The following is a 243,241-nucleotide window of genomic DNA, read 5'->3' as shown; positions in this document are numbered from 1 at the left end:
AGATTCAATAAACATCAGTGGAACAAGCTCAAGAGTGTCTTCTAATGACTGCTTTATGAGGAGACTATTTTATCCTGTATACAAATTTATTAATTTGACTAAATTCCAGTTCACTGTATTAGTTTTCTAAAACACAGTATTTTTGAGTGCGGCCACCATAAACCCATCCAAGTTGTTGACTGTCCTTCCTGTGGCTGTTTTTGAGAACCAGGATCCATCTATGAGGCAGTAAGTCCATGGCTTTGAGACACAGCATTTTCTCCATTGATAACACACACACGTCAAAGAAATTTTGAAAGCTGCAGCCAACAAAGTAACAGTTCATGTTCCACCTGCACCCTTTAGTTAAGGAGCAAGTCCCCTTTCCAAGCATTATAGCAGTCAATATGAAAGAAAATCCCCCACCGCTCTCCCCTCTTCTCCTAATTTTGGGAGCAAAACCTTCCTGATGCTTCAGGTAGCAGGAGGTTTGCATAAGTGACCAAAATCAAAATCCAAACTTAATTTAAAGGACATTTGGATTTAAATATTGGCCACTTTCTTGCCGGGTGAAAGTACTCTTATGACTCTCAGAAGTCCTGCCAGCCTCTAAATCCAAATTAATATAATAATGTGCCATCAGCTAAGCTTGGTATTTGTACAGTAACTCCTCGCTTAATGTTGTAGTTATGTTCCTGAAAAATGCGACTTTAAGCAAAACAATGTTAAACGAATCCAATCTCCCCATAAGAATTAATGTAAATGGGGGTGGTTAGGGTCCAGGGAAATTTTTTTTAACAGACAAAAAACTATATTATATAGATATACACACTGTATACATTTTAAATAAACAATTTAATACTGTTCACAGCTATGATGATTGTGAAGCTTGGTTGAGGTGGTGAAGTCAGAGAGTGGAAGAGGGAGGGATATTTCCCAGGGAATGCCTTACTGCTAAATGATCAACTAGTACTCGGCTGAGCCCTCAAGGGTTAACACGTTGTTAATGTAGCCTCTCACACAAGGCAGCACGAACACGAGGGAGGGAGGGAGCATAGCAGACAGAAATAGACACACACCTTGTGTGTGGGAGAGAGCGAGAGATGCACACTGCCCCTTTAAGTAAGCTGACCCACTCTTAAGTGCATTGTCTTTTTAAGTGGATCAGGAAGTTGAGACAGCAACTGCTGCCACAAGCTCTCTATGTCTCTCTCAGTCCATGTCCCCTCCCTGCTCTATATGGAGAAGGGGTAAGCGGGGTGCAGGAGCAGGGGGACACCCTGACAGCCCCCCACCTTCACCCCCCAGCACAGCAAGCAGGATTCTCTGGGAGCAGCTCCAAGGCAGAGGGCAGGAGCAGCACATGGCAGTGGGGGGAGGGGCAGCTGAACTGCTGGCAATTGATAACCTGCAATTGGTAGCCTGCTGGGCGGCTGCAGCACAGGGAACTTAGGGGAACGGGGAGCTGACGCGGGGGCTGCCGGTCCACCCTGGTTCCAAGCCCCCACCAGCTAGCTGCAACAGGCTGCTCTTCCTGCAAGCAGTGGGCAAAGCAGGCTGCTGCCAAACAACCTTAGAAGGGAGCATTGCGCAACTTTAAACGAGCATGTTTCCTAATTGATCAGCAACGTAACAATGGAACAATGTTAGCTGGTACGACTTTAAGTGAGGAGTTACTTATTTGATGCAAAGATCCAGAAGGCTATATGAAAAATAAAGCTATTACAGTTCATAACTGAGGTACCTGCTAGCAGCCAGCTTCTGGGTAAAATATGGCATTATTTGACTCTGAATCCCTGGAATTCTGTGCCAGAGCTGACAAACCAGTTATATTAAATAACTAGAACACTATTCATTATGTAAACATTTGGTTTACATTTTATCTTTTGATGTTAAAGTAATATTAAAGCTGGAATATTATCTCAGACCCTGAGCTGAAGTAATATTGTCTGTTAAAGCTTTGTTATCCCAGAACTTACTATAATTTCTTGTCACTATCAAAACTCCTATGTGAGATGCATTTAGCTCCTGCTTTCTTAGCACATGCAAAAGATGCAAAGAAAAGGTTTTTGTCCTAAATTTTTCTACTTATTTGCAAAATAGGTCTCCAATTCTCAGGAGGCCAGGGGGGCTAGTTAAATTGCCCCACATTGCCCTGCTACGTACCGTGGGGAAAGACTGCATCTAGAGTTTTCAGATAACCTGCCAAATGGATTCTTGACCTTTACTGAACGGAGACAAAAGTGCCAATTCCAGGACTAGTTTCTCTGATGTCTCTTTCAACATTGATTCATTTCACATAGGCCAAACAGCCTTCAGATTGTAACAGCTTTCAGTTAGCAACCTGGGCTGGAGGAAGGTCTACTAACAGTACTTAGGTCATATCATATAATACTTTTGCAGCCAGATCTCAAAGCACTTTACAAAGGAGTACATCATTATCATGACTATCCAGATGAGGAAACTGAGGTACAGAAAGGTGAAATGACTTGCCACGTAGGCAGGAGAGCTGGAAATAGAACCCAGGACTCCTGTCTCCCAGGTCAGTGCCCTATTCGCTGACTCACTGTGTGTCCTTTAACTAACTGAACACCTAGCACTGGCTAAATGTTACCCCAACAGTATGGAGAGACTAGATCTCTGAATGTTTGGTCTGATTAAAAGTCAACGGAAAGACCCCCATTACATTTAGAGGGCACTGGATCAGACTCACAGTGATGCAGATTATTTATAATGTATCATAAAAGACAATTCCACAACAAACTAGTTCAGAAGCAAGAAGGATCCCTTCAGCTCCTATTTACACTGACGAATGCTGAGAAGTTTGACAGTATAATACACGGGTGGGCAAACTTTTTGGGCCGAGGGCCACAGCTGGGTATGGAAATTGTATGGCGGGCCATGAATGCTCATGAAATTGGGGGTTGGAGTGTGGGAGGGGGTGAGGGCTCCGGCTGGGGGTGCAGGCTCGGGGGGGGGAGCAGAAATGAGGAGTTCAGGGTGTGGGAAGGAGCTCGGGGAAGGGGCAAGGGTGCAGAGGGGGGTGCGGCTTGGGATGAGGATTTGGGGGTGCAGAAGAGTGCTCCGGGCTGGGACCGAGGAGTTCCGAGGGGGGAAGGAGGGGATCAAGGCTGGGGCAGGGGGTTAGGGTATGGGAGGGGGTCAGGCTCTGGTTAGCGCTTACCTCAAGCAGCTCCTGGAAGCAGCAGCATGTCTCCACTCCAGCTGCTACATGGAGGCACGACCGGGCAGCTCCCATTGGCCACAGTTCCCGGCCAATAGGAGCTCTGGAGGTGGTGCTGGGGCTGGGGCACGTGGAGCCCCCTGGCTGCCGCTATGTGTAGGAGCCCCCGACCCCGCTCCCCATCTGGAGCGGGGCAAGCTCTGGACTCTGCTCCCCAGCGGGAACTCTAGGGCCGGATTAAAAACGGCTGAAGGGCCGGATGCGGCCCCTGGGCTGTAGTTTGCCTACCCCTAGTATAGTGACTTTAAAGCAAATATCCAGGGAAGAGTAAAGCCTTTATTTTTCATATCAGCTTCCACTCAATTTTTATTAATTTTCATTTTTTTCTATTGTAGACTGAGAAATTACAGCTTGCTCTTACATTTCATATACAAAGTGTGAATGTTAATAACCCAAGTATCGTTTTTGCACAAAGAGGAGTTTGCTTCATTACACAGACTGTGTCAAGATCCAAAAGTTTATTAATTGCATTTTCTTTTTTCTTTTCATACAGTATAAGTTTCAAATTTGCTAGCGCAACAGGGATCAAAATACAAACCTAACCCAAATAGCCTGAAATCTGAGCTTCCTTTTTGTATACTGACAGTTTCTAGAACTAATTCAAGTTATATTAAAGGTATCAAACTGTTAGAAAATCACTTCCATTTAAAAAATTGTATGTTGGCATTCTTAAAAACCCAATTATTTGCAAATGGCAGTTTGATTACAGTCTGATAACGGGGTAGTGTTGCAGAGATGCGATCTGGTACTTCTGCTGTTTCATAATTGTTAAGCACTGTGCAATCACCTGATGAAAAAGAAAACAGGATAAGCAATTAATCCTCCAGTAACTGCGAATACTAGACGTTACATTATGTTTAGAAACTCAGATAATGCTTTTGTTTTTATCTCTTTTGTAGAACAATTGATGCTTAAAATGATGAACTGTAAAAACTAACATATGCACACATAGAAGAAAAGTAGACAGAGCAATATTTTGCTGGGGGAAGGAAGAGGGAGAAATGTCCTTGGGAGATCAATAGACAGTGTGGAGCAAACAGATGTCACTCTACTTTAGGCAACTGTGAAGAAAGAATATTAATTTGACGTAACTAATGACAAAAGTATACATTTTTGATTATTAAACTATCTTGCCCCACCCCTTTTGTTTGACCAATAAACAATATTCATTTCCCTGATCATCCAACCCAAATGTCATTACAACTCTGCACTACCGGTATTCCCAATTGCACAGAAGAACTGACTATCCTGCTCCTTTTCTCAAGGCTTAATCTTTTAGAAAATCGTTTTTCTTGGTCTCCCATGGATCAATATCTTGTCCAGTTTTTGTCTTGAAAAATAAGAGCCTTTCATTTGTTCAATTTTAAAGTAAGGAAATTACAATTTCTATATTAGAATGTGATTGATTTTTCTTGTTCTAAATATACTGATTTATAGGGACTCGGATCATGTTTGGCATAGTTTGATATAGAAAGACTCCTTTCCCAAAGTTCGCTACATATTTTTGTCCTGTTTATTGAAATATTGAAATTTTTCTCTTGTCTATTGGTCCTGCTTTAATAGTGAACACCCCACTACTAATAGAGCATATTACCACAGAAAGGCCTATTAGTCAGGCTTAGATGTGAGCACACATTTCTCTATTTAGGTTGATATCTGCAACTAAGAGTGAGAACTGGGGTAAGAGGCAACATGGTATAGTAAAAAGGACTGCTCAGAATTGCAAGGAAAATGAACTTTGGTGTCCCAGTGAAATTGCTTGGGAAGGTATGGATAGCTCCCTGATTACTGTGCATTTTTCTTTCCAAATTTAATTTCCAGACAGATATATTTATAGGTGTTTGTGAGCTCAAATATGTGAATGATACATCATTCTCCCATAAACAGAGTTTCCACAAAATGCCAAAGAAAATATTAAAAATCACTTATACGGTGCCATAAATATACATTAGTGGGACAAGATCCTTGCCCTAAAGAGCCTGCTGTGTCAAAGTATAGAGTACACTAGGCTCTTAAAGAAATATTTATTAATAAATAATAAGACAAGACAAAGGACAAGTGTCCAGGTAATATAGATAGTGAGGAGGCACAAAGGGAAGCAGTGAGTTTTAAGGAAGGATCTGAATAAGTGGATGCACAGCAGGTAAGAACAGGAAGACCATTCCAAGAATAAAGGGCAAATTAGAAGCCAAGAGTAGAAGAAAGAGAAATGCAGCACAAGGAGAAAGGATTGGGAAGAATTTAGGGATTGAGGAATTAAAAAAAAAAAAAGTGGAGATGTAGGTGAAGACTAGATTATATAGGGCCTTAAAGGAAACTTCAAGGAGACTGAAGCCAATTAAGGAATTCAAGGAGGTTCCATGATCAAAGCAACCAGAATGGAAGAGGACTGCAATGGGACCATTTTGGATAGATTGGCATGGAGAGAAAAGGTGAGAAGAACCTGAATGATGTATGTGGAATGTGCATTTAATGTAAGGAAAAAGCCTACCTTCCTAGAATTCTGTGGCAATATTATGCCATCATCCCAGAGTCGAGCAGAGGAGTGAAATGCACTGCTTTCTTCGTCTAGCCTAGATAAGAGAGTATTTCAGAAGCTTTAAAACTCCAGAATAGGAAATTCATTGGATAAGTCAAAGCAGAGAAACAGAAGCATAAGTGACTAAGGCACAAATCCTACTCTGGGATGCATGTGTGAAGCTACCATAGAAATCAGTGGGTGTCCAGTACATATGTAAGGACAGAATTTGACCCCTAAGCCATCTTGCAGAAAGACAGTAATTCCACATGCAAAGGAAATATGCCAGGTTTCTACTTAATATGAAACCATGTTTTATAACTAACACTGATATTTGTTTGTTAGATTTTCATCAATGTTCGAGGCAATGCACTGGCTTTTTTTTTTTTTCTTTTTCTTTTTTTTAAGTAGATCTGCTTTGGTTGGTGAGATATTTAGCAGGTGTGTTGGTCTGGAAGAGAACAAAACTAAAAAAGTGAAATTAATTTAATCATAACCATAATTAAGGGGGTTATTTTCAATACTTACTTTTCTTTTAGATGCTTTAACTCTGAGTCATCTCCTGTGCAGTCGTCATCCCTAGCCTGTGGGAATGTGGAAATATGTCTTGAATCCACAAGGGCAACTCTTGCATTAGGCCACAGGAACAGGAAGTTTGGATCAAATGACCTCCCACACTTAAAAATAAATAAATAAATAAGTGAGACACACTATTCACTCTCCAGGAGCTTAACAACTAAAATGAGCCATTCACATAGGATGATGCAGTCAGGTCCCTGAAGAACAAAATGTAATGACTTTTTAAGGTGTGTATATTCCCCTTTGGTACATGATCCTATCAGACTTAAACCAATTCTTTCAAGTCTTTATAGGGATTAAAGAAAACACTCAACATATTAAACAGAATTAATCACATTCCCTGCAATAACGTGTGCCTTTAAAGGTATGAACCAAAATGACAAGTTTTAGCATGTTCTGTGTTTGCTTAATTTTTCTGTTGCATTTTTTAAAATGTCTTTGTTTATATCTACATATAAAAAGGCATTAACTATATATATATATATATATATAAATTAATTTCTGGCCTAAATACCTAATGGTGAATATTAACTCAGTTTGCCAAGCCTAACATGGATACATGCATTTGTTTCAGTTATAAACGTTCAAGTCATGGAGTATATAACTACTAAAGGACCTGGCTCGAGGTGGTGTTGAACGCCTTAAACTCTCATTGGCTTCAATTAGAGTTCAGGTCATTCAGCAGCTTACAGGATGTGAGTTGGCCGATCAGTATGTAGCTGTGTTTATACACATCCTTAACTTTAAGTGTCTGAGTAGTCCCCATTGCCTATGCTATTTTTTTTCTTATACTTCTAATTTCCAATGCCAAGAAACATATGACCCTTGATCATTGAGACTAGTAAGCTTCAGCTGAGGAACAAGAGCAGCGTTTGATCCTTAGTGTGAGCAGTTTCAGAGAATTAATTTTCAGAACTGACACCCAGCTTTCACAGATAGGGACCAAACTTACTAGAGTTACTTTATGAAGCAGCTCTTATTTTAAAAATTATTACAATAATGAATGGAATTACGTGTGCCAATGGCAGACTGAACCAGAGGGAAACCTATGACAAGTCAAATATTATCCAACGTATTAACCATACCATGGCATAACTTTCATTCCCGTAACAGCCACCAATTACAAGGGTTATCTTGGGCACAGCAGCACAAGCAACTGCAGCCATCATGGAGGCCTGGGCCTTTAATCTATTGGTGTGATCCTCTGCCTGAAATTAAAATACAGATGAAGTCAGTGTAGTTCTTAAATATTTTTTCTAGATTCCCTTCACCCCAAGCAAACTTATAAAGCATCTGAGGATTTCTTTGTATAAAATTTGAAGTGATCAATGTTTTCAGAACAAGTAAATCAGGAAGAGCGTATGCATATAGCATATGCCATAAAACTATCAATCAGTGAAATAGTTATAGCCTGTGTTGGTAACGGAGCACTGCTCTGCTACATAAGCCCTGGAGTGACTTTGGCTCTCTCTAGGCTAGTAAAGCTCAGATCCACTGCGGCTGTACCAGGCTTGATCTCAAATGCTAGGGGCATATAGGAAGAGTAGGGCTAGGGAAGAAATGGGTGCACAGAGAGAGGAGTTCTCTGCTCACAGAACCTAGGGCTAAGCCTACCCTGATGTTCTCTGTGGCCTTGGACAAGTAACTCTCTGCCTCGGTTTCTCCATCTGTACAATAGAGATAATACTTAGTTACCTTCTTGATAAGGCTGTTGTGAGAACTGACTAGTTAATATTTTGAGATGAAAAGCATGGAGTGCTAGGTTTTACTACTAGCAGTGAAGGCTGGACACCCTGCCACCCCAGGTAAATGGATAGTGTTGCTAAAGCAAGAGAATGTGGATGAGTGTAATAATAAGGGGAAATGGTGACCCCAGAGCAGAGGTGGGCAAACTACGGCCCGCAGGCCACATCCAGCCCGTGGGACCGTTCTGCCTGGCCCCTGAGCTCCTGGCCTGGGAGGCTAGCCCCCGGCCCCTCCCCCGAAGCCTCAGCTTGCCCCACCACCGGCGCAATACTCTGGGCGGTGGGGCTGTGAGCTCCTGGGGCAGCACAGCTGCAGAGCCCGGCCTGTGCTGCGCAGTGCATGGCTGGCTTCAGCCGTGCGGTGCGGCTGCCTGTCCTGATGCAGCTGCGCCGCTAGCCACCAGTGCTCCAGGCAGTGGTAAGGGGGCAGGGCCGGGGGGGGGGGGGGGGTTGGATAGAGGGCAGGCGAGTTCGGGGTAGTGGTCAGGGGCCGGGGGTGGCTAGGGGTCGGGGCGGTCAGAGGGCGGGGAACAGGGGGGTTGAATGGGGGCAGGGCTTCTGGGGGAGGTCAGGGAGAAGGGGTGGTTGGATGGGGCAGGGGTCCCGGGGGGGGGGGGGCAGTCAGGAAGGAGAGGAGGGGTTGGATGGGGTGGCAGGAGGCAGTCAGGGGCGGGGGTTCCGGGGGCACTCAGGGAGCGGGGTGGAGGGGTGGATGGGGCAGGGGTCCCGGGGAGGCAGTCAGGAAGGGAGGGGGTGTTGGATGGGGAGGTGGGGGGCAGTTAGGGGCGGAGGGACGTTAGGGGCAGGGGTCCGGGGGCGGTCAGGGGACAGAGAGCAGGGGGACAGTCAGGGGCAAGAAGCAGGGGAGGTCGGGGTGGGGGTGGGGGCCGGACCACCCCTGGCTGTTTGGGGAGGCACAGCCTCCTCTAACCAGCCCTCCATAAAATTTCTGAAACCCGATGAGGCCCTCAGGCCAAAAAGTTTGCCCGCCCCTGCCCTAGAGTGTAGGTCTAAGAATAAAATGCCTAAGAACCTAGTTGGTTTTAATCAAAATGAATAAGTTTGAAACAAAGATTGCGATTCATAACAAATAGCGACTTTGTCAACGTGAAAAATGAGTCGGCACAAGAACTGGGAACTACCTTCTCATTCTTGAATTACGGCACCTTACCTGTGAGAGACTTGCTGGCTCTGGTGCATGTGGAGCAGTATTCTGGAGAAACAGGATGGGAATGCTTCGCTGACTACACAGCTGTACAAAGTGGCTGCCCTTTAGAGAAGCATCATGAGTCAGCTGACCATTGTTAGCCACTATCCCAACGAGGTGTCTAACAAAACACACATAGGAACACTTTCATTTTTGTAGATTGAGATTGGTAAAAGTGTTGTTTGTAGTAAACTAACAAAAATAATATCCATATGTACTAGCATCAGTCCTATAGGAGCATCTTCAAGAGAGACTCAAAATAATACATAAGTTGCACTTGCATGCTGCCTTCATTCGAGGATCTCAAAGTGCTTTACTAACATGGAGTGTGCAACATCCCTGTGGAGCAGGGTAGTGTCATACCCATTTAACCGATAAATACACTTAGATGAAGTACAGAAATGTTAAGTGACTTCCTCAAGGTCACAGTGAGATAGTGGACAGAGCTATGAATGCAACCCAGGAGTCCTGACTCTCTTCCTCATCACTTAGTGTGACATACAATGCGTCTCTAGTTAACATCCAATGTTCAATATTTACATTTGAAACCAAAAAAAAAATAAAAAAAAAAATTGAAAAGCTTTTTTATTTCTGAACAGTTTCTTTAAAAAAAAAAATTCAAGTAATGTTTATGTCAAACAAAACATGTCAAATATTCTTCCTCTATAAAATGTCTTTCAAAACCACAAATTTTAATCAGGATCAACATTTCTGATGCCTAAGGTTCAACTTTACAGAGGCCTGCCATGTATGTTTGTGCTTCCAAATAAACAAGATCACAAGATAAGTACTTACTGAATGTTTCCGATAACTTAACACGGTCCGTTTTAGCACATACTGATGATTTAAGCAACAGATCACAAAGAGTCTAACATAAACGAGAGGCGACTCTTGGTGCTCTAACTGAAAGCCCTGTTTTCATGCAGAGCTGGTCGCTTTGGAAACGCTTGAAAATAGATTAAAAATTCATTTACTACCACTTTCTCCTTCCCCACATCCAACTTATATTGTTTAGTTAACAATGACTTTCTTCATTAAATGTCCTAAATGCTAGCCCAAAAATGCTGCTTAATGGGGTTAGGACTTTGGGGCTCTACATGGTAAAAAACGAAGGACCAGTTTAAATGGCAAAGCTTCAATTCTTGTTGCCAGAAAAAAAGATCAGGCTGTGATTATTATTTCTTTGTAGTTTATTCATGAGCAAATCCTACTCAGATTCTGAAGGATAAACTGTGCAGCTAAAAGAAAAACAAACATGTTTTACAATGCATGCTGTACCTTCTGCAGTGATAATGGACATTCTGTACTATGCTGCACACTCAGCTGCAAGTCTATGCTTAAACTAGGTTTCTAGTTTATTATGAAGATTACGCTTGTCAAAGCTGTGATTTGTTTAGAGCAGGGAGTCTGAATAAGAAATTCACCAGGACACACAAGGCCAGTAAATACTAGGAACTCTAAAGATGGCTGCTTATGAATGGTCTCAGCTTGACAAACTCTCAAACTGCTAATGGCAGCAAGCAACGTATACTTGCCCAATATACTCAACTGTATAATTTGTCTTTTCAGCATAATGGAATGTGTACCTCAAATATTCATCTTGTCTCAGAGGAAAATCAATTAACCTGACCGTTAAGCAGAGTAGCATGCTATATCAATTCTAGCAAAATGATTTATCTTCTGGCACTGTTTAATGATTAACTTAACATTTATTAAGGAGAAAGGGACTATCATACTAGAGGTTACTCTGACTCACAAAATGGGCCTAAAATATTTATTTTGATCTTTTAAAGATTGCGAGTGGATTCAGTGCTGGTAAAATGTGCCAGAGTAACAGCCCTAGAGGATGAAGTAATTTCTTATCCACTGAAGTGGCACAGTACAGGAACTGGCAATGCAAGCTCACTCACACTGCCTCACCCATATACCTCAGCCCTGCTCTACAGGGGCCACTTTGAGAGGTTCAGTCTCCAAGCCTGTTCACTGCTTAATGAATCTGCTGAGACTGCCAGCAAAGTACCGACTGGGATGTGGATACCTGTCCACCTAGGCACTGGACTGAATCACCAACTCATTTCACATAGGCCACAAAACAGCCATCATCTTGTAATGGTTCTCAGCCACTACTGACCTGGCCAAGTCTGAATTCAGAATCTAGAGGTAAAATGTTAGGCTAACTAGAGCTATCTTATTATCAATCACTTGAACCATCCAGAACTCTAACTTAAGGTGTTTGTTTTTTAACTGGACATACTACATGACCTAATAATGATACAAAAGCTTCTTAACCAAAAGAATGAATTTTTTATAATATACTCTTGCCATCTTACCCTTCCATATGGGCAAATCCCGTTACTAATGTTGTTCCATATTCAGCTTTGAATTCCTGGAACCTGCTTCCATCTATCAGACGGCTCAAAATCTACAAGGAAATTACTGGTTTTCAACAGAAACTTAAATCAAGATTGGATGTCTTTCTAAACTTACGCTCCGTCCAACCAGAAATTACAGCCAGTGCTATTCAGAAGCTCAGAGTAGATCATAATAGTCCTTCAGGCTTTAAAAATCTTTTAAATCTAAAAATATGCAATGAGCATGAAAACAAACTTTTGTTAGTACTTGATTACCTGCTACTCGGAAACAAACTTTAAACTTGGCCTCTAAAAAGTTTGTGAACGGTCATTCACATGAACAAAACCCCACATTTGCACAAGCAAAAAAGGCTTTTTTGAGTGCAATTACCTGGTTTGTGTGCACAAGTAACTCTGCACTAAACCACATGTGCTCATAAATTTTTCAGGTGTATTCTAAGAGGACCATTTCAAAATGAAGCTGAAATCCCTGAATTGTTAGAATTTACTGCTGGCAAAAGATGCAGGACTAATATCCCTGGAGACCAAAATCCTCTGTATATCCACAGACCACCTATCACATGAGAAGTGATAGTCCAAGTTTCCCCACACTGCCCCACTAATGTGCCTGATCTGAAGGGACCACCAAAAGATGGGAGGGAGTCAGACTCCTTAATTCACTCGTTCCTTGGCCTCTCAACTGAGACTACCAGCAAGGGTGCAAGTTAGTGCCAATTGTAGGAGTGGTTTCTGTGATGTTTAGCTTTGTCTACTGGGAAATGGACAACGAGCACCAAAACCATTTTCCATAGATTTGCAGTTCCTTAAATTAGCCACAAAGATGCAAAGCACACCGATTCTGAAGCACTCCAAGCTTCTACACGCCTCGGCATGTGGGAGTAGTAGTACTTCCAGAATTATTTGGTGCAGTTACTCTACTCTCTACAAAGTGTTTAACTTTTTGTTTTTTTACACAGCCATGAAGAACCTTTGCCATTACACTTTGAAATATATTCAAGACAGAAAGAGGAGCTGACGTAGTAGTCAGGTCCTTGGCAACGATAATATGCAACACTGAGTATTTCATGTGATTTAGGATTCCCAAATGAATCCTCCAAAGAAAGGTAGCATGTTTTCTTTTAATATGCAGATACTGGATTAAGCAGACACCTAAAAATTGTGAACTACTGTAGCATTTGTCCTCCTTACCAGTTTTATATGTAGAGTATAGCTATAACCTCGTGGTGCAAGCCCCAGGAGCTCTTCAGCACTGTACAGAGGATCATCATACTCCAACGTTTCCTCTGGTGGAAGTTCATAATTTAGCGTCAAGATAATATTTCTAACACATTCATACGCTTCCTTTTCTGAAGATGCAAAATGGTCAACACAGCCACTGACTCTGAGGGACAAAGACATTTTAGAAATACATGATAAAAATGAAAGTTCAGGACATCAAATTACATTAATGAAAAATTAAGGACTGATGCTAACCCCAGATTAAAGGGGGGAAAATCATTTCTATCATCTGCACTGTGGATCTTCCAGACTCATTCGGGACTTTGTGCATTTTTGTTCTTGCTTCAGGTGCAGATCTCTATGTAAGTCAATGCAAGTTGTGTGCCTGGAACAACTGCAGTCTAAACAACAAAAGATCCACAGAGGAGAGGAGAGGAGAAAAATTCTCTCTTTATTTCTTTGGTGGTTAGCCATATTAAAGGAAAAAGCTTTTGTACTCATCTTCAATATATTTTGGATACAACATTTGAAATGATAAAGAGAAAAATAATTTTTGTAATCTCTTTACACCAGCAGCATTTCAGGACTGGAAATAAAGAAACCAACTTTTCATATACTGCACGGTCCCATTTATCTGAATGGCACTGGGATACCCACAACCTTCAGATTAACCTTTGTTCAATCACAGCATCCAGCCCAGCAGGCTCTGGAGTAGAGTTTCTGAGTCTGCCAAGCCAGGGAGCAGTGGAGATGTTTACAGTGCAGAGCACAGAAGACACAACCCACCTCTCCTCCTATCTGGAACTGCAAAACATTCTTTTGGCAACTACAGCAATTTCTTACATGGACAAATAATAAGGAAGTGTTTAGATACTTGGAACGGTCCTGCTTGAGTCTCTAGTCCCTTCAGCTCACATTTCCTCTTAGGCAGCAAGGATTACTAGTAGAGGCAGAAAAGCTGTCTCCTTGTTTCCAGCTGTTTTTACAAGCATCCAGCTTCTTTCTTGCAATGAAATACTTTAATGCCTCCAAATTAGGTACTTATCTGGCCCCCATTATCATAGTATCTCAGTGCCTCACAAATTTTAAATGCATTTATCCTCATAACTCCCCTGCAAGATGGGGAACTGAGGCACAGAGACTAACTGATTTGCACAAGATCACACAGGACGTCTGTGGCAGAGCAGGGAAGTGAACCCTGGTTTCCCTAGTCCCAGGTTAGCACTCTAATTACTGGACCATCCTTCCTCTCTGCTGATGTAAATAAATCAATAGCTTTCTTCCTCCTCAGATACTGTGTGATGGTAAGTTCCAATTATGGGCCTAATCCTGGAGTCTCTATTGAACTTCTAATGAAGTCAAGTGCGTAAGGTCTGAGGAGCAGGCCCTGAAATGGAGAGACTGTTTGAGCACAAATAGTAAAATAAGAAATTAAAAGAATTATAACAATACTTAGCTCTTATACACTTACGTTACATTATATGTTTGATGGGTTCTTTTTAAAATGAATGTATCTCTAGCACTATCGCATTCCCATGTATGTGCAAAAAGGCTCTTTAAAGTCACTCACATATAATTTCTAATGTGTTTTCAAGGCATACTTCCTATCTTTAGGATCAGACAGTGTCCTGTCACTGCAGATATCAGGCATATCTTTTGTTACTAAATATATTATTTGAGCCCCATTTTTTATAAACATTGTACCTACTTAGAATGCATACTGGCTCCTCCTAGGTCCTCAGGAGAGATATCTTCTCCTGTGGCAGCTTTAACCAAAGGGGGTCCAGCAAGAAACATACTACCGATTTTGTCTACAATCACAGTTTCCTCTGCCATGGTGGGAACGTAGGCACCCCCAGCTGTACAAGAACCACACACCACTGCCACCTAGGGGACAAAGCAAGACATTTGTGTAAGGAGAATGCTTGGGCAGGGACACTATTGTAATCTCAGTAGTAAGCCATTTTAGGCACTTGAGATTTATGATCTTTATGCAGCTAATTAAAAATCCCCCAAAACTTTTTAAACAAGTCTTTTATTTTAAAATTGTTTTGAATTAGCCGGCTGCTAAATTCTAATGTAATGAAAGAACATTAAAAGGGAGCATTTTGTTGCTCTTAGTTAGCTGATTAGCAATCACAAAACAAAAGCTTTTTCTCAAGTAACTTTGGGGAGCTGTATCCTGGCCCAAGACCTTGTATTACCAATAATTTTTATATATTTTATTTTAAACATGTTCATTCATTATTCCCCAGGGGTAGATTTGTTTTTAACTGTAGAAGGTGAGGTGTGTGCACTGGGAAATACATGAAAAATGTACATGGACAGGAGGTTGTGAGTGTGACACTGGCTCTCTCTGCAGTAGTAATGTTGCTGAATCTTACAGATTATGTGTGGGTTTGGCAGGATTTGATTTAACTGACAAATGTCACTTTCAGCTGCCAGAATTAAATCAAGGGGAAAAAAATACTCATCTTCAACAATGACGAAGAGCGCAGCCTCCCTCCGCCCTTGTGCCTGCAGGGATCAGGTGTCACCAGCCTGTGGCTGCACAGGAAGCACTCTGCAGCCCCACTGTAACAGCCCAGCTCCTTCACCCCAATGACAGCAAAGCTACAGGAGCTCCCTGTGCTGTCTCAGGGCCAGTGACACCCAATCCCTGCAGGCTCAAGGTGTGGGCCAGGTTACTGACCTGAAAAGGCAGAGCAGAAACCTTTGTCCAGGGCTGCAAGGAGGAGTCGTCGTCCCCAGCGGCAGGAGAGGCCACCCTGTGCAGGAGCCACTAAGCCGCAGGGTGGCCTCCCCGTGGCTGGGAACTTGTTCTCTTCACAGCCCTGACTGGGGGGAGGGGGGGGTGTGTCTCTGCTCTGCCCTACCAGGACAGCAGTCTTTCCCACACCTTGTGCCTGCAGGGTCAGGCATCACCAGCCCACAAGCACCCCCAACTCACTTATACACTCCCAGTGATTAGAATCCCAACCCTCAATCAGCTGTCAACACCCAGATTTGGGACCCCATATTTTGGTTGACCTAGGTCTCCTTTAGCCTTAGGCCATCCCCACTAATCCATACTTAAATCACCCCCGCTGCCCTCAAGAACTTCATAGTGTAACTCTCAGCTTTGAAACAACTAGATTCCTTAGAACCACAGTTACAAATCTAATCATTGTCAACCACAGTCAACACAACCTTCCAATACAGATAGAGTAAAGTGCATGGCAGTCAGTTTGTGTGTGTCAGGCCCTGTCCTTTCTGCATGGACATTAAGGAGCAAATGGTGTTTTTCCTAAGATCAGGGATTTGCTCTGGTGTCCTTGGCCAAAATTTCCCTTTGCCCATTCCAAAAGAGAACTGCATTTCAGTGTTGCTATACAGAGTTTGTTAAGCACTTTTGGGATCCTTCAGGCTGAAATATGATATTTATACTATATAAATTTCCCTTTTGATTTTCCCCCCCAACATACACAAACCTAGACATTATAAAGTATTTTTACATAGCTGAGTGTTAGTTCTAGAAGCTATATTACTGAAAGTAAAACATTTTCCATAAATCCATTAACCACATGTGCTATCTTTATAAAGATCCAATATGACATTGTACCTGAGGGATTTTCATGGCAGACATTATTGCCTCATTGTAGAATACTCGGCCACCATGAGACTGGTCAGGAAAGAGTTCTGCCTGATAATGCAGAGAAAAGACACTGTTTTTACCAGAGAGATTCAATATTATTTTTAAAAGCCAACACTTTGCCTTTAGTTTTGACAAACAGAAAAGCAAACAAGTTGTACAGCATATCTGATTCACAGGGGACCACTGTTAGGAATCATAATGTATAACTTTCAGGTACTGTTTTATTCTCTATTGTATGTACTGCCCACCTGAAACTCAATTCAACAAAAATAACCATGCCCTTCTGTGCTGTACAAGGCAGAGAGAAGTCACAGATCTTGGCTTTGTGAAAGGGCAATCTATTCAAATTCAAGGACAGCTGATTCAAATTCAAGGGCAGCTGGGGCACAGAAGCCATCTCTCATTAGATACATGGGCACAGGCTGAAAACCAGGGAATAGGAGAACTCATGTTCATTCTAGATTTCTGAAATGAATTCAAGAGAGTTTCTTTTTTGTCCTTTGTTTTCAATGCAATTTCTGGATTCAGAATTAAACTAGACGCTGCTTTAATCATACAGAGCTCCTGCTGACTCAGTAACAGGCTCAGTGATGGTTACTGTCTACAAAGCTTTGCTTTCTGTTTGAGATGGCACAGCTTTAGCTTTTCAGCAGAAGTCACGTGTACTAAGAGTACTCAGATTCTCTGCAGAAACTTGAATTCTATGCAGTGAAAATGACCTCTGCAAACCCTCTTCTTCATATTACAGCAAGGAGAAAAAGTCTCCATTTTATTTTTAAGGAGCCTATTTATCATCAATTTTCTCTGCATTATTAATACAAACTTTATATTAAAATACTTTGTCTTTGCAAAACTTTTTCATACTGAAAATACAAACTGAAAACACTGAAGACCAAGGGGATCTTCACTTGAGCTCCCAGTGTTTGCTGAGTCCACAATTTGTTCCCATGTAGAGACTCGAGTTTCTAAATGTTGATCATGTTGGCTTCACTTAGATGCAAGATCAGTCAGAATGACTTCCACTGTCCTGGATGTTAGAAACATCTCCTAGACTCTGATTTGATTGCAGAGTTCAAGTAGAGTATAACTTGGACAAAAGTTAAAGTCAGCCAGCCAAAAAAAGCATAATGAGATTCACTTCTAGAAATTGCAGGCAGTCCTCGGACTTACAACACAATAGGTTCCTGAAAATTGCGTCGTAAGTCGGAACGTCATAACTCGAAATCACAATCCACTCCACTGTGGGACAGAGCATTGTAAAGTCAAAAACGAATCAGGGTGTCAATTCAGAAATGTCATAAGTGCTGTTCATCGTAAGTCGAATGTCAAAGTGGAGGACTGCCTGTAATCTGATGCAGATAAAAAATGGCTATTTTCATACAATGTGCCCTTTCCAATATTACCTGTAGTGGTAGGAATGCTCCCCCGCTGTCAACTAGATATACCGATAAAAGTCTGTTTTGAATTGCTATTTGTTGAGCTCTTAGCTGTTTCTTCACTGAAATGGGATAAATGGTCCCGCCTTTAACTGTTGCGTCATTTGCCATAAAGACACACCAGACTCCACAGATCTTTCCAATTCCTGAAACAGAGCCCACAGACATTTATCAAGGGCTCTGTAATAACCCAAGTGTAGACCTTTTGCAACAGTTCCATACACTAAACAAGGAAGCCAAAGTGCATGTTATTCTTTTCAGTAGTAGCAGCATGTCAGTAAGGCTTTCTACAGCATTTACCCCTATGCCAATGAAGCCACACATACTGTATGGAGGAGACACCTCCTACTCTGTAGCCTTACAACGTGGTCTTATTTTGAAAAATGAGAGTGAAGGCTAATGGCGTTGTACAGATGAAAACAATGTGACCTGGAATATCTTTGCTACTGACATTACATGAGGAAAGAACCCAGCTCTCCAGATGAGTGTGCAAGACAGGCAATTAGGGGGAAAAAATCTGCGTAAAAACTGAGAAAATCTGATAAAGAACCAGTGAGACAATAAATATGGAATCTCATTATGCCATTCTTCCAGGTGCTTTTCATCACAGAACTGCACTTTCAAATGCAACAAGGCAAATTATTTTATCAGAAGGCATTCACTAAGCCCTGAACTGATGATCCCCAAGCATTCATCTCATTTCAGTCCCTTTTCATTTAAAAGAGTATGTGCTTGCTCACCACCCTTCCAAAAGTGGGTCATTTAAGTTTTTATAGAAAAAAATTCCCAATGGAGAGGGCCAACATAATACCCTAAGTACAGGATGACTGGATTCTTTAAGGGGGAGCAGGGTCCAATGCACCTGTGACTAGTCAGCTGCCACACAATTAGACTTAAGAGAAGGCACCTGCAGCCTAGGGAGAGACAGAAAGGGCAGGTAAGAATTGCCTGAGAACACATGGCAGGAACAACCTGAGGAAAAGCTGCTGAAGACCTGAAAGACAGCAGTAACTTTTTGCTGCTGGTGATGTGTACTGAGGAGAACTGACTAGAGCTGGGGAATCCTGCCAAGATATAGGAAAGCTTGTGCACAGGCCCCTAGAAATGAGGGTACGAACCAGCTTAGTCGGTGCGAAAAGTGAGTGAAGCAATTCTTGGCACACACAAGTGGGTGGCCTCGAGAGTGGAGATCCAGTACAGGGGCAAAAGGAACTGGGACAGAGAGGCTAATGATTCTTAGGGGCGTGAGCTGGGAACATTGACTTTTGAACAGTTGCTACCTTGTTTTACTTCAGGGTTTTCAGAGGAACTGTTTTCACTATGAAGGGGTCTGTGAGCTGTGGCACTTTACATAAATAAAAGGGTTTGAATTTGCCACTGAGAGATCTATGGGTGGATGGAGGGAAACCTGAGCGGGTTGTGCTTGTACTAATGAGGAAGGCTATAGGCAGGGTGCCCATGACAAGGTTTCCCTGTAACAGCACTGAACAAAGGGCTTGTGCACGCAGGGGCTTGTGTGGGCCCTCTGAATTGGGTGAATTTCACTTTAAGTGAATACTTATTTATAGAGCATGAAAGTAACCTCTGACACTTTTTGGGTGGTCATAGCAGCAGCAAAGAGATGCCTGAGTCCAATAGTGATACACAGGCATAATTGGTCATGCATTCTGAATACCTACTGGAAAGAACCCAAATATCAAGTTGGTAGTTTGAGAACAGCTCACTAATGAAAGCCACAGTTCCTGTGTTAATCACTCAGTGGCTCAAGCTCCCTTAATTTGATGGGGCAGCCTTTAGTTAAAGTGTTTGCGATGTCACATTTAACCTTTTGAGACAGAAATCAGTCACTGCTGTAACTAGGACAAAATATTAAACCAATAATATAGCACATTCAACACAAGCCCCAGTATAGGGGGAGTTCCAGCAGTGGGCAGGATGGGGTATCTCCATAGTACATGCCATTACAGAGATTCTAAGCAGTCCAGCAACCCATAATCAGCCCTTGGAGAACTGCTGTAAATCAGAGCACTCGCAGCACTATTCCAGTTTATGTCCGGGGTCATGCTGCCCCCCAACCAGTCCAGAATCTGGGTGGTTTAAAAACATCCATTCCCTTCTTCCCCTGGGCTGTGCCTCACACAGGTATGGCACAGAACTGGACTCTCAACCTCAATCTATCTTTATGATTGCTAAAAGGAACTAGAGAGCAATGAACATATTCAGTTTAAGAGCTCAAAATCTATTAATTATATTCAGATTTATTAACAATTAAACAAAAAACATAACCCCTTATTATACATGCAATGATTTTTCGCATTACACCAACTATAGAGGCCACAAGTCTTACCAGTGAGGCATCCAGCTGCAGGGACATCACCATATGGCAAATCAAACCCTGCAAAAGGGGACAGCTCAAGAAAAGTTTCATCATCGAGAAGCATTCTTAGGCGTTCACGAACAAGCAACTTCTTGTTCCTTTGGGTATGACGCAAGATTGCACTCTCTCCACCTCCTTTACTGACCTTGCAAAGCAACTCTGAATATCTGATTTCAAAAACAAAGCTTCATTTAATGAAAAATAGTTATTACTCTTTTAGTAAGTTAATACGGTACTTAAATAAACTACCCAGCTGTCACACCAATGTTTGACAATTAGGTTAAACTATCACTTTTGGATTATGTTTCTGGAAGTTATTTTCAGTTAATTACTATATTATAATTTAGTTCACCGCAACCAAATTAAGCAAGGGAGACAAAAAAAGCTCAGATATTTTATAGGAATGAGACATTTCAGTTTGATTCTTCACAAGTTAGATTTCCCAAGCCTAAAAAAAAGACAGTTTAGAAAACAGTCAAAATTAATTCTGTTTATGGCTTTTGTTCATAGTTACTGGAACTTATTAAAGCTATAATCTTTTCCTTGGTATTTCCATATACATCCAATGTTAAATATTTTAAACTACTTATGGGATCAAATTACCATCTGTATAGACAGCTCAATCTATGCAGTACTAAGAAGTGACTGAGCAGTTACTGATTGTCACAGCTGAAGCATCTGATCCTGAGAGATATTGAGCACTTGCTGATTAGAATTTTCACTGCAGAGCAAATATTGATTATCAGTTTACCAACCTTAATTCAGTTTTTGGCAAGCCTTACTTTTTAAGTTCTGCTACTCTAGAAAAAAAGAACCATTCATTGGCTTCTTCTCTGGCTCCCCTCAACAAGTGCTGAAAACAGCTTATCCATTGGCACAGACAGGAAAAAACTAATGTCCAACTCCAGTGCAGAAAGAATGTTTTACACCAAGTGAACACTGCAGCATTGTACTTTCACAAAACTAAATCTGACTAGTCTAATTTTGTCTGAGAAGCACAGTATAAATAAGAAACAGAATAAATGGTGAACAGTAAATTTGCTTTTTGAAATCATCTGTTTAAAAGTTAAGTAAAACGTTTTTTAAATATATATTTTCAACTCCAAGTTCCATTTTTAACCAAAAGCATTGTTTGACCAAACAATATATGAACGATTCTGTAGATTATTCACTATTTCTACTGTGGTTTCCTGCAAGGTAAGTACCGGTATTCAAGTTAAAATGCCTCATGAGAAAAAGCAAAGAATTGTAACTAACTATTTAAATACCACCACAGGGGGGCACCATATCTTTTACATAGTTTTGCTTTTGCCTACGGAGCATACTTCTGAGTAAAGACCTTTGAATTGTTGCCATATGATCCTTAAGGACAAATACATAAAAGAAATGAATCACTTTCCTCCTTTTATCAGTGAATCACGACTAATTGAGATAACTGTCATCTACTATTTCACTGGAGTTTTGAAAATGTATGAGTCACCACCATCTTTGCATTAAAAATTAAATACAAGGCAAATTTTATGAAGTTCTAGAAAATTACTTTTTAGTAATATATGCAAAATAATACACCATGGCTAAATGTTTTAAATTTGGGTGCCTAACACTGGACACCTCAATTGATATTTAGGCAACTACATAAGTGGGTTGACATTTGGAAGAGCTGAGCAAACACCTTGCAAATAGCCTGTATCCATAAGCCCCAGCAAAAGAACCATTTCAAACTTTCAGGTGGCAAAAAACCCTGCTAAAAATCTTAATTTCTATATTTTTTAAAATTAGCTATCTATAGGCTACTGCATGTATAGTCAAGTTTGTATACATACTAACGTTGCCAAATGATTACAAAAATGGCCAATTACCTTTGAATACAAGCCTCACTATTCCTTAAGTTTTCTTCAAACACATGTTCACATACAGAAGGGATACTTCCATCTAAAACAGGGAAGGTTTTTTTATACTGTCCGTATCTTGCTTTGTTACTTACAAAACAATGGGGAAACGTATTACATGTCAATGTGGGGACAGTCTTTTTCATAACCTGGCAGAGACTATTTCGTAGTGTCCATATTGTCTGTCTGTTTTTGCAGAAGTCCTTATAATTTCTTATGAATAAAGGAGTTAAGGTTTGGATTCTTGAAGACATGAAGCTAGGAGAAAGTCTCCAGAGTGAGCATGAAGTGATACTGTTCCACATGGCCCTAAGAATTAAAGGAGAAACAACTTTTTATTTCCAGAATTCAAATTCACAGATCTCTCAATTAAAAGGGTGAAAACTAACAAGCAGACCACATTACGTGACACAATCGTCAAATGCCGAGCCTGGAAAATCTAAATTCAAGTTATTTTTGATCTATTTAACATTTCTTACTAGTGAACTAAATGCTCAATGAATAGTAAACTATTTTTAGAGTTACAGAGCATCCCTAGCTCCTAAAAGACTACGGTTGAAACTATAGGTGTTGGGCATCTCTGAAAATCAGGCTCCAAGAACTGTGCTAATGATCAGTGGCAGAGTTGGCGGCACCCCGCAAGTGACTGCAAATGTTCACCCCCACTTACAGAGCAGCATTCAGTTATTAACAAGCGGGTAGGTGTGAGAGCTACATTGTTTATACACCAGTAACAACAGGGTGTGAGCTAGCCCTGCTCCACACTACGGGCCTGCTTTTTTTAACATGTCTTTTACATACTTTATTGCCTGTTCTGATCCTTCCCTGGGGAGCACCTGACACTAGCCCCTACCAGAGGGGCTAGATGGACCCTTGGTCCGACCCCCTATGGCCGTTCATATGTGGCTCCCACCCCATAAAGCTGACCCTACTAGGGCACTGACCCTGCCCATTGTACAGCTGGGAGCTACCCCACCACACAGGAAGTCTGAGCAATGCAGGGAACTGACCCAGCTTTGAGCAACCAGCCCGCCCCCACGGCTGCTCTGCCGGGTGCCCAGCGCCCCCGGAAATCGGCCGCAGAAGCCGGGCCTGAATTCTGGGCGCGGGAAGCGCTAGCGCAGCCGGGCTGGTGCAGGCGCGTATCCTGGAAGGGAGCCGGGCCGGGTGCCGTGAGGGGGCGGCCGGAGAACGCACCGGGGGAGCCCGCAGACCCTCTCACGGGCCCCTGGGCGCAGCGAGCTCGGAGCCAGGCTCTGAGAGGCAGCGGGACCCGGCCATGCCCAGTTTCGCCCTTCGACCTCTAACCCGCCCCGCCCCCCCGCAAAGCTTCGCTCCGAGCGAAAGTCACAGCGTCGCGTCCGGTCCGGGCGGGCCCTACCGCCCCTTGCGGCCGCTCAGCGGGGCTCAGCACTCCTCGAGCGAGGCCCCCGCTGCCCTGGGACACGGCCCCTCCCCCCGCCGCCTTCGGGAGCTCGCGCCTGGGCTTCCTACCTCAGCCGCCCCAAACTGCTGCCCCACAGCCCGCCCCGCGTGCCCCAGAGAGCGACTCCGGGGCCTGCACACCGGAGTCTCCGGGATCTCCCCGGGGCCTGCACACGCCAGTCACTGCCGGGATCCCGCCCCTGTGTCTGCTCGCGCTGTCCTCCGAGGGTGGGGCCATAGCTGGTCAGCTGTGGGGCATAGGCCCTGTACTGTACTCCTCCCAGCTGAGGGGATTCTCCTGGAGCCTGGCTGCAGGGGCCTGTGCCGGGAGCCGCAGGATCTGAGCTCTGTCTCTCTCTGATAGTGCAGCTGGGAGAGGCAGTACGATGCCATCCACAGAGTCCCAGAGAGCAGGTGCCATGCCCAGCTACCCTGCCCCCCAGCTTTTACCTCTAATCTCCCCCTGATCGGCCACAGACTGACCCCTCACCCCAGCAAAGCTCATGGCAGATGTGTGACAGTCTCTCCCAAATGTTCAGCATGGGTAACAGAGGAAGCCACCTAGCCTTCACTTTTGCTTATTGCCTGGCCTGATCTGCAGAGGTCTCTGCATGGGCTATTAAAATGCCTTCTCTTTTTTGTCTCTACATTCATCTCCATCTGCTTTTCCTCTTTATCTGTTCTCCTCTGTGTCCTTTTGTCTTCCTGTGTCTATTTTCTTTTGTCCTCTCTTCTCTTATCCCGCCTCAAATCCTTGTCACCTTATTTCTCACTGTGCCATCTCCAAAAGTTCCCTCGTCCCTTCTCTCCCTATTTAATTCTGACTCACTGCCCTTCTCTGTCTCCTTTTTCCATTTCACCCCTTGCCAATTCAAGTACAGATCAGCCAAGTTGCACTTTTTTTTTTTTTTTTTTTTTGCATTGTTTTGTATTCAGTCCAAGGCAGTTAAATCTTACATGAAGGATTTCACTATGTGTTTCAGTGACACACTTGAACTCTCATCCATGCTTCTGTGATATCCCTCACTATTCATAGTGTCACAACTTGACAGTTTGGTAAGTACCCTCTCTGTAAATCCCAGGTTCTTGTTTTCTCCTCTCCTGGTCTATGCCTCTCTTTTCTCTGTTCCCTGCTTTCCTTCTCATTCTCTCCCCAACCTCTCTCCCTTCATTAGCTCTCTTGCTGTTCTATTTTCTTCTTGCCCTTTTATGTTTGTATTTAGGCATGTTGCCTCCTTAGATTTAGTGGGGTTGTTCAGAAAGCACTGGGTAGGGTTATGTTAAGTGTTGATGATTTACCTTAGGAGAAGAAGCAGATATCTATCACAAAAAGCTACATAAAAGGTAAAGCACCCATATTGGGTACAGAAAATAGATGCTGTTGCATATGATGTATATAAGTGGTTTTCAACCTGTGGTCCGCGGATCTCTGGGGGTCCACAGACTATGTCTAAGATTTCCATAGGGTTTGCACCTCCATTCAACATTTTTGGGGGTTTGTAAATGAAAAAAGGTTGAAAACCACTGCTGTATACCGTGTCCTTGATTTTAAAGTGTAGACACTTTATATGGAACATTACAGCCTATGCACTGGAGCCTCTAGTTATTTTCTGCTGAGATTGTAGGCCTCGTGTTTTAATTACTTAAAAATTCTAAGTTTGATTGAGACTAATTAATGGGCCACAAAATGTTTAGTTTCCAACTGTTCCTTTCATATTTGGGTTTTACACAGGCTGCCAATAATGGGACTGGAAGCTGTAGACTACATTTTTAAATACTTTTACCAGCAGGGATATTTCTAAATCATTTGATTCTCTAACTATGCAGGCAAGATGTCTAAACATTTTCTAATTAAGATTGTAATTAAAATATTAAAATGGATTTGAATTTTTACTTCCACCCAGCACACTATTTCTGGGCTGCTTTAATGAGTTTGCTATTGTTTAGTCATGACATAACACTCTTCTTGAAATTATAGCTTGTTGCCTTTCAGCGACATCATTAAAATGCATTCCTGCCAGATAGATCTTCATACATACATATTAATAAGACTTCTTAACGATAATTAAGCAATGACTAATACATTGCTGAATATAACTTTCCCAGAATAGGTGGAAGAAACAGTTTGAGAGTAAAAGAATTTTTATATAATATTAAAAAATTATTAGCAATAACAATCATTTTGAAGACTTTTTATTTTAAATTATTATAGCTCTATAGACTCTGTTTTACATTGGAAATGCACGTAATAGTCTGTGCTATTGTTTATTAATTTATTAAGAGGAGAAATGCTTGTGGAAGTTTTTTGAAACCACCCGCTACAATCCTCATCTAAATATATGAGATTATATCTCCCTCTACTGGCTGGCCCACATAGAGTATAAAATCCTGCTTTTGCCACCAGCGAATACCTCAAGATGTAGAAATCTATGCTGAAGGTGTGAGGTTAACATAGTCATGCTAGGTTTCAGAGTAGCAGCCGTGTTAGTCTGTATCCGCAAAAAGAACAGGAATACTTGTGGCACCTTAGAGACTAACAAATTTATTTGAGCATAAGCTTTCGTGGGCTTCAGCCCACTTCATGGGATGCATAGAATGCTAGTTTAACCTAGTAAGCATAGCTAACAGTAGCAGTGACAACATAGGATCACGGATCCTGGTGAGGGTCAGCAACCTGAGTACATACCAGAGTCCACAGTGGGCTTGTATTGGACTGGATGACCTGTGCTGCCATGTCCTCATTACCACTGTTATCCACGCCAGCTAGATTAAAGCTTGCCCAGGTATGCCTACCTGTGCTGCAATCACACCTTCATTTGCAGTGCAGATGTATCCTGAGTGAAAGCACCAGAAGAGTTTAGCACTGTAGGGGTAGTGACTCCTCAGAGCTGGAGGGCCAGGAGAAGGGTGGGGCCTTTCTGCACCAGCAAGAAGACCTGGGCAGTGCAAACTGTATTCTGTAAAAGGGTAGCAGAGTTCCCACTCTGGCCTGGACTGTCCCAGAATCCCAAGAATTTGGCCATCCACACCAATGCAAGTGATGTGTATATATTACCACTGTGGGATGAAATTCTCCTACCCAATTTGGTGGCAGGGTACTGGACATCCATATAGCCACTGCAGGATCGCTAGTCCAGCCCATGGGGTTGCATCCTCCATCCAGGATTTGTCGTCAGTGGCTGTGGGCATTTTGGAGACCTACTATTCACTTCTCCCCTGGTCCAGCCACCACCCTTTCTCCTTCATATGTGTTACGATAAGTAGACTGCTATGGCACTCAACTCCATAGTCTACACAACATGCTCTGTAGCCCCCTGGTATGGCCTCTCCATTTCCTGGCTCACTGCACAGGGGAACTGCACAGATGATGGGGGGAGGGGAGGTAAGGAGCAGTGACAGAAATTCACTCTAAGCGAGCAGAATGTATTTGAGGAGGCTAAAAGCACAAAAATGCCTTGAAGTCAGTGGGAGTTCCTGGGTGCTCAGCACTTTTGAAAATCAGGCCACTGATTTAGGTGCCTAAATATGTATTTAGGAGCCAAACATTAGGTACCCTTTTTTGAAATTTTGTCCAACATCCCTTTCCTATAGACATAAGGTCTATAGTACTTTAGTTTGTCCTGATGTATTTGTGCATTTGTCTGTACTGAGTACTGTATCATAATTCACATGCAAAAATCACTTTTCATCCTCCATAATTAAGCCTTAGGCTTCCTTTTTGAAAGACACGCTATCTGTAAAATTCTAACATTGCATTTGAATTCACTGGTGGATTGTTCTCCTTACGTTTAGAGGCTGTTGAGATTTAGTTTCTGAGTATTCTTTTTAGTATTGTCGCGTGCGCTGGCCTGCCTTATTTTATATAAATATATTTTGACCACTAGATGGGGTTCATATTCATAATGAGAATATAGTCCATTAATATAGATTACTTTTCCACATTCTTAAGTTGATGTTAGACTGGTATTACCCTGCTGAAAACTGAACACGGGTTCAAACCGAACGATAAATAACTATCTTGTGAAAGATAAAGTGCAACAAAGGCAAAGAGCAAGTGTTTAAAGGAATGTTTGTATTCTCTTGATAAACATCGGTTATTAATTTACTGTTCCAAAAGGCAACCAGGTGTGGATGGCAAGTATCTTAATTAAGAGCAAGTAGATTCAAGTGGATTTATGTTACTCCTTCAGCTGAAGTCTAGACTTTCAGTATTTATTGTTGAATTAGCATAGAGCATCCTTGCCTTAATGAATACTGAAAGGAAGCTGACTGAAGCAAGAATAAACAGATTTTCTGGAAGGATGCAGAGTTTGCATTTGTTACTCTAAGCCATTTATTTTGAAAACTTTCTATCTTTACTTTGAGTATTTAGAACAGATGGACTAGTGATATGAAACTATGTGCAATGACTGTGCCAGCATTGAGGAAGAGTTTTATGCAATTGCTCACTTTAACATGGATTTCAAATTTGCTCACCGACTTTAACCTCCCAACATTGTCATTTAAAGAACAGTCAGACTGGTGAGTGGAATTTCTTCTCCACTTTATTTAGAAACCTGCTCATATGCACTGGATGCTGGGAGAAACCAGAACACTCTGTTGGAATGTCATATCAAAGGCAGGCAGAGCCCCACTCTTAATTCCGCTGAATTCTGCTGCTGCTTATTTAGATTTTGTTTTTTAATACCCCAAAGCCTTTCATCTGCATTCTGACAATAATGGCCTGGAAATTGTGTCTCTAAATTAAAGTGGGGTTTTGTTTGTTTACTTAAAAGAGCTAAAAGGCTGATCCAAAACCACAGCATTTTTGGGGGCTTCTGTAATTCCAAATCAGGCTCAACCAATTCCAGACAAATTTGGCAAAAATATTTGCTTTTGACCACCTAAATGCTGAGAGAAGAGCAAAGGAAGCTAAAGGTTTGAGACGTGCTAGGGGAGCTCAGGAAAATGACTGGAATTGTTAAGAGATGCTAGAAAGCTTATTGTAGATGCCAAAAGATATGAGAGAACATAGGGAGTTCACTGAATTCGCCTGAAGTTATGAGAGTAGTTGTGGGAGAAATTAAAAGCCAGATCCTTAGCTGATGTAATTTGACGTAGTGTGATATTGGAGACAATTGAGCTATAGTGGTTTATACCATGTGAGGATCTGGTACCATATCACATGTTCCTTAGCCCAGACTGGCTCTAGATTTTATGGAGCCCTTTATGAAATAAGATGTGGGGTGTCAGGCCACGTCCACAAACCATCTAAGGATTGGAGGATGTGATATCTGCATGGGCTGTGGATGATTTATTTATTTTTCATATTTTTTCACTGCATCTATTCTAGGCTCTAGGTACATCACAACGTTTATATAAAACAGTTCCAATAAAATATTAACACGGGGCACTCAACCCGGCCTGTAAATCATACAAGAGAAAAATCACAGAACTACAACAGTATCTTCCAAACCCTAGTTGACTTCTCCCAACCCGGTCTCCACTGCCCCTCAGTCAGCACCTAATCATCCCATCCCTCTCCAGAAAAAGCATGGGCAAACAGGTCGATCTAGAAGTTTGTCTGGGCTCGAGGCAGGAGAGGGAGCAAATTGGATAGCCAAGGACCTCTCACTGAGAGTGCCTGTCACTAGCCCTCGTCTCCTGCTTATATCAGGAGGGGACTATTAGCTCAGGTGCCTCACATGATCTCAGTTGTCACAGAAACACACGAGGAAGAGTCGGTCTCATGATGAGAAAGATGCTGTCTGTCATTGTTGTAATGTGGTTGTCATGTTGTCTGGAGTGGCTCATGACCGTGAGTGCCTACCTCAGGGCAGACTTTCAAAACCAGGGCAGATACCCCAACCTAGTGGTAAATTCTATAATTAGATTTCACCAAGCCAGTGACAAATGTGAACTCGTGGATCGCTATAACCTTACCATGGAGTCACAGACAGTCTCCTTAGACTCTCCAAGCTGGATTTAGTGATAAAAGGTCATTTACACCAAAAATCACAAAATATTCAGGTTGATTCTGGTGCCAGTCACTTACCCCAGATCAATTGGGACTGTAAATCTTACACGAAAGACAACGCCTGTAGCCAATACAGTAACAAAGTAGCTAAAGATTTATTAACTAGGAAACATAAATAAGAAAGTTATTTACAGCTTAAAGCAAGCAAATATATGCACACAATGAGTTGCAATCTAAGGGCATGGCTACACTTGCAAATGTAGAGCGCTTTGAGTTAAACCAACCTTGATAGAGCGCAGTAGGGAAAGCGCTGCAGTCTGTCCATACTGACAGCTGCAAGCACACTGGCGTGGCCACATTTGTGGCACTTGCAGCGGCATTGGAAGCGGTGCATTATGGGTAGCTATCCCACAGAGCACCTCTTCCCATTCTGGCGCTGTGGCTTGTGGGAAGGGGGCGAGGGGTGCAGGGTATTCTGGGTCCTGTCCCAATGCCCCATGATGCATTGCTTTGCATCCCAGCAATCCCTCTGCTTCCATCCACTTTTGGCGCCATCTTTCAATGTTTTTTGTGCTGCACGCTCTGTCTTCCCTTTTCGGTCTGTGGGAACGGCGCCTGAACTGCTGAGGAATATGCTGATGGGTCTCGCCAGCATGTCACATTTGGCAGTCGAGTTACTCCTTAATATCCAAACTGACAGTGAGGACTCCGACGATGATATCGACTCGAGTAACGCATATGACATGAGATTGCTTGTGATTGATTCACGGACATGCTCACCACCGTGGAACACCACTTTTGGGCTCGGGATGATGAGCAGTGGCTGCAGAACTTTCGTATGAGAAAATTCACTTTCATGGGACTGTGTGAGGAGTCCCTGCGGCGCAAGGACACGAGATTGAGAGCTGCCCTGCCGGTGGAGAAGCGGGTGGCTATTGCAATCTGGAAGCTGGCAATTCCAGACAGCTAACCAGTTTGGAGTAGGAAAGTCTACCGTTGGAATCGTGTTGATGCAAGTTTGCAGGGCCATTAATCGCATCCTGCTCAGAAGAACCATGACTCTGGGTAACGTGCATGACATTGTGGCTGTGTACTTATTGGGTTCCGGGAAGTGGGCGGGCGAGGCCCGCCCACTGCTAAAGGATTCCCCCCAGCCTAAGGGGAGGACCCACAGGGCGTAAAACCCAAATGATTACGGGGGACAACTAATGTAAAAACAGGGACAGGAGTGCGATTAAAGGGTCAAAAGAAGGGAACCTGACGGGGACACCGAGCAGAGAACCCCGGACAGCGCCCACTGCTCCTCAAAATTGTGGCTGTGTAGCGGGGTGGACACCTGCTCCTGCCCTGAAGGGCTTAAAACAGCCCTGGGGGAAGGTGGTGGCTGGGAGCTGCTAAACTGGGCTGATTGGGAAGTGGCTGCAGCTGGGCCATGCCCCAATCAGGCCCCAGCTGGCCTGTATAAAAAGGCTGTGAGCCAGAGGCCAAGCAGTCTCTCTCTAGCTGTAGAGGGAGATGGGCCTGGCTGCAGGGAGCTAGAGACAGGGTACCTGAGTGGAGCAGGGCTGGGGAAAGGCTGGGGAGCTCCAGCCTGGAAAGCCCCAGGCTGTGGCCTAGCAGAAGGCCAAGGGGTACTGGGGGTTGCAGAGGGCAGCCCAGGGGTAGGCCAAGGCAGCAGGTCCAAACCCAACCTTGCCTGTGATGAGTGGCCTATACTGTAGTCTGCCCCAGGGAGCGGGGGCTAGTTGGTGACTGGTAGTGGCCTGATTCTGAGGTGAGGTAGGGATAGTGGGTGGGGGTTCCCTGGGGAGGGGAGACCCTAGTACTGAGGGGTGTACTGCCAGGGGGCAGCACCCCAGATAAAAGGGCACCGGGGTCTGGGAGGGACACGGGGCCGGAGGACAGGCGGACCACCGGCCTGCAGAGGGCGCTCCAACGCTGAAATGAGCTAATTCCCGTAGACGACCAGCAGGAGGTGCCGCAGGGGTGAGTCCGTTCCTCTACAGGCTGGCTTTGCACAAGTGGGTTTCCCTAACTGCCGAGGGGTGATAGATGGGACGTATATTCCAACTCTGGCACCAGCCCATCTAGCCTCCGAGCATGTTAATCGCAAGGGGTATTTCTCTGTGGTTCTCCAGGCACTTGTGGATCACCGTGGGCGTTTCATTGACATGAAGGCAGGCTGGCCCTGAAAGGTGCATGACGTATGCATCTTTCGGAACACTGGACTGTTCAGGAAGCTGCAAGCTGGAACTTTTTTCCCGGACCAGAAGATCACCGTAGGGGATGTCAAAATGCCCATTGCGATCCTTGGAGACCCTGCTTTCCCTTTAATGCTGTGGCTCATGAAACCCTACACAGGGAGCCTTGACAGCAGCAAGGAGTGGTTCAACAACAGGCTGAGCTGGTGCAGAATGACTGTGGAGTGTGCTTTTGACCGTTTAAAGGCGCTCTCTGTATGGGAAGCTGGGCTTGGCCGATGACAGCATCCCCGTGGTTATATCCGCGTGCTGTACCCTCCATAACGTTTGTGAAGGGAAGGGTGAAAGATTCACTCAGGCATGGAACTCGGAGGTTCAACACCTGGAGGCTGAATTTGAACAGCCAGAGAGCAGGGCTGTTAGAGGGGCCCAGTGCGGGGCTGCAAGGATTAGGGATGCCTTGAGGGAGCAATTTGAGGCTGAAAGCCACCAGTAATGTTTGGTGCCCTGCACGGGAGTGAAGTTCAGTGGTTCCAATGTTAGTAGGAATCTGTTTGCGCTACGCTGACTTGCAGTGCCTGTTGCTTTCCTGGGCTAAGGTATCTTTTACTTTATGCAATAATAAAGAATGTTTTCAAAGCCAAAAAAATCCATTTATTGAAAAGAAACACAACTGCTTGGGAAACAGGGTAAGGGGGTGGGGTGGGGAACGGTACAATCACAGATTTGCGTATGTCCTGTTATCATACTCCGCCTTCCTGGCTGGAGTGCTGTGCAATGAGTGCTGTGCTTCAGGTTGGCTATACTGCATGGTGATAGGGGTTGAGTGCAGTGGGTAAGGGTCATAGTTTGCAGGGCTGGGTGGTGAAGCTACAGGTGTTGGAGACAGCTGGTGGCAGTAAGAACCCGGATGTTGGGGAATGTGGGTTGTAGGTGACATGGGGGCACAAGGGAAAGAGTTTTGGGACAAGGGCTGCAGGGGGGGCGGGCGCGGTAGTGCTCCGCCTGCATGCCTACGAGCGCCTGGAGAGAGTCCGCTTGGCGCTCCATGATGCTTATCAGCTGCTCTGTGCTTTGCTGCCAGAGCACCGTGCTTTTGTGCCAGCGCTCCTCATTCTACTGGTGTATTCTCCTTTCTCTCTCCCTTCACTCCTGCACTTTTAGAGTGCTGCATTACTTCATGCAGCATGTCTTCTTCGGGGAGGGATAGCTCAGTGGTTTGAGCATTGGCCTGCTAAACCCAGGGTTGTAAATTCAATCCTTGAGGGGGCCATTTAGGGATCTGGGGCAAAAATCTGTCTGGGGATTGGTCCTGCTTTGAGCGGGGGGTTGGACTAGATGACCTTCTGAGGACCCTTCCAACCCTGACATTCTATGATTCTTGGCTTCTATGTGGTCTTTTCCTGATTCTTTGCAGCCTCTCGGCCGGTGATAAGACGGACGGCTGCGATCTCAGGGTTGCATCTGTAAAGGCAAAATGCAACACTTAACAGAGGCAGCATTGTTCACACCAGACAGAGCAATGATTCCCCCGTATTTAAGGAGGGCAAACACAGTCTACACAATAACATAATTTGCCCATCCAAAAGCAAGCGCACATAACCCATGGGAGCCCCCAAATGGTGAGTAAGCACAGGGGTAAGGGGGACTGATTGTTTCAGGGTTGTACTGCCCTCTGGGTTTCTGTGCCTTGGGGAGAGCCAACAGCTGCAGGGGGCACCTATACTGAACACTGTCCCCACATTTTCAACAGGAGTTCGTCCTGGAAGATATCTCGCTGCTGAGGGTGACCTGGGAAGCAAGGGAGGGTCTTCTGCTACAATACGGCTTCCTCCCTGACCCATATGCAGCTTGCCTGTGTTCAGCAATGGTCCCTCCACCCCTCACAGCACAGTGGCGTGGACATGTTAGCCTGACTGGGACAAGGACCACAGTGGCTCTCCCAAGAAACCTGCGCAAGCACACTGCCCAAGTTCTGAATGAGACCTTTGAAGAGATCACTGAGGCCGATTACCGTGATGTGAGAGAGCACATCAACGTCCTATTCCGGATCTAGGCATGCATCCCTAACCCTCCTCACCCCAAGAGCCCGCACCGAATAACTTCCTTTCCAAAATAAAAGCTGCTTACCGAGAACCTCCTCTGGTGTTTATCCTTCCCCAAGCACCGGCCGCCGCGACTGGCTACCTTCCTGCTGGCTTGAAAACAGCTCCTGGCTGCATGCATCTAGGGATGCCGGGGTGTCTTCCTGCTCCTCAGCACTCTAGCTCCTGCTTTCCTCCTCCTCCTCCTCCTGCCTTGTTGAACTGGGCTCTGAAGTGTCCATGGCGGTACTTGGAGTGGCGGTGGGGTCACCCCCAAGTATCGCATCCAGCTTTTTGTAGAAACGGCAGGTCACAGGGGCAGCACCGTAGCAGCGGTTTGTCTCGTGGGCTTTGTGGTAGGCATTCTACAGCTCCTTCACTTTAACCCTGCACTGCAGTGCGTCCCGGTCATGGCCCCTTTCCATCATATCCCTTGATATCTGCCCAAAGGTATTGTAATTCTTATGGCTGGAGCGCAACTTGAACTGGACAGCTTCCTCCCCCCAAACACTGATGGGGTCCAGCACCTCGCCATTGCTCCATACTGGAATCACCTGGCACATGGAGGCATGGTCATCTTGAAAGATTTGCTGAGAGCACTCCACGCCTGGCTGAGCAAACAGGAAGGGGATTTTCAAAATTCCCAGAGAATTTAAAGGCCGGGTCTGGCAGTTGGTCACCTGAGGGCAGGGCAGTAGAGTTCAAAGTGATGACCAGAGTGGCTAGAACAGGCCTGGCATCCTGGGATACTTCTGGAGGCCGATCAGAGCGCATTAACAGACCAGGGCGTCCACATTCGCGCCGCGGTGCTCCAGCGGGGACGCATCACACGTTATTCCACTTGCTGAGGTGGAGTACCAGGAGCGCTCTAGCTGCGGAGTCAGAGCGCTCTACATGCCTTGCAAATGTGGACGTGTCATGAGTTAGAGCGCCCTGGGCTGCTTTAGTGTGCTCTAACTTGTAAGTGTAGCCAAGCCCTAAATCCTAAGAGTGACAGAGTTGTAGAGACCTGTTAATTCAAAGTGTATTTCAGGGCAAACCCAGGGAACGATCTCTGGCTTCAGTTTAGTGTCTCTGGACCTGTGTGAGTTCAACCAGCAAAGAAATGAAAAATCTTCATGTCCACTATATATTTCAGGGGTGGCCAAACTTACAGACCTTCCGAGCTGCATATGACAGTCCAGAAATTCGAGAGCCGGGGCACACCTGCTGGGGCTCGGGGCTTTAGCCCTGTGGAGAGGGGTGTCTCGGAGCTTCAGCCCCGTGAGAGGCCTCTGCCAGGGCTCCAGGCTTCAGTCCTGTGGGGAGGAGGGAGGGATCTCTGGGCTTCAGTCCTGCTTCTGCTGTAGCCCCGAACCCCAACAGGTGTGCCCCATGGGGCTGAAACTCTGAGACCCCCCTCTGCAGTGGGCAAAAGCCAGAGACGATGTGTGGGGAGGCACATGGGGTCATGTGGCCCCCCCCATAATTTTGCCAGGGTTTGCTGGCCCCGCTCAGTCACATGGTGCCATAGGGCCCCCTCCCTGCACAACAGCTGCTTGAACCAGCAAGCTGGGAACGGCTGTGGGGAGAGACTGCAGCAAACACCTGGGAGCTGCAGGGAAGGGCTACTGAGAGTAAGGGGGGGCATGCCTGTGTGGGGCATGACTCAAGCTGTTGGCGGGGAACCTTTAAATTGTGCCCCCCTCACACACACACACGTTCTCAGCAAGCACCAGTCGTCTCTGACAAAAGCCCCGAGCCCTACCATCCCCGCCACAGGGCAGAAGCACCAAACTCCCTCCCCCGGTCTGTTAGGTGGGGGATGGGGTCGGTGGCCATGGAGGGCTCCTTGAGTTGCACTTTAACCGTAAAAAAGCCTCATGCAGCTCCCGAGCCGCAGTTTGGCTACCCCTGATATATTTATTTCCCTCTTCCAGCATTCAGACCAATGGGAGACCTTCTGCAGATACTTCTCCTTGGGGTGGATGGGGCAATTAAAAAGGCTTAACTAGGGTTATCATATTAAAGGTTTTTAAAAAGGGGACACTCCACGGGGCCCTGGCCCCACCCCCGGCCCCGCCCCAACTCCGCCCCTTCCCCAAAGTCCCCGCCCCAACTCCGCTCCCTCCTCTAAGCGCCCCGCATTCCCCCTCCTCCTCCCTCCCAGCCACGCGAAAAGGGCTGCCCGAGCGCTACCGGCTTCACGGTTTGCCGGGCAGCCCCCAGACCTCCAGACCCTGCGCCCCGGGCCGGGCGCTTCCCCAGCGCAGCCGGAGCCCGGGAGGGGAAGCGCCCGGCCGGGGGCGCAGGGTCTGGAGGTCTGGGGGCTGCCCGGCAAACCATGAAGCCGGTAGCGCTGGGGCAGCTCCGCTCTTCAGCTTCACAGCTGAGGTGTCTGGGCGAGCTGTAGGCGGATTCCCCCGCGGCGGTGACTGCTGCTGCTCCCCCCCCAGACACCTCAGCTCTGTGTAGCTGAAGAGCGGAGCTGCCCCAGCACTACCGGGTTCACGGTTTGCCGGGCAGCCCCCAGACCTCCAGACCCTGCGCCCCCGGCCGGTCGCTTCCCCTCCCGGGCTCCGGCTGCGCTGGGGAAGCGCCCGGCCCGGGGCGCAGGGTCTGGAGGTCTGGGGGCTGCCCGGCAAACCGTGAAGCTGGTAGTGCTCGGGCAGCTCCGCTCTTCAGCTACACAGAGCTGAGGTGTCTGGGGGCAGCAGCCGCCGCCGCAGCGGGGAAATCCGCCTGCAGCTCGCAGCCTGCTGGAGCCGCTTGGGAAGCAGGGGACTGGGGCAGGGATGCCGGCATTTTCCTGGACATGTTCGGCTTTTTGGCAATTCCCCCCGGATGGGGATTTGAGCACCAAAAAGCCAGACATGTCCGGGAAAATCCGGACGTATGGTAACCCTAGCTTAACTATTGATAGTCCTCTTGGATGGGGAGGGGGAGGATGATTCCCATGCCTGGGTTCACAAGTTCAGAGCAAACATTTTCCAAGTTATAAAGAAAAACTTACATATTTCCTTATAGCATGGAATTCAGACATTACAGGTGAGATCAATGCATGCAGCAAGCATTTCATAGAGTCTAAACACTAAATACATTCTTATAAGACTAATACCTTTCTTGAACAAAACTAACATACAGGTGAACTGGTTTGGTTTCCAACTATGAGTTTGTAAGTTCTTAGCTAATGCCTAAAGCCTTGGCCAGAGCTGGCACTTGGTTTACCAGCATCACAGTGGTATGGAAAAATGAGTTGTGAGATGCGGGGAAGAATAAAATAATATTCCTTACATGTAAAGAGTTTGCCATAACTGAGGGAGGTGGATGGATGAGAGGCCAGAATGTTTATATCAGCTAGATCTAGATCAGGAACAGGTTTTCAGCAACTGAGAGGGGGTTTGGAATCTTGTAGTTCATCTTTCCTGATGTGTAGGTGAAACAATGTCTCAAACGGCCATTATATATGTGTGTGTGGTGAAAGAGAGTACTGAAAAGAAGGGGCTCCTTAAAAAGTCCTGTGTGGCTCAGCACGTGGCTAGAGTCTGTTCTGTCAGGAGCCCTACCTTCCCCCGGAATAGCTGTGAGCCACCAGAACCTTGAGCAGGGGATCAACTTCTTGTCTGCTGGATCTGGTATCTGCTCCCATCACAATGGGCTTACAAAAGCATGGATAATTAATGTGGCTGTGGGGAAAAAAGTAATCATGTAAAAATGGCTCCATCTGACTCCGAATATTAGCTGCCTCTGTGTACCCAGTGTCATATCTGCTCACTGACAAAAGCATGTTTTTATAACTTTTTACTCCTGTTAGCCCTGCAGAGCTATGGGAAAGAGAGCTGGATTCTATTCTGGTTCATGCATTGTCAACGGAATTGTTAATTAGTTTCCTCTGCAGGGCCAAATTCTGACCTCAGAACCCCACTGACCTATGCAACCCCACTGAAGACAATGAGAACAGAATTTGGCTCTCAGAATCTGAGTCTTTATTATTGGTGATGATGCACAAACCAGAAAGAACCGAGCATCAACTTCAGATCTGAGGTTGAATTTACATGGCTGGCAGTTAAACTCCTCCCATCTTTTTACTTGTAAACTGAACACATTTGATCTGGAATCACTGAGGGTTGGGTATACCTACACTTAAAATGCTGCAGCAGCTCCATGTAGTGCTTCAGTGCAGTCACTACCTATGCCAACAGGAGGGCTTCTCCCAAATTAATACTGGCCACTCCAGGCTTGTATTAAACTCCCAAGGTTACAGCTTTTCTCTGACCTGGGATGGATAGATGCTGCCACCACCCAAATGCAAAAACCCCTTTGAAGAGCTAAGAGGGCGCACTTGGGAATTCCTTCCTGTGGGGTACCCTCAAGCCCTTTCACCTCTCTCTCCGGGGGAAGAGCTGAGAATGAAAACAAAGGAAATCAGCTGTTGCTACCAGCTAATTAAACAAGGTCAGTGTAAGGCCTGGTCTACACTACGCCTTTAATTCGGATTTAGCGGCTTTAAATCGAATTAACGCTGGACCCGTCCACACAACGAAGCCATTTAATTCGAATTAAAGAGCCCTTTAATTCGATTTCTGTACTCCACCCCGATGAGCGGAGTAGCGCCAAAATCGATTTTGTCAATTCGAATTAGCGTTAGTGTGGCCGCAATTCGATGGTATTGGCCTCCGGGAGCTATCCCACAGTGCACCATTGTGACCGCTCTGGACAGCAATCTGAACTCGCATGCACTGGCCAGGTAGACAGGAAAAGCCCCAGGAGAATTTGAATTTCATTTCCTGTTTGCACAGCGTGGAGAGCACAGGTGACCACAGATACCTCAGCTCATCAGCACAGGTAACCATGCAGGCTGATAATCGAAAAAGAGCACCAGCATGGACCGCACGGGAGGTACTGGATCTGATCGCTATATGGGGAGAGGATTCAGTGCTAGCAGAACTTCGTTCGAAAAGACGAAATGCCAAAACTTTTGAAAAAATCTCCAAGGGCATGATGGAGAGAGGCCACAATAGGGACTCAGATCAGTGCCGCGTGAAAGTGAAGGAGCTCAGACAAGCCTATCAAAAAACAAAGGAGGCAAACGGTCGCTCCGGGTCAGAGCCGCGGACATGCCGCTTCTACGCCGAGCTGCATGCAATTCTAGGGGGGGCCGCCACCACTACCCCACCTGTGACCGTGGATTCCGGGTCGGGGATAGTCTCATCAGCTACACCTGAGGATTCTGCGGATGGGGAAGAGGAGGAGGAGGAGGAGGACGAGCTTGCAGAGAGCACCCAGCACTCCGTTCTCCCCAACAGCCAGGATCTTTTTCTCAGCCTGACTGAAGTACCCTCCCAAGCCAGTACCCAAGACCATGACCCCATGGAAGGGACCTCAGGTGAGTTTACCTTTTAAAATATAAAACATGGTTTAAAAGCAAGCGTTTTTTAATGATTAATTTGCCCTGAGGACTTGGGATGCATTTGCGGCCAGTATAGCTACTGGAAAAGTCTGTTAACGTATCTGGGGATGGAGCGGAAATCCTCCAGGGACATCTCCATGAAGCTCTCCTGGAGGTACTCCAAAAGCCTTGCCACAAGGTTTCTGGGCAGTGCAGCCTTATTCCGTCCTCCATGGTAGGACACTTGACCACGCCATGCTTGCAGCAAGTAATCTGGTATCATTGCCTGACAAAGCCTGGCAGCGTATGGTCCCGGTGTTTGCTGGCATTCAAGCAACATCCGTTCTTTATCTTGCTGTGTAATCCTCAGGAGAGTGATATCGCTCATGGTAACCTGGTTGAAATACGGGAACTTAATTAAGGGGACAGAGGTGGCCGTTCCTACTGGGCTGTTTGCCTGTGGCTGAAAAGAAATCCTTCCCTGCAGTTAGCCAAGCACGGGGGGGAATTGGCCCTGAGCTTTTCACGTTTGGCTAGCAGGGATCTTCCCTGTTACCAGCCACGCGGTCGGGGGAGGGGTACATTGATCATCCCAGGGAATTCATGGCGGGAGGGGGGGGGCGGGGGGGTGAGTTTGGTTTCTGCAGGGATCTTCCCTGATACCTGCCACGCGGTGGGGGGAGGGATAAAGCGATCATCCCAGAGAATTGGATGGTGGGGGGGTTAGTTTGTTTTCTGCTGCTGAAGGTTAACAGGAAAACCGCAGCAGTCAACAGGCTTTGCTTGGTATGTGGGAAAGGAGGGCGCAGAAGCCGAAAGACAATGGCTTACCATGGCTGCCTGCAAGCTGAATTCTGTTGCCCGGACCTGCGTCTGTGATCTCTAACACCAAAGCCACAGGCACTCAATATTAAGATGGAAAATGCGACCTTGTACTGAAATCACATGTGCTATGTAATGTGAATAGTGTTTTTCACCATGAAAGAGTATAAGCATTGTTCTGTAAAATGTATCAGTTTAAAAACTTCTCTCCTTTCTTTCAACCCTCCCTCCAGCAGCTGCAAATTTTTCAAGCCTCCCTCCTCCGTCCCGAAGGCTATCTCAGATAAGGAGGCGTAGAAAGAGGATGCGAGACGAGATGTTCACAGAAATAATGGAATCCACCCGCAATGAAAGAGCTCATTTGAATGAGTGGAAGGACACTGTATCTAAATTTAGGAAAGATGCCAGTGAACGTGAGGTCTTGAGGGATGCTCGAGATGAGAGGTGGCAGGCTGCAACGCTGGGGCTGCTGCGTGAGCAAACGGACATGCTCCGGCATCTGGTGGAGCTTCAGGATCGGCAGCAGGAGGATGACAGAGTGCCGCTGCAGCCGCTGTATAACCTCCCTCCCCCCTCACCATGTTCCATATCCATATCCCCCTCACCCAGACGTGTAAGAACGCGGGGGGGGGAGGCTCCGTACACCTTCCCATTCCACCCCAGTGGACAGCCCAACCAAAAGGCTGTCATTATATTGAATTTATTCAGTGGCCTTTTACTTCCCTCCTATCCTCCTCCCAAACCTCACCCAGATTACCTTCTTGGTTCTCTTCCTATGTCTATAATCACTTAATAAAGAATACATGATTTTTAAACGGGGAGGGTGGGTTCCTTACAGAGAATGAATGAGTCAATAAAGGGGGCTGGTTTTCATAACAGAGTGCCGCTACAGCCCCTGTATAACCCCCCTCCCCCCTCACCATGTTCCATAGCCTCCTCACCCAGACGTGTAAGAACGCGGGGGGGGAGGCTCCGTACACCTTCCCATTCCACCCCAGTGGACAGACCAAGCAAAAGGCTGTCATGTTTTTAACCATTTTTTAATGGCCTTTTCCTTCCCTCCTCCCAAACCCCACCCGGGTTCCCTCCCTCTTTTTATAATCTATGAATAAAGAATAAATGATTTTTAAACGATAGTGACTTTATTTTGGTTTGAAAGCAAGCTGGGGGAAGGGGGAGGGTGGGTTCCTTACAGAGAATGAGTCAATAAAGGGGGCGTGTTTTCATGAAGGAGAAACAAACTGAAATTTCACACTGTAGCTTGGCCAGTCATGAAATTGGTTTTCAAAGCTTCTCTGATGCACACTGCGTCCTGGTGTGCTCTTCTAATCGCCCTGGTGTCTGGCTGCGTGTAATCAGCAGCCAGGCGATTTGCCTCAGCCTCCCACCCTGCCATAAAGGTCTCCCCCTTACTTTCACAGAGATTGTGGAGCACACAGCAAGCTGAAATAACAATGGGGAGATTTCTTTGGCTGAGGTCAGAGCGAGTCAGTAGCGATCGCCAGCGACCTTTTAAACGGCCAAATGCACATTCTACCACCATTCTGCACTTGCTCAGCCTGTAGTTAAACAGCTCCTGACTCCTGTCCAGGCTGCCTGTGTATGGCTTCATGAGCCATGGCATTAAGGGGTAGGCTGGGTCTCCAAGAATAACTATTGGCATTTCAACATCCCCAACGGTCATTTTCTGGTCTGGGAAGTAAGTCCCTTGCTGCAGCCCTTTAAACAGAGTAGTGTTCCTGAAGACGCGAGCATCATGAACCCTTCCCGGCCAGCCCGCGTTGATGTTGGTGAAACGTCCCTTGTGATCCACAAGTGCTTGCAGCACCATTGAAAAGTACCCCTTGCGGTTTATGTACTGGCTACCCTGGTGCTCCGGTGCCAAGATAGGGATGTGGGTTCCATCTATCGCCCCACCACAGTTAGGGAATCCCATTGCAGCAAAGCCATCCACTATGACCTGCACATCTCCCAGAGTCACTAGCTTGTGTAGCAGCACCTCAGTGATTGCTTTGGCTACTTGCATCACAGCAGCCCCCACAGTAGATTTGCCCACTCCAAATTGATTCCCGAATGACCGGTAGCTGTCTGGCGTTGCAAGCTTCCACAGGGCTATTGCCACTCGCTTCTCAACTGTGAGGGCTGCTCTCATCCTGGTATTCTGGCGCTTCAGGGCAGGGGAAAGCAAGTCACAAAGTTCCATGAAAGTGCCCTTACGCATGCAAAAGTTCCGCAGCCACTGGGAATCGTCCCACACCTGCAACACTATGCGGTCCCACCAGTCTGTGCTTGTTTCCCGGGCCCAGAATCGGCGTTCCATGCCTATAACCTGCCCCATTAACAGCATGATCTCCAAAGCACCGGGTCCCGCGGTTCGATAGAATTCCATGTCCATATCCTCATCACTCTCGTCGCCGCGCTGCTGTAGCCTGCTCCTCACCGCCTGGTTTTCCAGGTTCTTGTTCAGCATAAACTGCACGATAAGGCGCGAGGTATTTACAATGGTCATGACTGCTGTCTTGAGCTGAGCGGGCTCCATGCTTGCCGTGGTATGGCGTCTGCACTATTCACCCAGGAAAAAGGCGCGAAACGGTTGTCTGCCGTTGCTTTCAGGGAGGGAGGGGGAGGCTGTACCCAGAACCTCCTGCGACAATGTTTTTTGCCCCATCATGCAGTGGGGTCTCAACCCAGAATTCCAAGGGGGGTGGAGACTGCGGGAACTATGGGATAGCTATGGGAAAGCTACCCACAATGCAACGCTCTGGAAATCGATGCTAGTACGGTAGCTTGGACGCACACCACCGAATTAATGTGCCTAGTGTGGCCGCATACATTCGAATTTATAAAATCGGTTTCCTAAATTCGAATTAAATAAATTCGGATTAATCCCGTAGTGTAGACATACCCTAAGTAATCCACTGCCCCAAGAGGCAGTAGCTATTATTCAATCAAGCTAGTGCTGGTCTACACTGGGTTAGGTCAGTATAGCGATGTCTCTCAGGGTGTGGAATTTTTATACCCCTGAGAGATGTAGCTATCCCGAAGTAAATTCCTAGTGCTAGACCTGGTCTGAGGGGGAATTAGCGTGGAGTCCCATGATGCCCTTTTTACATAGTCAGTTTTCAGAGTAGAATTGCATCTGAAAGGATATTTCACAATTTCATCACACAGAAGGTGCTCGAAGAGCTGTGGCATTTTTTGTTGTAAGGGCCTGAGCCTAATGCCTGTTGAAGTCACCAGGAGTCTGTTAACAGATGTCATTGGGTGCTGTATTGAACTCTAAATACATATTTCCCCAGTAGTATTTTATCCCAAGTGAAATGCTGATTTATTCTCTTCTGCAAATGTTCACTGATGAGTGGTAACTCTGTAGTCTAAGACCATGTGGGAATGATTAGAGTCGATTGAACATGACATTGTGAAGTCATTTCCAGCTTGTAATCAGCAACAATGGATGTGGTTAGGCTATTTAAATAAACATATGGAGGAGAGGATGAATCATTAAGTAAATAAATAGTTGATGCTTAGGAATTGCCATTATATGTAATACTGTTGGGCAGATCTGACAAATCTATTTCTTTTGCTAAGGGCTTCTCTACACTTAAAATGCTATAGAGGCACAGCTGAGCCGCTGCAGCTGTGCCATTGTAGCACTTCAGTATATGTATGCCAACGAGAGGGCTTCTCCCATTAGTGTAGGTAAACCACTTCCCTGAGAGATGGTAGCTAGGTCAACAGAATAATTCTTCCATTGACCTAGTGTTGTCAACACCAGGGGTCAGGTTGAAATAGCTGTGTCTCAGGGGGATAGATTTTTCACATCCCTGAGAGACATAGATACACCGATGTAAATTCCTTGTGTAGACCAGGCCTAGGAGAATATTTGCTGAAGTATAAGGGCCAAATTCAGAAGTGATTCTAAGAGAGATGTAGCCAAACCGACCTAACCCCCAATGTAGACCAGTGGTAGGTCGACAGAAGAATTCTTCTCTTGACCTAGCTACTGCCTCTCAGGTAGGTGGCATAGGTAGTGTCTACAGTGAAGCGCTACAGCAGTGCAGCTGCAGCATTTTAAATGTAGATAAACTCTGTAAGTAGGTTTAATTTAATCCTTCTTTCAGCTCATGGACCCTTCATTCCATACATATGTATGCTACATCAATTTAGACTTCTTTAGGATCACGACCCCTGACCAGTTTGTAATATACAGCCACTCCCTTTAATACAGCACTTTGGAATTTGGTCCATTGAGTCTGAGGTCTTGCCTATATTAGAGAATTTTCCCTTATGTAACTGTATCAGTCTAGTTCCATCAATGTAAACCCCTAATGTAGATGAGCTGCATTGGTGGGGCCTAGATTAGTATGACTTAATCCAATGAATAACCAGAGTAGCCTGGTTTATATTATGCAGCATGTCTACATGCATGTACCAGTGCAATGCAGAGAAGGCTAAGGGCTTGTCTACACTGGGAACTTGCGTCTCTCCGGGGTCTGAAAAATCCCCACCCCTGAGAGATGTAGCTATACCAGGGATCGGCAACCTTTGGCCCGCGGCCCGCCGGTTTGTTTACCTGCCACGTCTGCAGGTTCGGCTGATCGCGGCTCCCACTGGCCGTGGTTTGCTGCTCCAGGCCAATGGGGATGGCAGGAAGTGGCGGCCAGCACATCCCTCGTCCCACACCGTTTCCCGCAGCCCCCATTGGCCTAGAGTGGGGAACCGCGGCGAGTGGGAGCCACAATCGGCCGAACCTGCGGACGCGTCAGGTAAACAAACCGGCCCGGCCCACCAGGGGGCTTACCCTGGCAGGCCACTTGCCAAAGGTTGCCGATCCCTGAGCTATACTGATGCAAATTCCTAGTATAGCCCAGGCGGAGTGTAAATTAAACCAATATAAACTCCCTTTCATATCCTTACGTGGGTGTAATTAAGCATGTAACGGAGTTGGACTGGGCCAATATGTAGGGGCTGAGTGGGGGCCAGAATCTTGCCCATTATGGCTAGAGTGTAATTGGAACTAAATGAGATGTGATTTCGTGTTGCTACAGCTAATAATTACCTTATTGACATTGATACGGGGCAATATTCTCCAGTGTAATGCAGTGTGTAATCTGACCTTAAAGATGGTTTAACTGGTCCAGGGAAGATCACAACTTAAGAAGAAACCTCCAAATGCATGTAGCCTGCGTAGGAGTTTTTAGTCTCGTCTTCACCCAGCTGCCAGTATATCTGAGGGGGAAAAAGTGTAACTGGAAAAAAGGGTGCCTGGCCAGGACACCAATCCTGAATCGCATTTCAGCAAAATGTAAAATAGGACAGCCCTCATGCAGCTCTAGCCTAAAATGATGCAGGAGGATCAATCCTGCACAGAGCTGCAGGAAATTTAAGACACCTGTATACACGCACCCCTGACTGATGCTCTGTGCAGCTCCTCAGAACCCCAGGATCTGGCTCTAATTGTCCAGCTTGCAATTGAAAATAAATTTAGGGAGTAGCAAAGCTTGTCTGATGAAAGCCATTTGCTGCAACCTTGGATCTCTGTATGCAGAAGTTTTTTATTTGAGCCCTGGCATGCTTAGTTTTGACTTACAGTGCAACATGGTTATTATGTGTCTATATTTAACCACAGTGTTTTTTGCAGTAGTGTTGCTGTGGTTTTTCTTTCATATTGCACACACGCAACAATGGAATACATAAAACATTCTCATTACCAAAAGAAATTTAATTTTGCAGCAATAATTAAATAGGAAGCTGCCACTAGAACTGCCTGGCAGTTTTACAAAGTGGGATGCAGCTCTGCCTTTCAATGCAAGGGAAGGCAGAGGACTATCAAAGTAGCTATACTTCAAGTTGTCCAGAAAAGGTGTATACTGTGTTCCTCAGAGTTTTTCCCTCTTCCGCTCTCTCAGCTTCTGATCGCTCCCTTTTTGCCTTCCCCCAACACAATGGAACTCCTTGGTCTTCTGACAAAAGCCATCCAGCTGGCTACCAGCCTCATGCTGCCAACCACTCCTCTGTGCTATTGATCCTCAGTCTTATTGGAGATCGGTCAGCTTCTGGGAATGATAAAGGGGACCTTAACTTGGAGCACGCTTGTGTTAATAGATGGTGTTTATGAACAGATATATCAGTGCCCTACCCCTTCAGTGGTTGAGAATAATCAGTCACAGACTCTCCACTACTAGAAGTAGGGAGTCATATTCCACAATACTCCTTTGGTTGGGGTGGGGGCAAGAGGATCCCAGCCTGAAAATCCCTTATGTGGCATTCAAATAGCATGGAAGACAATTTGGACCCCATTCAGGGGTGTTTCCTGGTAGACCCCTGGATTTCCTGTACTTATGTTTTTCCCCTCACTCCTTGATCAGTTTGACACTAATTTTTCAGTGCTCTATGAACAGGAAAGTGTTGGCCTCTGACTCCCAAGGCTCCAAACCAGAATAAATTGTGAAGAAATAAAAACATGACACTAATGGAGTTTTCTTGTTCTCATTTCAGGACAAGTGCATCCCTGACCTAGAGGCATCTAACTTCAAATCCATTAGTCTCTTTGAGCTTTGGTCAGGGAATTATGTAACTCCTCTCATTCCTTCTTCATTAAAACATACCTCCCCCGAACATGCTGAAGGACTTGGCTAAGGTACTTGTGCCTGTAGCATGTTTTGCTGTGTTAATATCTTCCTCTCAAAAACAAATGACAAATACGTGTGAGAATGTAATCTAGGCATACGTTTTCTATATATCACTTTGCAAGTGCTTGTAATCTTAATGGTTCATATACCACATAATAAATGATTCCATATGTAGAATTCAAATGTTCATAAGGTTTCTTTTAACTAATGTTGGCTCTGGAATGTCAAAATACCCAGTTGCCACATTTCAAGCAAAGACTTGAGGACCATATGGCTATAATGAAGGAATGGAACAGAGAAGTTCCAGTAAGACTTCAAGTAAGCGCTAGGATGAATCTTCCAAAAATGGCAAAGAGGAGGGCTGGCTGCCAAGACCCTTGTTTGAAATGAAGCAATTGGGTATTTTGACAGTGCAGTGACAAATTTGTTGTCATCTGATCAGTGGGATATCAGTCCAGCTCCCAGGGGTCAGGTGCCCATGTTACTAAAACAATCACCACTACCATAGTTGGCACTAAATGTCACCTTTGCTGAGCTGACCAAGTCTCAGTAGAAAGGTCAAAGGGAGACCAAGAAACCAATGGAGAATCTAACCTCTAGAGATAGTCCCTTCAGGTCAGAGTCAAGCCACATAGTTGGAACCATCTAAATAAATTAGTGCTGCCAGTGACCTTGTTTCACCTATTAGTTTAATAAATGACAAGTGCAGGTCAGGATAAACAGTAAACTCAGTTCAGCTTAGGAGGGCGGGGGGCGTTATGTCACCTTTATGCCCTCCCTCCATTTTAAGGCCAGCCCGGGACCAACTTGGTTCCAGCAAAAGTTAGGGCAGTCTAAGGTTATGTCTACACTACGCACCTTTTCGTGACACAGCTGTGCTGCTACAGCTGTGCCGCTAAAAGATTCACAGTGTAGCCGCTCTTTGTTGGTGGGAGAGAGCTCTCACGCCCACAAAAAAAATTCCACCCCCAACAAGAGGCGGTAGCTTTGTTGGCAGGAAAGCTCTCCAGCTGACAAAGCGCTGTTCACACCGGCGCTTTTCGTCGGTAAAACTTTTGTCTTTCGGAGGTGTGGTTTTTTTCACACCCCTGAATGACAAAAGTTTTACCAACAAAAGTCCAGTGTAGACAAAGCCTAAGAGCTATTGTAACGTACATCCAGCTCCTTATAGCCCAAAGGGTCTTTTCCAGTGACTGAGTATCACTATGGCATTGTGGCCCTGCCTTCTTTCCCTAGGAAATATCTCCTGCACAGATGGTCAGGTGGGAGTGGGGAAGGAGTTGTGTCTCAGTCTCTACAGCTGCTCTACAATATTTGGGAATTCCCCAAAAGCTGGGGGAATCCTCCACCAGATGGTTAAAACATCATTTTTATGGAGTCAGAACGCTGCAATGCAGTTGTAGCAGGACTGAGGATCTGGTGTTTGGTTTTAATTTGAAAATCATGTTAAAAACATAGCGCCTGTACATGTGTAATTTGTTTTTATCTTGGAGTTTTCTCCATAGACATGAATTAATCTCTCCCTAGGCTCATAATCTGGGGAAAATCTTTTAAAATAACATAATAGCTATACCCTAGGTAGAATTACTCTTAGCCTAGCATTTCTTAGCATACTCAAAAAAAATCTGCTTTCCAAAGCTAGTATCTATTATAAGGACCACAGCGTAATTTTCTGCCCCTTTGTCAATGATCTGTCAGTTAATGACAATTTGCAGTGACAGTGGTTTTAACTATTCATGGAGGCATGGACAAAATTGCAGACTAAGGGCATCCATGCCGATTTTTAATATTCTTTCCTATTTTAAAAAAATAGACAATTTTTCCATGAGTCTGAAACCAGCCAAACAGCACTAGAAGATGTGTAATTTGTTGCATTTACCACAACAGGGCGAGTATTTTTGCAGCATAATTCTCAGAGACAGGGTCACTTCACATCCATGAAAATGGAGGTGAAATAGTTTAATTTGATTTGCTGAACAGAACTTGATTTTTGTGCCAGTTTGAAATCCCTTCGAATTTTTGTCTGGGGGAACAAAATTAGGAAACTTGATCAGAAACCCAACTCACTACTATTGCCTTCCTAAAATCACAGATGTGATCACTAACCCTGAGTCTTTTGTTTGAACCCTGACCATGCCTGCTCTATCTTCTGTTCCTTCCCAGACTTGATAGGGTCCCTGACTCCCTTCACTTTCTGGACTGCTTCCCACTGATGGATCCTTTTCTGTTTTGATGAAATAATTTAAGTAAAAATGTATATGATATGAATAAAGTCAAGGATTCAGGTCCTCAGCCCCATAAAGTTTGCTTTGCACCACCAGATGTGTAAAGCTAGCTCAAGTAGCCAACTGACAACCCCCTTGCTTGTAGGAATCCTCCAATGGTATACAGCTGATGTAGCTGAACTTCCACCTTGCAGTGCCCAGTGTAAGGGCTGTGACCAGCGATAAGGGTGGCTGGCCAGAGCACCCCTCCTCTCCAGTGATCTCATTTGCTGAAAAGACCCTTGGAAGCCATTGTAGCCAGAATGATATAGAGCAGTCCTGAGGCTGCTCTGAATTGTTCCTTTGGTCTAGGCCAATTCCAGAAGGCTTGACCAAGGAGGTGCAAAGGTGACAAGGTAGTCCTAAGCAGCTAGCCCAAGATTTTGATTCCTTCTTGTTTACAACAATGAGGGTTTCACCATTTTTATTTCATTTTTTTGAAAAGCCTGACTACTAAGGGGAAAATGTTGATGTTAATTATATCTGTTCAACTCATTAAAGTCAAAGGGGTTAAAAGGAAGAGCATATTTTTCTCGCTAGTCATTTTACACTCCCCCACATGTACACACCCTCCCACATATACACACAAACTATCTTAAAATAGTTTTAAATATAAAGACAAATATTTTATGAACAGGCAGGAGGATATCAAGCTGGAAAGGAGTGCTTGGTGTTAGTGTATAATCAATTGTGGTGAGGAGCATAACAACAGTTCTGCCTTTGCTATCGCAAAGTGGAGTCAATAACGTACTTCCCAGACAAAATACAACTCTGTTCAGTTTGTTATAAGTAACTGATAGATTCTATAAAATGTGCAATCCCTAGATAACTAATGCTCGCTGAGGAAAAACTAAGAGTGGATGTATGCTTTGATAGAGTATATTTTCTATACAGTGTTACAAAGGAGACGTGAGAGAAAAGCAAAGCTGTAGACCAGAGTAGTTCATGTCTTTCTAGTCAAATAATCTTAGACACAACAGTTTTGTGAATTGTAATAAGGGTACACACTTATTACATACCCTGACACATACTTACCTTGACAGCATGCTCCTTAAAAATGATCACAACTCAAAACACTCAAGGTGCTTAATCTGCAAATGTTTAGACAAATTTCATCCGTAAAGAAAATACTTTTTCCAGTTGAAAAATAACTAGAAAGTGCAGAAATGAACAAGATTATATTGTACAGTTTAGATCTTTTGAGGCTTTAGGCTTAAGTATTTTTAAGAACTTCAGTGTAGAAATAATTCCACTATTAGGTCAGTTTAGGGCTAAAATGTTGCAAAATGTTGTCCCAATCCTGCAAGGCAATAAGTACCATTAGCTCCTAGTAACTTAAATGGGAATTAAAGGTCTCCAGTATCTCTTCAGGAGGCATTCAGTTCCTTGCAGGGTCATGTCCCATAAGATCAGCATAAATATACCCATCAATATTTTTGTAAAATGCCAACTAAAACAGTTTCTTGGTTGGATAAAACATTCCCCACTCACTCTCCATTCAGTTACAGTAGGTGTAACTGAAATACTGCAGCATTGTGCTAGTGCATAGAAGCCAGCAATTGAAACTGGTTAGTCTAATTTCATTATCAAAGCTGAGTGAAATGCAAAACAGAGAAAAACGGCACGAATGATGAAAAGTGATCAGAGCTTTAAAATTCTTTTAGGTGTCATAATCCAAGATGTTAATAACACAGGTAAGAGAGTCTGTTTTTTTAATATGTTTTTTCAACTGATTGGGTCCCTTTAATGTTACTTCTACAGACTGTGTAGTGATGAAAATTTAATACTATAAATTGCAATTGCCATAAATAATAAGTATTAACAAGTTAATAACAAGTATTACTGAGACTACTTGGAATCAATGGGAAAATAAACTTGCAATAGTAACTGGTGGTGGTTTTAAATATTTTAATAATAATGGGTCAAATTCATTCCTGGAAACTATTAAAATCATGGAAGTTACTTCAGAGATTAATTTGGCTCTTTATTGTTACCTCTATCGACCGAGCAGCTAGCCAAAAATTTTGGGTCTTGAGGTTGTTCCACTTAGGAGGGAAAATTGGTAACAGGTATTTCTTTGATGCAGCTTTGTTTATTTGCAAAGAATGTATAAAATCCTGTTTCCCTGAACAAAGTAGGAAACAAACAGCAGGAGACAGTTCCTGTGTTCACTGTTCTAAGCTTGTCTTCTCAGCTGTACTCTGTACCCAAAAAGCTTTTGCTCTTAGTTTTCTCTTAGGACCACATTACCAGCCTTCTCTTACTATTTGCTTGGATTTCTCTTGCAGCTTTTGTCTGTCCTGTGGTGCTTCAGCTTATGCTCTCTCTGTGTGTGTATCGCTCACACATACAAACACAAACACCATCAACAATCCCACCAATCAAAGCCCTAGCACCTGCATTTGAAACCCCCTGAGCCATATGCTTAAACTTCTGCTCAGCTTGTTTGTGGTCCTGTGTTTGCGATGCTACTGTTATTGTTTCAGCCTACTGATTACAGTGGCTTCTTTACATTTATCCTGAATGTAAGATGGCAGCCATGCCTGGCCGATAACAACAAGGTTTAACTCAACCCATAACGTTATGTTTAAATCATATAAATGTTCAATACATCTTGGCATATTCACTCTGCTTATGTGCTCTAATGTGTTCTCTATTTCCTTACTTCATATATATTACATTGCTAAACAAAAAACTTTGTTCAAAAAGAGATAAGATTGAAAAAGTTTCTTAAGAGTGCAGATAACACATCCCCAAATGTACAATTTATTTTCAAACCCTCTTCCACTCAAAAAATGTTAAGGCTGGAAATGAATAGTTCAGGGATCCCGCTAGTTCTAATCCTGTATAGCCTCCATCACTTGCAATAACCCCACTTGACTGACACTGTCCACCCAACCTTAAAGTTGCCCTCTGTAGTTTGCAAATATCAAGGTTGGTCTTTATACACTAAAAAGTAACTCTTTACCTACTCATCCAAAATTCAAAAAGGCACTCTTCCTCAGCAAGGCCAACACAACAAAGATGGATTTTTTTCCAATAAGCAAAGGACAAGTTTATTTTCAAAATATTGTATCTTTAAAACTCTTTTTTCTGATTTTTGCCAAACTTCTCAGGAAATCTCTACCCTGTGATGAAATGTGGCATGTAAGGTTTCAGGCTGAAATTTGGGGGATATTGCAGGGGAGGGACAGGGCATTGAAAATTGGGCATATAAGGCTAGGGAAGCTATCGTCAATCTTCATGGTAGAGTGACCTATCCTAATACCTTCTTCCCTTTAGTGTGTTCACAATCCATTCAGTACCAACTGCCCCCATGACCTCTAGCATTAGATCCGGATTAGCTACAGGAGTTTCTTGTGGCTGTTACCTGCTTTGCCAAAGATCCTAGTAATTAATTGGCAACATTTTGCAATAGTAAACTTTTTACTGAGCAGGGCACAGGAAGGATAGGCTGAGTCTATGGTGCCTGCCTACAGTGTTCTGAAAAGTCACTGCAATGATTCTATACCTTTTTGTCCACACAATCCATTAGGACTAGAAAACCACAATCTTTAAACAGGGAAGTGCCTGCATACTAAAATAGTATCAGAGGGGTAGCCGTGTTAGTCTGGATCTGTAAAAAGCAACAGAGAGTCCTGTGGCACCTTTAAGACTAACAGATGTATTGGAGCATCACCCACGAAAGCTTATGCTCCAATACATCTGTTAGTCTTAAAGGTGCCACAGGACTCTCTGTTGATTCATACTAAAATAGTTTGCATTTCTCCTGACAAAACCTCCTGAGGTAAATGTTTACAACTAAATGATAGCATGATGAAAAATTAATAGACAGGTCACCAAGATCCTTTTAGCTAATGCTAATTTTTTTGAGTTCTTGTAACAAATTTTACTGTCTGTTTAGACTGGAAGAAACAGCTTCACACTTGAATTGAATGTGTACCTGTGTGTTTTTGTTTTCAGTGTTGTTGTGGCCATATTGGTCCCAGGATGTTAGGGACAAGATGGGTGAGGTTATCTTTTATTGGACCAACATCCGTTGGTGAAAGAGACAAGCTTTTGCAAAGAGCCCTTCTTCAGGTCTGGGCATTGGCATACAGCTGGTTAACTCTTAAAGCTTTATCTGTTTATAACATGTTTAACACAGTGTTGGTGCAATATAAATTACAAATAATAAGCTCCATGCAACTGGAGATACTGAGAAACGAATTTCTTATTATAAGGGATAAAAATAAAATGCACAAGGGCTATAAAAATCACAGGATGCATTTGAAAAGATTTCAGAGAGAGATTCTGAACAGATCCACCCCCTGTGGGTTACCTTTGATGTTAAGGTTTGTTGAATTACTTGGATCATCTTCCCCTGGTATCCCTGATATAATGGCGTTGTAGTGTGAGAAACTTTTATTCAAGGGTTGCAAGCACCAACTCTGCAGGGGACCTCTTCGGTTGAATTGGAATGTGAGAGAATGTAGAAATCACATGGCTTGTTCAATACAGCTGTTGAAACACAGTGAAGGATAAAGCTCTCTCCTGAAGACACTAGATAAGACATATGATAGATGTGTCAATTTGAAATCTCTTTTAACAGGAGTCACCTTTGGTTCCTTTGCAGCTCTCAGACATTTCTGTTGTATAAAGGAGTCCTCAAAATTTCACCCAATTTATCTGCTATGGATAAGCTGCTTTCTTCAGTGTCTGTCCTTCTGGATTGTGATTTAATCATTCAAGATGCTAAGAGCACCTAGCACAAGGGGGTCCGAAGCTTTTCTGGCTTTCAGGTGCCACCACAAGACAAATAATTAATCATAAGAATACAAACATTTACACTTGGAATTCAACAAGAGGGTATCCTGGACAACTGAACAAATGGTATTAAAGTGAATGAAGGAAATTATCTTCATCATGTAAGCTTTGTCCTTGTAATATCGAGAGTTTAATTCACCCTTTTTAGAAATACTAATAATTAAGGGGAGATAATTAATACTGTTAGGTAAAAAGCAAGTCCTTACTCACCTCTCCAGCACCCGAGTTCGTGCGGAGTTGGTATGGGGCTCACAATCTGTCAGAGACCAGACACCAATTCGTTGATCAACGGGCTCACACTATCCTTAGCTTAAAAGGCTTCGGAGTAAGTGTGGCAAGTTTATTAGGGGTGAGCATCAATATTTATACACAGAAGTAAACAAAGTGATTAACAGATCATAATGGTCATGCATAATCAATCAAGATTCTACAGGATAAAACAGGTTAAAATGTAGATTCAAAAAGACAAAAGGGGAGATAGCTACTTAAGGGAAGGGGGGGTGTCATGAGTAGTTCGCAGGTCAGAGCTTTGATTAAAAGTTCAGACAGAGACATCAAGTCTGGGTTAAGTTTAAGCTCATCAAAAGTTCAGACTCAACATTCCTCCATTTGTAGCTTTGGGATAACTATTTACCAAAAGCTACACCCCATTTTAAGGAGCCAAGGGCCGCTTGGCAATTTCAGCCTGGGCCAACTCGAAGAGAGTAAGGCCCTTGGCTGAAGTAGGAAAAGAATAAACTGACCCACATGAGTCTATGGGGGAGGGGACACACTGAATACAGCAACACAGTATTATAAGGATTACTATGGCCCCAACAATACCCACCAAGAGTTTTTTAACCCACCCAAATCCAGGCAGCCAATTCCATAAGGCTCCCCACCAATCATAAGGTGGCTGGCCAGAGGAGTAGTTCTTAGCCATTTCCCTTAGATGTTTGGTACGTTGAAAAGTGTCAGAGTAGGTGTCATTTACAAAAACACAGCATTCTTCATTTATGAGGGCGCAAGTTCCTCCCTGGGCTGCTAACATTATGTCTAAAGCCATTCGGTTTTGCAAAGCTAACTGGCGCAGCTGGGACATTTCCCCGGCCTGATTCTCAAATAGGGTCGCAGTTTCATTGGTTAAAGATTCTAGTAGTCCCTGTAGACGGATGACACCACCCCTCAAGCTAATGAGACCAGCCCACCGCTGCCACGACAAACCATCACGGATATTAATATCTCTGAAGGTTTCACGGATGTTACGAACGTGGGGAAAATGAGGGGGAGTGAGGGAGATGCGAGAAGGCGGTGTTAGCCACGCTAAATAACATGACCCTGCCCAATCAGGGGAGAGAAAGTAATAAGCTTTGGGCCCGCACACCCAGTATGTTCCATACAATGCGTTTCGGGTATTCCATTGCTCAAAGTAGGAGGTAACCCACCACCCGTTGGACCACTGTTCCCCTGGTAATGCAGAGGGGTCGTTGTGCGTACTGCAGAGGCACAATTTGGTAGTGGTGTTTTCAAAGTGCAGTGTAGTACTGCTTGAGCAGTTGTAGAAGGCAATTGTATATCCCTTAACAATTAGTTGGACACCCTCGTGATCTGAGCAGGGCTTCTTAAAAGCTGACTCTGAAGGCTTGCCCACCCATGAAAAAGTTGGATCGGGGTGAGGGATCCACATATGGGATAAGTGGGATGCGCAAGGCTTGAAGCCAAGATTTTTACTAAAGGCGGTGCCATTAAAATACATGTTGCATTTACTTGTTCCCACAAAAGTTGACCCCTTTTCTTTAACAAAACACAGTGATCCTGTCTGATTGGTTACCCTGAGATATCTGTTAATTGGCACTCCTGTTTTGTCCCATGTAAGATTGTGTTGGACTGGATTTTTTTCTCTAGCCGGTGGCATCCAAGTCATATTAGCAGTGGTCAGGGGAATGGGTGTGAAGGGGAGTCCCTGTTCTGCATTTACTGGAAATTGAGTACATACCCAGCAATTACTTCTATTTCCTAAAATACGAGTTTTAACCTCGTGGGAATATCTAATAAAAGCATTATCTTCATAAGCAGAAAATAAACTAAAAAGGCATAATAAAAAACATACAGTTGTCAGAATAAAAGGTCCTCTCATTTTTGCCGAGTCAATTTAAGTCTGATGTCTGAAAGAGGTAAGCTGGTCCACTGGTCGGAGGCAGTGTCCTCAGTGGTGGCAAGAGCTGCTGGTCCGTCACTGTGGTCCACTACGGCTGGCTTGACGTGGGAGTGGTGGATCCAGGATTTGCGTCCTTCCAGGAACACTGCAGTCTGGGTTGTTAAAAGAACCTGGTGGGGTCCAGTAAACCTCGGCTGGAGGGTGTCGCCACGAACGAACTTTTTGGCCCAGACGAAGTCCCCTGGTTGGAACGGGTGGATCTGTTCTTCCAGCGGCACGGTCTGGGAAAACTGCGAGGCTTTCCAAAGGGTACGGAGGCGAGCCTGTAGGGAGAGAAACTGGCACGCGGTCATATGATCCCCTCCCAATAGTGAAACATCAGCACGTGGTAGCCCCCCGCCTTTGAAAGGGGGGTGTCCATAGAGCAGTTCAAAGGGGGATAATCCCAATACACGGGTTGGGCGAGTACGAAGGTGAAACAGGACCAAGGGAAGTACCTGAGGCCACTTTAACCCTGTTTCCTGACAGTATTTAGCCAATGTAAGCTTAAGCTCCCTATTCATACGCTCAACTTTCCCGCTAGACTGGGGGTGGTAAGGTGTATGAAAGGAGTGTGAAATGCCCAGTCCTTGTTCTAAACGGCCAAGGACATGACCAGTAAAGTGGGGTCCGTGATCTGAGTCAAGCACGAGAGGGATGCCAAAACAGGGTACAATGTCTCTAAGGAGAATCTTCGCCACTGTGGCAGCAGTACAATTAGCAGTAGGAAAAGCTTCGACCCATGAAGTCAGAGGGCAAACCAAAACAAGGAGGTGCTTTTTCCCAAAAGCCTTTGGCATATCTGCAAAGTCAATTTGAAGATGTTGAAATGGAGCAGCAGGCGGAGGTCTTCCACCCTTAATTTTGTTAAGAGGCGGAGCAGGTCCATTACGCTGACATGTGCTGCATGCTTTCACTATTGACAGGCAGTAGGGTTGAATGCCTGGAGCATACCAAAAGCGAGCGATGGTGTCCACAAGGGCGTGCGTGCCGTAGTGACCCCCCTTATCATGGTGCCAGCAAACTGCCACGGGGTATGTGGAGCGAGGGAGGCAGGCTCGGCCATCCGGCATAAGCCAGGTCCCTTTGACCAGAGTGGCTCCGAGGCTCTCCCACGACTGTAGTTCAGCAGCGGGTACTGGTACGGGGTGCGGTGGAGTAAAGGAGGAGGTTACAATAGCCAACGTGGGCATGGCTAAGGGTAAGACGGCAGCCGTCTTGGCCGAGGCGTCAGCCAAGGCATTCCCACGGGTGACGGGGCTATCATCTTTAGTATGGGCCCGGCAGTGAACTACAGCCAGGACCGAGGGTTCTTGGAGGGCGTCCAAAAGCTTGTGGATGAGGGGGAGGTGCTGAATGGGTTTACCGGCAGCTGTCTGGAAACCTCAAAACTTCCAGAGGTGGATGTGACAATGCACAACTCCAAAAGCATACTTGCTATCAGTAAAAATGGTAACGGTCTTACCAGCGGCCAACTGGCAAGCTCGGGCCAGGGCATAGAGTTCGGCGGCTTGGGCTCCCCAGTTGCCTGGCAGTGAGGCGGCCTCTTGAATGTCCCATTCAGAGGTGACTGCATAACCGGTGAAACGCTTGCCATCAACATAGAAGGAGCTTTCGTCCGAGAAGAGGATGCAATCAGGGTTGTCCAGTGGCACGTCAAACAGGTTGTTCCTTATCTGTAAGATGCTATAAACTACTTCCACACAGTCGTGCTGATCCTGGAGGACTGGCAGGTCAGGAAGCAAGGTAGCTGGATTAAGGGGCCCACACCTTTCAAAAATTAGGTTAGTGTCTTCTAAGAGTTCGGCCTCTAGCTGTTGCTGACGATGGGCCGAAAAGACTTGGGTTGTGCCCCTACGCAGAAGGGCTGACAAGGCATGAGAGGTCCAAACCATGGTAAAATGACCCAGGGTCAGGCTCTTTGCCTTTGTGATCAGCAGGGCAGCTGCTGCCAGAGTCCGGGTGCAGGATGGGGTTCCCTGAGCGACAGGGTCGATCTGCTGAGAGTAGAAAGCAAGCGGGAAATGGTGGGGCCCGCTCAGCTGGGTAAGGACGCCACTAGCAATTCCGCCCCTCTCGTGGACAAAAAGGTGAAAGGGTTTGCTGTAATTGGGGGGGCGCAGAGACATGGAGGAGGCCACTGTCCTTGAGTAACTGAAAGGCTTGGATCGTGTCTGGGGACCACTGCAAAGGGTCAGGAGCAAGGTTAGCAGTGAGTCGGTGGAGCGGTTTGCTTAACTCCCTGCAGGACGGCAATCAGGGGCGACAGAAGCCAATTAATCCTAAGAAACCTCGAAGTTGTTTCTTGGTGTTTGGCAGAGGGCAGTTTTGGATAGTCTTTATGCGGACTGGGTCCATTTGTCTCCCCTCTGGGGTTAACAGGAAGCCCAGATATCGGACCTTCTGTGAGACCCACTGAATCTTGTTAGGGTCTACCCTGTGGCCTCTGGTGTGTAGGTATAATAAAAGTGCCTTACCATCGATGCGGAGGGCAGCTTCTTCGCGGTTACCCAATAGGATGTCATCTACGTATAGGACTAACGTGGATCCCTGCGGACTGGTGAAGCCTTCCAAGTCGTGGCGGAGGCATTGGCTGAAAATCGTGGGGCTGTCTCTGTAGCCTTGAGGAAGTCGTTGCCAGACATAACTTTGTCCCTCCCAGGTGAAACCAAAGAGATACTGAGAGTCTGGGTGCACAGGAATGCTGAAAAAGGCTGATTTTAAGTCAATAACAGTGAACCACTCAGCATCCCAGGGGATTTGGCTGATGATAGTAGCTGGATCAGGAACTACTGCATGAAGAGGGACCACATACTGATTAACAACCCGTAGATCCTGTACAAAGCGCCAACGAATAGGGTCTCCGTCCTTTTTAGGAGGCTTTTTGACAGGCAGTATAGGGGTGTTACAGGGAGTGCGCTGAGGGCGGACTAGCTTTTGTGCAATGAATCCCTCGATAATGGGGCGGATGCCCTCCCGGGCTTCCAGCGACAGGGGGTATTGAGGGACTGACGGGGGGGTTAAGGAGGGCTTCACTTGAATCCTTACTGGCTCTGCCGAAAGGAGCAGGCCAACATCAGTGTCAGAAATTCCCCAGAGGGTTAAAGGCAAGTCAGTGAGGTCAGGGGAGAGAGAGGGGGGGGGTTTCCCAATTACCCTGAGTTGGGGCAGAATCTCCTAACACTGTCATCAATAATCCTACCCCTTCAGGAGTGCAGGTTAAAGTAGCCTCAAGCTTACAGAGTAAATCCCGGCCCATCAAAGGGATCGGACAAGCTGGGGAAAAAAGAAAACGGTGAGAAAAACATTTATCAGCATAAATAACATTTAGAGGCAAAGTGAGTCCCAGAGACTGTGGGTTGCCCTCCACCCCAGTTGCAGTTTTAACCTCAGAGGATAGCCAGGGAGAGGGGGCATGATTTAAAAGAGAGAAAGTAGCTCCAGTATCAGTGAGGAAAGAAACAGGCAGTCCTTGGACTGAAAGGGTTAGACGAGGCTCTTTGCTGGGAGGGGAGAAAGTGAGGAAGGAGCCGGCTAAAGACATTAAGGAAATAAGACCATCACATTGTTTGCCTTCGCCCCCGGGGTACCGTCATTGAGGAGGCTGAGTTTGCTGCAGCTGCTGCTGTTGCCCGTAGTTGATCCAGGCCTGAGGAATGGGCTGGGCTGGTGGTGCAGGGGTGTATTCGTCCCTGGTGTAAGTATCTGCGGATGCGACCGGACCCTCTGGGCGTCCCCAGGGGAGGGATATGCATCCTGCTGCATTTGCTTGATCTTTTGCCTAGTAATTACTCCTCCCGAGGTGTGCCCTTCCATTTCCCCCTTATCCCTCTGCAGAGATTCCGATCTGGAGTCCTGCAGATTCCCCTCTGCGCTCTGGAGAGAGTCCCCCTGCGGAGGAATAGGGGCAGGCGCAGTGGGGACCAACTGACGAGTCAAAACACGCCGTGGTTTACACCCTTCATCGAAATAACATGGAGGGGATTCACTCTCGGGAGAATACCTGACTGTCATAATTTTTAAAGATTTCCACAGCTCTGCTGCTGTGTCCCAACAAAACCAGTAACATAACTGTCCCGGATGGTCTTTTTCGATCTGGCTCCTTACTCCTCTTAAGGCAGCCTGTTCGAAAGAGCCATACGAAGGCCACCTCATCTCCGGGTCGGCCAATACCGCGGTATACCCAGTCCAATTCCTTACACACAGTGTGTACAACTTCCTCCTAGACATTTCTGTCTGTACTGGGAGTTTCCCTTCGTTCCATAACTTATTTACAATCCCCAACGGACTCTCAAGAGGCACGCTAGTCCCTTGACCCATGGTGTCTGACAGGAGCCCTCCAACTGGCGTTTATCCTGCTGTCCAGTACACGACCCCTCAATATTGAATTGGCTGGGAGAAATCTCCCGTGGCGCCTGCCAATTCGTATATGAGTGGTCTGACCACTGGACAGAGGCACCGCACCAGAAGGAAATCCCGGACGAGCCCCCAAATTGTTAGGTAAAAAGCAAGTCCTTACTCACCTCTCCAGCACCCGAGTTCGTGCGGAGTTGGTATGGGGCTCACAATCTGTCAGAGACCAGACACCAATTCGTTGATCAACGGGCTCACACTATCCTTAGCTTAAAAGGCTTCGGAGTAAGTGTGGCAAGTTTATTAGGGGTGAGCATCAATATTTATACACAGAAGTAAACAAAGTGATTAACAGATCATAATGGTCATGCATAATCAATCAAGATTCTACAGGATAAAACAGGTTAACATGTAGATTCAAGAAGACAAAAGGGGAGATAGCTACTTAAGGGGAGGGGGGGTGTCATGAGTAGTTCGCAGGTCAGAGCTTTGATTAAAAGTTCAGACAGAGACATCAAGTCTGGGTTAAGTTTAAGCTCATCAAAAGTTCAGACTCAACAATACTAATAATTAAATGGGGCCATGGTATAATGGTCTGAGCATGGGAATGTAAGTCAGGAGCTCCTGTATTCCAGGCCTGGCTCTGATACTGACCTCCACTGTGACTTGGGTAAATCATTTAACCTAGCTGCCTCAATTTCCCCATTTGTAAAATTGGGGTGATCTATATCTAGCTCATGTGTATCTCAAGAATTAATTTGAGATTAATTAACTTTGAGATCTTTGAATGACAGAGACAACAGAAGTGCAAGGAATTATAATTAAGGTACATACAAGCATAATTAATTTCTTTACATACCCAAACAGAGCTTTTCCAATTTTAGTATTTATTGTTTGAAAATATTCTCCAGCTGTCCCCTATTTATTTTTATTGTTCTTTTTAAATACAGGTCTGTGTCTGTCACTCTCTTGGTGTCAATAGACTACAAGAGTAACATAATTTACATCTTCATTGTTAATGCTGTTGTAATTGTCTCCTACATAGATAGTGGCTTTCACACTGGGAATTTTTATACTAGAACCACGATTGCACTATGATACATCAAATTTCCAGGAAGACTTAAATTATTTTTCTGGGCTGTAGCATACATTAAAGTACAGAATTAGTGACACAGTTTTTATGACCTGAATCTAAAGTAATATCACTATATTAAAAAACACAAAAAACAGAGTTAAATTATAAACTCCTTACTCAGATTGCTGAACAGCTACTTACACAACTAATGTCACTGACATCAGCGGGATTACTCATGTGAGTAACTGCTCACCAGCGGGATTAAAGGGTTCACAATTTGGCCCATTTTCAGAAAAGGATCAGGGCAAAGAGGCAAGCTGCCAGTAGGTCTGAGCAAATAAACCACAGTGAATGATACATCATCCAGCTAATTTAGTCTCTCTTTCTGTTTGCAGTATATCCAGGAACAGATTGTGATTTCTCCAACTGAATTTATTGTTTGAAATTTATTCAACACATTTTTTCTCCTTTTCCCCCCACTAAGATTTGATCACAGATAGTTTTCTGTTAAGTTTTTTTTATTCCATATTCAAAATGCCAGCTGTGTTGCATAGTTGGGATTGGCCACATAAATCATAGTCTGGTTTGTGTTCCGCTATTGGGTGAGCACACAAGCTCTTCTGGCACAAGTGCTTCTGTCCATGAATATAAAATGCAGTTTCTGTGAATATTTCATGTGCAACTTTGACATTGGCTTTCTACCAACATCTATTCCAGTAAAACTCAGTTGCTTGAATGTTCTCAGAAAATGATCACAAGTGGGGCATGAACATGGCCTAAGCAAATTCATTTCAAAATCAGAGTGAAAATTCCCAGAAAACAACGTGCAATATTCACCTCTCTCTAGCTAACAAAGATTTCTGTCTTTAATGTTTTCTCCTGTGAATCACAGATAGAGGACCAGATCCTGAAGCCTTCTGCTGCTTTTCCACCCCCTCGTTTCTGGGTGCAAGTTAGAGCAGTGTCAGAGTTCCAGAGCAAGACCTTTTGTGGAGGAACTGGTTTGCAGGAACTCGGTGGGAGCTGCTAAGGTTTGTCAGCATCTACAGCCAGCTCCAGTCATCTTATTAAGAGTATGTGTAATCGTATCATGTTTGGAGGGTTGTACGAATATGGGTAATCTTATTTTATGTTCAATTTTGCTGTAAAAGCAGGACTTATATAGTTAAGCAAAGTATTATAATTGTAAAGAATGCAAATGTAATGTAATGAGAGAGATGGGGCATGAAATGTGTCTGCCTGCATTTTGCAGTTGGTTTGTGCCTTAATGGTGTGTTTAGGCTTATTCACATTCATCCTGTCCCCAAATATTTTCTTTGTTCCGCCACTGAGTTCTCTTTTGGGTTCTGTTCTAAGAATACTAGAACTTGTTTTTGGTTTCCAAACTGGAACAGGGTTCCTCGAGGATTTCTCCCATCTTGCTTATATTATTATGTTGTGTATTTAAAATGCATTGTCATTTGACAATTAATTAAGTAATATTTAGCCACTGAAAGAGAGACATTTAATTATTCTTTGTCTCAATCCTTCTAAGTTCCCCGCTATTATTTTCTTAACATTTTTGGTTCAGAGGTGAAGTGGAAACAGTGATGGCACAAAATCTTAGTATCTTCTAAAGGTCTTTGGCCACCCAGAATGTCACAGCCACAACCAAGGGGGCAATTTTGGTCCTTCTGCTAGAAAAACATAGACTCCTCCCACTTGGATTAAACAGAGAATCTCAAATCTATGGCTAGAGCAGGTTCTGACATTACAGTAGAGGGCAGTGGTGATACTCCGTCCAGTATTTTACATGTTTCTGTTTAACTTTTTTTTTTTTAAATTCATTATGTTTTAACATTTTCAGGTGACAACCATTGTCCTTGTAGTGTTCTTTGGCCCTTAAAGCATGCTTTCTATTTTAAAATAAAGACTGTGTTGGCTAGACTATGTTAAACTCTATTAGGCTCTTCTAAGTTGAAACATAGTTTTAAACTTGGTTATAAATGGTAAATGGGGCAGTGGGTTTCTGTCTCCACACCCAATTCTCCTGGCATTCAGAGGCAAGGACAGTGAATGTTGGGATAGCAGAGGTAAGGGTTCTGCAATCTGCATACCCCTGTTCATTACATCACAGTCGGTACTGCAGGCTGGTTATTTACTCTCTATATCACTTCTCAACAGGGGTTCAAAGAAATCAGCAAATCTCGCCGGTCAGAGCTAGGAATACCTAGCACAATTCATTCACGCACAGCAGGAAAGCTAGGGATTAATCAGAGGGGGAATGTTGTGAATTCCAGAGAGTTCTTTCTTTCTGTTGCACAGCTGGTGGCAGAGCATATTGCTACATGAAAGCAGCCCTGTCAGTATCAATCTTCATTATTAGTGCTGCTACATTCCAGAGAATGAATTGGCCTCATTTGGTAACTCCAGTGCTGCTGTTCCCTTCTGCTGGATTATACTCACGAAGAATCCAAATTCAAACACATTGAATTTGCAAATTGTCAGTCATGTTCTGGGAATTACCACATCCCTGGCTCAGAAATACATCAGTCTCCAGTTCTAATTCTGTATGTGAATCACAGCTTCATGGAAACTAGAAATGGTAGACATATTAGAGCATACAGACAGTCCATCTTCTTGCCACCGCTGGATTGTTTACATTTTAATTTTACACTGGGGCTGCCACCACTTCCCTTGGGAGGCTTTTCCCCAAGTGCTTCTTTATATATTTTTAAATAGGACTTTAATTTAGATTGATAAGATACAAGACAAAGCCAATAGGTGCAGTTCTTTTAATATAATATAGTGGAAACTTGGGAAATTAAGTGTTTTCCACAGGATCATTTTCTTATAAATAGAAGTTAATTTTTGCAATTCTTGACTTTTTGCAAAACTTTGAAATAATCTGGGTCTTCCATTTTTTCCTTACAGATTTTCGTTATGTGTAGTGAGCCAGTTCTGCTGTCTGTATATATTATTATTTATTGGTTATTATTTGCATTGTAATAATGTGTTTAGGAGCCCCTGTCACAGACCAGGACCCCATTGTGCCAGGTACTGTATATAACATATTTTTCACACGATGCTGTACAACTACACCAACAAAAATTAATGTTTATCTCTGCTACTTCAGAGATGTTGTTAGCAATGGAAATTAGATAGTACTACAAAAAGCAATCCCACAGCAGACCTCTCTTAATACCAATCATAGGGCACATGTTGGCACGATAACACAACTTCACGGAAGCTAAATTCTTCCAGTTTTTCTGCCCTTTAAGACAACGAGTTCAAGGACTAGCCATTGCCCATCAATGAAGATCTAAAATATACCCACAAATATAGTGGCTGTTGATTTATTTTTCATTGACTAAAATCAGGTTAGCTTTCATAGTAAAGAAGAATCAAGAAGTTTGTAAGGTTATCCCTTGATCTGTATTGAAACCTTTTTTTATAATTTTTTAAGCCCATACATAAATTTGCTTTTAAATATCAGAGAGTTACAACTGTGTTAAATGTCTATATCTAGATAAATTGGACTCAGATATTTATCTAGATAGTCTACGTATGTAAATATTTAACATACCTGTAATTCTACCGCAAGTAAAGACCAAATTTTGCAGCCGGAATATGTTAATTGCATTTCAGAGTTTTAAATTTGCTACAAACTTTGCCGCTGATAATTATATATCTAAGTCTCCTGGCTTTAATTATTGCCCCTCTTGCTAGGTGTCAATTCTAATAAATGATCAGTATGCAAGATGCCATTTTTGTTTAAGGAATGCACATATCCATGACAAATGTGTGGAGTATAAGTCCATTTTTAAAAGGACCTTAAAAGGGAGGCATATTTGACAATGTTTTTGTTGGATGGCTCCATATGGCCAGCCTCTGTTCTAGAGAGAGCAGAACCCCTTTGATAAATTCCACCTCAGTCCAATAGGCCCCTCTAAGTTCTGGAACCACTAGCTTCCAGGCTCCATCTTCAAAGACCATGGCTGCTTTGTATTTGGGTAGGACCATTAAATCAAAAGCCTCAGATAAAAAGGCACATTACTTCTCTGGAAAGAGCAGAGGGCAGATCCTCAATGGGAATTCCTGGTAAAAAAAGAGGTCTAAATCACCTCATCACTCCTATTTGAAGGAGACTCCATGGCCCAATCTGGGTACCACTGGATCTCTTAGAGAGCACGGTACTAGGGCTCCGGTGTTGCCTCAAAAATCGAAATCCGCTGCCTCTGATACTGAGGCCAAGGCATCATGGATTACCTTAGCACCAAGAGTTTCAGCACCAGTCATTATGGTATCAGTCTCATGGCTACCACTCTCCAGGGGTGAAAGTAACTGAAAGGACTTACTGGTACGCCGGAGTCCTGAGCGGGGGTTTGGCCTCAACCGGAAGAGCCTTTCAAGCCCGGCTGCCGGAGCTCCGGCGGGGATTTAAAGGGCCCAGGGCTCCCCACTGCGGCAGGAGAACCGGGCCCTTTAAATCACCGCCGCGGAAGCCGGTCCAGTCCGGCACGGCGTACTGGCTCGTGCCAGTACGCTGTACCGTACCATACCGGCTTACTTTCACCTCTGCCACTCTCTTTAACGCTAATCACTTTCTACTTTCACTAAACACAGCTCCTTGGAAGAAACATAGAGGTCTGATGGTTTTTTTTGGCAGAGTCTTTTTCTAAGTAGACTCCAAGCACCCTATTACCTTCACATCAGGTCACTGTTTGTGAGTCAGCTGGTGTGCAATACATATGGACCAGCACTTGATGAAGAAAGAAAAGTTGCTTAACTTACAGTAACTGGATTTCTTTAAGTTGTGTTGTCCATATGTATTCCATGACCTGACCTCCTTCCTTGCTACTAGAGTCTTTTAACATCTGGATTCTGCAGTGACAAAGGAACTGAGTTGTAGTTGGACCTGCTCTGCACTTTTTGCCCTTGGTAGAAGCACAAGGAGACTTAGGGCGCATGCACGGCCTCAACAGACACTGATAGCCAAAAGACTCCGATCTCAGGTGCGTGGGGCACATGTCCACATACATATGGACAACATGAAGAACTCCAGTTACTATAAGACACGTAACTTTTCTCTTTAAAGTAATGACTACCAACTAAAAACTTACACAGGAACCCCTTTTTTCCTGCTATTTGTATTTTGCCCATTTGTATGTCACAGTATTTTATTTTGGTTTATTTTGCTTTTCTCTCCTTTCAAAGATAATCTTTGTGTTCCTGAAAGTGAAGACTCAAAGCCCTTGCTAAAGTCAGGTCTGGGACTAGGTAGATACTAGTTAAACACATGCTTTCCAGATCTTCCAATGTATTTCAATCTTCTTTTGTAAAACAGAATTGTTGTTCCATTATTGGGGTTTTTCAGAGTAGTTGTTGTGACGAGTTGGATCACAGAACCCCTCTTGGGAGCTGCCACCTGATGTGCCAAGACTACTTCTGCCCCTGCTTTCCCTGCCAGCTCGGGACTCCAGCACCCTGCTCCAACACAGACCCAGGGTCTGAATTGCCCCAAAGCTGCTGACTTAACTGAAAGCAGCTTACAGAATTGTTCTTGTTTTTAACTCTCAGATGCCCAACTTCCAATGGGGTTTAAACCCAAATAAATCTGTTTTACCCTGTATAAAGCTTATACGGGGTAAACTCATAAATTGTTCGCCCTCTATAACACTGATAGAGAGATATGCACAGCTGTTTGCCCACCCAGGTATTAACACATACTTTGAGTTAATAAGTAAAAAGTGATTTTATTAAATACAGAAAGTAGGATATAAGTGGTTCCAAGTAGTAACAGACAGAACAAAGTGAATTACCAAGCAAAATAAAATAAAACACAAATCCAAGCCTAATATAGTAATACAATTGAGTAAAGATAATATTTCACCCTGAAAGATGTTTTAATAGGTTTCTTTCACAGACTGGATGCCTTTCTAGTCTGGGCACAGTCCTTTCCCCTGGTACAGCCCTTGTTCCAGCTTAGGTGGTAGCTAGAGGATTTCTCATGATGGCTCCACCTTTTCTCTGTTTTACCCATTTATATATCTTTTGCATAAGGCGGGAATCCTTTGTCCCTCTGGGTTCTCCCCGCCCCGGCCTTCTCAATGGAAAAGCACTAGGTTAGATTCCAGTTCAGGTGACATGATCACATGTCACTGTAAGACTTCATTACCCCTTGCCAGCACACATGTATACAGGAAGACTTATAGGTAAAACAGAGCCATCTGCAGTTAATTGTCCTGGTTAATGGGAGTCATCAAGATTTCAAACCACCATTAATGGCCCACACTTTGCATAATTACAATAGGCCCTCAGAGTTATATTTCATATTTCTAGTTTCAGATACAAGAGTGGTACATTTATACAAATAGGATAATCACACTCAGTAGATTATAAGCTTTGTAATGATACCTTACAAGAAACCTTTTGTATGAAGCATATTCCAGTTACATTAGCATATTTTCATAAAATCATATAAAGTGCAACGTCACAGTTGTGTCTTACATTGCAGGTGATTTGTATTGCAGAATTGTGATATAAATAAATATTCACTATTATTTGATTTACACCATCTAATCTAAGACAGATGCATAGATCAAGCTGCTAGAGGTGACTCGCTGCGTCATTTAACTTACAGTTACACTAGGTGAAAGCCCATGCTGTCACATGGGTGTAATTCATAAAATATAAAAAAGTGGAAAATGGCTGAGAACTTAAACATTGGATGGTAACTGATCACGAATCCTAGTGATGACTGTACATGGTGATATTCTAAACAAAAAGAGTTCTCAGCCATGCTTGTAGCTGTTTCCATGACACACACGCTCACACACACACCACGCCCCCTGCCCTCCGACAGTCTATGCTTCAGAGTGACAGTCCTGGAATCTGATTATATAGCTTACTGAGATTGCTTCAGTTTTACATTGAAAATCAAATCATTTGGAGCTAGATTGTAACTTGGACAGTGTACCCATGCAAAGGAGTAAGAGCCACACACCTCTTTCCCCATCTGTGTATGCCTATGCAGGCCACTGAGACATTGGGTCTGGGAGCACAGGAGTAAGTGAAGCTACTCACCTTACTTCTTCCCTGGGGCCTCTACTCTCCTCGCTCAGAATAATTGAGCTGGGGTAATAATTTGCTGCTGCTACAGGCCAGCAGTAAATGACTACACCCCCAAGAGCCAAGAGGAAGCAGGGGAGGAACTGTGATTCAGAAACTTATCTCTGAGTCACACAGCCTCCCCGGGTTATTCCTTGGGTGCAGCAGTTTATGTGCCACTCCGTGCTCTGGACTGTGTCTAAAAACACAATCTAGTCTTCTATCATTATGGAAAAATAAAGCTTAACTAGCTTCTACTGTACCTTGGCTATGATCAGGGATGATCTTATAACGCTAACCAAAGCTGGACCAGGTCAGCACTTGGATAGGAGACTGCCAAGGAAGATCACTATAGTGTGGTGGGCAGTGGCATGGCCGCTCAGCCATGATGCTGCAGTCATGAGCTCCCTGACCAAGCTACTGGGCCACTGTGGATCTTGGCAGTAGCACTGAGAGCTACCTGCTGTGAGAACAGACTAGGGCTCAGTCAGACATGCCCATATTTTTACAGTGGAGTAGACGGACTGCCGCTTCCTCTGCTGTTTCTTTATCCTCAATTTGTTCCACGGGTCCCTGTTGCCAGCGGATAATCTTTTCTTGATTTATCAGTCAGCTCTGGTGCTGCGGGCCAGATGAACTGGTCAGTCACCTTGCCATTTCAGTGGCTGTCAGCACAGGCGCCAACTTCCCAAAGTGCCGGGGTGTGCTCAACTCCCAGCTCTGCCCCAGGCCCTGCCCCCACTCCACCCCTTCCCCCAAGGCCCCACCCCAGCCTTGCCTCTTCCCGCCCTCACTCCACCCCCTTCCCACCCAGTTTCGTGGCCAGCCCCCTCAAGCATGCTGTGTCCTCGCTCCTCCCCCTCCCTCCCAGCCTCCTGCCCGCCGCAAAACAGCTGTTTGTGGCAGACTGAAGGTGCGGGGAGGGAGGGTGGCTCTGATCCACGGGGCCTGCCGGCGGGCGGGAGACACTGGGGGGGATGGGAGGGAGCTGATAGGGGGCTGCTGGTGGGTGCTCAGCCCCCACCATTTTCTCCCCGTGGGTGAAAGACTAATTAGAACAACCTCCAGGCTGCTGTAATTTACAGGGGGCCAGGCAGGCTCTTTAGTGATCCAGAATATGAGGATTTTAAAGCGACCATAATATGACCACCCCTGTGCAAATAGCTAAGAATCAGGCCCTCAAACTCTATGTCTGAGAAAAAGCACATGGCTATGTGGGCCTGGAGCAACTCCAGGGTCATCCTGGGGTTGTCAGGATGTGACTAATGCTCCCTAGCTACAGAGCTGTGGCTGTTCTTGGCATTGCTAAACATCAAAGTCAGGATTTGGCCTCTCATTTACAAAGCACTTTGGATTGAGGATATTATTGTTCTCCCCTGACAGCATGCACACCACTACTAACTATCAAAATAACTGTTCGTTGGAGGCTTGAGAGCTGGCTGCTCTACAGCCAAAATGCTTCTGAAATAAATGTAGTCAAACTTTACTAATTCTGGGTCACTGAGAATGAAAATGATGCTTAAAATTGTTGATTGGCTCTAGTTTTCAAGATATGCTATTGGGTCAGTATATACGACCCTTGACTTGGGAATGGCGGAGGATAAGTGAGTTATAAAGGGAAGGGATCTCAATTTAAACCAGAAATGACTAAAATACATCTTTGACTGGATCTATGAATAAATCTATGACTGGGTTTGGACAGTACTTGCTTTTTAGGCAAAACAATGAATGATGCAATCTGAAGCTGGTATTGCATCATACATGATATGAATTGCATCATGTTATTCCTAGAAGTCATGGATGATGCAATCATAACGAAGCTTACATCACTCTGCTGAACAAATTGCCCTATATCAGCTCTAGAAATCATACAGTGTCGTGCTCTCTTATTTGTCAGTGTTTGATTTTGCAAAGGGACACATTTCTGTTTAGCCAAAGTGAGCAGAGATGCCTCGTACTTGTGTGAACAGTGCAGATAACTTCTGCTATGTTTGTGGTGAAGTGACTTTTGCATCAGAAAAGCACAGTATAACCACTATGGTTAAGAAAGCCTATCACCTTTATTTTGGCTGCAAAATTGGAGATCAGGACAAGAGGTGGGCCCCACACATATGCTGCAAGACTTGTGCAACAAATCTTCGCCAGTGGTTGAACAGGAAAAGGAAATCTATGCCTTTTGCAGTGCCAATGATTTGGAGAGAGCCAACAGATCATACCAGCAATTGTTACTTCTGCATGGTGCCTCCAGTTGGGAAAGGTGTGTCAAAGAAGAAAAAGTGGACTGTGCATTATCCAAACATTCCATCAGCTATACGCCCAGTACCCCACGGAGAAGGACTGCCGGTTCCTGATGCACCAGAATCATTCTCACTTGAGTCAGACGAGGAAGAGGATGAAACTTCTGGTCCTGAACCATCAATGACACAGGACCCACATTTTCTCCCATCCTCCTCCTCTGAACCACACCTCATAACACAAGGTGAACTGAATGACCTTGTCAGGGATTTGGAACTACCCAAGAGTAAGGCAGAGCTGTTGGGCTCCAGACTACAGCAGTGGAATCTCCTGGCAGGTGATGTTAGTGTTTCCATGTTCCGTGACCGTCAAAAGGATCTTGTCCCATTCTTCTTCATGGAAGGTGATCTTGTAGCCTGCAACAACATCGATGGTGTGATGGCAGCCCTCAACATCGTTCACGATCCAGATGAGTGGAGACTGTTCATTGATTCATCGAAGACGAGTCTTAAAGCTGTTTTACTGCATAATGGCAATGTTTTGCCATCAATTCCAGTTGGTCATGCAGTCCATATGAAGGAAACCTATGACAACATGAAACAACTTTTGAGGTGCATAAACTATGACCAACATCAGTGGCAGCTTTGTGGCGATTTGAAGGTTGTTGCTCTCTTGCTTGGTCTGCAGACTGGATACACAAAGTACTGCTGTTTTCTCTGTGAATGGGATAGTCGTGCAAGAGATTCCCACTACATCAAGAAAGATTGGCCACTCCGACAGTCATTGGAGCCTGTGAGGAAAAGTGTTCAGCATCCACCACTTGTTGAATCAAGGAAGATTTTGTTACCACCCTTACACATCAAGCTGGGTCTGATGAAGAACTTTGTCAAGGCCATTGACAAAACACAAGCAGCTTTCAAGTACCTCCGTGGAAAATTTCCAAGGTTAAGTGAAGCTAAGATAAAGGAAGGTGTCTTTGTTGGTCCTCAGATTCGTGAACTTCTTCGAGATGATGCATTTGACCATGCACTGCGTGGCAAGGAAAAGACGGCATGGAAAGCCTTCCAGTTAGTGGCAATAAATTTTCTCGGAAACAACAAGGCAGACAACTACAGGTTGTTGGTGGAAAACCTCCTCAAGGCATACAAAAGCCTTGATTGCAACATGTCACTAAAGATACATTTTTTGCACTCTCATCTAGATTTTTTTCCACCGAACTGCGGAGCAGTGAGCGACGAGCACGGCGAGCGATTTCACCAGGACATTGCAACAATGGAGAAACGCTATCAGGGCAAATGGAGCCCATCAATGCTTGCAGACTATTGCTGGACAGTGACAAGAGATGCTCCATTTAATGAATACAGGAGACAAGCCAAGAAGCGCCGAGTAGACACTGAATAGGACTAAACTATGTACAGAATAGTTTTTTGCCTTTTGTTTCATAATAAATTTTATTTATATAACCCTTTTGCTGATTTTTAAAGTGTTACATAAACAGGACAGGTGAAATATTATCATGTAAAGCAACCACAAACACATGAAAAGACCTAGGTTTACAATTTATGATTAAAACTCTACTATCTACACAATATACATAGACATAAAATGTAAAAACTTAAATATCTTAGAAACAGTAGCCAATCAGTTGTTTTAATTGTCATATTTGAATTCAGCACATCAAAATACATAATAAATAGCACATTTTATCTCTGAAGCAGACAACTTCTCAAAAATTGTAGACCAGTGTTATCTTTGTTATTAGGCTTCTCTATCAATGTTTTCATCCACTGAGTACAGATTTACAGAGTTTGACCTTTCTCCTGTGCACTGAATTTAAATACACCACAGACCATAGAGTCTGGACGGGCTTTTAACTGCAGACGTTGGTGCAAGGGAAGGGAAGCACCTGCCAACATCAAAGATTCATTGACTGTGGTGAGAATGGGTCAGGACAGACAGTTACTCGCCTTCAATCCATCCCTTTAAACAGGCCTCCTTTGGGGCACTAGAAGTCTCGTTCCTATTAAAGTTCAGAGTTAGTTCAGTATTTTAGGAATAAAAGGGAAAAAAGTCAACTTTTTATGGTATCTCCAAATGATTCTCCATTGCCACTTCTTCTCCTTCAACGCTTAGCCAGATAGTCGGCCGTAGCAATCGTCTGCCATTTGGTCTGCTTTGGTGCAGCCGCAAGGGCTTGACGAGGCCAAGAGTCCAACATCGGAACAAACTTGATGCACCCATGTACCATTGCCATTGGTCAGGCTTTTATAGATACATTTTTTCCATAGGTTACATTTTTGATAATTTTGGCAATGGATAAGGGCTAAATCCTAGAGGATGCTATAAAGTGCTCAGTTCCTTTAGATCCTTGGGAGTTCATTGGGAGTTAATGGTGCTCCCCTTGTGGGAACTGGACATGAGTTACTAAGTAATCATTTGGAAATAGATGGGGACAAATGAATTTTCAGTGTGTTTCAATCTGGCCTGCATGCGTTTGTATAAGCAGCTGATTTTGCCTGCAAAAGTAGGCAAACTAATTTTTGCCTGCAAAAGCATAAACTATATATAAAGGGATTATAATCTTCATATTGTGTAAGTAGCAATGACAAGAATACTGAAAATGAACAATTATATTTGATCAATGTGTATGGGCGTATTTCAGAAGCCAAAATCCCAAAGTGCTATCAGGAGTGCCGCCAGCTTTTCTGCCGCCCTAGGCAGCGGAAGGTCCCGTCCCGAAATGCCGCCCCCCACAGAAGTGGCGGAAGATCCCGCTGTCGAAATACCACCGCGGTCGCCGCCCCCCAAATTGTAGTGCCCTAGGCGACCGCCTAGGTCGCCTAATGAGTTGCGCCGGCCCTGAGTGCTATTAGGCAGCATGGAGTGCAGGCTGAAATTTAATTTCAGCATAAGGTGTCATGTGATACCATTTTTATATAAATATAATGAAGGTCTCACTTAGGTATATAATGTTCAAAACAACTTGACTATTTGTGGTAATATACTCTGCACAAGTATTGACACTTCAGAGTCTAATAGTGTTGATAGCATTCTGTTTCCGTCAGGAATATGCATTTGTTTTTAATAAATAAAGCAAGGTACTTTAATTGAAAGGGTCCTCAATGGGGCTTCCCAACCAGGATTTAGAGATGCAAGTTTTATATATAAATTCACTAACAAATTTTTTTCTAATGCTGAGTTAAGGTTGTCTTCGATATTTTGCACCCTTCCAGAACATCAAGTACAGCTGTGATGTATACAAACCCCACACTGGACCACCACATTGTATAGCTGATGGTCCTTAATGGGCCATCAAGCAGGCTAGGCAGAGCTGACACCAACTTGTCTGGGATGTCACCCAGAAGCATAGCATAAGTTTGAAATACAGACAGTATAGAGTCAATATTCGTAACTTCAACTACAAAATTGATACACACATATAGACAGCATAATCATAACCAGCAAACCATAACCTTGTCTTAGACATCTCATTTGACCCCCTTTATACAAGATTTGGGTGCCACTACAGGACCTTGGTTGCAACAATGATCTATATGGTCCCCGATTATATCAATAACATCACAATAGGCACTGGGGGCTGCCTGCATGGATCTGATTCCAGATAGAGACCTTAGTCATTAGTTCCAATCCAGCACTGGTTGGTAGTCACTGAAAATTGTTACCATTGGTCACCTATATGATGGTCTCCATTCCTACCAGACAAGCGTCCGCATCACAATTGATTCCTTGTTTGCAGTCTAGAGAGAGGCCAAAAACTGAATGAGATGCGTCAGTAACCTTACACTGCTGGAACACAGCAGATACATGTTTTTACCTGATATCGGGCATCAGTGGGATATGGTCTGTAGAGCTTTGATGTATATCAAAGCTAATTGTGCTACATTAGAAAAATGGCTACATCAGGGAAATGCAAGAAATCTTCCTCACAACTTAGACAAGAAAGCATGGACAATAGGACATGTATGAAATGTGTGAAAATCCATGTTAGAGCTGAATGGACTACTCTTATCAGACAAAATAAAAGCTCCTTAGAAGGCTAAGGAAATAGCAATGAGTTTAAAGAAAACAACAACCATGAATTTTAGAGGTCATCAGCATCCTTCAACACACGTAGTCTACTGAGGACCGTTGCACCAGTCAGAGTGACCAAGGTCACACCAGGTATCATGTAGTGAAGTTCCCAGATCTGGCTCAATTCTGTGAATGCACAAATCTCTGGGATGGCCCCAGGGGCAGTGCCAGGAAACATAAGAGTGTGGATCCCTTCATGTATCAGTAGAGAGTTTGAGAGCATGGTGTGCTGGGGTGTATTTGGCGACATGGCTGAAGAGGGGGCAATACTGCTTTTAAATATAACGAGCAATTGAAGGAAGGCCAGATCCCTGCGAGATGAAGACATTTCTCATAACAATTTTAGAGAGAAAATAAATATATTTTAAAAGTCTGTCTTGGAGCTAGAGCAGAGACTGTATGTCTGGCAACTTGAGTTCTGTTCTCAAGTCTGCCATTTAGCTGCTGTGTGTTTCACTTAACCACTTTCTCTTCTGTAAAATGAAGATAGTAACAATCAATTTTATGAAGTATGATGAGTTTTTTAGACAAGATGTGTGAAGTATTTTTATTATTATTATTTAGCTCAATGAAATGAAACCAGAACGCAGTCAGCAGGACAAGACAGAGGGTCAATAGGAGTTAGTACACTAAGTAGGAGGAGTTTGACTGCATAGGCATATAGTTGGGGTTCAAATGGGAAACATTTAATGGGGGATTACATTTTCCTTTCTACGTTCTTCCTATATATTACACATTGTTTTATTTTAAGAAGAGAACAGAGCTTTTGTGTTCCCTGTCAATTAAATCCCTGGGATTGATATACTAGCTACTTGATGCAGCCCTTTTTTTCTTTGCTCTCTGCTAAAAATGAAAAGATAGTAATAACTGGCAAGAGGAATGTATGTCTAAAGAGAAATGTCAAATTACAGCTCATATCTATTAGATCATAGGCTTGGCAATAGCCCATTCTGGTTACTCCAACAGAGGTGTCTCTTTATAGGAAACATTTTATACCAATAATAAGCATGCGTATGTTTTTTTTTTCAAGTGAGATTTTCAGAGCAATCTTAGAGGGGTTATACATATCTTCCATTAAAATTAATGGAAACTGTGTCTAAATCCCCTAAGATTGCTTTGAAAAATCTCAACCTTCTTCTAAGCACTATCAAGGTTTATTGCCCCCAGTAATCTGTTAATCTTCCAGGTCCTCAAAATCTTAAAATTCGATTGACTGATATATTTATACATACGTACAATCCTAATATTGAGACTGGGGTCCCTGTTACAATAACCAGAATGGCCAAGCTGCATAACCTTGCTATCTTATAAAGCACCAGAAGAGTATGAAGTTCCAAAATTGGTACATATTTGTTGTCCTTTTTGTCATCTAATACTACAATACTATTAATGCTGGGACTCCTTGATGAAATCTATCTCTTTTGGCAAGCTGCCTCAGTCCTCTCACTTAACTAATGTACGTCATCGGCCTTTTCTGAAATTGGATTAAAGCTGCATATTCAATGCAATAACTCTGAAGCAGGCATCCGAATCCCAAGTGCTCAAGCTGAGTTCATTTTCACTCACCTCTGGTAGGCTCTGAAAAACTATAGTTTGGTTTAGTTGTAGCAGCATCTACTAATTGAACCTTCAGTGCTAATCTGAAAATGGGTTAGAACCATGGGTACCAAGACAGCATACTGTATATTATTTTAATATTAAAACTGTCCACAGCTACTAATAAGGACAACTTCCCTAGCTTGTTTTCAAAGGGGGCGGGGAAGGGTTTACAAACTGAATAGTGCTAAGAGATATGTTGTTGTTGGTGTATATGTGTATACAGTATAATCATTTTATACACACACACACACAAATTATTATACATATACACATATGCACTACGTATGTAGTGGTGATATCCATGTAATAAATGAATGTATCACTCTTTAACCGCATCACCTGCCCTCTGCTCACTAGTGCATTTTTCCAGAACATATTATCACATTCCAGACATCTGAAGAGCTCCAAACAACTTCCAGAGAAATGTTTCCTCCATCTCTACCCAAATGTGGGAATTTCCCCCAAAATTACCCAGGGTGTGGCCCGTTTTCAGCAAGCTTCAGTCCTGGGACCGCAACAGTTGTGTCTGAAAGTCGGAGACCAGGTCTACACTAGAAGCCTTTGACAGTCAGGGGTGTCATGAGGTGTGATTTGTGACAGTTGCTGTGCTGGCAAAAGCCCCTAGTGTAGATGCCATTATACTGACAAAAATGTGCTTTTGCCAGTATTGCTTATTTCGCTTGCAGGGGCTGGAATAACCTATACTGGCAAAAGTATATTTTGCTGATATAAGATGCATCCATACTAGGAGTGCTTTCCCAATATAGTACACTGGTATAGCTATGCCAGCAAAGCTTTCCGAGTGAAGACCTGGCCTAAGTCACCTCGCTTTTTGATATGGGGTTGGGGTTCTGTGTTCAGTAATGGGAAGAAGTAAGATATAGGTTAGGAAAGGCAAAAGAGTGCTGTGGTGGTGGGAGACCCATAAGGTTATTTAGCTATGGGTTGAGATGGATGTGTTAATTAGTTACATAGATGGAGTGAAGTGGCACTAAATTGAAGATTGATCTTTATATTGTGGGAGAAGGTTGGACAGAAGTGCTTGGTTATTGGTGGTGGGTTTTGGTTAGACTTGACTTCGTGATCTGCCCTGGTGGTTGTTATTTGCTGTAGCCTAATCTATAGATTATGTATTAATGATATTGATTACTAAAGAATTCCCAGTTATCACTTTGAGGATTGACAAATTCTTGTCCCAAGCTCAGACCCAGTATTCTTAAAATTACTATATTGTTGGGAACTCCAATGTGCACAGCTGCAACACTCACACTATAGAAACGCTTCTACATTTACAATAGTTTATTAATACATTTAGCAAAGTCACAAACACTCCAACTTAGTAAGGTAGATAGAGGTAATACAGAAAGTATTTCTGAACATCAATACTCACACCATCCCTTGCAGAACAACCAGAAATGTTAGCCATTATCTTCCTCATCACCATCACTTTCCTCCTCACCCCCAGTGGCCATCATTCTGGCACCTTCCAAAGGCTACATCTCTCCCTCTTACTGCCCACAGGCTGGGATGCAACTTTTATAGTATGTTACGCTGATGCCACTATGTCTAATGCATATTCAGTAGGGGTTTCTCCCCTCTTCCTTATTTGTATTTCCTCACCCTCCTAATGTTGAGGTGCCCGTCTCCTACAGGTTAGTATATTAATGCTCTCAACTTATTATCACATTCATTGCCGTGGCACTCTTGTGGTTGGATGGTCTTTCCAAAACTTTCCAAAAGCTCATGTTTCTGTGATTGGCTGATGTCAGGATATGGGCCTGTAGGTTCCTTGCATTACTGCTGAATATAATAAAGACAGAATATAATGAAGGCAAGGCAGTGAATATAATAAAGGCAAGCTAGCCTTATGGGCTACATGCATACCCTGCTGCAGCAACTCTGGCCCTTGATGACCCCTGTACGGTGTCAAAGAAAGTTGAACAACACTGAAACATGCTGGGGATATGGAGTATCCAGACAGCAGTGGTTGTAAGAGTTCAGGGCCCTTGATCCTGTGGTGAGGGCAGAGGCAGATAGATAAAGTAAATAATATTAAATAAAGTATAAGGTTGTCTCCTGCAGGGAATCACAGGAGCCTATATTCTCACTGTGAAAGAACAGCATATGTCTTTATCAGATTGTGAACTCCATTTTGTTGAACAGGCATCTAGACGTGCCTGAGGGCAGCCTATTGTAATGCATTCCAGACAGCTGCCCTACCCGGGATAGGTGTTTGACCCCTCTTTGAAGGACTATTCCTGTGGATACAGCAAAAAGTTTTACAGTTGGGCATCTTTACAAATATAAAAGGATTTGTTTATAAAGTGAGAATTTTCCCAACTTCTATGCACTAGGGATAGCAAGAACCACCCATTTCCTGTACTATGAGATAATTTCCCATGGTATCAGTATTCTGCAAAACAACAAAAAGATGTTGAAGCTAATTACAAAAGTATTCCGGACCATCCCTGACCAGTAGATTTAAAACACTGGAACTTGTATAGCCTTTCACCCTTAGCTGTAGCATCGAAACACACACTATTGATTGGAGAGAGTAATTGTGTTTTCCTTAGCACCCATGATGTTTGAGGTGTATTCCAAACATAAAAGAACTCAAATATAAATGTTAAAAAAAATAGTTGATACACTGTATGGCTGAAAATCCCCCTCTACAGTTCAAGCCTAATTCCAGACACAGCGATAGTCTCAAACAAGTCTTTACAAGCAATCATTTGGTTATAGTTAGGGCTTTGTTTGTCCAACCTTTTGTATGTTCATGTGTTATGTTATTTATACTCAGGGCCTGATTCTGGTCTCACACTGGTGCAAATCAGGAGTAAGTACTGAAGGTAGTGGAGTTATATCATTATAAATCAAGCATAAGGGAGATTGGTCTCAGGCCCACATACATGAAAAGAAGTCCAGTTGACTTTGGAGACTTGTGAGGCTGCTAGAATTTTATAGATTCCTAGATTTTAAGGCCAGAACAGACCATCACAATTACATAGTCTGACCTCCTGCCTAACACAGGCTATAGGATTTCATCCAGTAATTCCTGCCTCAAGCCCATATGTTGTGGTTGAGCTAGAGCATATTTCTCTTTACAACTGTCTGCCTCAAAATTTCCTCTGAAATTCAGAAATTGTTCTAAGAATTGCATCTCTGAGTCATTTTACATTCTGTTCATGTTAATCTTGAGCTCTGGGGGATCAAATAAAATGAGAAAACAGCTGAATAAGGGAAAATATTGATCCCTTAAAAGAGAGAGAGAGTTTTGATCTGCGTGGGAGTTTAGTGCATAGGGCCAGATTTTCAAAGGTATTTAGGTGCCTCAAGATGAAGATAGGTACCTAGTGGGATTTTCAAAAGCACCAAGGCACCTAATTTCCATTGAAATCAATGGGAGTTAGATACTAGGTACTTCTGAAAATCCTACAGGGTGCCTATCTGCACATTTAGGCACCTAAATACCTTTAAAAATCTGGCCTGTAGGCCTGATTCAGCAAGGATCTCTGCATGGGAAGACTCCTGCACCTGAATGCAACTGATTGCAGGACTGGGGCTTGAGTGGGTGAGGCTAAAGTGTTCAAAGAAACCTAAGGGAGCCGATGACAAATTAATTATCAGCTGCAAATAGGTGAGTTCCTGAGTGGATAATTCCAGAAAATTTGCAGCTGTAAGTACAGATTCTGCACTATAAGTAGCTGAGAAGAGGCAATAGTGGCTGGTGATTGGCTTATAAACCAGCTGTGGGCCTGTTTCTCCACTGCCCTGTGTAATCACTGACATCTCTGCAAAGCAGATGTATCAGAATGGTAGTTTTCTACACCCACTTTGCATAGATGTGGTGTAATGCAGCAGAGAATTAGGCCTTTTGCTTGGAAGCTCTGTGTGGGTTAAGGAGAGAAGCTGGAGGTTTGTGGGTGATTGGAGAAGATAGAGATGAAAGATGCTTAAGTATTATTGATTATGTAATTCTTTATCTGAACAAACTTTTATTTGTGTTAGGGGTCAGAGTCTGATAGCCTGACTCCTGTTGAGTACAGCCTTACTCCATTCACTTCAAAGGGACTATTTGCAAAGTAAAGTACTGCTCACTGTTTGTAAGGCAATTAAAATCTATCCCTTGTTTTTCAGTGGTACGTGGGTGGACCTCTGTGCTTGCATGGTGCCTCAAGCCTGGTCTACTCTATAAAGTTCAGTTGACCTATGTCACCTTGCATCGCTCTAGTTGTGCATGTGTCTACATTTAACTTTGTCTCCCACCAATGTAGGCACCCTGTTACAGCGACTAAGTAACACCACCTCCCTGAGCGGCGTTGAGCGCTGGTCAAGGTACTGAGGTTGATGTAGCAGGAGTGTAGACACTGAATTACTTGTGTCAAAGTAGAAGCCGTGTTAGTCTGTATCCACAAAAAGAACAGGAGTACTTGTGGCACCTTAGAGACTAACAAATTTATTTGAGCATAAGCTTTTGTGGGCTACAGCCCACTTCATCGGATGCACAGAATGGAACATATAGTAAGGAGATATATATACACACATACAGAGAACTTGAAAAGGAGTAGCCCTACCAACTCTAAGAGGCTAATTAATTAAGATGAGCAATTATCAGCAGGAGAAAAAAAATCTTTTGTAGTGATAATCAAGATGACCCATTTCAGATAGTTTGACAAGAAGGTGTAAGGATACTTAACATGGGGAAATAGATTCAATGTGTGTAATGGCTCAGCCATTCCCAGTCTTTATTCAAGCCTAGATTGATGGTATCTAGTTTGCATATCAATTCAAGTTCAGTAGTTTCTGCTTGAAGTCTGTTTTTGAAGCTTTTCTGTTGCAAGATTGCCACCTTTAAGTCTGTTACTGAGCGGCCAGAGAGGTTGACGTGTTCTCCTACTGGTTTTTGAATTAGGATTCCTGATGTCAGATTTGTGTCCATTTATTATTTTGCGTAGAGACTGTCCAGTTTGGCCAGTGTACATGACAGAGGGGCATTGCTGGCACATGATGACATATATCACATTGGTAGATGTGCAGGTGAACGAGCCCCTGATGGCGTGGCTGATGTGCTTAGATTCTATGATGATGTCCTTGAATAGATGTGGACAGAGTTGGCATTGGGCTTTGTTGCAAGGATAGGTTCCTGGGTTAGTGTTTTTGTTCTGTGGAGTGTGGTTGCTGGTGAGTATTTGCTTCAGGTTGGGGGCTGTCTGTAAGCGAGGACAGGTCTGTCTCTCAAGATCTGTGAGCGTGAGGGATCATCTTTCAGGATAGGTTGTAGATCTTTGATGATGCGCTGGAGAGGTTTACTTATGTCAATCCTAACAGTCCTCCAGCAGCTGTCCCAGAATGCCCCACACTGACTCCTCTGGTCACAGTTATGAACCCTACTGCCGTGGGGTCATGAAGACCAGAAGCTCACCCACCCTTATGGCCCCACCAATTTTTGAAATACCTTTTCTTGATTATCCAGCTTGGCAAGCACACCTAGCAGCTCTCCATTGTTGTGTGCAACTGCCCAGCCCACCATGCCAGCTACGCATTCCAGATGTGTTCTGGTTTGGAGTAGACAGGAGATATTGGATTTCCTGGGCCTGTGGGGAGAAGAGGCTGTGCAAGCACAGCTACAGACCAGCCATAGAAATGTGGACATCTATGAGCAGATTGCGTAGGGGATGCAGGAAAAGAGGTCTGACAGAGACCAGCAGCAGTGCCACATGAAAGCAAAGGAACTGTGTCAGGCACATCAGAAGGCTAGGAAGGCCAACAGTTGATCTGGTCTGAGCTGCAGACCTGCCACTCTTACAAAGAACTGCATGCGATAGTTGGTGGAGCCTCCACCACCACCCTGCACACCACTGTGGATCCCTCTAAGGACCCTGAGTCACAGGCCCCCAGCATGAATAGGAAGGATGAGGACAAGGTTGAAGAGGATGGGAGACATGTGACAGGGGAGTCTAGCTATGCCACAAGTCAGGACCTCTTTGAGACTCCATCGTAGTCCAGTCAAACCTGGCAATCGAGCTTGGGGAAGGTACCTCAGGTAAATGTGTAATTGTATTTTCCATTACAATGATGTATTGATGGCACCACCAACTTAACAGGACACAGCTATCGACTTTTCATTAATGGAAGAGGTAGCAGTACAAAACAGAGGCAAAGATTTATCTGGTTTCATTCCCCAGCAGCGTTAGGCAGGGTGGGCCATACGGAGCAGTTTGTTTATGTACAGGGGGATGTCCCTGGAATGCTCCTGGGAGATCTCAATTAATCTTCCATAGAGGTACCCTGCAATCCTTTCCCAAAGGTTTCTAGGGACGGCAGCCTTATTTCTTCCTCTGTGGCAGGACACTTCCCCACACCAGCTGGCAGTAACTCTGGCAGGCATCATTGCAGTGAACAGGCTAGCAGCATAAGGGCCCAGGCAGCTTCCGCAGCTGTGCTCCTTGTGCCTTTGTGAACCTTAGGGGTTAGATATCAGCCAACATCACCACTGCCTGTGGAAAATGGTGCCAGTATTCAATGCCATTGCCCTATAGTCAGTTTCATGCAACCAAGCAATTCCCTCCTCATTTCTCTCACCCCTGGAGGGCTATACTCACCATGGCTGATACTCTGATTGGTGCCATGGACAAGTACATCAAAGCAGAAGTGTGCATAAGCAAGTCTTGTTTAAAACTTTAGGGGAGCAAGGGAAGGGAGTTCTGAATCTTGACTGTCACTTTCTGTTGTGACTATACTGACAGCGGTACCTTTGTGTGTTTTATCTGTAGCTGCTGCCATTGGGGCTTTGAGGGGTTTCCCTCACCACACCTGTGGAACGCCTGAGCCAAATAAGGAGAAAGAAGAGGACTTGGATGGCATGTTCAATGAGATCATGCAAGCCAATGTTGCATCAGACCATGGCGAAGACCTGGAGGGTGAATATTGCAGACAGCTTGGAGAAGAAAAGAGCAGACAGGAGAAAGGCACAGGAACAAAAAGAGGGAGATCATAGAATCGTAGAATATCAGGGTTGGAAGGGACCTCAGGAGGTCATCTAGTCCAACCCCCTGCTCAAAGCAGGACCAATCCCCAACTAAATCATCCCAGTCAGGGCTTTGTCAAGCCTGACCTTAAAAACCTCTAAGGAAGGAGATTCCACCACCTCCCTAGGTATCCCATTCCAGTGCTTCACCACCCTCCTAGTGAAAAAGTTTTTCCTAATATCCAACCTAATCCTCCCCCACTGCAACTTGAGACCATTACTCCTTGTTCTGTCATCTGCTACCACTGAGAACAGTCTGGAACCCCCTTTCAGGTAGTTGAAAGCAGCTATCAAATCCCCCCTCATTCTTCTCTTCTGCAGACTAAATAATCCCAGTTCCCTCAGCCTCTCCTCATAAATCATGTTCTCCAGCCCCCTAATCATTTTTGTTGCCCTCCGCTGGACTCTTTCCAATTTTTCCACATCCTTCTTGTAGTGTGGGGCCCAAAACTGGACACAGTACTCCAGATGAGACCTCACCAATGCCGAATAGAGGGGAATGATCACGTCCCTCGATCTGCTGGCAATGCTCCTACTTATATAGCCCAAAATGCCGTTAGCCTTCTTGGCAACAAGGGCACACTGTCGACTCATATCCACCTTCTCGTCCACTGTAACCCCTAGGTCCTTTTCTGCAGAACTGCTGCCTAGCCGTTCGGTCCCTAGTCTGTAGACCAACCCTTGGGGCACCCTGCTTGATACCGGCTGCCAACTAGACATGGGGCCATTGATCACTACCCGTTGAGCCCGATGATATAGCCAGCTTTCTATCCACCTTATAGTCCATTCATCCAGCCCATGCTTCTTTAACTTGCTGGCAAGAATACTGTGGGAGACCGTATCAAAAGCTTTGCTAAAGTCTAGGAATAACATGTCCACTGCTTTCCCCTCATCCACAGAGCCAGTTATCTCATCATAGAAGGCAATTAGGTTAGTCAGGCATGGCTTGCCCTTAGTAAATCCATGCTGACTGTTCCTGATCACTTTCCTCTCCTCTAAGTGTTTCAGAATTGATTCCTTGAGGACCTGCTCCATGATTTTTCCAGGGACTGAGGTGAGGCTGACTGGCCTGTAGTTCCCCAGATCCTCCAACTTCCCTATTTTAAAGATGGGCACTACATTAGCCTTTTTCCAGTCATCCGGGACCTCCCCCGATCGCCATGAGTTTTCAAAGGGAATGGCCAATGGCTCTGCAATCACATCCGCCAACTCTTTTAGCACCCTCGGATGCAGTGCATCCAGCCCCATGGACTTGTGCTCGTCCAGCTTTTCTAAATAGTCCTGAACCACTTCTTTCTCCACAAAGGACTAGTCACCTCCTCCCCATACTGTGCTGCCCAATGCAGTAGTCTGGGAGCTGACCTTGTTCGTGAAGAGAGAGTCAAAAAAAGCATTGGGTATATTAGCTTTTTCCACATCATCTGTCACTAGGTTGCCTCCCCCATTCAGTAAGGGGACCACACTTTCCTTGACCTTTTTCTTGCTGCTAGCATACCTGAAGAAACCCTTCTTATTACTCTTAACATCCCTTGCTAGCTGCAACTCCAAGTGTGATTTGGCCTTCCTGATTTCACTCCTGCATGCCGGAGCAATATTTTTATACTCCCCCCTGGTCATTTGTCCAATCTTCCACTTCTTGTAAGCTTTTTTGTGTGTGTGTGTTTAAGATCAGCAAGGATTTCACTGTTAAGCCAAGCTGGTCACCTTCCATTTTTACTATTCTTTCTACACATCGGGATGGTTTGTTCCTGCAACCTCAATAAGGATTCTTTAAAATACAGCCAGCTCTCCTGGACTCCTTTCCCCCTCATGTTATTATCCCAGGGGATCCTGCCCATCAGTTCCCTGAGGGAGTCAAAGTCTGCTTTTCTGAAGTCCAGGGTCCGTATTCTGCTGCTCTCCTTTCTTCCTTGTGTCAGGATCCTGAACTCGACCATCTCATGGTCACTGCCTCCCAGGTTCCCATCCACTTTCGCTTCCCCTACTAATTCTTCCCTGTTTGTGAGCAGCAGGTCAAGAAGAGCTCTGCCCCTAGTTGGTTCCTCAAGCACTTGTACCAGGAAATTGTCCCCTACACTTTCCAAAAACTTCCTGGATTGTCTATGCACTGCTGTATTGCTCTCCCAGCAGATATCGGGGTGATTGATGTCCCCCATGAGAACCAGGGCCTGTGCTCTAGTAACTTCTGTTAGTTGCCGGAAGAAAGCCTCGTCCACCTCATCCCCCTGGTCTGGTGGTCTATAGCAGACACTCACCACGACATCACCCTTGTTGCTCACACTTCTAAACTTAATCCAGATACTCTCAGGTTTTTCTGAAATTTCATACTGGAGCTCTGAGCAGTCATACTGCTCTCCTACCTACAATGCAACTCCCCCACCTTATCTGCCCTGCCTGTCCTTCCTAAACAGTTTATATCCATCCATGACAGTACTCCAGTCATGTGAGTTATCCCACCAAGTGTCTCTGTTATTCCAATCACATCATAATTCCTTGACTGTGCCAGGACTTCCAGTTCTCCCTGCTTGTTTCCCAGGCTTCTTGCATTTGTGTATAGGCACTTAAGATAACTCACTGATTGTCCTGCTTTCTCAGTTTGAGGCAGCAGTCCTCCCCTCTTGCGCTCTCCTGCTCATGCTTCCTCCTGGTATCGCATTTCCCCACTTACCTCAGGGCTTTGGTCTCCTTCCCCCAGTGAACCTAGTTTAAAGCCCTCCTCACTAGGTTAGCCAGCCTGCTTGCGAAGATGCTCTTCCCTCTCTTCATTAGGTGGAGCCCGTCTCTGCCTAGCAATCCTTCTTGGAACACCATCCCATGGTCAAAGAATCCAAAGCCTTCTCTCTGACACCATCTGCATAGCCATTCATTGACTTCCAAAATTTGTCGGTCTTGACCCGGGCCTTTTCCTTCCATAGGGAGGATGGACGAGAACACCACTTGCGCCTCAAACTCCTTTATCCTTCTTCCCAGAGCCGTGTGATCTGCTCAAGGACATTCTTGGCAGTATCATTGATGCCCACGTGGAGAAGCAGGAAGGGGTAGCAATCCGAGGGCTTGATGAGTCTCGGCAGTCTCTCCGTCACATCATGAATCCTAGTGCCTGCCAAGCAGCACACTTCTCGGCTTTCCCGGTCGGGATGGCAGATAGATGACTCAGTCCCCCTTAGGAGGTAGTCCCTGACCACCACCACCCACCTCCTTCTCTTAGGAGCGGTGGTCTTGGAACCCCCATCCCTAGGACAGTGCATCTCATGCCTTCCTGTCGGTGGAGTCTCCTTCTGCTCCCTTCCCTCAGATATATCATCTAGTCCACTCTCCGCATTAGTACCTGTGGAGAGAACATGAAAACAGTTGCTCATCTGTATCTGCATCTGTATGCTGTATCTGCATACCTCCTTCTTCTGGAGGTCATATGCTGCCAATTTTCTTCACCGTTCTTTTGTCCCCGCTGCACAGCCTGCTCTGATTCTTCAGAATGTTGTGCCCGTAGAAACATATCCTGATGTCTGTCCAGGAAATCTTAATTTCTGAACAGTCCTGTCTTCTTAAAGATTCACCAGGACATAATGGGGCTTCTCTGGCAGCAAACACAGATGCTGCCATGGGCGGCGGGTATAATAGGCCGGGAGAGGCTCTGTCTCCCCCGGCGCTGTCGCGGCTGCTGGACCCCCAGTTGCGGGGTTGGCAGCGAAGTTTTGCATGATACAGAACAGCTGATCACAGCGGGCAGGAGGTGCTGATTGGCAGGGCCGCTGGTGGGAGGAGGAGGAGGTACTGATGGGGGGGGCTGCCATGGAACATTTTTTTTCCCTGTGGAGCACCCACGGAGTCAGCGCCTATGCTGCAGACTTTTGTGGGCCTACAGGTTCAACAGTCGTTGGCTCGCCTCCCTTTGCAGTCCGTGGAGAACTCCACTACAGCACCTCCCTACAACCCCCACAACATTCCACGGGGCACCAGGGTCCACATCCCTATCCTTGATGCTCCACACCAGGGGATATTAAGGACAACCACAGCTTCACATTACACTGACCTGTGAAAGCCACGGTTGCTGTATATGTAGGGAAAATGCATATGAATGTTCTTTCCCCTTGTTAAGCTCTGTTCCATTAATTTATTAAGTTTTTAATGCATTTGCTTTTAAATTGCACAGATTTTTCTTTGCACTGGTTTTGTTACTGAATAAAATTATTTTTGAAAAATAATTCCTCCTTATTAGTTCACAACATATGCTGCAGAGTGCCTTGCAGTTCTGAAAGCAACTACTTTATTTGTTATTGTACAGCATGACACAACTCATAGGATCAGCAACAACCACAGTGTAATAATCATAAATGTACGGCAAGCACCACAAAATTAATAGGTGCATCAACAGTGTTATATGCATAAATGTACACCCAGCACCACACAATTCCTAACAGGCCAGGAAGAGCACAGTACACCACAATGTATTAAAGTGGCTTACTGTTAAAGTGTTCTTTCAAAGCCTCCCTGAGCCTTATAGCTCCACTTGTAGCTTATGTGCTCTTTTAATAGCCCTTGTGTTTGGCAGTTCAAACTCACCAGACAGCTGCTCCACCCCCACCTTCTACCCCATCAGCAACTTTTCCCCCTTTGCTTCACAGATATTATGCAGGACACAGAAGGCAGCTATAACCATTGGGATGTTTTTTTCACTGAGATTCAGTCTTGTGGGTAAACAATGCCAGGGCTTCAGTCTACCAAAAGCACATTCAACTTACTTTCTGCACATGCTGAGCCAGTAGTTGACTTGGGCTTGACAAGGTGGCTTGTGTATAGCTTCATGAGCCAGGGGACCAATGGGTAGGTTGGGTCTCCCCAGGGTCATTACTGGCATCTTAACATTGTCAATGGTAATCTGACAGTCAGGAAAGAAAGTCCCTGCTCGTAGCTTTCTGAACAGTCCTGTGTTCTTAAAGATGCAAATGTCATGCACCTTCCCTGACCAGCCACCAACTTTGATGTCACTGAAGTGTCCCCATTGACCCACCAGCACTTGCATAACCATAGAAAGTAGTCCATTCTGTACTCAATGGCAAGATGGTCTGATGGTTAGTTTATCAATGGCAGTTTTCATCCTATTCTAATAATGTAAACCACTTTTCTAGGTACAGATAGGAGTGTCACCCATCCCCTGTTATCACAAATAAGCTGGTCCCCCTTTTCAGGGATTTTACAGATGACACCTTGTAACAAAGTGGCCTTTGGTGGGATGCTACTGAGAGTATAAATTCAGGACAAATTGCTTAGAGCAAGGCAATCACAGCCCAAGGCTGGGGGTCCTTCACTACTAAGGCACACCAACCCAGCCAAACAGAGAGGACTTTGGTTTTACCCCACTGGCTAACCAGAAGTCATACAAGCAATTCCCTCAGATACTCCAGTTCCCTTGTATCACCACAAGCACCATTCCTTATGGGGATGAATGGTTATGAAAACCAATACCCCAGTAAAAGAAAAGAAAAAAAGGTTCTCCCAATCCCAAAGTACCAAGCCCCAGTCCTAGGTCAATATACCAGTCAGATCTTACCCACAAATCACGTTGTTGCCACTCCTTTAGAATCTAAAATCTAAAAGTTTATTCATAAAAAGAAAGAAATATAGATGAGTTAAAATTGGTTAAATAGAATAAAATACATACAACAATTGCAAAGTTCTTAGTTCGGGCTTGTTTCAGGCTTGATGGGATTACTGCTGATTTAAACCAATCAAGTCTCTGGAGTACAAACACCCCAGCTTGGATGGGTCGTTCAGTCCTTTGTTAAGAGCTTCAGTTTCAAGCACAGTTTCTCCAGAGGTCAGAAGCAGGATTGAAGACAAAATGGAGGGATTTCCAGGGCCTTTTATATCCTCTGCCATGGAATGACCCCTTTGTTCTTACAGTGGAAAATCACAGCAGCAAGATGGAGTTTGGAGTCACATGGGCAAGTCACATGTCCATGCCTGACTCAGTTTGCAGGTGGCAGCCATTGCTCACATGCTACCTTGAACGTTCCTAGGAAGGCTCCTCAGATGTGGATTGGAGTCTCCCAAGGTCCATTGTCAGTTAAGTGGTTCTTGATTGGGCATTTACTCAGAATAGTCCTTTTTCAAGAAGTTGACCAAATGCTTCACTGATAATCAAACACATTGAGATGCAAGTACATAGCCAATATTCATAACTTCAAATACAAAAATGATACACACATACAGACAGCATAATCATAACCAGCAAATTACAACCTTTTCATAGACACCTCACTTGACCTCCTTTGTACAAGATTTGGTGCAACTATAGGACCTTGGTTGCAACAACGATCTATCTGATCACAGTTCATGTCAATAACGTCACACACCTCTTCTCCAATCTTTAGGACAAATCTCCTTTTTCCAAACCATTCTTTACAACTTGCACAGGTAAATCACAATCACTTCCTCTCTAGTTTTTAACTTTTCAGCATCTATCTTATCACAGTTTGGTGCTTTACCACTCTTCAGGTGGTTTATGGTCTCAGTTACTGCCTCAATGGCGATTACTTCTAGTCATACAGGTAAGTCTGCTATTTTGCAGATATCTCAGTGTGTGGTTCTGACTGGCTGAGCATAGCCTGGAGATGTTCCAGCCAATGGGGCTCTCTGTCCTTCGTCTGAAGTTAAAATTGTACCATCTTGAATCTTCACAATGCCACTACAAGGTTCAAGAGTTGCCATGTGAGTTTTTTAGATACTAGCAAAAGCTTTTTAGAATCCCCTTCCTTGTCACCTCTTCAGCTTCTCTGGCTTAATTTTCCATCCATTCTCTTCTGGCTGATCTTTTAACTTCCTTGTCTTTGTCCACATATTCTTGTGGCAGTATTGTGGCTGTCTTGTTCTTGTTGAATTCTTTTCTTTAATTCTTTCCTCTCTTCATGTAATTACTTGGAGCCATTCTTTCTGAGACTTTCTCATCCCCATTGTAGTTCTGGCTGCATTCACACTTACTTCTTTGAAAAATTGCCATTGTTCTTTTGTGTCTTCCATCAGTTTCTTTTAACTCTTCAGATCTATCTATTGCTAAGCTGCAGGTTGAAATACACCTTCACTGGTGGATCTGCCAACTTTCTGGTAACATACACATACCTTCTGCCTTGCATGAAGTTGCCTTCTTTAGTTTTATTTTTGATTGTCTCAGTAACAAGATGGTTGTCATTTCTGACATCAGCATTAATATACACCCTAGAGTTCAACAGCGAGCTTCTCCAGCACCTATTAACAGTAATATGGTCAAGCTGTTTGTGGGTGAAGCCATCATTTGATCTCCATGTCAGTTTATGTCTGTCTTTGTGTGAAAATAGTGTACCCCCCAGTGCAAAGATTGCACAGGTCCCAGAGTTCAACAAAATGTTCTCTATTGTCAGTCTGTCCTGGGATGCCATGTCTGCCCATAATGCTTTCATATCCAGTATTATCATCACCAACCTGTGCATTTAGATCTCCCACAAGGAAACAATGTCATATTTATTGATCTTCCAAGGATGCTCTGCAATCTTTCATAGAAATAGTCTGTTCATTGCTATTGTCTGTTGGTACTGAACAGTTGTGAGTTGCATGGTTCATCACAAAGCAAGCAGTCAATATTCCTGACTCTGTAGGTTCCAATTCCTTCAGTGCTTTAGCAGCTTCCTTGCAAAATAATAAGGCTGTACCTTCCCCGTATTTGTCATCCTCTCTTCCAGAATATAAAGCCATCACGCCCTCTGACAATAATTTGTCTTGTCTAGTCCACCTCATCTCAGTCAGCCCAAGTATACTTAGGCCAAAGATTTTCATTTCTCTGATAACTTGTGTCATTCTCTCTGTGCTTCAAAGTGATCTAACATTCCAACACCCAATTCTTGCCTTAATCTCAGTTGTGAAGCTACCTTATTTCAGATGAAGAACTTCCTTGCAGCGTTGATTCTCCATCATCCTAGCGTCAGCTGGACTTGCTGGTTGACCAGTACTGTCTTGTCTTACATCCAGCAGATCGTGGTTCTCCACAGTTGATGATTGTATTTGCAAATCTGTGACAGACGCGGCTTGTCTCTCTGGCTTGTTTCCATAACAGAAAGCATTTTTGCATGGACAGGTTGTTAGCCTGACACACAATCCTTACCAGGAGGACACCACAGAAGGCAATCCAATGCTTAGTGAATCCAAAGTTCTTCACTACACTATTGGCTGATCTCCAGTGCCACCCTTCTATTTTTTTCACTTGCTCTTGCTAACATAAGACTGTCTGAATAATCTGCATCAGTACCATCTTGCATATAATGAACCTGTGCCAGTGCTCCCTTAATGAGGGAATATGTTGGTTGGAAAGCAGATTCCCTTATTAGTTAAAGAAAACAGTATAAAGGATGGGATTTAGCTGAAGTGATTTAAGCCTTGATCCTGCAACTACATCTGAAAGGGAGGATACATTCTTACATGTGGATGGACTATTTCTAAATCTCTGTTAAGGAAGATAAAAGTACATGAAAAATTACCCCTGGTTAGACCACCCAAAACAATTCTTCTCCCCACCTTGATTTCTACGTATAGAAAGTTAACATGTGCCCCCTCATCACCTCATACTAATTGGCCAAGAATTAATTAGCCTACACTGGCCAAGCTCTTTGTAGTTTAAACTTTCCTCACAAGTCAGTCCCTCCAGACCCTTAGTCTGTTTTATTGCCCTTCTCTAAATTCTTTCTAACTTCTTGTCTTTCTGGTTCTGAGGTGTTAATTATCTCTATTATTGAATGACCAATAGCCTCATTCTTCAGACTCACATAGATATGATATTTGTCCCAAAGAAAAGTGAATACAGGTGTTTGGGGGTTTTTGCTGCCATACTGCAGTGCAAACACTTATCTCATTTTACTATCACCTCTATTGGTCTCTTGTGCTATTACTGCTTCCCAGCTATCTCCATTTCATATATATATATATGTTTCAGGTTATTCTTACTGGTTGCTGTTTGCATCTTTTCCCAGCTGGCTCCCATTTTGATATGCCTTGCCCATATTCCTATCTCTTCTGTTCCCTTTGCATTGTTTATGTTCTCATAGATGTTTTCAACAGCGCCCAATCTAGTTTAATCTGTAAATGGTAATGTTCTATTTATTAAAGATCTCAGAAGTATCAAGATGTTAAATAATCAGGGTTAACAGTGGTCCCTGTGGAATCCCATAAATAACTGAAAAGCAGTAATGCCAGAAACCACTAATGAGGGCAGGGGTGAACAGAGTGAATTAATTCTAGATTGTGATATGGCAATATGTGAGCAAACATACTGTCAGAGACCAGCTGGTGATAAGCCCCCTCTGTGGCACTGGTGAGATTGCAGCTAGAATGCTGCATTCAGTTCTGGGCACCTCCAAACTTTGTCTGTAATTTGGAGGAAATTCAAAGGACAGCAACAAAAATAATTAAGTGGTTGGAGGAACTGAAGTAAGGAAAGTACTTTGGCTGAAGTATCATTAATTGGAGGAGGAGATGTAGCCTTGTAGCATCTGACGGACCTGAACACTGAAGAGAGAGAGCCTTTATTCAATGGTGGCATAACTGGGAAGAAACTGAATATCATAGAAAACTTACTGCTGTCTTTATCTGGAGCAGCAACTGCCCTGACTGCTTGTGGACACTAAAGAACTTGTTTTGTGTAGATGTATGATCTTTGATGTCCTGGCTAAATTTCAACTTAATTCACATTATGCCTCATCTAAACTCTTCCTGCTGTATCAGATGGATATAGTATTCATTTGTGGTGTTAATGTTTGCCCTTAAAGGAAATCTGCATCTCGCCCCAGGGTGATTGTTTCAGCAGCATATTAAGTCCTTTACCTGCATTTCAGTGATGTGTTAAAGTCTTTATCCACTGGGGCATCCTTTATTTACCCTACATTGTGCTTTGAAATTCTCCTTCTGAAAGGTGCTAAAATAGAACATAATATTATTAAAACAATGGATAATGCTTAGCACTGGAAGCACTTAGTGTTTGTAATGCATTATGAAAAAAAAACAAAAAAACAACTACTAGGTTAGTGCAAACCTGACCCTTAAAACTGCACTGGGCAAGGCCCTGGAGAACACTCTCAAGGGGACACTCCTGGACTGGACTAGCCCTTCTACCTCCAACTTCTATGTTTGTGTTATTCAAAAACCAAAACAAGCAACCCTTGAATGGGCAGCTCTGGCTTTTCCCGCAGCTGAAGAGGCTGCCACTGCTGTATGAGACTGACACCAATATCTGCTGCTGCTGCTGAATGGATCAGGGAGGGAAAAGGGGGGGTGGGGAGTGGAGAGGAGGAGGTAGGTATCATGTGATTCGCTTTCCTGCTCCTTTAAAGCAGCCACATGCAGCCGAGTACCGGCCACAATCACAGCTCTCAGCAGAGGGGGAGCCAGATCCGGGCGTGCCTGGGCAATCTGTGCGGAGTCTGTCTCCTTTCCATCCCTGCAGCACTTTCAGAGCCTTAAGTTTTGCAGTGAGAGAGAAGGGGGGCGGAAATCTCTGCAAAAATGGCTGGGGCAATTATAGAAAACATGAGCACTAAAAAGCTGTGCATTGTTGGAGGGATCTTACTGATTTTCCAAGTCATCGCCTTTCTAGTGGGAGGTCTGATTGGTAAGTGTTAAAGGTGCAAACTTTCTCCTTCCCTCTGTCGTGTTGTTTAGCTACTTGTTACTGTATCACTGCCTTGCTTCTATGATCTAATTAGTCCTGCTATTGTAGTTAAGAAAACATAGCTCCGCGGGTCTCTTTGTGCACATTTCACTCTAGTGGCTACAAGAAAAGAAGGGGCAGGGAAAAGTTTTTTTGGCCTAGTTTCAGTGTCTGCTCAAAGAACGAGGAAGGGGGAGAAAATCTTAAGCATGGCGACTGATCGTGCATGGAAGTGTTGTGTTACAAAGTTTTGTTTTGTTTTTTTCTCCTTACCTTCAACCCTTTTCTCTCTTTGAACCGGCTGCAGGAGGAAATCTAATCTCCTTCAATAAAAAAAAAAAATCAATGAGAGCTGCTCTAACAGAGGAAAGGAACATTTTTATTGTCTCTAATTTGCGGTGTTTTGTATTTAGATCACTGTTTACTTTATTCTCCAACAATCTCCTGTTTTAGGTTGTATTTCAGCCTGAGGGGCTTTTTTGGGGGGAGGTGTTCCTAACATAAGGGGAGGGGGGTGATGTGAGCTTTCAGCAAAGCTGGAGTGAGTGGGAGAGACTTTTGGGTGGCCATGGCAGCAAGTTCTGCTCCTAGCTTTGTGCTTTAAAGGTTTTTCTCACCCATCCTCTTCTCCTAGCCCAGAAAGGGGGGGCGGAGGGGGAGAAACCTCCTCTGATCCTGCTTCAAGAAGCTTGAGACTGATTTTTTTTGCTTGTGAAAAGTTCTCTGGTTATTGCTTATGGGCTTGGAAACACTCCCTTCCCCGAATGTGTATTGTGACCACTGCCTCCACTTTACCTCCTTGTTGATACCCTGCGGGTAAGAGATGCTGTGATGGGCTCCGCAGACTTCCCATTAACTAGATCTTTTTCTTGCTCCCTTTGTTAATGAAGTGCCTGTGGCTGCAGCTTCCCAGAGTCTAGCCACTTCCCAAAATTCGCTTTCTGGTGGAAGCCAACGGGTCCATACTTTTCAGCAGCACCAAGCTTTCCTGCACCTGTGCAAACTCTCCCGGGTAAAATGTTAGAGCCACAGTTTTTTATTTATTTTTTTAATATATATTTTTTGCCTTGAAGGGGGCAAGTTTGTTTCACTACAAAATCTTTATGGAAGTGCTGACATAACTTGTAATCGTCTTTGCCCCCATATTCTCATTCAGTGCCTATTGTCTAACTTATCCTGTCTGTGATGGCTGTGACTGTGTTGGGGGGAGAGTTGCTGAGGGAGATCCCAGAGTTTGGATAGTCCTGGAGGTATGAACTGTACATAAGAATAGTGCCAGAAAGCAGTTTCGTCGGTGGTTTTACTACCTAAGGTGTCAGTCCCTTGCACAGCCACTATAGCATGCAGACAAATATTATCTCTGTGTCTTGATAAATGGAGGAGGTGGTGGTGGCAGCAGCAGCATCTCCTAGGAGAAACTTTGCCCCAAACCAGGCGAACTATAGAATCCCCTAAAATCCTTCCTTTTTTGTCCCTTTCTACGAGGTGGAAATTATCCCACAAACTAGACAAGTACTTATCCACCACATCTCTATGTACAGTTACTCAGGGCTCTGATGTGAGTGATGGCACTGGCTAAGATTATCTAACAGACACAATTTGCTCATGAGTGGTTGCTGTAAGGATTTTAATTATGGCTAGTCACAAATCCAACATCTCTTACTTTAGGAATAAAGCGGGGTTATTACCATACCTGACCTTTACCAATCCGTCTCATTTCCTTTTATAGCCTATGAACCAATGATCTATCTACACCCATAAGAGCAGATCCATTGTGTCTTGGTATGCAAGAACACCTTGAATTTCTAGAACACTTATATTTGAGAATCCTTAAGTGTCCTACAAACATAACCTGCAGCACCCCATGAGGATTTTTACAGCTTTTGTAGAAATGAGGCATAGACCCTTACTGATTTGGGCAAGGTCAATCACACAGGCTGTCTGTGGCAGACCTGGAAAGATCTGGTATTATTTCAGTCCTGTGTGCTTGAATCACAAAAGGGTAACATTACAGAGAAAGGGCTAACGATCCAGACTCCCATGCCTCTTAAAAGCTCTGCTCTGTTTAAGCATAAGTTATTGGGCTAGATGCCTCAATCACTCGGTGAAATTCTATGGCCTTTGTCATGCAAGAAGGTCTGACTTTTGATGCTCCTAATGGTCCTTTTTTTGGTCTTAAAAATATATGAATCATTAACAGCCTTCTTTCCAATTTGCTCAATTTTCATTTGAAAATAGGGTGACTGGACAGCAGTATTCCTCATTTTAGTTGTAGAACAGGTGTGAAAAACACAAGAATGCTCACTTAGAGCCAAAATGACTTGGATCCTACAAGTTCAGTTTTCACTTTTTTGTATCTACCATGCCACTTGCAGGTTGTGGACACAGCTACTTCTTTGAAAAAGAAATCCTGCTGAAACGAGATGGTGAAGGTAGTGGTGGTCAAAGGTGGCACGCAAAAATCCTAAAGGGCATTGCACAATGGCCTTCTCATCATAGCTGAGGATACAATTTCTCAGGGACTGCTCTAAAAACAAAGCTACATCAGTTAAAACTACCTCAGTGCCACATAATATCTTTAGTTAAACCAGTGAATCTCCCAGGGGGAGGCCTAGGTATTTATTGTTAGTGTGCTTTTAATCCTTTTATCAAGGAAGCTGCAAATATAAGTGAAGTTGGACCACCCACAACAATTCCTTCCCTTTGTGGGGTTTACAACCTTTGGATACATGTGAAGAGTTAAAGGGTTCACCTTCCTCCCCATCCAGTTTAGTCATTGTCTGGGTCGCTTGATGGTGAACTCAGTTTCTAAGGGTACGTCTACACTTACCTCTGGGTCCGACGGCAGGCAATCGACGTTCTGGGATCGATTTATCGCGTCTTGTCTAGACGCGATAAATCGATCCCGGAAGTGCTCGCCGGTACTCCAGCTCGGCGAGAGGAGTACGCGGCATCGACGGGGGAGCCTGCCTGCCGTGTCTGGACCCCCGCGGTAAGTTCGGACTAAGGTACTTCGAATTCAGCTACGTTATTAACGTAGCTGAATTTGCGTACCTTAGTCCGAAGTGCGGGGGTAGTGTGGACCAGGCCTAATACTCTAGCAACAATTGCACGTACAGTATTTGCTTATACTTACACATATACTTATTAAAAATTTGGGTATGTAAATTGTATATGTGGTCCTCCAGATCTGGCACGTTGATAGTGTACTCATAGTGCAAAGTTTACACGGGACCACCTGCACTAAAATCTTACTTCAATATTCAGTAAGAAATCTTCTGAACTCTTCTCCCCCAAGAGTGTCCCAGTGTCTTTCAAACTATGGTCCCTGGAGCATCAGTGATCCACACAAACTTTCTACTTAGTTCATACAATGGAAATTCTCTGAGTGGAGTTTAGGGAAAAGTGGGTCCATGGCAGGATTTTTGTCTTACAAAATGGCCTGAGACTTAAAATATGAACAACTGCCATAGATTAGTCAATAAACTCTTCATGGCTCTGACAGGAATGGTAACTTCACACATCAGAACCGTGGTCTTTTACATGAAATTACTACAATACAAGCAGGGATGGGAGCTGAAGCTGCATCTGAAATGGTGACTTTGGTCTGCTTTGATTAAGTCTAGACTAAAAATAAATCAAGGATTGTGTGTTTGTGGTGTTGTTGTTGTTTTTATATGCTATCCAGGTCTAGATACCTATACAACTGGAGCACAGCTACAAAGCTAAAACCCCCCCCTCTGTTATCCGGAAATGGGGTCATGTTTCAGAACAATGCTAAGTGATGTTCTATGTTAGCAGGTTACTCTGCTGTCTGATTTGGGAACTGCAACAAAACTGCATGTTCTGAGCCTGTGGAGCTGCCAGCGCTGGCTGCCCATCTAGTTTTGGACACTAAATTGTGTCCATACCTAAAATGTAATAAGGCTGCAGACCTGCTATTTAGGAAGCAGGGCTTTTATCAGTATTCACATGGAATTGTATGTCTGACTGAAGTAAGGAGTAACGTTCCTGCTGAAGTCAATGGAATCTTTGCCTGACGTAGGGAGGAGTAAGCAGCCCAGAAAGGGGGATTTTTTTTTTCATCATACTTCTGGTATGAAATGCTGACTCCAGACAACTGGAATTGTGACAATTCTGTACCAACTGCTTTCCAGACAGGCAGCGTCTCCCATTGATTTCTGCTAAGCTTTGTAGTAACAGTTCATTGATATATGTGTAGTTCACCCTCCTAAATATTGTACACATGTAATTGTAATTGAGATTGTGGGACATGAAGGAGATTAAAAGAAGACTCCCTCCTGTAAATAAGGGGACAGCTGTTTACACAGTAGAAGTAAAGGCTGGGTGTGCAGTATGCCAGACCTCTTGGCCTAGCCAGTGTTAACAAACAGGGACATTTTGTGAAGCCAGTCAACCACTGTGGTCAGCAGCAATGATTGAGTATGAGAAACTAGGGATGGGACTTGATTTCATTGGTACCAGGAAGCCCTCATAATCTTTTAGGCCGGAAGGGGCCATCATGATCAGCTAGTCCATCCTCCTGCACATCACAGGCCACAGAATCTCACTCATCCACTCCTGTAATAGACCCCTAACCTCTGGCTGAGTTACTGAAATCCTCAAACCATGGGTTAAAGACGTCAAGTTACAGAGAATCCACCTTTACGCAGTTTAAACCAGCAAGTGACCCATGCTGCAGAGGAAGGTGGGAAACACCCTTCCTCCCCACCCCCCCAGGTCTAAGCTCTGCCTGCTGACACTGCTGAGCTTACTCTGCTGTTGGCACAGAGGCCTGGTCTACGGGGGGGGCGGATTGACCTATGATACATCGACTTCAGCTATGCTATTCTCGTAGCTGAAGTTGCGTATCTTAGGTCAACTTACCTCGCGTCCTCACGGCGCAGGGTCGATTGCTGCCACTCCCCCGTCAACTCCGCTTCTGCCTCTCGCCACGGTGGAGTACAGGAGTCGACAGCAGAGTGATCGGGGATTGATTTATCGTGTCTACAGTAGATGCGATAAATCGATCCCTGATAGATCGATCACTACCCGCCAATCCGGCGGGTAGTGTAGACGTACCCAGAGGGTGTACAGGATTTGGGAGGGGTGTGGCCAGGGTGATCTGTCCCCATAACTGCCACCAAGCCATGGAAGTCTTGAGTTGCACTAACTAGCAGCTGGGGCCAAACTGCCTCTAGGCAGCTCCAGGATCAATATAAGCCACAACTTCCTCTCCCATCTTTGCTCTGATTTCTGCACAAGTGTAAATCTGACCAATGCTCACTGCCTTGGGAGATGCATATGAACTCCAGCATTGGTCTCATTGGGAATGTTCTTTCCTTACAGACCTTTGCTTTGTTCCCCCCACCCCTTTTTCAGGTATGGTGTTATCCAGCAAAGTGTGGATATGTCCCCTCCCCTCAGCAGCTCAAACAACCACTGGGTTTCAAAGTAGTTATTAAAATTGGCCTTCTAAGACTTGTGTGTCTTCCACTGAAGATCCAATTCAGGATTGAGTTTTGGGGGGAAAAATAAACCGCAAGGGAGAAAAAAAAGTTGCTAATCTCAAGCAATCTTCACCATAGTCAATATGGAGAATTGTTGACAGTTATCTTTCTCTCTCTCTCACACACCCACCCACCTCTGGGGTGGAGGGAAAATTTGTATATGCAGTAAGCGTCTTTTTAAAAACAATGGGGAAACTTATTATTTTTCTGTTTCTTGAAGTCTGAGTGAATATTTTACAACAGGGGTTGGCAATGTTCGGCACGCGGCTCGCCAGGGTAAGCACCCTGGAGGGCCGGGCCAGTTTTATTTACCTGCTGACGCGGCAGGTTCGGCCGATCGCGGCCCCCACTGGCCGCGGTTCGCTGTCCCGGGCCAATGGGGGTGGCGAGAAGCGGCGCGGGTGAGCGATGTGCTGGCCACAGCTTCTCGCCGCCCCCATTGGCCCGGGATGGCGGCCAGTGGGGGCTGCGATCGGCCGAACCTGCCGCGTCAGCAGGTAAATAAAACTGGACTGGCCCCTGGCGAGTCGCGTGCCGAACGTTGCCGACCCCTGTTTTACAATTAAACTGTATTTGTTTGCGGTCTTGAATAGAAAGTATATCTACCTTTATGTACAGATAAGACATTAGTTGCGTCCTTAGAGAATTCCATTTGCACTGCTGGTGCTGTGGCAGCATATTATGAAGGGGGAATTAGATCAGATCTGTGCATTGCAACATGATTTTGATAATCTGTGTAGATATGTAATCTTAGGGTAGGTCTACACTTACCCGGTAGTTCGGCGGCAAGCAAATCGAACTTCTGGGTTCGACTTATCGCGTCCAGACAAGATGCGATAAGTCGAACCCGGAAGTGCTCGCCGTCGACTGCGGTACTCCAGCTCGGCGAGAGGAGTACGCGAAGTCGACGGGGGAGCCTGCCTGCCACGTCTGGACGGAGGTAAGTTCGAACTAAGGTACTTCGAACTTCAGCTACATTATTCACGTAGCTGAAGTTGCGTACCTTAGTTCGAATTGGGTTAGTGTAGACCTGCCCTTAGACTCAGTACTCCTGCTTAACTGAGACTGGATTGCTCTATTTTAAATATTTGAAGTAGGGATATCTTCCCATTGTCCTGACTCCCCTGTGGCTTGGCATCTGCTGTAATTCTACATCTCCCATGCGTCAGTATGATTTGACTTGTGCTTCAGTATTTTTTTTTTTCCAGTTATGTAGAAGACCCCGTGAAGACCAATGTATGGCTGCAATGAAGAGCACAGGATGTGCAAGAGTTATTGGGAAGTTGTCACAAGTTCTAGGCTTCACCGTAGTCATTCATTTGCTAATTCATGTGAAGACTACAAACTCTTGTCACTAGCATTTTTGTTAACTTGAGTTAAGAACACGTCTTTCTTGTAGTAAAAAGGAGGCCAAAGAGTGGGAGTACTGCTGAGTCTTGAAAGTATGCCTTATAGCCTCTGGTTTTTCAGGTGACTATTTTTACACAAGAGAAATTGAGGTTTTCATTCTAGTGTATAAAGTTGCTGGGAGGAGAGAGACTCATTTAAAAACACCGAGCATCACTGCTTGCTTGCACTTGGTCAAGGCTGAGCAAACACTGAAAAGTCCATGTGCTCCAATCAAAACAATTACTTGCAGATCTTAACCAGTTAGATAATGAACCATTTATATAAATGGTTGAGCAGTTATCAACAATTCCAGTTCATTATCTGAGTCTGCTTCTGTTACCCGTGAGTTTTCTACGGTTCCTTTTTTTTTTTTTTTTTTTGCTCTGATTTTATTACATTTTTAGGACTGAGTGTTGCTCCTCCAAAGTAAAATGGTTGTGAATTCCAGCACACAACATTTTTTTTTTATATTCTTGTTTTTTGTTTGACACTCCAAAACTATGGACAAGTTGTGCTGAATAGATCCATGCTGTACTGTGGACACGAATACTGATAGACTCTCTTGTGTATTGAAAGATTCCTTCAGCCTGAAATCTTGGCAGGGATTCTGGGAGCTGATGAAAAAACAGAAATGAAAGGTCATGTCTATTTAGTTTAGGTCTACTCAATTCTTCTAAGAGCTGTTACTGTAGCCGAATGGGCAAACGTGCCAAAGTTGACAATTCCCAGATACAAACTTCTGTCCTTCGAGGAGCAGGCAGTAAACTCTACAAGGTAATATTTTAGATCCTCTTGTAACTGTATCTCTTTCAAGATAACAATTAACCTGAAAGGTCTGGGTGACAGAAAGTCTGTCTTCATAGTTGATGTAAAGTGAAAACAACTGCATGGTTTTCCATCTTAGTTGTGTCTGGTTTCAAGTATAACAAAATTTAGAAATAAAGTTTATCTGAAGATTTAGCAAGTGGTGGTGTTCTGCTTCTTTAAGTCTCTCTCTCTCTCTCTCTCTCTCTCTCTCTCTCTCTCTCTCTCTCTCTCTCAAAGACTAAACAGGAAGTCTTTCCCTGGCAAATAGCATGTGTCTTCTTGCAGTTAAATTAAAAGTCTCTCCTGTTAACCCAGGAATGCCTCTGAAGAGGGAAAGGCGTGCACGCATGCATTCCAGTGTTTCCTTAGCACTAGTTCAGGCATGTGTGAAATACTCCTATAGGCAACCACGCGTATGTCTGGGAGAATCTAAGCTGTTGATTTCAAAATGCAGAATTAATGTCAGTATCCATGTATTGGAGGAGAGAAGCACCAAGGAAATCTCTGTTGTCAAAACACCACTGCTTGTAGCATGAGAGAGATGGGTCACCACTGCAGTTACAGATCTCCATTTTCAGGGATTTACTAGCTTGACTCAGTGTAGCAGGAAACACTTGTTTGACTTGACCTGAAAACTGACACATGAGAGCTTGGATGAAGATTCAGCTTGCTTTGTAATAATTAGAAAACTTAATTCTAGCATTTTTAAGTTAATAAAATATCTTGGGTGCATGTTTATGCACTTATAGAACTCAAATTGCTGGTTCTTTGCTGTAAAATGATGACTATCTGTGTCTGAACACACTCTGCTTAAATTTCATTGTGAATCCACATTCCATTCGTTAAATGCTTCTTGCACAGGTGATTCTTTTCCAGGTGCTTTAAAAGCTAAACCCTGTCTTCACATCTGTAGAAAGTATCTCATATTTTGGTTTGGTTAATTTAGTTTATATGAGAGGAGCACAGTAAGAATTCAGCACCTTGTGAAACCATGGAAGTGGAGCAGTGAGGTACATGCCTGCTCCCTCTTCTATGTACTACCATGTGTAAGTACACCCATGCTGCTCTTGTGCTGCCCCTCTACCATATTGGTCACTCTGGGATTTGGGACTGGCGGCAGGGTGACTTTGGTGGTAGTACCAAGATCTGTGGAAACAATATCCTTTCCCAAAGATCTTTGCCTTTCTGTACTTCCTATGAAAGGCCATCTGAAACCCCTTCTGTCAGAAACCATACAAAAGGCTCACTGACTGGGAACCCCACCAGTCTGTATCCTTTGTTTGGTTTGTAAACATGTTGGGAGTAGTTATTACTATTGATCTGTGAGCAGTAACTTAGGATACCAAAAAACCTCTAAACATGTACTCCTCTGAAGAGAGCATGCTGTGCAGAATGGCTGACTTCCTAGACAACTTCTCCCTCTTACCATCTATGGCCGTGGTTGTATACAGCTGAGTTCTTGCATAACTGCATCTAGTCCCCACATGGCAATGTTACAGGGCAAAGATAGTATGGAGCTGTTTTCCCTCTGCCCATGCCACTCTCTCTTTTCCCTCCCCTCCCCCCCCCGTTTGCATGGACTCCCTTCCACACCACTTAACAGGAGTGTATGCCCCTAATTTATTTTCTCCTCTCCCCCTCCCCCCAGTCACTTTTTACAAATCTTGAACGATGTATTCCCGTTACTTTTTCTTGGGACAGTGCATAGCTGGTCTTGTTTATATGACTGATTGATTGGTATGGTTCAGTTCCAATGTATAAAGCCAACAATAAGTGCATTCTCTAAATCCAATGGACTGTGTCTTAATGATGAACCTATCATAGGTGGTGGTAGTTCTGAGCGAGAATCTCCTAAGCAGATCGCCTGTTGTGGGGTGATGGACTCAGTTAGATGGTCCATGCTTGGAGACTGGATCTTATTATATTGTAGAAATCTTAGGGAATAATGATGTTCAACTAGTAGAGCCATTAAGGCACTGATCAATCTTGTATCTTGTCAAGAGTCTCCTGGGTATGGGCAAGATATGAAATATCTAGCAGAAAGCCCCAACTCAGGCTTACAATGGAAAACAAGTTACAGTTGTAATTATGGAGTTACAGTTGCTGCACGGAGTTGCTATCAAAACATGGCCATGACACTCATGTCTCCAGCACAGGAGTGTGCCTTTTCCTTCATTGCCTTGAATTGTGGGGCAATATAGATGCATGGGTCTTGGATAGTTAAAGCATGAAAACAGATGGAACTTACCGGTAACTAACAATTCTGATCTTTGAGCTAGAGTGGAATGAATCTATTCACTTAACGGTGTGGCGCTAATAGAAGTAAAAAGTGGCAAAAATTTACTCTTGTAATTACAATTAAAAGCAGTGTTGTCCAATGGATGTGGCACTGGCATAGGAGTCAGGGCATCTGGGCTCTGTTACTTGATGTGCCACTGATTTTGCTATGCGGTCTTGGGCAAGACAGCTCAACTGGGCCTCTTTCCCTTCCCACCTCATCCTTTATTGTCTTTTAGATTGCAGTCTCTTCAGAACAGGGATGATATTTCCATATTTTTATACTGTCCCCAGCACAAAAGGGCCCCAAGATCTGTTGGGGGAGAGGAGTCTCTAGGCCGTACCATAATTGCAAAACTAAATAACACCTTTTTATATACACACAGGGAGTGGGGATCTCTTATACAATAACTTCTGTCCAAAGAAGTGCTGTTGTTGGTGATCGGAAGGGGATTTTTCACTTAGTCTTGGGAAATTTGTAACTACTGAAAAATCACCCCAGGTGTCTTGTCAACATAATATACATGTTTATGCCAGTAGCAATACCTTGGCTGTCTGAAGTTATGATTTTTACCTCACATTGATATTGCTGTGAATAACTTAAACCCACCAACAAACTTTTCAGAATAGCGAAAGCTAGCTCAGTCCTGATAAATTAGCTTGTTTATTCCAATCCTGCTGCTGGTTAGTGTAATGAAGCAGAAGTCCATTGTACATGCTCACTGGGTAGTGGTGGCTCTGCACAGAAGGGGGTAATTGAGTAGAAAAGCAGAATGCTCTTGGTGCATGGGAGAAGTTAATACCATGTGAGGTCACTAGGCTTCAAGCTTTAATCAATGTAGACACAATGCAATTGAGATTTTCTAAAGGGCTTGTTTATAGTGTGAGATCAAGGGTTAGTAGTTAATTTGAAATGCTGTAGGTGCTTCAAAAAAGAAGGTACAGAGTATACTTATCACAAATACCCTTAACAGTAGGATGAGATAGATGTGACCGTTTTTAAATTTTGGGCTGAACCCATGTATAAGAAATAGTTTTTTAAAAGGGCCCCTTAGATTGCCTCTTCCCTAAACTACAGTTAATCTATGTATTACTATAGATGTACCTAGTACTGCAAAAATGCAATTCACAAGTCCTCTTTTTGTCCAAAAGAACCTGACATACTTAAACTAAACAGAGCCCTGAATATAGCAAAGCACAATACTGGACAAACAGGGTGGGAGTGTGGTCTCTTGGAACACTTCATAGGACAGGTGGGTCTTCAGGGAGTGTGTGGCTTTCAGCTTCTTGTTAGAGAAGAAATGTGGGGTGCTTGGTGAATGTCAGTGGGGAAGATTGTTCGATTTATTTATTGGAAGTTAATTCTCTGCTCTTGCTACAGCAGAGAAGTTAGTGTGACAGCCACCATCTTAGGGCTTGTCTACACTGGCAATTTGCAGTGCTGCAACTTTCTCACTCGGGGTGTGGAAAAAACACCCCCCTGAGCGCAGCAAGTTTCATCCCTCTAAAGCGCCTGTGTAAACAGTGCACCAGCGCTGGTAGCTACGCCTCTGGTGGGGGTGTGTGTGTGTGGTGTTTTTTTGTTTGTTTAAGAGCGCTGGGAGAACTGCGCTGCAACCACACAAGCCACCCCCAGGTGCTCTTTCCCTCCCCCTGCTCTGCTCTACTTGCTCACTCCAATCGCTGCCGGCCCCTCCCTGCAGGACGGGGCTGGGCTGTGTCTCCCTGAGCGCCCCTGCGGCCAATGGGACGCTGCAGGGGCGGTGCCTGGGGGCAGCAGCGTGCAGAGTCTCCCTGGCCCGCCCCACCTTGGAGCCCTAGGTAAGCACTGCACTCCTGACCCCCTCCCAGAGCCTGCGCCCCCCACCCCCTCCCCACATACCCCCTCCAACACCAAACTCCCTCCCGGAGCCTTAGGCAGGTTGGGGGGGGGGGGGGGAGTTCTGGGCAGCATGAGTGACATTGGCCTGCTGGGAGGATTTGAGAACTGGTACTGCCCTAAGGTAAATTGAGTTTGAGACCCTTAATTTAGTGGGTCTTCACTAGACCTGCTAAATTGACCGCCAATGCATCTATCGCCACAGCATCAATCCTCCAGTAGTTGTAGACAAGCCCTAATACTGACCTGCATTGTGGAGGCTTTGTAGTAGAAATGATTTCAAGGAGGAGACTTCAAGTTCAAAGGGAGGCATAACAAATTTTGTTTTTAATGTGGAACAAAGGTAATGAAAGGGGTGTGAAATTTTACACGGAAATAATTTTCAGAAAATGTGGTTTGTGCCTTATTTTACTTTATGATGTATAAAGCCCTGAAAGGCATGTTTTTGGGTGTCCTTATTTTCTGCTTGGTTTTTTTACCTTTTAGAAACACAGGGAGTGTTAAATGTAGCTTCTCCTGGTCTTGATGGAGAACTGGTTGAGGCTCTTGGAGGAGGTATATTGTTCCCTCAGCTCTTAACTGGAGAGTTGGAGGTGATGAAGCTTCAGCAAAAAGCTTCCTTTCTCCATGATTGATCAGTTATTTTTGTTAACACCTATTTCACTTCAATCAAAGTTTGAAAGTGATGGCTTTGTGTCCAGGCTAGAGCTGATCAGAAGCTTTCCAGTAGAACATTTTTCCATTGGGGGAAAATGCAGATTCATCTAAATTGAAGGTGCCACAAGTACTCCTGTTCTTTTATCTAAATTGAAGTGTTCCATGGGCATGTGTCAATTTTGATGAATATCTAGTGGAAAACTGTAAGCTCACCAGGCTGTCATGGAGCTGGGACTCTCAGGGCTGCCAGGCTCTTCAGCTCCTGAGTTCAGCTGGCTCCCTGGACTACCAGAATCCCAGCAGTCTGGAAACCATGCTCCAGAGCTCCTATCTCCACATCAGCCAGCCAGGTAGAATTTTTAGTTTTTTGAAATTTTCTTAAATAGAACACTAACTTTTTTTTTCTGGAATTTCCCTTCTGTGGGCAACTTAAAAATTTCTACTTTCTGTTCTGAAATGGAATTAGTGTTAATTTGGGAATTTCCCATGAAGGGGAACCCTTCTGTGACACACTTAAATTGGTTTACAACTGGCTTATGTTGACTTGGGCCTAAATTTGGTTTATGAGCCACACAGGGATTTGCATCAGTTTAGCTAAATTTTTTTAAATCAATTTAGTTAAACTGATGCAAGTTGAGTGTTTAAAAACCGCTCAAAATCCTCTCTTCTCAACTACTTAATTTTCACATCCTGGAGATGTCATCTCATTAGTCTTCAAGTCTGTCTAGCTTGGACAGGACCTGAATATTGAATGTGTATCTTAAAACAAATCCAAAACCAACAACCAATTTCAGGCTTATGCTATTCTCCCCCCCCCCCCCCCCCCCATTTATGATGTAAAATGAACTCCTGAGGAGTTTAAAAAAATTCCTCCACTGCCTTCAGGCCTTCTATATAATGTATAAAGCAACAAAAAAGAGCCCAAGCCTGGTTTCTGGCCCATTCCCTCTTCACTTGCAGGTTCTCCTTAGGAGAAGAGTGCAGCCAACAGGAGGCAAGGATGAGAGCAGAGATGTAGACTGGGCAGGGTTATACCTTAAAGGTGAAGGCAAGAACTATGGTGTAGAAGGTAGACTAATTGAGTGGCCCCTCATGACTGGAATCGCTTTAATTTCTTCTTTGAGTAGTGTCCTGTGCATGTTCTACCACAGGATATGTACGTCCCTTTGTGTTCTTGATTTGGAGATTTTTCTTCAGCAGTGTCCATGGACTGCAACTGCACCCTAGACATTCTCATTCTCTGGTATTGAGGGGTGGGGATGCTGCCACTCCCAGTTTCTTCTCCACCATCTGTGGCTTGAGAGGGAGTGTCACTGTGTCTGTTAGCTAGCCATGTGGCTTGCTACCTCTTTCTCTATTCTTTTTACTAATTTTGTTTTCTGTTATTTAGCACAGTTGGTAGTTTTTGCGGGAGGGGTATCCTCCTTATCTTCATCCTTATGCATAAGGGCCTTTGGGGGGGGGGGGGGTTCGTTTGTTTTTGTTGTTTTTTTTCCTTGGGCCTCAACCCATAGCCTTGAGTAACAGGTTATGCCTAAGACCCATGGGCTTAAACCCTGCTACAGGTCTTTTCCCCTCAGTGCTGGACACTCAAGCTGCCTCCACAGCTTGGGAGAGACTTGTATCCCCTCCAAGTGTAAGAGCTGTTCAGGATTTAAAAGCAGATCTAAAAAACAGAGGGAAAACAGGCTAAACTCCTGTTAATGGAACATTCCCTGAAACCCACGGTGTCCGTCACCCTCTGTTACATCTGATTCAGTTGCCCAGAGATCCCTCATGACTGTCACTGCTGCAACAGTAAGCAAAGACCCTGTGGTTCCCCCAGACCAGGGGTCAGCAACCTTTTAAAGAAGAGCAGCCATTTTTTGTTTTTTTTTCTTTGACTTAAATATTTTGAGAGCTTCATCAGCTAAGCTACTTGTAAAGTTAGAATTTATCAACTCATAACTTTAATACGTTCAATTATTACTACTCACCAATACTTTGAATGCAACTTCTGCTGTTGGACATCTTTAGAGAGTTGCTCAATGTTTGGTAAATATGCCGTGATTTTCATTTTCAAACAGGACTCAAGCCTAACATCTTGCAGTTGGCTCCTCAGTTGCCTTTGTAATGAGCTGTTAGAATTTGAATATAAACAGGAAAGGGCTCCGGGCAGGGAATTGGGGTGCAGGAGGGGGTGCACAGTCTGGGAGGGAGTTTAGGTGCAGGAGGGGGTTCTGACCTGGAGCAGGGGGGTTGGGTGCGGGAGGGGGTGCGAGCTGCAGGCTCTGGCCGGGAGGCGCTTACTACAGGGGGCTCCCAGCCAGTGGCACAGCAAGGCTCAGGCAGGCTGCCTGCTGGCATATCTGCGCATCCTTGGTGTGGGGGAGGTGGCTTCACATGCTGCCCCCACCCCCAGCACGGTCCTTGCAGCTCCCATTGGCCGGGAACCATTGGCGGGGGTGGTGCTTGCAGGCATGGGCAGCGCACAGAGACCTGCTGCTCCCCTACCCCCAAGGGGTGCACAGAGACATGCCAGTTGCTGGCCAGGAGCAGCCTGTGGTAAGCACCTCCTGGCCACAGCCTGCACCTCACACCCCCTCAAAAAACCGCTCCGGAGCTGCAGATGCCAACCCCTGCCGCAGACCATCAAAAAAGAAAGAGCCCCTTCCTCAGAACAGGATAAGAAGGGGAAAGTCACTCTCTTGGTCTGGATTTCAGGAGACATCATGTTTTCCCCCTAAGGGTACTACTGGCGGGGCCCCGTCTCCTCAGCACTGGCTAGAAAAACCACCTGTGTACTGAGAAGCCATCTGTTAAACAGCTTACAGCAGCACCACAGCTGGCACCAGACTCGGTAACTCCAAAGCACAAGGGCTCTAAGGTTAAGCTGAAATCCTTGTCAGTACCACCTTCTGCTGCCAGCAGAAAAGGGCATCGAGGTCACACTTCAGCACAGTCTCCAGTACCACCTGCCATACTAACTCCTGAGAGTACTTATCCTGTACCATAGATTCTAGGACTGGAAGGGACCTCGAGAGGTCATAGAGTCCAGTCCCCTGCCCTCATGGCAGGACCAAATACTGTCTAGACCAGGGGTCGGCAACCTACGGCACGCGAGCCGATTTTGAGTGGCACGCTGCCTGCCCGGTGAGAGGAGGAGGAGGAGGAGGGGCGGAGGGGCCGGAAAGCACCACGCTGGGAGAGGAAGCGGAGGAGGAGGGAAGCTTGGCTGCCGCAGGACCAAGCTTCTGCCTCCTGCCCCCGCAGGGGAGAGCGGTGGGGGGGGTCCCGGCCCCCTGCCCCACTCAGCCCCGCCCACCGCTCTCCCCTGCGAGGGCAGGAGGCAGAAGCTTGGTCCTGTGGCAGCCAAGCTTCCCCCCTCTCCCACTTCTTCCCACAGCGTGGTGCTTTCCTGCCCCTCCTCCTCCCAGAGGAGCAGAGCCGAGCACAGCATGCTCGCTGCTCCATAGAGCAGGCAGAGAGAGGTAGGGACGGGCCTTGGGGAAGGGGGTGGAACAGGGCATATCCCTCCCAGCCCCCTGCCTTGAGCTGCTCAGGGCAGGGGGCTGGGAGCACCCCAGCCTTCTGCCCTGAACCCCCCACCCAGCCTTCTGCCCTGCACCTCCACACACCCCCAGCCCTCTGCCCTGACCTCGAGTCCCCCCAACATCCAACCCCTCTGCCCTGAACCCCCCACACACACCCCAGCCCTCCGCCCTGACCTTGAGTCCCCCCCCTCAACACCCAGCCCTCTGCCCTGAAACCCCCCCCCCCTCACCCAGCGGGCTGAGCAGGCTGGCGGCGTAAGATCAGCATTTTAATTTAATTTTAAATGAAGCTTCTTAAACATTTTGAAAACCTTGTTTACTTTACATACAACAATAGTTTAGTTATATAATATAGACTTAGAGAGAGACACCTTCTAAAAAAACGTTAAAATGTATTACTGGCATGCGAAACCTTAAATTAAAGTGAATAAATGAAGACTCGGCACACCACTTCTGAAAGGTTGCCTACCCCTGGTCTAGACCATCCCTGATAAACATTTATCTAACCTACTCTTAAATATCTCCAGAGATGGAGATTCCACAACCTCCCTAGGCAATTTATTCCAGTGTTTAACCACCCTGACAGTTTGGAACTTTTTCCTAATGTCCAACCTAAACCTCCCTTGCTGCAGTTTAAGCCCATTGCTTCTTGTTCTATCCTTCGAGGCTAAGGTGAACAAGTTTTCCACCCTTTTAGATACCTGAAAACGGTTATCGTGTCCCCTCTCAGTTTTCTCTTTTCCAAACTAAACAAACCCAATTCTTTCAGCCTTCCTTCATAGGTCATGTTCAAGACCTTTAATCATTCTTGTTGCTCTTCTCTGAACCCTCTCCAATTTCTCCACATCTTTCTTGAAATGTGGTGCCCAGAACTGGACACAATACTCCAGTTGAGGCCTAACCAGCGCAGAGTAGAGCGGAAGAATGACTTCTCGGGTCTTGCTCACAACACACCTGTTGCATTCCAGAATCATGTTTGGTGTGTGGTGTAGTTAGTTAGTTAGTTAGTTAGTTAGTTTTTTTTTTTCTTTCTTTTTTTTTTTTTTTCAACAGCATCACACTGACTCATATTTAGCTTGTGGTCCACAAGCTGTTGCTGTTCAGTCTATACTGAATCCATCACTTCTGCACTCTCTTCAATTGGGGAACTACTTGGGAATCTCCTGTGATGGAACATCCATAGGAACACTACTTGAAGAGCTTACTTACCTTGTACAGTAACTCAAGTTCTCTTAGGTGTGTGTCTCTATGGGTTCTCCACTACCTGCCCTCCTTCTCCTCTGCCTCAGAATCTTTGTGCTGGAGCTTGGAAACTGGAGAGGTGGTGGATCCACCTCTCTTCCCTCCTCTCCCCTCCCCCAATATGCCCTCATACCAAAGCACAAGGATATCTAGGGCCCATGCACAGGCCTGCGGACACTGCTGATGGAAAATCTCCAGCCAAGAGTGCATGGGTGTAAATACACTTTGTGGTGGAGCACCCCTAGGGGGAGACACTTATCTTGCACAGTAACTGGAGTTTTGAGATGTAACCGCTCCTGTCATCTCAGTCCTATTTGCTCCAAAAGTTTTGTGCCAGAGGAAGGCAAGAGTACTCCCGTGTGACTGTGTTTAAGGCATTATCAAATATTCAGAATTAACTATCAAACATGTAACAAACTTCCATGTCTTATTTTATGGGAGAGTGGTCTGTATGTAGTTTAAAAAAACTGAGCTGATAGTTTAGTATACTAACTTGGAGGTCATCGGGACATTCCTTTATTAAGGACCTGGCATCAAACGCTCTGCAGCACCCTACATAGGCTTTTGTAGCCTGGTGGGGTTGTTTCACATCAAATACTGGCACAACTGAACTTAAAATCTTGCAGTGGGGGCTTGTCTACATGGGGAAGTTAGTGTGAAATAACTAAGGTGGGAAGCTAGTGCGATATAGTTGATTGTATTTTAACTCCCCATGTGGACACTGATTCTGCATTAAGAGTGCCTCTTTGTGTTTTAGCTTAATCCTTCCTAAACCACAAAAAGGCACTTGTAGGGCATGTCTGCTGTGTAATCGGCTGTGGTGACTGGATGTGCAGCATGTACAGTATAAACCTACTTGAGCTAGCTGTGGTCACACTAGATCAAAGCTACCTCAATTAACAATAGCAGTGGAGCCGCAGCTGTATGGGTTAGTCTCACCCCCTTGGGACCTTGGGTACATACTCAAGCGGGTGCTTCACTACTGCAGTTGTTCCTTGAACTAGCTTTGATCTGGTTAGATCAAAGCTAGCTCCTATATCTTCATGTGCTGCAATTGCAATGTAGACATACCTTCTGCAGAGCAAGATTGCTCACATGTGGAGCTAGTGCACAATAGCTATTCTGAGCTGGCTATTCTGGGCTTTTTCCCCATGTAGACAAGCCCTAACAAAATAAGTAAGTATTTTTGGCAGATAGAAATGTGGCACTAGGTTTTGGGGTAAGGGTTGAATCTGGGTGCTCTGGAGGAGAGAAGATTAGAGTCCCAAAAATATGAATGAACCATTAGGATCAAAAAAGTGGGGGAGGGATATACGGAGTGTCAAACTGGCAATAATAGCTAGCAATTTAAATAAAATAATGGCGATCTCACTAGCAAGAATTCAAGGTTGTAGGTGTTTTTTGTTTTGTTTTAAATGGTCCTGAGAACAGTGCAGCACTACCCGCTTCAGTCTTCTGGCTTCCTAGAACTAATCGATCTATGATAAATAATACTTGAAACTTAAGTTCTCACTTAAGTCTTGGTTCTTGAAGTTACATGAAGTACTTAAATTGAAATACCCTTAATCCTAATAAATGATGGCTTGTTTCATGGATATGACTTGAGTGGAAGACCCATGTATCATTAGCTACAGAATTACTTTTAATATTAAAAGTGGAAAAATTGTCTAGGACATGGAGGGTGGGTGGTACCACAGTGTTTAGCTAGGAGTAATGCAATAACAGCAAAGGAAACTTGGCTGAAAATTCAGGAAAACCTTCACAAGGAGAGCTACTAGATTTAGCAAGAAGGAGCAATGTTGCTTGAGAGATCTGTCTAGTTAGGATAAAACAAAGGGAATAGTGCTTCCCTGGAAGGCTGCTGCATAGTCTGGCTAACTCCGTGTAAACTGGAATGTTCTTCTTGCCCAAGGCTTGTGGCTTTTTTATGAGTAAGGCGTTTTTGCAATTGCTTGTTGCAGAGGTGGAACAGTCTGACCCCCTAGTTAGTCAGACGACCAGTTTGTCAGCAAATACCTTCCAGACAAACTTGTTACAATATGGATATGAACAAGCTTTAAACAGTGTTGTTGTTGTAGCCATGTTGGTCCCAGAATATCAGAGACACAAGGTGAGTGAGGTAATAGCTCTTATTGGACCAAATTCTGTGGGCGAGAGGGACAAGCTTTTTAGCTACACAGAGCTCTTCTTCAGGTCACCTGTAGCTCGAAAGCTTGTCTTTCTTTCATGAACAGAAGTAGGTCTGATTAAAATACAGTATTTTAATACTATATTACCTCCTCCCTTTTGTTTCTTTGAACATAGTGTGAGACATGGCAAATACAGTGTATTCAGGACTTCTTTGAAGAGCAATGAGCTACAACAGACAGGCTACTGAGATGCCTCTTGTGTTCATCTTCTATGCCTGCCCACCTGTGAGTGTTCTCTGGGTATCCTGGACTGTGAGTTACCTTATTACCTCCTGCCTCTAGTGAGAGGGAGTCATCTTGTGGGTGTCAGCTCCTTCAACCACTGTCTCCACTGGGCTATGCCAGCCCTTCCTTTGCCTTGCAGGCTAACAATAGGTGAAGCCTAATCCCTTTGATTGTTCCCCTGTGATATCCAGCTCCTGATACTAGCTAATCTCAGAAATCCCAGATCCTTTGTGCCCAAAGATGCAACATACTCCAGTTTACAAGTTTTTCCTGGAAATAACACTTCTGTAAACCACATGGCACTTCTGAGTAAAACAAAGTAAGTTTATGTAAGAGAGAATAAAGATTTCTCTAGAAACGAGAGAGTGGTGGAAAAGCAAGTGGTTACCATACAATACAAAACCAAACCATAAAACATGCTGAACATACGCTTATCAATAGTTTCCTTTCCTATCTATTAGACTGAGCTGGGGGAGAGGGGGAAAGACAGGATTTAAAAAAAACCCCTTACTCTATTGCCAAGATGGCTGGCTTCTCCGTAACCAGGATCCAAAATGTTCATGAGAGCACTTGTGCTCCCCAAGCGGTTTCCTCAGTGAATGGAGCCAGAGTGCCCTTCCCTGTACTCTGGTACTGGAAAGTCTCTTTTGTTTCTGTTCACAGCCAGGGTGCAGTCTGTCTGCAGTAATGGCTCTTCTTCTCTCTCTCTCCCCCCCCCAACAAGTTTTGATTTGATTTGGTGATGTCTTTGATGGTTTTTCATTAATAGTTCTGGGAGGGAGCAAGCTTGGTCAGTTGAGCCTTCCTTTACCTCACTGGCTGATTAGGGAGGAGTGCCAACTTCCTCCTGCCTGGATGGGCCATCTGTGAGGCCCGTTAATTCTTGGTGATTTAAGCTCTACTCCAGTCCATAAAGCAAACTTCCAATATAAATACATTGTTCCTTTTAAATGTGACCTGTACATACCTCTTGTAATGATTTGAGTCTTGGTAAGTTACAAGCTTTTTGTAGACACCTCATGATATCCCTTTATGGATAAATACCCTGCAGGATGTGTGTTTAATAGTGTAATGAGTCTGTCAGGTCTGAGGTGAAAGCTATTGACAAAGAGCAGGGGGACCCTTTGCTAAGCAGTCTCTGTTACACCATCACAAATGGGGGGAGGAGGGGGAATCTGGATAAACCTTGGTGGTAAGGAGACTTGGAGGTGACCCTTGGTTATGCTTCATGCACCAGCAATATTGCATGCACACTCTCACCTTGGAGAGTCAGCCTCCCTGCCCAAGAAGTGAATGCTATTAGTTGCTGTCTCGACTTGGCTAGAGGAAGGATTTTTTTTTTTTTTTTTATCCAAAAATTCTACTGACACAGTTCAGGTCAACCAGTGTTAGCAACGGTGGGAACTCTAGTGTGGCTGGCTTTCTGGCTCCAGCAGCTGTTTTCAGCACCATGTTGATTAGATGGCTTGGAGCAAGTGTATTCAGCACAATGTCTGCTTACACTTGCAGGTGCCAGATAGCCTTTCCCAGTTGTGCTCCCAATGTGGCTAACTCTGGGGACCACTGCTCTATCACCACCACTAGTTCACCTCCAAACTGTGGGGCCCTGCCCTTTAGGGGGGGTCAAAGTGGTGGGGTTTTTTTGGGGGGGGTGGGCACAGTGGAGCCCAGGTCAGCCCACATGGGGGTTAGGGAGGGAGTGCTGTCCAGCCCTGCTCTGCCTTCAGGCTCCACTCTGGCCCTGGCTGTGGCCCCAGCCACAACTCTGGCCCCGACTGTGGCCCCTGGGGGGAGGGGAGGGTGACCAAAAAAAGTTTGGGGACCCCTGTGTTAGAGGTATTTTCTGTTAAACCTTGCCTACACCAGTGGCTCTCAACCTTTCCAGACTACTGTACCACTTTCAGTAGTGATTTTTGTCTTGTCTACCCCCAAGTTACTCCAAGTTTAAAAACTACTTGCTTACAAAATCAGACATAAAAATACGAAAGTGTCAAAGCACACTATTACTAAGAAATTGCTTGTGGTCTCATTTTTACCATATAACTATAAAATCAATTGGAATATATATATTGTACTTGCATTTCAGTGTATAGTAGTATATAGAGCAGTAAAAACAACTCGTTGTGTGAAACTTTAGTTTGTACTGACTTCGCTAGTGGTTTTTATGTAGCCTGTTGTAAAACTAGTCAAGTATCTAGATGAGTTCACGTACCCCCTGGAAGACCTCTGTGTATCCCCAGGGGTATGCGGTACCCCTGGTTGAGAACTACTGGCCTACACTAAAGACACACGTTCTATGACACACTTCCTGATTAGAAGTCCTTGTACTTGGCTACCTCTAGTAAATTATCTAAACAGTAATTACTGCATTTGTTTTTCATTACAACAGCAATTGTAGAACTCAGGCAACACTGTATACTGTATTATGCTCAGAAATGTCATTTTTAATTACCTTTCTACTGAAATATACCAAGGCACACGTACAGCTGAACCAAATGCAAGCACGTAAACTGCATGGTTAAAAACCGTATGCTTGGCACCAATATTTAACTGAAATCTCTTGATGGTAGAGGAGTTTTGCATAGCACTTTGTAATACTGTTAGTTGACTTGGCTTTCACAAAGCATTTTCTCCACTTGGTTCAACGCTTTCTCCAATTTAGTGGGATCTGAGCCAAACAAGTAATGTAAGCCAAGTGGCAATGCTTGTTTGGTGTGCAGTTCCTGACAAATATATAGAGATTGTCTTTTCTTTCTCAAAGCTATAACTTTGGCTGGGGAGATATGAGGTTGCAGGCCAAGTATCTAAAATCCTAATCAGCCAGCAATGAAAACATATATTTAAAGCCATAATGAGTTGCATCAAAGCAGGAAACATTAAAGTAGAAATCATGATCCCTCTTAATTCAGAAATGCCTGCTTTAAATCAAACACAAAGACCTTACAGTGTGTGTAAAAGCTCCAGGAGAGCCTGTCTGAAACATCTGGCTTTTTTCTTTATTAAAAACAAAAAACTAGAATTCAAACTCTTCGTGCAAAGCTGCTGTTGTTTGTTCGTCATCAGTGCTAGATTACTATCTTGTCGTGGGTCTAAAGGAAGTTAACACTCTATTGCTAAGGTGTGTGTTTAATGGGGTGGTGGGGGGTGGAAAAAACCAAAGACACAAATCTGTTACATAATCATGGACACAAAGTTGTCTTTTAAAAACCTATTTCTTGGCTTTAACCATAGAATTATCAGGGATTTGATTTTGCTGGGGCTGTGATAACCTATACTTTGCTTCTCATGGGCCCGTGGAAGTAGTGAATAGATGGAATGCAGTGCAGGGACTATTGGAGGCGGGGGCAGTATATGTCTGAGGAGATTGGCATAAAGGGGCATCCGGGCATGACATAATCAGGTCTGTGTGGTTTTTATAGTGGAGGGCAAAGACAACGAAAGGGATCTTTGTAATAAAAAGTTGTGTGATCTGTCTGTAGGCAGCTGCCTTTTATAACCTTCCGTGACCAAACACATATTCAGAGCTGTAACTAGACATTTTAGTGGCCAGTGACAGCAAGCATATTTGTGCCCCCTGCTGCGTTTCTCCCCCCCCCAAGCGTTTTTCTGCCCCCATGACTTTGTGCCCTGGGTGGCTGCCCCGCTTGCCCCACCCTGGTTACAGTCCTGCATGTATTGGCTATGTTGATCTGTTTCTCAGTTCACCCAAGTACCTGCAAATAACGTTTTGAAATAAAATTGTGACAGTAGTAGCCCCCCCACCCCAGCAAACTTCCCTTTGAGCTTCAACTGTCCAGCCTGCTCTTGGAATAACACACACTTCTTGCCCTAATGAGCACCTTGGGGCTTCTCTACACTTAAAACAGTACAGTGTAAGTACTGCCCCCCTGTCATCTCTCCAAGAGGCAAAAGCTAGGTTGATGGAAGAAGTCTTCTGTTGACCTAGCATTGTCTGCAGGGGGACTTAGGTTGGCTTAACTACCCTGATCAGTGTGGACTTTTCACACCTTTTGAGCGATTTATAGTTGTGATCTGATTTTTCTAGTGTAGACCAGGCCTTGTTCTTGTCAGTTATAATAACTTGGTTATAAATCTAAACTCTAATTTTACAATTCAGCTCAGTCAAATAGACCAAAGGAGCAGTACTAAATTTTAAAAAATTGTGCAAATAGACCTGTGTGTGTGTGTGTGTGTGTGTGTGTGTGATGTCTCTGATTCTTGAGCCATTTTATCGGTGTTTGGGGTTGCTGGCATGTGTGTTCCAGCTAATTACAAAAACCAGACTGACCAGGATTTTGTCCTGTGAATTCCTAAACCTTGCTGTGTAATTGGAACGACTGCAATTTGCATGTGGGTTTTATTATGTCCTGAGTAAATCAACATATCAAAAAGCATTACCAGCCAGTTCTTTACCAGTTGTTGAGAGCTAATGGTGACTGCATGAAAATAGAATTCTGTAGGAGCTTAGAGTCTGCATTGAGTCTAGCCCCCTCATTTCATATTTAAAATGACCACACTTACCAAGTCACTTTCTTCCTGTAGAAATTTTGGCGTGTCTCACTGGCATTCTGCATGCTATTTTCCCCCCTCCCCCGTCTAGGTGATAGAGTGAAAATATGTAAATGGTTGGAGGGTGTTTTGAATCTTACCCTTCCAAGTAATTTTAGATAAGGTTTCCATTTATATTTTCTTATTACCAGGGCACTTGTTGACATCATCAGTAATGATTGAGTAAAGCCAGTGAACTTTTTTTGGGGGGGGTTGGTATACAAAAAAGTTAGTTTGGGGAATTTAAAAAAAAATTGTGGAAAAATTTTCACTTTTCGAAACTATCAAAAGGAACATATTTATTTTTTTTCAGAAAATACTTCTCTGACCAGCTCTAGCTCTGAGTTCAGAAAACTGGATAACTGAAATAAATGCAATAGAGTATCTTATATTAATGCTACATCACTCGTAATGCTTCAGAAAGCTGGATATCAGTTGCTAAACTAGCACTGTGGTAGGAATGATCTAGTGGACATTATTGTGAGATCAAACTATAGTGAATTGGTTGCTATGAAGAATCGTGGAGTGTGTTCTGGTTTTGTAGTGACTCTCTTTAATTTATTTGGTATAATGCACCTCTAGATATAGCCTTATACTGTAAATACTTGTGTCAAGGTTCCTTCCCCACTCTGAACTTTAGGATACAGATGTGGGAACCTGCATGAAAACTTCTAAGCTTAACTACCAGCTTGGATCTGGTTTTGCTGCCACCACTCCCAAGTGCTAACTGCCTTCCCTGGGTAGCCTTGAGATACTCCTCCACCAATTCCCTGGTGAACACCAATCCAAAACCCCTTGGATCTTAAAACCAGGAGGAATTAATCATTCCCCTCCTTCCCTTTCCCCCCACCAATTCCCTGGTGAACACCAATCCAAAACCCCTTGGATCTTAAAACCAGGAGGAATTAATCATTCCCCTCCTTCCCTTTCCCCCCACCAATTCCCTGGTGAACACCAATCCAAAACCCCTTGGATCTTAAAACCAGGAGGAATTAATCATTCCCCTCCTTCCCTTTCCCCCCACCAATTCCTGGTGAGTCCAGATCCAATCCCCTTGGATCTTAAAACCAGGAGGAATTAATCATTCCCCTCCTTCCCTTTCCCCCCACCAATTCCTGGTGAGTCCAGATCCAATCCCCTTGGATCTTAAAACCAGGAGGAATTAATCATTCCCCTCCTTCCCTTTCCCCCCACCAATTCCTGGTGAGTCCAGATCCAATCCCCTTGGATCTTAAAACCAGGAAAAATCAATCAGGTTCTTAAAAAGAAGGCTTTTAATTAAAGAAAGAAAGGTAAAAATCATCTCTGTAAAATCAGGATGGAAAATAACTTTACAGGGTAATCAAATTCAAAGAGCCCAGAGGAACCCCCTCTAGCCTTAGGTTCAAAGTTACAGCAAACAGAGGTAAACCCTCTAGCAAAGGTACATTTACAAGTTGAGAAAACAAAGATAAACCTAACATGCCTTGCCTGGCTGTTACTTACAAGTTTTGAAATATGAGAGACCTGTTCAGAAGATTTGGAGAGCATGGAGTGATGTCTGGTCCCTCTTAGTCCCAAGAGCGAGCAACACCCAAAACAAAGAGCACAAACCAAAAGCTCCCCCCCCCCCCCAAGATTTGAAAATATCTTGTCCTCTTATTGGTCCTTTGGGTCAGGTGTCAGCCAGGTTACCTGAGCTTCTTAACCCTTTACAGGTAAAAGGATTTTGGTGTCTCTGGCCAGGAGGGATTATAGTATTGTACACGGGAGGGCTGTTACCCTTCCCTTTATAGTTATGACAACTTGTCATAATAGTTTAGACGTATTATGACTTCCAGCACTTACCAAGTGTAGCGATTATTTGAGAAAATGCCAGAGAGCTCTACTGGATGAACCAGAATGCAAGCTGATGTCACTACCTTTTTTTAAATATTGGTTGTGGGTTTTTTTTTTAATGGGTGGGGTGTGGTGGTGGTGCAGGGGGAAAGGAATATAACATTTAAGGAATGTCTTGATTGCCTCACTCTTCTGAGAGGCTAGTTATTGCAGCTCAGTTGCTAATTGTAATGACCATTAGAAGTGAACTAGTGGGAGACAAGAGAAATATGCACACACTTCTTATTTCTCCTTTATTAAACTGAGATGTTTTGAATCTTGGAACCCATGACCCTAATTTAGGTAATCACTATTTAAGACAGTCCTTACATCCTACTGAAATCAAACGTAAAGTTAAGTGTGTTTTTAGATGCTTTCCTGGATTGGGGCCAATGCAAACTTTCCCTTCTGGTCATAATAACCTGATGTACTCTAAACGTCCTGTATCTAGAGACAATGTGACATATATTATAAGATTCTTTTGGGGGGTATTTTTGATTTTGTTTTATACTAATGGCAGTTGGGTGTAAAGAGGAAAGATTGTTTTCATTTAACAAAATAATGCAAAATTTTTGTGATGCCACAGTTTCCATAACCAATTGATACCAGAGTCCTGGCTTTTTAGACTTTGGTTTAGGCAGAAGCAGCAAGATTGTCTTTTTCATTTAATGTTAGCTGGTCCTCTCTTCTCCTTTTTTAAATGCCACAGATGGATAGTTTCCCTGACATGTTTGCTGCTTTGTATGTAGAGAATGTTTGTTTGGTGCTTCTAAAGACAATCTGGAAGTGATTGCATGCTTCATGAAATGCCCAAATGCTGTGAAAAGCACAACACTTTTTTCCTGGTTCAGTTTTTCTTCTGCCACTTCCCACTCTGGAAAATAATTCCTACTGTGTATCACACAAGACTGCAGGAATATGAACACCCAGCTAGGAACGGGAGAACTTTGTCATATTTAGAACCCACTCAAAATCATGATTGCTAGATTTAGAATCCGAATGATTCCAGTTCCACTTAGCTCCAGGGTTTGTGAGTTCTCTGATGCTTATGTGTAGGTTTAAAATATTTATTTCCCAGGTGACACTAGAAACATGACAGAACTGCTTTGACACAAGAATTACCGTTGTTTGCATTGCAGTGATGTTAGAAATACAGGTTTTGCTTTAAGAGAAAGGGGGGGGGGAGGGAAGAGGAAAGCTTTTAAAAACCCCAAACACATCACATCCTTTGATTCCTACATCCAGTACTGAAGGACTTGCTTGCGGTTTCATCTTTATTTATCTTTTAAGACCAAGGGAGTTACTCTTTTCCCCCCTCACATTGATGTAAATCGGGAATAACTCTATTAAAGACAAAAACAACGAGGAGTACTTGTGGCACCTTAAACTAACAAATTTATTTGGGCATAAGATTTCGTGGGCTAAAACTACTTCATCAGATGCATGGAGTGGAAAATACAGTAGACATGCATATATATACAGTACATGAAAAGATGGGAGTTGTCTTACCGTGTGTGTGTGGGGGGGAAATCAGTGCTAATGAGACAATTCAATTAAAGTGGAAGTGGGCTATTATCAACAGGAGGAAAAATCACTTTGGTAGTGTTAATGAGGCCAATGTAATCAAGGTGGCCCACTTCAAACAGTTGACATGAAGGTGTGAGTAACAGTAGGGGGAAGTTAGTATGGGGAAACTTCACTACAGAAACTAATTTCCCCCTACTGTTTCATGGAAAAACAGTGTAATGTAGACAAGGCCATTGGGTATACATACAATGGCAATCCAACATAATTGGGTTTCTATATTCTGTCTACACTACAGCCCTCCCTGCATAATAAGGTTAGGTCCCATCTACACTTGAGCTCTTTATCCAAGTTGTAATTGTGTGTCCTCTGAACTGGTTATAGGTGTGTAGTGTAACCGGTCTGTGATTCACTCACTGACACATAGGGAAATCAGATCAGTTCTGGGGGCTAAGGGGAGGGGGGAACGATGAATGCAGCAGCTCTGAATTTCAGTGCTAGAAACTATTAAATTCATGGATGTCTTCCAGATGGTACCATAGCTTGAGACACTCATTGTACTGTCCAACTTGCTGTTGTGTTTTTTGTTTTTTTGTTTTTTTTAAAGTCGTGATCCAGCAGCAAGAGAAATACAGTTTTACCCTAGCAACATGCTTTGATTCAGTTAATCAGAGCAGGTTGTTATCTCATCTGCATAATGAGGTTCATGACCATCTTATTTATCAGTTACTGATATGAGTATGTGCTTTACACAGGGACTTTCTCACTGGGACATATTTAAAGGGAATGTGGGCAAAGTAAATTGCCACGACCAATAATATTCAATTCATCTCTGTTGTTGTTGAAGGTACCTGGAGCTGAATCCATTTATTCCCTTTCCACCAGCTAATCTTATTTTGATCCCACTGTGCAGTCCCACTCCTATGTCTGTCTGCTTACCTAATAAATTGAACACTTTTTTTTTTTTATTTTATTTTGCTGTAAGATTAAGCAGAAACTGGGCCATGAAGGATAAATATTTCTTGGAATATAAGCCTCTTGGGTAACTTATTAATATGGTAACTGAACATGGGGACTGTAAATTTTGAGAAACTTCTCCTAATAATCTTTAAAGAAACAGTATTTTTATTGGCAATATGCTGATCTTCATTTGATAGGGCTGTCTCTCATACCAACTGAACTTGAAGAGGCAATTTCTATGCATTCTTTTCTCCATTCAACTAATCTGCCGCCACACCTCTTCACAAAGGTGAGAGGGAGAGGCTATATTCTTCTGACCCCTACGTTCTTGGGCATAAACAAACTAGGGGAAATCCAACCTATATGGAGCTGTTACAAGGTGGGTGCGTAACTGGTTGGAAAAGCATTCCTAGGCCTGGTCCCCACTAAGCCCCCACTTCGGACTAAGGTACGCAAATTCAACTACGTTAATAACGTAGCTGAATTCGAAGTACCTTAGTCCGAACTTACCGCGGGTCCAGACGCGGCAGGCAGGCTCCCCCGTCGATGCCGCGTACTCCTCTCACCGAGCTGGAGTACCGGCGTCGACGGCGAGCACTTCCAGGATCGATTTATCGCGTCTAAACCAGATGCGATAAATCGATCTCAGAACATCGATTGCCTGCCGCCGGACCCTCCGGTAAGTGTAGACGTACCCCTAGAGAGTAGTTATCAGTGGCTCACAGTCAAGCTGAAGAGGCATATAGAAGGGTCCCACAGGGATCTGTTCTGGATCCAGTTCAGTTTAATATCTTCATCAATGATTTAGAAATGATATAGAGAGTACACTTATGTTAGCAAATGATACAAAGCTGGGAGGAGTTGCAAGTGCTTTGGAAGATGGGATTAAAATTCAAAATGATCTGAGGTGTAAATAGAATAAAATTCATTAAGGACAAATGCAAAGTACTCCACTTAGGAAAGAACAATCAGTTGCACACCTACAAAATGGGGAAATGACTGCCTAGAAAGGAGTACTGCAGAAAGTGAACTGGGGGTCATAATGGATCACAAACTAAAGATGAGTCAACAGTATAAAACTGTTGTGCGCCCAAAAAAAAAAAGCAAACATCGTTCGGGGATGTATTCGCAGGAGTGTTGTAAGCTAAGACATGAGAAGTAATTCTTCTGCTGTAATCCATGCTGAGTAGGCTTCAGCTGGAGTGTGGTGCCCAGAAATGGACACAATACATGTCTGGAAAGATGTGGACAAATTGGAGAAAGTCCAGAGAAAAGCAACAAAAATGATTAAGGGTCTAGAAAACCTCTTAAGCACTGGAATAAATTGCCTAGGGAGGTTGTAGAATCTCCATCATGGAGGTTTTTAAGAGCAGGTTAGACAAACATCTTTCAGAGATGGTCTAGATCAGAGGTGGGCAAACTACAGCCCGCGGGCCACATCCAGCCCGTGGGACTGTCCTGCCCGGCCCTTTTGCTCCCGGCCGGGGAGGCTAGCCCCTGACCCCTCTTCTGCTGTCCCCCTCCTCCACAGCCTCAGCTTGCCGTGCCGGCAGCACTCTGGGCGGCGCGGCGGCAAGAGCTGCCGGCCTATCCCGGTGCTCTAGAGTGTGCAGTGGCGTGGCTGGCTCTGGCCAGGCGACATGGCTGCCAGTCCTGGTGCTCTGAGCAGCATGGTAAGGGGATGGGGGGAGGGGTTGGATAAGGGGCAGGGAGTCCCAGGGGGCAGTCAGGGGACAGGGGGCAGTTGGATAGGTGTGGGAGTTTCAAGGGGCCTGTCAGGGGCGGGGATGTGGATAGGGGTTGGGGCAGTCAGTGGGACAGGGAACAGGGAGGGTTGGATAGGGGGTGGGGTCTGGGGGGGGCATTTAGGGGCAGGGGGGTCCCAGGAGGGGGTGTTCATAGGGGTTGGGTGTTCTGAGGGGGGGCAGTCGGGGTGGGAAGTGGAAGGGGGTGGGGGCCAGGCTATTTGGGGAGGTATAGCCTTCCCTACCAAGCCCGCCATACAGTTTCAGAACCCCAGTGTGGCCCTCGGGTCAAAAAGTTTGCCCACCTCTTGTCTAGATAATGCTGGGTCCTGCCTTGAGTGCAGGGGACTGGCCTAAATGACTTCTCAAGGTTCCTTCCAATGCTGTGATTCGATGCAAGATCTTGAATGCTGCAGACCTAATGCAGTGTTGCTGCCTTGGGTTGGGCAGGGAGGTACTACCAAAAAGCACAATTGTACAGGGAGTTTCTCCACGCTGTAGGAACGTATCTGGATATCTAATTTGAAGACGTGTAGATCTCTCTTCTTTCTCTTCTCTCCCCACTCCTGCAGCGTATAGGAGACTATCCAGCAGACACATGTTGATGGGTGGCTACTACAGTCTGAAGATTGCATAAGGGCATAGTGTAGCTCTGCAGACTGAGAGCATTCAACTGCAGACAATCCTTTCACGCCTTTTTTTCCTGGGTTACCCGTGCAGACGCCATAGCATGGCAAGCATGGAGCCCACTCAGCTCACCACTGCTATTGCGAGCATTGTAAACACCTCATGCATCATACTGTAGTATGTGCAGATCCCGGCTAAGAGATGGCAGCATAAGGATGATTGTGAGGAGGACATGGACACAGACGTTCCTGAAAGCACAGGCTGTGGCAATTGGGACATCCTGGCGGCAGTGGGGCTGGTTGATACAGTGGAATGCCGATTCTGGGCCCAGCAAACAAGCACAGACTGGGACCGCATAGTGTTGCAGGTATGGGATGATTCTCAGTGGCTGCGAAACTTTTGCATGCGTAAGGGCACTTTCCTGAAACTCGGTGAGTTGCTTTCCCCCGCCCTGAAGCGCAGATGAGAGCTGCCCTGACAGTTGAGAAGCGAGTAGCGATTGCCTTGCCTGACTGCTACCAGTCAGTCGGGAATCAATTTGGAGTGGGCAAATCTACTGTGGGGACTACTGTGATTCAAGTAGCCAATGCAATCACTGACATTCTGCTATCAAGGGTAGTGACTCTGGGAAATGTGCAGGTCATAGTGGATGGCTTTGCTGCAATGGGTTTTCCTAACTGTGGTGGGGCAACAGGGATATGCGTTCCATCTATCTTGGCACGGGGCCACCTTGCCAACCAGTACATAAACCGCAAGGGATACTTCTCAATGGTGCTGCAAGCACTGGGGGATCACAAGGGACGTTTCACCGACATCAACTTGGGATGGCTGGGAAAGGTGCATGACACTCGCATCTTTAGGAACCTCCGGGCTGTTTGAGCAGCTGCAAGAAGGGACTTGCTTCCCAGACCAGAAAATTACTGTTGGGGGATGTTGAAATGCCAATAGTTATCCTTGGAGACCCAGCCTACCCCTTGCTCCCGGGGCTCATGAAGCCATACACAGGCAGCCTGGACAGTAGTAAGGAGCAGTTCAACTATAGGCTGAGCAAGTGCAGAATGGTGGTAGAATGTGCCTTTGGACGTTTAAAAGCTCACTGGCGCTGTTTGCTGATTAGGTTAGACCTCAGCGCAACCAATATTCCCATTGTTATTACTGCTTGCTGTGTGCTCCATAATATCTGTGAGAGTAAGGGGGAGATGTTTATGGCGGGATGGGAGGTTGAGGCAAATCGCCTGGCTGCCAATTTTGAACAGCCAGACACAAGGGCGATTAGAAGAGCACAGGTAGGCGCGCTGCGCATCGGAGAGGCTTTGAAAACCAGTTTCATGACTGGCCAGGCTTGTGTGTGTGTGTTTCTCCTTGATGCAAACCCGCCCCCTTTGTTGATTGATTTTTTTTTTTTTTTTTTTTTTAATTCCCTGTAAGCCAACCACCCTCCCCCCTTTGATCACAGCTGGCAAAGGAAATAGTCACTATTGTTTTGATACCGTGCATTCTTTTTCTTTCTTAAGAGAGAACTGACAAGGTAGCCCAGGTTGGATAGGGTGAGGTGGGGGAGGAGGGAAGGACAAGGCCACATTTTTGATTTGTAGTGTGGCTACAATAAGCACTGTTTGAATGACACATTTGCACCTGCAAGGGGATAAAAAGGGAGAGTAAAATTTAAGATGATACATTTCTGAGAATAAAAGGGAGACTCTTTCACAGTGAATCAAGCAATTCACAGCAGACAGCACATGTGCTTTAGGTACAAGGTCGCATTTTGCCTTTTTATATTGAGTGCCTGCCGGTATGGTGACACATCACACACAGCTGGGCAACAGAATTCTGTTTCCAGGCAGCCATGGTAAGCCAAAGGGTACGCAGGTTTGGCTTCTAACGCCTTCATAACGTGGGAATGTTTTCAAACTGCAGCACCCTCCTTTCCCAAGCAAGCAATGCCGGTTGGGTTTGCCATTTAAAAGGAGGGGCTGCAGTTTTCTGGTGGATGTGCAGCACACACCTTCTCTTCTCTCTTCCCCCCCCCACCCCCCCGGTGTGGCTATTTGGGATGATCTCTTCACCCCTCCCCCCGCCATGTGGCTATTCTCAGGGATGATCCCTTTTAGGCAAGCGCAAACAGCCCAGCATGAACAGAGTCCTTCTACTGTTCCCTTACAAAAATTCCCCTATTTCAACTAGGTGACCATGAATGATATCACTCTGCTGAGGCTAACACAGAAAGATGTAGACCGAATGTTGCTTGAATGGGCCCAAAACCCAGGACCATTCATTGCCATGCTTTGTGCTGCAATGATTCCAGACTACTTGCTGCTGGCTTGGCATGGTAAAGTGTACTACTGTGGAGGATGAAATAAGGCAGCCCTCCCCAGAAACTTTCTGAAAAGGCTTTCAGAGTACTTCTTGGAGATGTCCCTGGAGGATTCCCACTCCATCCCCAGATACGTTAACAGACGTTTCCAGTAGCTGTACTGGCCATGAATGCATCCCAAGTCTTCAAGGCAAATCAAACATTAAACACTATTGCTTTTAAACCTTGTACTGTAGTTACAAATGTGCACTCACCAGAGGTGCCTTCTCTGCCTTCAGGGTCAGGGATCCCACCTTGGGAGGGTATTGGCTCCAGGGTGAAGAAAAGGTCCTGGCTGCCGGGGAGAACAGATTCACCGCTTGCCAACTGCACGTTCTCCTGCTCCTCTTCCTCATCCACAAAATCCTCCTCTGTGTTGCACGAGACTTCCCCCCTTTTTCCTCTCTTCCCCCCCTCCCCCCCGCAGGTGTCCACGGACAGTGTTGGGGTAGTGGTAGGGTGTCCCCCCCCCAGAATGCCATGCAACTGATCATAGAAGCGGCATGTATGGGGCTTTGACCCAGAGTGACCGTTTGCTTCCTTTGTCTTTTGGTAGGCTTGCCTGAGCTCCTTGACTTTCACGTGGCACTGCTGTGTGTCCCTGTTGTAGCCTCTGTCCATCATGCCCTGTGCGATTTTTGGCATATATATTAGCATTTCTTCTTTTTGATTGGAGTTCTGCCTGCACAGATTCTTCTCCTCATACAGCAATCAGATCCAGTGTCTCCCATTCGCAAACGAGCTCCAGCATGGAGCGATTCTGGGGGGACTCCATGGTCACCTGTGCTGCTGAGCGCGCCACGCTGACCAAACAGGAAATGAAATTCAAACGTTCCCGGGGATTTTCCTGTGTACCTGGCTAGTGCATCAGAGTTGAAAGCGCTGTCCAGACCGGTCACATTGGAGCATTCTGGATTAGCTCCCAGAGGCCAATAACGTCAATTTGCGTCCGCACTACCCCAAATTCAACCCAGCAAGGTCAATTTTAGCGCTACTCCCTTCGCCGGGGAGGAGTACAGAAGTCGATTTTAAGAGCTCTTTAGGTCGACGGAACGGGGTTGCTTGTGTAGACGCATCCATTATAAAATCAACCTAACGTGGCTAAATTTGACCTAACTCTCTAGTGTAGACCAGGGCCGAGTTGCTAACTGTTGTGAAAAGAAATTGTGAAATCTTGTTGAAGGGCCACAGTGAGATCTCTGGCCCCAGCTGCACAGGAAGCAAGTATGGCACAACTGTAGAAACTTGAATTAGTGACTGCAAAGACTGGGAGCCTCACAGACCAAAGATTTTTAAGGTGGCATTTCTAGCAAGCTACAAAAAGCGCAATAAACCCTCTTGCTCTTGGTTTGTAAAGCCCATCTATCAAAATTTCCTGTGAGTGATGGTGTCTATTAGAGACCTGCTGCCATGAATGGAAGTCACTAGTTAATCCAGAAGTCGTAATGTTATCATAAGTGCTGTTTTGAAAACTAATTCAGATTAAAATGTGTTAACATGGCTTAACCAACTGGGGTGGATGAAGCCAAATGGTGTCTAGTCTCAAGCTCCATCCATTCAGCTGGCTAAATCCTGCTGATGCAATTTTAAAAACCACTTGCATTCAAATTTCTCTCTGCAGAAATAAGGCTAAAGGCAAGGAAGGGCTTTGCATGGAAGAGCTAGGAGCGATATGTATTCTAGCTAGATAAAGTAAGCTGGGATGTGTGTGGCTTTTTTTGTTTTTCATGATGCCTCATCCTGGCCTCCCTTATGTTAGAAATCTCCTTGGACAAGTACCTAGATGTGCAAGTTATTAGACAACAATATGTCTAATATGAGCGTCCAGCTAGTTCTTTGTCTGAAATAATTACAAGCACAAGAAAAGAGGCTAGGTTTTGAAAATCTATAATTGCCTCTTTCTGCTAAAGAAGCTGGAAATGCATAGGTTGCACATTCACCTATGTAAGTTCTTCCACTATGCCATGTACCAACTGATACAGCTTATAGAATGCCTTTTCAGTCCATATTTTCTTTAGTCACTCTGAAGGGCCATAAGTTGGACAACACTGCCTGATCCAGTGAATAGACTTGCTACGTTCTGCACCTCGCTTCCGGTTGGTCTTCATTAAAAGTGGCCCTCATGGTCACAGTGGCTACTCCACCATGTGATGTAAAGTGCCACTGGCATGCCTAGTCAGTAGAACAAGGATAAAACTTTGTCACCTAGAAACTTCTTTAGTTAACTATTGTGTTGCTTCTTGCATACGTTGAAAGGATTCCTAAAGTATTTTTAAAAGGCTAATAGCAATGACTGCCCTGATGTAACTTGTCTCCTGTACTTTTCTGTGGGGTTGAGGATAATCTGGTTTCATAAGCAGTTAGTCATGTAACATGTTAAAGATTCTAAAAATATGGCTTGTTTCAATTTCAGCTCCAAGTCCCACTACGGCTATGCACTACATGTCAATAAAATGTGTAGATGTACGGAAAAACCACCACAAAACCAAGTGGCTAATGCCTTGGGGACCCAACCAGTGTGAGAGGATCCGAGATCTTGACGAGGCAATGAGCAGACAAATAGAAGCCAATGACATTGTGTTTGCTGTTCACATCCCCCTCCCCGCCAAGGAGATGAGTCCCTGGTTCCAGTTCATACTTGTTATCCTGCAGCTGGACATTGCGTTCAAGAAAAATAATGAGATAAGTATGTCACTTGTATGTATCCCCAACAATGCTTGATCAGTACAACAAGACGTTGACCATAGAGTGTGTGCGTGCGTGTGTATGGGTGGGGGGGTTAAATCTCTTAAAATAGTTAAATAAAATGTATTTTAATTGTCTATATAGACAAAGTTGAGCTACCTGGGGTACGTACTAACAGTGAGAACGTATAAACACTGTTCCCTTTTGAAACCATCATCTTAAGGAGAATTTTAATGTCCTGAAGGTCTGTCAATTTATGGATTATTTACAGTGTATAAAATGTATTTAATCATGGAAAAATCAAAATATCCCCCAACAATACAAAAGGGAGTAACCCTGGTAAGAGCAATGTCTTCTCCAAATCCCCCTTTGCCAGATCCTACTATGTAACAAGCTGTTTGGGCTTTAATACTGCTCCCACTGAAGTCCACTGGCAACAATCCACTGACTTAGTGGAACTAGGATTTGAACCATAAAACAAAGGTCACTAGTTGAGGTCCACTATCTCCCTCTGCATGGGAGAAAGTTTTAAAAAAAAGTTCCAGAAACTATGCTGGGGTAGTGATGCTAACAAGATGGTGCCATTTTAATCTGACGTGCAGCATTTTACAGGATGGGCTATTAAGCAGCATGCTAGTGCTGGAATGGTCAGTGGAAAGAATAGTCCGTTATTTTAAAATTTTGTGTGAGCTAGGGAGGCCCCTTCTCCTTGAAAAATAAATCGTGGGGAAGGGACAGCTCTAGCATGTTAAAGGAAGGAAAGCTGGCATAAGGAACTTCTTCTTCTTCTTCTCCCTCCCAACGAAGAATGCTGAAGCATAATTCTGATCTGCAGTCAGAAATGGCCTTTTTCTTTACTCCCTCACCCTCCAAACCTCAGTTTTGCGAGCACAAATATGGAGTGGACTCTTCCATATGATTGAACGTCACCTTGAGATCACTCAACAAGAGTAAGATTAAAACAGAAATGAACATGAATCTATCCTCTCCTTTCTGTTACTGGATGTAGTAGCCTTACACTTTTGGATGATAACCAGGAATGGCCCCACCTACAAGGGCTCATTCTGAAAGACTTCGCAATGGTAAAATGCATGGTTGATTTCCATTATGACACCGTTTGGAAGTCACTCCTCTAAGATCCATGTCCCAAATTATTATGTAGTATTATTACAAATTAATCCGCAGTACTCCTAACCAAGCTAAAATCTACACTTTTTTTTTTCTAGTGAGCACATATCCCTTGCATTTATAAATTAGCTTTTCAAGGCTATTGAAATCTGCATAGGCACCATCAGAAAACCAGAGAAAGATAAGGGGGATGTTCATCTGTACTCCACAGTGACCCTGTAACTTTATGATGCTTGCTTAAACTGGTTTTCAGCTTTCACTGCAAAAGCCAGGACCTCTTTTCACTAGTGGTCTGCAAGCTGTTTGAGCTGAACAAAAGTGTATTTGCAATAATTCTTTGTACTCAAATTTTCTAGCAGAGTTGGATTATTTTGAGGAATCTGATATTAGGGTTCTGGGAGGGGGTATGTATACAATATTTGCCTGGTGGGGGCGGGGCTCCAGTGACAAGGTTGCAGTGACTCATGTTGTTTTTGATGTAGGCTTTTTTCCTCTGACCAGTTCAAGTTCTAAATTTTGCCACTTGAGCCACAGGGCAAGGATAATGGGAGACTGTCATAGTTCTACCACAGTTTAATTAGTATTACTCTGCTTGCTCACTAGGCATCACTGACTAGAATACCACGAGTCAGGCATGTATGTCAGTCAAACAACTTCAGAACTTGGTCATTGACTAAACAGGGGCGTTCCTGTGGTAGAATGAAATGCTAGTCATGACACTGTGGCCCCAAGTGGGCTCTGTAAGATGGTTTATTTTTCTCAAAGCAACACAAACTGGGTAGCCCTAAAATATGCCTTCAGGAATGCTGGTATTACGCCCTTCGGAAGAAAGGAAGGCCTTTATTCATGCACATCTTTAGAAATGTGTTTTAGGTCTTTGATAAGGATCCAGATACTTAGAAAAAGCAATTTGCTCTTATGTCTGTCAACTCACATGGAAAGCTGCCCGAGCTTGGCTTTTCTCTAAAAAAGGCTAATTTCTGGGTCTAAACAGACTATTCCTTTTTAATGCAATGTTTACTCAAATACTGAAAACAACAAATGCTCTTGCTCAGTTTGACTGTTCTGCAAAAGATGGGGATCATGGAGAAATCTGCCAAAGAAGTCTGAACTGGTTAAAATGGTCTGTATTTGGCTACTGAAATACGCCGTGCCTATTTCATTTAATTGGTCAAGCAGGTAACGACTGCAAATAGAATTCCAGTCTTATCTTAGTGCAAGAAGTCTCATTCACATAAGCTGTATGAAACAAATGCTCTGTGTGAATAACATTGGCCAGTCTCCATCAATAACACAGCTGTTGAAAGAGCTTAGTTACCAGGACGATGGATGGCACTCTCTGAGGGAATGTTTGTATGCAGTAATCTGACATTTAGCTGGCTGGCAGCAACCTTGAAAGTGAGGTAGAATTGGGGGGAGCATTGGTGGTGATCTGGTTTCTGACCACAAGAAATCGCTTGTTTTTAAGAGTCAGCACAAAAGGCTTCTTTTGAAACTTGAAGTGTTACTCTATTACTGTGCAATTAGATCTTATTCCTGTCATTGAGTTGGAGAACACTGGAAACTTTTTTTGGAATGGGTAAAATGCCACTCAGCTCATCAGTGCTCATTCCACCATATAACACCTGGTTTCAAACCAACTGTTTCTTGGCTGACCTACAGTACACATGCCTCAACTTAGCCCAGCCATTGCCTGCACTTATGCTCTTCTAAACTTTCATGTATTCTGGCCTTTTGATCCTTCGGCAGTAACTTTGCCTTCAGCAGGTAATATTCCAAGTTGGATACACTTCCAACAATGACTTAAATCCTCTTTTACTTGCTTAATAGATTTGCATTAGATTCTATCTGTTCTCGTAATTTAAGTCCTTCAACTTAAGTTTCCAATCCTCAGTCCTCTCTAGTCTTAAGTAATAGAAATAACTGCCTGCACATCTTGCCGCCACCAGCACATTGGTTATAGCTGAATGCTTCATGAAGGAGAGGTAATGTGCTGTATCACTGGACACAGTGGTTTTTTTTTTTTTTTTTTTTTTTTTGTCTGCTGTACCTTCTTGGACATAGGACTTTCTTGTTTATCAAGCTTCACCTCTTGTACATCACCTGGAAGACTGGACCATTGTACACTGATCTGTAATAATGAACATTAGCACTCCTCCTCAGACTGCTTTATATTTAACCTCTTATGCAGAGAACTGATTTACTTCTATTCACACTTAGTGAACTTGGACTTGGTTTTATTCCCAATTCCTGCTGTAAACTTGGCCAAGTCACTTGACATCTCTGCCTCCATTTCAACGTGTATAAAATGAGGAAAACATTTGAAATCTGTATATGAAATGTGCTTTATAAGCAGGAGGTGGTGGCAGCAGCATTTTATTACGCGGAAAATCAATGGCGTAACTTTACCTATAACATTCCCTAACTGTCTTGTGAAGGACTTAAACCACTTTCAGCCTAATTAACAAAAAAAAAAAAAAAAAAAATGGGGGGGGGGGGGAGGATGAGGAGACGCATTTTAAGTGAATCTTAAAAATCCTAATAGATGCAAATAACTTAAGTTTCCAGTATTGTCAGCATGGAGGAAAAGATTACCATCACCACTTCTTTTTGCTGAAGGAGATCACACCATAGTCTGTCTAGCCCTGTATGCTCCTACTGAGATTTGTATGAGCCCTTTTCTCTTCCTAGGTTGGCTGGCTTGTACTTCCATCCTTTGTTAGCTGTCTGCTAATGCAAAAACTGACAGTTTTTCCTAGTTGCTAGTGTCTTTCCAGGTTGTTCTATTAGTATGCAGCTGGCACAGACCTGTCATTCTGTGAAATGACTTCCCTATTTTTAGACTGTTTTTTGTGAGTGAAGATATCTGTACTAACAGTTTAAAGGGAATTGGGTGAAAGCTCATAGCCGTTGAATCTCTAGCCTCAAAATCCCAGACATCTTGAGATGTGACATGGGGAATGCAAGGAGAGCTAAATCGTCTTTCTTTAGGGCTCTTGTAGTTGTGACCTGAGTTACCTTATGGATGTCCATGAAACTGTCATGGAGAAGTCTGTGACTGGCTGGAAGCCTTAGGAGAATGTGTGTACCAGGAGACAATCCTCCTTGGCACACTGCCTACTGTATAAACAAGTTTATTTTCTCATTTAGAGAGTGTTTCAAAATAATCCAGTGGGACAGGTGAGATTATTATTCACCACCTCTTGGTATTGACAACTGAGGTGCTATATGAGGATGTGAAATCTGAAATCTCCATTATCCATACAGCATCCTGTTACGTTGACAATGGAATTGCATAGCCACCTTTTTTGTGCACAAGTGTCCTGTGCATCTATGGAAGGTTCATCTAGTCTGAGCATGCACTGGGGGAAGTGGAAGGGAAACCCTTGCAACTACACATGCTTAATCTGAATCTTAACTATATACGGTAGCCTGTTATAGGTGCCTGGCCAGTCTCCTGTTTTGACACTAAAGGAGGTGGCGGATACCATGTTTGTGTGTGACCCCACCCACCTCAGTTTTTTGCAGCCATACATGGTTCTGAAAACTGGAGAGTTCTATGCAACATGGAGAAACTGAATAACTAATTCCCTGAACATTGATATTTTGACAAGCTGAATATATTTATGGGTACTCAGCAGCACCTTTGTCTGTCTGTCTGTCTGTCTGTCTGTCTGTCTGTCTGTCTGTCTGTCTGTCTCTCTCTCTCTCTCTCTCTCTCTCTCTCTCTCCCCCCCTGAATAAGAAATCTCTCCTGGTGTCTCTCTCTACCTCCAGTATGAAGAAGATACTACCCCGTCTTCCATTCCTCTCTACCTTTCCCTTCCGATACATGACTCTTTAATTCCTTTTTATAAGAAGGATGTGTAGCTGCCTCTCCAAAGCCTTGAAGGTGTTGCCTATTATCCTGGTTCTGAATATGTTTTGGGGGATGGGCTCCTTATTCTCATCCCCAAAAGTACCTGGCGCTATCTTGAATGGGCTATGTTCCCATCCTGCAGCTGTCTGAGCCCAAAGAGCACTCCATGTGGATCTGGAGTGGGGGCACCCAAAAGCCAGGAGTAGAGAAGACAAAAGACCACCGGAAGATGAGCCCTTCATGGAATATGAGAGGGCCAGTTGGGTGAGACCTTTTGTTTAGAGGTCTTAATATTTCTTGTGACTTCATCTGCAAGGTCCCTACCCTCTATATTTAAATCCCTCCTTGAAGACTCAATTTTTTGCCATGCTAAATTCCTCATAGGCAACTAACTTATACCAACTAACCAAAGAAACACAATTTTGACTACCTTTGTACGTTGTATCTTTTCCCAGTGCCCCTTTCTCAGTTCACCTCTCTAACTTAAAGTATAAGTTCCTCAGGACAGATATTGTGCCTTCTTTCTGTTTAGAAAGCACATACTGTGTATTGGGCGCTACAAGAAGCAAGTAATATGTTGATGGGGAGTCTTTGTTCGTTCCTCCAATGATCTGTCTTGTTGACTCTTGAGACCTGTGTCTGACATCCAGTTTTAAAACCACTCCCTTGTCTTGTGGCCAAACATAGTGTGGTGTCTGCTTTTGCTCCAATTTCCACACCATGCTACAGTATGTTAACTATATACATGGTTCCTGTTTTTGTTTTGGGGTGGTGTGTTTTTTTTTGTGTGTTTTTAAATCTGCAAGAACATCAGGAATGTTATCCAGCTGAACAAAAAGTATGAATGAACAGTTAACTGTCTAAGGTTGTTAGTATAGCCAATGACAGAGTTACAAACCTTTCACGGTTAAAGTATTTAGCAGAAATTTAATTTTTTTTTTCTCCCCCCAAAATAGCTGGTTTCAGTGAAAGGAGTCATTAGTGCACTCAGGTGGGGAATCCAAGTCTTTTTCTTTATACTGTATTGGTGTGTAAGAACCTTTCTGTTCTTGTCAATTTTGAAGGGACACTTCAGTCAGGTTGCATCTCTGATGGGTGGAGTAATCCCAGACTATTGCTTAATAAAACTCTGAAAACTTGAAAAGTCAAATATATTCTGGATTTTACTTCTTTGGCATTTTTCTTGTCTTGGACAAAAATATACTAGTTTTTTGCTTTCTGGTTTTCATGACCAGTGATAGTGCAGCAGTGTTTTAGTGTTTAAAAACCACTTCAGTTCCAGTGGGAACAGTTTGCAAAAATGAAGTCCTGAATAGTCCCGTTTTTATAGTTTTGTAAAATGGGGTGTGTGGGTGGGCTTTTGGGGCCCAGTTTGACTGGACTATTTAGCCATTATTTGCTGAAACGCTAAAACAGTGGACCTGAGCTCGTGTATTCATATTTCAAGGAAGCTTAACTAATGCAAAGATGGCTCTGGGGTATCAGAACTCCTGATCAATCTGGAAGACGCAGATCACACATGCGACAAAAACAGCTCAGAAAAAACCATGTTGGCGTCCACATTAAAGCTTGAGAGAGCCACCTCCAAACACACTATAAATAGCAAGTCTAAACCACAAACCCATCCACACCCCTTCCCAGCATTCTGTATGAGTGTACCATTACATAATCCCAACAAAAACATAACTCTGAAAAAGATGACAAATGCGTAGGCCAAGCAGAGCTTCAAGAATCTGTTCTTATTCTGTTGTAGATTTGAAATATCATCCTTTGTAAACTGTAAAGGCCAGTTTCTCAAAAGAGCACAGCATCCATGGTTGGGGCCAGAGATTCAAAAGAATATGTTGGGTGCAGAGTTCCTTGTCAATCTGCTCCCATGTGAACTATATAAGTGAGGTGGGATTAGGTGGATTTTTGTTTTGAGATCCCTTTTGCACAACATCTCTGTTCATGGTTTGTATATAAATGGCCTTTCTAAACCTCTTCAATGGGGTAGACTAGATGGAATGCATATGGCAACTTATCACGTGGTGAGATTTCTGATCTGGTCTGTTGGCAACCATGCCACTTCCACTTCTAGGGAATTTCAAAGCAGATGCTGTTTGTGGTAACCTGTACTTTGAACTACTACTGCTCCAGGCCTGTCCACTTTCTGCATCTGCTTCGAAGTGTGCAGTGAAGAAAGATTATCTTCTGAGAAAGACATTAGAAATGATGAAAATGGACACGAAAAGAATAACAGTGGGAGAAAAGCAGAAGAGAATGTCCATTTAAGGTGGCTTTTTTTTAACATGTTCTATCTTACAATACTTAATATAAGCTCCTGTACACACAGGAAGTGGGGTAGGGCCCGTTATTGAGTGAGTTCTGATTTCATCAATCGCTATAATACAAATTCAATTGCAGTCATGGTGAAGTGGGTCATGGAGTCATGAGGCAGCAGAGCCTTGACATAGGATGCTGGATCATGTGTGTGCCCTAGGACCGGTCTTACATAAGACTACAAGTTAGCAAGAATAGAAAAGAATACCCAACACTCATGACCAATAAAGATTGGTCACCCTGGACTTCTAGGACTCCTACTGGAGAATAGATAAACATCCTATAGAGGGTAAATATCCATATGAGTTGGAATGGAGGGATTTCCATCACCATATGTAAATCAGTTTATCCTTTATATGTTCTGAAATATTTATTCTTGCACCTTTTTTGTTGCATACTGTTCCTTTCATAATAAGCTTGGTTGTTACTCTTGCAGAAGACAATGCAGAAGTTACGCTTGATGTGTCCTTGGCCTATCGTGATGACATGTTCAGTGAATGGAAAGAAATGGCACATGCGATAGAGACCCGAAAGCTAAAATGTTCTTTTGCCTCTCCAAAAGTAGGTATTGCTGGTTTCTATGAGTTCTTTGCAACTGGACACAATTCTAACAGCTTTCAGCATTACCAGGTTTCTGTTGGGTGTACAGTAAGTGGATGGGAGTTGCAGAGGGGAATGGTGCCAATAAAATCGGATTTCAAAGACTCCAAGAGTGACTGTGTGTGTTCTCTAAGGAATGAAATTGGGATCCCAAGTTGTCACTAATCCTGGGGTCTACATTGATTTGTAATGCATTTTTAAGAAATAATGGTGGTTGGTTGTTTTTGTTTAAATCACTATGTTCTGGATGGAAAAAGTGTCATGAACAAAATTTTGTTGGGGGGGGGGGGGAATTCCTACTACAATAAGGAGTTGTGGACACGACTAACAATTGTGACTTGGTCGGTTGCGTGAGTGGGTACCTGAGGTTGAGTAATAGTAGGGGAGGTGGGAAGGAGAAGGAAAGGTAACTTTCCATTTTGTAATTCTAGTATTTGGGGGAAGATAACTGTGACTCCAGCTCTTTGTGCTCCTGGTGAGGAGTCTGAAATGGCATTTCCTGCAGCAAATCACATCCATGGTGGTGGTTGAATTCATGTACGAGAGTCCTGTTAGGGACCAGGGCCCCACTGTGCTGGGTGCTGTACAAACACAAAACAAAAAGATAATCCCTGCCTCAGTTCACAGCCCTGTAAGACCAGAAATAATTGGTAGATGTAACAGACGGATGGGGGAGCACCAGGAAATAATGAGAGAGTATTAACATGATCGGCAGTGGTGTTGTAACAGCTGACTGTCCATTGTCAAGTTGGGTGGTGGGTTTGGAGGTTGTGGGTATGAGTAGGCTTGATGGCAAAGGAGAGCTTTAACTAAGAATTTGAAAGAGATCAATGAGGTAGCTTTGCAGGTGTTTGTGTGGAACTATTTTCGGGAGTAAGAAGCAGTGTGGGGAGAAAGCATGAAGGTGTTCATTCAAAAACTGAACACATGGGCATCAAAAGCTGGCAATTGGCAGAATTGACTAGGGAAGTGAAGACAAGTACTCTTGCGTTTGATGCATGGAAAAGGAGGAGCCAGCGAGGGATGCAAATACTGGGTGATTTGGATCAAATGAGTCAGGAAAATGACCTTTGCAGCAGTGTGTTTTTTTTTTTTTTATTTTTTATTTTTTTGAATGGATATAAGTGGGGCAAGATTGGCCTTGACAAATGCAGTGTAGAGGGTGTTTGAAGATCTGGACAAGAATCTTAGATGTGCGGATGGAGAGGCTGTATCTTCAAGATATTACACAGGATGAACTGACTAAACTTAGCCTGGATGTGAGGATGTGTGTTTATCTAGAGTGCTTAACTCTGTGTTGGTCATGTTGAGCTTAAGCTGACAGTTGGAAGTCAATGAGGATATGTCTGAAAGATAGGCTACGATTTTACTCTCTAAAATAGAGAGAGCGGCAGCAAAGAAATGATGGTGGCAATCTCACTCATTCACAAATGCAAGTTCCAAGAGGCAAGATATAGAGGGAAAAGACCTGGGCAAAGCCCTGTGGGACCTGCCCTCCCTCCTCCTGCAGTTGGAAAAGGATCTTTCAAATGACATGCGGAAGGCTGATCGGAGAGAGGGAGAACCTGGAAAGGACGGAGTCACAAGACAGGACAACAACTTCAGCATAGCTAACCATGCTGCTCCTCTTGAAGGTGGCCAATGGGTCAAGGAGACTGAGAATGGAGAATCAGTTCTAATTCGGGTAGGAAGAGGTCATTAGAGGACTGAGAGCTGTTTCAGTGAAGTGCAAGTGGTGGAAGCTTTCTTGGAGAAGGTCTAGAATGGAATTGGAAGAGACACTCCCTGCAGGGCTTGTAGACAGCACATCTGATTGATGAGCTTGGGGATGAAGGGGGTGGATGAAGTAGGAGCTGGAGAGGCAAGTGGGGTCAAGGATATTTTTGAAGATGGGAGAGACTAAAGTATGCTTGTATTGTGAGAGGAAAGAGCCAGAGGAGAGCGAGAGGTTAAGGAGAAAGGTAAAGAATGACTGCGGGGCAGAGATTGAGGATGTTGAGGGATTGTATTGAGTTTATATTTAATGGCCACTTTGCATATATAAGCAGGAATAATGCATAAAATAACTGTATTTAAGTAAAAGTGGTAAATATCAGGGTCTATAAATTTTTTTGAAAAAATCAAACTGATTTTTTTTTAAATCTGTTTTAAAATGAAATCTGAATTTAATACAAAATATGTTTTAAGGCTAAACTATTATTTAAATATGCTGAATCCCTGATGGAACCTCCATCTAAAACTCTGAGTTAGTCTTCTTTTCTATATGAAGGATATTTTCCCCCAATTCTAACTTTCGAGGTAGTTTTTTATAAATGTGGCACAAACAGATCATGTACTGTATTAAGGGCGTGATCCTGTGGAGGACTCTGGGGCTGCGTTATTGTGCACAAGGCAAAGTCATCACAGGCATTGGGACCTGGCCTCTGATTCCAGGAAACACCATCATATATCCTTTCATCCGGATCATTCAATGAGCCCATCTAGTTTCTCATGAAGCTGTAACAAGCTGAACAAAAATTCAAGTGTGTAGCTTTGTCACAGTCAATGCTGCAAACATCGCAAAGATAAGATAGCAAAGGGAACCTGAAACTTGACATATAGGTGCAGTGCTCATTTGAGGCATCTTTTAGCCAAGTACAAATCTAGGAATAAAGGAAAATCATGTTGAAATTACAAGATACTTCCATAACAACCACTTTGTCTCAGCTTCACTGAAGAGAGCCGGAGGATGCAAACTAATTCTCCCGCAAGATGTATGATGGAATTCGTTGGTCGGCTGTTTGTTAAGAACTGGCCCATTCCAATGACAAGTTATGAAGAAAAGCATGGCAAAATAGATGGAACTATCACAGCCAAAGTAGGCAACGTCGAATGTAAGGGAAAATGTAAGCGGTGGGATTCAGTATATTCAGTTTCTGCAGTTACCCAAGGCTATGGAAATAAAGTGCTGCTGTATTGCTGATGCTGTTTTCAGGCAGTAAAGAAGCGGATGGATTAAGCACTTAATTTTCTTGCAAATATTCTGTACCAGAGTATCAGGATAGATGCCTAACTGCTGAAGATCATATTACTATGACATAGGCATCTAAATATTCACCCATCAATCATGCCAACCATAATAAATTGAAGGGCTGGAGATGAGCCATTCAAGCAGTGAATGTTTGCTGCTGATCTTTTAAAGAAAGTCACACCACTTAACTGATTTAAATCACTAGCCAGCACTTGGAACCATAGTTCGTTGAAGTTCTAAACCAGCTTTTGACAGCAATAGTCTCTTCTGCAGGCACAGAGTATTTTCTTCATGTGAACTAATTCTTGTGAGGTTGAAAAATCAATTGGGAGTTAAAAATAGGAAAACTTGTCTGTCTCTTCCAGGCTGTGAATAAAAACACAAGGGAGGGGATCAGATCTCGTAGTTAAGTTTGAAAAACTTTGAAAACAGTCTCTTGAAAATGAGACTGAGGGTAGGTATGTCTACACTAGAAACACTGTACCATGGCAGTGACAGAAGGGAGGATTCTGTTGCTGAAGTAAATCCACCTCTGAGGCCTGGTCTACACAGGGGGGATCGATTTAAGTTAAGCAACTTCAGCTATGTAAATAACGTAGTGGAAGGTGACTTACTTAGATCGACTTACTGTGGTGTCTTCACCACAGTGAGTCGACTGCTGCTGCTCACCCGTCAATTCTGCCTGCGTCTCTCGCCGAGCTGGAGTACAGAAGTTGACGGGAGAGCGCTCGGGGATTGATTTATCGCGTCTAGACTAGACGTGATAAATCGATTTCCCCGCTGGATTGATCGCTGCCTGCCGATCCAGCCGGTAGTGAAGATACCCTGAGAGGTAGTAGCTAAGTCATCTGAAGTGCTGTCTACATTGTGTGGCTTAGTCATCTTAACTATGTCTCTCAGGTGTGACTTTTACACACCCCTAAACAATGCATCTAGGTTGACCTAACTTTCTAGTATAGAGCAGCCCCTCAGGTGAGTAGGAAGTTAAGCTCAAGACACTTTCACTTAAGCATATTTGAAAATTTTCCCAGGCTCACCTGAAATAGTTTTGATTCACTTACTGCAGCTAATCCCTCTGTTCCTTTAATAAATCATTTAGTTGTAAATGTGAAACATCTTGTGATAAGAGAAGATTATGTATCCAAAACATTTAAGGTGGTTTTGTTTAATAAAAGAACATTTTTGTGCAGTTGTTTTAATGAAACTCCAATAGCCATCCTAATGCAGCTCAACACATATGAGTACAACGTTAATTGTCCAGTAAATAAGGAACATATCCTTCACCATTTTCTAACATACTAAAAATCTGAAAATATCAACCTATATAAGTGCTTACACTAAAACTATATACCTTTGTTTATCCTCCTAGGTAGCAAAAAAGTACCAGTCTAATGTAAAGGCTCTATCTAATTGTAAATAAACATGTTTTAATGGCTATATCAACCAATGAAAATGTACCTTTCTTTAGAAAAGTAACTGAAGTACAAATGGAGAGGTTGATTAAAATCAGTTGTTTTAAGCAAGTGACCAAGTGAAAAGCATAGTTTTTTAAATCAATCTACCCTGATAAATATTAAGCAGTAATTGATCTATTAATAGGGTTTTGCTGGCAGTTTGACCAACAATGCTGGTTAATTGATTACAGACCTATTATCCCTGCTTAGCATCTGATATTTGAATATTAGATGCTGCATAACTACTTCCTGCTTAGACAAAAAAATGTAAATGCTTAATGCATTAAATATCAATTACAGACTTTACATCTAGGGGTCTAAATCAAATTTCTCTTACTTACTCTATTCTCTACCGGTACTTATTTATAAGTCATTCTGTGTGAAAATTGAACATTAAAAATGCATGACTTACATTCTAAAACTGCTACACAATAAAATAACTTTAAAAATGAACATGCCTAAGTACACTTGATTGGATTGTAGTGATCTGTGCTGTGGAACAATTGGAATAATTTAACAGTACCGATATTACTGACTAAACTAGCCAGTTAATTGCAGCATTAATGTGCACCACTAAGCTCTACTGGATGGAACTGGAACTGTTCAACCACGTGTCAGGCCCTGTTCTGCTAACTGAGTCTCCTTTAACTCCATTCGGAAAAGCCAGACCAAGAGTATTTGTAACCTACCCTTGCTACCACAGGAAGTTCTGAGTAGCCATAGCATATAGCATAGTGACACCCATGAACTTCTTTTTGGCCACGGATTAAAACTGGCAAAAGCTATAGTATTGAGGCAAATTGTCACTGTTCAGGAAGAAAAGGGCTCAAATATGTTCTCATCACTATGTATCAACCAGTTTTCTCTGAAAATATAAATTGAACTGCTTCTCCATGTGGATTTGCTTTCTTTTTATATTTATTAGTACGTACTTCCTGGTTCCCTAAAAGGGGAAAGGTTGGGATGTGATGAAACGAGAAGTCTGTGCTGTACGTCTCCAAATTAGAGTCCCTGGAAGGACTAGTTGCTGCTTCACAACTATTGATTTATCATCTTTGAAGTCCAAATAAAAGTGATCAAAGCTGACCCCTTTGCATTTTCCCTCTCTCCACTATTCCGCTAGACCATAGAGCATGAAGGCCGACACTATGACTGTGATGCACTCCATTTCATGGAAATTGGAACTGTGGCTCACAAATTCTACCTCCTCAACATTCGACTCCCTGTGAATGAAAGGAAACTAATTAATGTGGGAATTGGGGAAATAAAGGATGTTCGCCTGGTGGTAAGTGTGCATGTCTCATTTCTATCTTTACTCTGGGCTCCCGTCTCTAGAGTAGGTGTTGAATGTAGACTCACTGCTGTGTCAAAGGTGGGAAGATATTTGTAGAATCCAACCTTTTATTGGGTTTATGATTTTGCTGTGGTAAAGTAACCCATGACTGATAGAGAAATGGGAAGGAGTTTTGCTGTTCTGTACAAAACCACAATTGCCAATTGCTCTATTCCCTAGTAAGAATATAATGACGACATTATTGTCTAAGGTCAGTAAACTTGTATGATTCTCATCGTCAATGCAGCCCCTTTTCCCACTGGATCTCTTCTATTACTATTCTCTAGCTATTATCCCTCCCCTTTCCCACCATGCTGACTACACTAGTGGGATAATTCACTGCTATTCTGGTCTACTGGTAATTGCTTCCTTGACTGACTCCAGAAGCAGGCAATTTTATTATGCCTGACTAACATTTTTCTATTGCCTGCAGTCTGGCTTTGGATCAGAGTTTAATTTAACTGGAAAAATATGCCTCCTATCCCATGGCCACTTCGGCATAGAACTTAAAATAAGGGATGAGAGGAAATAAGAGATCTGGAATAATAGCACTTGAAGAGGAAACCCCTTTAATCATGTCACCTTTGATTTTAATTTAAATGTGTTAAGTGTCCTTGTCTCTTCCTCATTTCAGTCTTAAATAATTTTGTCCATCAAGATGCTGAGAGCCTAAATAGTTCTCCTGTTTACCACCATTTAATGCAGTAGAGCTAGTCCCTCTCCTCTCACTGTTTTTGGCTTTTGAGCGGCGCTATTTCTGGAGCAATGATCAATTTGCCTATTCGCTCCGAGTATTTATCGGGGTTTCCATCATGTATATCCTCATTCTGCATTTAATATTAAGTTGACTAATTTTCATGTTAGAATAAATTAATTTTGTTTAAATGCGTGGCAACTTTTATTGATTAAATTGTATGCAAAAATATACCTATCAAACACCAGTAATAAAAGAATCTGTTTTTATCAATTTCTGGTTATTTGGAAATTGAAGTGGTGGAATATTTGCATTAGTTATCAGGAGTCCTAAAAATTCTACTTGGACTGAATGGTCAGGACACCCATTAAACAGCGATGTACAGCTCTTTCCATTTTGTCCAACAGTTCAGCTGTGCATTTCACAAGCAATGCTCTTTAATATTAAGTGGTTGTAGTTTAGACTATTGCAATTTCTGTCAGGCCCTGTGACTATAACAGGATAATGCAAATCTGATCTTGTCTGTAAATAAGGAAAGTGAAATATTGTACAGCTCCCATGTTTAAACTTGTCTCCTCAGAGTATCCATCAAAATGGAGGTTTTACAAAGGTGTGGTTTGCAATGAAAACCTTCCTCACGCCCAGCATCTTCATCATCATGGTTTGGTATTGGAGACGGATCACGATGATGACACGCGCTCCTGTCCTGCTGGAAAAGTGAGTAGAGGAGTAACTCACTGTGATCCAGACAACTTGTAAGACTTAGGCCAAAATGTATGCCTCATGCAAAGCCTGGGTAAACTGGCCATGTGCTAGATTGCCAACCCTGTGGATCCATTTTCCTTCCTTCCCCACTCTTAGCCAAGCCAATGTGGCAGCAGAGCTGCTCTTGAACCTCTGTTGCAGTCTTTGTTCTGCAATAGTCTGCATAGCTGATACATTCCTCCTATGTGTGCGTGACTAGACCCTTCTGCCATTCTCTCACAGCAATCATGGAGCCACAGAATTTGCCTCCCAAAACTTTTTGGTGGTACACGGGAAGCCCCTGCAGGGCTGTGTAGCAGACAGTGTCTGTACCCTCTGTGTCAGTTCCCCAAATTCTGATCCCTATCTCCTAATATGGCAGAAATACGCTAGGCTGCTGCATCAGGGTCCCCTCTGACTGTGGGTGCATGTGTAGGATTAGCACCATAAGAATTTGACTGCCCAACCAGTCCTTTGAAAACAGCAACTGGTTTTCCATTTTGACCCCTGAGCATGGGCTTTGTTTGAAATGGATACATTTCTTGCCAGTTACTGAGTCACCCTTCATTAACAGTGTCTCTGTGGAGGCAGGATAACAGGACTGCTATGTGGGTGGGCGAACAGGAAGGTATCATGACAAAAAGGAGGAAACCTCTACTTCATGAAGAAGTTTGAGCTCCTTTGGCCTAGTCCTCTTGGTCCTTTCTTTGAAATGGAAAGGGATTCTGTTCTGTCTGCTTCTCCAGGGTAATCTTTGCTCTTGGGATCTCCATGACGTTCATAAATATCCCAGTAGAGTGGTTTTCCATTGGATTTGACTGGACTTGGATGTTGCTCTTTGGAGATATTCGACAAGGAATCTTCTATGCCATGCTCCTGTCATTTTGGATAATCTTTTGTGGCGAGCATATGATGGTGGGTGTGACTATAGAGTAAAGAGTATCTCGTTCCCTTTAGAAATCCAATAAATTGTTCATAGCATATAGGGAGAAAGTTACCAGCCAGACTTTCCCACTGGTTTAGATGTATATATCAAAGCATCTCCTGGTTTTACAGTCTCCCCAAGAGCAATTGCAGCATCAGTGGTTGCCTTAGACAAGCTCCTCTGGTGGATACTGGATATTTGCAAAGCAACAACTTGGAGTGTTGTGCACGTTTTTCATCAGATCTCTTCCTTGGAAATAGCATAATGCTCCAATGCCAGACTGGCAGAACAGTGTTAATCTATGGGCTTGGCTACATGGTGCTTTAGCCCACACCAGTGGGCTGTAAATTCTAGATCACACCAGCATGTGTCACACTAACTGGCCTGTGTGGACGCTGCTGGCGGGCACTTAAAGTTCCCTACTGCCTGTTAATGTACCGCATAGACAAGCCCTAAGTTTAGCAGAACTCTTCACCTGCTTTCCTCCGGATGGACACTGCTTGCTAATCTCCCACAAATAGAAATGTACAGATGCCCTTATTACTTATCAGTAACTCTTCTTTGGGAGTCACCTCTGTGCGTTCCCACTACTTGCCCACCTTTCCCTCTACACAGACGTCTGACATCAGTACTGTGTGGTTTGGGAGAATGAACAGAGGCAGTTGCAGGGGATGGGGAGGGACTGCATTCCCATATGTAGAGTAGGGCAGGGGTGGGCAAACTTTTTTTGGCCTGAGGGCCACACTGGGGTGGGGAAATTGTATGCAGGGCCATGAATGTAGGACTGGGGCAGGGGGTTGGAGTGCAGGGTGTGGAAGGAGGTGCAGAGTGCAGAAGGCTCAGGGCAAGGGGTTGGGGTGCTGGAGGGGTGCGGGGTGTACAAGGTGACTCGGCAGGGGGTTGGGGTGTGGCAGGGGGCTCAGGGCAGGGGGTTGGGGTGCAGGGGGTTGGGGTGCAGGAGGGGTGTGGGGTGTACAAGGGGACTTGGCAGGGGGTTGGAGTGTGGCAGGGGGCTCAGGGCAGGGGGTGGAGCAGTTCTGGAGGGCCCTCTGGGGAGGGCAATGATGTCTCCCTCTCGAGCTCTTTCATGTATCCCCAATGAACCTGGCTTCCCAATGAAGTTATGCAGCTCAAAATCTGGGATGCCATATCCCACCATGGAAATGCACAGAGGTGACTCAAAACAGCACCTAGTAAGTAACCTCTTTCTTGACTTAGGAATGTCCTTTGCTATCACTGGGTGCATAATTGTCACTTTTTTTTCTTTTTCCATGGCTTGATTCATTAGGATCAAAATGAACGAAATCATCTTTCTGGATACTGGAAACAGGTTGGGCCCATAGCTGTTGGTGCCTTCTGCCTTTTCATCTTTGACATGTGCGAGAGGTAATGGAGACATTTTTTGGATACAATTGATCTTTACACTGGGTCCATGTTGGTTTGCCTTTTTCCAATAGCTTTATTGAGACAAGGATTGAAAAGTTGGTACAAAGGCTTAGCACTTTTCAGGCCATTTGGGTCTCCCCCTGCCAACACTGGTATTCACCAGCCACCTTTCTGTGCTCTTTGGGGAAGGGAATGGCAAGTCCCTTTTCCTCAGACTAGATATTCAAGTCATTAGCCCCCTTATAACTCAATTTCCTCCAAGCCCAGTGGTCAATTTCTTAGACATCCCAGTAGCAATTTCCCCAATTCAAGTTTTCCCTTCCAGATCAGATTGCATTACTTAAAAGTAGACTTTTTACTGGAAAATGACTGACTGACAAAGTGAGAGAAAGAGATAAAAGGTAGTTCTTTGCCTGCGTAGCCATATAAGTTCACAACGCATGGAAATATTACCTGTCACAGGACAAAATGGGGTGTGTGTGTGTGTGTGTGTGTGTGTGTGTGTGTGTGTGTGTGTGTGTAAAATGAGGATTTTATCCAGCTCTGTACCCATTGTGGGCTAAAATACAATTCCTTACACATACCAATGAAGTGATACTGTATCAAGACATAAAAGTTAGTCCAGTCTCTTGTATATGAAAGTTTCATCCCTTTTTCCTGTCTTAACATTTACATGGAAGATTTTTATTACATGTATCCTATACATTTCCAACAAACACTTTTTTTTTTTTTGAAGCAATGTGGAGTCATTATAATTCTGCATAATTGAAAAGGAGGTTTAATACTGTGCAAATGACGAGAATTCCTTCTCAGCTAGTGTGCTTGACACCATAAACAATACATATTTTAAAAATGCTATCACTTGCATAGCTGATGCGAGTCACTTTGGACAAGCAAGGTACAGTCTGCCCCAATGCTGACAGCAACTGTCCAACCATTTGCTTCACCATTTTTCTTGCAAAGAGACAAGAAGGCTTTTCCTTTGGCCTTTATAGTACTGTGAAGTTGTGTTGGAACAGTTTCTGTAAGATTACATGTCCACTGGAATGTAAACTGAAGTCTCCCCACCCACCTCCAAACACACTCCCAAATTACAAAATAACATGACTCATTTTTCCAAACTGTTAAGTTAGAGGTATAGGAATGTGTATTTTACGGTATTTTTGACTCTTTGCACACTAATTCTGATTGCCCTGAATTCCTTTTTTTTTTTTTTTTTTTAAGAGGGGTACAACTGAAAAATCCATTCTACAGTATCTGGACCACAGATGTTGGCACGGAGCTGGCTGTATCCTTCTATCTGTTTTTGTGCAGTAGCATTTATTTTGTATTAGGTTTTTGGAGTGAGAAATAAGTTTTTAGTAACTATAAATTTCACTTTCTCAAAGTACTTATTGAACCTGATGAAAAGCCTGTTCACTTTAGTAAAATGGGACTAGGAAATTGGTTTCTGACTCAAATATAGTGGAGGATCCAGAGTATCCTTTGAATGAACAACTTTATGGCTCTATAGGGGGACACTTCTAAAAATATTAGTGCAGCATGTAGATTTTGCTGCAAGAACTAATTTTGAGATTAGTATTGAGATAAGGGAAGTGATTAGAAAAATGAGCATCTGCCTCAAGCTGCAGAAAGTCTAGGAAATGGCACATCTTGAGTTAGGGTTTGGGTATTAGTGATTCTAGAAAAAATCTTATCCTCTCTGAACCCGGTCTAAATTGCACCCTTTATGCTATTCCCTCTCCTGGTCTGAACTAGAGCAGTTTTTTCTCTGGGGCAGTTCGTTTCATCGCGGACACTTGGAAGCGTGGTCCTACAGCATTTATACAAATTGCTTTTTAAATTTGCCTGGTCACGCTGGAAGTGCTTTCAGCTGCATTTAATTTTTATTACCAGGCTAAGATAAGGTAATGTGATTAGTTTCACTTCCCCAGCATCCCAGTCCTCTTGCAGGAGTCGCCAAGATCACATGTTGGTTGGTTATTACTTCTTGTCTTCTCTGCTAAGCCCCGTCTCTTTGTACCAGCAGAGCAGAAGTGACAATTCCAGCTTAGCCTTTTTAGCCTGCAGGAGTTTTAATATTTTATCCTCGTTAACACCATGTTAAGTGTTTGGGGAACAACTGAAGCATTGGCTCTGGGACTGAGTTGGGGGAAGGGACCGTGAAGCATATACCCTCACGCAGACGGAAGCTTCTATTTAATACACACTAGAAGCCTGAATTAGGATTATTGCGATAATTAGTTTGCTTTTGTAAAGTTCTAATTACCTGAATAATATTTTCTTCAATCTCCTGCTCTGTCAAGTAGTTGTTCCCTTTAACTTTACTGTTCAGATGGCATTTATTATAGTGGCAGGAATCTGCCTTTGCCTCTACTTCCTGTTTTTGTGTTTCATGGTGTTTCAAGTGTTCAGAAACATTAGTGGGAAACAATCCAGCCTCCCAGCAATGAGCAAGGCTCGCAGGCTTCATTATGAGGTTAGAAAACCCGTGTTGGATTAAAGTGGTCATGTGCATGCGCTCATTGCTTTAGTATTCCAAAAAGGCGACTGGTGATCTACCAGAAAAACTGTATCCACCCTCATTAGCTTTTTCCATAATTTAGAAAACTGCTTTCTCATGCTGCCAAAACCACCCTAATGTCAGCTCACAAAAAGGCAATAAACTTTGCTTTTGTTCTGATGTTTAGCCCCCACTAATGCTTTCAATCTTCAAAGTACTTTACAAACACTAACCCGCACAATGTACTCGTAGGCATTTACTCCCAATCAGCTCTGTTTTAATCTTCAGAGTGGTGTGGCCCGGTGGTAAAACCTTTTGAGATCTACTGATGTAAAGCATTATTATTACAGATGAGGAAAATGATGCAGGGTACTCATGTGACTTGCCCAAACCACTTGAGAGTTTGCATCGGAACAGGATTAAAGATCAGGAGTTTCTGGCTTGCCATCCTCTCCTTAGACCACGTTTGTCTCTGGTCAGAGCTGTACTCATTCCTCTTTAATTGCTGTTGCAGAGCAGAAGGAGCCCAAATAGAGTTGCAGTCAAGCCAAGAATGCCTGTTGTTTTCTTGGTGATAAAGATTTGTGTGTCCATAAAACTTTGGTAGAAAATGTTCTGATGAGTCAAACTCCATGTCTAATCAGGTCGTTTGTGACTCATTAAAAGGCACATTACTTGTTCCAATAAAAGAATCTGTATTTTTGCAGACGTTTCCCTGAAGTCTTAGCTCTTCTTTCATCTCTTTTCTTGAGTTAAAAGTACGGCACAAGTATTATGGATTTGTGTTACAGGAGAGCTTAGGGCTCCACTGCTCTCAGCACTGTGCAAACACTTAACAAAAAGACAGTCGTTGCCCTGAGGACTTCAGTCTTGCCACCCTCAGCCCACCTGCTGCACAAACTAACTTGTAAAATGTCCACACTCCCCCAAGATGCCTGAGTCAGTGTGATTGCAAACTAACACAACTAAAATCCATCTTTGTTAAATTCAAAACAGATTTAAAAAAAGCAAAGTCTGTGATAAATTCACATGGTTTGGAGGTCTTATGTCATTTGTTTGATGTCCTTAATCTATAGTCTAACATTCATTTAGTCGCCTTAAATTCTCGGCCACAGGAAATTAGATTGGGAAAGTTTGCATCCTCCTCACATAAACTCATTACAAATGTTTTCTGTTTCTGTAAGTGTAAAGTAGATAGATCACTCCTGGTATAACCTAGCAAACCCTCATCACAGATATGTTCTAGAAAGAAAGCATATCTGATTTAGCAAGGAAGCCACAGACTATCAAATGTGCTGTTAATTTAATGAAACCTTTTTGCTTAAACTCAAGTGCCTCCTTCACATTAGCTCTAAGTAAATCAGTTTAATTTTACAGAAGCAAACATAATGGAAAGCAGTAGCAGTCAAGATCTCTACACCCCATTCAATGTAACTGGGAGGAATGCAGACGTGTGGGGAACAGAGAATATCGGCTGTCACCAGGGCAGGACAAAGGAGCAAGTGGGTGGTTGTAGGTTTTGTGGTTTTGGACTAATCTTTTTTCCAACTTCCATCTTGTAGAAGCTAAAAATTTAAATGGGATTGTCTGTTCTGTTACGGTGACCAGTGTCTTCTTTCTCTCTTTCTCTCTTTCTCTCTTTCTCTCTTTCTCTCTTTCTCTCTTTCTCTCTTTCTCTCTTTCTCTCTTTCTCTCTTTCTCTCTTTCTCTCTTTCTCTCTTTCTCTCTTTCTTTCTCTCTTTCTCTCTTTCTCTCTTTCTTTCTCTCTTTCTCTCTTTCTCTCTTTCTCTCTTTCTCTCTCTCTCTCTTTCTCTCTCTCTCTCTCTCTCAATAGGGGCTGATTTTTAGGTTCAAGTTCTTGATGCTCATCACTCTGGCCTGTGCAGCAATGACGATCATCTTCTTCATTGTCAGTCAGGTGAGTGTGCTGAAACCAAACTTGGTATGATAGAGTGCAGTATCCAAATTCCTAGGTAGCCAAGATATTGGCTATATCCTAGTTCAGAGGACACAGGAATGCATAGATTGTAGGCGGGGCTGGTATCCTCTTATTGTTAAGGCTGCCTGATATTTCCCATTATAAGACCCTGTTTTCAGTTGTTTGACTTTGGCAAACTTAAACTGTTTGGGCTGAAATTTTTCATACTGAGTGTCTGCCTCAGGATAGCTTTTTCCCTCTTCCCTCCCCCCCCCCCCCTTTACATTTCAGCCAAAATAGTTTAACCATTTGCAATATGAAGGGATGGGGAGGGTGGTTTGTCCATGTGTTAAAAAATTCTGGTGATCTTTTTCTTTGAAAATCTCTAATATGTGAGTATGCAACTATAGACTGTCATAATGCATGTTCACAAGGGGGCCGAATTGAGGTTGCATAGGCAACCTTAATTCTAAGAACACAAGAACAGCCGTACTGGGTCAGACCAAAGGTCCATCTAGTCCAGTATCCTGTCTTCCGACAGTGGCCAATGCCAGGTGCCCCAGAGGGAACGAACAGAACAGGTAATCAAGAGATTCACCCCGTATTGCCCATTCCTAGCTTCTGCCCAACAGTCTAGGAACACCATCTCTGCCCATCCTGTCTAATAGCCATTGATGGACCTATCCTCCATGAACTTGTCTGGGTGTGTGTTTGGTGTGGGTTTTTTTTTTTTTTTTTTTTTAATTCTGGCATTTAACTTTTGAGTGCTTGATTTTTGCAATCTTAAATGCTCTTAACAGTTTTTTGGGCGTGAGGAAGGTGTGGGGGTGTGTGTGTGTGTCTTCCCTCTGAACTTGGATTTAGCCTATAGATAGATATGTGGATATACAATTATAATAAAAATATAGTGTATTGGGCTATGTTTTAAGTTGCACAGATAAAACCCCATGCACCCTCTTGAAGGTCTACCCCACAGTATTCCTCTGAAAATAAGCCCCTTCATTCTCCTGACCAGTTCCCAGGACTATAGCCTCCCAAAATGACTTTCCAGTGTTAAGATGTTTTATTGGTCTCAGATATAAGGTGGCAATCACAGTTGTATATAGACATGTAGGCTTTAGTTGCAGAAATACAATGGATACACCTTTATAAGTTAATAGTCAAACTCCTTTCTACTTTGAAAGTAGAGCTGTTCTGAAACTTTTTCGTCCAAATTTTCTAAAGAGTAATACTCTTTTCCTAAGGAAAATGTCAGTTGTAGGACAATTTCAGTTTTGCTGGGGGCGCGGGGGAGAATCTCTTCTTTTCTATAGGGGAAACTGAAAAGACCGCTCCCCAGCTGGTCACTGGGGTGGGGGGGACTGACAGGCCCAGTTCTTTGGCTGCAGGAATTGGGAGGAGTGGGTCAGCTTCATTGCAGGCAGAAAGCAAAATTGATGAGAGCCTCCCAGATGGGCAGCTGAAAGATTCAGTTTTGGGAGAAGCAAAATGAAGTTTTTCTTGAAATCCTTTCCTGTGAGAAATTTTGGATGTTTCATTTCTGCTTGTGATGAAAACTTTCAAAAAGGTGAAATTTTTCACAGGAAGGGATTTTATTTTCTTGCCAGTTTTACTTGTAAGCACTTCTGCTGAGTCGTGCACAGAAGTACCCTCAGACATACTATATTAGAGAATCTAGCAGCTGCGTTCCCTTTGCTTATGGAAAACAATGCCCTAGTCTGATTGGCATGGTAAGATGACTCTGATCTAAAAATCTGTTCAGTTGAAGCAATTGGCTTGAAGTTCTACCTCAAATCTGGCAAATCATTTTGTCTGGCTACTTTCATCAAGTTTGGTATTTTTGTTTGTTTAAAGGCTATGTTCTGCCACTGTCTTTTTCTTTAAAGCAGAGCTCCTCATTTTCTATAGGGAATTCTGCTTTAAAGTCAATGGTAGGCTATGGCCCCAAATGACTTGTTAATTTGGCTTTTAAAATGGAAGGCAGTCTTAAGGTGCATAGCTCATGCATTTCATTGTTTTCAAAATATTAATATTAAATGACTGTTTTCTTAACTCTCCATAGAGTCTCCTGTCTTTCTTTATATCTGGAGCTAATGCTATCAGCCATAGGTCTCTGCTGTAAGACAGAAGCAGTGAGATGTGCTGGATGCCATTAGCTCTTTGCATTATTCATGCTGTTTTCTTCTATAAAAGGTTTATTTATAGACCCTCTAAAGTTTCCAGACGTAGCCAGTCTCCCAGGTACCGCTCGATTATAATTCTCCTCTCACTATAATCTTGTATGACTGGAATGATCTAACTTGAATGTTCTGAGATAAATTTTGTTAGTTTTTAAAAAACAAACCAAAGATGAATAAAGTTTCTAATACGAATCTTGTTGCATGTGCCAATCCTTATAGATTAGTGGCAGGGGAAGAGACTTTTTAGTATAGACTTTACTTCCATGTGTTTGCTGTCTGGACATGAATTGTCCATGTGCTTCATTCTGTCTAATTTCAGATTTCTCTGTATCTGCTCTTAGAAACATGTACTTGCTCATCATAGGAGGATTCTCCTTACCTATCTGTCCCTGTTGAATCTCTGCTTTCTTGTGGACAGGTGACTGAAGGCCATTGGAAATGGGGGGACTTCACAGTACAGGGGAACAGTGCCTTCTTCACAGGCATCTATGGGATGTGGAACCTCTATGTCTTCGCTCTTATGTTCCTATATGCTCCATCACACAAGAATTATGGTGAAGATCAATCAAATGGTAAACTGGGCTTTGGTGTGGCTCTTAATTGCATATCAATACTAACTTGAAATAGTCTGGGGACTGCATTGTGTAGCTGTGGTGAAGGAAGTGAAAGACAAGACTGAGGAATGGAACTAAATAGTTTTGTTTACTGAGTTTACAGTTGGCTTCCCTTGGAATATCTTTCAGTAGCACAGTGGCTCTCCAGCATTAGCTCATGTAACAGTGTTTGTTTGGACTGAAACCACTGCAAAGCAACATTCTTCTCTTCAAATGAATCGAAGGAATCATGGAAACCCTTTTTAGTCCTCAGTTTTAGAAAAGCTTGTTTCCAAGACCCAAACTCTGGAGAAATTTAATGGCAATCACTCTCTAGTTCCCAGGTCGTCCTTTTGTGCATCACACTGAAACATAGCTTTGTATTTCAGGTGATCTGGGAGTAAGTAGTGGGGAGGAGCTTCAGCTCACCACCACCATCACCCATGTGGACGGGCCAACCGAGGTTTACAAGCTGGCTCGCAAGGAGGCTCAGGAGTAACTCCTGGAACACCTCACTTGGGACAAACACAATGAAGTACAATACACAGATTGAGACAACGTCCTCCTTGAGGAGACATCAGAAGTAACTCACTCTACAAATGCCCAGTATTTATAGTGTTCACTGAGCGGTGGCACTAAAATAGAACCTTTGTAAACTCTCTTTAATATGGTGTAGTTATCTCTGGGGGAGGGCAGGATATGTATTTTATATTTTACAGACACGCTAAATGAACACTAAGGGTGCAAAGTGAAACGTTCAAGAGTTAAAAGCCAGGATTAATGTTGCCTGCAGAACCTTAATTTGGCTCCTTGTGTGTATGCAGGATGATAATCTTTAATTACTGGGGGTTTTACACAGGACCTCTGCCTCATTCAATGCACAAAATGGACAGTGGAGGTATCACTTAAGAGGAGGTATTTAGTGTTTTGTCATCTTTTTGTGTGTAATTTCCTCATAAACACACAGAAAATGCAAAATTATATTCTGTAACTAACCATATTGACACCTCCTTCAGTGCCCCCCCCCCGCCCCCCATGGCAGGGTTCAAACCTTTAGACCTGTAGCACAGACCACTGCCACTTAAGCTAACAGTGACTGGCAGCAGTAGTAGGCTGTTACCTAGTGTGTGGACTAGGCACTAAAGGGGGAAGAGATGCACACTTCACTAGTGGGTTTCACAGCTATTTGCTTATAGAGGAATGTAGGAACTCTGAACTCCTGGATTCTTTTCCAAGTCCTGGAGGGGAATATACTCTAGTGGTTATAACCTTTCTGCCCTTGTGTCCTCCAACTTTCCCGTATCCTCCTATCTGCCCCACTCCCATTGGGCTCCTGAAACCCCTTCCCTCCCCACCCCTCCTTCCTCCATTTCTCATTCCTCTGCATTCCAGTGATGGCTCCTTCTCATCCATGATGCCTGGGTGTCAGGAGAGGGAGCATTGAGGACACAGGAGAGTGTCTCCCTCTGTTCCTGTGCCCAGTGCCACGGCATCCTGCAGTAGCTGGGAGGAGCAATTGCAGGGCAACTCCTGCTCAAAGACTACAGCACTAGCATGGAGCGTACTCGGAGATGGAATGTCTGGAGAACTTAGCTGCCAAATCTGCACTGAGCATGTGAGAACCAATATTTTTCAGTGTCTCGTAACTTGGCCAAACTTCCTGACCAGTTCTTAGACTCTTTGGGGACTCCACAGTTGAGCAGGACTTTCCCTGCAATTGCTGCTTTTGGCTGCTGCGGGATGCTGTAGTGCTGCACACGGTATTAAGTCCTGTGCTCTCCCTGCTAATGCCCAGGCAGTGTGGAGGAGGAAACAGCCTGATTTCAAATGCAGAGAGGATGATCCAGACCTGGAGGAAGAGGGAGTGGACTAGGATACATGTGGATTGGAGGTGTGGGGGAGAGGCACTGACTGGCTGGGCAGGGAGATTAGGAGAAGGCGCTAGAGCTGTGGTGAGGGAGAGAGGAAAACTAAGACAGGCATAGGTTGGAGGGGACTGGGGCGGAAGGGTCTGTGCCCACTAGAGTGCATGGAATGGATTCCTGAGTGTCTCATTCCTGCTGTCAGCAAATATCTTTTGAAACTCCTGGCAAAGTTTGTGTCATCCCCCTCTAGAGCTTGGTCCATGCAGAGGATGAGTCTACTGCTATCGGTTGCTCAAGTAATAGAGGTTTGTGCTACGAATCTAAAGGTTCCAAATCTGCTCATGCATAAGGCTATGTTTTTGTCACTGAGGTCACAAAGTCATAGAATCCATGACTTTCGGAGACCTCTGTGACATTCTCCGCTTCAGCCCCATGGGCTGCAGGACTCTGGAGCTGACAGCCAGTGGGGCCCTGGCAGGGTTCCAGTGACAGGGCCCCCCTGGATGGTTCCAGCAACAGGTTAATAGACTCCTGAGCGGGCCCTCCTTAGGGTTCCAGCAACAGGCGACCACCTTGCATGGTGAGAGGGGGACGCCTCAGGCGAGTGGCTGGGGTTTCCCGTTTTCTCTCTGGGAACTATGGTCACCCTGCAGCTCCCAGCTGCCATGGGCAGAGGGGGGGCACAATCATTTTTCAGTTGGCTTTTTTTAAAGCCTGGGAAATCACACACCATAAACTACAGTAGTGCTAAGGTTGCAAAGTCAAGCACTCAGAAGTTAGGAAATGCCAGTATTAAGCTTGCCTGTGTAACCTTAATATGACCCTCTTCTGCATACACATTATGATGTAGTTTTTAATTAATGATCTCGCACTATTTCCTGCTTCCCCATAGGCCCCCTCTGCCTTATCCAGTGCAGAGGATGGACCAGCTGTGGGGATAAATCAGGGATGTGTAGTGAAGGATGCTACTGGCTGTAGCATCCCCATCACTAAATGTGCGTGTTTCATTTTCTGGTGCTCACCTTGAGGTACCTAGGACCAAATTTGCAGAAGTGCTAAGTGCTCCAACTGAAGTCAAGTGGTGCTACGCTTGGAGCATAGATTATTAAGTGCTGTGAAAATGCTAAATCTCTTAAAAACAAGGCTCTGGGCTTCTCAAATTTGGTACCAAAAATTAATGGACACTTTGACAATTTTGGCCATAATTTCTGTGCCTCAGTTCCCCATCTGTAAATGGGTAAATGGTGTGTGTGTGTGTGTGTGTGTGTGTGTGTGTCTCACTCTGAGAGCACTAGGAGGAAATTATTAATTTTGTATCCAGGGCACAGTTTGGATGGGTTTTGTCAAATAAAGCCTGGATCCACATTGAGGAGAATAAAAGAAGATATTGAATAAATATATGCTCACACAATGAGGCTGGGGTCCTCTGGAGAAAAATATAGATAAGCATATAATTAAAGACTGTAACATAAAACATATATTCCCAAGGGGGCAGAGTTGAGTTGCCCTTCCAACCTCAATTCTAGCATTTCACAACTTTTGAGAGCTTGACTCTGCAACCTTAATGTTACTTTAACTTTAGTTTTTATGTAATATCTATATACCTAGAATTAATTCATCCTGATTTCTTTTATAGCATAGTGTAACGTTGCATGTTGTAAAGATTGATTTACGAAAGAGTCATTGCAGCTTTAAAACCAAATCTTGTGTGTCCAACACTAACAAATCTGTTACGGTGTAGATATCTTTTTTTTTTTTTATATTTGCTAAACTAAGTGCCACTTGCGTACCAGAAACAGCCCCTGGGTCTTATTAAATTGTTTGTTGTATGTTCACTTTTTACAAAATGCTTTAAGCAATCTGGAAAAAATGTAGTTTTGTTAATTTAAATAAAATATACAATATTGTGGGTTTGTTGTTGGTTCATTGAGTGAGAAGAAATTGTAGCCTTTTTTTGGGTGTCTTTTTATGGTTTGTCTGCTGAACTACAGTGGATAGACCAGTGGGGCGGAACTGCGCTTTACTGGAGACCTGAATTTCCCACCAAGCCACTGATCTAGTTCTTGGTGATCTTTTTGACCTTTTAAAAAAAAAAAAAAAAAAAAAAAAAAATTCTAATCATTGCATTTGTTATGAAAATGCAAAACTGTTTTTTTTTTTTTTTTTTTTTGGGAAGCTGGAATTCTTTTGCATAACTCGTTATGAGGCAAGATGGCTAACGTAAGCAACTTGTCACTTCAAATGTTAGTCTTAAAGGTGCCACAGGACCCTCTGTTGCTTTTTACAGATTCAGACTAACACGGCTACCCCTCTGATACTTCAAATGTGATGAGATGCTGAAGAGCAGTACTTCAGTGGCTGAACTCATTCTCTCTTTAATCCCTCACATTAGAAGCAGTTACGTTATCAAAGTAACTTAGGTCTTGCTTACACCGGGCCAGATCCAATGCTTTTTGAAGTCCATGGGAACTGAAGAGGGGCTGGTCTCAATATCACAGGTATTTGGCGTTGGACCCTACAGCTAACTGGAATCCCCCTTCTGTTTTCTTGTACTTCAAACTGACTTTCCTAACTAGTTTGGCATGTACATCTGCCCAGGGGTATTCTGTGAAGGGAAAGCTAATGTATTAAGTGAAATAATTTGAACTGACAGTTAAACTTATGGGAGACCATTACCCGCTGCTTGAGCTACAAGGTGAGATGAGATTGATTGATTTTATTGGCATGCTATGACATTGTTTTTTGAGAACTAGGAAACTGTCAGGAAGAGTGAGTTCCCTTGGTCAGAAAGTGTTCAGAGCTAAAACCAAAACCCCCTTCTCTGATTAGGCTTTCTTGCAATAGTACCCTCCCCAAACACTCCCAAGCCTGCTCCTTGCTAGCAGAAAATGAAGCCTGAGGTGCCGTTGGCAGTTGCCCTTGTAGGAGGCACTTGGCTGTTACAGTGATTGTGCTGCGGGGGAGCATTTCCAAACACAGAGAGGCACCATGCTCATATTATATGATTTCAGTCTCGCATACACTGTTCTGAACCCTTCCTATGCCATCAAACAGCACGGAGCATGAACAAGCGTGCTGCTCTATGACCACTTTAAAAAAGCTAGCAAACCTGCAGAGCTTTCCTAAGTACATGCTGCCAGCTTTATTCAACAGAACAAGGTAAAGTACTTTTAACACCATCCTAATTAACAGACTATATAGGAATGACTAGCACCAGGGTACAAACTGCTGTGCTTTCTTAGGGTACTTCAGGGCATGGTGTCAGTTAGGACTGGTTTATGCAGGAAACTTTCATCGGCATAGCTACATCTCTCAAGGGTGCAAAAAAATTCACACCCCTGAGATGTAGTTAAGCCAACCTAACCCCCGGTGTAGCTGGGTCACTGGAAGATTTCTTCTGTCAGTCTCGCTTCCACCTCTCGGGCAGGTGGATTAACTACAGCAACTGGAGAACCCAGTCCCGTCGCTGTAGTGAGGGTCTACCCTGTAGCGCTAGAGCAGTGCAGTGGTGGCACTGGAGTTGTGCTACTGTAGCATTTTAAAAGTTAACATAGCTTCAGACATAAGACCATAGTTTGTTCAATACTGGCAAGATAGCAGAAGGCTTGAACTGTGCTGCGAGACTTGTGCTTCTGGAAGCACCTGGAAAGGAGCTGGAGTCTTGTTTACACTTAGGCCTTGAGCAGTAGCCATTATGCTTCCAAGCAGGCTTTGTACATTTTTACTTGTCTGTCTCGATCCCATGGACCTTGAGTTTTGTCACAATTCTAGGTGCAGTTCACCACATTCGTAGTGTAACTTAGTTTACAAAACTAGCTGTACACTAATGCACCACTACAATGAGTTGAAGGCATCTGGAGTACCCTACATCTGGCCCACATTAAATATAGGAACCCAACCCTGCATTTCTTATGCACCCAGACTTCCCTTGTCTTCAGTGGGAATCCTGGGTGCTCAAAGGCAGGGCGAGGCCCAGCTCCCCCTCTGCACCTCTGCCTGTGATGGAATGTGAAATTAGAGGTTGCCAAAAAGCATCACTGTAATCAAACCTCCTTTGTAACTTCTGTACTTAGTTGATGAAACAGTATTAAGCTGGTGCCCATAACACTCCTAACAATCACTCTTCGCTCTATACACTGCCAACAATGGGGAAAGCTTTCTAGATGAGAAAACGTTACTGTTGTATTTATAGTGCAATAAAAGGGGCCCCATGACTTTATTTATGCATGAGGATTAAATGGAAAACCAGGATAATGGATTAAGTAGAATACCTAAATGAGGCATCAAACCATTAAAAATAAAGACTATTTGTATATGAAAAATAAACTGGGAGCATATATTTAACAAGAGTGACAGATGCGAAAGGAGCTGAGAATATCCATTTATCCAGCTAAAAAGACTAAGGAGAGCATGTTGCATGACAATGAGTGGCTTAATGGGAGACGGTGCTAACTGGGGAACAAAGTTTTTACACTTAGTTTATCACAGGCCATGTCATTTATCTAACCGATGTCTGCAATTAACATTTAAAAACAAAGACCAATTAAAATGCCTCTTATGGCTTCAGAGTAGCAGCTGTGTTAGTCTGTATCCGCAAAAAGAACAGGAGTACTTGTGGCACCTTAGAGACTAACAAATTTATTAGAGTATAAGCTTTCGTGGGCTACAGCCCACTTCTTCGGATGCATATAGAATGGAACTTATATTGAGGAGATATATATAGATAGATAGATCTCCTCAATATAAGTTCCATTCTATATGCATCCGAAGAAGTGGGCTGTAGCCCACGAAAGCTTATGCTCTAATAAATTTGTTAGTCTCTAAGGTGCCACAAGTACTCCTGTTCCTCTTATGGCTGTTTGTGAAGCTGTTGTAAACTGCTGGCTAGGTTGCATTAGAAACTGATGCAGTTTGCATTTGCTTCTATTCTCTGAAGATTAGGGCACAAACATTCAGACTTTTTATTGACGCTGCAGAGGTGAAGTAGTCCAGAAAAGCCGGGATGGTTAAAGAGTCTCAATTTAATTAGTCATGTCTGGACAATTGTTTTACTTAGTCTGATATGGAACATCTAAGAATACTGTGTGGTGTGGTTTGTTTTGTTTGTTTTTTTGTTGACTTCCTCCCTCTCCCCTCCTCTCCTCTTTCTTCCCCCCCCCCCCCCCCCCACTATAGTCTATTTCTCCTGCTTGTGTGGTTCTTACACACAGCAGCAGGACAGAGAAACCCTTTTTTGAATAGGAAAAGGTGACTGTAAAACCACAAAAATTGGCAGAGGATAGGTATGGGGCATGAAACTGATTGCATTTTACATCACTTTAAAATCTAGAGGAAGCCATTTGCAGTGCACAAGAAGTTCTATTTGGCCTACAAAACCCAGAAATTATTCAGCATATTCTTGAGTGCATCTACTGGTACCGTATGTATTCAGGAACTTTTCATTAAAAGGGTTCTTCGTTGGAAATGTTTTGTCGAAACGGACACTTTTGGCGTATCCATTTGGATTAAACTGTCATCAGGAAGGTTTCTCAGGCCCAGGAATTTCTGATCAAATCCAGAGAGTGAGACCCCAGAATAGCCAGTAAGCTGGGGGTGAGAGAACTCGCCTCTGATGTGGGCGAGCCAAGTGTGTGTCCCTACTCTGCCATTCTCCCACAGTGAAGGTGAATGTCCTGCCCTCCAGGCTACCAGCTGTTCTGGGTTGGGTCTCTCTGCTTCTCCTGCTGGAGCTGTTCCACTTGGTATAAATAATTAAGCATTCAGAGAGAGAGAGACTGACTCTGTACCCCACTTGGGATATGGGAGAACCAAGTTCAAGTCTCTGCTCTAAATTAGGAAGAGTAGGGATCTGAGCCTGGATTTCCACCACCCCAGGAGAGTGCCCTGACCACCAGGCTACTGGCTATTCTGGGTCCTGGCTCATGCTCTCATCCTTTTCACAAAACCTTTGGAAAGCTCATGGATTCTTCTGGTATGCAACTGGACCAGTTTCTGAAATCCCACAGCTCTAATATGCATACAGAGTACTCCTATAACAGATGTGAGCCTTGATAGGCTAAATACAGCACAGAAATCTAAATGCCCCTTCTGGGTCCCTTGGCCTTGTGTTCTTACTGTTGCCTGTAGGTTTGCTTGCATGTTCTTCCAGATCCAATTTCACTTTCAAATTGCCTGAAGCATATATTGTAGGGGACAATCCTACACTAACCCCAGCCTGTGAATCTGACTAGCCCTTCCATCTCCAACTTCTATCGCCAGATGTGCACTAAGAGCACATTGCCTGTACCGCTATCCTAATATACTGAGCTTGCAAAGCACTCCTAGTGTGGATATAGTGTTTACCAGCCCAACTGCATCTACCCTGGGGCTTTTGCCCGCACAGCTATGTTGGCCAGGGATGCCACCCCTGCCCAACCTCTCTATGCTAGCAGGAGTTTGTAGTGTAGAGCTAGCCTATGGTTCTGTGACTGAAGAACTAAAAAGCACCTGCTGAATGGGCAGTTCTGGCTCTCCCCACAGCTGAAGAGGCTCTATGAGACTGCCATAAATAGCTGCTGCATGAATTGGAAGGGGAGGAGGGGCAAGATAGTGTCATGTGATTCCCTTTTGTGTTCCTGCACCTTTTAAAGCCGCCAAGCACCAATCTAAATCACAGCTCTCAGAAGAGGGGAGACAGATCCAGTCTTGTCTCAGCAGCCAGTGTTGAGCCGATCTCCTTCCCATCCCCACAGCACTTTTCAAGCCCTCAGTTTTGCTGGCGAAGGAGGCCAAGTATGGCTGGGGCAGTTATAGAAAACATGAGCCCTAAAAAGCTGTGCATTATTGGAGGGATCTTGCTGATTTTCCAAGTCATCACTTTTCTAGTGGGAGGTCTGATGGGTAAGCAGGACCGGCTCCAGGGTTTTTGCCGCCCCCAAGCGGCGGGGGGGGGGGGGGAGCCACGATCGCAATTGCGATCGGCGGCAGCTCCACCGTACCGCTTTCTTCTTCGGTGGTAATTCGGTGGCAGGTGCTTCCCTCCAAGAGGGACCCGCCTCCGAATTGCTGCCGAACAGCCCGACGTGCCGCCCCTTCCCCTTGGCTGCCCCAAGCACCTGCTTGCTGGGCTGGTGCCTGGAGCCGGCCCTGTGGGTAAGTGTTAAAGGTGCAAACTTTCTCCTTCCCTCTGTCCTGTTTAGTTGTGTTGCTGAATTGCTTCTATGAACATGCATCTTCCCCAGACCTCTTTGTGGACTCCAGTGGCTACCAGGAAAGAAAGGGCAGAGAGGAAAAAGATGGTACTGCCTAGTTTCAGTATCTGCTTGGAGAGGAAGGGAAAATTGAATAAGAACTTTGAAACTAAAAATCTTTAACTTCTCTCAGAGCAGTTACAGAAAGTAACTTAATCTTCAGTTGAACAAATAATAACAAAAACAACTGCTGGGAACTGCTCCGGCAGAAGAATCTTGTTTATCTGTAATTGTGCTGTGATGGTGGGTTTTTTCCCCTCTTTAAAGTCTCTCGCAGATTTCATTTCAGGAACTCTGCCAAGAGAAAGCTCAGTACAAGTTACAGTAGAGGTTGGGGGGGGGGGGGGTGTCTGCTTCCTGAGGTGGGCTCTTGGCACAGTGAGAGGAGAATGGAAGAGATTGAGGAGGCATTTTGGTAGAGTGACACTTGGGGTTCTCTGTGTTTTGTGATGTTTTTTCCCTCAGGGCTTTTTGAAGAGCTCCTTTCTCAAGTCAGGGAAGCTGCTAAGCAGGGAAATAGCAGTGTGATGTTTGGTTTCCACAGATGGTGGATTTCAGGTGAAATCTTTTTACTCACTGCCAGGTTTGCAACAGTTACTGGAAACTTTTGCAACTAGGATGTTGCTCAACAGGATTTCAGAGCTTCCTTAGTTTCATGTCTGTTATGTGCAGCTTGTGCAACCTCCTTTATTGGGAACAATATGGTGCTAGGAATGCAGTAGTCCCTTTTTAGCTCTAAGAAAGGAGAGGTAATGGTATAAAAGGAGAGGATCTAGCCGAAGTGACATAGACATTATACATTCAGCCCTCACTCCTATCTACCCTGCCAATTGCAGGTTGCTGATGCCCTTATATATAGTATTTTTTTTTTGCGGGGTGGGGGGGAATCGCTGCGTGGGTAGATGCTTAGAGGACAAAAGCAACAACAAATGCATGATCTCCACTTGTAACTGGAGGACTAAGTTGTTCAATGGCAGGCTCTGCTGATGAGGAACGCCACTTCTAATCCTCTGACAAAGTTTGAAACCAGCTCATGCTTCGCTGATTTTGCAAGGCAGGATTTAAAGTTTTATCATTTATTCTGGCCAGTATTTCTACTCTGGCTTTAATCGGTCAGTAGCTCATAGCTGTCACAAAGGGTGACTGCACTTCCCCTCCTATTTGTACAGAGTCCTGGTGATGGCTTTCCAGCTAGTAAAACCATATTGCCTGAAGCAGTTAAACCCTGTTTTCATCCTGGTTTAATTACTAGTTGGGATGGACTCAGTGTTAAATGTATTTATTGAAGCCGAAATCTGAACTAGACCGGTGGTTTTAGCACAGCTTGGCCGGGAGCTACCAGCCAGCTAAATCCTATCAAAACAGCTTGTGGTAAGTGTAAAACCAAGAATGTAAAATCATTTCTACTTTGGCTTCATTACTGCTGCAATATCCTTAATAAAAAGGAGGGGTTGGGCCCTGATACCACAATGTCCATGGAATTACCCATGTGCCTAACTACCTTGCCGAATGGGGACCCTGTAATCAGAGCTGGCGCTAGGCATAAGCAGACTAAGCAAATGCTTAGGGCCCTGGGCAGCTCAAAGTGGGCCCCCTATTTGCTTTTTGTTTTTGTTTTTGTTTGTTTATTATGGGGGGGTGCTCCTGTGAAAGGCCCCCAAAGGGGTAGCGCCGCCTCTGTCGTGTTTTCTAGAGTGAGCCTTGTCTATTGCTCTAGGTGTCTGGAAGCCACAAAGAATGCATATTCTAGATGTCTCATCATAAATGTACCTGGACCGGATTCTGATCTAGTTTACCTGTTTTAATTTCCTTGACTTCATGGGAATGTCTCCTGATGTGAAGTCAAAATCAGGCCCAATAAGGCCTTTTTCATCTTAGAATTTTTGCCAAGAATTTCCACTCTTGTGAACATGAATGGTAGATAGGATGGGAGTGGTCATGCAGACAGGGCTAGACAGAAGGAAGATGTAACCTACACTTGTGCTCCCATAGTTGCTATCTTCCATTGCTAAAGCTGAACCACTGGTAGCAATGGTGGGAAACTTTTGGCAAAGAACCCTAGTGTAGACCAGGCCTCTCTTTACCAGAGCAAGAAACAGAAGGATGTAGAATTGGGTGCCACTGGTACTACCAGTATGTGTAATTATATGATAACTGGAATGTACCTGTCCAGTTATCAGAGTCTCCATCCAGAGGCTGAACAGGCTTGTTCTGCAGGTTACTGCAGCCAGGATCCCAGCTGAGGACCTCATGCTTTGGAGCAATATCTTCAGAGGGGAGCTTAGAGAATGTCCCTCTGGCACAAGTAGATGTTGCTTTTCACTTATACTTGCTCCTGCATAAGCAGAAGGGTTTCTAGGGAACATCCTCTTTTTGAAACCTGCTGGAAGGGATTTACTGGCATAGAGCTGGTCCTATGTGCATACCTGAGAAAGGGTCGGTGGTGAATACCTGCACAAAAAGCAGTTAGTCATTGTACCATGGATTTGCAGATTTTATGAATGTGATTTGTGTTTCATTTTCAGCTCCGAGTGCCACTACAGCTGTGCTTTATAGGTCAATAAAATGCATAGATGTACAAAAACCCCACCACCAAACCAAATGGCTAATGCCCTGGGGACCCAGCCAGTGTGAGAAGATCCGAGATCTTGAGGAAATGAGCAGACCAATAGACATCGGTAATATTGTGTTTGCCGTTCACTTCCCCCTCCCCAACAGGGAGATGAACCCCTGGCTCCAGTTCATGATTGTCACCATCATGTGCCGGACATAGTGTTCAAGAGGGATAATGCCATCAGTAAGTCACTTACTAATTGCCCCCATGCTGCTTGATCAAAATATCTCCCTGTGGCATTTTTAACTGGATTTTTTTTTTTTTTTAAATTAAGCAATTTTTTTTCCTGCTTCAAGTGACAATAAAGCTTGAACACTCCTGAACAGAAGCGCGCCTAGCACAGTTCAGAATTTCGGAATGATTGTAGAGGAGAAAAGTAGACAGCCTGGGGGAGCTATTACTGCTTGATGTGCTTGGTTAGTATTAATTGTATTACAGGAGCACCTAGAAGTCTCATTTTGCTAGTCCCTATACAAACATATGGCATGAAATGGACTCTGCCCTGAGGAGTTTACAGTCTAAACTCCTCTGTGTTCTGTAGTGGGGTGTGTGTGTGTGTGTGTGTGTGTGTGTCAGCTCAGCTGTCTCATGCTCTCCCCTCAATCAGTAGCATTGGTTCAGGGGTGCTCTGTGTAGTGTTTTGGGTTCCTTCAGGCTGATGGTGCTCTATGAATGTAAAATGTTTCAATGGGCATCTTAGCCTCCAGTGCAAGTATATCAGAAAGTGTGAGTGTTCAAAGCTGGGCGATCAGGGTAACACTGACATGCCCTCTTCTCTTGATCGTGCCATGCTAGCAAGGGGCAACTCCAGACAATTCGCCTCAAAATTGCACAGTCAGTGTGGCAGCAACTGCTCTTCCATTTTACATGTAAGGGACCAAAAAGGGATGATCTTGTCTAGCGATTTATTCTAATATGTCAAAATGGGTACAAATGGATACATTGGTAAAATGAATGTAATATCCAGCTCACCAGGAGACTGAGACCACATGAATCTGTGCCAGTAGGTGAACACTTCAATCTCCCAGGACATTCTATAACAGATTTAAAAGTAACTATTCTTGAACAAAAAAACTTCAGAAACAGACTTCAAAAAGAAACAGCAGAACTAAAATTCATTTGCAAATTTAACACCATTAATTTGGGCTTGAATAGGGACTGGGAGTGGCTGGCTCATTACAAAAACAGCTTTGCCTCTCCTGGAATTGACACCTCCTCATCTGTTATTGGGAGTGGACTACATCTACCCTGACCGAATTGGCCCTGTCAACACTGGTTCTCCACTTGTGAGGTAACTCCCTTCTCTTCATGTCTCAGTATATAATGCCTGCATCTGTAATTTTCACTCCATGCATCTGAAGAAGTGAGGTTTTTTTACCCACGAAAGCTTATGCCCAAATAAATGTTAGTCTTTCAGGTGCCACCGGACTCCTTGTTGTCTTTGTGCTTCTAATATGACTTGCACTCTTCATTTGAAGAGCTCTCTGAGTGTGAAGCGCTATTGTTCAGAGGCAAGTAGCATGTAGTGTGCAGTTTGGTTCTGCAGGGATGGAAATAATGACTCTAATTCCAGTGTGAACTGACTTTCTTAATAGAAGAAGGCTGGGCTTGTGATTTAGGCCCTGCACTAGGATTTAGGATGAGTGAGTTCAATTCCTGGCTTTGCTACAGACCTCCTGTTTGACTACGGGTAACTCACCTCACTTCTCTGACCAACTTCAAGCTGCCACTGCAGCTTTTCTGTGTAACTTTGGAGCTGGTTAGCAGATTTCCCACAGGACTTGCTTTGCGTAGATTTTCAGGCCAGAAGGGACCATGATCATCTGGTCTGACCTCCTTGGGTGAGACACACAACCTCACCCACTGAGGAGAAGTCATGAACCAACGCACATGCTCTTAGAAAGCCAACAAGCTCCGGAGACACAGCCTGGTCCCATTCTGTCCGAGTCTCTCACTAGTCCCAGGGAAAACTGGGTTTTCTGAAAGCCCCCACCATCCCTGTGTGTATCTTGGCCCAATTACCATATTGCTCAGTGGTGTCTTTGGACTTGCGTAAGTGGGGAAATTACATTGGAATAAAGTTACTTTCATTCTAGAATAGAGTGTCCGTATGGGGAGCTATACTGGCACAGCTATAGCGCTATATTTATACTGCTATGTCTGCCAGTCAGTTCCCCCATGAAGATCAGGCCTTCGTTATAGGGTGAAAATAATTAAGTCTTCCTTCTGCCCAGTTGTCCAACCTGTCCATCTAGGGTCCAGCCACAGTGGCCCCATGATGGCTGCTCTATTGTTTGGGTAGTTAAATTCATTCAGTCCCTGAGGCTTGCAATCACTGGTCTTGTGACAGTATCTATCTGTGGGTGAGGGTGCAGAAACTGTCTGCTTCCTTCTCTTCAACTCCCACAGCACATAAATCACATTTTGGAAACCGATCAATAATTGTTACAGAGCACCCCTCCTTTCATTATAGGGGCATAAACCAACTCCAAGTGGATCGCACATGGGGCCCTTTGAAAATCCCAGCTTTGGAGAATTGAATTAGATGGTAATGCTACAAGTGAGTGAGCTCTATTATGCCTAGAGAAGGGTACCATAATGATTGAGCAGTTGGCTCTTTGACCTGTTCTCAAGTAAGGCCGTAAACATCTAACCCTCCAGGATGGGCTAAGGGTAGATTTTCCAGAGCAATCCGTGTTGGCCAATCTTTATTCCCATTGATTTCAGTGGGGCAGAGTTAGGCCACTGCTGAGTGCCTTTGAAAATCCCTCCCTAAATCCCCACCCGAGAGAGACATCCTTGAATTTTATCACAATATCTCTCCTCCTTCCCTGAGCCGACATTGCTTACAGTTTGCGTTGTAATGATTTTGGTTGGTTGTTACCCTTGCAGAAGACAATGCAGAGATTATATTTGACGTGTTATTGGCTTATCGTGATGACATGGTTGCTGAATGGACAGAAATGGCACATGCAGTACAGACCTGAAAGCTAAAATGCTCCTTTGCCTCTTCAAAAGTAAGTTATGGGACAAAATTTAGTCAGGGGTCCACTACTTCTTCAGTATTCTCATGCTTCACAGGATTTAGCTGCTGCATCCATGTGTCCTGAATGAGTGTTTGATTGCCCTATCTGGACATTGCCCTGTGATCAAAGCCTTAACTAGAGGAAAGCAGACTAGACCTAGGAGTGAGTACAACTTTGGAGTAGAAAGATTGTCTTGTGGGTAAGACAGTGAGACAGAACCTAGATCTCCTGACCCTACTCTAACAGTCTTCTGGCATGACCTTAGGGAAACCACTTGTTGCTCAGTTTCTCCTGTTGTTGTTAAAAGGAGCAGGGAGGGAAAAGGAAATAATGCCTGTCATCACTGTGGAGTTGGGAGAGTTAATCCACTAATGTTTGTAATATGCTTGGAGATCCTTAGGAGATGATATAGCTGTGCAAGGTCTATGCATTATGCAAAATATTCCGATGTGATTGGAGCACAAACAAGGTGAGACGAGACGAAAAAGTTCATTTGCCTTAGTTATCCCTGTTTTGTTTTTTGCAACAGTGCCATTTACTGTAACTACTATAGTCCTTTTTTTAAAAATAAATGACAACTCAGTAACATGTTTCAGCTCCAGGTATCTGCTTAACCAACTGTCCCACCTCACAAGTGAAAGGCAATATGGTAATGTAATTGCCTGTCTTATTCCACAGTCCTGCTTTCCCTGAAAAGGGAATACTCAGGATATGATAAGGACTTTGTACTGTGCATCTCCACATTTTAAAGCAGTAACTGACTGTTTTGGACCATGGTAAGGTCCAATTAAGTGTGAACAATGCTGACTCTTGTATTTTTCCTCTCTATGCCATTCCACCAGACTAGAGCACATGAAGGCCAATTCTATTACTGTGATATGCTGCCTTTCATGGAAATTGGAACTGTGGCTCACTACTTCTACCTCATCAACATTCGACTCCCTGTGAACGAAAGTCAGGCAGTTAATGTGGGCATTGGAAAAATAAAGGATGTTCGCCTGATAGTAAGTGTGTGTGTCATTTTTATCACTTGCCTTCAGTAAATGATATCAAATATCTTAACCACTACTACAAGTGGACTGGGACAACCAATTTTATTTCATCTGTGCCTCACAGGGCAACTTCTAGTCATCACCAATCTGCACAAAATTGAATTGATTTATCAGTAAAATACCCTAGTTCCTATTCCTAATCCACTGAGCTATCTAGCCACCACCTTTTGTGGCACACAGAACCAGAAGAGTTTTTCTTTAAAACACATTAGTTCTCACTCTGAGTTTTACAAAGGAAAACTCAGATAGACCCCATAACTCCACACCACAGTTACCTCCTAAGACTTTGTTGGATTGGGAAACTGAATGGGGGCTCTTAACTTCTGTCACCATTGGAACCCAGTTCACAGCTGTAATATTCATTGCATTATATGAAATGCGTTAGTTTCCAGCCAGCTCTTAAGGTTCACATCACAAAAACACCACTCTCACTGGCACTAATGGGCATCCTGGTTGTCAGTCTTCACGGAGAGAGGAGGAGCCAGATGACAGCCTTCATGTGGTGCTTCTGTTAAGTGTTGGTGGGTTTATTTTTGTGTTGTGTTGTGAAAATTAACCAACTGCCAATGTCATCAATTGGCCACCAGATGTTGTATTACCGACCTCCCAGTGAACATAGCAATGATTATACTATCTCAAACCGCCCTTTTCAGGACCAAAAAAGAACAGTTGGGCCAGTCCTCTGAATATACCAACTTAATGTAGAAGGGATGTCCAGGGAAAAAGCCGATTACCTCTCGAGGACCCTCGAAGACCATCACATTGACCTTGTGGCCCTCCAAGAAACACATGTGAAAGAAGATAAAGGTGCCAGACATAACCTATGGCTATACCAAAATCGCTGCTCTCAACCATCTAATACATGGGATAGCAGTGTACGTGCAAAATGGATTAGAGGATATGGAAGTTTTGGAAGAATCATCAACCGGTGGAAGAGAGATCAACATGGTTAGAATCAGGGACATCATTATAGTAAACATATACAAGCCACCTAACATCATGTGGCCTGATCCCATCACGCCTTCCCTTCCTCATCCGGCCATCTACATGGACAACTTTAACAGCCATCATGAAGACTGGGGATACTACTCAAATGACACAGCTGGGGAACAGATCACAGAATGGGCCCCCCTCGAAGACCTCCACCTGCTCTATGATCCGAAGCAATCCGGATCATTTTGGTCTGTGAGATGCACAATGGATCACAACCCTGACCTGTGTTTTGTGACCCGTAATAGTGCAGGTGTCCCATTGGCCACAACAACAACCATCCTGAGTTACTTCCCGCATAGCCAACATCGCCCAATCCTCCTCCAGATTGGCCTGGAAGTGCCTCTTCTGCAGTCTGTGCCAAAGATGCATGGGAATTTCCGCAAGGTTGATTGACCTGCCTACACTTCAGAAAAAGAACATCAAATCCCACAGCGCGAACCAATACCTAGAAACTTCGTCCATTTTTCAAACATCCTAAAACTGACCGCTAAGTAGTACATCCCGCACAGTAACTGCAAGGCTTTCACCCCCTGCTGGACAAAAGAATCTGAGTCCCTCCTGAGGGAATAGGAAAGGAGCAGCAACCCAGATAAAGCCACTGTGCTGCTTGAGTCCTTGAATTCGGTGTGCCTGGAAAGGTGGAAAGAGACTGTTGAAAGCCTTGATTTCACCCATTGGAGTCATAAGGCATGGGCTCTTTTGCGGCAACTTGGAGGATCCCAGCCAGTAACGCGATGCCCGGCAAAGGTGACCACAAATGCTGTCGCCTCTCATCTTCTTTCTTTCTTTCTAACAGCTAGACGCTGACAGACAAGGTTACATGCCAGGAGGTCCAGTGGGAATTCCTCAGAAACCTTCAACAATGCTCAGAGGAATCCCCATTCTCCTCCCCATATTTTGTTGAGATCGATGTTGCACAGTTGGAAACCAAAAGCCAGAAAGCTGCAGGGGTTGATGGCATTCCTCCAGAGTTTCTCAAGAACCTGGTGAGATGGGGACGGGAATGGCTGGCGGTGCTTTTTACTGCTGTACATAGAACTGGAGAAGTGCCAACAAGCTGGCAACGGGCCACAGTGGTTGCCCTATTGAAGCCTGGGAAACCCCAGAGGATGCAGCCAGCTACCGCCCCATCTCTCTTCTCTCAACCATCAGCAAGCTCATGGAACGGGTGCTGCTCCACCATCTGTCTGACATTATCGAAGACATACTCCCAGCGGAGCAGGCAGGATTTTGCCTGAAGAGGAATTGCTGTGACCAAGCAAAAAAACAAGGAGTCCTTGTGGCACCTTAGAGACTAACAAATTTATTTGGGCATAAGCTTTCGTGGGCTAGAACCCACTTCATCAGATGCATGAAGTGAAAAATACAGGAGCAACTATACATACATAAAAGGATGGGGATTGCTTTACCAAGTGTGAGGTCAGTCTAACGAGAAATCAATTAACAGCAGGCTACCAAGGGAGGAAAAATAACTTTTGAAGTGGTAAGAGAGTAGCCCATTACAGACAGTTGACAAGAAGGTGTGAGTAACAGTAGGGAGAGATTAGTATTGGGGAAATTTTTAAGTTTTAGGTTTTGTAAACACCCAACCACTCCCAGTCTTTATTCAGGCCTAATCTGATGGTATCCAGTTGGCAAATTAATTCCAGTTCTGCAGCTTCAAATTGGAGTCTGTTTTTGAAGTTTTTTTTAATTGAAGAATTGCCACTTTTAGGTCTGTTATTGAGTGACCAGAGAGATTGAAGTGTTCTACTGGTTTTTGAGTGTTATGATTCGTGATGTCAGATTTGTGTCCATTTATTCTTTTGTGTAGAGACTGTCCAGTTTGGCCATTGTACATGGCAGAGGGGCATTGCTGGCACATGATGGCATATATCACATTGGTAGATGTGCAGGTGGGAATGAGCCCTGGATGGCGTGGCTGATATGGTTAGGTCCTATGATGGTGTCCCTTGAATAGATATGTGGACAGAGTTGGCACCAGGGTGTGTAGCAAGGTTTGGTTCCTGGGTTGGTGGTTGTGTGTTTTTTGTTTGTTTGTTTGTGTGGTGTGTAGTTGCTGGTGAGTATTTGCTTGAGGTTGGGGGGCTGTCTGTAGGTGAGGACTGGCCTGTCTCCCAAGGTCAGTGAGAGTGAGGGATCATCCTTCAGGATAGGTTGTAGATCCTTGATGATGCGCTGGAGAGGTTTTAGTTGGGGGCTGTAGGTGACGGCTAGTTCTGTTACTTTCTTTGTTGGTCCGGTCTTGTAATAGGTGACTTCTCGGTACCCTTCTGGCTCTGTCAATCTGTTTCTTCACTTCACCAAGTGGGTAATGCAGTTTTAAGAATGCTTGATAGAGATCTTGTAGGTGTTTGTCTCTGTCTGAGGGATCGGAGCAAATGCGGTTGTATCTTAGAGCTTGGCTGTAGACAATGGATCGTGTGATGTGATCTGGATGAAAACTGGAGGCATGTAGGCAAGTATAGTGGTCAGTAGGTTTCTGGTATAGGGTGGTGGTTGTGACCATTGCTTATTAGCACTGTAGTGTCTAGGAAGTGGACCTCTTGTGTGGACTGGTCTAAGCTGAGGTTGATGGTAGGGTGGAAATTGTTGAAATCTTGGTGGAATTCCTCAAGGGCCTCCTTCCCATGGGTCCAGATGATGAAGATGTCATCAATGTAGCATAAGTAAAGTAGGGGCATAAGGGAACGAGAGCTGAGGCAGCATTGTTCTAAGTCAGCCATAAAAATGTTGGCATACCGAGGGGCCATGCGGGTACCCATAACAGTCCTGCTGACTTGAATGTATAAAATTGTCCCCAAATCTGAAATAGTTGTGGGTGAGGACAAAGTCATGCCACCAGGTTTGCCGTGATGGTATCAGGGATGCTATTCCATCTTTGTGTGGAATGTTGGTGTAGAGGGCTTCTACATCCATAGTGGCTAGGATGGTGTTTTCTGGAAGATCACCAAAGGATTGTAGTTTACTCAGGAAGTCAGTGGTGTCTCGAAGATAGCTGGGAGTGCTGGTAGCGTAGGGCCTGAGGAGAGAGTCTACATAACCAGATAATCCTGCTGTCAGGGTGCCAATGCCTGAGATGATGGGGCATCCAGGATTCCCAGGTTCATGGATTTTTGGGGTAGCAGGTAGAATACCCTGGTCGGGGCTCTAGGGGTGTGTCAGTGTAGATTTGTTCCTGTGCTCCTTTAGGGAGTTTCTTGAGCAGATGATGTAGTTTCTTTTGGCAATCCTCAGTGGGGTCAGAGGGTAATGGCCTGTAGAATGTGGTGTCAGGGAGTTGTCTAGCAGCATTGAGGAAGGATTCCAACGTAAGTTGAAGACCGGGATCGTCCTTGTTGATCTGTCCTCGGCATACAACACTGTCTGGAGAAGGGGCCTCCTCCTCAAGATCTCTCACGTCATTCACTGCCGGCAAATGATCTGCTACCTTAATGGCTAGATCAGTAGACAAAGAACTCTTAACTCGGGCTCTGTTCTGGCCTGGATACTTTTTAATCTATACACCGCAGCTATACCAGCGACGGAGTCAAGGAAATTCATGTATGCGGATGATATTGCCCTAGCTGTTCAGCATACAAGCCTCCATACCATCAGTTGCATCCTAACCTGAGATTTGAGCACGATGGCTGATTATTTCCAATGCTGGAAACTTAGGCCTAACGCACCTCCCCCCCCCCCCCCCCCGGGTGACTGCTTTCCATCTGAACAATAAAATGGCTAATACCAACTTAATGTGCCATTCTGTGGTGAGAGCGTCAGCCATGAGGCTAATCCAAAGTGTTTTGGCATTACACTGGACTGGAGTTTGACCTTTCAACAACACCTCGAACACCCACGATAAGGTCAAGTCTCATGTCGCGCTTATCAGAAAATTGGCTGGAACATCACGGGGCTCCAGTCGACGGACCTTACAAACCACAACAATTGCCTTGGTATATTCTGCAGCTGAATATTTTGTGCCAGTGTGATCTCATAGCAGTCACACTAACCTTACTAATGCTATGCGCATAGTGTTAGGGATGCTCAAATTGTCTCCAGTTGACTGGCTCCCAGTCCTATCGCACATCCAGCCTCCGCAGATTAGAAGAGCTGCTCAGACATCTCGCTTTCTTAACCACGTCGATGCAAATGCGAGGATCCTGCTGCACGATGACCTGCAGAAATCCCCAAAATGAGATTAAAATCCTACTACCCTCTATGGAACAGTAGCAAGACCCTTACACCCAACTTCGATGCTGAGCCTCAATGGAGAATCATATGGAGCATTTCAACCGCTCAAAACAAACCGCTCATCACTGACCCTGCTGAGAAACCACCGGGTTTTGATTTATGTCAGAAAGACTGGTGCAGATTGAATCGCATCAGGCCCAGTCCTGGGAGATGTGGCCAAACCCTCTTTAAATGGAAAATGAGGCAAATACCTGTATGCGACTGTGGTCACCAGGCACAAACGATGGAGCACATCATATGTGAGTGTCCCCTTCGTTCTTTTGCCGGGGGCCTAAAGGACATTCACCAGCTCATTGCTGCGGCACTGTGTTGGCTATCCAACTTGGATATAAATTTGTACTTGATGCTACCTAGCCAAGCCATACGAAAGAAAAAGACCAAGAAGGCAGGAATTAAAACCTTTCCTGAAGATGAGGGTTGAGGCTCACTGCCAGGGCTGCGTGGTGAAGTTTGCTCTGCTACTCCCTGGCTTGTAGCTGTCCTATTAAATAGGGTATTTTACTAGCACTGTTTGCTTTAAAACATATACATATAAATCGCCCTTTCCCAGGGCCTGCAAAGGAAACTGCACAGAGACCGTCTGCTATATTGACTGCAGGTAGGGAAAAGAGTGAAATATTGTACAGCTTCCACACTTAAACTTGTCTTCCCTCAGGGTATCCATCAGAATAAATATTTTACAAAGGCGTGGTTTGCAATGAAAACCTTCTTCACGCCCATCATTTTCATCATCATGGTTTGGTATTGGAGACGGATCACAGTGCTGACGCGTGCTCCTGTCCTGCTGGAAAAGTGAGTAGCGGAGTAATTCTCTCTGATGAGCCAGTGAACACCATGGACTTCAGTTTAAATGCTGCTCCCCAGTCAAAGCCTGTATAACTAGAGGGGAAGCAACAGAGTCCTGTGGCACCTTACAGACAGACGTATTGGAGCATAAGCTTTCATGGGTGAATACCCACTTCGTCAGATGCACGTAGTGGAAATTTCCAGAGGCAGGTATAAATATGCAGGCAAGAATCAGTCTAGAGATCACGAGGTTAGTTCAATCCGGGAGGATGAGGCCCTCTTCTAGCAGTTGAGGTGTGAACACCAAGGGAGGAGAAACTGCTTTTGTAGTTGGCTAGCCATTCAGTCTTTTGTTTAATCCTGAGCTGATGGTGTCAGGGGAAGCAAGATTTACCCCATAGGGATTTGACTACCTCTCAATCCTCTGCATAAAGTAGCATTGTATTTTCATTTAGACTCCTACGCCTAGGCGCAGATTTTTTTTTTATTATTATTAATAGCGATGCCTTACTTGCCAGTCACCACATGAGCCTTTAGTCATGGTATTTGTGGGAAGATACACATACCTTCAGAAAGGTTTCAGAAAACCAATACCAGTGCCACCATGAAGGCGGGGGGAAGTGTTAACAAGGATCTGCTTTAGCAGCAAAGTGCAAATAACTTCCCTTCTCCCAAAATTCCAAACTCTACCTCTTCATGACTCTTCTGAATCCCGTTGGCCTACAGACCTAACTCACTCCTAGCACTATTTCATAGTCACTAAACTAATTGGCCTTGTTGACAAGTCTTGGTAACCAGTTGATTCATCTCCCTTGATATAGATAGGGCGGTGTGCTTTAGTAAAAGGATCTATACATCTACAGGGTTATATTAAAAATAGCTTAAGACTTGATTTGGAAAGACTGGTTTATGATAGACAAAACTATGGAGACAAGTGACTTCTTAACAACAAAAAATCTAAGAACTGGGTGACAATGGAGTTTGTGACTGGCACAGAAATGTGAAGATGCTGCTCAAACATGCTACTGTATGTCCACACCAGCCTCCTCAAGTGTAGCTGGGATTTTTTTTTCTTTGAAATCCAAAAGGATTCTGTTAACTCTGTTTCTGCTTCTCCAGAGTCATCTTTGCTCTTGGGATCTCCACGACGTTCCTAAACATCCCGGTAGAGTGGTTTTCCATTGGATTTGACTGGACTTGGATGTTGCTCTTTGAAGATATTTGACAAGGAATCTTCTATGCCATGCTTCTGTCATTTTGGATAACCTTTTGTGGACAGCATGTGAAGGTAGGTGTGACTATATAGAGTAATGAGTCTTTTATAGAGATAAAATGTGAAGACTTGCACTAAAACCAGCTTTGCTGTCAGTCAAATTCATGCACATGTGCTTCTTGCAACATCCAGGGTGAAATTGCCTTCCATTTGGACAGGATTTGAAGCGGATACCGATAGAAGTACATGAAGGTGATTCCAGCACAATCTGGTAACTAGCCAAACTTGGACAGGACTTAATAAAGCAAGAGAGGGAGATGCCAATATGTACAATAGATCTGGAAAATCTCAAGGCTTAGTGTTTTTTTTATTATTTCCCATTTTGTAAAAAAGCATCTTTAAATATAGTGGTGCTGGGTTTTTCCCCCAGCCATTTGGATTAAGTAGCAATTTGGTGCCTGGTAAAGGCTCACTTTTTGGCAATATAAAGGACCACCTGGATGTTGAGTGATGATTGTTTATTTGTATTACACTGGTGTTCAGGAGCCCCAGTTGGGATTGTGGCTCCATGGTGCTAGGCACTGTATAAATACATGGTAAGAGACTATCTTACAAGGGGACAACAAATAAATGGAAGGAAAAGGCAACAGAAGAGCCCTATGTGACAACTCGGTTTATGCCTGTATGTATCTATATGAAACTACAAACTCCATTTTGTTTAGGAGCCCCGTTTTGGTTGTAAGACTGTACTGTGCCTTCCCTGTGGTCTTTTTGCCTCCATTTTGGACTGACATTCCAAGAGGTGTTGACGGAGGGCAAACAATGCCAAGTGTCCAAGGGTCATTAACCTGGAGGGTCTCCTACTTGAACACAAGCACCCTTGGATGATGAGTTGGGTACTGCCTGGACAAACCCAACCTTCCATGTGAGCTAGGAGCCAAGAAAAGCATCACCAAACAAAGGACTTGAAGTGAAAGATGGTGGTCACCTGACAAAGGGGGCTGCAATTTATATAAAAGTGTGCCTCTTGGACTGGCCATTGCAATGGAGGGGACAGACCAGAACCTGAAGGCTAAGAAGCAAGAGGGATCCCTAGAAAGGACTGGCCAAAACCAAAGGCCTCTCTGTGGTGAGGCACTGGAGAGAGGGATTTTTGCAAAGGCTTGTTGTTTTTTCATGGATCTGTAAGTCTCTTATGCTTTCTCTGTGAGAGAGAGAGAGAGAGAGAGAGAGTGTGTGTGTGTGTGTGTGTGTGTGTGTGTGTGTGTGTGTGTGTGTGTGTTAAGGAGTTACTGTGTGTGTTAAGGAGTTACTGTGTGTGTTAAGGAGTTACTGTGCAAACCCTCTGTTCCTTGCTGTAACTCACATGTTCCTGAAGGGTTAAACTAAATCAGAGTACCCATCAGGGTGGACCTCTGGGGCCTAGGACAGCTGGCCTGCAGGGTCCCACTTCCAAGAAGGGGCACCTGTCAGGGAATCTGAATCTTCTGATTTATTGACCTGAGAAGTTAGAGACCGTGTCTGGACACTGCTCAGTCTCAATGGGCTTAGAAGCATGTGGGATCGGATCCAGCACTTGGATCCAAACACAGCAACCTGGTGAGTGCACAGCAAGGTGAGTTTAACCAGGCCTGTGTCATCCTGCATGTTGTGCAGTATCCTAGAACCTGCCATTGTGCTACATGTGATTTCAGTGTAATTATTCTGTTTCAGTTTCAAACAATAATAAAAAAAAAAAACCCAGAGTCCTCTGCTCGGTGCAATTTCTCCATGTTGTTGTAATGAAGCTTATGCCTCTAACTTAGCTTCTTGGCTCTACCTGGCATGGAAAGAATACCTTTGATTATTTTTTCCCATCCTTGTTTGGTTAGGATCAAAATGACCAAATGTGGGTCTCTGGGTACTGGAAGTGGGTTGGGTCAATAGCTGTTGGCCCCTTCTGCCTCTTCATCTTTGACATTTATGAGAGGTAAATGAGATGCTATCTTCCAACTGGCCTCTGTAGTGTTAATGTGATTATGCTCCGATTTTAAAATATTCTGCTCTTCCGAAAATGGATATTTGGAAACCTGGACAAGTATGTCCCTCCTTCCCACTTCCTATCCCTCTCCCCAACCAGTTGAAAATAACATTTCTCAGGTTTTTCCAAGCTGCAAAGAATAATGCTTAAGAACTTGCATCTTGCTCTATTTTTCAACTTTATACTGATGTGATCTGTGACTATTGTGGATTCTCTCCTGTTTTCAGGGGGGTACAACTGAAAAATCCATTCTACGGTTTCTGGACCACAGATGTTGACATGGAGCTGGCTGTATCCTTCCATCTATTAGTACCATGTGTTTCTTGTGGTAGAAACTAGAAATATTTAAGTAACAATTTATTTTTCTCTAAGTTCTTATTTAACTGGTGAAAAGCATCTTATCATAAAATAAAATGGGACCAATAGTTGGTTTCTAATGATTTTAATATTGTGGATAATCCAGAGTGTCCTTTGAGTGACCAGTGTTATGGTTCTGTAGGGTGACACTCTGTCAAACATTAGTGCAGCATGTAGATTTTGCTGCAAGGATGAATTCTGAGACTGATGTTAATATAAGGGAAGTAACTAGAAAAATTAGCATCTGCCTCAAGCTGTAGGAAGTCTGGAAAAGGGCGCATCTGGAATTAGGGTTTGGGTATTAGTGATTCTAGAGCAAATCCTGTCCTCACTGAACCCTGTCTAAATTGCACAGGTTATGCTTCAGAGTGGTAGCCATGTTAGTCTGTATCAGCAAAAAGAATGAGGAGTCCTTGTGGCACCTTAGAGACTTTCGTGGGCTAAAACCCACTTCATCGGATGTATACAGTGGAAAATACAGTAGTAAGAGATAGATATGGATATATATATATATATATATATATATATATATATATATATATATATATATATATATATATATACACACACACACACACACACACACACACACACACACACACACACACATACACGGAGAACATGAAAAAATGGGTGTTGCCATACCAACTATAATGAGAGTAATCAATTAAGGTGGGCTGTTATCAGCAGGAGGAAAAAAAAAAACTTTTGTAGTGATAATCCGGATTGCCCACACTATCAGAGGCTCGTTCACCTGCACATCTACCAATGTGAGATATGCCATCATGTGCCAGCAATGCCCCTCTGCCATGTACATTGGCCAAACCGGACAGTCTCTAGGCAAAAGAATAAATGGACACAAATCAGATGTCAAGAATTCTAACGTTCAAAAGCCAGTCGGAGAACACTTCAACCACACTGGTCACTCAGTTACAGACCTCAAAGTGGCAATACTCCAACAAAAAAACTTCAAAAACCAGACTCCAACGAGAAACTGCAGAATTGGAATTAATTTGCAAACTGGACACCATTAAATTAGGCTTGAATAAAGACTGGGAGTGGATGGGTCATTATACAAAGTAAAAACTATCTCCCCCCCCGCCCCCCGTTACTCACACCTTCTTGTCAACTGTTGGAAACTGATTATCAGTACAAAAGTTTTTTTTTTTTTTTTTTTTTCCCCCTCCTGCTGATAATAGCCCACCTTAATTGATTACTCTGGTTATAGTTGGTATGGCAATACCCATTTTTTCATGTTCTCTCGTGCTGTGTGTGTATTTTCCACTGCATGCATCCGATGAAGTGGGTTTTAGCCCATGAAAGCTTATGCTCAAATAAATTTGTTAGTCTCAAAGGTGCCACAAGTACTCCTCGTTCTTTTGACAGGTTATGCTGTTCCCTCTCCTGATCTGAACTGTAAGTGTTTTCCTCCTCCCCCCCCCCCCCCACCTCTGGGGCAGTTCATTTCATTGCTGATTGGGAGCGTTATCCTACAGCATTTATACGATTTTCTGTTTAAAGTTGCCTGTTCACGCTGGAAGTTCTTTCAGCTGCCTTAACTTTTATTCCAGGGTGAGATAAGGTAACATGATTAGTTCCACTTCTCCAGCATCCCAGTCCTCTTGCAGGAGTCGTCTAAGATTGGTTGGTGATTACTTCTTAGCTAAGCCCTGCCTTTTCATGCCAGTGGAGCAGAAGTGACAATTCCAGCTTAGCCTTTTTAGCCTGCAGAAGTTTTAATATTTTATCCCTCATTAACACCATGTCAAGTGCTTAGGGGGAACAACAAAGCATCCGCTCTGGGACTGAGCTGGGGAAGGAACCGTGAAGCATATACCCTCACGCAGACGGAAGCTGCAGTCTGAAACTTCCATTGAATACACCCTAGAAGCCTGAATTAGGATAGCTGAAAGCAGACTAATTACCTGGATGGTTGTTTCTGTAAATATCACTCTGTCAAGTAGTCATTTCCTTTAACTGGTAAGCTCAGCTGATGGCATTCATTACAATAGCAGGCATCTGTCTGCCTCTACTTCTTGTTTCTGTGCTTCCTGGTGTTTAAAGAGTTTCAGAACTTCCATGGAAAGCCATTAAGTCTCCCACCCATAAAGAAGACTTGCAGGATTCAGTATCAGGTTGGAAAAGCCTGTTCAAATACCATGAGCGGGAGAGACGGACAGGGTGTGTGTGTGTGTGTGTTCGTTCTGATAACTCTTACTAGGGAGACTGGAGTCTGGACCAGATCCTAAACTGGTCTAAATCAACATAGCTCCACTCACTTGATTGCAGGTCTGCTCCCAATTGGTTTCTGCTGCAGGGGAGAAAATGAATGTCCCCTTTAGATTTCTGAACATGCTCAAAATGTCCATTGTGCTATTAGATGCTCCTCAACTTATGCAAGCATTCTGTTCCGGAACACCTTGCATAATTTAGCATTTTGCGTAAGTCGGAAACGTATACCTGACCATTATGCACCCCAAAAAAAAACAACCAACCACCACTCCTATTTCTAGCTTACGGAACTTTTTCCATAAGTGCGGATTTACGTAAATCGAGTTTGCGTAACCCGGAGGGCATCTGTATTGATGGATTATTTTCCAAAAATATTTAAGCCCCTATTGAACATTTCAGTAGATATTATCACAGGTGGAATCTTGATCTTAGGTGATTGTCTCACTAGGAATATGTTATTTACTCCAATAAAAATGTCATATGCAGCACATGTGATAATTGGGCCTACAAATTTACCCTAATTGTGAACTCAACTGAATGAAAGTTTATAAAATGTCACAATAACCTATAACAAATGTTGATGCGAAAAGCTGCAAAAGTGAGCCAAAAAACCTGAATTAGTCCAAACAAAAAGGCCTACTGATTTAACTGAAAGATTGTGTTAAGAGCATGCCTAGCATAGGTACAGAAGGTCTGACCAAGCTCTTTGTTAACTAAAGAGGAAGAATTAACTGAGCCAGGGTACAGTGTATTGACAAGGAGCCAAATACTACCTTCTGTCCAATTGTAATCTAGTGCTAGGTTTTCTTTATTGCCCTTCTCTGGGGTATCTTAGTACTGTGCAGGGAAAGTCAATGACCATAGCAAGGTCCATAGTGGATGTCATAGAGGATTCTGTGTCCTGCCATTCTTTGGTTATCGGAAGATATAGTGGAAAGCCTTTATTAAAAAAGGGGCAAATGTTGGGTAAGTCTAATTCCCCATTATTTACTTATTATTTAATCATTATTACTTATTACTTAATAATTCCCCATTATTTACTTATTATTTACTTATTCCCATAATACAAGAACTAGGGGTCACCAAATGAAGTTAATAGGCAACAGGTTTAAAACAAATACAAGGAAGTAGTTCTTCACGCAGCGCACAGTCAACTTGTGGAACTCCTTACCTGAGGAGGTTGTGAAGGCTAGGACTATAACAGCATTTAAAAGAGAACTGGATAAATTCATGGTGGTTAAGTCCATTAATGGCTATTAGCCAGGATGGGTAAGGAATGGTGTCCCTAGCCTCTGTCAGAGGATGGAGATGGATGGCAAGAGAGAGATCACTTGATCATTGCCTGTTGGTCCACTCCCTCTGGGGCACCTGGCATTGGCCACTGTCGGCAGACAGGATACTGGGCTAGATGGACCTTTGGTCTGACCCGGTACAGCCGTTCTTATGTTCTTATTTAGAAATGCATCATAATTTGAGCTAAAATTTTCAAAAGCAACTCAATGATTTAGTATCCAAGGGGTAGCCGTGTTACGAAGTGGGTATTCACCCATGAAAGCTTATGCTCCAATACATCTGTTAGCCTATAAGGTGCCACAGGACTCTTTGTTGCTTTTTTCAATGATTTAGGCGTCTTAAGTCTGGTTTCTAAGTCAGTTAGGCACACTTGAAAATTTCACTCTTTGTTCCTAAAGTGCCTCCTTTGTCCCTGACTAAGGGTATGTCTACACTACGGGATTAATCCGAATTTAGATAATTCGAATTTGGGAAACAGATTGTATAAATTCGATTGTATGCGGCCACACTAAGCACATTAATTCGGCGGTGTGCGTCCATGTACCGGGGCTAGCGTCTATTTCTGGAGCGTTGCACTGTGGGTAGCTATCCCATAGTTCCTGCAGTCTCCCCTGCCCATTGGAATTCTGGGTTGAGATCCCAGTGCCTGATGGGACAAAAAACATTGTCGCAGGTGGTTCTGGGTACAGCCTCACCCTTCCCTCCCTCCCTGCATGAAAGCAACGGACGGCAGACAAGCATTTCGTGCCTTTTTTCCTGGGTGAACACTGCAGACTCCATACCACGGCAAGCATGGAGCCCGCTCAGCTCCAGACAGCAGTCATGAACATTGTAAACACCTCGCGCGTTCTCGTGGAGATTATGCTGAGCCAGGACCAGAAAAACGAGGCGAGGAGGCGGCGGGAGCGCAGTGACCAGCGTGATGAGGACATGAAAGCATTCCTGCGTTGTGTTGTGACACCTCGGGTTCATCCTAGCTCAGTCTGGAGTGAGAAGGGCCATAGTCAAAAAGGCCATTCAGTACCATGGATTTTCATCAGTGTCTCAAACACTACGCAGCTTCTTGAGACTTATCCAAGATTCTTCCTCTGGGACTAATCCCCTTTTCTGTACTGAACAATGCCCTTGAAAAACTCAGTCTTCCAGTGTTGCACTTGGAGGGATTTCTGTTCTAGTAATTACAAGGCAGCACATTGGGTTAGTGAGTAGAAAGGGGGACACACCTTCAGGAAGAAATGGTTATGATTCTTGGTTAACTGCAAGCCCTATGGCTCTGGTTTTGTGTGTAGAAGTGCCTTCTCATGGGCTGCAGTGGTGATGTAGAGATATGTGATGTCTTAATATAGAGCCCTTTGAAATGCTTATAGAAAACAATGCACCAGTGTGAGCTGCATGGTTATATCTTAGTTCTAAAAATGTGGCAGTGGGTTTCTATTTACCTAATAGATTTTGCAGGAATTGCTTGAGCAATTCCGCCACTTGCTCTGTCCATTGTCCTGTATTTTTGTGTGTGCGCGCGCATTCGGTTCTGGGTGGTAAGCCAAACATTTGGTCCATTATCCATCCAAAAAGCAACTTGTGGGCTTTTTATTTAAGCCTGACACACCCACTCCCATAGAGATACCTTGATTCTATCTAGATGCTCATTCAACATATTTGAGACTCTTCCTTACCTGCCTGGCCCTATTGAATCTCTGCTTTCTCATGGACAGATGCCTGAAGGGCACTGGAAATGGGGGGACTTCCCAGGGTACAGGAATGGTGCCTTCTTCACAGGCATCTATGGGATGTGGAACCTTTACGTCTTCACTCTTCTGTTCCTGTATGCGCCTTCACATGAGAAATTTGGCGAAGATCAGCAGCTAACAGTAAGCTGGGCTGTGGAGCTGTTCTTAATCAGTTGTATATTGAAGTAATGTGGTGGTTACTGCTGTTTGCACATCCAGCAGAACTGTACCAGTAGGGGGCCCTGTGAGAGAATCCTAGAGCTGGTGAAATGTCTAGCGACCGTCTGTTTCTCAAAGGGAAATTCGTATTGTTATTGGCTGGATTTAGAGCTATTAGCACATGGCAGTAAATGAAAAAACAGATCTGGAAAGCCAAGGGGCATTTGCAATTTTTACTTTTAATGGGACATAGGTGCTACTGACATTTTTAGACACTGGTAATAAACCACTGAAAATGTGCTTTAGGGAATGACTGGATCATCCAATGGGTATTTTACTTCTCTAACTTCTCTGATTCTATACAAAGATATTTTTCTTTTTAAGGAACACTGTAAAGTTACTACTTTTTTTTTTAAAGTGAGTAATTGTCCTGACCTACATTACAAATAACACTTTAGATTATTAAAATGGCCTTTAAAAATCTAATTCTGTTTGTTCAGTTTCTGCATTTCTCCCAGCATGGACAATGAAAATAAACTAGTTGGGTCCACTAACTGGGAAAGCAAGGTCTCTAATGGACAGAGCAACTAAGAAGCCTGGGTTTTCTTCCTGACTGTACTACTGACTTGTTCTGTGACCCTGGGCATGTCACTTAGCTTTGTTTTATTGGCTTAGAAACTGAGACACAGGGAAGTAAATTTACCCAGGTTTCTGAATTGCTTTGAAATGGTCAGCTGAAAAAAAACTATGTATTGCAAAGTTTTATCATACCCCCCCCCTTTTTTTTTTTATGTAGTCAGTTTCACTTTGTTTTTCATGCACTAGACCAGTGGTTTTCAACCTTTTGATCATTTGCTGACCTCTTAAAAAATTCCAAATGGAAGTGTGGACCCCATTGGAGATCTTAGACATAGTCTGCGGATCCCCAGGGGTCAGCGGACCACAGGTTGAAAACTACTGCACGGGACCCCTGTCTCTTCCAATCTAGCGCAACATTTACAACACTAATGGGGAATCTTTCTTTTTTTTTGGGGGGGGGGGGAAAGATTTAGGATGAGAAGTGGGGAGAAACCACCAGGCTGGCCGGGCCAATAGAAGTTTGTAACCTGCTCGCAAGGAGGCCTAGGAGTAACTGCTATGCCATCATCTTTAAGACAAACCTGAACTGAGATATAAGATACCAGGCTACTCAACAATTTCCATGAGGAGCTACATCTTAAAACTACTCACTTTATAAATGATCAGTGTTTATAATTGGTCTTCTCTGAGAAGGGGTATTGGATAGGCCCTTGTCCATCATTCCACCCCTCAGCCCATAGAAACACCTGCCAAAGATACTACAGCTTAGGGTTCCCCCACATACTCAGGGATCTGGACACCAGCTGTTAGTGCCTTGGAATCCTGGGCAGAATCAGCCAGCTTTCGGGGTGGGGGCCCTGCAGACTTTTCCATGATGGTGGACAAATCCCAACCCCTAACCATGGAAGGATCTCTGAGGGGACTTCTGCAGAGATATCCAGCCCAAAGCCTCTTCCTGCAGGTTTTATTGCAGGACAAGACAAGTTGGCCCAACATTTGTTAACTTTCTTTAATGTGGTAGCTTTATTTTTTGTGGGTGGGCAGAGCAGGAGTGTCAGGTACGTGTATCCTTTTTTACTACTTATTTTCTGGGATAGGTGTCGAATATTCTATAATATAATCTCTGTGCCAGGAATTGGTCAGCTAGTGAACCCCACATGTTTAGGAATCTATAGATTAGCAAATATCTTAACTATATGAAAATCTTATTAAATGAACTGTGAGCCTAGAACTTTTTCCTCTGCTGTAGACATTCTTGGCATTAAATCCAAAATTCAGATTTATTCCTTAGTCCTAATGCCTAGTTCAGGACCATTTCTGGTTTTGGTTTACATTACAAATAGCTTATTCTATAAATATTTAGGTACTTCAGAATATAAATGCTTCTCTGGGTTTTTGTTTTTGTTTTTAAATAATCTACACATTTATTACATATGGGGCATTGACATTTTAAAGCATAACTTGTGTCAAACTAAGTAAGAATTACAGAATCCACAACAGTTTTTGGGTCTTGTGAAAGTTTATCCTTTTTTGTTTAGAATATATTAATACTATAATCTAGAAAAAAAAGAAGACTTGCTTATGTCAGTAAAGTATCCAATACACTGTGCCTGTGTGAGTCTGCCTCAGAGATACACTGCCGGGCTACAGTAGGCTAGGCAGGGAACTAAAGGGATAATCATGCCTTTGATAGTTTGTATTGTAGGCCTTGATCTTGCAAACACTTATGCACCTGCTTAACTTTATGTATGTGAGTAGCTCCATTGATGTCTGTAGGCCTCTGTGCATGTGAAAATGTTTTTAGGATTGGGTTTGTTAGTTTCCAACTTGATTTGAGGTATGGGTCCCCCTTTAATATGGACTGTTTCCTAAAGCCGCGCTCCCAGGGGTGTTTATACTTCAAAAACGTCGGGTTCTTAAAATTCACAGGCTGGAGCTGGTTGCATACATCTCTCTCTCTCTCTCTCTCTCTCTTTCCCCCCCCCCCCCCCCCCCCAACGTAGCGTGAGTGATTCACCAATTTGTGGCAGTTATTTGCTGCCATCTGCTGGAATATGGAGGTAAGTTTCTCCCATAAATGTTTGTTTACCTCTATAATTTACAAATGTCTGGAGATCCATGTGCAGATCAGTTTCTTTTCTAACTATGTGTGTGAGAGCGCGCACCTCTTCCCTTTTAGTGTTCACCTCAAGAACAGAGCTAGGGTCTTTCCCTGCCTGTTCTTCATGTCGTCAATATGGCCAGTAGGCCTTGTGGAGTATAGATTATAAGCCAAAAGGGACTACCGTGATCATCCAGTCTCCCCTCTTTGTATAATGCAGGTCATAGGACTTCCCTGAATTCCTGTTTGAATTAGATCATGTATTTTTTTCTTTTTTTAAATCCAATCTTTATTTAAAAATCGCCAGGGAAGGAGAATCCACTGGACCCTTGGTAAGTTGTTTCGCTGGTTAATTACCATCACTGTTTTTAAAAAAAAAATTGTGCCTTATTTCTAGTTTGAACTTGGGCACTCTAGCCAGATCTCCTCTCCTCTTCAGGCTCTAAGATCACACACCACAAGCTATTTGACCGTTTGGTTTCTAAGCTTCCTGGAATGGGAGGTAACGTCTACTCCCACGGAATGAATTTGTCAGGTGAATGTATGGCTCCTATAAGAGAGAACATAGTGCTCCCTTCCATGACTGGATGCAAATGTGCCTGCTGAACCTCCCCATAGAGCCCCAAGCATGATATACAAGTTGACATGCAGACTAGTCCATAAGGACTCACCTTTCGTATGTGAACAAGGTCAGGCTGGCAATTTTTCCTCTTACCTAGAAGGGAAAATTGCTGCTGCTTAATGTGAGTTACTGCTATTCAATGCAGGGTATGAGCATGGGGAAGAAATAGTTAATCACTACCATGAAATGACATGCTCATTGCCCTCCATTTTTTCCATAGTGAAAGATGCTGTTTATCTGCAGAATAATTATTGCATGTGCAGTATCCACGCAAGCTTCCCTCCTCTCTCCTGGCAGCATGCCTCCCTCCCCCTGAGCTGAAAGGATCTTCCTGCAGGATGAGAGGAGAGTTCATTCTCCAGCTCTACTTAATCCTTGGTTTCTCTGTGCAGACAATAGCCAAAGTGCTAATTAGTGACAGTCATAATGAGATTTGCTGAGGTAACTAGCTCCCTTCACTTAGGATACTGAATAGCCAATAGATAGTTACTGCTTCCAGTCACTCTGAACTATGGGCTGAAACTGAACCTGGGGATGGGTTCCCTATTCTATGAGCATCTCGTCTGACCTCCTGCCTAATCCAGGCCATAGAATTTCATCCAGTCACCCCTGTATTGATCCCAGTAACTTGTGTTTGACTAAAGCATATCTTCCAGCACCAGCCTATCCCAGCCTCAGTGAGCTGCTAGTTTGAAATACAGGTTTGTTAATGCTGTGAGCTGAACACTGGGAAACGAAAAAGGATCTCTGCTGATGTTCCAGCACAGATCTGAATGGAATAAATAGGGAGGCAGCCTCTCTCTAATGCTATTAACCCTGCTTACATTTCATCGTGCAACTCTGCAGGGAACCTCGTTACAAAAGCAGTGCCCCCACCCCCGACATTTGCAATGCGTGAGGTATTTTTTTGTTCAGTCTAACCCTCCTACACATTGTGTGGTTATGTTGTGTGTAATAGTGTCACCTTAACTCCCAGTGAGCTGAGAACAATTTCTTTTGAGAGATGACTAATAACAGGAGGAAAATGTCCTGAACAACACACAATCTCCAGATAGTTGTGATTCATTCAGCGTGATTGTAGTGCGCAAGTTTTACTATTGTAAGAGAGGTACAGTTTGCCAGAACCAATTCCCATTCTTTTGTATTTCACACAACAGTAACCTAGGTTTTATTATTGATTGTTGTATTGATATAACATACTCCTTTTTCCCCTCTGATTTTTATTTATTACTTTCTTTGGGGGACTGGGATTTTCAAGGTAGGCCATGGTAATTAGGCCTCTAACTACTCAAGGCCCCTTTGAAAATTCCTGTCATGGTTCCTCAGACTTTTGGCTGGATTCTGATCTTAGTCCTACCTATGTGTGTTGCCAAGTATCTAATCGGGTGGTCTGGGGACAAGCTGAACTCAGAATCAGCTCTAATCTTTATCACTGACTGACTTTGTACCATATTGCTTCTGCTTTTAAAATGTGACCGAGCTGGCTTTAAAGTTTAGCACCATTTTATTAGCAGCAGCTGCATAAATAATGTAGTGGGTGTCTAAGTGCTTAACAGAGACCAAGAGTTTACTAAGTAGGAGCCTAAAGTTAGGACTGGAAATCTATGGTGACAAGGCGAGATGTGCCTTAGACACCCCTCTCCCCCCATTTGTCCCTCTTCGGTGTACCCCTCAGGTGACAGGCCTGGCTGCTAACACTTCACTCTGGGTGGGGCTACAAGGTTCAGAAACTGTGACTCAATCTCTGCCCATAGCCCCTTCCTCCCCCCCCCCCCCTTTAAAAGATCATGTCAACCTGAGACGCCCACCTGGGTTTGGCAACTCTAAGGGGTTCCCTTCAGGAGCCTGTGACCATGACAAGTTTTGAACAAAACAAAGTGACTTAAAAACAAAACGTTCTTGCATAGCCAAGCAAAGGTAAAAACGAGAGATCTATATACATATTTTTCCCCCTTAGCCAAGCGTTGGTGCATTTCATCTCTCGCAGGCTGGCCTGCTCTCAGCATACCTCTGTCTCTGTCACTTTGCTCTGCCTGACACTGACACTCCCTGGCTGTTCCTGCTCCTTCCTGGGGCCAGCATCTCCACAGTTTAGGATTCCCTTTTGACATTAGGGTTAGCCTTGGGACGAGTAAACTGTTCTTAACCTTGATAGAGTTGGGGGTATTCCCCAATAAACAGCTTCCCTATTGTTTCCTTAAAGACTCTTAGCTGCATCATTGTTTTGCCTTTCTTGCTCGGTTCCTTTAACAGCCCCTTTGATTTAACTCTAGATGTTCAGGAGAATATCACACAGGTAACCTGAGGGGCATATAGGGTGACCAGATGACAAGAAAAGCTGGGGTGCTGCCACTGAAGCCAAAAAAAAAAAAAAAAAAAAGCCGGAGTGCAAAATGAGGGGACATACATCGGTCGGGACATCTGGTCACCCTAGGGGCATATATGCTACTTATTTTAAAAATACTACTCCACAACTCCCTTGTTCTCCACACATAGGTAAGATTCTCACCCCCAGTCTGGCCTTTTTACGTGGGAGAAGAGGGCCAGAGCTGCATAAAGGGGCCACAAAAGCCCTGGTTTAAGCTGGGGAAGGATTCCTCCAGCACAGGCACTGCAGATGACCAGCCCCCCTCATATCTGTATAAGAGGCTACTATTTCAGAAATATGCAGTTCCCATCGACCTTAATGGAGTTACTCAAATTCTCCCCTGGTGTGAGCACAGAATCAGGTCTCCCCTCCGGGAGCTTACAACTTAGGTTAGCCATGACACTGCTAGACACGGGACAAAAGGTTACTTGTTAAGCATCCTCTTGATTCCCTTTGATCTTGGGCTTTCTTTTATTTGAATTAATGTAGATTTGATGAGGTTGTGGGTCATTGCTGCAGAGACTGGGAAGTGGGTTTCGGGGGGGGTGGTCATTGAAGCTTGCCTGGGTAAAGTATGGGAGAAGACATTACAAGGAACAGGGGGAGCTTGGCCAGAAATGCCGAGGTGCCTTTAGGAAAAGGCTACATACAAGATGTCTGCCAAATAGCACCCATCAACCCAGTGCAAAAAGGGAGAGCCTTGGTTTATGTTTTCCAGCAGTGGTGACCCCTGGCTGTTTTGAGTAAGAGTCAACCTGATGACCTTGGCCAAATCCCTCTAGAAGGTTGACATTCAGCATGAATGCCTTCTATTTGTGTATCTTTTTACAGGAACTGAGTTGGTGGCTATAGCAATATTTTACCTCCTTTTGGCTGTTTCTAAGAGGAGGAGCCCTTCCCCCAACAGGTCATTTTACCCCTCAGAGACAGGCAGCGACTATCATCCAAGTTTTGAAACGCTCTGGTTCCTCCCTCTTTCCCCTACAAGTCTCTTTTCTAATACTGCGCTGCATGCTCAACCCTTGCCCAAGCCAGCTTTAAAGGGGTTGCCAGGTGTTTAAACAATCTTCCATAGGTGGTTGAACTAGCGGTCATGGGGGGCCTGCCGCACCCCCTGGCTTGAAGTGGTTTCCATCATGTATAGGGTGTACAGTTTGTTCAGTGGCTCTCAGAACCCCTTCTATACACATTGTTCCAGCACCCCTGTCCTCCTCTCTGGTGGTCAGGCTCCTCGTGGGTGGGTCCTGCAGCCCAGACTCCAGCCCGGCCCCTTGTGCCTCTGGGAGTGGGGCTAGAACTAGGGTTCCTGGGGTGCTGCCACACCCCCTGGCTTTTAGTGGTTATAACAAACACCAAATGTGTGATTTCCCTCATCAGCACCCCCACTATAAGAATTGTGCTAGCACCCCTGCCTCTGGGCAGCAGCCCCCCTCCCCCAGTGCACAAGTCCAGGCCTGTCTCAGCTGTAAATTGCACTTTTCTCATCTGACAGGAAAGGCAGGCCACTGCTGGGTTGCCTGTAATCTCTGAGGAATGTGGGTGGGAAAAGGAGGCTTTCAGCTGGTTATCAGTAAATAATTCCCCTCTTCAGTAACCTTTTCTTATGCACCAGCTGTAGGCCATTTTGCCCTGTTTAAGTGCTAGATAGATAACTTTTGATCTGCAAGCCCATCTTCCATAAACCTTTTGCTAACTGCCCCTTGATACGGCTTGGTCACAGTTTGGTCTGCTCTCTCTCTCAGCTGGCTTTCTCCTGTGAGGCAGAGCATTCCTCCCAAATCTATTCCGTCCATATGCTCATTTTTAAACTTCCTGCCCTAGAATTTTAGAAATTAGAGCAGAAACAATGAGAGCCAGTTGGGAATTTTCCATATGAATGAGTTCCAAATGAAAATGCACAACATTTTCCATAACGTCAAAGTTTTGCACAGGAAATTTTTGATTTTTTTGCTGACGTTTTTCTATTTTTCTGTCTAGAAGACTGTCAGGAAATACTTCACTTCAGGTCTGTTTGACCCAAATTGGAATTTTTTTTTAACTAGCTGAAAGGTTTTATTTTGAATTGGTTCTACAAAACATTGAACTGTTTTCCCCTATCAATGCATTGCCTTAAGAGAGCTGTAATTTAGGCCCCCATTCTCCCCTATAGACTAGACTCCCTGGAGCACTACATCTCCCCTAATGCACTGTAGATTTTTCTCAGGCTAAATTGAATGGTGCATCATGAGAGTTACATGACTCAGGATGCGTTACATTATAGTCCAGCCAAAGAACCTGGCCTATTGTGGGTAATATGGGCATCAGGCTCCCAAACTACAACTCCCACAACGCAATGCACACTGTGGGGAATGCAGATTAATGTTGAGCTGACTCAAAACAAAGCATTTCAGGTCAGGTCAATAAACCAAAACTAAACATTTTGATGTTGGGAATGTCAAAACGTTCAGTTTCAATTGAAAATGTCTAAACAAATTTCTGAATCTATTTTTTTCAGAATTTCCATTTAATTCAAAGTTTCAACTTTCTATCCCAATTTGGGATGAAAATAATTGCTGAAATGTTGGAATTTCCCAGGGGATAGAAATCCCATATTTCTCTCACTTCTAGAAAAGACTCATTAGGTCACCTCATTCAGGTTTGATGCAGTGCAGATTGTTCCATGTGTAACCCTTCTGCCCATCTAAGTTGGCAGCAGCAAGGGCCGGGTTCTGTATCTAGGGGTTCCGTTTCAATAACTCAATGCAAAACCGGCTCGAGCCCCCACCCAGTGACCTGGGACAATTACATACCACCCCCCTGGGTACCTCTAAGAGGCAATACTTCCCCTCTCGCAAGCACGGAGTCTGAGTGTAGCAGAAAATGTTTAATAACATGAGGTAAACGACATCAGCATAAAATTGGAAAAACACCACAAACAGGATTCATAACACAAACCATGAGCAAAACCCACCCCAGCAAATTGGGCTGTGTCCTTTCCCTTTGTCTCTTGAATCCAACAACCCAAAAACCACCCAAAGTCCCAAAAGTCCAACAACCCCCAAAGTCTCTGTCCCTGGTCAGTGCAGCCCCAGAGCAAAAAGGGGGGGCACGCAGGGTGTTAAGGGGCACCTTACGTGATCCGAGGCTGGCCAGCTGTCTGTTTCTCCGTGGGGGTTCCGCCGCAGCCTTCACCACGAGCCAGTCCACTTTCCTGCCATCCCACGAACTGCTCCGCTCTACAAGCTGCTCCGCTCCGCTCACCGACCTGTGAGCCGTTCCAGCCGTCCCCGCAAACAGCTCCGCTTGCCGTTCCTTGGGCCACTCCAACCAGCCCCGCAAGGCTCCACGCCGCTCGCTGCTCCTCCAGTCGTCCCCACAAATTGCTCCGCCAGCTGCTGAGCAATATAGCTTCAGGCTCCCCCACTTGTTAACACTTCACTCAGTGATCTCAGCTCTTAATAACTTTAGCTCTTTTGTGATTTCAGCTCTTAGCAATTTCAGCTCAATAGTAGGGGAGCCCCAGTGCTGGTGCACCATTGGCCCAAAGTGAATTCAGCTCAGCAGCCTGTAACTAGACTCCTAATGAAATCAAAGTTAGCTCTGACATTCAACAGTGGAGAGAGGAGGTGGTGCAATTGGTGTTTCAAACCCTCAGAGGGGGCCCATACCATCAGGTACAAATACCTGTCCCCCATCCTCTCTCAATTCACTGGGTTTTGTAACCCATGCCCCTTGTCAAGCAAGTGCTGCTTAGGTAATGGTGAATGACTCACTCAGTCCTTCTGTCATACAACAGTTCCACTGGCCTTGATTCACAGAATCAGGGTAACAAAACTTTATTCCTCCTGCCCCAATAATAGAGAAACTGGGGATCCCACACCAGCCAAAGTAACCACTTTCAGTTGCTGTTGTTCCATGCCAGGCGAGTGGGTGTGCCTATACAAACAAGATCAGCCCCTGGAGTTCTTTTCCACACTCGCCATAATTCACCACCAGATGTCAGGGTAGAGCTCATCCTGACTCTGCTTACACATGCTTAATGTCATCTCATTTCTCCTAGTTATACACCCGTGTATGACCCTAAATAACTGCTTTCAATCCTCAGAGCTAATCTTATATTACATATATTGACATACTGTCTCAGGTGGAAGAAGGAAAGACTAGGCCTATTAGCTGCTGAACTCTGGTTATATAAACAACCTTCCATGGCTGTATCAGATGCAGGTCCTGATCTAAGGAAGGCACAGTTAGGCCCCTATTGTCAGTGCTGGTACTCTCAGTGTATAGGAAATCATTGTGCACCATGAATCACACATCTGTAGAAGAGTCATAAATAGACACCTGTACATACAGTATTATCTGATACCATAAAATGAGAGCTTCACTATGAAGGGAAACATCAGTTTCTGGGTGTGCTGCCACTCCTGTGGAAGGCTAACTACAGAATTTTGATCATTCAAAAAGCCCAGAACCTGTCCTGATGATACAAGTGCTGAAGCTAATTCTGTCAGAATTGTCTGATGGGACAAGATGGCTGTGCTATCAGCTGTTTGACTAATCACCTACCATAGCTGTGCTGATGTGGCCCTAAAATGTTGCCCTTTTGACCCAAGTGGTTAGCCAAAAATGTAGGGTCTTGTGGCGATATTGGCGACTGAGTCAGGTATTTCTTTGATGCTATCCTGTTTATTACAACAAATGTACGTAAAGGTCTGTTACTCTGAACACAGCAGGCATCAAACAGAAGAAGACCGTTTTGTTGGTCATAGTTCCAAGACCCTTTCCAGCCACTACTTAGCCCAAAAGCTCACTCTCCAGGCCTTTTCAGAGTAACATTCCCAGCACTTGTGCTGACTGGGTTGTTGGTTTTCTGCCTCTCTCTCTCACTGACTTCACAAAACAAGAGCTAGTGAAGCCCCTCTGCCTGGCATGTGCCTTTGTTTTGGGTGATCACATGTGCTCATCTTCAGGGTGGAGGCTGCTATTGTTTCAACTACCTGGTTATATAGAGGAGCTTAACTGTTTCTTACAACTGTTTTAAATGAAGGGAGGTGGTTACACCCACCAGTTTCAATGACATTTAGCCCAATCCATAACCCCCCTTCCTCACCACCTCAGCTTCATCCATGACCCCGCTGGAGCCTAAAATAGTGACACCATAAACAACCCATCCCACACAAAGCTGATGTCCAAACCGGAGGACTGCTGGAGTACACTTTGTACTCTGACTACTGTTCTATAAATCATCAAAAGGACTGGGATATGTCAGTCCCATTCCCTTTGGTGCTGTTCTACAAAGGTAGCTGGCTGAATCCCTGGAGTCTGATTAAATCACATTGGACTGCGGGTGTGCAGGGTGGTGTGGATCCCTAGAATATCACAAACCTGCTGAAACACTTTGAGTTCAAAGTTTCTTCTTTGATCTGTGTGTAACTCACCTCCCCCAGATCTAGTGAAGAATTCATTCACTAGGATTCCAACTGCTGCCATAGCCTCTTGGTTCCTTATTGAGTAAGCCTCAGCCATTTTGTAATTTAGTCTCTAGCTATTAGCCAGTATTGATTGGCAGCCTTTGTCTTAGGCAAAGGCCCAAGCACATCAACAGTAATGCACTCCATTGTTGCTTCCACAAGATACAGCTTCATGGAACTCTCCCTATCTTAAGAGGAACCCTTCTTCCCAACACACTGCCCAAGGTACGATGGTGCAGGTATTTTACTGCTAGGGTGTGTACTTTCAAGTCATTGTTGCAGTGTTTCCCCAAATTAACGCTGTTTTCTTCTTTTAATAAAAGTATTTAGTTACACACAGACTCAGTGCCTGTGAGTGGTGAAGTAGTGCCTCTTAAAGGTGCCCAAGGGTTCAGGTTTCCCCAATTACTGGGTAGGGGCTTGAGCCAGTCCTGTTTTGTATTATTAAGAGGCACCTCTAGATATTGAACCCAGCCCTTATTGCTGCCTACCCCACCCGGCAGAAGGGTTACACTGGTTAGTCAGCAGCACCTGCATGGTGAGGGGAACCCCAACAGTAGCTGCAGGAAGGAGTGAGAGGTTCTGTAGCACTAATAACAACCCTCCTCCTACATAACTAGCTCAGATAATGAGACCTGAGGCACATCTGCTAGCAGTGCTGCGTCCACTCCTCCCATCTCTGAGTCACTGGCTGAGTCAGCTCTGTTTGCCACAACTGCAAAGAGGACTGGTTTTTGTTTGAATTAGTCAGGCACAGGTGGTGGCAAAACCTCCTCCTCCACAGTGGCTAGAAATGAACTCTTTTTCAAGATCTCCTAGACAAAATGGGAACAGGTGCTGCTTGGGAGTCCCTGTGTACTAGGCAACCATGCTGAGCCCATCAAGGAACCCCGGTGTGGTAAGCACAAATATGTGCCCCATTCTGCTCTCATTGAAATCCGTGAGAGTCAAGGGGTGTGACTTTGTACCAAAATGAAACCTATTTACAATATTTGGGGCCACTAGTGTGGCACCCACCTCTCTCCCTCCAGCAATGTGACCTAGGGGAAAGAATCTGCAGGGTGGAACCACCAGAGACTAAAGCTAGCAGAGCAGCTGCAGTTTAACCAGAGACTGATGGACACTAACGGTGTGATCAGACCCTTTTCTGCAGCTTTCATGCTGAATATTCTCTCCCCTGTGCTGTTGGCTCCAAACTCCTCCCTCCTTTTGTCTTTCCAATTAGCTAATCCCCTCCTAACAAACCTCACCTGAAAGATTTAAATAGCTAAAATGACAGAAACAATCAAAGTTGTGGCACTAACATGTCACTAGCAGACCATCCCCCTGTTATAACCCTAGCCTCTAACCAATGTCTGGTTAGATTGTAAGCTCCTTTGGGCAGGGAACCACATCTTCCTCTGTGGTTGTACAGCACCTAACATGATGGCCATTCTGCATTGGCCCCCAGGCACTATTGTAATAAATATTCTGGCCATTTTATTTACTGAGCCTGAAAAGAAATGCAGTCTCCAAAAGCCTGTGACATGGGATAAAGGAAGACTTAAGGATGAGATGTTTCAAAGCTGCTGAGGGAATTTAGCCCTATACCGTCCATTGAATGAATGGGAGCTGCGTGGCTAAATCCTCTAATGAGCTTTGAAACACTCACGTTTTTAGTCGAGTTGCTGGTAGACAAACTATCAAACAACTGCAACAGATCCATGCAGAACTGTGGGAGCAGGGTGAGGGAAATCAGCTTTTTTAATGAAGGGGAGCACACAATAAAACTGTTTCTTAATGTGCACTAATTCTGCAGTGGGCTGATGTGGGTGCTGGTAACAATTGCATCTCTGCATGTTAGAATCATAGAATATCAGGGTTGGAAGGGACCTCAGGAGGTCATCTAGTCCAACCCCCTGCTCAAAGCAGGACCAATTCCCAACTAAATCATCCCAGCCAGGGCTTTGTCAAGCCTGACCTTAAAAACCTCCAAGGAAGGAGATTCCACCACCTCCCTAGGCAACCCATTCCAGTGCTTCACCACCCTCCCAGTGAAAAAGTTTTTCCTAATATCCAACCTAAACCTCCCCCACTGCAACTTGAGACCATTACTCCTTATTCTGTCAGAGGAGGGGTTGCCTCGAGGAAACATCAGGTGCTTTTAAATGTGTTGGCATCACTGGCCAGTACCTGCCAGACTATCCTTCATGCCAAGGCATATGCTATATATTTTGATTACCTGTTGTCCAATGAGTGAGATTCACGATTTTATTTTAGGACCAGGTCCTCAGCTGGTGTAACCTGGCATAACTCCATTGACTCCTCTCTATATATTAACGAAGACTAAGTAAGAAAAGGTGCCAAAGCAATTCAAAAGCACTTAAGTGACTTAAGGACCTACGTCCCATTTTCAAAAGGGATTTAGGTACTTTGGCATCTGAGTCTCAGTTTAAAGCAATGGAACTTATGCTCCTAAGTGTCGGTCACTTTTGAAAATGAGACTTAGGGTTGGTCTAAACCTAACACTTAGGTCGGCCTAGCTACATTGCGCCAGGGTGTAAAAATTCACACCCTGAGAGATGTAGTTAAGCCAACCTACGCACCAGTGTCGACATTGCTAGCTCGACAAAAGAATTTTTCTGTCAACCTCGCTACCGCCTCTTGAGGGGACAGATTTACTATAGGACAGAAAAACCCCTTTTGTCACGATAACAATTGTCTATGCTACAGCTGTAGCATTTGTAGTGTCGATATACCCTTTGGTGCATAAGTTCCTTAGGCACTTTAGAAAATTTTATCCTATACCTAAAATTGATCCTGGTAAGGCTCCGCCAGACACCTCTTGGCACATTGACACTTTGTCATTTTCCATTATGCTTTTTGGGGTCCAGAATATAGTTTCCAATCCACTTCCAGTCAAGGGAAATGGTAGATTCTCCATCTCCTGAAGTCGTCAGATCAAGACTGGATCCTTCCTAGAAGATATGCTTCAGCCAAGCACAATACTGGTATAAGTGGATGCAATTCTATGGCCTGTGATACACAGGCAGTCAGACTGGTATCTAATGGTCCCCTTTGGCCTTAAAATCTATGGATCTATGCTCTTGTTCCGATCAAAGCCAAGGTGAATTAATTTTTCATTTAACATTTTGTGAAATGCAATATTTAAGGCTTTATTCTCCAAATGAATATGGAAGGCATCTACTTTCTCTTTTGCCCCTCTCCCCACCCCCTTTTTTTAAATAGTTACAAATTTAATCAGATTTTTCTGGCAAGATTTATTCTTCATGACTCTTCAGTGCCCATTGAATTATTACTATTTACCTATTCAGTGATTTGCCCACTCACGGCATATTATTCATTCAATTATTTTCCTGGGGACAGGAGTGAGATTTATGGGGATACAATTGTCAGGTTAATCTGTCTCTCCTTTTTGAAAGCGATTAGTAGTTTTGAAAATTGGGAATGTGCTTTTCCTAAGTCCTTTTGTTCTTTCCCATTGTTCCACGATTTGTCAAAACCAATTCTCCTTGGGACTGGAGGTTCACTAGCTAATTCCTTTCATATCCTGGGATGCATCATATACATCAGCTGATTTGTATCACTTCAGCTGTGCCAGGTAACCCATCCTGTTTTTTGTCTATAGTTACCTTTACAAGATTGTCCTGCATTACTGACAGTGTTTTCTGTGCTGCACTTAGTTTGTTGAGTACAGGTTTATAAACCCCATGGCTGGTTGCTAGCCCTTTGAACAGTAATTTGAAAGGAGGAAAGGCGGTCAGAAGAGGAGAGGGTCTCCTGGTGGGGAATGCTGCTGGGAAACAGCAAGAGAACAATCCTTATTAAAACCTCAGGAATGACTTGGCCTTACACAGAGACTGATTGCCTTTTATTTAAACCTTGAGCAGCACAGTAGTTAGTTTGCCATCCCTGCTGGTGGAAATGGAGCCCAGCCGTGACTGCTGGAACATGATCCACACTGGAGCCAAACTCTCTTCTCAGTGATGTGCATGCAATTCCCATTGTGCTAATATAAATATTAGATTGAATGGGGGTTATATCTGCAACATGATGCATCCTGTTTTAGGGGCTTCACTCCTTTTAATTAGAAAGAGATTATATTCCTGGAACCTCATTTTTCACCCCATACCCTGAAAAACTCTCTCAAAAGATGAGTCTTTCATAGAAGTCTGCCGTATACATGTTGAACAGCTGAATGATTCCATCAGCAAGACTCAAACAACCAAAGCTGTCACATCTATTTTAAAAGTTAAACCCTTCTCGCTTTTCCATAGCATTAAAACATCCATATAACTTTAATACATTAATAAGTCTGCCTGTCTCAAGCATTACTGAAGTCAAATGTCTATCACCATGGCATAGGATCTAATTCCCCTTTAAAGGGGATTTCTGTGCCAGATATATATCTGCCTCCTTAACCTTTCACGCTCATTCTTCAGCCATGTCCAACTATCTCAGTCTACTAACCTGGTTCTGGTCATTCTACAAACTCCTTAGACATGTAGGTAGCCAGCCTGCTCTTTTTTGCAATAATTTTAATCCCTATGCAAAAAATCACTCTTTTCACACTTCACAATTATGTTTCCACTTATACCATATGCAATGTTGCTCCCAGGATATTAGAGAGAGAAAGTGGGTGAAAATATCTTTTTTTGGACCAACTTCTCTTCAGGAGGAAGAGAAGCTTTTGAGCTACACAGATTTCAGGTCTGGGAAATGTACTTGGATTGTCACAGCTCACTACAAGGTGGAAAAAATTGTTTAGCATAAGTAGTTAACACATACTTCAAGGAACCACTCAAGGTGAACTGGCCATTATATCAATAGTCCTTTTTGTTTGGATTAACCTACCTTTTTGTTTTCTTTTTGCAGTTTCCCCCCCCCATCAAAAGATATGGTTATAGGTTATTTTGGCATTTTATGAACTTCACTCCCTTTTCATAATTGAGCTCACAATTAAGGTAAATGTATAGGCCCAATTATTACAGCACCCATCACATCAGAGCTTGAAGGTGGTCCTCAGAGAATAGCCTTACACTTATCATTAGCAGGTCTTGCACTGAGGGGGAATTCCCCTCTCCCTAGAACTGGGGCTTTATGCTGCTATGGAGGGCACCCATAGGCTGGCGGGTCTGTGGGGTAACACAACAGTTAGCCACACCCAACTCAATATAGGCTTTTTATTCTTCTGCTACATAAAAGCCTCCCTCCCCCAAAAATGAGTGTCCTGACCTGAAATGATACTGCTGGGTCCTCTACACCTCAGTAGCTCATGGCTCACAGCCCTCCTTAACCTCAAGAGAGTCCCAGGACCTGCTTACAACCTTTTAACACTTACAAAGGTATTTCTCTTTTATGGGGCTAGGTCCTCACTTATATCTTCCAGCTGGGAATACAAGCCAATCATTTGCTGCTGCTTAGCTGGACCCACTGATTCCCAACACATGCCTGCTGGGCCTCTCCTTAGGCCAGGGTTTGCTGCCCCCGGGCTCCGCATGCCTTTAAAAGGTCAGCCCACCCTACTCTGCAACACTTCACCACCAGTTTATAGGTGCTAGAGCAGGGATAATGACTTCATTCTGTAGACTTAACTAACTAGCAGAGTCCTGCAGCTGGTGGAGGGACTTGTGAGTATATCCAACGTTTTCTGCAACTAGGAGCCTTGTGGCCTGCAAGGAGCAGCTGTATCAGCTAAACCAAAGGATGTTTCCTTCTCCCCAAGTCATCAAGAGGTGTACTTGTACCAGCTGTGTTAGTCACACCTCAGCAGTGCTCAATAATGTCTTGCTTCTAAGACTAGAGTGTAAATAAGTAATAACTGGCCTTTCTTAAACCACAGGTTATTTGACATCATATGCTGATAGAGGATCCATTATTTGTTAAGCACCATCAATGGGCTCAGTTGTGTATGAGACACATGTTAAGACAATCCCTTCCTTGGAGAGCTGACAATCGAAGATAGACATAGACAAGATGTGCTTGGAGGTGCAGACAGAGGAGTGTCATATATATATATTATTTTAAAGTGGAAAAAATCCAGACGCCTACTGGTGTGATGTCCGAGAGAAGTAAGGGCTATTTGTGTAGTTTGGGGGAGGTGAGAAATGGAAAGTCAGGCCATGAACACTTGTTTATAGAGCATGATAATAATGTCCTTGCAGACTTCTGGAAACACATTGTTTGGTTGATCTCTAAAGTGACACTTCAGACTCTATCCTATAAATACCTGGTTATGACATTTGTTAAGAAAAACTTTCTATTGACAGTTCAAGGGTCAGATTGGGAGACATTATAGTCAATCAGTTCCATGTATATTAGGGTTACCATATTTCAGCAAGCAAAAAAGAGGACGGGAGGAGCCCCGCCCCAGTCCTGCCCTAGCCCCGCCCCTGCCCCTGCCCCTTCCACTCCCTCCCACTTCCCGCCCCCCTCAAGACCCCCAACCCTCCCCCTGCTCCTTGTCCCCTGACTGCCCCCTCCTGGGACCCCTGCCCCTAACTGCCCCCCAGGACTCCACCCCCTACCTAAGCCTCCCTGCTCCTTGTTCCTTGACTGCCCCCTCCTGAGACCCTCCCCCCATCCTAACTGGCCCCCTAGGACCCTACCCCCTACCTGTCCCCTGACTGCCCCAACCCTTATCCACACCCCCAGACAGACCCCCGGGACTCCCACGCCCCATCCAACCACTCCCCACCCCCTGACAGCCCCCCCCGAACTCCCGACCCATCTAAACCCCTCTGCTCCCTGTCCCCTGACTGCTCCGATCCCTCTCCCCACCCCTGCCCCCTGACAGCCCCCCCCAGAACTCCCAAACACACACACCCCGCTCCTTGTCCCCTGACTGCCCCCTCCTGGGACCCCTGCTCCTAACTGCCCTCCAGAACCCCACCCCCTACCTAAGCCTCCCTGTTCCTTGTCCACTAACTGCCCCCTCCTGAGACCCCCCCACCCTAACTGCCCCCCCCCAGGATCCTACCCCCTACCTGTACCCTGACTGCCCAAAACCTTATACACACCCCCACCACCAGAAAGCCCCCCCCCCGAACGCCCGACCCCCCCCCCGTCTCTTGACTGCCCCCTCCAGAACCTCCCTGCCCCTTCTCCGACCCCCTGGCCCCCTTACTCTGCCGCTCAGACCAGCGTGCCGGGGAGGAGCTCCAGACTGCAGGTGCGAACGGCCGGCTGGTGATCTGCGAATGCAGGGAGGGAGGGAGTGCTCTCAGCTGCAGGGGAGAGGAGGGGGAAGTGGAGGAGGGGCTCTCTCTGGCTGTCGGAGCCCCATGTAAGTGGCACCATCCGGCCGGCTGCCCTGTCAGCAGCGCGTGCTCGGGGGGGGGAGAAGAAGTCCGGACATTTACAAATTCCCCCCGGACGCTATTTTTAACTCTAAAAGCCGGACATGTCCGGGGGAATCCGGACGAATGGTAACCCTAATGTATATGCTGCATATGTATTGTCTCTATGGCAGCAGATCCCAACCCTGGCACGCATAACAGTAATGTACTCAGACTCTTGTGATGGACATTCTAGGCTGGGGTGACCAGATGTCCCGATTTTGGGGTCTTTTTCTTATATAGGCTCCTATTACCACCACCACCCCCGCATCCTGATTTTTCACATTTGCTGTCTGGTCACCCTATTCTAGGCTCCCCTAATGAAGAGTCTTCATCCTCACGTGGCCAGAGACTCAGGAGACTTGGGTTCCATTCCCGGCTCTGCCACTGATCTGCTGTGTGACTTTAGGCAAGTCACTTCCCCTCCTGGTGCCTCAATTTCTCCAGCTGTAAAAGGGATTATGGTCCTTGCTTTCCTTTTTGAAGTGCTTTGAGATGTGTGAATGAAAAGCTGCTAAATAAGAGACAAGTATTAATGATGGGCTTCGGCAGTGCCCACTGCACTGCCATCACCCACGTTCCCTTCAGTCTGCTTTAATCCACCGGGAAACCCCTCCAAAAACAAACTGCAGCCTGCCAGGTTTAGGACATCCAAGCTCCATTGTGGGTTAGATATACGCATACACGCTGGAATAGGTGGCAGCAGGCACTGAAGCAGCCAAAGTCAGAGTCTAGTAATGTTATTCACACAAGGATGGAAACCACAGACCTCCGATCAAAAATGGGTTGAAAATGTGGGTGTAATAGGCCAGGTGGGTCCCCCCTTATGGGTGGTCACCAGTCTGTGGTGTCAGACCTAACCATTGGAACCACGTCCTCCTAAACTCCCTGGGCCTGGATAGTGGCTGATTGCTGCTCCTAGCTCTGGGTTACTCCACACACACTCTAGGCCTCATGTCTTGGTAGGAGGCAGGGCCGGCTCCAGCATTTCTGCCGCCCCAAGCAAAAAAAAAAAAGTCGCGATCGGCGGCGGCAATTGGAGGAAAAAAAAAAAAAAGCCACGATCGGCGGCGGCAGGTCCTTCGCTCCTAGAGGGAGTGAGGGACCTGCTGCCCCCAAATTGCCGCAGGTGCCGCCCCTCTCCCTTGGCCGCCCCAAGCACCTGCTTGTTAAGCTGGTGCCTGGAGCCGGCCATGGTAGGAGGCCCCTGCCATACAGCCAACTACCCTTGAACTAGTGTCTCAGCCCTTCTGAGTCCCCCCAATAGTTTATACATGCTCCCTTCAGCAATCCACCCTCAAGTGCACTCCGGTGTATAGTCTAACTCTTTGGAAACCACATGACCATTAAAGCGAGGAACACAGGCTTTGCAAAGGAACTTCTTAAACACACTCATGCTTTACTCTTAGACGGCACCAGAGAGTTAGACTTAGGCAAAACAACGGTCTCCTGAACACAATCCCCACTTAGTCTTGGGAATCTTGTGTCCCCGTTTTGTGAATCTTGGGGTTTGGTCCAGGTCCTTCAGGGAGGCCAGGTCCCTCCTGCCTCCACTCCTCCTGTTGACTCCTCTGGTTCTGGTAATGAAATGGCTGCCCTTGCTAGAGAGCATGTCACTTTTTAAATAAGCGACACATCTTTGTTCCTGTCCTTCCCTTGGGATTTTCCATGCTTCAGCCCCAGGTGGGATTGCTGGAAGAGAGTCGTTAAAAGCAAATGTTACATGCCAGTTATAAAAGAGAGGTATTCCTAATTGGCCACAGACATATCCTCCAAACTGTCACAGGGGGCACAGACACTCAGCTACACAGATGTAGTTTCCATTGTTGCAACAGGAAATGGCTCCACTAACAATGAGAAAGCGTAGTCTTGGTTTTTTAGAACTTGTAACAAGGCACCTGTGATCTAGTGCTTTGATAAGTCCTTTTGCTGATCGAAATAAGTAAAACTCCATATGAAAATTTATCCTGAAACAAAATTAGGAATTTCCTTTCTCTTATATGTATGAGGAAAAGACTTTATTGAATTGGAATAGTTCTATGGAAACAACCTCCATTCAGTGGGGACAATACAATAGATGCTAATATAGGAATCCTATTTTTAGCTAAAGCAAATGTACACCTGCCCTATACAATACATGCTCAGAGATTTTAGCAAATAGCCAAGAAGAAGACATACAATTAATTTGTCTGCTTTTAAAATACAAATAAATAACCATAGGTCAGGATGTAAGAAGGAAGAAGCGGTGCCACATTGCACAACTAAATATAGGAAAATCTTCTCCCACTGTTGTTTGTTAGTAAAAGAAGTGCTCAGAAAAGCCTTTTTATAATGAAGATCAGCACAGCTGCATGTGATGGGTTGGAAAACTGGTCCCGCCTAGATAACAGAAGGTTAAATTGCCCTGTCTCAGGCAATGAAGCTGGGACTATAAGGAGAAAGAACACCTGAGCTCCCCTAATAAGGCACCATAGCTTCCTTGAACTGCTGATCTAGAGACTGATCAACTGATGCTGATCTACTAGAGAGAGTCTTGGACTGCTTGTCCTGAACAAGATATCTGTGCAGAATGTCAGGAAGTTTCTGGCTGAACATTACTTACAATGCTCCCAAAGGAGGAGGACATCTCCAGTCTTAACAGCAGGTGATTTCAGTTTGGGGGGGTCCCTCTGATAGAAGCACTCACAGTTAGCCGTGTAGTATTTGTACCTACAATTCCAGTGTTGGCTTCATTTTTTTAAATTATTTTTACTTAGGAGTACACTGATTTTCCATCATGGGATGGTAAAAGGTGTGAAGAGAATTTGGGAAAGATCTAGCTACCGCTGGGATAAGTACTTGGGTGCAAATAAGAAATTAATAACAATATTGGTTTGGGATCTGGCCGAGAAACACTTTGCTAGGCTCACATCAGGTGTTTTGACATTAAAGACAACAGTCTACCTCAGAGAAAGCCCTGCTAGTATTTGCATTATACAGAGCTGCTTCTTCCAGCACTAAACACCGTGCTTGGCTTTGGAAAAGTGCTCTAATAAACCCAGGCAGTTTCCCCCAGACAAGATGATAACCCTCCAATGGAAGACTTGGCTCCTTTAACTATTATTATTCCACTCCAGCAGCATGAATGGGATGTTCCACTCCTGGAAAAACTGAATGAAATACAGGGTGACTGCAAGCAGGGGTGAGTCTGTGTGGCTCCATCACCTTGGAAATACAGCTAGGCAGCCGCGCCAGAGCGGCCCAGCGGCCAGGGCGGAGCAGGGCTCCCAGCAAGGGCAGATTTGGAGGCTGGCTTTAGGGCTGCTGCACAGAGGGAGCCACGCCTGCCCTCTCCCTCGGTGCAGTGGTGCTTCCCAGCCTCTGCTCTCCATCGGGCACAAGTACAACAGTGGCATTTGTATTTCCATTGAGTGCCAGCTCCACACCAGGCTGCCTGTGGGTGTGGGCTGCCCCTACACTAGCCGGCTTTTTGGAAGAGCAAAAGAATGAGGTAAAGATTCATATACATATTTATTCTGTGCTGAGGCTTGGCTGAGGAAAGGGGGCTGCTTTCATTGGCTGTTGCTAAAGCCCTGTGCTGTCTTCAGCTGCGCTGCAATAATCTTATTACTCATCAAAAAGCCAGCAGTGGTGCTGTTGCTTGCTCCCTCCTGGCTTTGGGCGGGCCTGGGGCTACCACTTTCTTCTGCATATGGAGCTTGATAGCCGAACAGTACCGGCGTGACTTGCCTGGGAGGAAGCTGCTTGTCTGGAGCTAGGAGCACTTGTTGTGTCTGCTCTACTGTTGGGGAGTGGAGGGGGTGAGAGTGGTGCATGTTTGGGGCTCGAATGTGGCAGGTAAGTGGGTGAAAGATGGAGCTGGCCAGGGCTGCCCAGAGGATTCAGGGGGCCTGGGGCAAAGCAATTTCAGGGGCCCCTTCCATTTAAAAAAAAGTTGTAATACTATAAAATACTATATTCTTGTGAGGGCCCCTGTGGGGCCCGGGGCAAATTGCCCCACTTGCCCCCCCCCCCCTCCCCGGGCAGCCCTGGAGCTGGCTAGGTCCTGCTGATATTTGCATCTACATACCCAAATGTATTACCAAAATAGCTACTTTCCTGCCACCAAAACACCCAGACCAGGACACCTCCTGGTGCAACTGCTCTGCAAAACCCACCTGGATGCTGCCAATTTTGGGGCCCCAATCCCCCAAAATCTACCATGTAAGTAGAGAACATATCACTGCTTCTTCTGTACCTTTAACAAATCCAGACCTTGATGCAAAAACTTGGATCCAGGGATCCTGCCAACTTTTGGCTGCAAACCCAGAAATTGTACCATCAAAACAGAGAGCAGGTGTAGCTTTTACTATTCCTCCCATGCATCCGATGAAGTAGGCTGTAGCCCACGAAAGCTTATACTCAAATAAACTTGTTAGTCTCTAAGGTGCCACAAGTACTCCTGTTCTATTCCTCCCAAGATATCCTCCTTCAAGAAAACTGCAATGCTCTAATTTGGCACCAGTGTCTTTGTGAATCTGGATAATTTTTAGCTGCATACTCCCCAGTCTTTCTACTTACACTTACTATATATATGCACCTTCCCCTACATCACCAGCATAAGCTGGATCCTTACCTATCCTAATGCAACAGCATTGCCAAAAAGGTGGTGGAGATGCACATTTCACAACTCTGTAGAACACTGTAAACATACCATTGAAACAGGAACAAAAGTAGGTCTATGTATTCTAAATAAATAGAGTGCTGGAAACATCCTCCAGCCTGTGATGTCCCATAAATGATCAGCCATGCAAGCTGGATCTCCACCCAGCCCCGCCCCCTAACTAAATAGGGCATTATTTCTTTATCAGCAACAAAATCAAAGCGCCAGAGCCTAAACTGGAAAATGTCAAGGCTTGGTGGCTTGACTGGGGACTGGGTGGGGGTGAAGGCTGTATTCTCCCCCCCCCCCTTTTAATAGCACAATTCACTTCTATAGCTTTAAATGATTCCATCAGAATAAAACCCACCCAGAAGTTCTGCTGATATACTTGACCAGTGGAATTTTCATGGTTGGGGGCAAAAATTGGTTAGATCTAACGAGAACCAAGTGCCAGCTCTGGGTAGCTGTCCTATTATTGCTCTGTGGTGTATCAGAGTCTGGAATTTCTTTTTGGTGTAAGAAGTACCTCTATCCTCGTTCTCTATTTATGCAGTAGAATTTGAAGGTAGGAGCCAAAATGTGGCTGGATCCAGCAGAGTCCAGGTACTGGATCTGGGCTTTGGGAGTCTGTTGTGCCAGGATGTTGGGGGTTCAGGCTTTCTGGGGCAGATTTTTTTTTTTTTTAATTATTCTGATGGTCCAATTGAGGGGGGCTTGGATGCAAAAATCAGCAGGATCCAGGAAGATCCACCTTACCCCTTTTTTCTGAAGGGGACTGATGATGCAGCCACTCCTGGTTATAGATGACCCTAGTGCGTGACTCTCATGCCTCACTGATTGTACTAGCAGCTGAAATATTGCATTAGCTTAGATCCAGCAGTAGAGGTGGTGATGCAGCTTTAGTGATGGCCAAGTTGTGCTGCCTGTTGCTTTGCGGGAGCCAGCGTGGGAGAGTGCACAAAAACTAGAGAGAGAAAAACAACCCCCCCGCCCCTCCCCCCAGGATTAGCATCCGACAAAAGGTGGGAAGTGAGGGAGCCTGTCGCTGGGATTGGTGTAGGCAGCAGGAGGTGATTCCAAGGCGTTTGCTGAGCAGAGCCTTTGCACCAGCTGCAGGGGAGCGAAGTGCTGCGGGGCTCTGTTGCTTGGGCACAGAAGAACTTTAATGAGAGAAGCTGCCTGATCTTAGCTCTGGTGGGTGATTTTAATCTCGTTTCTCCGGATATTGGAGCTGGTGGCCACAGGTGAATTACAGTTTTCACTTTCAATATGATGCTTGCTGTGTATGGGACGTGTGCCATGGGGATTTGGTTTGGCTTTGTAATACAGCAGAGAGATGAAGGATGGGAGGAGGGGGTGTATTTATCGGCATAGCAAAACCTCTTGTGTACTGTGAATGATGAGGGTTGGGGTTCCCCCCTCCTTTGTTTTTCCTCTCTGCAGGCCGTCTCTGCATAAGGGCATGTAAACTCAAGAAACCTGGGCATTTGCAATTCAGACCTTCCTCACTTCTTGGGTCACATCAGAGCAAACATGCCAGAACAAAGCAATGATTACAGGGTGGTTGTGTTTGGAGCTGCAGGGGTTGGTAAAAGCTCTTTGGTCCTTCGTTTTGTAAGGGGAACTTTCAGGGAAACCTACATCCCTACCATTGAGGACACTTACAGACAGGTGATCAGCTGTGATAAGAACATCTGCACCCTTCAGATTACAGATACCACTGGCAGCCATCAGTTCCCTGCTATGCAGAGGTTGTCTATCTCCAAAGGTCATGCTTTCATCTTGGTGTACTCGGTCACCAGCAGGCAGTCCATGGAAGAACTTCAGCCAATCTATGATCAGATTTGTCAAATCAAAGGGGATATCCAAAAGATTCCAATAATGTTGGTTGGTAACAAGAGTGATGAGACCCAGAGGGAACTGGATGCCAGTGAAGGGGAAGCCTTAGCCAGCAAGTGGAAGTGTTCCTTCATGGAGACATCAGCTAAAATGAACTACAATGTACAGGAGCTCTTCCAAGAACTCTTGAATCTGGAGAAGAGAAGAACTGTCAGTCTCCAGGTGGATGGGAAGAAATCCAAGCAGCAGAAAAAGAAGGATAAACTGAAAGGCAAGTGTTCTGTTATGTGAGTATACCTTGAATGGCTGGAGCTGCATCACTGCATGATGTAATAAGAGCATGGACTTTCTCTCTCAGAATATTCTCATGTAAAGTGGAAACCGTCTACTCATAGGCATTTGCTAGAAATCCAAGAAGAATAAATAGGTTTAAGGCCTATAGTTTCTCTCTGATAACTCAATTGGGTCATTTTAATCATTGACTTGGAAGACACCGATTTTTTTGAACGTGTCTTTTTAAGCAAATGGAATGTCCAGTGTTAGCCATTACACAGTAGTCCAGGTTTTGAACAAAAAAGTTTACAGATGAGATCAAAATACCGGAATGTGTTAATAGAGGCAGAAATCATCTTTGTTATCCCTGAGTATATATTGGTTTTTAAATATTCTCAGATTATGTATTAGCCTGAAACAAAAATCCTGTTTTGCCTACAGTGTGTATATACTTCAAGGAAAAATGTTTTCAGAAATATAGTGACCGCAGCAAATCTTTCACAAAGTTAGGGTGTCTTATTACGAAGGAACAAACACATGATTTTTCAGATATGTAGGCATTTGGGGAGAGACTGACTGGCTTACCAAAGACATGCTTGTTGTTTCATAATAAACATTAAATTTGTGTATTGTTATGCAGCTACTGATATTTTACAGCTATGTGACTTATTAAAGTTATTCCTGCATGTAATTAGTTTGTTTGCTGGGCTTTTTTCTTGCCAACAGTTCATTTCCATTGCACCCCGTAACTTGGTTAATTCCCTATGTCTTTCTTGCCATGTTGTGCCTGGGGGCCCAATCCTGTAAAGTGGGAAGCATCCTCAGTACCTTGGCTTCAGCTGGAGAGGAGGGAGCTCATAACCCCAGAAGATCAGGCACTTGTGTAGCATAGTTACTAACAGAAATTGTCTGCTAACTTGCCTCTTATTGCATAGCTGAGCACCAACAACTGAAATAATGCTCTGCACTCTATATAGCGTTCTTCAGCCATAGATTTCAAATCACATCACAAACGTGAACAAGCTTTACAATCTCTGTGAAACTGCTGGGGAAACTGAAGCATAGAGGTGAAGTGACTTGCTTAAGTCTGCCTCATATGTGTGATATGGGCCACATTATCACTGTCTCTGAGGTAACAGATTTCAGTCTGTCTGACGCCTAGGCCAGTGGCCTGTCCCTTTCATCACCCTAAAGAGAGATGGCCTGAGTTCTTATAGAGAAGTTCAGGTAACTCCAAGCACAGGTATATTATTGGCTGCAGTGAGGCCGGTTATTTTGTCAACCCAACCTACCCTTTTGAACTGCAAATCCAGCTTTGCATACTCCTGGTGATGCTGCTTTTTTTTTTAAAAAAAAATTATAGTTATAAAGATTTTTTTTCTGTCTATTTCTAAATTGTCCTGGCTTTGGTTGAAGCCCATGACAAGTTATTCTTGGATAAACGTTTTCAGTTTACAGGAACATCCTGATCTTTTTTTCCCCTTCTGAACTTGAACAAGAGTCCCAGTCAATTTATATGCCATCCCTCCCCTTTTTTCTGTCTCTCCTGACAAGTGTTTGTAATTGTGCCCTGGCTCTTTGTAGTATCCTTCTGCATATGCAGCCTTGATCCACTGTCTGCAAATCAGTAAAGCTATTTTAAGGAGAATGAGGCTAAATCATGTTGTGTCCATTACTAGCATATAATATAGATATCAACATGTTACTTTTGGGTTGTATTAGTTTAAGGTCCCAAATTCACGAATGGACAGCCTAATATGATTTGAAGTGTCTTCATGAGTTTTGGGGAAAATAGTAATTAACAGCTGTAACCTTCTGGTCCCATGACACAGCCTACTATTTTTCTTTGTGCATTTGTGGAGCATCTGGGCTGAGATACTGTATTGTTGATAATGGGCAAGTTATTTCATTCTGGTTTGTAATGGCTCTTTTGGCTCTATTACTGTAAAAAAAAAAATGGAATTCAACATAGCTTACAATATATTTCCCCTCTTTAAAGCAAAGTCTCTCATTTGAACAACTTGTAGTTAGATGCTAACACAAGAGGCAGTATATTAAATGTAAGGATAGATATGATATTAATGTGTGTGTAGCTATAATGCTGTGTTAATTCTCTGTGCAGGCTCAATGCAAAGTACAGGTCAGGTTTGTGCTGCACCTAGCAAAGGCACAGTACAAAATTCACAGTCCAGGCTACGTCCTCTTTTGCAACATTCTGATCCTTGCCTGTTCTGACGCAGCGCCCAGCATAATTTAGACAGGCCCGTAGGCTGCTCTATGGACTGCAGCACTGCCTGGAATCTTGGAAGCACTGTCTGTTATGCCTCTCCTGGCCCTGACACACCCCCTACATCAGGGCTTATAAGGGTTCCTTGGAAGGCTGCCTTTCATTTGTCTTTGCCTTCATTCTCAGCCAGAACTAGGACTATTAGGTCCCCTTTATGCCCTTTTATCCAGCATAAAGTAGCTGGAGCAGGTATGAGGATGTCTCCCAGAAATCTGAGCAGACTTAGTTGGCACTGAGCACTCATGCGGTTAATAAATGTGCTGAACCTTCTCTCTCCATCCTGTCTGTCTCCAGAGTGCTACTAAACCCTGAAAGCTACCTGCCAAATTTGTTATTTGTTAAATCTGTACAGGTATGGGAGGCAACAGGGAGTGCGTGCTGCAAAACTATGACCCTAAATGGTCAGACTTACATTTGATCTTGGAAGAACTAGTAGTGGTTTTGTTTGTAAATAACCTTCCTTTACATCCAGGACTTTGATCTCTTTCTTCAGCATTTCTGAACAGTTACACAGTGCTTACATGATGGAGTGTTTGGCGGTAATGTTGCCAGGGACCACATTTAAATTCCATCTGAATCTGCTGTATTCCAGTCTGAGAAATCCTGATATGACATTTTACATGTAAACCTTGAGGAAAAATAGTCATACAGCCTAAAAATGTCTCCATAAACACAATGCCCTCTGACTTACGGAGACGTCAGTGCATATCCAAGAGTGGAGTTATCTATTCACATTTACCATTCTGGAATGTGTTATCACTGCACTATTTTTCCTGCTTATCAAATGGCAATGATAACTAAACCAGGCATTGGCAGTGTACAAGGAACAAGTACTATTTATGGTAAAAGGGCTCAATCCATCCTACACCTTCTGAAGTAAAGGGCAAAACTCCTATTGACTTCAATGGAGGCAGGATCACATGTGACAGATGCACGGCCAGAAGACGCTCCGATCTTGCAGTGATGAGGATGGTATAAGAACCTATACAGAACAGCAGTAAGACCAGCATCCAAAGCTTCCCTGTTTAAATGTATATGTGCTGTTTCAATCATAACAGCAGGGACATTCTCCTGGAGCAGGAGAGTCTTGAATCTATAACATTTTAACAGTCCTATTACAAGCTGATTTTTCAGTAGTGAGAATATGTTCCAGAGACGTATTATACTGCCAGACTAGCTGCCTCAGGGTAGCTGGTCTCTGTGACTAGCCTACATCAGAGCAGGTGCGTGCAATCCAGCCAATTCAAGGGGGCTGGGATCGACCTGGGCCTATAAAGAGCTGCTAGTAGGTAGGAAGAAATGGTTTGACTGAGACAGGTTGACCCAATCTGACACTGTTGTGGGCCCCTAGAGCAAGGAGGCCACTGCCCTAGAGAGGGAGCAGACCTGGGAAGCTGGCAAGGCCCTGAAGAGGGGTGGAACTGAAACCTGAAAGTAAGGACTGAATTAAAATACAGTTTTTCTGTTTGTTTACGTGCTTCCATTAAGAAAATAGGCCTCCTTGAAAGAGACTGACTGGCAGTGTATATTTTGGAGCTGGAGAGAAGCCTTGCTTGGTGACAGTCTCATAAAAACATCGGGGATGTAAAAACCCAATTGTAAAGCTTACTAGACCTGAAGCAGAGCTCTGTGTGGCTTGAAAGCTGCTCTTTCGCCAACAAAAGTTGGTCCAACACAAGGTATTAGCTTCCCCCACCTTGTCTCTCTAATATCCTGGGACCAACAAGGCTACAACAACACTGCAAATAATTATAAAGTTTGATATTTGACCCAAGCTGGATAGAGACAGTCAGTCTCTCACACACACACACACACACACACACAAAATATTCTTATGAAAGGTCACTTTTATGGAACTGTTTTTTGTTAAGATTGTGACTATTAAAACTTCGTTACAAATATAAACGACAAGATAAATCCTTAGCCTTCTACTAAGAATTATCACAGCGACTACTCTCTAAAGAATTGTTATTGTAGTTGCTGTATTGCTTTGTGAGAAGTGGTAATACCATTATTAAAAGGCTTCTGAGCACCTTAAGTCCCCTTTTTAATCTGCCCTTCTCAGGATCACACTCTGAAGGTCTTGTCTACACAGGGAAATTTACTGGCATAATTCTTGAATAAGGAATAACTCCATGTGGAGGGTTATACAAGTACACTGGACCCTCGCTAGAACATGCGTCTATATAGCACGAATTTGCATATAACGGGGTCACGGCCATGGATCCCAAATTTAATTACTTTAATTGCAATTCATTTTAACACGGTACCGCGCATGGATCACAAATCCCGCGTTCTAGCGAGGGTCCGGTGTATAACTATAGAGGTATAACTATGCCAGTAAATTTCCCCATGTAGACAAACTTTGGCTGCCTTTCAGAAGACACTCTAAGGTAGACGTTGCTGGACTGATTGTCAAACGCTTTGTTAAGGCCATAGTTTGAATAATACTACTTGTTTTAGACGCACCCACTCAGGAAAGTGCTTAGACACATAATGTGAGTCTATCCCTATTCAGAACAACAGTTAAGCAAGAGACTTGAGCATATGCTTAAGTGCTGTCCCAAATAGCTATGCTTTTTAAAATCAGCAAAGTGTCTTGCAATGAACTGGAGCCTCAGTTCACATGCTTGAAGTTAGTACTTAAGTATTTTGCTGAATTGGGATATAAATTATGATTACAGGGCAACAGAGTTGGGCAAAGAATTGTTACAAAGAATCTTTGCCTTTTATCAAAATATTGAGACAATTCAGTCAGCTTTGCATTTCCTTGCACGCTAGATTCGTGTGTTCCTGGATCCTAGAATGTCAATGGTGCATTAGGGCTGTGGGAAGCAGATGGTCTTTGTGAGGTAACAGTGACACATTCTCTGTGGAGATATTTATATGTTCCATTAATTCCCACACTTTTCTAAAACATGCACTCTGCCTATGCCCCGTCACTTCTCTTCATTCTTACGAGCTGACAACAATGGCATTTGTTGTTTCTCAAGTTGATGAACTTTCTCAAGTATTTGCCCAGCCTGTCCCAAAACTCATACTCTGGGGAGATGGGGTTAGGGAAGTAGATATGACAGGTTGGGGAATTGCTATTTACTTGTCCACAACACTTCTTTCCAGGACCAAGAGGTGAGCACATTCAACTATATTTTCCACGTGTAGCTAAATATACTGGCTGAAGTATCATTTGTGGCAATGGCTACATGAAGGCAGCCTCACTGAGGCATTCCTGTCAATAAAATCACAGCTTACACTTACCCAGCCTCTTCTATCTATGTTTCCCAAAGAACTTCATGAAGGTTTGCTTCTCAACACCCTTGTGAGCAAGATAAATATTATTACCCCCCCCACACACACACACACACAGAATCATAGGAAGATTAGGAAGAGACCTCAGGAGGTCATCTAGTCCAACCCCCTGTTCAAAGCAGGACCGACCCCACGGTTTACTGGTGTACAGTAAACCCCATCAGTAAAGTGGCATACCTGAGCTCACTCAGCTCTTAGCAGAGCCGGAGCTACAACCCAGCTCCCATGTCTGCTAGTTTCTGCAGTGCCATCAGTGAAAGGAACTTGGTGCTGGTTGGTGTCATCCATTATTATGCTGTTCATCTATTTCCATCCAAACTGGCTGCAACATCCGGAATGAGGATAGGAGCAGCAGCAGCTCTGGTCAATGCACCATTCCTGTCATGGAAGAGAATTATAATTTTTAAAAAGTTACTCCGGTCTGTGGCGTAACTGTAGTGGAACTTGGAGCCTCCTCCCAAAATCTGGTTAGCAGCAAACTAAAAAGCATAAGAGAAGCTAGCACTGATGCAGTGTAGCTGTCTCTATGTGGGATGCGGGCAACCGCCCTGCAGAACCTTCCATAGGCCGGTCATGCTCTGACAGAGGAAGCTAGAACTGGGGGAGGCCAGATCGGCTGTTGGAGCAGGTTGGAGTAGCTTGAATTAGCTAGCAGTAGCTTGAATATATCACTGACATCGCTCCTTTGGGCACTGCAGCAGGTTGAAGAAATACCTTGGCTAGTCCTCAGACATGCCATTTCTCCCCCCACCCCCACCAAGGAGAACTCAGTGTGGGGACCTTCAATTGCTTTGCTGCCACTTACACTGGTGGCACTGGCATCAAGTCACTGCAGCATGGGCGTGTGTATTCTCTCCCTCATATATGATATGGTGAAAGAAAGCAGCAAGAGTGCATGGCAGATTTCTGAGGAGGAGAGAAAGCAAAGGAGAGTTTCAAACTTTGTTAAAACGCACCACAAATGTTACTCTTAATAACCTAAAGTAACTTTCTACTGCTTCAGCACCCTTACAACCATTTTAAAAATGTATAGAAAACACTTGGCAGCTTAACCATATAAAACAGGTTGAAAAATAATCATACTAAACTAGAGACTGTCAGAACAAAAGTGTTTTCAGGGGCAAAGTTAATTGCACTAGAGGTTTTTTGTTTGTTTGTGGGGGGGGGGGGAAGTGGGTGCTTTAAAAAGCTCCCATTTTAAAGCATTTCTCACAATCCAGATATTCAAACATTTATCAATTAACAATATTTTCATGCTACACTTAGAGACTGGCTTAATGCAGCTTCCTTCCTGCATCTGGCCAATAAAATTACCCTCAGAAATGACAATAATGGTAATCATAAAACAGCTGAGCTGCAATCTGTAATAGAAAATGTAAGGAGCAAACTCAGAGTCCACCCACACAAGTGTTTAAAGAACAAGTAGCCAGGGTGATTTGCTGCTATAGTCTAATTCCCTTTATCAGAGTAGGGCATGCCCATGATTAGTATAATTAGCACTTTTAAATAAGTGACGTGGGTTTTCATGTCTAATGTTTCACAGCTAAAGGGTACTCAGAGGAGGAAATGGAAAGGGGGCTAGTGGAGTACGGATATGTCTGATTTAATCTTAGTCTGTCATTTTCTGCAGTTTGTTTTGTGACATAGGTAAATTAAGTACTCAGAAAGCAGCTACAAGCTAAGGAAACCTATAAAGACCATGTAAAACCTACTCCAGCATGATGACCTGTTAGGTAATTGATCTTAGTTGATACCAGGATAGCATGCTAACTTCAATTATGTTCCTACGATTTCTGCTTTGACCTGGATAAAATGGTAGAAAAGAACAATTTGAACAATGAGAGAACAAGAATATTAGCTCTGATTTCTTTGTCACTTATCCATTCTGTGTCATGTCAAAGTGCACCACATTGACCAGATCAAGACAGCACTGGTTTTAGCCTAAATAGCACAACTGATCTGTTTTGGTACAGTACAAGGAGGCATGCTATATATTTTGTCAGATCTTATTCACAATAGCTGTTGCATAAAGATTGTTACATTTTTCTAGCACTTGTCAGCTTGAAGGATCTCAACTGGCTGTACAAAGTATACCCGGGGATCATTTTTCCATCACTTTTGAGCCACCAGTTCCATCCCCATTGTTCTTCAGATATTTGGGGCTAATTCTCTGCTGATGTAAATGGACGCAGCCTCCATTTACAGCAGCAGAGAATTTCTGCATTCCTGTTTTCATCTGAGAGAGAGTGTTTTATGCCCGGGTCTGGCTTCCAGACTGGTGTATAGCATGGAAAGAAGTTAGGTTGGAATATTTCCCTTTTGTAAACTCTCTTCTTGTTGATATTTAGAAGGGATACATTGACAAATTAGAAAAAAAAGAGGGGAAAGGACCTTAGCTTTGGCAAACTGGAAATATTCACCATGAAAGCACAGCAATTATTTATTCACAACTTTCCCTGCTTATATTCTATTGCAGCAATTCTCAGCCTTTTCATACTGAAACACCCTTCCTTTGCATGGCTCCTCTCAATCTAACAGAAATGTCCCTTGCATTTAGCAATCAGGGAAAGACAGGGTGGTGGTCATGACTGCCACACACCCTTCTGCAGCCCCCCCAGTTGAGAACCCATGTTCTTTTCCAAGAGCAAAAGATAAAGGCTCAGTTAGTTAACGCAATCATAGGCATGGTGGTCAATTTTCGTGCCCAGTAGTAGTAGTTCCTTCAGGTCAGGATTTGAGTACATTGGCAAGGCAGTGTGGGGAAGTTTGCACAACTGCTTCTTATGTTATACCTGCTCTGCCCATGGACAACGTCACTTTAGAGCAGAGGTCCCCAAACTGTGGGGCACGCCCCTCTGAGGGGGGCATGGAGGAACATTCTGGGGGGCATTGTGGGGTCCGGGCCAGCCCTCATGGCGGGCAGGGAGGGAGCACCACCAAGCTCTGCTCCGCTCCCAGCTCTGCTCCAGCCCAGCCTCGGCCCCGGCCCCGGCTCCTGGCCTCAGCTCCTGGCCACAGCTCTGTTCGCAGCCCCGGCCCCACTCCAGGCTCAAGACCTGCCCCCAGCCTCAGCCCTCTTACCCCTGTGCGTGGAGCTCCCCCCCCCTCCACAGGGGGTAAGAGGGGTGTGACTCTGAAAAGTTTGGGGATTACTGCTTTAGAGTAGTGTCATTGCAGTATCCTTTACAGGCATTAAATTAATAAATTGAATACAGAAGAATCAAAATGAGAAAGGGTCAGATTCAGGTTTACGATCAGCCAAGGGGAGCACGGCGGATCATTCGGGGGAGGGGGGCAGCTGGCGGTGAAGTCAATGCACCTTGTGCTTCAGCCTTGGGTGGCGCGGCTGAAGCTTCAGCTTGGGTGGCGGGTCTTGGGCTTCAGCCCTTGGCATGAAATACAGGAGGAATAAAGATCCTCCAAATAAAGAATAAATGTTACCAAACTGTGGATCTCTTTCTGCTCAAGTGGAGAATCTGTAATACTTTGAAGCTGTGGCCTAGCAGACAGTTTTCCAAGTTCTACAGACTCCTGTATGTCAGTAAATTTTTCCTTACCATGCTTTAAGAAACAGATTAACGTATCTGACTTAACTGGCCCCAAAAGTGCTACTCAGGACATGAATGCATGAGAAAAGCTGGAACTTTACATGTTGTTTTAAGGTAAGTTCTACTATGTGTTAGATGTGTTTGAATTTAACATTGGTTGAATATTAACACTTATTTAGAAGAAAAATTATGGTATAAATATATAATGTATGTTAAAAGCATTCTGTAAGCTTTTTAATGCATTTACCAGCAGGTTATGAATTAGCTAGCAGGGCCAGCCTGCCTCTTGGCTATTGTGTAAATATGTGTGTAAATATTTTAGTAAATATTCTTAAGCAAACTTGGGTATAGATTAGCACTAATTACAGCTTCTCCCTCCCGGAAAAATTCAGGATGACCATTCAGCACTCTTGCGTTCCAAAGGAAAAGGGAAAACTTTGAAAAATTAAATATGGCAACCAAGAGATCCCAAAAGACAATGAGTGACATCCTGGTCCCATTACAGTCAGTGGGAATTTTGCCACTGATTTCAACAGTAGCAGGTTTCATCTGACTTGTGTGGGCTATTGACAAATTGCCTCACTTTCACCCCACCTCCTCCTTAGTAAAATACAGTGGTGGATGTTTCAGAGTGAAGCCTGTCATCAGACCTGGCACTGGTGGATCATTATTATAAAAAATTTGGTTCCAAGTATAGGTGTTTTGTTTGCTACTTTTATTAAACAGGGCTGATTTTATCACTAATTTCCTTTAGAAACAGAAACTACTCTAATGCCCCTTTCTGGTTTTACAGCAGCTATATCCTAGTCTAAACACTGGGGAAACCCTGGGTATCTCAGATTCCACTGTGGGGACTGTTGGCAAACGCTGACTTTGTACTGGCAACCACAGGGACAGTGTTTTCTGCACAGTACCAAATTGCAGTGGCTCTGGCTTCAGTACATCACAAATGAAAACCTCATTTCAGCAAAACACTGATGCGCATACTTAAGTCTCATTGACATCAATGGAAATTGAGCACATGCTTAAGTGTTTAGCTTAATAGAGATGGTTTGCTGAATCTGAGCCTAAAGGTGCTCCCTTACTCTCACTGAAGTTGATGGGAGTTTTGCTCTAATAGTCTCCCATTTCATATTGTGGGCAAAATGTTCAAAATTGCCTGAATGACTTAGGTTCCTAAATCTCTTTGGCTATTTTAGGTCCCAGTGTACAATACTTAGCAGCAGCATGCACATTTGGCCTTCCACGGAAGAGCTCATTCTATCTTTCTTAGTAGACAGGCTGACTACAGAGTAGGTGGATATCCAGGATCCTAGCACCCTGAAAGTGACTATATCCTTCTAAACTGCAGAATCATGACAATTTAGCTAGAATATCTACATAAAAGGAATCGCAATTGTGCAGCTTTGCTCATGTAAACTATATACCCTTTTATACAGTAACATAACTGATTTCCCCTGTTCAATCTGTATATACTTTTACAAGTAGACAAAAGTGGGCAAATTCACTGCCAATGTAAGCAGGTGCAATTCTAACTCTATAGTAAAGTGCTTGCTTACATCAATGGAGAATTTGGCCCATCAATGAAATATTGTGTGTGTTTTTAGCAGCTGTATTTTTTTTATTTTATTGATAAAATATACTAGTACAAATCAGAGATAAAACCCTTATAATTCATCATCTGAAGCCAACATACTTTCTTCAACAAGAGAAGTGTTTTATATGCCTGTAAATTTTTCCCGGGGCCCTAAAACAACTGACAAACACAGCTGACAGCAAGGTTTATTTGTAGAGGACAATCTAAAAGAAAATGAGTCAACATCAGAACAATGGTCAAGGTTAAACAACTGGAGTTTACAATGGTATTGAGCATTATCTAGGATAGATGAGTGGTTGCCTTTTATAGTTCATCAAACTGCTCTAAGTGAGCAGAATTTAACAAGCAAATATTAGCTGCCCAGAAACTGCTTTGGATTAGTTTTATCCAGTCTGCACAATACAGGCCTGATTCTGCAACAGAGTAAGTGGTACAGGATTAGGCTAAAGACATCTAAAAATATCTCACTGCAGCAGTGCAGTAAGTTGTCAGACTGTTAGGGACTTGAGAATTTGACCATAATTATAAGCAAATCAGGTTTGAACTAAAGGTGTGTCAGACTACTGTACGTTGATCAGTCATGCTGCCTGTGTTGGCATCAAAAGGCAATGTGGGCCAATGGATAAGGCATCAGACTGGGTGTTAGGAGATCTGCATTTTCTTCGCTCCCTGGGTAACATAGGGCTTTGTGCATCAGTTTTTCCATGTGTAAATGGGAATAATATGGATGAAAATGCTAAATATGTATTACTTATTAAATGAGCAGAGAAGCTCCTCTTTATAAAATGTGGCCTGTATTTCGACCAATTCTACTGTAGGGTCAGGTTCTCCTGAGTTACTCCACTGGGACAATGCCACTGACTTCCGTGGAGCTGCTCTTGATTCTTGCTATGTAAGTGAGAAGAGAACCATGGCCATTTGTGTTTGGCCAAGGGTTTCCTAGGATAAGTGAATAAGCTCATGTACTGATTAAATTCCCCACTATGTTCTCATTTTTCACAGGCAGGGCTTTGATCTCATGAGGTGCCTGAACAAACAGCAGGAGGTGAATAGTTCATTATAGCAAACTAAGGGTATGTCTTCACTACCAGCCGGATCGAAGGGCAGCGATCGATCCAGCGGGGATCGATTTATCGCGTCTAGTCTAGATGCGATAAATGGATCCCTGAGTGCTCTCCCGTCGACCCCTGTACTCCAGCTTGGCGAGAGGCGCAGGCAGAGTCGACGGGGGAGCGGCAGCAGTGAAGACACCGCGGTAAGTAGATCTAAGTACATCGACTTCAGCTACGTTATTCACGTAGCTGAAGTTGCGTAACTTAGATCGACACTTCTTCCCCCCCCGCCCGCCCCTGCCAGTGTAGACCAGGGCTAAGGCCATTTTACTTCTGAGTGAAGGAGTCCACACAGGGGTTTAAAGAGCTTTAAAACTTCACACCTTGAGTCAATTTTCCTGGGCATCCCCATGTAGACAAGCCCTAACAATTTTTCCCCCAGACAAAGAAGAGTGAACTTTCAGTTGTCACTGTTCTTCAGTTCTCTTTTCCCAGAGCCTTATGCGTACACCTGGTATTGTGCCCATGTTTAAACACAAGGCTTATACTGCCTGAGAGAGAGGGATTATTAAATATGCTGCCGTCTACACTAGCAGCCAGTGGGTGGGAAAGACTCCCACTGCAATTTTTCTCCAGAACGATGTCAGATATTTCTCTTAAGTGGCGATCGCCGAGGGTGTTTCCATGTGAGCAGAGAGGCAGCCTGCTCTTTTCCTAAATTGGTTCCATTTCACCCCACCAGAGTCCCCCACTCCTACTCTGCAGAGCAGGAAAGTGAAAAGGAGGCTGATAGTGAAGTGAGATGTGGGCAGAGTCTTTATAACAGAATTCTACAAAAGTCCCCACACGAGAGAGGGAAGGAGGCCTTTTTTAGTGATGCATTTATGCTTTTCAGAATAAAAATACGCCTCTCTCCATGTAATATTGCACTGACAGAACTCAGAGGGCGCCCAGCAAATGCAAACTGTTCCATTTGTTCCCAGACATCAGCACCACTATAACATTGCTGTACATTGGAAGAACATGCTGCTTATTGATTCACAAATGATCATGCTAAGCAGCTAAGGTTTCCACCTTTGAAATTAAAAAAAACACCCGGCACCTCCCCACAAGGCAAGCCCAGCGCAACCTCAACCCCCAACCACAAGACAACTCCACAACCCCCATCTTCAATAGCCACTTATAGTATCTAGAAAGATAACACATATAGACAAGATTGATAACATTGCACGTCTCCTCACTCTCGTGTGACTCAAACCCTCTCTCACACTCACGCGGTACACTTGCGTGTTGGTGGGCAGACAGCTGCTGCATTTTCAACAGTTTTGATCTGTTATCACTTGAACACTGCAGCATCTTTAGCTGGACACAGAAATTTTTAACATTAGATAGCCCAGTGTATTGTGACAATAATGCAAATCTTTAGACCCACATTAAAAAAAAAAAACCTGACAGATTAAATTATTTTTCTGGCAACTGGCAAATCCATAAAAAAAAAAAAAAAAGGCCAGGCCAGTCAAATACCAGCCAGGTGGTAACCCTATAAGCAGCCCATTCTCCCCAAGAATTCCTGTATCCATTACTACCTGTGGTAGGGTATGTCCCCCACACAGACCCTGAAAGGGTTAATGAGGGCCTGAGAGGCCAATTAGGTTACCTGGTAGCACCTGGGTTGTGGGGCGAGTTCTCCAGGCTTAATTAGAGATTAAGCCCAACTGGGTAGTGATTATAAAGAAAGGAAGTTCAAAAAGGGGGCTGTAGGGAGAGTTTGAGGAATGTTGCAGTTAGTCTTTGGGATTTCAGATGTTGTAAGGAGAAAGTCTAGGGGACAGAGTTGGCCCTGCAATCCGTTCCTGAGGGGAGAAGTCTGGCAAGAGGCTGGGACAGCAAGACAGTAGCTACTGGGAGTGAAGCAGGTTTTACTGGTGAGCCCTGATAGAAGGGCAGGATTTGGACTACCTGGGAGAGAGCACTGAGGTTCCTTGGGGAGGTCCTCAATGAAGGAACAGAACAATACAGAGGTATATGAGGTCAAGCCCGAGCCTGAGGAAGGCAGTAATGGGATTGTTTGTATGCTTTTCATTTTGTGATTCCTATTGTGGGGGGGAGCCCTGGCCCCTGAGAAGGGGATAAGGACAGTAGAAAGCCCTAAGAGAGGGGTGTGAAGATCATAGGGTTCAGAGGTGGGGCTGAAGCCTCTTTTGTGAGGGCATTAGACTGATTTATGTTTGACTTCCTGTTATCCTGAAAGGTGTAAACTAAAGTGTGCTCTGACTGGAGGGCTGAGTCCCAGGAAGAGAGACTGCTGGAGTGACTGTTAGCAAGGGATGCCAGGTAGGGAGACAGCCCCTATAAAATGCCTGACCAGAAGGAGGTACTTCAGTGGTGAGTCAACACTTGCAAGCTGTCACAAGTAACTCTGGCTCTGGGGCACAGTTGTGCCTGCAGTGGCTTATCACTGCATGTGGGCACAGCAACTCTAAAATGAAGTGGGGTGTAAATTTCTTAGTATATCAGTACCCAGAAGATTCTTTGAGATTGCATCCATTTCATATCCATGCTGGTCTCTGGGCTCTCAACACAAAGAGATTTAGGGCTTGTCCACATGCCCCTGTAGAGACTTCACTAATGCCAACTAGGTACCTTTTAGTTAGCCCTAGCAAAGTATACACAGAGAAGTTATTGTATAACACTTCAGTGTGTGCACTGTAACTCGCACCACTAGACCCTAGTCTGGGCAGGGCCGGCTCCAGGCACCAGCCAACCAAGCATGTGCTTGGGGCGGCACTTGGTAAGGGGCAGCCAATCTTGGGGTGGCGGGGGGCAGCGCGGGGGGGTGTTCGGCGGCGTGGCGGTCCGCGGGGAGGGGTTCGGCAGCGCGGTGCTCGGCGGCGCTCCGCGGGGGGCGGGGGGGTGTTTCAGCAGTGCGGCGCTCCGCGGGGGCTGGGGGTGTTCAACAGCACGGCGCTCCACGGGGGTTTCGGTGGTGCTCTGCGTGGGGGGGGAGCTTCGGCAGTGCGGCGCTCGGCGCTCCACGGGGGGTGTTCAGCGGCGCTCCACGGGGGGTGTTTGGCGGCGCTCCACGCGGGGGGGGTTCAGCAGCGCGGCGGGGGCTGTTCGGCGGCGCTCAGCGGGGGGGGTTTCAGCGGCGCGGCACTCGGTGAGGGGGTGTTTCGGTGGGGCGGGGTGGCGCTGGGGGGGGGGTGTGTTACGGCAGGGCGGTGCTTTTTTTTTGCTGCTTGGGGCGGCAAAAAAGTTAGAGCCGGCCCTGAGTCTGGGCTTGGGATTTCACTGAGTACTCAGCAAACTAAAACAATGGATGGCTTTTCCAGTACTTAGTCTTTCTAACTTTCCATTTCCAAAGCGAGAAACATTTCACTCTAATATTTGGGAGTGGGGAGGCTAGGGGTGAAAGATGAGATGTGTTGTCTGTTATCAAACTTGATTAGATCTTACTCACTCTGTTATAGGTTTCAAGGTTTGAATTTGTGTATTGGTCATTAAACAAGTAGCTGGTATTACATTATTTGTATGAAAGTTACATTTAGAGGCCCCAGTCTGCTCTCTAGTGACACCATGAGGAAAAACCTGTGTAAGCTTAAAAGCTTGTTTCTTGCACTAACAGAAGTTGGTCCAATAAAAGTTATAACCTCATGCTTTTTGTCCCTCTAATGAAAAGAACTAATCCCGTTTCATTTAACTTCAACCACAAACGCAACTGTGATGAATGCCTTGTGGTATGAGTATTGTGACTGTTGGATAGAAATAAGGTTTTCAAGTTGATGTCCCTTTAAAAACTTTGGGTTCCATTTTTACCATGACCATGAAGAATTTTCTGTGCACAAAAGCATGAGAGGGATAAACTTCAGTATGACTTAATCCACTCCTCTATCCTCAACTGAAATATTACACTGTCTAAATAGCATGGAGAAAAGCATAACAAGGCGCAGCGTTTCGGATTACTAGTTTTTTGACGTTTGAGGGCCTCAGTTGAACATTTGCTGAGATGCAACGCAGTGCTTACAGCAGAGCTAATGAAATGCCAGAAATGTCTAATCTTATAACCTTGGAGGACATCCAGTTCCTCCTGTGAGATGGTTAAGCTCAACGTGATAGAAAAGGGCGCTGTATCACAAAGCATACTGTGTAAAATCTGGTCTGCATCACCCAATCTTTTCCAGGAAAGGAGCCTGACCTCATGCTCGGTTAGGATAACTGAGGGTAGAACTGAACCTGGTAAAAGATTCAGATCTGTTACCTTTCTCCATAATGGATGGAATCTGAACTCTTTTTGCTTGAAGTCTACAGCTCTTGAAGTCTTTATACACTACTGCCAGACTTCTGCACACAAGGACTTGTGTGATGAAGTTTTCAAGGCCTATAAATTGCTTTCCATTTACCCACATTCCTGATTCAGAGTAAATTTCACTTCTCTCATTATATTTGGATAATTGAGCTTCTGCTGTACCAGTATGTGTAGTAAAGTGCTTTCAGCAGTCCTATCCAAACAGAATACAACATTAGCTTATCCAAAGCCAGGGGCGATTGGGCGTGTGACACCAAGAAGTGAGTTGTGAGTTAGTGGGACATAGTTATGAAAAAACAGAACAGGGTCCTGTGAATAGTCCAGTCACACGTGGTACCTGCATGCCCATGGTGTCTGCTGCAGCCAAAAACAGTGGGGCTGGCAGTAGCAGCAGTGAAAGAGGCTTTTGTTTAGAAACAAGTGAGTGAAGGTGGTAGGAGCATCCTTGTGAGGAAAAAGGGAAATGAAGCTCCCCTAGACAGCCCCTGCATCTCTAAATGCAAAATCCTCATCAGCTGATCGAGACAATAGCTGGCGTCAATACCCCCTGTCAGGGCTGATTCCCCACTTTGACACTTTGAGTGCAGAAGGTGGGGGGTCCGCAAGGATTCTAAATATTAATACTGGCCACTCCAGACTTGTATTAAACTCCCAACATTACAGCTTTTATCTGACCTTGGATTGGTAGATGCTGCCACGAACCAAGTGCAGAGAGCTCAGGAAGGAGCACTTGGGAATTCCTTCCTGTGGAGTACCCTCAAGCCCTTTCACCCCACCTCTGGTGAAGAGCTGAGAAAGAAAAAGGAAATCAGCTGTTGCCACCAGCTTATTAAACATGTGCCCAAACCTCTTAAGATATACAAATCCAATTCTGTTCTTTAAAAAGGTAAATTTTATTAATTTAAAAAAAAGGAAAAATATATCTGGGAATTTAGGTAATTTGCTAGATTAAAAAAAAACTACATGGATTAAGCATCAAGAATAGCTTTCTTGAGGTCCATCTTAAAGGTTACAAGCAAAACAAAGAAGCCTCTGGGGTTAGCACAGAGGAGTCCACAAGCAATAAAGAAATAAAAGGAGTAAACCTAATTGCATCTTCCTAGGCATTTCCTGATCTACTTACATTGGGGTTTTAAATGAGTAGTTTCTAGGTAGGATACTGATGATTTTTTCATACCTGGCCCAACCTTCTCAAAGCATAACTGCTCTGTGTCTTCTCTCCGAGAGAACAACCACATACAGACAAAAGGGGAGTCTTGTTTCAATTTTAAAAAGGTCTAGCCTTCCCATTGGCTCTTTTAGCCAGGTGCCCACTCACTTCCTTTTACCTATGCATAGCAGTGAGACTTCTTAACCTTTTACAGGTAGAGCAATTAGAGAACAGCTACTAAGAGGGATTTTATAGCTGCTGGCTGGGTGTCCATAAAAGGGAGCTTACCCCCCACCCCCCATTTATCACAGCCATATCTGAGCTTTGGGGTATGTTTTGATTGCTCAATGTGCCACAAGACCTTAATGTTCTATGTTCTTAAATACTTCTCCAGCTGATCAAAGCCACAACTAATTAATGTTTAGGAGAGTGAGGAGTCACTTTGTGCATATGACTCAAATGTTGGCATAACTAGAACTGCCGTCAGTGAAAGTTTTACTCAAATACTTTGCAAAAATCAGAGTTCAGGACCACAAAAGTCAAAGGTAAGGAGTGATTTGAATTGACCAGAGTTAAGGTGTTAATTGTCTACTAATTTGGCACTTACAATAAGTAAACAGGGGTGAACAAGTCAATCTGGGATCCAATGGTTTACTAGTTAAATCAAATTTTGGTGGCCTACATAATTCTCTGTATGAAATTTTTGGGATATCATTGTTCTTTTCTCACCTGGTTATTTATCTCTGTGTTTCTCCCACATCCTTTCTTTTGTTTATCAGTCTCCATTTCTATCTTATCTCTTTCCTTTCTTACCCAGTATTAGTATGTGTAGAAGGCCATGTGAGATTTGTAATGACTACAAGAGATCAGGAGGACTTTGATTTTATGAGTCACCTGAAAGATGTCACCTCCAGGAGCAAAGTGCCAACTAACATCATGCTGGGCCTATGGGTCAGTAGTGACTCTGGGCACCTAGAAATACCAGTCAGGTTTTCCAATGATGAAAGACTGTTTGCTGGTTTTGGCGTGCTTGCTCATGGGTACTCTCTCCCTCATAATCTTTCTCTCTGTTATAGGCTCCCCTTTCAACATTGCTAATTTATCCCTAGATTTTTAAGAGACATTCTTTAGACCTAAGGATTCTCTTTAATGGAATGATAGTGCTTGGCGATCTGAATGCTCTTTCAGAGGAAATCTTTATTTTCCTCCTACTGAGAGGCAAACACTGACCTGGGTGAGAAGTGTTTTGCAATGAGTACTGTATACAGTTCTCTATATGTATATTCCCCTCTGCTAAGTTGTGGGGGACGGAAGCTGGCAGGCACCAGGGTAGCGCGTTCAGGAGAGCCAGCTTGCTTGGCTGAATGAAAGCCAACATTCCATGGCGGTAGGAAGGGGAATAACTTGTCTTTCACATGGCGCTTCTGGGCCTGGGTGAAGGCCTCGGGTGATCAGTGGCTCTCAAATGGGGTTATTAATGGTTGTCTTGCTGCTTTGTGGCCTGCAGACCCACTGTTGAACAGAGGTGGCTCTCGGCTGTATTGCTCCTGTTGCTGCTCATGACAGCTCCAGACTGTCCCACTCTAGGAGGTAACTTGAAGGACTTGGGAGCTAGGCTGTTGCCGGGTTTGAAAAACTCTGGATTTAGGGGTGGGTTCTAGTTTTTCCCACAGTGGACTCTTAATTTAATGGCTAAAACACACTAAATTCCACCTCTGGTTCTTTACAAAATCCCCTATCCTTGAGTTCACTGTTACCAATGTTTTCATTAGATCATTTATTTATCACTTTTAATAATCCTGGAGGTTTGGAAGGACTTGCTCCAGCGAGGAGGCAGTGGCTAGTCCACATATTAGCTGAACCCAGCAGAGTGTGTGCAACACACACACTTCCTGGATGTGGTGCTCTATCCCCTCTAGACGACTTAGAGAGAAATTAATGAGTCAGCTCTACAGCCTTAGCTAAGGGCCATGTGGCATTTAGCTCATGTAGTAGAGACTTATGCATTTAGCTCTAGAGGGCCCAGATCCCACCCACCAATGACTGGGGTCTGTTGGTGTTACATATGCACAACATTTTACACCTCTGTTCTACCAATGTCCTCCAAATAAAATGTGTGGGGTGGGTGAGACACATGCCCTGCAATGGGTTACTACAATGATCAGAGAATGGAAAGGGTTAGTCAGTGACTCACCAGCCAATGCCAGATGCAGCTATTCAGAGTGATACAGCAATGAAACCCAGAAAAAAAAATTATAAAATGGTATTTACCAGTATAAGTCAGACATGGTTCTATGGAGCCCTTCTGCAGGGAATCACTTTGCCAGGCTACAGCCCAGAACTAGTTCTCTCCTAGAAATGCCACTGTGAGGGTAAGTGAGAAGGGAAGACAAATAGCAAACAGGATGCTATAGATTCAATATTTAGGATTTAAATGGAAGACGGGGGAGTGGAGAGTTGAATTATCCTTTCTGTCCAACTGACTATTACAATATAGTTATGAGTCATTAGCCTGTCCTTATACATTCATAACATTTCATTACTAGGGAGGACAGCCAGCAAAAGGGGAGGAGGAAAACCAGGAGAATGTGTTTATTCTCAGGCTGCATTTCAGCCATTTCTGCTGTGAGATGCTTTTTCATCGATTCTAAGGCCAGAAGGGACCTCTGTGATCATCTAGTCTAACCTCCTGTAGAGCGTAGGCTTCAGAACTTCCCCAAAATAATTCCTGGAGCATATCTTTTAGAAAACATCCAATCTTGATTTTTATTTTTATTTTATTTTTTAATTGTCAGTGATGGAGAACCCCCACTACCCTTGGTAAACGTATTGACTGCCAGCTGTGCTGAACAAGTATTAACTAGGCTGATTTATTAATTAACTGGAAATTATCCAGAACATGGAACACAAATGGAAAACATTAGTATAGATTATAAAATACTCTTTGCTACAAACATAATTCGTGCCATTGATTCACCAGAGATTTTTATCAATTGCTCTTCAGAATTAAAAAGTGTTTCAATTGTGACCACTGTACCCTCATAAAAATGAGTAATGCTTAGAGAAGGATAGCTTATGTGGCCATTAACATAGCAAAGGATACTCATAACCCTAGCAACAGCATTTCTGGGCTGGCTCTCTCTGTAGAGGGAAAGAATGGTCTTGTGGTTAAGGCACTAAATGGGGACTCGGGAGATACGTTCCAGACCCAGATCTGCCATGGACTTCCTGGGTGGTCTTGGGTAAGACACTGAATCTCTGTGCGTCACTTCCCCCATCTGCAAAATGGGGGCAGTACTTCCTTTGTCTCCTTAGATTGCAAAGCCTCAAGGGCATGAACTGTCTCCTATGGTGTTTGTACATTGCCTATCAAATGGTGCCTGAACTTGTGTGCTAATGTAATATAATGCACCCAGGCACCATCTCTCCTGTCTATTCACAGTGGGTATGGATTTAATTTGTCTGCTTTTGAAGCTACTAACATGCCCAGTTTAGAGGCAAAATAGAGAGGAAAGGAAATTTCACATGCAGTGTGTAAATCAGAATTGTCAAACACCGCACTGGCCATCTCATACAAGCATGTGTATATAAAATTAAATATAATTGATTTGATTTTTTTGTTTTGTTTTTTAGTGGGGGGGAATCCATTTAGGTCAGTTTTTCTATTTATATGCACTATTTGATGTAACATTTTAGTTTGGTTGCATGTTTTGAATTAAATGATACATATGAAAGGTGGACTTTGAGAGTCAATTTTAGCTTGTGCATGTTATGCTATTATTGCACAGTGCATAGATGTCTTTCTAATGTACACTACATAAGATAAGGCTTTCTTATGGGACACCTTCTGACGTATTACACATGTCCTTTTTCTGTACAGTCTTTTCCAGTGAAGGCTGATCCCACCAGCCCAGCACTATGGGCTTATCTTGGACACAGCTCTCTGCGAGAGAAAGAGACAGTGAAAGGAAATAGGGATGCAACCAATCCTCTGGACCTAATTCCCCAGAGACCTGGGGCTGGTATTTCCCCAAAGAATTGGGTGGGCAAGGAGGTAGCAAAGCCAGAAGAGAACACGTCTGTGGCTTATTTTCTTTGTAATTAGGCAGGAGGTTGCACCTCCCTGGCATGCTCGTCCCCTCCCCTAGAGCTTGTAGAAGCCCCTCTGTCCCATTCCATGAGGTCAGGCAGGGCCATATCTGTGGTGGGAGGGGTCAGGGCTGGAAGAAGCCTTTCTCTGCAGCATAGTGCCATCAAGAACCAGGTAGCTATCCACATGGGAGTTAATACTGCTCCTGTCACCCTTAACTTGTCCTCCATGACTGCTCTGTCACTGAAGATACTGTGAAGACCAGGTGCCAGCTCATGTCAAGGTCCCTGTGTCTCATAACACTGACAAATACATGCTGAAATCTGTCTGGCTCACTTGTTGGTCTTCTTAAAATAAGTACTAGAATTATAAGAATGTGTATAGTGTTTAGATTTATTGAATGCTTGTGAGTTGCTGCATGCATTAATCTCACTTACAACATGGGATACAGATGTTGCAATACAACCACTCAGATATTACCTTATAAGTTTCTGACTGTGTCAATCACCAGACCGGAGGGAGCCATGAACTAGTGTGAATTGCTATTCTCCAACAGAACATGTTATGTCCTGCCCAACAGGAAAGCTCTGTGGACACTAGTCTTACTATTGTGGCACACTAAAGAGGACAGAATACATTTTCCCTTCCCCTCCCCTCCCCACAATGGAGAGGCAAGGTTTTCTCGGCATAAGTAGAGCCCTGTGCGGATACAAATGTATACCCGCAGATGCAGATATCCGCAGCTATAACTCAGTATCCGTGGAGCTGCAGGGTTCTCCCAGGAACCGCATTGGCAAAAGGAGCAGAATGTGGGGCCGCTGCTTCCAGGAGCCAACACCCCATGCCGGCAGCTCTTCTGATGTGCCTGTACCACTGCTAGCCCCACCCACTGGGGTGGGCACCAGGCTCACCAGCAGCTGTCCCTGGTCGCGCTAGTGTGTGCAAGCGGTGTATGCCCCCCCCCCAGATGGGAGACAGACAGCTGTGTGGAGGGGCTGGGGGCGGTGCATCCGTGCCGGAGGAGCTGCGATGGAGGCTGCTGGCTCTGGGGAGTGGAGGCCCCACATTCTGTTCCTTTCGCTGCTGTGGTTCCCAGGAAAGCCCTGCGGTTCCGGAGATACCAATTTATATCCACTGATATCTGCATCCACAGATATACATTTGTATCCATGCAGCTCTAGGCATAAGCAAGAGGTCCCCAGCTGCTTAGCCTGGGTTAACCCTACAGGACATGTACAGCTTGCTTATTATAGAAGCTTCTGTTACTTTTTGAAACTTAATGTAAGGGGACTGTTATCCCCTTACTAACATTCAGTGGGGGTGTTTTGGTTGGCTAGCTCCCAGTACCAAAAGGGGAAGGGTTGATGGGAAATCAGGACCCTGAGACTGACAGTCCCCAGGGGCAATGGGGAGAGGCCAATGCATGCTCCAGGTCAGCCTGATTGACAGGGCAGGCAGGCTACTCAAGGAGTCAGGAGGCCAGGGGGGTCCTGTCCTCCGTGTGAGCTGGAATTGCCTGGGTCAGACAGAGTGGGGCCGAGCTAAGGAGAGAGCAGGGGACCAAGCTAAGCTGCTGGGAGCAGAGCTACAGCCCAGAGAGAGCAGACCTGCCCTGGGAGCAGCAACCAGAGCCAGAGGGGCTAGAGAAGCAGCCCAGGCAGAGCAGCAGCAGCAGCCGCAGCCGTGCTGAGGCAGAGTGGAGCTGGAGCTGGAGCCGGGGCTGGAGCAGTCCGGAGCTGGGTGCGGTGAGCTGGGGAGAGGAGGGGGACCCTGGGCAGCGGGCACAGCACAGGGAGACGTCTCAGCCAAGAGGCTCTGCAGGCCAGACTTGGAGGGGGATCGTAACCCTGACAGGGCAGGGGTGACACTGGGAAGAAGGGTCCTGCCACCTAGAGCCTGAGAGCGTGTGGCCACCACCAGAGCAAGTGTCCGACCCACAGCATCCCTGCAGCACAGCCAGGGCCTGAAAAGGAGCCTGGGACCTACAAGGAACAGACTGTGAACTGCCCTGACGTTCCAGAGACACTGTTTGTGATGTTCCCTGCCACAGAGCGGGGTGATGTTTCCTTCAACCTTTTCCATTTTTCCTTATTCCTTTTTAAACTAATTGTTAATTAAATAAACTGTATTGCTTTAAATCTGATGTAATGATCAGTGGGTCAGGAAAGCATCCAGTGCAGAGACAGTACCCCGGAGTGGGGACACCCTAGCCCCTGACCTAGGTGACCACAGCAAGGTTGGGGGTCGAGCCCCCCAGGAATCCTGGGCCCAGCCTTGTTGGGGTTACAAGGACTCTGCCAGACAGGAGAGTGCAAGGGGAGTCCTCGAGGGCAGGGAGGCCTCTGGGTAAAGGAAGTGGGAGCGAGGACTCAGATCCTTCCGCTAGCCCATTTCACCGGGGTAGTGCAGAAGCCAGGAAAGTTCCTCACAATAGCGGGACCATTCCCCTGCTTACATAATGATTGTAACTCATTTGTGTGTATATATTTACCTGCTTTAACCTTGTAAATCTTATTTCCTTTTCCTATTTAATAACCTTTACATAGTTTGTTATAGGATTGGCTGCAGGCGTTGTCTTTGGTGTGAGAGCTAAAGTGCGATTTGACCTGGGGAAAGTGAGCAGTTCTTTGACAGGGAATAACCTGACTATTGCTGTGATTCTTGGTGTAAGGGACCATCGATCACAAAGATGACCTTACCTGGGTGGCAACATAGATCGGAGTATGCAAGTCTGTGACTCCTTCATTAAGCTGTTAGTGCCTAACACTTGATGATTGATTGGTGAAATCCAAGTATAGAACTCACCTCAATTTGGAGTTTGTGTCCTGGTTCCTAACAGTGTGCCTTGAATTTGGTACTCATGCTCTTAAGCCACTGCAGGCACCTTGACCGGTACTATTGCAGATCACAGCCCCTGCCGCTTGCTGTGCTTGGATTGGAGAGGTGATCTAATGGAGAAGAAATGAACAGCAGATTTAAGAAGCACCACTTCCCTCATCCTCTCCATTTCTATGCTGGCATCCTTTCTCCTTCAGCAGAGTCTATTCAGCATCCAACAGAATGGCTAAGAGGCTCATTTTGGGGTTATTAATTCATGTTTTGAACAATCCCCTGTTGTCTTTGGGTAACAGGCAGGCCAAGATACCCTCAGACCCAGGAGAGAACCTGTTGAGAGCAGCCATTTCAAATTCTATCTTTCACTTCACTCTTGAAAAATCCACAGAATTCTTTTCTGACTTAAACAGAGACAAGGTGGGTGAGGGAATATCTTTTATTGCACCAACATTTGTTGGTTCAAATGAATGTTTTCAAGCTTCACAGAGCTCTGGGTGCAATACAATAGATTACCTCACCCACTTTCTCTTTCATCTCCTGGGACCAACATGGCTACCACACTACTAATGTCAAATGAACAGTTCCTTTTAGAGGTCAGATTCAATTAGCTGTTAGTTCTAACAGCTGCTAATGGGGAAGCACTTAGAAATAGGGGGCTAATGGCAAAGGTGAGGGAAATGGCTCATTAGAGCCAGGCAGGGAGAATCACACAGTCAGAGTGACTCAGAGTTGGGGATGGTGTGGGAGAGCAGTAGCTCTGTTTTAGGCACTGAGCCTACTGAGAAGGATTCATGCCAGTGGCGTTTGTGAAAGAACTGTGGGGTATCCCCCTCAAATCCACTTTTAGCTGTCTAGAAAATGCAAAAGTTAAATGCTTGTGTGTCCACTACAGGCTGCTGTATGTAATGTCACTGCTGACCCATTGGCAGTATATGCCCCATGTATATGAGGGTAGCAGCACAAGAAAGAATGGGCCAAAGCCTCTGCTGGGGTAAAGCAGTGTAGCACCATTTTCTTCAAAGGAGTTGTGCTGGCTTACATCAGATGAGGATCTGGATGACCAAATGTACCACATTTCCCTCTCCCTCCTCCCCCATCCTTTTATCTCTCCTTCTCATTTTTGCATTTTCCGCTACAGCATGGAGAAGAAGTGGTGCTGCATGCTGATGAGATGATAGCTAATAACACCACTTAGTCATTTAGTCATTCCCAAGCATTAGGGCACAGGTCTCCTCTCAGAGTCACATAGTAGATCTTGACTATGATAGTTTGTTTTCTATATATGCACACATCTTCCTAAGCAGACAAGGCAATCTAAGTAGACTTTGCTACGAGATAATCCTATAGCAGCCAGCATCAGAAGCACTGTAATGGATCTAAGCCATGTGAAATAGTTGGAAAGTCATGTATCAGAGATGCATATGAAGGCATGTTAATGGTATTTGTGCTCCTAAATCCCTTAGGTGCTTTAGAAAATCTGACCCTAAATACCCACACTTGTGACTTTGCAAAGTCAGTTTCGTGTGGGACAGATGGGCTATTTGTTGTAGCACAGTGACCAAAATCTGAATTAGGGACCATTTTGCTAGGCACTATATAAACTCACATGAGCCCCAGTTTTGTGCTCCACTGCAACCCTTTACAGCAGTTGAGTGTAGGACTGGCTTAATGCCATCCCTTATGTGGCCCTGTGATGGGCTGTTTATCCTACAGGAGGCTTCAGTAAGTAAAAAGGCCAATTAACCTTGTGACAGGCTGCACCTAGAAGAGATCCGGGCTGATGAGGTCTGATTGATGAAGCCCAGCTGTGCAGGGGCAGGCTTAGCTGGTATAACACCAGGAAATGGAGCACAAGAAGGGGGCTGTAGGAAGGAGCTTTGTAGTCACTGCTCTGAGATGAGGGGTGTTGGCAAGCAAGGAGGAGATCTAGGGAGATACTAGGTCCTGGGATCCTGTCCTGCACTACAGATTCTTGCAAGAGCCCAAGAAGGGTGAAATAATGAGAGGGAGCTCCCGAGGTAACTGGGGGGTGGGGCTGAAGCTAGAGAAGAAAGGTAGGCAGCAGTCCAGAGAAACAGCAATGGAGTCTGGGGTTGTGCACAGTGTTGCTAGTCATAGGACCCCTGGACTGGGTTCTGCTACCAGCCACTGGGGAAGTGGCATAGTCTGGGTGGTGGATTGGAAGACAGCCTGAGATACTTAGTCCAGAGAGACTTTGATTCCCTGGAAGGGGAAAACTACAGTGATGTGGTAAGAGGGAGCAATCTAGTGGCGAGAGATGAGGAGAGCACCACTTGCCTGGTCCCCCAGTCAGGGACGTGAGGGATGGGGTGAAGCCAGGGCACAATGCATTCTAGCTATTCTGGGCCAGTGCAGCAAACCATAGTTAAGTGTGGGAAGCTGCTGAGTGGGCACCCCACTCTGGCCCATGATTTGGGAGGTGCCAAAGTAGCATTAAGCCACCTTTGCCTCCTCCCACCATTCTGAGTGACTTCAATTAGATGTCTGAGTACTCAGCAACTCTCAACATCTGACTATAGTTGGGCACCCACAATGAGAGGCCAGTTCTGTAAATCTAGGCTTAAATGACCTGCCCAAGGTCAGAGCAAGTACTGCAGGGCTGGGAACAGAACCAGAGCTCTTGCCTCCTGCTACGCTGGTTAAGCCCTACCGTACCACTATGTAGCTAGAGCCCACTGAGCCAGTTCATAGTGATTAGGTTGGTGCCATGAAATCTGTGACTGTACAGCACTCTGGTTCTCCATTGTACAATACTCCTTGCACTCTAAGTCTGGACAATCACCCACCACCAACCTGAAGCTTCATGGGGTTTCACAGATCTAAGAAATATAAATGAGGGTTCAGTTTGTGGTGATTAAAATTGTGCTTTCAGCACCTTTTCAACAGCACTGGGCTGTTGCTTTTGCCATGTTTTATAGGTACACTATGCAGTTTGTTCTCCCTTTCCAGCTGTCTGTTTTCCCACATTGAAAGCTATTCTGTTTTCTGAGATGTGGACTATGGCTCTCCCCAAAGCTCACTGCTGTAACTCTTCATTTACTTTCAATCACCACTGTAATTGCCTGCTTTGTGCTTGATTGTCTCTCACTGCTATTTGATGGTGGTTATACAGATGTCACATTTCCCTTTCATCTACCTCTGAAATCCATTCAGCCATTTATTATCTATTTATCAAGAATAATCAGTCACTAAATTCATATTGGGCCACAAGATTTCAGCTGCTTTGAATTAATATGGGAAGCAGGGTTATGTATATGAAACATCATTTGTTTTTCTTTAAATGTCAATTTATATGATCATGCTGTTTTTTTACATGACAAAGTGCAAGGGGAAGAAAGATTGCCTACAAACAGTGGATCATGTTGCAGGACAGGCCATCAGTGGCAGAAATTACTGGTTACGTCTGGACAGTCAAGCCCCTGTGACAAAGCAATTTTCTATTGCAAAGCATCACCATTGTGTGAATGCCACATTCAGAGCCATTTTTACACAGTATGGAGTAGCAGCATTGCAAGATAGCTACAGGAAATGAGTCTCAAGAACAGAGCTTTAAACATGGTGACCTTTTAATTACACAGCTATCTCTGAAGGCAGGCAGCTGTAAACTGAGTCCTCTTTAATCAAGACACCAGTAAAGTCCCTTCCCTTTTCTGCTCACAGAAATCTTTCTAGATATATTGGCTGAATACAATCAAAAGGATTCACTGAAGATGTACATAGCTGTAGCAGGAGAGAAATAAATACAGTACCTCTGTTTACCTTAACCTGGCCTAGACAGTATTACTTGGAGGGGTCAATAATAAATGTCGTGGTAGGTGTTATCCCTTCATTTAGAACAATGGCTGTAGTCAGGCCTGTAATGCTGCTGAGGCCTTATGTTGGTGAAAGCCTCTGATGAGCTTAATAACCAAATTAGTTATGTTTAAATGGCTACAGAGCCTTACATTTTCATTGAAAATTAACTTATTTTCTAAACAGCAGCCTTTTCTGAAGACTTGTATTACATTACACTCAAGGAGTAGGACTCCACTGTGCTAGGAGCTGTACAAACACAGGCCAAGAAGTCAATCACTGCCCAGAAAAGCTTATTATCTATATCCATATACATGAAGAAAATTAAACAAAACACCCAATATTGACTCAGTCCGTGACTGACAACATTCCCACAAGTCCATTGGAGTTCTTCCAGGATGAGAAGGGCAGAATGACACTGCATATTTTTTTTTTTTTAATTATTTCAAGTATACATGCTCTCTGGGGACTCTACCTGCACAGGTAGGCATGAGGCAGACTGGACAAGAAGTAGGTCCAAGTCACTAACACCTCACTAAAAAAACAGGCCCTGTGAGCTAAAAGTACATTAACCGATTGAACACTCCATTCAACTCTCTGATACAACAGTTATGACATGTGTCATTAGTGGCTGTGTTTTGAGGCTTTAATTTTTCACCATCTCATCTGGGTCTGCATTATATACAAAGAGTCGTGGGGTCAGATCTTATTCAAAACATTTATATATGTGCTAAACTTTATTACTATGAATAGTCCCATTGATTTCAATGCCGATGCATGACTTTGCAGGATCCGGGTATAAATCATGTAAGAAGGCTTTGACGTCAACTGAAAAGACTTCACGAAATTACTTGTCAATTCTATTTCATTGTTTCTTCTACCTCTGGTTCACCTTCTAGATGCTATGAGCAGAATTTATTACTGTCTTCAAGCTCAGAGAAGAAAATGCCCTTGCTTAGCTGCTGGCTCTGGACACCTATTTATTTTATTTACAAAGCATCTGTCTGGACCCTGTGCAATAAACAAAAATTAAAGCAGACTGGGCTCAATCTCGGGAGGGGGAGCCATAAAAATATCTGGGCAAAAAAAAAAAATCCTCTAAACAAAGGGAAGGAAAGGGAGGGGAAAATGGTCAATTTGTACAGACCTGCCTGGAACAGTTGTGAAGGAAGCCCCATAGGGACTCCAGGGGATATCTGCAGGTTGGGAGCTTTGTGAACTAAGTAGGTCTGAGCCCCCCCGAAACAGTTCTGATAGAAATTTAGAAGATAGCAGGGTTAGCCCAGACAATCTCAATTAACTAAAAGGACATGAAGGAAGAATGGTTGCCGAAGTACCTCATGCCTAGCTTACCACGGGTGCAACCCTGAGAGGTGCTGAGTACCCTAAACTCCCAGTGTAGCCAACAGAAGGGGAGAGCAGTAGGTAGCTTGCAGCGCTGAACCTAAGATCTTTATATGCAACTGGCAAATTCTTGAATTGAATCCCTCGCTTTAATCCAGTGCAGATTATGGTAAATGAGTTTTGCCAGTTCTCTTGTCCCTATAGTACAATATGTCTAACATTATGGGTGAGAAAATATGTTGCACATGTGTCAGCCAAGTGAAGGATTTGGATCTTGCACCTCAAATCAGTTGATGTGGAAAGCAGACTTTGACAAGTTTCACCACTGTTTTACGTCTATTACAAGGACTAAGAATAATGAGGAACATGTCAGGAACATAATGGGTATTTCAAAAGTAACTTTTGTAAAAAAATTTTGTCCAGCGAAGTGAGTTCAGCGATTGCCTATCAGCATGGAATGGCAGGACTTGTGTTAGAATGAGCTCTGACAGGAAGGATCAGCTGGTATGATGCTGACCTTGACTTGGTGGTTAGTGTAGATTAGAGCACATTGGATTCACCATCATGTCAGCGGCCTGTGACTAAACTCTGTTACCCATCCCTGATACTTCAGGAAGTTGGGGGGGAAGGGAGCCCATCTTAAACTACAAGGCTGTTGTGTCTCCAAGGGTTGCATGGTCTTGTCCTACTCTTATGATGTGATGAGTATCTCAGGGACAGCATTTCCATGAGAAGTCTTCTCTATTAGTATTACACAGGGTCTGATTCATATGTCAGATGCTGATGGAAATCTGGTTTAACTCCATTCAGGTCAACTGGCCTGATTTTTCCCCTTGCCTTGTTCCTTGTGTAATCACTTATAAGTTTGCAAAATGGATGTGAGATGGTTCCCAAATAAGAATGGCAGCATTTCGCACAAGTGTGAAACGCTGGAACAAAGCATTTGAGAATCAGACCCACTAGAGTCTTTACACATTGGTGTAAAACTGCCGTGAGGTCAGAATCAGGCCCTCAACCACCGTCCTTCAGACATAAATGCAACTCTTACTTCAGATTTCAAATTACCCTGATCTTGGTCATGTCACAAAATAATAAATTCCAGTCAGCAGGCATTTGATTCAGCAATACAGATCCTCTGGCCACATCTATGGTCTTAACTGAATTTAAGCAATCCACTTTTGTGCTCTCCTCCTTGAGGGTTTTGTTTTTGCTTCAAAACAAATAACAGAGTGGGAACTTATCATCATTGCACAGTGGGTAGCCTGTTATTTACACACTTAAACTGAATAGCAAAGATAGGCCGAGAGCATGTTTTTCCCTAGGTGTTCTCCCGTTTTATTCACATCCCACCTCCTCTAGGCTTCTCCACTTTAGAAAAGGTCAATAAGAGAATGTTATGGAGGCTCTCAAAATATCACTGAAACCCCATTCCCTTTCCTGTGAAAACCACTCTTCACTGAACAGGTCTGAAGGGTGGACAGATTCCATCCAGTGGTGGGCAAGAAGACTATTACAGTACTACTCTTTGTGAGTGTAGAACACCACCGCTGTTTGCTGTCAGTGCCTGGCTTAGGCAATAGAAACTTTACAAAGGGTATGTCTTCACTACCCGCCGTATCGGCGGGTAGCAATCGATTTATCCGGGATCAATATATCGCGTCTCGTTAAGACGCGATATATTGATCCCCGAAAGCGCTCACCTTCGACTCCGGAACTCCACCAGAGCGAGCGGCGGTAGCGCAGTCGACGGGGGAGCCGCGGCCATCGATCCTGCGCCGTCTGGACCCCAGGTAATTCGATCCAAGATACTTCGACTTCAGCTACGCTATTTGCGTAGCTGAAGTTGCGTATCTTGGATCGATCCCCCCCCCCCCCCCCCCCCACCAGTGTAGACCAGCCCCTAGAAGCCAAAGGGCCTTATCTGGTATATTGGATTTGAGCAATACTTTTTTGTTACTGAGAGAAACCTGGACTGAAGGCAGTCCTCCCTGTGTTGTTCTGAGTTTAGTCAGTGGTGTCCTGAATCTCTCTCTTGAATTTAATTAGAACATGGCTGTGAAAAATCTTTTCTTGATACTTTGGATTGACTGGAAGCAGAAGCCTGCTTCCAATAGACATTGGGCATGATTGTTCATTGCTCTGTGCCTTTTGCAATGATTCCCACCAATGGCGAGTAGTGTAAAAACACTACCAAATCAGAATGTTGGCCTTTAACCCACCTTTCATTGGTATAACTGGCTGCACAAGGCAGAGGGCAATGGAGAATCAGCCATATTATATTCTTCAAATGTTGTGGGGCTGATCCCTTGTCTCTCTCTTCTTATACCCACTCACCACAACTGGCTGCTACTCACCTGACGTGTCACTGAAGGCCAGATATAAACAGTCACAAAGATTTTGAAGGAGACTGTCAAGGCTGAATCCCCACTCTGTCACTTTAAGTACAGAAGGTGGGGGCCTGCAAGGATTTTAAACATTAATACTTGCCACTCCAGGCTTGTATTAAACAGCTTTTCTCTGACCTTGGCTTGGTAAATACTGCCACCACCCAAATGCAAAAAATAAATAAAAAAAATCCTTGGCCCCAGGAAGGAGCACTTGGGAATTCCTCCCTGTGGGGTACCCTCAAGCCCTTTCACCCCCCGCCTCCAGGGAAGAGCTGAGAAAGAAAACAAAGGAAATTAGCGGTTGCTACCAGATAATCAAACAACATGCATAAATCTCTTAGGACACCAAAAATCCAATCCTGTTCTTAAAAAAGGTAGAGGAAGAAAATACACCTGGAACATAGGCTTTTGCTAGATTTTAAAAGAGCAATTCCAAAAATTAAGCACTTTTGGTCAGGTGCCCACTTCCTTTTCTTTACCTCGGGGACTTTTAACCCTTTACAGGTAAAGCAAGCAGAGAACAGCTACCAAGAGGGATTTTACAGCTAACTGGCTGGCTGGGTGTCCATCAAAGGGAGCTACCCCCCCCCCCCCCACACACACACACACTTCATTTATCACAGAGACTGTGTTTGATACAAGGCAATAGGTATTGAGATGATCCATGAAATCTTGTTGGCTGGTGTGTTCAGGTGCACCATGCCTCATACTCTGATAAATGAAAGGTAATATTTCCATAGGAATCCATGCTAGACCAAGAAAGCGACTGCATTTGTCTTGTGACAA

General features: G+C 44.2%; 3 protein-coding genes and 1 pseudogene across 4 annotated transcripts; 3 read left to right on the top strand and 1 right to left on the bottom strand.

The window, feature by feature from the left end:
* Positions 1–3,604: 3,604 nt before the first annotated feature.
* LOC135882612 (methylcrotonoyl-CoA carboxylase beta chain, mitochondrial-like) lies at positions 3,605–23,478 on the bottom strand. The gene is made up of 13 exons (XM_065409572.1): positions 23,396–23,478; positions 22,169–22,507; positions 20,280–20,476; positions 17,900–18,078; positions 16,464–16,544; positions 14,571–14,749; positions 12,833–13,025; positions 11,603–11,694; positions 9,237–9,393; positions 7,406–7,528; positions 6,270–6,418; positions 5,715–5,796; positions 3,605–4,010 (listed from the first exon to the last, which is right to left on the bottom strand). The coding sequence occupies exons 2-13, from the start codon at positions 22,501–22,503 to the stop codon at positions 3,927–3,929; spliced, it is 1,851 nt and encodes a 616-aa protein (XP_065265644.1). The 5' UTR covers positions 22,504–22,507; positions 23,396–23,478; the 3' UTR covers positions 3,605–3,926.
* A 70,448-nt stretch (positions 23,479–93,926) lies between these two features.
* On the top strand, positions 93,927–155,226 carry LOC135882722 (protein wntless homolog). Of its 2 annotated transcripts, XM_065409725.1 has the most exons (12): positions 93,927–94,032; positions 129,807–130,079; positions 137,824–137,948; positions 143,575–143,736; positions 145,059–145,195; positions 145,969–146,137; positions 147,436–147,533; positions 148,758–148,821; positions 149,869–150,012; positions 151,871–151,954; positions 154,553–154,706; positions 155,117–155,226. In XM_065409725.1, exons 1-12 carry the CDS (start codon positions 93,927–93,929, stop codon positions 155,224–155,226), a joined length of 1,626 nt encoding a protein of 541 aa, XP_065265797.1. The 2 variants fall into 2 exon arrangements, with proteins under 2 accessions (XP_065265797.1, XP_065265798.1); XM_065409726.1 differs by lacking the exon at positions 129,807–130,079.
* An 8,139-nt stretch (positions 155,227–163,365) lies between these two features.
* Positions 163,366–192,048, top strand: LOC135882406 (protein wntless homolog; annotated as a pseudogene).
* An 18,110-nt stretch (positions 192,049–210,158) lies between these two features.
* DIRAS3 (DIRAS family GTPase 3) lies at positions 210,159–210,755 on the top strand. The gene has a single exon (XM_065409834.1). It carries the CDS (start codon positions 210,159–210,161, stop codon positions 210,753–210,755), a length of 597 nt encoding a protein of 198 aa, XP_065265906.1.
* The last annotated feature ends 32,486 nt before the right edge of the window (positions 210,756–243,241 follow it).

Source organism: Emys orbicularis, chromosome 8, assembly GCF_028017835.1.
Source record: "Emys orbicularis isolate rEmyOrb1 chromosome 8, rEmyOrb1.hap1, whole genome shotgun sequence".
NCBI classification, from domain to species: Eukaryota; Metazoa; Chordata; order Testudines; family Emydidae; genus Emys; species Emys orbicularis.
Note: the sequence above shows the minus strand (reverse complement) of the source record. Positions and strands in the feature narration are given on the sequence as shown.

Excerpts from the sequence above, each read along its gene's own strand:
- DIRAS3 (XM_065409834.1), top strand. The coding sequence starts at position 210,159 with ATGCCAGAACAAAGCAATGATTACAGGGTGGTTGTGTTTGGAGCTGCA.
- LOC135882722 (XM_065409725.1), top strand. The coding sequence starts at position 93,927 with ATGGCTGGGGCAATTATAGAAAACATGAGCACTAAAAAGCTGTGCATT. Across the intron at positions 94,033-129,806 it reads TCTAGTGGGAGGTCTGATTG|CTCCAAGTCCCACTACGGCT; the intron begins GTAAGTGTTAAA and ends TTTCAATTTCAG. Across the intron at positions 154,707-155,116 it reads TGGTGAAGATCAATCAAATG|GTGATCTGGGAGTAAGTAGT; the intron begins GTAAACTGGGCT and ends TTTGTATTTCAG.
- LOC135882612 (XM_065409572.1), bottom strand. The coding sequence starts at position 22,503 with ATGTGGAACAGTATCACTTCATGCTCACTCTGGAGACTTTCTCCTAGC. Across the intron at positions 13,026-14,570 it reads GGAGCCAGTATGCATTCTAA|AGTCAGTGGCTGTGTTGACC; the intron begins GTAGGTACAATG and ends TTTGTCCCTCAG. Across the intron at positions 6,419-7,405 it reads GGAATGAAAGTTATGCCATG|TGTGGGAGGTCATTTGATCC; the intron begins GTATGGTTAATA and ends TTTATTTTTAAG.